At 40.9% G+C, this 274,836-nt stretch overlaps 9 protein-coding genes and 1 non-coding gene across 16 annotated transcripts; 5 read left to right on the plus strand and 5 right to left on the minus strand.

Annotated features, from left to right (window-relative positions):
• The first annotated feature begins 995 nt into the window (after positions 1–995).
• On the plus strand, positions 996–10,712 carry malt3 (MALT paracaspase 3). Its single transcript, XM_078168346.1, has 15 exons — positions 996–1,123; positions 1,385–1,448; positions 1,559–1,680; positions 2,038–2,176; positions 2,293–2,459; positions 2,691–2,793; positions 3,278–3,313; positions 3,449–3,652; positions 4,467–4,644; positions 5,686–5,760; positions 6,087–6,214; positions 7,642–7,791; positions 8,397–8,551; positions 9,759–9,875; positions 10,004–10,712. The coding sequence occupies exons 2-15, from the start codon at positions 1,406–1,408 to the stop codon at positions 10,340–10,342; spliced, it is 1,956 nt and encodes a 651-aa protein (XP_078024472.1). The 5' UTR covers positions 996–1,123; positions 1,385–1,405; the 3' UTR covers positions 10,343–10,712.
• Positions 10,713–11,484: 772 nt separating this feature from the next.
• On the plus strand, positions 11,485–11,556 carry trnah-gug (transfer RNA histidin (anticodon GUG)). Its single transcript has one exon. It is a non-coding gene; the product is annotated as a tRNA-His (tRNA).
• Positions 11,557–12,450: 894 nt separating this feature from the next.
• On the plus strand, positions 12,451–103,142 carry frmd5a (FERM domain containing 5a). 3 transcript variants are annotated; one of them, XM_033633948.2, is made up of 14 exons: positions 12,451–12,825; positions 75,277–75,381; positions 78,093–78,135; positions 79,850–79,928; positions 82,874–82,971; positions 83,731–83,854; positions 85,106–85,193; positions 85,349–85,437; positions 86,090–86,153; positions 86,254–86,345; positions 88,161–88,235; positions 89,279–89,347; positions 89,551–89,657; positions 94,891–103,142. In XM_033633948.2, the coding sequence occupies exons 1-14, from the start codon at positions 12,724–12,726 to the stop codon at positions 95,472–95,474; spliced, it is 1,719 nt and encodes a 572-aa protein (XP_033489839.2). In that variant the 5' UTR covers positions 12,451–12,723; the 3' UTR covers positions 95,475–103,142. The 3 variants fall into 3 exon arrangements, with proteins under 3 accessions (XP_033489839.2, XP_033489835.2, XP_078024473.1); XM_033633944.2 differs by having other exon boundaries at positions 86,263–86,345; XM_078168347.1 differs by lacking the exon at positions 89,279–89,347.
• Positions 102,549–114,381, minus strand: blm (BLM RecQ like helicase). Of its 3 annotated transcripts, XM_033633943.2 has the most exons (22): positions 113,997–114,380; positions 112,908–112,968; positions 112,157–112,817; positions 111,906–112,041; positions 110,817–110,923; positions 110,586–110,700; positions 109,837–110,492; positions 109,463–109,639; positions 108,135–108,253; positions 107,929–108,042; positions 107,722–107,820; positions 107,475–107,623; positions 107,267–107,373; positions 106,778–106,938; positions 105,660–105,855; positions 105,318–105,508; positions 105,073–105,217; positions 104,733–104,932; positions 104,351–104,546; positions 104,050–104,172; positions 103,743–103,944; positions 102,549–103,630 (listed from the first exon to the last, which is right to left on the minus strand). In XM_033633943.2, the coding sequence occupies exons 1-22, from the start codon at positions 114,089–114,091 to the stop codon at positions 103,441–103,443; spliced, it is 4,200 nt and encodes a 1,399-aa protein (XP_033489834.2). In that variant the 5' UTR covers positions 114,092–114,380; the 3' UTR covers positions 102,549–103,440. The 3 variants fall into 3 exon arrangements, with proteins under 3 accessions (XP_033489834.2, XP_033489833.2, XP_033489832.2); XM_033633942.2 differs by having other exon boundaries at positions 110,817–110,920; positions 112,157–112,968; positions 113,997–114,381; XM_033633941.2 differs by having other exon boundaries at positions 112,157–112,968.
• Positions 114,382–115,765: 1,384 nt separating this feature from the next.
• Positions 115,766–120,639, minus strand: ctsh (cathepsin H). Its single transcript, XM_033635558.2, has 12 exons — positions 120,480–120,639; positions 120,260–120,291; positions 119,957–120,062; positions 119,796–119,866; positions 119,596–119,700; positions 117,862–117,948; positions 117,694–117,749; positions 117,524–117,605; positions 117,350–117,418; positions 117,172–117,278; positions 116,137–116,262; positions 115,766–116,050 (listed from the first exon to the last, which is right to left on the minus strand). The coding sequence occupies exons 1-12, from the start codon at positions 120,544–120,546 to the stop codon at positions 115,981–115,983; spliced, it is 978 nt and encodes a 325-aa protein (XP_033491449.1). The 5' UTR covers positions 120,547–120,639; the 3' UTR covers positions 115,766–115,980.
• A 3,923-nt stretch (positions 120,640–124,562) lies between these two features.
• Positions 124,563–158,097, minus strand: rasgrf1 (Ras protein specific guanine nucleotide releasing factor 1). Its single transcript, XM_033636099.2, has 27 exons — positions 157,397–158,097; positions 152,674–152,780; positions 152,223–152,370; positions 149,343–149,435; positions 148,995–149,248; positions 145,033–145,112; positions 144,649–144,842; positions 142,448–142,557; positions 141,454–141,572; positions 140,749–140,909; positions 139,220–139,283; positions 138,800–138,942; positions 138,583–138,665; positions 138,238–138,486; positions 134,343–134,713; positions 132,976–133,095; positions 131,816–131,986; positions 131,265–131,371; positions 130,525–130,637; positions 130,384–130,444; positions 130,154–130,257; positions 129,976–130,060; positions 129,688–129,885; positions 129,516–129,595; positions 129,303–129,420; positions 129,140–129,208; positions 124,563–126,651 (listed from the first exon to the last, which is right to left on the minus strand). The coding sequence occupies exons 1-27, from the start codon at positions 157,670–157,672 to the stop codon at positions 126,559–126,561; spliced, it is 3,771 nt and encodes a 1,256-aa protein (XP_033491990.1). The 5' UTR covers positions 157,673–158,097; the 3' UTR covers positions 124,563–126,558.
• A 64,174-nt stretch (positions 158,098–222,271) lies between these two features.
• On the plus strand, positions 222,272–226,235 carry ankrd34c (ankyrin repeat domain 34C). The gene is made up of 2 exons (XM_033635802.2): positions 222,272–222,626; positions 223,573–226,235. The coding sequence occupies exon 2, from the start codon at positions 223,624–223,626 to the stop codon at positions 225,217–225,219; it is 1,596 nt and encodes a 531-aa protein (XP_033491693.2). The 5' UTR covers positions 222,272–222,626; positions 223,573–223,623; the 3' UTR covers positions 225,220–226,235.
• On the minus strand, positions 225,909–231,266 carry LOC117262711 (retinol dehydrogenase 13-like). 2 transcript variants are annotated; one of them, XM_033635805.2, is made up of 7 exons: positions 231,201–231,266; positions 229,270–229,410; positions 228,996–229,187; positions 228,748–228,909; positions 228,492–228,608; positions 228,182–228,386; positions 225,909–226,491 (listed from the first exon to the last, which is right to left on the minus strand). In XM_033635805.2, exons 2-7 carry the CDS (start codon positions 229,379–229,381, stop codon positions 226,395–226,397), a joined length of 885 nt encoding a protein of 294 aa, XP_033491696.1. In that variant the 5' UTR covers positions 229,382–229,410; positions 231,201–231,266; the 3' UTR covers positions 225,909–226,394. The 2 variants fall into 2 exon arrangements, with proteins under 2 accessions (XP_033491696.1, XP_033491695.1); XM_033635804.2 differs by having other exon boundaries at positions 230,962–231,242.
• Positions 231,267–236,473: 5,207 nt separating this feature from the next.
• idh2 (isocitrate dehydrogenase (NADP(+)) 2) lies at positions 236,474–254,139 on the plus strand. The gene is made up of 11 exons (XM_033635803.2): positions 236,474–236,755; positions 242,806–242,897; positions 243,444–243,609; positions 246,581–246,741; positions 246,850–246,993; positions 249,417–249,553; positions 249,767–249,918; positions 250,083–250,195; positions 250,471–250,568; positions 250,654–250,746; positions 253,728–254,139. Exons 1-11 carry the CDS (start codon positions 236,641–236,643, stop codon positions 253,810–253,812), a joined length of 1,356 nt encoding a protein of 451 aa, XP_033491694.1. The 5' UTR covers positions 236,474–236,640; the 3' UTR covers positions 253,813–254,139.
• Positions 254,140–254,189: 50 nt separating this feature from the next.
• On the minus strand, positions 254,190–261,262 carry znf710a (zinc finger protein 710a). 2 transcript variants are annotated; one of them, XM_033635800.2, is made up of 5 exons: positions 261,167–261,262; positions 257,599–259,080; positions 256,675–256,866; positions 256,417–256,591; positions 254,190–255,998 (listed from the first exon to the last, which is right to left on the minus strand). In XM_033635800.2, the coding sequence occupies exons 1-5, from the start codon at positions 261,209–261,211 to the stop codon at positions 255,829–255,831; spliced, it is 2,064 nt and encodes a 687-aa protein (XP_033491691.1). In that variant the 5' UTR covers positions 261,212–261,262; the 3' UTR covers positions 254,190–255,828. The 2 variants fall into 2 exon arrangements, with proteins under 2 accessions (XP_033491691.1, XP_033491690.1); XM_033635799.2 differs by having other exon boundaries at positions 257,569–259,080.
• Positions 261,263–274,836: the final 13,574 nt, after the last annotated feature.

Raw genomic sequence — 274,836 nt, forward strand, 5'->3', positions numbered from 1 at the left:
GATCTTTTATACACTTTTATTAGAAATTTCATAGTAGTCATTTTCTATGTGAAACTAATTTGCTTGCAACTCATTCTTTTATATTTGCAAAGACACTCTTGAAAATGAGATTCTAAGCTTTTCTGGTTAAACAGAGCTTGAACAAACAAACATAATCAAACAAAAAACACCTGCACATCAAGCTAATATCTTTATTTAAACCTTTAAACATAAACCTTTAAACACCCTTTTATAAAAATGCCAAATACATATATATCTGATATGTGAATGGGATGTTAAATATTATAAATGTTCATTTACATACTGAACTATATACAAAAAGTAAACAAATTAAACATAAATGAACATATTATTTGAATACATTTTATTCAAATACTTTAATATATGTTCTTTGAGGGATCTAGACATATGCTGCATTTAAATGTTGTTACCCTTCTACAGTAAGACACATTAAAAATGTGCTCCACATTTCATACACACATTATGCATGTGAATTTACAGTGGGAAGTTCATATACTGTAATGTGGGACACTTTATTGATGTCAAAGGCTGTTTATTGAGCACATAAGCCAATAGAAGAATTCATTTTCTGGTGCTGATATTTTTATTTCATCTGCTTGCAATCAATTTAACCCCAATCATGCCAAATCTAGAATATCATGTGGTTTCTCTATGTCAGTGAAAATACAGTGAGTTTGTCCTGTTTTAACCCCCGAAACTCAATTACCTCAGCCTGTGATTGTACAACACCTGAAAAGAGGCAAGATTGCTTGTTACCGTAATGTCTGAAAAAGTGGCTCACTTGCATCTCCCTTACACGATTCACACCGACTTTTACGGTGCAGTGTTCGTCTGTTTGGATGTTTTTGAATCAAATGCATATCATTATCTTAAAATCAAACTTGATATCTATATTTCCTCAGTGTTCCACAGGTGAAAGACACTGTATGGTTTATCGGATGCTTCCACATTAGACGCTTTACGGTAATGTGTGTGTACGCTGTATCGTTCCGGGAAGGGGAAGACTTTTCTCGACATAATTTAAGTTATGAAGATTGAGGAAAGGAAAACATATAGTGGCTGAGGTCCGACAGCTGCGCAACTCGTCGGAGGCTGACGGCAGGTATGCAGTAACACGTGTGTGTTTATGGGTTGTGAACACTTTGGATTTTAATGTGTGAATCAGAAACATTTCTAACTAAACCTACAGTATTGTTCACTGCGTGTTCAGTTCACCAGATATGAGAAGTTAATGGCTGAGGCTAGACATCACGCTGACATCATGTTTTTCATTTTGTGATCTTTATATTTCGGGTCGATTCAATTTATAGTTATGAAAAAGTACTAATTTTAAACTAGTTTAAAACTATTTAACTTCCTATAGGTATAAGAAGAAAATGCATTGATGACTGGATCCCGCAACAAACCCTGTCGAATAATGATCAGCGGTAGGTGTTTTCTATGTGTCTCCTCACCTCACCACATGCTGTGACTTTTCTGAAATAGATACCACACCTGTGATTTCAGATGCCTGAAATTCGCTCTTGATTTGTTTCAGAAATTGTCATAGTGCGCCATCCTGTTTCTGTGTGTGTACCTGTGAACCACAGGGTGACACTGAGCGTCCGGGCTGAGGGAACAGACACCCTTCACTACCAGTGGTTCACTGATGATGAGCAGGTATGTGGATTTGACTTGAGATCAGCCTATGTGTATGAGTTACCATAAAGAAACTTAAATATCTTAAATATTTTACTTCTTTTGAGGGTGTTAAAACAGCATTTTGAATGGCACGTTACTGTTTACTTTGATGTGGAAATAGTGTCTGCTATATGTAACAGTTGTCTGTGTTTGTACTGTACATGTCTATTCTGGTGCACAGCTGTCTCGATGTGAAACTACTGGTTTGAATAAAGCTATGTAAAATGATGACTGAAACAAGCTAAACGTCATATCGAGATGGTGTCTGACAGTCTTGCACTGTTCTAAATCTTTTCTACTGCCATGAAATTTAGTTTCTTTTGTTTTGTTTTCAAGGTGCCTGGAGGCACTGAAGCAGACTTGACCATCACAGCTATAAAAACCCAGCTCTACGTGTGCCGAGTGAATGACCACTTTTGTAACTGCGTCTTCAGTGACTGGGTGAAAGTGAAGGTGTTAGACATTGATAAATCAGGTATGCATTATGTCATCCTCCAGCCTCTGAGTGTCAGCTGGCAATGAATCAGTATTTGTGCATTGTTTGTTACTGTGGGTGTGAGTCTCTATCACTTTCTTTTCACACATCACCAGGTTTGCCAGTACACTGGCAGGGTGAGCCACACATCGCTGTTAACCCTAAACCCCAGACGGTACGACATGGTAGCAAGCTCACTCTCCGCTGCGTTGCCTTTGGCATGCCCACTCCACACTATCAGTGGTACAGAAATGGACAGCAGCTGCTGGAGACTAGTGGTACGCTGCAGGTAACGAAGGACAGAGTGTTTACTTATCTTAGTGCTGACACTGATTGTTTACACTGTGCTAAATTTACTGTCATCTAACTGGCTGTGAATCACGCATCCTTTACCAACCATTAAAACAGTTTGGTTAATATTTTACCAATGTTTTGATTTAGGGTTGATTAATCGTACATGTGAGGAGAAAGCCAGGAAGACAAACAATGGTAGGAATATAATCTATTGCTGTACCTGCAGATTGAGCGCGCAACAGCCGAGCACGCAGGATCATACCTGTGCTGCATATCTAACGTGCTTCAAGAGACATGGACTGAGCCAGTTGATGTTGACATTGGTAAGTCATAACTGAAACTACTTTTATCAGCTCAGTTAAAGTCTGTCTGTTCCCAGTTTTATCAAGATATTTCCCTCAGACTTTACTTCGGTCATTTCCAATGAAGTGGCTATTAAGAAAATATGTGTTTTTAAACACTCCCCTCATTCCACTGATTTAGCATTTAAAGACTAGACTTAAAGTTATTTCCATTATGCTGAAGGTACTTTCCCATTTCTACAAACTAAAAAGGAAGTTAGACTCCAAATAGTGCTTGATCCGAGCCTTAGACACACAACAGGAAAGTGATGTAAAGTGAAACTAGTTCTTGCAGTGTTTCTCCTGTTCTTAACTTATGTTGTGGCATGTACAGTGCGGATCCCAAAAAACAGTTGTCATGTTGTTAAATAGTACTGCCCTGTATGTGTCCTATGGACAGATTTATAGTACTTTAAATCAGATTTTTGTTTTTAAAAAATGACTTCTCTTCTTTTATATCTTCTAGTACAAACGGATCAGCTTCCTCCTGCTGTGCCCACAGGTACGTTTTTAATGGAAAGATACTTTAATGTCAACCCATGCTATTTTTAGTGTGCCGCCACAGAAACTACCAGGGTATATATGAGAATTTCCTGATGTTACTATAATTAGACTTTTTCTTTGATCTTTCTTTTAGCCACTGATAAAGTTGCCCTACTTATCGGCAACCTAAATTACACCCACCACCCTGACTTGATGGCCCCGATCATGGATGTACATGAGCTGGCCAACCTTCTGCAGCAGCTTGGCTTCAGGGTGGTTTCCCTGCTGGATCTCACCAGGGAGGAGATGCTGGCTGCTATCGACAAGTTCATTCAGCTCCTTGACAGAGGAGTTTATGGTGAGTACAGTTTTGTTTTTTTCCAGAATCGGCTACATCTGTCATTTGATTGATGATTTCAACTGTTGCTCTCAGAGAAGTGCTGACATAGTAATTACAACATATTTGTGGAATCTCGAATATGACATTGTAACTTCCTCTCTTGTGCTCTGCGGCTCTTATCTGTTGTCCACGTGTCATGGGTCACAAATCCCTGGGTGATTTGTAATAAAGTGTCTTGCTTTAAGTGTAATGCTTGGCTGTGTGGGCAGATAAGGAGTAAAAAAAAGCGGAGGTGTTTTTAACTTTGTATGCTATGTGTGACACTTCCTGTATGTCTGCAACACTTTGAGAGGGATTTATATAGTGTTTAAAGAGGGTCATTCACAGTCAGACATTCAACTGATGTACACAGTGTTAAAACAAAAAACAAAGATGGCGTTGTAGTGTATGACAACATTCAGCTATTAATAACTAGAGCATAGTTTCAACAACTAGTCATATTGCTCAAGGGAACTAGGCCACTATTGTTATATTAAATAGCAGACAGATACACAAGAGGACATTACTGATAGATTTGTAATGTAAAATGATGTTGATGATGAAATAAAAGCAGTGATAAAAGAACAGTCATGGTGTATCAGAATGATACAGCCTGTCACTATTCTCTACTCTCTCTTGCTAATAACAAATCAACGACAGAACATTGAGAAAGCATGCCTGAACATATTTTGAAACATAGCCCCAGTGTGACCTTTCTCTATGCAGCAACAAACATTGCAAAAAATGTGATGACTATAGTTCTTATGGTCTTGTATTTTATCACTCTTAACAGGCCTTTTCTACTATGCGGGTCATGGATATGAGCGTGCTGGGAGGAATTACTTGGTAGCTGTTGACGCTCCACAACCGTACCGAACTGAAAACTGTGTCTGTGTGCAGAGGGTCATGCTCAGCATGCAGCAAAGACGGACGGCACTGAGTGTGATCCTTCTGGATACCTGTAGAAAATGGTAGGTGCAATAATTAATTTCTGTTTTTACTAAGAGAAGACGGTATTGAATCGGATGGGATCGGCTTTACACATTTTTTTTGTGAACTGATGATTATACTGTGTTATAAATATTTAATAAATTGCGCCATTGTTACGTTACCAAACCAACTTTGCACCAGGCAATAAACATGTTTATATCTGCTGTTAAGTATGGCATTTTAACATGGGTGTCTATGAGGATTGACTCAGTCTTGGAGCCTGCCTCAGGTGGCCATTTGAGGAGCTGTCATATTTGGTACTTCTGCGTAGGTTCATTTTTCATCTGACAAATACAGCAGTGCCACTCAGTCATTGAATTTTGCACCTACTTTAAAGTTTTTAAAGCCTGTGTGACCAGGTTTTACCTACATTGATATTTGTGGTTCAAGCCTCAAAGTCAAGACCTTAGCCAAAGTCTTTACATTTACATTAGAGACTGATACAGGCCTGTAAGACACTGGTTCCTTTTTTCCTCAAAATCAAACAGATGTTGTCTAATGAAATTGTTTCTGGTAAATGGTGGGCAGTGTTCAAACTGTAATCATAGGCTTTAACCAGGTATGGAGTGAGCTTATTTTTAGTAGCCTTATACCAGTCCACCAGGAACCTATGTGGGCCCAGGGATTTTCCACCACGCTTTAGGGCTAATGCTTCTGATATTTTCTTTTCCTTGGTGGGTTTCCCCTAAGCTTTTTACTGTTCTGTTAAAATTGGTATTTTAATTATAGAAAAAAAAAACTTGTTGACTTCTTCTTTGGTTCTATTATTGTCAGATTTCTATAATTATAAGTGACAACTAAAACTTGTCAAAATGTTTTATCCTCCCAAATCTCTAATTCCATGTTAAGTATTATGACTTTGTTTCTGTTTAAGCAGGCTAGCCCAAGATTTATTTGGTCTGTTCACATATTCATACACTCATTGCCACTGATAGAATCATGACCCGGAAGCCTTCTCATTCAGAACTGTATGAGATAGTGACTCCTCTAATGTAAGCCTTTGTGTATGTTACTTTCTACAGGTACAACCAGGATAGCATACCTTCAGGCATCATGCCACTGGGACCCAGTGGGAACACTGTTTATGGTTATGCCACGTAAGTACATTTTATTAGTTTTATAAATATTATTATTATTTTTTTAAAGATATTTTTGGGGCTTTTTAGCCTTTAATGGATAGGACAGACAAGCGTCAAAGGGGGAGAGAGAGAGGGAGTGACATGCAGCAAAGGGCCACAGGCTGGAGTCGAGCCCGGGCCGCTGCGGCAACAGCCTTGTACATGGGGCGCCTGCTCTACCACTAAGCCACCGGTGCCCCAGTTTTATAAATATTTAATTACAAATGTAAAAGAATAAATATATGCATAAGTAAATCTTTTGCTGCTCTGTAATCCCTACCCTAACCCTTTATTAATCAATGCAGATGTGAAGATGCTGAGGCGTTTGAGGTCCAGGATGGGGGCAAAAGTACTGGAATCTTCACTAAGTACTTGAACGCTCACATCCTACAGACGGACAAAGTCACACACGTCTTAGAGCAGGTGTCTGAGGGTAAGTTTCATATAACATATATCATATTGTGACTATTTTGATATATATTGAGATTTTAGATGATGACAATGATGTGATTTTTGCTGGGGGTCTGTACCAAACAAGCATGTTCTTTTATTGTCTGGAATATGATTTGTAGGCTCAAGCATCTCTGTAGCATCAGGGCATGTTGTGACACATTTTAACTGTTTCCAAAAATTTGCAGCTCCTGCGATTTGGGTATTGAACTTGGCGATAATGCGATTGTGATGATGTTTGAATTCATTGCGCAACCCTACTTTATCCATTCAGGTTGACTGTTCTGGCAGATTTGAGGGTAAATAGATCTAAAGGGAACAGGTTGTCCTTGAGTGCGCTGGTTGGATGGACCACAGACAAGTTTTATACTCTTGGCAACTCATTTTAGTGTTGTTTACTCAGGACTTGAAAGTGTAGGTGTGACTGAGTGGGGGGTAGGGAAGTTAATCAAGTTGTCGCATCTTGATAGCGTGTTTGTCTGTCTGATGGGCCTCTGGTAGAGTAATTTTTCAAGGTAGCATTAGCATGTGACCTCATTCTCTGGAAATTCACACTGTTGGCATGAGAACAGCAAGAAACCTGAGAGCTGCAGAGTGCAAGACAGCTGCTCTGCCGTTTGGGCACCCCCCTGCCACTGCTCTGATGTCTGCACAGGACGCCCTGCTGACAGCACTCTGTTTGTGTGTGTGTATGTGTGTGTATCGACATATTTAGAAGAACAAATTAACCTTTTTTTACACTCGATTTTATCCTTTTTTACTTTTCCCTCTTTGTACTTTCCATTTGAAATTGAGAGCCACAATATGGACATTAACCTAGAAGTTCTCAAGCCTCTGTTTTTGATATCTGCTCATCTTGTCTGGGACTTATTTAGAGATGGAAAAAGAGCTGTCGATGATGAGCTGCTCGTAGTGAAGACAGCTCGCCCCAAATATTCCTGATGCCAAATCTTCTCGAAAGACAAGCATAAATCTATATTGAATCATTTGAACATGCTGGTCAGCCTTTTCACCCTGTTAACCTTTTACCTGATGCTTATGTATGGGTGTAGTGAATCTTGTGACAAGGTTTTCCAAAACTCATTTAGTCAGGTCAATTACTGTGAATATTAACTTTCATATTATCTAAGTTTTTAAAATTTCCCTAAGTTCCTCAAAGCCAGCCATGTGGATCTGATTAATATTTCTCCCTGCTATTGCAAAACTCAGGCATGGCCCCAAGAGCCAAAGAGTATGAGTACACTGGCTTGTGTAGTTGGAAAATATTTTATAAAGGTTTTAGTGTGTAATGAAGAGGTGATTTTCTTAGTAATGGCCAAAGTGAAATGAGTAAAATATGCTAAAAACACCCTGGAAATTTTGGTGCTGGTATCATATTCACCTGTTCTTTTCTCCGTCACTTTACACCAGATCTAGGCAAAGACCCTCTCATCACAGGCAAGCAGCAGGTGGAGATCAAACACACCCTGAAGGAACCACGATCCCTCGCTGATCCGGTTCGGACCACTGGCCACACAAGGGAGCTACACCTGCGTGATGCCTGCTGGAGACAAGCAAATGGTGAGTCTCCAGAAACCTACATGTTTACTGAATTCTAGGTCAAATCTAATGAAACCATATTTCCATTTCTTGATCTGTTATCACCTTGAGCGTGAGAGAGAGAGAGAGAGAGAGAGAGAGAGAGAGAGAGAGAGAAATTGTTTACCCTTGCCCACACCTCCTACACTACAGTGTGTGACAAACCAAGTGCAGAAGGTGTGGATAATGTGATAGTTTCAGCACCATTCAAGAACGCTACTCATTTTCTTTTTGTGATAAATCAAAACAGAGAACTGGTTCACGTTACAAAGACTTATTTTCCTATTTGATGGAAGGAAGTTGGCTTTTGACACCTTGACTTCCTCAAATTTACCTCACCACTTTGAAAATGGAACCATTGAACTAATCTGAAAATCTCCTCCGTCTCCATCAGACAAGATCAAAGATAGAAAGTCTGCGGCTTAAATTATTAGTGAGGCTGAAAGTCCCCTAATGTGGTTAATTAAAGGTTTGGTCAAATCAGTAATTTAATTCTATAATAATACAAAAAAGTACAGTCAATGTGAAACAGTTTCAGAGCATGTTAGTCATCATTTTTCTTGAACCTTTTTCATATCTCTTTTCAGAGTTACCACGGAGGAAGCGGCTGCTATTTGTTTGCGGAGTAGAAGTGGAAGTGAGCTTCTCAGCCCTGTTCTCTAACGTCTTGGTGGCTTTTGCCACCATAAAGACGACAGGCCCCAGAACCCAGGACTGCACTGTCACCCTGAGCAGCATACCTGTAAATATTTATCTTTACTTTAAGCAGTCCTGTCAATTTTTATTCCCATATCTATAGGACTATTGCAGTTTGGGTTTTAATACACACATCCACAGACAAAATACACTGTAGGTCAAAAGTTAATGTAGTGGTGGAATGTAACTGAGTACATTTACTCAAATACTGTACTTTAAGCAAGCACCTTAAAATATTTTTTATTTGAGTATTTCTATTGTGTGCTACTTTATACTTCTGTTTCTACTTTTGGAGGAAAATAATGTATTTTTTGTACTTCTCTAAATGTTTTTGATTACTTTAGTTACTTTGCAGATTCAGAATATTAATACAAAATAATATAATCTAGTAAATGGTGATGTATGAGTATAGATCAAACTACCTAGCAGTTTAAAAACTCATAAAATTAGTTCCACCTTTGTCAGCAGCGACATTAAAGTGTTTATCATATTAATGTATCACTAATTATAATTCAGTAATATAATATGAATCTGTAATGGGCCATTCTGCATAATGAGTACTTTATATTTTGGTACTTTAAGTATATTTTGATGCTAACACTTTTGTGCTTTTACTTGAGTAAGATGTTGAATGCAGCATTTACTTGTGACACAGTATTTTTTACAATGTAGTATCACAACTTTTATCGAAGTGAAAGATCTGGGCACGACTTCCACTGCTGAGTAAATGTACATAAAAAAGACATGTCAGCACAAATGCCTTGACTTCACTTAAGTCTTACTTTCTCATTTAAGAGGTACTAAATTCAATATTGGGTTTAAAAACTGCAAGTTGTACCTACATCATAAATTCCACATTGCTCACAGTAGAAGTCAGTCACTTTCCATGAGCCAGCAGGAACTTCTTAGTGATGACCATTCACCCCCACGTTTCACATGTCTGAGGAAGTTCTGCCCATATATAGACTTCCAGCCTGCTGCAGCCACAGGCAAAGACACAGCAGGAAGTAGATATTAATCTGCTGTACTTCTCCAAATGTAATACATGCATGCTTTTGAATGGCGAATTTTAGGCCATACTGACATCTAGTGGCTGATTGATGTATGCATCTAGTCCATTTCCAGCAGTGAGTTAGTGCTAGGCCAGTGTAAATGTAGGACATGTTTATGGGAGTGTACCTCTAAAAGATTTTGATAAAGTTGCTTTAAAGTGTGATGATGCTGACAGACTCTTTTATGCTTTGAATCCATAGCCAATGGAAGACATATTTTCCGGCCCTGGCAGGTCAGAGGATATGGACTCTCTACTATTTAGGAATTCTGAAAACCAAGACTCAACTCTGCGGCTTTGTGCTCTTCAAAAGCTCACGGTATGCAGTTAATTATGTCTCCTGATTATTTTCCTATTGAGTGTTATATTTTTAAAGCAAAAACAGAGCAAGTCTTTACAGTACTGTACAATAAATGTGAACTTTTGTCTCTCATTTGCCTCTGTTAGGAGTCACTGGTCATCAAGGTGGATCTACACTATACTCACACGGACAGTAAGCTGCGCCAGACAGAGAGCCAACAGGTGGACATAGGAAAGCCTCTGGTGGCATCCTGTAAATTGCACAGGAGGAATCATGCAACGACAGCCAAGAAACAAGAAGGTGCTTCTGCTCAAAGTATGGGCAACATACCACGCAGCAAACCATGGCTGCGTCAGACTCAGGCTGGTCCATGTGGCCCTTTCACCAGGAAGGCAGAGTGTGGCCCCAAAGTTGCGGTCACAAGGAGCAACGAACCTGAAGAGAATGATGAAAATGAACTGCAAGACTTCAGTCTTCGCCATTAGCCCTTTCTGGTCCTGTTGTAAATACTACTTTGATGCTTTTTAATGATGTGAGCGGGAATTACTCACTAGCTGATTATGCATCTTACTTGTCTGGTTGATTGGTGGTGATAGATAAATGAGTGAGTGACTGAATGAATGAATGACAGACAGAGGTTTGTGTTTGGGTGGTGTTTCCAGCCTTCAATTCTTAGCTCAACACTGAAGAGACATTAACACTCACTTTTGCCAACCACTGATGTAATCATAAATTGTATAATACTTAAAAATGTATCACTTTTTTCCTCAGTGGCAAGCTGGCTAGCCTAATTTATCACATTAAGACCTTTACTGTTTAGAATTTATCTAATAAAAACCACTACTTTCATCATTATTTTGCTTGTCAGTGTTTTGAAACGTGTCATTCTGTTATAATGTCGAATTACTCTGCTTCAATGCATTACAAAGTTTGTGCCTGAATAGACAGTATTGATGCTGCTGACTGAGAGTTGGTGAACAATTGCATTACTAAAGAGTGAAATTACTTCCTTCATTACAAGACAAAAATTAACAGAGACGATATGGCAAGATTAGTTATGGTAAGTAAGCAAAAAGAAATACGATAACGTTACTTAACATTTCCAGTGGATGTTTCAGTGTAGTCTTGTAGCTTGGATGAATGAACTTAAGTTACACACAGTGACGCTAACGTACGTTGGCTAACGTTTAAGATGCGGCAAGTTTTAGCAGTTAGCAAAGTAAGTTGCAAGTCAGCGTCTGCGTTACCGTTACGTCGAATAAAAACGACACGAAATACTAGAAGGTATTACTAACGACAATTTAGGAACAGTGTTGATATTTACATTTCGAAAATATCCAATTGGCGCAATACAAGTCGCAATTTCGATCCAGCAGTTAACCTAACGTTAGCTAATGTTGGCTAAGTTAGTAACGGTTGTTAGCTAAACTCTCGTAACAGTGACCGTTTACGTTGGAATTCTAAACGGTTCCTTTCTTGCTTTATTTGCTCACTTTAGTCTCTAATGTTACAGAATAATGTTGTGTTTATTCGGTAACACCGCTATATGAATAATATTACTACTCACGTGGCTGTTTATTTTCTTATAGAAAAAATATGGCAATGGTCTATCAGTCTCCGCTAGCTCGCCGTGATCGTATAGTGGTTAGTACTCTGCGTTGTGGCCGCAGCAACCCCGGTTCGAATCCGGGTCACGGCAGCACTCTACACCATGGGGACAGTTCTTTTGGCATTGTGAGTTATTTAGTTATTATGATATTCCCAACGTCGACACACAGTTATAACTATTTTATGTGAAATGTGGTTTACTGTTATGCAGACTGCCCTAAAATAACGGTTTCCTTTTGATAAAGATGTCGTCAACTCTGATGTGAGTCATAAGCGGAAGTTCAATAATAGTTCAATTACACCACTGTTGATTTTCTTAGAGGTCTCCCACCAACTCAGGACACCACAGAGGGTCCTCTTCATATTAATCATACAAGGTGGCCACTGATGGGCTTTGATGGCTGCTTAAAGCGCACTAACAATGCCTGGCCTACAGGTGGCAGTAGAATACATTCAATAGTCGCCAGATATGCCCTAAGTATGATATATAACGTCTTGTCCCCCTTTCAAGATGGCTTACTCAAGTTTGACAAAACTATATAGTACATTTAAACAACCCCCCTGGAGTGCTATGATACCCGAGGCCATAGATTTTAGCTCAATCTGCTATGGTATTGTCACAGAGTGTAAAGATGGTGTTCACTTAGGTGTTGCTTATGGAGCTCCTCACTGCATTTACTATTTTATAATCATCCACTTTGATGCATTTTATCATTACAGCTGTGGTTTAAGGCACTGCAGTCATCACCCACCAGTTTTGCAACATAAATAATATACGACACTACATTTAATTGTAAGTCTGTGGAGGATATTTCACACATAGGAGTCAAGGAGTCATTGGTTGCTGTGTCGGGGTAAATTGCGACATAAGACAAAACAATATTGGACATTAAAGCGCAGAGAAAACACCACACGCTCCCGTTGGTTCACTTTGACGTCAGTTTTCATTGGGACCCGCCCGCTTGCTCAAGTGGCAGCGGTGAATGGTGAGAGATAATCCTCGGCTCTACCACAGACACACAACAGGGCTGAGCTGCCTCTGGATCTGGATGCAGGCATCCTTGGATTCTGCCTTTTAGCATGGGCCCACTGCACGAGAACTTAACGGGACAACAATGGTGCAAGCTTCGGCGGCTGAATCTGTGGCTGCTGGTCGTTTAGGGGGCCGGGGATTGTGGTCAATGTGACATTCACTTGCACGCTTGGTGTTGAGTTTATTGTTCTGGTCCTAGACGCAGAGCAGCGATTCTCTGAGAAGATGTTGAGCCGATTCATGAGTGGCAGCATCAGGAATCTTGAGCGGGAATACAGCTGCACCGTCAGACTGCTGGATGATACGGAATATACGTGCACCATTCAGGTTAGTCACCTGTCGACCACAGTTTATCCACTCCGCAGGGCACTGAATAACGATGCAATTGTGTCTGACCTGGCAGACAGAAATAGCGAGTGTGTGAGCAGAGGGACAACAAGCAAGTGCCTGCATGTCCCACTGCTGGTGCCTACCAAGAGACAATATAGACCCTGAATAGAATCATGGCGAGTTATTGTTGTCATTTCATATATCATAAGGCTGATGTATTTCCCTCACGTAACCCATTATTGCCAGTGAGTGAATTTAGCTTTCAGAGAGCTTTGTATGACAGATATGGCAGCTCCCTCAAGCTCTGGTTGATGGAATGTCAAAAGCAAATTACTGAAATTCATGACAGAAAGGCAGGATTATTTTTCCAATGTGTCAGTTTGTGTCTTTGCTTGAGGCAGTGTTGCTTGTTGGTATTAATTATCATCAGTTAGTGTTGCTGCTCATGCAGTTTCCCTTGAACCTCTGACATCAATAATGCACACAGGGTATCCCTTTGCTGCTCTGGAGAACATGCCTACCAAGTTACACAGTGTGGCTCTTGCAGATTCGCACAACATATTTTTAATGTTATTGTTTAGTGACCACTGCGTTACTGTGTAAATGTAAGACATTTTCCTTTATAAAATCATCATTTACCACTGTGGAAAACAAACTATTGATATTGTCAGCGGAGACAGCTTGTAAAGATGAAAACAGAACAAGGCCCTGATATTAAAAACGTCTCTCTCTCTCTGCCTTTTGTCTCACCACTACAAGCATTGCTTTGATGATTTTGCAGTTTTCAATTCATGCTGATTTCATAAAAAGTAGGTGAGAGGGCCTGTCACATCAATTACAACACAAAATCGTTCCCTTTGTGGATGCTGTACAGTTGTAGGAAAAAGGTGTGAGGAAATCCTCAGAGAATTCTCCAACTAGTCAGCAACATGTGGACGCATTAAAACCGCTCCACAGCATACAGGGGCACATTCAACCTGCAATGGAACATTAAGAAGACATGCATGATTCTTGTCACTTGGATATCTGATATCAGAGGGAGGCTATAACACAGTCGCTCCTCTTTTCTCCCACAAGCAAGCGTGAAATAGATACTGCAATTACTGTAGGATCGTGACTGTGTGCCCAGGTTGTAAACAGACCTGCGTTTCTGCTTGGAGAGCTGGGCCAGAGATGGAGCTGGGCCAGATGGACTGTGAAGCCAGCAGGTGTGTTGTTTGCAGCAGAGTCGTGTGGTCTGGGTGGCTGACGTCAGCAGGCTGGAAGAAGGGGAGTGGAGTGAAAGAGGAGAGTGCTCCGGCTCTGCTGTGACTGTCTGGCATCCTGACTATCTTTCTGTCTAACCTGGCCGTGGGAGGCTGAGGGCTAATCCACCTGACTGGGCACACCGCTGAAGCGTATTCCTCTTTTAGTTCAAACTTTGCCCTATCTTCCCTGCAGGCTTCTGGCCTGCCAAAAAGCAAAATCACCCAGGATACCAGGGACACATAGACTAGGAAATGCAAAGTAAGAGGCATAACTAGGTCATATATTCTCAGTCTCACATGATCTCCCTCTTTCCCCCTTTCACTTTTTCACCTTCCTATCCTCTTTCCACTGAGCTGAGAATTTATTCCTCCTGTACCTTTTTCCGTTACACTCTGATCGTTTCCCTAAACTGTTTTAATGGCTCCAAATTCAGATTTGCCCCTGACTTTTGCTAGCCTCTTCCTTTCTCCGACATTGAACCAGGTATCAACTTCCTCAATGACAGGGTCATCCCCACGGTGTCTGCACTTATAAAACCACCTTCAGCAGAAACCAGAAATTAGAAACACAAAATATGCGTGCACCATAGCTGAGCATTGAGAGCTTTCAGAAGAAGGGCAGAAAATGTGTCCCATCTTTTTAGAGCAGCAGCAGCCATAATGCATGAACTTAAGTTTTGCTTTGATGAATTATGGATCTTTCCACTATGTTTGGAGGAGAAAAAAGTGAGCGCTCATCATTACGTAGCCCTGTAGATTTAGCTCTCATCTAGTCGCAGGTTGATGGAAGTGCCTGAAATCCTCTGTTGCCCTCAGGCCTCTTCTGCTCTGTGATTTTAATGCAGTGTTGCAGCAGAGAGTCAGACTTAAGCATTGCCTCACATTTGTGTCATGTCTGAATAAGAGATTAACAGATCAACCAAATTTAAAAGTAAATACCATCTAGTTAATCAGAGACAAAACCAAGTGGTTCACCAACTAAGAATAAAGCATACACCCTCAGTGTTTTTGGTTCTGCTGCTGACGCAACTCAAACACTATTCTAATTTAGCTCTGTCAGATGCAATATTGATGAGTCTAAGACATCTAAATGCAGGTTGTTTGTCCCCAGTTTGCCTTAAAAGTTTCATCTCTCAGCTTGTGTATATAAAGAAGCCCCAAATATGCCACTGTTACACATTCAGTTGCCGATATTTCTTCTGGATCTCCATTCTTAAAGTGTCTGTAGCCTGTTGTCACAGTGAAACTATTGAAAAGGTATTGTTAGTTTTGTGTTGGGGGAAGAGGCAGAAAGAGAGCGAGAAAGACAGTGTCTACAGATACAGGGAAACCATTGTTTATCTCTGAAAGGATTGTTCGACTTTTTGAGCAGCTATTTTTTAATAGAAAGAGTAGGGTGTGTTTAAGCTTGCTTCCACCCGAGTCCTGTTGTGTCTGACAGTTTGCATTTTGCCATGCTTTTGCTTATTATTTCTTTAGATACTTATAAAGATGATGCGGGATGTAGATTGCACTTATTTTCTCCTCCATTAAAATCTGATATGCATTTTGAAAACCCCCGGTGTTTTGTCGTTGTGCTTCTAATTAATTACGGATTTATTGAATGGCTGTCAGCACAGTGATCTGGCCCACTCCACATACAGAGTTAATTATAGCGTGCACCCTGTGAAACCTGTGATTTCCCTTGGTGTTCTAATAACTGTTTTGTTTGAGGGAACCACAACCACCAGCTTTCAGCTCACTTATCAACCCCAAAGTAAAAATATAAGAAAATGGGGTCTGTTCTAAGATAGCAAAAGAGTAAGTGCAGGACTGCTTACTCTTTCACCACTGCTGTGTCCAAAATCAGTGCTGGACAAGTTCTCCCGATGTGTGCTGAAATCTTGGTGAGGAGAGTGCCGGGGGATGGGAGTCTGTGTGTGAGGGGTGCTTTACTTTGAAGCACAGTGCCAGGGTCTCAGCTGTTGCTACGGTGACTCCACAGTTACCCTGACAAAATGTGAGATCACTCACTGGTCAGGATTCCCCCTTCCAAAGGCCCTGACAAAGACTCGGCCGTTAGCGCTCACAGGAAGGTAATTTATTTCCTGAATGCCATTGGAGGGAAGTGGTGGTGAGGTGACTAATGCCATGCCCACGCCAACCAAGACGATCTTCTCGGGACTGTCCTACTGTTCCCCTGACACACATTCAGCCTTGTACCTCCTGTGATGTCATTATCATCGTAGATTTTCTGTGCCTGCTGTTGAAACTCACATGTGTGTTGTGTTGGAAAATTGGCAAGTGCATATAGGGCAGGGTATCATTTCAGCATTTAGATACTAGTGCAGATACGATATCCAAGTTTTGTTACTAAAAGACCCTTTTTAAGAAGTCACAGTATGAAAAGCACAGGTGTAAATAGAATTAATGATGGCTGAATTCCATTTAGCTGCTTCAGTTTCAGGGTCCTGGTAATGTGCCTACAGGCTCATTGTCACACTGTCATGGTTTACTGGGACACTTAAGTAGAACAGAGTTAATGTTATTAGTAACACCTGCGCTTTTCCCAGTACGGTATGTTAAAATGTCTGCTGTGAAATAGGCCTGTACCAAAATGATACTTCTTTGATACCTTAGGGCCATCACACATGCTGCGTTTTCATCCGCCTGGAAGACACATGGTTGGGTGCTGGGTGCTACTCTCGTGCTTGCTCTGTGTCAACTTTCAAGGAATTAGAGGCAGGTTGTGTCTGAGGTTGCCAAGCGACCATAACTAACTCCATATTATAGCCTATTCACCAGAAATCCTGAGTGCAGAGCTGGGGTCTTATTTATAAAACAATGCGTAGGATCCATACTAAAAATTTACGTACAGACAAAAGCCATAAATGGTGTGCACCAAAAAAAATATTTGACAATTTCTACATTTGGGCTTCTACCTCACCATTTGCATCACCAATTTCCTGTCTCAGAAATGTTCATAAGCAAAGTTTCTCCCATCAAGTCTGTTTGTATAGATCACAACTTTAACGTGGGAAGTGGCATATGCCTCTTTCAGGCCTCGTTTTGTGCGTGTGCAGTGTTTATAAAGCTTGCTATATATATTTAAGTTTGTTTTAGGGCTAAAATGTTGTCTGTGTGACAGATGTAAAGCTCTGGGTCGCCCTGCACTAAAATAATCAACTTGTTCTCCATATTCATCATCGACTTGTGTTTACAGGAGAAAGGGAAGATTTTTAGCAGGTGTGATTGGTTGTTTGTTGTCATATGACATGCGGAGTGTGTTGTGTTACAGAATTTGAACTTTGTTTATATCAGGGTGAAACTGTCTCGTCCTTTATAAAAGGCGCATAGGAACGCGCAGCAGCGTTGCTCTTGCTATTAAGCGCACCTTCCAGCATCTGCGTTGAATACAATGGATTATAGGGCACAAAAAACGCGGCATGTGTACTCAGGGCTATGGCTACATCTCGCCGCTTTCAGTTGATACATAAAAAAAGAATAAAGTTTTGCTACCCAGCTCTAAGTGCAATTTATTTTAACTGTTTTTATTTTCGGAGGTTTGTTGTACTCAACATCTTCATCAGTGAATGCTCAGAGCAAAAGTGTTTTATTTATAGTTATTACAGTTTTAGCTCCAGTGTCCATGTGACACTAAAAACATCCCTTGTGACTGCAGGTCCTTGCTGACTTTACACTGTCAGGACCTTCAGTGGTGTCGTGCACCAGGTCTGCTAGACATGCAGTGTGCCAGGTTTGGAAGAATGCACACCTCTGTGTGTGTCTGCATGCAGGTGTGTGTGTGTTCAGCGCTCATGGCGGCAGACACACTGTTGCTATGCTTCATATGAATGATTAAAATGTGTGCTAGGCCTGAATGTTTCATGAGGAGTAACCTCAGGAGAACGTCACTTGTGTTTACCAGCATCACTGCGCACCAGCATCACGATTGGCTGAACCTGTGGCGCATGGCTGCTTGCGATTAAGGATTACATCACTGAAGCGTCTATCTAGACAGCAGGGCAGGGCAGCCCCGGCTTGCAGCCCTCTCCAATCTCTTGTGGGGATTTGACATGTGGGAGCAGCCACTTGCCAGCTATACTTCATCAGTCACGTCTTGATGATAATGAAAGAGCTGGTGCATCATGTCAAGGTTGCGAAGGGCTGCTGCTCTGTTGATGCCTTTGGATGTGGTCTTTAATCTTCACCCTTGTGTGTCATTTCTGTCTCACACACAGCTCTGATATACCAGCGGGGTATTACTGGGAAATTATGCTTTACATTAGCTTATTGGGATTCATGACAGAGCTTAGCTGAAGATGAGATGCAACATGACTCTTTGGCCATGCTCTCATTAAAACACAAGCTCATACACATAAACACGTTCTCAATTTGTTGCACTATCACATCAAGATGCCTGCAAAGGCCACTAAATGCGGTTGCAGAGCTTGTTTGGATTTGCCTCACCAAATGGCCCTCTCATATTCCCCAGTGTCTCTTTGTGTGTGTGTCTGTGTATGTGTGTGTGGGCTGGATGGAGAGCAGGCAAGCAGTCTGTCAGTGTGTCGGTAGCAGTCTGCTGAGCCCTCCATTGTGCTGTCTGGGATGTATTGTGTGACAAAGGGAAACAGAGAGGGGCCTGAGGTTATGCTCCACCTGGAAACATGAATATTAAACGTCCTGCTGGAGTGATATATTCCTGTGGTGACTGGTCTGCTAATAAGAGAAGTGGACAAGAGCAGAGCACTGTTGATGATCCTTCCTCCCCTATCAGGCCAAGGTTCACTTTAACAGGAAATAGCCTACAGCCATAGTAATGCAAACAGATTGCACAGCTTGTTGGTGATATTTATATACTTCAGTGGCCTCATAAATGAGTTAACACGGTGCAGTGCAACTCTTGGTGTGGATTGCGAAAGGGAAAGTCTCGGAGAGCTTGTTTAAACGGGGGGAAAAACTGAGTCGTGTTAAGCTTTGATCAATTACAGATAATAAAGGGTGTTTGTAACCTGCAGTTATGATGCACAGGAGTGATGCAACACCTCAAGCCAGAGAGTTAATCAGATAAGGGCTTCTTCAAACGCTGACCTCAAAAGTTTGGGAGCACAATTTGGTATCAAACAGAATTTTAATTGCTATGTTATATCAGGCTCAGCATTTACTGTAAGCAGGACAGCGTAACAGCCTTCGTTGATATTGGGTTATGTTTTTTAATGAGACACATTTTGTGCTGAGCAATTTCTGTTGTGTAACAGCCCTAATGTTTTTGTTTTGGGACCATAGCATGCTCAGTCGCAGCTTTGCAGACAGCTGCTAATGGAAGGCACAGAAATTTGATTTTGTGATATGACTGTAATGCATTTTCTGCCGTATTTACTCAATGGTATTCAAACATACACATTTAGAACAAGGAGGAGTTGCTTTTGCTGATGTCTTTGTAGCTTCATTTTAGTTTAGGGATTTTATGCAGCGAAAAATATGTTGTTTGGGAAGATTTTCCTCCAAAGGTTTACCAGCATTTAATCGGATTGAATGCTATTTACTCTATTTTTACTGCTGTGTCACTGAAAAGCTTTAATAGACAATTTTAGTGTGCTGTTATCCAGAGTCAGACTTTACTCTTTGTCCTCTCCTCTGTACTCCATCCTCATCGCTCTAGTCCTGTTTGTCTTTGGGCCACAGGGCTCTCCGCTGTATAAAAGAATCCAGCCTTTGTCTAGCTCTGTACTTCAAGGCCCTGTGCCTCTGCAGACTAATGAGGAAACACAGGCATATGCTCGTTCTGCCGCACTCACTGTGAAAAACAGCTCAACAGCACTTTTTGTTTGACAACAGCAGGCTGGAAATGCTGTTTTTTGTGCAGTTGGATTCTTATTCTATTCCACAGACCACAGAGCATGCGTGTGTTTTGTCTGTCAGCCCAACAATGTCGTTACTTGTGAATAATCCCTGGTCGCACTCACCAACACAAAAGTTGCTTTGTGATGGAAATTGGTAATAATGTGGGTGTCATCAGCTCTCAGGACAGGTGCCGAGCTGAAATCAGATGTGGTGTGACAGCCGTGACACTCCTCTGTCGGCCGATCAGCCAACAGAGCAAAGTCAGAGAAGTGCTGATAAAGACTGAGGTACGGAAGATTAATTTAATCTTCTACTCTCAGTTCAGTCTTCATTGCGTCACTTAAGTTTGATGTCCTACAAGGGAGTATTTTTTTTTTCTAGAGGAAAAGTGAGCCATTTTTATGTGACATATTTCTCTTTTCTCCCTTTTGTCCCCCCTGCTATTTCTCTCTTTCAACCCGCCCTCGTCTGCTCCATGGGTCACCTCTTTCTCTCCGTCTGTACCGTCGGGCTTGTGGTTCTGCGGCACACAGCCTCACTGCAGGGTTTTTTGAGCTAATGATTGCCGTCCCTCCCCTCCTTCTTCTGTCTCCCTTCTCCACCATCCATGCCTCAGTGTCTCGTGTCTTATTTGTCTCTTCACCAGATTTACCCACTCAGCGTGCTCTGTGGGATCTCGCCTCTGTAATGTTTTCAGTGTGGTCATTGCTGTTAAAGGAACAGATCATTTGCTATTGTTATCATTTGAATGTCAGGATACTTTGTCTTTAACCTGTCCGATTATACATGCCCATACCAGTCTTATTCCAAGAGTGACTGTGTTCATATAAACTGGATTTGTGGTTCAGTTTTAAAAAGGCAGCTCGATTCATGGATCCTCATAGATTTAGCTTCAGAAGATTGAGATATAAGGCAATATCTGAGTCAAGTTTTTTGCTCTCAGGTGACGCAGAGTAGTGTGGATATAGAAATCCAGCTTTTATATCTGGTCCTAAATCTGATACATATCCGATCACAGGCCATGCGAGCACTGTGAGAACAATCATAACGGAATTCAGGTGTGTTTTTTCCACACATTCATGTTTTATTCACGTCTTGTTTAACTGTGCAGGTGCAGGTCCCTCACCGTACAGTGTTGTAGCTTTCCATTGTAACCACAGACGGCTCCTGTAGCTGTGCTGCTGCTGCAGTAGGTACTTTCTGATGGGGACAACTTTTTTACATGCCATGACAGCATTGTTGTGAGGTGCCGACGGAGATATTGGAACGCAGCCCTGGACATCCTAAAGTTTTGGATAAACCCTGTCCATACTACTAACTCCTTACACACACACTCTCTCCACAGAACTACCAGCAATAGCTGCTGATGGAGCTATGGCCTCTGCGTTTATTCTCACGCTCATGTCATTGTTCCAATGGCTCGTAATCCCAAAGCCTAAATAGTCTGAAAAATTTCCCACCTCACCACAGCCTAGTATCCCAAAAACAAAGGTCCGATGATGTTATTCTGCATAATGATAAACCAGTCTTTCTGTTTGGGAGTGTTTGCGGAGAAACAGCGTCTCACAACAGCAGGCAGTCCCCTCCTCAGTGTATGAGTAATCATCATTTGACCTCCACAAATCATGTGGGAGATACAGCTTGCAGGACTAAGTCATTTTTTCCCCAATGCCTTTTTTGCAAATGTGACATTTTTAATTGTTGTGTTAAGTTTGGGATGTTATTGGTCACATGTGAAGTGTTTCAGGGCAGAGATCTGTTGACACTGATATCAGATGTAGGTCACTTTTAACATGAACTTGAACAGTTTAGACCAGGGATTTACACCGGAAATGTTTTGTATGTAAACCCCAAATGTCCTCACATCCTAGAAACGTCCCTGCCTACCCCTGACCTGTGAGGGCTGCTGTGACTGGCCCCTGGCCTCCTTTCATTTTGCGGAAGTAGCCCCCGGGCAAATCAAGTTGAGTGTCCCTGGTCAAGACAGACAGATCGGATAATTGTAATTGAGCATTAAGCCCAGCAATGTGAACATAGCCTCACTTATGGTGTATTAATTTGATTGGAATGATGATGACTTTGTGTTGGCTGTATAATATTAGACATAATGTATTCAGTAAGAGATAAAAAATCCTGTCAGGTCCTATGGGCTTTATGTGAAGCAGGTAGTTGCAATTATTGTTTGGAAACAGCCTATTTCCTCCTTATATAAGCACTGTATAAGTGCAGCCTCAGCTTCCACTTTAAACATTGTTGTGTTTAAAAAATACAGTTAACTTCACCAGACAGTGAGTCATGTATGAATAAAACATAAACATAAAACATGCAAAAAGGGTTGAGAAGTTCAGCAGCAGACTAAATGCTGCACATAAGATCCATGTTATGAGCAATATTTAATGCAATGTGATGTTTGCTACCACATGCAGCAGCTTCTCGCCTCTCAGAGATGACCGGGTTCCCGATATCTGACGCACAATATTCGTTTGCCAAGAGTTGGGCAATAAACAGAAAGCATAGTGTCAGCAAAATCCCTTCAGTGATCATGGGAGAGGTTATTTAAGTTACAGCTTGGTGCAGTGGTGATTTGCATGAAGGAGTCTCAGAATGCACAACCTGTCCACTGCAGCTGGAGGACAAAGGAAGTTTCCGCACCTGGACAAGAATATAAAACTACTGAGAGCATTTGATAGCAGAGCTTGGAAAACTGCAAGGGATTAACTGATCCAACTATTTCTCTGTCGATACTTGACTCTTTAAAATCTCCTCTCTGCTTGGATCTGAGTGTAAGATTATTTTTATTGCTGTGGCACCAAAAAACACCAGCTGTGACTGAATGAGTGTAACTGATAGTGGAAACTCTGAATTTTACAATGACATCGTTAAAGAAATTGTATATAATGTGGATCGGTCATGCCATGGCAGATCCTAATTATAGTGACAATTCGATATGGTGAATCAGATTGGTGCATCAGTGCCTAGTGTAAACAAGTATAAGTGGTCCAACAAACTCAGGCATCTGAACTGAAATGCTGGCGTTAACGACAGAATTAAATTTAAGCACTGAGAATTCTCGCTGGTATCTAATGTGAGCCTTGTTTTGCTGGCACACTTAGCAACTTAGTGCCAAATTAGGATTGCTTTAACACCAGTGCATGAGTAAAACAATAACAATCATAATAACCTTCACAATATTTTTTAGTTACAATGATATAAAGGAGGAATAACAGCAGTACTACTACTATATAAAGTCTTAAGGATGAAGTGAAAGTTCTCCGTGAAGCAACAGCAGCCGGCAGGTTGGTGCTGTTTGCCAGGAGGAAGATGGCTGATTCTGAGCATCATAGTAAAAGTGCTCACCAAGGAAAGCCATCTGCACTCTTACAAATGAGTGTCTAGCTCTAAGAGAAATACAAGATCCTGTCATCTTCATGCGGATGTGGCCAGGAGCTTATGAAGAGCACCACTTGAGCAGCACTGAGAGTGCACGACTGTTTTCTGCGGGTCTCACTCCTGCTCTCCTTGACTGTCTTTTAACTCTCTGTTCAAAGGAGTGACAATGCGCGCTGTCTCTTAGGTGTGCCTCGGCACAGTTGAACAAATCCGCTTATGAAAACGAGAAAGGCGGAGAGCGGAGGTAGCTTGAAGAGAGCCGTGTGTATTGGTACAACAAGACGTTGAGACCAGGGCAGGCTGGTTGTTTTTGGTATTTATAGTTGAAAAATCACCCTTTCAATGTTTAATTTATCAAAGTCTAATTTGCCACCCACTCTGGACAATTTTCCTCCAGAGAGGGAGTTATGTTTTCCGCTGGGTCGATAGATGACAGGCTGAGTTGCTTTATGAGAGTCATTATTTGTGTGTGTTAGCACTGTATGCTCGCACAGTGTGTGTCTGTATGCGTTTAGTATATTTGCATCATGCCATATCATCCATCAGTCAATGCGTTTTTCCATCTTAGAATCAAATAAAAAGACCTGGGTGGCTCCCGTTGTTCCACGTGTGTCTGGGCCTGCAGATTACACTAACAGCTATTCACGCACGCAATCAGTCTCCTTTTCCTTTGTGTGTGTGTCAGCGCAGCAGTCAGAAGAGATGAGTGTCTCTGGAGAGGAGATAGATGAACACACACAGGAGACAAAGAGGCTGGCCAGTGAAAATACACAACAAGCCGCAGACACAAAGCCAGCTGTCCACTGCAGGTTCTGGGTCAAATCAGCAAATGTGTTTTGTTTAGAAATAGCAACAGTAGTGTTTGCCAATGGATGATTATTCTGTCCAGTTTATAAAATATATTTTAATGTAATGCATGAGAATGAAGGTTGGCAGGCAGCTACGTGTGCTCCTGTCTTCAGGGATTGTAGATTTTCACTTGGTCCTTTCTGACATGTTCTTCATAGCTCAGCTGATTTACCATACATTTCTGCTTCAGCTGTATTTGTATCTATTTGATTTTTTTCTACATTCAACATATATGAAGATATGTTTTATTTGCAAACAGATCAGTAATTTTAAGACTTTTAGTTTTCTGAATATTTGATCTCAAATATGAGAATCTTATCCTTTTCTTTCTTTCTGTCTTGGATCCTAAGTTTTGCCCTGAGACTGTTGGTCAGACAAGGCAAGTAATTGCAAGATGTCACCGTGGGCTATTGGAAGTTGTAATGTCCAGAGGGTGGGTAATGAGAGATGAGACATAAGTCGGGCAGTTTTCAGCTGTTGCACCTATTATAGCATGACAGTTAGCCACTTTGTTAGCATGTGGGTTGCAGTAACATAGCCATAATGATGATTTATAAGGTCGTTATTGTGTGTTCTATATTTTATTCTGTACCGTGCAGTGTGTACTTACTTTTTTTTATTGTGTAAGACACCTGCACTGGTGCCCTGGTCACTTTACAAGGTAGCCACTGTGTTTTTTATATTGTATTTTGTACTATGCAGTGTGTACATACTGCTTCAATTATGTTAGGCACATGGATTTACTGTAGTCTGCATTGCACCTTGAACTTTATTTTTATTTATTGTGTCTACTTGTTATGTGTAGGACTACAGATGGAAATTTCATGTCATTGCACACTGTCCTCTTATAAATCAAACAAACTAAACTAAACTAAATCAAATAGCTAGAAAAAACAATACTTTGCGAGACAGATAAGCTGTTTTCAGGTGATTTGCCAAGTTCATTGTAGATTTGCATTAAGTTGAATATTAGAATACTGATTTAGATGTCGATTACCTTGCTAATGGGCCAAACTTAAAGATATACCGCACAGGATTGTCTGACAAAATAATGCTTAGACTCGTACATAAATAATCTCTCTCATTTATGGAGGTATGTGGCGGTGTATTCTTCTGCTCAAACTCAGTCCACTGCGTCTGTTCTCTTAATTTCATCTTATTTTCTGTGTTCAGGATGTTTATGGGCGTGTACCCCACAGTCCTCAGATGAGGTTGGGGCTTTATAAAAAAGGTAGCGACCAGGTGCCAGAGTGTAAGCAGCAGGCGACCAAGAGACACAGTGCTAAACAAACACAACTATAGCGAGACGAAATGCCAAACGAGAGTAAATCTGGATTTGGCTGGCTAGCATGTTCACAAACAGTAACCGACAATTCTGCATAGCATACATTTAAAATGTGTTAGTTAGTTGTAGCCCTAGCTCTCGATAAGAGATTGTCTAGCCGTCACATAACAGCATTACAAGGAAAAATCATAGATCATTCGTACCTTTATCACATTACTTCTCTGAGTTACTCATGTGGAACGTCTTTCTAATCTATTCAGTCTCTGATTGGCTGGCCAACCTGGAAACCAGCCAGGCCAGCCTCAATGACCAGGACACGCACTGCCTGTCACAAGATATTTCCCAGGTGTCTTCCTCCCTCAGCCACAACAGCTGCTAAAAATCAGTTAAGGAAAAACATTCTCATTATTCCTGGTTCATTAGGTTGTATGTCTGGATGTATTAGACAACAAGCCAAGATAGAGACTTGTTATCTGGGTATCTCATCGCCTCTCCTCAGTGCCCTCTGTCTCCATTTGCCTGCAAGCCTCACTGACTCCACTGGAGAGTGAGTACATAGCGGACTTAATCACACACACATCTTTTCATTTTGTTTAGAAAATTCCATTTTGTGCCCTATAATGTTTGTAATTGCAACAGGAGACTGTTCCCACATCTAGAGCGAGAAAATCACATTAGGAACGGCGTAAGTGCCGAACAACTGCATTGCTGTCTCGAGGAAAATGGGTTTTCAGGCCAAGTAGTGACATGGGTTTAGGATTTAACAGTTGTGCATATGATTGTCACAATGATTGTGTCTCTGGGGGTGTTCGTGTCATCATGACTGCCTGGATAGAGCATCTGATATCTTAAGAGCCATCAGATGCACTCCTCTGCTCTGTGTTGGAAGAGATGACTTGCTGCTTTAGTGTCCCGTCTTGTACTTTGTCCATTTCACAGGGAGCTTTCAGTAACTACAGTCTAATGCCAGTATTTTATGTAAGATTCATCTTTGGAATAAGTAGATATGAAAAGGCATAGGATTTACATGATGTGCATTAACTTTACTTTAACATCCCAAGAGGCTGTCCACTAGTGTGGAAAGTCAGTTTTGTGAAAGCTTATGAGAAGTGGAAGCCTTTGGCATTTACAACTCGACAGAATCCATAAAATCCTTTCAGAACTGTGGAAAAGTAGGTACAAAATCCTGTGCATGTAAGTCTCAGAGCCCACAGCCAGGCTAGTGTCTCTGTGAGCCCCCACTTAGTCACAGGAGTGCTGTCAGCTAATTGCTAATGCTAGCATAAAAAACACAATGATACTGCTAACGTGGAAGTTTTAGTAGGTATGATGCTTACCTTGTTCACCACCATAGCTTAGCATTTTATCATGCTAACATTTGCTGATTAAAACTAAACACAGAGTACAGCCAAGGTTCATGGATGCCTAGTCTGAGTGGGTGGAAGTTCGCTGCAAAGATCAGCCTCTCATTGGGTGGAACGAGCCACCCGCTGAAGTCCCGCCCTACCACCTCCGGTTGCAGTTTTCAACACGTCCTTTACTAACTTTTGCAGTGTTTGATCTTGCGGGGACGTAGCCATTTTTCTGCCATGGTTCGCGTCCTGTAGGCGATATTTTTGTGGGCATGTTACACCAAAACCTGTTTCCCCCCAGCAATATTTTTGCAAGCGCACCGTTGCTGTGGCACCACCAAGAACGATTGTGATTGGTTGAAAGAAATATAAGCAGCCGGGGCATTTTTTTCTCCAATCTTCAAGTGAGAGTCGTCCCAGCCAGTAGGGTTGGGTACCGAAACTCGGTACTTTTTGTACTTGGTACCGATTCACGCCGGTACTACAGAGTACCGATTCACTTAAAATGAAACGGTGCCAAATTTCGGTACCTGAGGTGGAGGCGGAGTGAGTGTGCATGACTCACTCATCAGACTCAGCAACAATGGCTACAAAACTTTGTGCAGACAAAAGTTAACGTGCAGCACTGTTCCTAAATGTTCTCAATAAAATGTTGAAACTGAGAAGTTTAGACTATGGGCCTGAACGACGCATAGTGCGTCCAAATTCACACCCGTTCTTCTCTGTGGATTTTCTCCGTGACCGTGCATCATAGCGAGATGCCACGCATATCAGTGGATACAGCAGAACTGTAGCTTTCCGACAAGGCTAAGCACTTGTCGGTAATCCAATGTTTTCACAGCGAAAAAAATTGATAAAATTACAATAAAATGATGTATAACAGAGCTTTCATACAGCTTTGCACACACATTACTGTTGAATGGATTACTCGCGAACGCAGGCTCATACAGAAATGCCACGCATATCACATGAAAGTGCAGGACCACACACATTGTGCTGTCATCCCATCACGCTATAAATCCAGATCAATTGTCTACAAAATAAAAACCTGATGAATTTCTTTACAATCCATTATGCAGGTCTTGTTATCTGTCACTTCATATAGTGAGGAATAACGTATCTTACCACGTCTTAGGCTTGCGTGTGTTTCTCCCTGTCTATCCACATTTGTAGTCCGGCTTTCAAGATGCAAATATCTCCATATTGTCCAGCTGACACTCCATCAAACTTTGTATGACAAGACAAGCGCACTTCACCTTTGCGCACCCAGACAACTGCAGCCTAATTATGCATGCTGACAGGGCCGTAGTCACCATATACATTGAGGGGGACACGTGGCCCCCCACCAATGCCCAAAATGTCTCCCCAATATATAACTGAAACTGAAAAACAAATATTATCTTGGAGGACATCATTGCACTTGGTTGACAATTTTTTTATGATCTTAGATGTAAATATTGCATGTTTCTTTCAGATAAAACACACTTTTGACTTGTGAATGAGTCAATGGAATTTCTTGCAATAATGAAAAAATACTGGCAATCATGTCCACCTGGCACAAACCACATGTTTTGGACAACTGTGAAGTGACAGAATGTCCCACCATCATAGTTCTTATATTGCCAGATTCCAGAGAGTCTCTCCTCTTCATATATGGCAGAATATGTCATTTTCCAACTTGCTGTGGTGAGATACATGTAAAAATGTAAGGATTTAGGCACACAGATTTGTTTTTTTCATTGATATAAAAATTAATATAAAATGCAGGCACATAGAAGGACATGAAATGATGGTTAGCCCAGATTGTCCTAAAAAAACAAGATATAGCATGTGTATGTAGCCTTTATAATGACTGTGATATGAGCTTAAAAGTAAAGGCAGTAAAAATACCCCAAAAAGGCCTAGGGCCCATAGGGTTAAAAAGTACCGAAATAAGGTACCGTTTGGAACCGGTACCGAATTCCAGATACCGGTACCGGTACCCTATCGGTTCAATTATGAACGGTACCCAACCCTACCAGCCAGACCTTTCTTTTCTTGAGAAAGGTCTGGTGAGCGAGACTAATGGATGCCCAATGCCTTTGTAGGATGGGAATTGGAAATTGATTGTAGCTATTTATGCTGTGATACATTATAATGGATAATTGGTGTGCAGTTTGTGGTCATAAACCAAAGGATTGGTCAAATTGAACGTAATGCTGCTTAGTCAGGGGATCCCTAAAGGTTCTCAAGTGCATCATGTGGGAACCATGAATGTTTGTTTTGCTTCTGTGCCAGTCCATCCTGTAGATGTTGAGATATTTCCCCAGGGTGTAATTGAAAACTTAGACCCACTGGTGGTGCCAGATGAGAAGTCGGGGAATCAAGAAGTCAATATGGTTCATCCTCTGGGGGCCATGAATGTCAGTACAGACTTTCATGGCAATCAATCTAAAAGTTGTTGTGCTATATTAGTCTGGACCAAAGTGGTGGAGAGATCAACTATCAGAGCGGCACTGCTGTCCCTAGAGCCGTGCTGCTATCATGGCCAAAAATAACAACAGCATCTTAAGAGTGTCCATTTTTGTGGCATGCACATACTCTGTATATTGCGCTCCCCAATGCCCGAACTTGTTATAAAAAAAAAAAATGAAGAGGACTTGGGCGCCACATGACAAAACATTGAGATGATGCTTTAAAAAATAACTTGGCTGCATTTGTGGCTTCAAAATTACCTCTCAAGCAGCAGCAATTGATGAAAAAAATGATAGAGAACTGTCTTATTTTTCTCATTGTGTGCTGTGTGCTTATGATATGAGCTGCGAAAGTCCTGAAAATCTGGAGAATTTGTACAAAGGAAAAACCCCAGGAAATAATTTCAGCCTTTGGTCGCAGCTCTGTGTCTTTGTTTTGGCTGAGTACACAGACAGAGGTGTGCCATATGGCAGCAGAATAGCAGTCCTGAGGGGTTTGTTTCAACAGTGGTGCTTCCCTCTCAATAAATGGTGTTCATGGAGCTCTCCACTGTCCCCAGGGTGGGAGACAGGTGCCGTTAAGGGGGAATAAAGGGCTGTTTGCACAGCTACCCAGCACGTCAGTCTCCCAACTCATTTGGAAGGGAAGAGTGATTGTTTGCCCCGGGCCTCTTTGGCTGCACATACAGAGCAAGAGGGGAGGAGCAGCTTCAATAGAGTATCATATCATATAAAGTGGTAAGAGGACAGTACAAAAACATTCACACATATTCTCAGTTGTTTCTGTTTGTATAATATTTTGTAAATATATTAGAGTAGATAAAATATTTAGCTTTTGTTCTCTTTTATTGGGAGTATTGTTTTATCATTTGCAGTGGTTTGCCTGAAGGTGGTATCCTCTTTATAAGGCAAAACTGCAAATCTAGACTGCAAACAGAGCTGGTTTTCCCAAAATCATAACTATCCATCTATCATTTGAGCTGTCCTAATTGGAATACATTGAAGTATGGAGCAGTCCAGTCAAATACAGAGATCAGTTAGGTGTCCTGTGGGATGTGCTCATGTTGATGATGCTGATCATGCTGTGGTCCAGTTTGTGGTGAGCTCAGCTATTTTTAGCTCAAGTCACTCCTCAGTGCAGGTACAGAGAATAAACTCTACAGAGGAGTTGGCCCAGCCACCTCCGCCCACATGCTGCCTCAAGCACAATGCAAAGCTAATGAATCATGAACACATTCTGTGACGATCATTATCTGATCTGTCGGTGCCCTGCGTACAAACGCTCTTGGAAGATTCACTGATGTATCTTGGATTGATTGTGTTGCTCATATTGTGCTACAGTTTTATCGCCTTTCAAGTCAAAGGAGTCTTATAAGTTTGCCACTGCATCATATGAAGCGTCATTCTTTGATGGAAGGCTCACAACAAGGCACAAAGCAGAGACAAACAATCCATAAACAAATTAAGAGACAAATTTGTCACTTTGACAGCACAAACACGACAAAGAAATGTGATGCAATTACAGATTTAACATTCTGATATTATTGGAGATAGATATTAGTGTGTTTACCAGTTTTATTGTCCCTTGGAAATGTCAAAATGACTGTTCGACTTGAAGCAATGTCAGTCGACTTAAGGTTCTCTGACTTGAGCAGGTAGTCCTAGTTGTTTGTTTGCAATCATGGCAGTTCATTTATTTGTAAATGTTTCTTTTTTTTGCTCATGTTTTTTTTTTGCATTTTTTTCTGAATACGACCTATGTGTTGTCAAAGTGGACTTTTTCTTCATTTGCCTATATTTTGTCCATTTTCTGATATTTTTTTGCAGAGCCCTGACAATAGTGAATAATGCTTTTTGTGTATTTATGTAACCGGTGGACTCTAGTGTTGTCTGCGTTGTGTTGATATGAAGAGGCCCAAACCGTGGATATCTTTGGAGGTGATCTCCGTTTATTCCTGACAGCAAGTGGCAAAGACAAAATCCTCCGTCAAACACAACCATACAAACTCGAACCCCTACACAAATTAAGTGACACAGGATTATGTTAGCATAAAATGAACTTATAAACATAGCTTAAAGGGAAATTTCGCTTTATTTCAACCCGTCTCCTATCGTCCTAAATTTGTTTCAAGTCACTAGTGACATAGAAATAATAGTTAGCATGTTAGCCGTTAGCCTAGATACAGCCGTAGTGTCAGACCTGTTAAAACTTAATTGAACGGGCATCCTTTCAAGTGCAAAGTTAGTCCACTAAACAAGCTTTTTCTCCACAAAGACCGCCTCATGTCGTTAGGATAAATGTCAGAGAACATATAGAAAACGACATGTAAACGTGTTGTCTTACCTTACCGGTGTGGTGCCATGTTTGTTGTTTACCATTTAGCTAAGGCTGCAACCGGTCCCATTCCTTGCAACAGAGGTATTACTCTTCTGTGGGTATTGGGGTACAGCATTCACAGGTAACGTTACACCACCAATCTCCAGAGCTACGCAGCCTTGCAGCAGCCATTCCTCCTCTGTCGTCCTCTAACGTTACCTGTTGTGCCTCTCTCTCTCTCTCCCTTTCTTTAACAGCGCTAAAACATGGAAATTACTATGAGAGCAATGTTGCTTACCTCTCCCACGGAGTACAACAGCAAAAGGGTAGACACTCAATGTATCAAATGTTCCGCATGTTGATTTTGGAGGCCTAAGCGTGTCAGGTAATAACAACCGAAACAAAATTTGTGTAATTTTAATTCTTAGTATTAGAATTGTACATTTGACTTTGTTACATATATTACTGCTGTATAATTGACCCTGTTCAATATACATATACCATAGAGGGCTGCTGAGAGCTGGGGTCAAATTTGTGTGTGTCTTAAGATATGATTTTTATCAGTCTATTTTATCTGATTTTATAAACATGGTAATTGCTTTCAGTATTGAGTGTTGTGCGATGCTGTAACATTGCTGTAAAGAAAACAGATACAAGTCCTTTGCAGTATGATCAATATGTGGTCTGGCTTGCAAAACAGCAATGTTGTTGCCCTTAGACATTACTGATAATAACAGGTTGATCTATTCTGTATTTTGGTTTATCTGTGTTGCTTGACTCAGTTTATTGCTTATACTTTCTCAGCGTGAGATTCATCAGATAGACCAAGTGAATGGCTGAGTTTTGCTGCAGTGTCTTCATTGACTACTGCTCCTACTCCCAGCTCCTGTGGGCTTTCCAGAAACGCCTCTTATACACTAGGCATTAACGTACCTCTATAATTAATGAGGGTGGCTAACTAAAGAGTGGCAGCAGAGCTTTATGGAAAGACCCCAGGAGTGCCCTTCAGGACATCCCATTACCCCTCTCCTCTGGGGGGAGCAGACTTTGACTGTTGCTGCTGGCTTGGTAATGATGTGTGGTGGCCGTCATGGCTGAGGAGTGCTGCGCTCTGTAGGGGGTGCAATCATGCTGAGGTTATTCTGCGTTTTACAGATCTACATGTAACTGCTGTCAGTACATTTATTTTTCCGTAGTCATGTACTTCTCATTCATCAATCACCAGTCTCTCTCCGCGTGATTGTTAGGCATACAATAGAAATGTCACGATCTGTAGACAGGGACATCATTAAAAAGAAACAACAGCAAAGCAGGTTTGACAGTCCCCATTTCAGCCAGCAGGGAAGTGATGAAATCGTACGATGATGTGGTACATTCTCTGTTATGTTGCATTAATTACATCATTGCCTCAACCAGACTGTCTCTTAAAGTTGCAAGCGGCTAAATAATAGATGAATGCATATATGAATTATGTATTTTTTTTACAGATTACTGGAGATGTATGATATTCAGATATTACTATGCCTTATAGGATATTGATAATGCACTCCCTCTTACATTAATGAAACCAAATGTAGGCCATCTCTCCTCGACCAAAGCCAAGGTAAGCTATTGCTAATTTGGCAGAAATCAGCATATTGCCTGTCTCTGCTATTTGATTTTTTTTTTTTTTTACTTTCATCTTTTGAACTGTAGTGTGAGCAAAAAGTGTTGGAGTCTTTGCCAAGGCTGTGCCCTTCTGCGAATGGTGGAGTAATTACCACCCAGCTGTCAGGCCCTGTTTGCTCTGTGACAGTTGGCCAGACTTTGCAGTCAATACCTCACTGCCCACTTCATTCACCGCAAACATCACCTTGATTTGATTTATCGCTAAGACTCTTGTCTCTGAACCAAAGCGCACAAGACGAGGACTGTGGAGGATCAGCACAATTTTCTTTAGTGATTTGTTTGGCCTCTTCAGCAGCAAACTTTATTATGGTGCACATTTTGACTCACCAGTCACGTACCATTAATTACTGCTGCATAGTATGCAAGGTGTGACAGTGCCACTGATCTGTAGCTGTGTGTGCTTGCTTATTGGAACAGAACAAAATTATGCTGGCTATTTTAAGTTCCACTTGTTCCGGAAGTAAAACTCCTATTCATTTTCACCATATGTCTCATGACTCACAGTTTTCCCAAACTCTCCTGGTTGAATCATCCATACACAAGATGAACAACTATGTAAGAAAATATCTTCTACTTTAATAAAAAGTCAAAGGCACAAGCCTGTGTGCATAAACACTTTGTGGTTGATGTTGACTACAATTCCCAAGGTGTATTTTGGCAAGAAACATCCAATCACAGAGCACAAAATTACATTACATGTGTTTCTAACAACTGGCGGAGGCAAAAAATACAGTCGAGGAAATGCAGCTTAATTAGTTCACTTTAAATTCTAGGTCACTTCTGGATGAATTTGATGACTATAGCACCATCTGTCGTCCCAAGTGCAACGCCAAATTGTTTTGAATCCTCTACCGCTCTGGTTCACACCTTTGAGTAGCCTCTTCTCCATGGCAACGGTGGTTGAGGCTCATGGGTTTTACAGTATTAAGAAAAGTCCAGCATGCCAACATGATGCACAAAATGCGATTCCTCAGAAACAAGGTTAAAATAATTACATCTGGTGGTCATGGCATAAACCTATAGGTTGATTATATTATCAAAGAGAGTCCCATGTGTCAGTGTTATAGTAATATTGAGGCCCAACAGTAGGATGGGTCCGTTCTGAATGGACCATAGGTGACTCGAAGATGTGTCAAGTTTGTAAAAAAACACACTGTATTTTTAAGTACAGTGTGTTTTTTCCAGCACGGAAATTTTATTTTAAAGTGCCATTTCCTGCTGTAGAGTGAGTGCGTAACAGACAGCTACTTGACAAAGACAGCAAACTAGCTCAACAACGTGGCCAAACATAAGTAGGCTGAATGTATAGGACTGTGTGGACCTTGATGTAATAACTAAGGAGAAATCTGAACCCTGTGGCTGTACCAGTTGGGAACCACTGGTTTAAAGAAACGTTTAAAATGGGAATTGGGGAATATCAGCTGTCCCTCTTCCCTCTGGTGATTCCCGCTTCTATTTTACTTTTATGTCAAGTCAAAACAGCTACTGTAATACAGGTTTGTTAGGATCTCTGTTCAGTTATTGCTAAACACCTTCCATTTCCATCTCTGTTAGGTGAGACTGATACATGTCTGTTAATTCCTCAGGCTTTCTGCTGTGGAAGGTCATAGCTGTGTGATGTACATTATGCTTACACCATGCATGTATTAAACATGAGCTGAAGCATCTTAACTGAGTAGTCCATCCATTCCAGTAAAAGCTGCTTAACTAGCAAATAGCCATTTCTGAAGAGGTATCTATCGCTCCTTACTTGCACGTCCATAATGCATGCATGTCTCTCTGTGGCTCGGCCTGGTTGACTGCTTGCCAGCATGACTCTTTGTGGCTTTTATATAAATATGATGCAATTGTTTATTTGTATGATTCATTTTTTAATGGATGTGATGTCTAGTTTTGTAACGGATGAGTAGGCCAAAGAGACTTTCTGGACGCAAGGCTGTCATGTGAACGGTAGCTGGCTGAGCACCATAGCTGTGTCCTTGGAGGCTTGGTTTACACCTGTGTTGCACAAGACAATTTGTTTTGGAGCAATCTGCTCCTTTTCTGTCATAACTGCACAGCTAGTTATCAATAATAAATAGTGATGCAATAATTGCTTTGCACACAGTTGCTGCTATTTGAGAGTAGAATGAAGACATATCCCTTCCTACAGTACTGGTTATTTTACACTCAAAGCAGCAGAGTGTCCTCAGAATACATGCATGCTCTTGAAACTACATGAAGTGTTCAACGCCGGCGTGTGTCTTTGGCCCAAATTAAACAGGCACAGGCACGTTTTTGGCGGTAATATCCATGCTGCACATTGCATTTGTCCCTCAGGACAGTGCTTGGCATATTGCACTGCTCCACTTTTCCCTCCTTGCGTACTCTACACCACAGATTATCTCGGATTTGTTTTTCCTCACGAGTGACAGTAACCCTTATTCATATGAAGAAACAAGATATTACAGCCCTCTGCTGTGTGAAACCCAAACACACAAGGTTGACAAGTTGCTTAATAAGACTGCACCAGCAAGCCAGGTAGGCTACAGCATGAAATTGCCTGTAATATTGTATTGAGTCAGGCAAGATTACGTCTCTGTAGTGCACCAGCCCACAGGTTTCATCAAATTCCCTGGTAGATTGTTCAGAAGGTGAATCATGAGTGTATAAATGTTTGGAGACCTGCATAATTGGGAAGATGACAGATGGAAGGAAACGAAGGCCACTTCTGAAGCGCTTTGTAAATCTTGTCAGAGTTACCATGCTGAGTGTGGGTGTTGAAGGTCATTTGTCAAGGTTATTGCCTGATGAGTCACTGCAGGGAGGCAATGAGAGAAAGGGAGAGGGGGCACAGCCGACTGCCAAACCAACAATATAATATTACTTAAGCTCGGTCACAAATCCTCCGGTGTGTCAACGCTGGAGAAAGACAGATGGATGCCTCGCTCCTTTCAGAGGATAAGGTCACAGAAAGGCAGCAGAAATTAAATTCACAGAAAATTAAATGCGAGTGATATTGAAAGCTTATGTTATACTGATATCTATCTTTTTTATATACTCTCCATGAAAGGTTTTGAATGCTCAAACCCCATCATCATCTCGCTCATATAAAGTAGATGTCTTTGCTTGAGCATGAGCAGCAGAGAGATCATTGCAGCTGTGCAGGTCTAATCCAGGTTTTCTCGTGGTTGAGAGTCTCCATCTGCACTTCCTTCTGCGCACAGACCTTTATATGTGGATCACAACCCACTCTGCTATTTTATGTCTCTGTGACCCTGTTCTGATATCCAGTAGTGGATTATTTCTCTCAATCAAGATGTTTTATGTAACCACTAGCCTGAGAGGATTATAGAAAAACATTCCGCTTTTAGAATTTAGTCCATTGAACCATGAAGATGCGGCCCTACTTTCCTTCGTATGTCGCATGTGAATAGAAATCCTCCTGGTGTGAAAACATGGCCGGTTTAATGTTTCTAAAGCATCATGTTAACATGTCGTCGCACAAACGGTTGACATTTTAATTGATGTGTAGCAGCTTAAACACGCACTTGTGTTCTCATTTATCTTTGGCGCTCATGAGTGGCAGCCAAGGAAAAAAAAAAAGACATTTTTTCCATGTCCTTGGAGTTCTGGGATGCTGTAGCACCTCATCACCATGGCAACGGCACATTTCGTCATTGCTCCCCAGGTGTGCTGTGTAATGTGTGCCCATCTCTCTCTGCTCCCAGCTATGTCTCACCTCATGTTGCACCTCCTCACTCACCTCACACAACACTGTACCTTTATCATGACAGAGCCAGATGTTATTACGTTCATGATTAATTCATGATTGTGCCTTGTTTACGCTAAGCTTTTCCTTTTGTTTTCTCGCCATATCACTCAATCTAAGAATCACCGTAGCTGACATGCAAGCTGGGTACCAGACCTGTTATATTTGAGATTTTCTGTTCGGCTTGCTTATCAAACTGCTGCCTTCCCTTCCTGTGTTTACAAATTCAGTGTGCCAGTAGAAGACTGGAAAACAACACCAAGTGGCGGCTCATCACAGTAAGCAAAACAGCCTGCAGATGAAAATCCACTTGTTCTGGTACCGTAATTAGTGCCTGAAGGGTGCAGCATTAGCACATTCAGCTAATCCAGTGCTGGTGCTCCAATGGGCTCAGGGCGAGGAGAGTAGGATAGAATCCCAGTGGAGCAGATACATGACGTGATCTGAGACGAGGCCTATCATTGAAAAGGTTGATTACATGGTGGTAATGAGATCGGCATTTTGGGTTCAAGGCTGGTGGTTTGCGGAGTTCTCTTCGGGCCTCAGCAGAGTTTAGAGGACTTTTGTCTTCAAGGGGTTTTTGTGGTGAATTCAACTCAAGGTCGTGGTTCTCTCCGGGGAATTTGTTATCCTCTGTACATTGTGTTATGACATTGCCTTCATTAACCAAGATCACAGGACGAAATCCCTGTCGTCATTAGATGTAAACCCGTCAGCTGTTTTGTTTTTGGCCAAAGCAAGTGACCTGTCTTCCCTATTAGTGTTGTCACAACACTGAAGTTTGTAATTTCTATACAATACCTTTGAAACAAAACATTGATGTTTGATACCATAAAACATAGTGAGCGAGAGTGAGGTTTTTGCGGGTCTGTGAATGCAGCGCCAGCAGAACTCTTTTTTTTATTCCTCAGCAGCAGTTTGTGGAGTTTGAGTCGGTGTGGGTAATTGATCAGGCGATCTGATCAGAGCTGATCAGATCAGATCAATGGATTAGAGGAGCAGCTGCTACAGAGGCGAGTGAAAGCAAACTTTTAAACCCAGCACAATGAATGTTTAGGTTTCACTTTCACTGCACCTTGTGTTTTGCTGCTCTGTTTGTGCCCAAAGTTCGCTCTGTGCTATGAGAGTGTGGCACAATGAATTACAAAACTGTATACTATATATTCTAACAGCGCTCCTAATGAATGGTCCAGCTCCACAAGGAAATCAAAATGTGGTGCCAAAGTTGATATCGTGGCAGGCCGTCACAAATGAATGTGTGGGAAACCCTGAGGTCATGCGATATAAAATTTTTGATAAAAGATTAATATAACAAGACTATAACATTACCATAACAGCAGAATGACTTGGGTTGGGAACTAAAACCAACTGACGTTCATATATGACTGGTACTTATCAGACCAAATCATAACTCAGATTTCAGTTCCTCGTTTCGGTGCCAGATTGTGTGTAGAGTTTGAGCAGCTGAGAGAGAGCGATAGAGAGCGTGTGTGTGACAGAGATGCGTGACAGTTAGGCTGCAGTGAGCGAAGCAGAGAGTATGAAGTTAAAGGAGCTATATGTAAGAAATCTAAAGCAAATAATCGTAAAATCCTCCTAATATGTCACAGAGACTAAGGAATAATGTTCATATAACATACTGATCTCACGGACAACAATAGTACAGCCAGAATATTCGCATTTCAAAAAACATTTTTACGGTCCGCAAATCATGTTTATGTTTTGAATTTGTGTTTTGGCCTGTTGCGCCACCCACTGCCGTCTACCAGTCACACAGTCAGTAGAGTCTCAGCATCAGTTACAGTTATGACTGAGCTACAGCAGCACGGCAAGCAGCATTAGCAGTGTCCCGGTACATAGCATTAGCAGCCGACTCGCGGCAGTATTTTGAATTTGAGTGCAGTAACCGTTTTGGCCACATTCTTACATACAGCACCTTTAAAGTGGCAGTGCAACATGTGAACAGTTTAGGCTATCAAGACCCAAGCTAAGCCCTGTCATGTTTACCACCTGCTGATTAAAGTGAAGGAGGTTAGTCCTGACGTTAGCGAGTGAAATGAGCCTCACACTGGAAACTTTCCAGTTATTCTCATTGAAGCGATAGTCTTAGCTGCTCCTAAACAAGTAATGGAGAAATGTCAAAATTTATCTAACTTTGTTTTGTTAGTACTGTAACTGTTATTGTTAAATTATCGTAGGTGGGCTAGGTTTTATTTATTATGTAAATGAGTTATGAGAATTTTTAGATAATATTTAAGTATATTTTAAACTGTTAAGAAGTAATATATTGTTCAATTTCAAGTTCAAATTTGCCTTTGCAATAAAAAAAACACTGTTCTTCCAAGTAATTGACCGTCACTTTGTGCTGTATTTTGAAAATAAGTATCGGTTCAGTCACAATTTAGGCACGGGTACTGTTTTAAAAGAATGGTTTTGGCACCGGAATTGGAAAAAACCCAAATGCCACCCATCCCCAAGAGTGACTGTAGTGAACATTCTCAATGAGAGAGAACGAGAGCGCAGGTGGTACTAGTGTATCAATAGTGTGGAAAATGAGTACTGAAGCCGCTGAGAACCAATATGTGTTGCTAAAATAATATACTCTTTTAACACTTTTCCCGATAAACCACATTGGGAACAACTCGGAGGCTCACTGTCTTGGTCAAGGACAGCAAGACATATGAACAAGTCACAGGATCAACCCACCATCAGGCCCTGTAATTAATTGCCAGCTTGTTATGAGAAATTTCTCTTTTAGTACTATAAAGGTCTCCATAAAGAACACAGTTGATGGTGATGATAATAATAATTCTTGATGATATAATGAGTGATTATTTGTGTATTATTACTTATCACAGAATCACATTAAGCGATGACAATTGGTATTCAAATATGTGATGCATCACCCGAAAAACCTCTTTAGCGTACCCTCATTCATAACAGTCACTGGACCAGACAGCCAGTTACACATGGCTGATATATGTGTGTGTGTGTGTGTGTGTGTGTGTGTGTGTGTGTGTGTTCCTTTGTTAGGCTCCTGTAGCACAGAGAAATTGTACATGTCCCTAATGACGTGCCAATAGATGAACATTGTCTCTCTCCGTCTTGTCACTGAATTCCAAAAATGAAAATGAATGGATGTCTGTATGCGCCCTCATTCATCCCAGGACAGGGATTACAATTTGATTACAAGTATTTATTAATTAGAGAAAGTCAAAAAGAAGCAAGAGCCTTGTTTGGCAGGATTAAAACAGATTTAGTAGCTGTGTTGTTTCTTTGGGATTGAAACAATTTGGCTCTGTTCAGTTTAGAAATTCAACCCCCCAAATGACTTCTTCCTGTTTGTGTCATGCTTCTTTCTAATTTTCTAAAAAAAAAACCAACCCTTCACTTTAAATTAAACTGTCACTCAACCATTCGTTTCACTTTCAGTGTGTGTTTTAGTTTCTTTACAGGTTGTATATTTCTCAAACGTCAATCAGACATGTCCCATATTAAGTGTTTCTGGGCTTCATGCACATATATTTTTCATTAATCAAAGTGAATCCATTTATTCTTGTCACCAGTCCTGTCATTTTGATGGTGTGCAATCCGAATCATATCAGAGCCATAAATTCAGGTATGCTGACAAACGTATCAGTTGCCTGTTACCTCCCAGTTGCAGTTTTCATTTGCTGACTAGGAAGGTTCTCATTTTGTGAGCTGTGAGATTTTCATTTTCCAACAGCTCATCCATCTCGAGCCGAACAGCAGCAGCACAGTGGGCGACGAAGGTGATGATAATGTTGAGACACACCTTCTGCTTCTGGGGCTGATGTGCTCTGTTCACTTTATTCTGAGCTGATGGATGTTCTCTACAAAACCCACCACCGTAAACATCATGTTCAGCTCAGTGCTCACTCCTGTCATGGTGTGTGGAGGGATACATCTTTATTTAGCTTTTAAAAAGACATGTAACCGACTCTCATACCAAGGCTGTCTCTTAGAAATTATGTTTGTATGTTACTAAATGGTTTTCATTATTACGTTGTGGTGACTACAGTAGTAATCGCTGCCTGGATTATGAGTCGGTAATAATTCAGTACCACATTTGTGTACGGTGCTGCATCTCCAGGGAGGTGGTTGTGGTCGATAAGACTGGCAAGACCATCCTGAGGATGTGATCTCAACATTCAGTTTTGCTCTCTGTATCAGTCTGGAATCAGTGCCTCCACAACATTTTCCAGAAAATCCAATTCGCACCGTATTTGACAATGTAAGCAGCCAATCAGGGACTGCGTTGTAGTTGTAAAATACAGGCCACAGCCTGCAGAACAGTAATGGCGGCATCCAGAGCAACAAGCGCTAACTCTAACGATTGTTCAATAAACACAGCAATAAATGAAGTTATTGCAGAAATAGGGCTCTACTTTCCCGGCACAGCGCAGGGTGGCGAACCCCGCGCAGAGCTAGTTTCAAGCAGCGCAACCCAAGGCGCGCTCAGTTTGGTAGTTTGGCAGACCAAGGTGCGCTGAGATGGGTGTGGCGGCGCAGCAGGGGGAGGTGTCGACAGATCCAGCTTGGCGCAGTGACAGTTTCGTGCCAAAAGGTGCGCTAAAAGCTCGCCAGCTGAAACCAGGTCTACTGTCAGCACAGGGGGAGCGCAGCCGGTGTAAGCCGAAGTTTGGCTGACCGGCGGACAGTGCGCACACGTCACCAAAACCTCACAGGCAGGTTTCCAGAATATCAGGCACATTAACAATGCAATAAATAACCAAAAAAAACACTATTCAGTGCAGCTATCTGCAATCAGCATATAAATGTATCTCTATATTGACTGTCCCGTCACATCTGATGTCAGATCAAAGGGGATTGGCACCGTTTGGCACGTTTGGCACACATAATGGAAACCCAACCTGATTTGATGAACATACTTGCAAAGTAATGAGTTCACATCCCTCTCAGCCAACCACAAACAGCCACAGCATCAGATAGGGAGTATATATTCAGCATCTGTCATCTTAGAAAAGTCAGAAGAAAAGAGACAGAGTGAAACTGCGAGAGAGAAAGAGAGCGCGCGCACACACGAGAGAAACGCAACATTGATTTACAATTGTGGTGACCTCCTCCCAGGCTACCTTTGCATCATCAGCCCGTGGTCTGCTCACAGTTCCGTATATTCGGACACTGCGAGCTTGGACCTCCCGGACCAAAACATCAGTTTCCTCCTGGGAGAAGTTTGGCTGTCTGACGCTGCTGCTCTCTTCTGCAATGGCGAATTGAGTAAACTCTCATTACGCATTCGCGCGGTGCATTTAAGGGCGAGGAGAGGGGCTCATTTGATTGGTGTGATCTGTGTAAAACCCACTCCACACCTTCTCTCCTCCCTCTTTCCAACTTGCGCAGGTAGGAGGGACGGAGGTGGGAAAGAGGAGTAGCTGCGCCAGGCGCACGGTGTGCCAAACTTGCAAAATCCGCCTGGCCACACCCAGTTGGCGAAGCGCAGGTGCGCTGCGCCCCCGCCTCGCCCAGTCTGCGAAACTAGAGCCCATTGAGTCAATAACAATAATTTAACAAGAGCAACAGTATGCACTCCTGGAATTTCTTGGAGGAAAAGACATTTTCATCGTGCTTCCAGCTTGATTTTAGCAAAAGCTTGATTTATCAACTGGTTCCGTTGTTGATGAAGAAGATGTTTGCCGGTGTTTTTGTTACGCTGATTTTCTAAAGGAGGTTGTCTGTCAAGACAAGTCTTCCTACCCACTGGAAGTGTTTGAGTCCAGACTGAGAGTGAAACATAATGTTGCGCTCGCGTCATCAGGATGCTCTTATCAGGCTAGTGGTTTGTTTTATCAGGCTAATGGTTTGTCTGTGATTTGGTTTAAGAAACAAAAGCACTTTAATTAAGGCTAGAGAAAGACTGCGATTTTGGTTGAACAAATTTAGAACTGCCTCAGAACATACATACAGTACGTACAAATGATGAAGGTCTGGCTGTCTTAGAAAATTTAAACACACACCTTTTAACTAAATGCATAGCTTATTAAAACTGCAATCTTTTAAAAAAAAGGCTTTAATAGATTAACAATATTTAAAACCGTCAGTTTACTTATGCATCAGCCAAACGTATTAAATAACTACAAAAACAACGCTCTTTCATCCTCATCAATTATTGTCATAATTAAATATCCAACTATAAAACTGGGTGTCCCAGTCCAAGCTTACAATGGAGAATGAAGAAGTGTCCATACTGAAATGTGACAGTTTTGGTTTTCATTGTTTTTATTGACTCTGCGTTTAATGATCGGTTTCTCCCACCAATTTCTAGTGTCATGATATTCTTTTTCTTCTTCTCCTTCTCCTTATTAGATTATATATTATTAGATGGCAAAAGATTAATGAACAGCTCATTGGCTGTTTCCGATTGCTTAGACATTTACGGACGCTTGCAGACGGCCTGACGCTGGTGTGTCAGGGCCCTAATATGTGCTTAGCCCCTCTATGTGCAGTGATTAGTTTTCTTAGCTCATGTTGCAATTTTATGTTGACGACACTTGTTAATTGGTTTCCTGACCATCTTCCTCTGGGATTTGAGGAGAATGTTTATGCATGTGAGCACACCACAGATACATCACAAATTGACACTAAGGATGACGAGGCAAATTGTTCTCATTTACCATGGGGTGGCAATTTGTTCCTAAGCATTTATAACAAGCATAGAAAACAGGGAAAAAACAAAGGAATATTTAAGCCTTTCTTTAAATCTCAGACTTTTAACTACATTTTTTAGTCAGTGTCACCGGGGTGGCTGCCCTCCGCCTGCAGAGCTTATGACATCATAGCACGCAGAGCTGCATGACTGAGTAGGGGTTGGAAAGACAGGGGGAAAGGGCCTGCAGTAAAAAAAAAGTGCAGCCTCCCACGCCACCCCGGTCCCAGTTACACCAGACCACATGCCACCCTGTGCAACCAAGCTATGCCATTCTTGCTTCCCCCTGGACAAACAAAGACCCCTTTCAGGCCAGTCCCTACTGTGATCATGCAGAGCAGAAGCAATCTGTTCCTCTTGGCTGCTCACTGTGAAGTGACCCAGCCTTTTCCTTGCTACAGCTTTGCTGGATTGTGCAGCGCTCAACCATCAAGGCTGCTTCTGCTTTATGAATTTTCTGCTTGGTCCTGTCCGTCTTGAAAAGGGCATGAGGGCTGAGATGAGCCGTCCCCTCAAGTGTTTGTGGAAATGCATCAGTGCTTTCAGTGTGGGTTTTGATTTGAGAGGCAGAGGCTCATGGTCTATGACCTCTAAAACAAACCACAAAGTAATGATTGTGACATCTACTGCACTTTATTAAGAATAAGTTTTTGTTGTAACTCTTGTCATCGGTAATGCTAGGTGAGCAGAAGCAATTGTGAAAGAGTGGTTTTGTTCAAAGTTTGGAAATGACAGCGCTTCATCCAGCTAAAGAAAGTCAGTCTGTTGTATTACTGCAGAACAGAGTGACATGGACTCTGTGAGTGTGAACTAGTTAACGGTGCCTATTTCCCTAACCTAGCTTAGACGAGAATGAAGCCTATTATCATGGTAACTGTACACAACAGAGATGGTGACAGCTGTAGCCTTAAAATGGTTAGAAAAAATAAATGTGTGACAAAATTGAGACTAAAATTACTAGAATTTGTGGTAGATATGTAAAAACTTGAAATCTCTATATAGTTGAACAGTGCTTGGGTTAATATGTGATTCTGTTTAGGCCAAAAAAAAACGTTGCAAAGGGTTTTGGCGTAAAATACCTGGTCTGTCTCTACAACCAACGCTGGAAATGCCTTGACGTGTCATAGAAAACCCCCTGTTTTTGGCACAAGTTACCGTTTCGAACAGTGGTCCCCAATGGGCTGCTGTGTGGCAGCTGTCTCGCCCCAGGTTTCACACCATCCACTATCACCTTCACTTCAGAGTCAGCTCACATACATGTAATCTGAACTACACTGGCTGAATGTTGACATGTTAAGTATGTCTGTGCTGTGCAATGATGCACAATGTCAATATATTCTTCTGGTGACAGGGCTGTATTTTCATCAAAAGACAATGATTAAAACTAAATTACAATCAGGCATCATAATTAACAGATTCTGTGAACAAAAAAAAAAAAGGAACATTTCTGGTTTAGTCACAGCTCTTTTACTTGGCAGAAGTTAAATGCAATAACTTGGAAGCGCGTCACAGACTTCTATTTAAAGTATGAGAACAATGAAATAAAAAGTGAAATTTACCAACCTCCACCATTGGATAAATGTCCTTTAGAAAACAGAAGTTGGATGCTTAGATCTATTTATAGCATTGTACATTGGCATTGCTCTATCCATGACATTTATCACACTTCACATATGTTGTTCGTGTCCTGCAGCCTGATGTGGATTTTGTTAGCGAGAAAGTGGAGCAGTAGCTGAAGGTATTTCTGTGATATTGAGTGAATTGTTCTGAAATCACCTTACTTTTGATGGGTTGGGATGCTCCAGGGTCAGAATGCTATTTGTTTGACTGACAAGGTCCGGACTGGGCAGTCTGGACCAGCATGCACCTGTACTCCCATCAGCCCTCTGGGGTGATGTCACATCTCCACTCCGTCAGTCAGCTGACTCCCATTTCTCTTTACCTGCAGCATCAATCCACTGGCCTCATTCAGTCACTCTCTGCAGAAGTCAAGGTGTTCAAGAAGCCTCGACCTACAAAATGAAAAAGCCTTTGAGCCCCCCAGACATTTTTAGGGTTATCAGTGAAGCGTTTGTCTGCAGTAGAGTGAAGGAAAGGAGTATCAGATTTTATTAGAAGGCAAAGGGGAAATAAAAGGAGGAAACATGGAATTACAATATTACACTTAATATTTAACTCTTCTCCAATGACAGGGTGTTGAACTATTGCACTCTCGCTTCATCACTTGCTAATTTGCTTCTCATCTATTGTGAAAAATAATCAATAGCTGAGTAAGATGTATTTGTTAGGGTATTGACTTGTTGGTTTTCCCTTCTCTCACCCTGTTTATTGGCAAAGAGTCATCGCTTTCAGACCAGAGAGCAAAAAAGCTGACTTATGTAACCCGGCGCTGATTTATTTTGCATCCTCCTGAGTACTGATACATCCATCACAGCATTGTAAAGGCTTGAAGAAAGACTTATCTAGCAATAAATTAATGATGCATTTTGCATGACAAGAGTTTTTCTGCTGACATTACACCGTCTCAACTCTTTGTCATCTTTTGTGGACGTAGGAAAGTTGTAGACTAAGGATAAGCATGAAAAAAAATCTTATTATGTTCATTCTATTAGTTTCCTGTGAGAGCTCTTTCTTAGCGCTGCCATCTTAGTTGGAGTTGGGTATTCAAAGGGGAATACAAGGAGCTCTGCATTTTCAATCACACTGACAGCATGCTCTTTCCACTGTGGTATTACACTACTGTGGGCAAGGATCTCATTTTACCCAGTGAAGTAGAAGGCTCTTGTTAAGACAGCTGTTTTCAATTTTAAAGATGCAGCTATCTTAATTAAAAGTTAAATATTTTCATGCTCACAGAAAAATGAGACTACTGTGAAGTGGCCTGTGCAAATGTTGCTGTTGTTTCAGTGTGTAACTTCCAAAAGCTGTGTTGTTTTTAACTGGATTGTTGCTGCATTACTGAGTGATTTCTGGTGTATAGGTCTTCAGGTGAAATGTATGACCCGACCAGTGGTTGTGGCGCACTAAGATCTCTGTTTTGGTGCGCATATATTTTTTTAGCATTCATTACAAATTTACAGAAGAATATTTTTGGTAAGAATCTTTATAGGAATATAAGAAAAACAAATAAAACTTTTTTTTTTTGCAGTTAAGAACATCAAAGTTAAAAATTAAACTATAAAATGAAGCTTGTTGTTTTGTGTTGAAACACAAGTTTTAGGTAGGCCTATAGCTTAAATTCCAGATGCTTACAATCTAAAGTTGCAGAAATACTAAATTTAAAGGGCACCCATGCTCATTTTCAGGTCCATGCTCATATTTGGGGTTTTTACAAGAAAATGTTTACATGCTTTAAGGTCAAAAAAAAAACACTTTATTTTCCTCTTACTGTCTGTGTTGGAACACCTGTAATCACCCTTCATCTAAAATGCTCTGTTTTAGCACCCGTATCTTTAAGCCCCCCCTCCAGACTTGGTCTTACTCGAGTTTCTTGAAGTGGCTAGTTGCCTATGATATAGCATTTATGATTACTATGACCTGGATAACTGAAAATCTCCACCGACATGTTTTCCAGGTCTTCCACATCTGTACTCTTGGTGTCTCTGTGCTGTCATTGCAGCCAAAAAAAGACTATAACAGAGTATAGAGGCACTTTTTACCATGAAAAATCACCATTAAAAGCATCTAAATCAGAATCTCCACAACTTGACATGTTCCAGCAGGAATATGATCTGAAACTGGGGAGAAATTAACAACATCAGCAACTAACATTACTAGTTTCCCTTACGTTAGTGTGTAGCTACATGTAGCAATATATCAGGGTTGCAGCAATATTCTGGTGTTAGGGTATTCCATGATATAAAAGTTTGAGGTTATTATACTGTGTAGATTTGCTTATTTACGATATTGCAAAAAATGCAACTGGATGTTGAATCTCCCCTTTATTTAGTATTTTACACATACCTCTAATAACAAAAGGGTTTCTAGTTTCAATTATAGTAATAAACGTTTGTTAAACCAACAATAAGCCCTCTGATTTCATTCCTTTAAGGGTCATTCTGACTGATAACAATAGAAATTCTGTAATACCGTGATACTGTGAAACCGCAATATTTTCTGAGACAGTTATCGTACCGTGAAAAACTCACACTGTTTCAACTCTACAATATATGTAATGTAAACAATTGCAGTAATGTGCCTGGAATAGATGACCACATTCAGAACAGTATTAGTCTGAGGCTTTTGCTAACAAGGATTACCTTTACATATGATTACCCTATTATTTGAAATTTTGGCCACATTGATACAGACATCTGACACATTGACATCACAATATATATGCTTATATGAGAGAAAATGGGTAAAACATAGGTCCCCTCTAAGGGTAAAAGCCCTAAAACTCCCTTTTGCTTAATGTCCCTGAACATTTTGTCCACAATCAGCTCTCTGTAGTAATTATGTGTCAAAGCTGTACAGAAGTCGTGTGCTGTTCCTCCCTGCCAAATCATTTCAAAAAGCATTCATACACTGCATTGCTGAAAGATGACTAGCATGACAGTTCTTGAAGTGTGACAGAAGCTGAACTGAGAGAATGTCTGCTGTCACTTCCAATATGATTGTTACAGAAATGCAACTTCAGTACTCCTCAGAGTGACGGTGTGCAAAATTCGTTTTTTTCCCATGGTAGACTAGTTGTTTCTGGTCTAAATAATCTTTCGACTTTTGCTGCAGCGAAATGAATGGCAGAAACTTGAGATGAAGACACATTTGAAGTAACGGCAACTTTAACAAGCACAGCTGCATTTTTTGTAATGACATAACTTGTGTTATTTTCTTTTTTTGGAACACATTGGTCTTTGCTTTCAGCTCTGTCTGCTGTGCAGTCTTGTTCCACTGTTCCAACTCTGTGTTATTAAGTGTCAGATAATAACATTGGGATATTTTAGGAGATTTTGTGTGTGTCCATTTTTTGCTTGTGTTGCAAAGAATCGTGGGTGTGTGTGTGTACTGTAACTGTTGAAGCGATGATACCACAGGCAGGTGAACGTGTTTCTGTCTTTTCCCATTCAGTATCTTCCACATTTGAGACGTTGCTCTCTTATCCAAGACATTTGCAATGTCTCAGTGTCACACTCATTCAACCATTATATTATTTAAGGCCAGATGATACCATACTCCTCAAACCACTATACATTAAATGCTTAAAGCTGATTATTAAGAAACACATTTGTAGGAATTCTGTTTCCTTCTTTCTCAATTCATTGCTTCAGGCAAATGATAGTTATGAAGCTCACGCTTCAAAGTTCTGTGGCGTCAGTTTGCTGTCATTTTACAGTGAGCTTGAAAGCAATAATTGTGACTCAAACAGATCTTCTTTGAAAAGATTTAAATATTTTATTTGCTAAGCTATTTAGAGTTGTGTCTTACTCACTTGTTTTTCCATTTGAAGTCTGGCACACTCAAATCAATACCTTATGTAAGCTGCGTGGGAGACAGCTGAAGAGGAATTTGAGACTCTGTTACTTAAGAAGACTGAGTGCTATCTTTACATTGTGTATGTTCTGCAAGAAGTCGCCTACCTTCATTCAAAGGGCATGCATTGAAGAGTAAGGCCCTGAGTAAGAGAGGCTTGTAAGGAGTGCTGCTCAGGGATACCGCTGTTGCTATGAGACTGTCGGAAAACGTGTTTGAAGCACAGCTCTGTTTTGAGAAAAGTTGAAATATTTTTTAACACCTAATACTCGGGCCAAGGTGCACAAAAATTATGCTAAGCCCTCTGCTGCGAACATGCAGTAGTGTGCCCATTGAAGACAGCGAGAATAAGAAGCCGGTGCTATAAAAGTTCACTGTATGTTGTAGGATTTATTCTCAGCTCTCCTCCTGTCTCTTTCTCTGTCGACTGCTGTCTGATCAGCTTATGAGGAACAATGTTTTCACACGGCATGAAGAGCAGGGAGAGAAAAGGCCATGTTTGTCCCTCTGGGTTTGTGTTAAGTGTTAAGAGGTTGAGGGAGGTGGTTATGGGAATACACTCAGATTAGGGCACAGTTCTAGGGTCACATGACAATATAGTGTGTCATTACGGTGTCTTCTAAAGGCGAAATGACACAGCTAATCACCTGTTCTTTAGTCTATCAGTATTGCTAACAAATCCTCCTCTTACCTGATCAGCAATTTGTCGTGTGCTACTGAAAAACTGCTTAAATGCTTGAAGAACGCTTTGTCTCACCACATGATGGTATTGGATCCCATATGATTGCATGTGAGGTTTTTAACCCCCAGTCCCTGTGGGGCTATAAGACAATTAGCACTATGTCTCCTCTGAGGAGAACAAGCTAAGCTGCATGGGACTGAAGCGAAAGGCGGCTGAAACAGTTCTCACAGCTGCTTTTGAAAGCTCTATTTTTTGCTCCACTTCTGGAGATACATCCTAAGAGGCTTAATTTATATTAGCTGTACAATCAGATTGCTCTCAAAATACCAGCTTTTAATTAAGCATGCAAACCAATTAAGTCATGCTCTTCCTCGTTTTCCCCATGGTTAACTTCAGACAAGGTTAACTGCAGAGGCATCCACCGTCACAGGGCTTGTGCTCAGATTCTTGAGCCTTTCTAGTTTAGAGTGAACAAGCAGAGGCCATGCAAGCTCATTAAGAACTCCTTCTGAGCACTCCATCCAGGTGACTTACGCACACATTAACAGTATTTATCACAGATGGCCATCTCTTGTGTCTCTCAAGGTGTGTTGCTAAAGCACTTACTTTTTTTTCAAATTTGTCTGAAGTCAACTTGCACTATAAACACATTGCGAAAGACTGCAATATTATATGAAAATAGCCAGAATGGATATTAAATATTCCAACAAGGCAATTCAATATTAGTACCTTAAATACAATATAGAAAACAAAAAATATGATAAAATTGAGTACAAAGAAAGCATCTTTGCCCAATATCAGCAAAACCATAAATCTAAAATCATATAATCATAAAATTATATAACCATAAATCATTAAATAAAGTAAGATACAACTTTTTAAAAGGATTGCGTTTTTAACTTTCCTTTAATAATATTCAGCGAATATTAAAAAAATAAAAAATCTTCAAAATAATTTGATTTAAAAAGAATGTTGGAAATCATTTCCTTTCATTTTTTTGAAAAAAATTCAACAAACAATCTGTTGTATTGTAGAAGTATACTGAAAGCATAAGAAAGGCAGAACTGAGTACAATGTCTGTGTATTTATCGCAAGTAATATCATAATCGCCTGTTGCATAGTTTCCTCATACCGTGCAGACCTAATAAAAGATGTACAGTGTGCTTGTGGGAGCATTTAGATGTTAAACAAAAGAGGCCCAAGAATGGAGCCTTGGGGAACTCCACATCATTTTTGTTTGCTCGTATATGTAATTACCAGTTGAAACAAAGTAGTCCCTTTCTGTCAAATAGGATTCAAACCAGTTCACAAGTGTGCCAGAAAGTCCAACCCAGTTTTCCAGTCTGTCTAGTAATACGTTGTGGTTGACTGTGTTGAATGTGGCACTGAGAGCTAGTAAAATCGAGACTGAAACTTTTTCTTTGTCTGTGTTTAAATGGATATCATTCAAGACCTTAACAAGAGCAGTCTCAGTGCTGTGGTGTGGATGAAATCCTGACTGGAAAACATCAAAACACTTGTGTAGGGCCAAGATGGTGTTGAGTGGTTGAAAAAACAGCATTTTTAATGATTTAACTTGAAAATGGGAGGTTTGATCCTTTTAGAGAGGAGATTGTGTGAACTGGGATTGATTTATTTCTCAAATTTTGTTCAATGGATGGCCACTTTGTTTACCTTTGTCCTCATTAAGACATTGATCAAAGAAAATATTTCCAGTAAATCCAATTTAGCTCTAACAGTGTCAAGGATTAGGCAGTCAGGAGACTCCTCCTTGAAGCCTCATAAGTGACACCACAGTAAATCTCTCAAATAAGCTGTCATTCTAAATCCCTAGCTGACAACTCAACAGCACTTTCTTGCTCGTCCTGCCTCGCTGTTTGGTTGCCAAGCACAGCACAGTGGGTCGCAGACAGCAGCCCTCGTCTTCATAGTTAGACTCTTCATGGCTGTCACACTAAATGATCAACGAAAATAACACAGACTCTAAGAAATGATTCTGCTCACTACTGTGTCTATAAGATGGTGAAAAGTATATAGAGAGCTGCTGTGCCCTCAGCCCAACTCAGCAACCTCCTCGAGACAGTTTGGAGTGTGTAGTCCTTTCGTGAAGTGCAGCCAGAGATTACATCACATCAGATTACATCAAACAAAACAGTGTCTACAGATTTTCACCATTATTCTGTTAAATCTCTTGATGTAATGACGTTAGAGCAATAATAAACGTGGCCTGTTCTGTAAACATGTGGTCTATTTTTATGTCTGCAGTCCTCAACGACTTGGATTGGATTTGGTTTAAAAGACAGTGCAGTGGGTTTGATGAGGCCAAATGGCTTTGTCGCCTACAGTACAAAGACTAGCTACAGTGTCCTCCAGGAGTTTTCAAAGGCAGCTCAGTTTTATAGGGCACTGGAGAGCTCAGCAGCATTGAAATGGCCCTTTGTTTCCCAGTAGGCGATCCGATTGTGTGTGACCAATAAGATCATTTCTTAATTTTCCCCATTACTGTGCAGTCCGGCATATTTTGGTTTTAATGAGAGCTGCTGACTTTTAAAGGTTATTTCACCTTAGTGCACCCCCTGGTAGTAATAGACTTAATGTTTTAGCCCATGTAGCCCAATCATGCATATTTATATGACTGGTGACCAATGTTTGAAGCAAGCTGCTGTGTTTTAAAGGTTTGAAATGTGTTTTTAAAATCATGCTTAAATTTTTGGATTTTTTTGCAGTGAATATAAAAGGTATATGATGCAGGATTTTCCTAAAAAATACAAGTAATCCCTCTCTATCATCACTTTTGACCCAGTAGAAGTCTGCGGCTGAGTCTTTGCCCTCTGCCTGTGTTTTCTTAATTTCTTCTTTTTTCGCTATGTTTGGGACATTTCTGCATGTGTAGCTGCCAGCCAATAACTGCACACCATCAGGTCCAAGAGGAAGTTACGCAATTGTAATCAATCGATTAATATTTGCAGCTTGCGGAAACACACTGGGTCTCATTCATGAAAAGTGAGTAAATCTGTGTGTAGATTTGCACATAAAAGCCTACTCTACTAAAAACCTACTCCGGATTCAGGAACGCCACGGGAAACTCAAATTTGATCATAAACACGTGTGTATGATCATGAATGCCAATCCATCGTAAAGTGACAGCGCGCTCCTGGTAATCAGCAATTAGCATAAATCCCCGCCCATGAATAGCCAATGACCACCATATAGGAGGTGTAGGTGCATCCAGTCGACCTGTCAGTCATGGCGCAAAGAAAGAAAGAGAGAAAGAAAAATGATTTTTCCGAAGCGGAGATCAAAATAATTTTGGGTGAAGTGGACTTAAGAAAAAACATTTTATTTTCTTCAGTTAGTAGTGGTGTGACAGGGACAGACAAAGTGAAGGCCTGGAGGGAGGTAACAGATGCTGTTAATGTTGTTTCCATGGTACAAAGAACCATGTCAGAGGTGAAGCGTAAATGGTTTGATATGAAACTGGAGGCAAAGAAACGCATAATAGGCCGTAAGGTGAATCAGAAAAAGTCTCACTGAAACTGATTTCCGCTCCGACATCTAAAAGTGGGCTACAATGAGTACCGGGCCATCAAATCACAGCATCCGCGGTGAGAGGACACGGAATTGTGTGCGCTTTTACGCACGCACCAGCAAATAACGCTCAGGCAGAACAGATCATTACGCTCAGACGGAACAAGTGCCGAATTACGACCCCAATCACAGGACTCTTGCGGGGTTATGAGCTACGAACTCCCGCTGATTAGCTGAACATGTATCGATCTTTTTTATGAAGTAAAGATCGTGTAGTCCCCAGATGTCGGAACAAGATGAAACGATAACTGCGTTCACCTTATGGCCTATAAGCACACACAAAAAATACAGCGGTCACCAAACAAACAGAAGATTCATTTGTGGGGTTTTGAATGAAGTGGGAACGGCCGAAGGCCGAAGAGGCTGTGATCCGGCTGTCCTTACGGATATTTTTATTATCATTATTCAACATGTAGAAAGAACGTGTAATCTATTGAGTCGATTTACATAGATAATTCACAATCACGAACCTAATCTGGATCTTAAACCTGCTAATTGCCAACTAATTTAACTAAATGTGTTATATTTTTAATATTTTGTCATGTTTAGATTACGTGTTTCAAAGGCATCTGTGTATTGTGCACATAACAGAGCGCAATACGAATTAAAATTGTAATTTCCAATAGTGACAAGCAATATTTATGTGCTTTACTACATTTACACAAGCACTACGAGTGGTCAGGAGCAGGAGTAGATTTTGTTAGTAGCTACGAAAAGATCGGAGCTACTAAAATATTGATGAATGCGGACACGCACGTAAATTTCCGTCTGCGAACAGTTTACACACAAATTCCTTCTGCTCACGTTTCATGAATGAGACCCAATGTCTGGTTTTATTGTTGTCACAGTAATGTTATGCCAACCTACTAGCCCCCAAAAACAATACTGGCATTGTACAGTTCTGCAAACCACAGATAGGTTACATTTGCAAGTTATTATGTGATAATTTTATGTTTCAATTCAATCAATCATTTTCAAATCTGTAATCTCTTTATGCTGAACAGTTTCTCCCAGCTGAATTGAGTCAATCTTCTCTCCAACCATTCAGTACATCATTTAGGGACAGGAGCAGGAAGTTTGATGACCCACTATTGACCAGATTTACCCTTGTCATAACTAGGTGGAACTGCATTCTACAAAACCTTATTTCTTTGAATCATTTATTGAGAAGATTGCATCTCCTTCAGGCCTCCATTAGAGCGTTGACACACAGGGGCAGTGGTGAGCCTTTCACGCCTGTGTGCACAGGCAGCTAGTCTCCGGGGCCAAACAGCTTTCTGCATTTTTATGGCTGGATTCACCACTAGAAAGTGATCTTTCCCGGGGCTCTGGAGACAATGGAGGGGGTGAAGTGGCACCACGGTGGGCCCCTCTGCTCAGCATGAGATGTTTAAAACAGCCACAGGGTGACAACTCTGCGAAATGGAGCTCAACATCTTTCCACCAGTCAATCAGCCAGCTTGCCTGCCAGTCACACAAGTACTGCTCTTACACCGTGTACAGTCCCAGATATTCAGATACGTACACATTAATCTGTCATGTAGACAACCAGCTGTGGTTGCTGTTGTTACATTTTGTTGCAGTAGTGGTTTACTTTAGAGGGCTAAACAGACAGCACACTGAGAGCCTCTGGCGTGCTGGAGTCAGACGCAGCTACAAATATGTGGGAGGTCATCATAAGTACTAAAGGCACACTGAGTGAAATTCAGGCATCACTACAGTGAGGGGGAAGCTGAATGCAGTTTACAAAGAAGCACTACTTCATAACTGTGTTATGTGATAGTGTAAAGAGCAATATCTTTGTCTTTATTAAGAAATCTAGATTTTTTTCCTCCAACTACAGCACAACATCTCGTGTAATGTTTTTGTCCTCTGTGCTATCCTTAATTGTGTCCAGCTATCAAAAAGACTTTGTCCAACCAGATAACTCTGATGAAACCATGCTATGGACAGTGCAAGGAGTAGGTGATATATATACTTAAACACAATAAAAATTGTCTGCTCTCTCTAGGTCTATTAGACTATGGTGGAAAAAGTTGCAAATCAATAAGCAGGACTGTTATAAGGCATATATGATGTTTTCATCAATGTGATGGTGTGATACTTTGATTAGTCACATAGTTACCAAAAGATAGACAACCTTGTCCATTCATTCATTCTCCGTAACAGCTTATCCTGTGAGGGGTCGCAGGTGTGCTGGAGCCTATCCCAGCTGACACTGGGCGAGAGGCGGGGTACACCCTGGACAGGTCACCAGACTATCACAGGGCTGACACATAGAGACAGACAACCATTCACACTTACATTCACACCTATGAACAATTTAGAGTCACCAGTTAACCTGCATGTCTTTGGACTGTGGGAGGAAGCCAGAGTACGGGGAAAACATGCACCGCGGGGTTCGAACCCTCCACCCTGGGCTTGAACCAGAAACCCTGTAGTGTGAGGCAACAATGCTAACCACCAACCGCTATCCAACTTTGTCCAGCTTATTAAAAAAAACGATAGAGGATTTAATCCACATCACCCATGCCTTTTATTTACTCTATTTGTGCTGTAAAGGTCTAGTTTGTAGGATTTACTGGCATCTAGCAGTTAAGTTGCAAAACTGAACTTCACCCTTGTGCCAAGTGTGGGAGAACTACACTGGCTGTGTGATGCAAATGCAAATGGCCCTACAGTATCTACATACAGTGTTTGATTTGTCCATTCTGGGCTACTATATAAACAACATTGCAGACTTCATGGAGGAGGACCTGCGCTGTATGTAGATATAAATGGCTCATTCAAAGGTAACAAAAACACAATGATTCTAGTTTCTGGTTATTATAAACTAATGGAAACATAGTAAAGAATATTATATACCATTTCTTCCAATAGTTGCCTCTAAATCCTACTGAATCAAACCATATGCATGTTTTATTTTCTCTGGCAGATGCATCTGGTTCCGTTTCCATTCCAACAGATTTTAATCCAACCTGGCCATGGTTGGGCCAATCACAAACATTTATCTAATATGGGGTAAGTTTGATATGATAACTGACAGCCTGCAGAGCCTTTGCGCACAATACGTGATAACATCATTTTTGGCTCACGTACCCTGGCGCTGGGGACACTACAGTGAGCATAAACCTTAGTAGCAAATCAAAACTTAAAGAAAGTAAAGAGGAGCGCTGTGAGGCATTTTCGAAAACAACTAAACTCTCTGTTAAAGTACTATTTTCAAAAGTCTGAGAGCAAAAACAGCAACACTTAACAGACGTATTGATGCTACATCATCACAGCTCATATCTGCACACTCAGCGCTGCCACGTTTCGACGCTCTCATTGGTTGTACGTCTATCCTATTGCATCCAGAGGCAATTCGATCATTGGGTGCTGATAAAGCCCCTTGGAAATTGAAAATGAACAGAGAGGTTTGAGATTAATTTGCATTTGCAAATTGGTCTGGTGATGCCAGGATAGGAAAGATGGAACCAGAATACAGAAAACATCGCAACAGTAAACATAACAACAATAAATTGACATTATTTGTTTTCTGATTTAAAAAAAAAGATACAAAAATTACTTAAAGATTAAAACAAAACAAACAAAAGGATTTTATGTTAAATCCCTGTCAAGCTATTTTTGGTGACTAACAATAATTTCCTCAGTGAGTGCAAGCTGCAAAGTCCCTCTGAAAAACAGGTGTGTCTGCCGAGCAAACATTATTCCATCTGGAAGTGACTTCATCAGCAGTGCCAGAAAAATCAAGCTTCCACCTACTCACAACAGAAAAGCTTGAATTCACTCAAAGGGATCCTGCTGCCTCTGCCTTTTCTTGCTCACTTTTATGTTGCCTTTGACTTTATAGCAGCAATCTTATCACTGTGTCCTGCTGGCAAATGTGCAGTTTACTTACATTGCCTTGTCAAATAATAAAGCCTATGTGTCCTTTGGGTTTCACATGTTTTTTTCATCTGTCAATATGCTGCACACTGTTATCATCCTGTTCATGTTTTTGCTGCATGGAAGGTAGGGAAGTTGGACAACCTGTCTGTAGAAGCTTTTGCATAAGAGGCATTTTCTGAGACATAAACCTATTTAAATTCCACCCTGCAACCTATGCATGGCCTTTACTGAGGTGATAAATTAGTCAGAGGTGTTCGAAATCTCTTAATTATGCAAAAGGGAAAGAGGCTCTCGGAACACAGAGACTGTTGTCATTGTATCCCTGATCTGCAGATAAACCAGAGACAAAGAGAACAACAAGAGCGGAGCCTATGTCTACTGGTGTCAGTCAAACCTTTTGACTGATTCAATTGGTTCCCTCTAGCGCAAACGATGCAAGATGATTCAGACAACAAAGGATCTCTTCTGGAATTTCTGCCTCATAGTTTCACCGTTATTTACATACCCATACCTGCAATGAAACAAGACACAGACAGGTCCCATCATGAGGGGATAATCTGCTGATTTTCAACCAGCATTGCATCATAACAGTGTGCATTTTATGTGTAAATGAACTGTGGTAAACTTACCCCCATATTACCAGTGCCCACATCTCCCTGCTCATCTCTTAGCTCAGTTTCGCTGGCTCTTGCGCTGTGTTTGAACTGCAGATTGTACTAATGCACTTTCTTACTAATGCCCGCCGCCACGGACACAAAGAGAATAGAAAGGGTCTCTCTTAATCTCTCTTTCTTGCACTGATCAAATATAAACCAAGATTCTGTTACTGCATTGCCTATTTCTTGCCTCATATTTTTTTTAGAAACATATTTTAGTGCTCTGTTTGGCTGTAAATTGAGAATCTGTGAGCAGGAAGTGGCTGCCATACTGTTCACTGTGTGTTGTAAAAGCGGATGCTGAAAATACTGAGACTAAATGGTAAAACTAAGCAGTGCTGATCAAATATGAAATAAGATTCTGTTACTGCATGATATATTTCCTGCTTAAAATGTTTTCACAAACATATTTTAGTGTACTATTTAGCTGCAGTGCAAGATCGTTTGTTACCAGCCAGCCACAATATTGCTTTCTGGGGAAAAATGGCCAAGCTTGTATTACAGTTACATTAGTTGTCGAAATCTGGCGCATGGGCAGTGACTTGTGGCATCAATCTCTGACGAAAAAAGCCGTCCTTTAACGTTGGCCGGTCACTGTTATATTTTAATGGCGCTCTGCAATGTCAGGGGGAAATGCTGTGGGACAAGAACGAAAGTTAAGGCAGCAAAACTCTGAGTAGGGCAGGTGGGAGGGCCAGTGGATAGGTCCAACAAACATTGACTTTCACCTGGGAGAGTGGCGTTAGCGTCCCATAAGATTATAAAGCCAAACCCTGTTCTTTTTTTGTTAAACCTAACCATGTGCATTAGTTGTTGGTGGGGAAAAAAAACAACAACAATTTGCGGTGCTGTACTGACATAGTGCATTTATTTTGAGATAGACAGTTTGAAAATGGTGAATTTCCTGTGAAAACGGAAGTGTATTTTGAAAGAAGACAATGCATGTAACAGGCAGAACTTGATACGGCGTCCCAGAACACACCCAGGGTACCTTGCACAATGTATCTGGACATGAAAAGTCCATGACCAAACGTCAATTTGTGACGAGGTCAGAGTGGGAATGTATTGACCAGAGGAAGCGCTTGTTGGTCCGGTGCAAGGCAGTGCATTCTGTTAATTGTAGTTTTTCTACCACTTGAGCAAAAACAATTGCCACAGCCCTTTTCCTCTGTTTTAAATTGTCATGTAGCTCTAATTTTAAGAGTATTTGTGTTTTTCTACTGCATAGACAGCCTAGTTTTATGAAAAGACCATCTTTCCAGCAGTGAAATACGTCTTTTACGCCACTTTGCTCTTGTGAAGCTATTTATTAAACACCCCAGACTAGGTGATGTGCCTGTCATCACCTCTCTGTTCAACACTGGTTCGAGGCTCTCAGACGAGTTGACCGTTTTGGACAAGGTAGCCTCACATTAGACTAACTTAATGTGACAGAGGAGGAAAACTCAGGAACAAAAAATACCACAGATGGAGCCCTGAGGCTTGTTCTTCACTGCAACCCAACTGATTCTGAAGGGGAAAACTATTCTTTAAAGGTATCCAAACAAAACTCAAAGCTATTGTTCTGTATTTTGGGAAAACTTCTGGACTAATATTCAAGATGCAGTATCTTTTAACATTTAGCTGTGATTCTATTGAAAAGATGGCAAAAGGGCCATTCCCAAAAGAGGTTTTCTCCTGTGACTTCACATTCAATCAGCCCATTTGACAAAAATAGGAGAGGCTGCGGCTGGGAAATATCCCTCTCTTCAATAATGATAGAAAAAGACCACGAATTCAGAAGGGAAATTACAGTGTGACAGTTAAAAGATAACTGTGTCTGAGTGAATTCTTGTCTTCCCAGAAAGCCTTTTTGTCTCTGCCCTCTATCCCGTGTAGTCTTGCTTTTCATTAAAGATGTGACGGCTGCAGTTTATTGAAGGAGACGCACAGTGCTTAAACCAGCTGTTTTGTTTGTGTCAACAGATTCTTTAAGTAGCGGCAAAAGGGCAGTTTTGTGAGCAAAGGAAAATTCAAAGTTCAGTCAGTAAATGTGCGGATGAAATGCTCCGGCACAGGAAGGCAATCAGAATTCATCAGTGTACAGTCAGGAGGGGATCGTGAGACGAAACCAGCAAGCGTGTGCCCTCACAGAGAGGGGTTTCACATTATCAACACAGTATCACTGATAATCGTGCCAAGCAGAAGGTGTCATGGTAGTGGAACAATTAGGCCCAATGGGTGTCTACGCATATTTTAGAGACGGCAGGTTGGAGAGAAAGAGCCAGTGGTGAAGACTGCAGGGTAAGCTCCAGCTGCCTCTCCCTGACAGGGGGTTAGCTTCGGATAAGAGGATGATGCTGGAAGTGGTTGCCTCATTGTTTAAAAAGAAGCCCAGGGCTGAGACACACTGGAGTTACAGCCTCAGACCAATTAGTGTTAGACCACGTAGTGCAGCTTTTAGAAGTAACAATGGGCCTCATCACCAACCAATCCTAAGAAGAAATTTCTTTTCACAAAGGTTCTGCCATTCATCAGTATTTTCTTATTTAGGATTTGATCCTAGATAAGAACTGAATCTATGCACACTCAAGAGCGTGGAGCCCCATGTACAAAGACTATGTCCTTGCCACAGTGGCCGCACTTTCAATTCCAACTCTGGCCCTTTGCTGCATGTCATCACCTCTCTCTCTCTCTCTCTCTCTCTCTCTCTCTCTCTCTCTCTCTCTCTCTCTCTCTCTCTCTCTCTCTCTCTGTCCCCATTTCACGCTAGACTTTCCTATCTAAAAAAGGCAAGAATGCCAAACAAACCAAAGTGCACACTTCCAACAGTTTGTGCTGACATGTTTGTGTCCAGTATTTACTTACTGCTTTCTCTTCAATTCTGTAGTTGTACGAGGGGTGACTGAAAAGTTATGAGCCTAACCCAGGAAATGGGTTACTATCTTTCTGTATTATCATTAACCATGGTCATGTTTCAAACTCTTGTTGTTTTATTTTTGCACATTCTCGAAGTGAATAGTGGTCAGTGATTTGTTGAAAATGGAGAAACTGGAGTATTGCTCTGTGATCAGATATCTTCATCTCAAAGGAATGTCGCCATCTGAAATCCACTAAGCTCAATACTTTACATGACAATGCCCCAAGAATTCAAGCATAGCAAGGAGAGTGGGTGTAGGGTCCCAGCCTGATGAGTTCTTTTCCACTGGGATAAAGGCGCTTCGGCACCACTGGAGCAAGTGTGTTGCCCTTGAGGGAGAAAAAAAAAGGAAAAAGCACTGAAAAATCTGTATCTTGTTTTGTTTCCTTGAGGATCAAAACCTTTCAGTCACCCCTCGTATAAAACTTTTGATAACTATTTTGATTATTTTACAATAAGCATTATGGTCTTTTAGAATACATACTATACTAGCACTTCAGTTTACATCAGTTATGTTAATGGGAACCATCTAATAATTAGTGATCAATCACGCTAGAATATATCACAGGCACACAGGTCAAAAAGTGACAAAGCAGCGTTCCGAATAAGTTGTTACAACTTACAGAAACATTGCATGAAATAGTTGATCTTCAACTTTCTCTTCCCCTTTCTCTGTCAAACATACATGTACACCTTGGAGAGCGCCGCTGCACTCATGTCTGTCCTCAGTCCTGACATTTTCACTGCTATAAGACACAAAGTTTGCAGTTTGCGAGTCAGGTGGTTGATAAATTCCTAATTTTAGCATCCCATGCACCTTTTGTGTTGTTTTCTATCCTCTACTGACCCTACTAAATATGACAGCTCATTTGATGTTCACTTCTTGCGGAAGTACCTCCACTTTAAAACTATTGAAGTTTTTTTTTTGTAAATGTTTGGAGTAGGGTGCTCTAACCTCTTTTGACTTTTGTTGGGGCATTCTGTAAACTTTTCTCCTCTTGTTCTTGTTCTTTTTGTTCTCCTTCTTGTTCTTGGTCTTTCACTTTTTGTTCTTCTTGTTCTTCCCTTTTTTCTTGTTCTTGCTCCTCTTGTTCTACTTCTTATTCTTGTTCTTCTTGTTCTTCCCTTTTTTTCTTGTTCTTGCTCCTCTTGTTCTACTTCTTGTTCTTGTTCTTCTTGTTCTTGTTCTACTTCTTTTTCTTCTACTTCCTGTTCCTGTTTTTATGCTTCTTGTTCTACATCTTGTTCTTGGGCTTTTACTTCTTGTTCTTGTTCTACTTCTTGTTGTTCTTCCCTTTTTTCTCGTTCTTGTTCTTCTTGTTCTTCTTCTTGTTCTTGTTCTACTTCTTGTTCTTGTTCTTCTACTCCCTGTTCTTCTTATTATTCTTGTTCTACGTCTTGTTCTTGTACTTTTTGTTCTTGTTCGTGTACTTCTTCTTGTTCTTGTTCTTCTCCTGTGTGTGCCCATGGCCCTGCAGTCCCATACCCTTTATGGGGATTGGGTGTTTACCTATGCAAATTAGGATCAACCGGCAAATGCTTTTAACTTACAAGGACAATAGGATTCATAATTACAAGAAAAGATGTGTGAACAATTCTGTGGTTTAAGAGCATGTCATGAAACTAATTCAGACCTTTCTTTGGATCTTTCTTAAGAACAAATTTAAGAAAACAGGAATATATTGGTGAATGAAGCCCCAGTGAACCTGCTTGGGAATAGTTTCTGTCAAGGTCTTATGTTCCTAAATGTCATTTATGAAATGGATGAAAAAACACTAAAGGCTCAGAGGCATTAACAGCTGCCCCTGCCAAGAAATCCAATAGTGAGTGTTTATGGCTATTACACTGATAAACAACAGAAATCAGTCAGTGTGTGAACGAGTCTTTGACGGCAACTCAAATGTGCACGTCTGGTACAACTCGTCATGTCTGTGGGCAAAGATGTAGTTATCATAATACTGCCTGCTGTAAGACTGCCCAGCTCTCGTTTCATGAACAGGTTAACAGTGCATGAGAATGAATGTCAGGTTTGAGGGGCTGATACAGTCTGAATTAGCAAGACTGAGTCATTGCCCGACAGCCTTTTCACTACAATGGGGGAGACTGAACTGCCGCATCACTACCAGAGCTGTGCAAATGCCAAAAAAATGAGGCATTGTTTATATGCTAATCCCAAGCATGACACCAATTGTGCTGCTTATTCTGTTTTGGGGGGTATTTGACACACTTTTTAGGAAGAAAACCGAACTGTTGTTCAGAGGGGGGAACAACTCCAAGCTCACTATAATAGATATGTTAGTAACCAGGGGTGTGGATGGTAGAAAGAAAACATTTCAGCAAACATTTAGCTGGCCAGTAAAAGACCAATCTAATGCCTGGGTGATTTCATGTTATTGCTGCTTTGATTATTTAAAATGTGGGTATACTGTGATATAGTTGTACCGACAATGCTCAGCTGTATGTGCAGCTGAGAGATGTGACAGAAAAGCTGTTAGAGCCTGGCTGGCAGTAAAATCCATCACTGGTGGGCTGAAGGACTAATGACTCAGAAATCCTCATTGAGAAATGTGTTTATTTCCTCGCTCCTGCAGGAAGGAGCATTATCATTTAGGCACACATCACAAACAACTCTCCATCAAAACCCACATTTTGAGCCAGTTTTCAGTGCGGAGGGTACATCCTGTTTGTATTTCAGTAGTCATGTACTGTATACAGAGCATTTTGCAGTGGCTATTTATGAATTAGAGGGAATGCTGTTATGAAAGCTTTTGACTTTAGACTCTCAACACTGACTACATTTACATGCACACTAATATTCCACTATTATTCTGAATTAAGCATTTTCAGATTGAGATATGTGGGAAAAGCTGATGTTATTCAGGTTTTAATAGCATTTTTTTTAGAAATATAGTAGATTTGGACTATGCATCTCAGCTGGGGTTTTTACCGCAGTTTGCGGCACATGGCCTCTTGCCTGTTTACAGTCAGCTGTGTGTGCTGTCATGGATATGTTGTACACAAACTGACTAGCCAACAGTTTGCAAGGCTGGGGTAAAGACGCATGCCCAAAAGAAAAACCCCCACTTCTGATCGGAAAGAGAAACACACCTAGTTTTAAACATTATTAAAGACTCAGTTATCAACGTTTTTTTAAATCTGTGTAAACGTCAAAACGCCGACCTTTTCAAGAAGGTGGTTAAAGGAATGAAATATGGAGGCTGTGTTCCCACGGTCGAACAAATGGGAGAACACTGAAAAAAGTAAGCAAACGGCAGAAGTTCTCTTTATGCCTTTTAAGTCTGTCCATTGATCCACCACTTTGGTCGAAAGAACAAAATACCTGCAAAGCTAATCACATTCCCACCAGACTGTACTTTGTGTTATTCACCAACTTTTACCTTGCCCACAAAAAAAAGGTGGTGAACATGGTAAAAATTCTACCTGTTTTCAAGTACCAGCATGTTAGCATTATCATTGTAATAATGTGCAAATGTGCATAGTGTGCAAAAAGTGGAAACGTTTCAGTTGATGTTGGACTTTCCTGTTCCTACACTGAGGAAACTCCAACTGTTTTACTGTCTGTGTAGCCCTGCAACATGTGAAATTGAGATTTTTGAAATCCAGACTTCAGTCTGAATCTTTTTTTGTTCTGTGTGCAAGTCTTCCTTTGCTGCATTGTGACATTCTTGTGACTTTTGCACCAGAAAAGAAGACTAACACAGGACTGTGCATTAAGGTGCAGCTCATCCCATGCCTAGCATTATCATTGTAAACATTTGTAACTGGTTAGCTTCAAAAAGCTTTGCATGATGCTTGTCTTAGAAAGATTATGCAATTCAAATGGAGAATGCATATTATCAGAAAGTGTGTTTCTTGAGTTGCAAACAGTTTTAAACCCCCAAAAATGTATTTAAATTTGCTAACGTAACACAAGTAATTACTTAAATCCTGTCATAATCACGATTTGTACCAGCAGACACAGAGCTGTCAGATGTGCTAGCCTCAACAATGGTTTTAAATGTGCGGTAAAGGCAGCTAAGGGACATAATGCTGCCTTGACTGATGTAACACATCCTGTAACAGCTTGTGTTTTGCACACAGTTAATTATCACCTTTAATTGGACTATTTTCTTTTTTCCTTCTATAATTATTTAACATCACTATATCCTGAAGCATTAGCAGACAAAGCAGCCAACCACCAAATCCGCATAAAATCATAGTTATTCCAGGTCTTTTTAACACATACGTAACAATCTAACTCTCAAAATGTTTCTGACTTCAAGTGCATGTAGAAGTTGAATGAAAGCTCACATCTGGCCTTGTTTTGCAGATCACTGAAATCGATTCTTCTCTGCCATTATCTGCATCAAAGTACAATGACAAGGGTCAAACTGCCATTGATTTATTGAAAGCCCTGTTAACAGTGTCAAGTGGGGTTACAGTTAAACATATCAATTATGAAAATTTTGGAGTGGTCATGGCATTTAGCTGAACGGAACATTCCTCCCTCATGAATTCCTCTTTTAATCATAAATGCCAACTCACATTTCACCCATTCAAACTATCTACCATTGAGAAGCTTTAAAAGCAATTATCCATATCGCTCTATCCACAGCTCTCTTTTGCTGCACTTATTCTCTTGATTCCTCACATTTCTGGGGCAAATCCTTGCACATTCCCATCTTGTTTTGATGGCCCACTTTTTGCCTGGCAAGACTGAGCTACAAACGGTTTCTGTGGTTCACAGCATCGTCTTGTACTAAGACTCATTACAACTGCATTACGTTATAGCTCTGTATGCCATTAAAACAGTCCCTTTCTTATTTAAATTAACTACTTCTATATATATCTATGTGTAGTCTGTGTATACTTGCTTATGACTTTTAGGGTTAGCAATCTTTAAAATTTTAAATGCTTGTCTTTGCACTTTGTCGCAGTCTGACTCTGTGTCCCGGTGCCCTCAGACTTTTTGTGATGACTTGACTGAGTTGTAAACTGATACTGGCCTTACACCAAATTACTTTACTGTCGCAGACAAATTTCAAATATTGGAGTAAAATCATGAGAGTTTGACCTCAGCTATTGAGTGCTCCTGTGAACTCAATCATTTGTAGTAAGGTGGTCATAAAAGTCCGAGTTATCTTAAGTCAGCCTTTTTCTCAACTTCATTTTTGGACGAAATCAAACATGTTTAATATTATCGTAAGTTTTTTTTTCAAGTCTCGACTCTCTTGGACTGTGGGAGCAAAGGAAAAAATGGTGGAACTGTAGAGTGAACAGGGGTCAGTGTTTAATTTGAAGTGTATCTGATCCAACCGGGTTTTTTTTTAGTGAGAAATCTTCAGTTTTGAAACATCTCGTCTCTCATTCCCACAGTCCCTTCCTTCTTAATACTATAAGTGCAGCTAACCAGTAGAGGCTGGTAGCAAGTGGATGCGACAAAATCCAAAATGTAAAGCTTGTAGTCAAACATAGTTTATCTTTATAGATTATATTGATGCCAAATTGATGAGAATACTGTTGACATATGACACTTTATTCCAGAGTTATGTGTTTTTGCAGGCACATATTATAATAGTCAATATGTAATACTTAAAGGACATTCGGTGTAATTTTTCCACCATTAGCAGGATGGGAAATAATCTCAGAAGGAATTTTATTGTAGTCTAGTAAATAGTGACCCTGCAAAATCTTATAGTCTGTGACTGAAAACTCTCATTGTCGTTACATGTAAGAGGATGTCAGACTTAACTTCTTTTTATTTTCAGCAAGTTTGACGCATTCTCACAGTGCAGTCATTATGTTCACAGACACAGCTCATGCACAGATGTTGTGCAAAAGAGTCTGTGGAGCTTAGTATCTTTTCAGTGTCTGTTTTTGATTCCCACCATCATCAGGTGTAAGAAAAATTCACAATGGGTAAAAAATAGCATACAGGAGGGAAAAAAAAGTCATAGCTGTGAACTAAAAGTGAGCTATAAATGAATATCAATAGTGTCTAAATGAGAGATCAGAGAGTCCAGTAGAGTAGTCCACATCATTTAAAAAGGTATGAAATAACAGGTTGCAGTTTAAAGTGTTGGGTACCTTAGTTTATATTCATGTATACTCTTAGACAGTTGTCAGTTTAATATAAGAGGCTTGTGTTTTCTAGTGTCCCTGTTTTTTCTCCTGTGTTCCTGTGCTGCCTTTCCCTCCATCACCCATCTACACACACCTGCTCTGAATCAGCCTCGTTAGTCCTCTCCTGCTCCCGGAGTTTTATTCCAGCCAATCAGCTCCCTGCCTGTTCTTCTGCCAAATCACCTCATCCCCCGCACCTGAGCTTCTCCTCCTTCTCTCCACCTGCATCTTCTCATTAGATTAGTTTATGTTTAAGTCCTGGAGTTCATTTCAGTCCTTTCAGGATCCTTGGTTTTGTTTCCGTGATGATCAGCTTTGCCTCGCCTGCACGAACCTTCACTAAAAAGTTATTTCTCTAAGTCCCTGTTGCCTGCAGTAGCCTGTGTTTGGGTCCACCTGCTCCACTCTTCATGACACATGACACTGTGTTGCTCCTCAAGGCATCACCCTGACAGCATGGTGTTTTTGTCAATGTCTTCCCTGTCCCCTTGGCATACCTATTCCATGATTGATGATTTAGAATAGTCTGAGTGAAGCATCTTAATCACTCTTGAGATATTCTGTCACTTTCTATTACATGTGCAGCATCCCCTTCAATTGCCTACGGTTACATATAAGTTAATAGCCCTGTTTAAAAGCTACCATTGAACTACTACAGTGACGCAGATGTCTGACCATATGCTGATCGATTGGTTCCACACCTAAGTAGATGAGCTATTTTGATTAACTGCATTTTATGAAGGATTCAGTTTCTTTTAGATATCTATCTGGGCGCAGTAAATTGTATTACATGATATCAGATAAAGCTTGTAATTTCTTGCACTCCTGCTGACCGGTGGGTTGCTTTGAGGCTGATGTTTATGAAGTTACTGCCTCTCAGAAATCATATATTGTCCTCCTCAGCTAATGAGTGTGATAATTGCTTGCTGAGTGTGACCTAATGGGAGACTTTTTGGAGTTTTAGATTAATGATACAGAACTTTAAAACAGGCTACACAGAAGTTTATTTCTTTTTTTCACCCCATTAGCCACTGGCATTATCTTATCTTAAGAAGTGTATTTGATAATTAACCGTGTAAATGCAGGTCGGTGCACTCTTCTTACAATTGTGTGATGTTACAGCTGTATTTTAAAACACAGATTTTTTGGCTCTGATTGTTAGATACACTGCTGGTGTGTGTTGAAACTATGGGATGTGCAATAACATTGAAAAATACTCAGATATTAGATATCAAAGTTTAGTCAGGTCTGCCTTGTAGCTTTCAGTATACTGCTAAAATATAAGTTGCTTGTTGAATTAAAAAAAATAAAGAAAAATATTTCCCACATTCAGTTTTGAAAATTGAATTGAACATAAAAGGCACCAATAAAAAAAAAGTTAGATTTTAAATTGCAGTTTTCTACTTGTACTTTAAACTCATTTAAAAAAAATCTGTGGGTGGGATGTCGCAGTCTTTGACGGTGTTCTGATTGCACAAGTTGACATTGCAGTGATGATAAAAATTATATATATTTTACAGCCCCTGTGTTGATATGTGCAGGTTGCTGCATTTATCATTTAGCCACTATTAATGGCTGTTGAATTATGGTGCTTTTACAAAGCTGTTTGCCTTGAATTTGTGCACTGGAAGCACCTGCTTTGTGTCATTACTGTCACATCCCAGTTGCACTTTCTCCATTGTTTTATTCAGAACTCAGCAGAATTTGTACAAAATGAATCTTCCCCGGTCCTCATCTGCTTCAAACTACTGCTATGAAGTGGCACCAATTATTTTCTTTCAAAGATTGGGTTTCTAAAAATCACTTTGAGGACATTTTTGCTCTAAAGTCATTTGCACAGCAAATTTGTACTTTTGGTCTGAAATTGTGGTGCGTTTAAAAGCAAATACGATCTCACGTTGTGTCAGTCATGTTCACACACCTGCTCTGAATCATTTGTCCATCATTAAAGTGTTCGGAACAGGTCCCATTTCAGCTGGATTGCAACAAATTGGTGGTCTTCTCTTTAATGTGTGACTCCAGTATTGCTCGTAGGGTATCAAACTAGACCACCGACATCCTGAAATAGTTGACTGGAAATGATAGGGATTATTTTGCAGCTCCATTATCAGCAGGTAAAACTTCTCGAGATTTGATGGACCCAATATTTCCTGACTTTTCTACTGTAAAGAAGTGAAAAGATCACAAAATCATCCTCACTGTGGACGACTGTATTTTTCTCGTACTGTGAATTTTGCAATGATTAAAACATCAAAATGAATCAAACACAGTGTGCAGGATTATTGTATTATAGTATGGACTTGACCAGCAACAACCTGCGTTAATCTGTTGGTTTAGAATGACATATTAATTAAACACTATCTACTGACGTAATAATGCACATGATTCACAACCAAAATAGATGTAAATGCATAAACTGATATGATGTCGGATTGTAACTGCTATCTGTTCGTGTGCTTTGGTTGGATAATAACACACGTTTCAGTTTATGACTTGATAGAAATGGACTTGATTTTAAAACAAAGAGAGCTTCTTATTAACTGTAAGTGGTTGTGGGTTGGCCTTTGTGTGCTCCCAGTCCCAGCTGAAGTGGCAGGGGTCATGACTTGAACTCCGCGCAGCTCGGTCAGGACAGTGAATCGACACATTAACCAGTGCAACCACTCTGACTCCTGGGACAAAGGAAAGTAATCTGCTTATGAAACCAAAGAAATCACCTCAGGGTTTTTGGTACTTTGAGCCTGCTCACACACAGACACACAGACGCACACCCACACACACATACACATACACACAGTCCCACGCTGTCTATGGCATTATGTTTCCACTCCTCTATAAAGTGATACAATCTTTTATTAATGGTCTGTGCTCCTGCGTTGACATGGAGACCATTTTAATGATTAATCTGAAAGGAAAGTGCCCATTGTACACTGGGGGCTCTTTAGGATGTTAGAGAACCACTGGGTTGTTTTCAGTTAGAGGCACATCACAAGATTTTTTAGATTATTTTGTTCCTTCCTGAGAGAGATGACCTTTTTGCTTTTGTTGCCTCAACGTCAGGCAACAACATCTCTTGAATGATTTTTCTTGAGAATCATGATGTTAAAGATTTATTATTTTAGTGTGTATAACGGGGACATTTGGAGGTGATTTACTGGTCAACAAATGTATCCCCACAATTTATCCTTTTCATTTCTCACAGTTTATTTTTGCACCAATACTGTTTTTTTCTTGTTATTTATTAGCCCTTCACCCAATACTCATTTTTACTGAATAGAGCTTGAACCCATCATAAAGTGACTCAGTGCAGCCTTCATAAGCAGTTAGTTCCAGCCACTGACTGCTAACGGCTAACGTGTAATAGCTCTCCTCCTGCCGATTTCAACACAAATTTATCAGGTAAAAAAAGGGTGCATTTACTGCCTTCATTTCGTCCCGAAGGGGTCTGTGTTTTCTGTTGTACCTGGGACGACAGGATGATGCTGGTCATTGAGCCCTGCTTTTTATCCTGCACAATGAAATATTGGGCCGTTTGCATCGGTGAATGTTATTTGTTGAGAGGCTGATGGAAGTCAGCAAGGTGGATATTGGCCAACACCTATGTATGGCAGATAAATGGCTGCATCCCTACTTTAATTATTATTTTTATTTTCATAGGGAGGTGACGGAATCATATTTATTGCAAAAATACAACACAGTAGGATTGAATGATGTTGACAGGGTCCCACCTGGTCACCTGGCTGTTTCAAAACTCTTCCCACCACAGGTCAAACCAATAAACCCTTACATAAATCTGCCGAGGCTCCTGTAGGGCTTTATTGAGATGCCAGTTGAGGTGAGGAAAAGGTCTATTAGTGTTAATTAGAAATTTCAGGACATCCTTTCTCTCCTACAATGACCTCAGTCTTGTAATTAGAGGGACCAGCGGGGGAATAATGCAGCTGTGGTCGGTGTGGGGCAGAGATGGATGTAGGGGGCACTGGGGAGCAAGAAAGGGGGGGGGAGCGGGAGGGTGCTGGTTGGAGTGCTGTTGAATACTAACAAACTTGCCCTCTCCTTGCAACAAAAGAGCAGATGTCTTTTCTGACTCAGTGTGTCCTCTCCATACAGAACCGTTTTTTAATTTGTGGTTGGCTTTGTTGCTCCCTCTAGCAGGATTCTCAGCCCAGTAATAAACCCAGAGGAGGAGGCATGCTTTACCCTGAATATTTTTAGCTTTAATTGTATCTTTTTTTTCTATTTTAAGTGCTTGCAACCAGAATTCAATTTGATTTAATTCAGTTTTATTTATTAAGCCCAATATTACAAATCACAGTTTGCCTCAGAGGGTTTTACAGCATACGACAGCCATCTGTCCTTGGACCCTCACAATGGATGAGGAAAAAACTCCCCCAAAAAAAGCCCTTCAACAGGGAAAAGAATATTTTTAGATTTAGATAATGCAGGACTGGCAGATATAAAGTGTATGCTTGAACAAGAAATGCTATTTCTCAAGGATAAATGTAGCTGGGAAATCATCTTTATCTAATCCCCTACCTTGACCATGGATGTTTTTTTTAAGTAACCAGCTCACTGTATCAAGCTTGTGAAAACCAACTTCCTAAAGAGCATTTAAACATACGGATTAATAGAGTCAAATGATAATAGTTTGCAAAATTCATCATGCGCATCTGTGTTTTTTCTGTTTTGTTTTTTTTAAATTTTATTTGTGTATACATTTGTCTGTGCTCGGTCAATGCATCTTTGTAAACGTGTCCGCGCCTGCTACGAGGATCCTTCTTTGTTTTATCAAGGCTTTATTGAAGTTAGCAGGCATGTCAGATTGGTTAGTAATGTTACAAAGAGGGAATAATCTCAAAGTGACAGTGGCGAGCACCCATGAAGCCCCTCTGTCTCGCTACAGAAAGGTCAGTTACCTCCAGTAGCGGAGCTCCTATCGGCATTTGGTCACAGAGAGTCATGGCGGTTAAGCGACAAGCTCAGCATCGACAGGCCTTTGTCCTAATGAAGTGCCTTTTATCTGCAGCCTGAGTAATGACACGGAGGAGAGTGCTGCCACTGACACTTCTAGTTGTCTTTACAAGGTAACGAGCAGAGAGAGAGAGAGAGGAAGGAGGAGTGAGACGGCCGACTGTAGTTATCCAACCTTGACCTCAGCTGACCTCCTCATGAGCCATTAGAAGAGCTGAGACTTAAGTGCCCATTAGACCTCAGCCAACATGGGAATTAATCATGGTTATGAATATTACTGGGTCTTGTTTGAAAGATTTATGTTTAAACAATATAAACGCTTTTTCTACAAAACCGTTTTCCATTTGTATGTAACTCAAACAGCTGATCAAGGGTTTGTTCTAGATACCTAGCTACCAAAAGCTTTTAAATGCTTGATACTACATAGACATATTTTGGTTGGTATTAAAGGAGAACTCCACCCATTTTCAAAATTCATACATTTAATTCCTATGGTCTAAGACAGTCCAAAGGTATTACTAAAAATTAACAAATCTCTCCCATATCCCAGAACTATAGTGCTGAAACTCAAATTTGTGATGTCATCGGGTATAAAGTCTGGAGATACTCCACGCACAATGAACTGGGAAGGATGTTCTGGATGACAATGAGAGCACCTGGGGAAATGTTATTGAGTATATGGGGACATTTTCTGTTTCAGGACTGAGGACACTACAATAGATAAAGCTCATTTGGGTATAAAAAAGAAAACAGACATTCTGTGAGTCCACAAAATTAGTCTCCCATTCATTGTCTGTGGAGCAGATCAAGACTTCAGACCCTAGGACATCACAAGTTTGGGACTTTTCTGGATTCAGGCTTTCAGAAATCATAAATATTGATTGAACTTTCCTATAGGCCATGGAAATAATTTATTGGAATTCATAATTTAGGTGGTGTTCCCCCTTAAGGAGGTATTGATCTCTGATACTCAGCTCTACGCATGATAATTCACATCTTAAACATGGATTCATTCAATTTTTTTTGGGCCATATTAGAGTGGGCTAACAAGCTATAAATGTAACAGTGATATATCACTTTCTTATGTTAAATCAGATATTAACCCTCTTTACACAGACAGAGTAACATTACCATTTGCATTCATGTTTCTGGCCCCCAGATGTCTATAAGTCTGTAAGCTTATAGTGGGGTCAGTTTTATTGTTGAAAACAGCTGTGCGGTGTGGTTGGTTGAGAGCAGTGTGAGTGAACCAATTACATCACCTGAGCTATGGGTCAGGGAAACACTGAAAACAATGACCTTAAAAATACTAAAATGCTTCAGAGAGTTGGGTGGGTTCGTAATTGTTAGTGACATTTCATATAAGCCCATTTGAAAGAGAAATACTGCCACAGCAAAGATTATGCTGGCTTTGCTTTTTTACACAACCAGTAAATGGCGGCATAAAATGCTGGCATCGCAGAAGCAAAAGAGGTGTGAGGGGCGTGACATGTAACACAACATCACTGGCTCATAGTGTGACATATAGCATGCATGTTGGGCTGCACTTTCTTAACAAATAACAATGGCACAACATGGCAATAACAATCATTACATCATTATATTATACTGTTACATGGCGGCGGATCTCATCCTCTGCTTGGAGGGAAAGGAGCTTCCCAGTCTGCAGACACTTTCGGTTGCTGTTCCTCTTATTTGAGTTAGCTGCTAACTGCTTCTAGCTGCTTTTTAAATCTTCTAGCAGTGGGTCGCTTACATAACACACTGACTAATACACCTGTACTGTCCATGGTCCCATCCTGCCGGCTGTCCCTTTTACACAGACGTTTATTTGGCTCTGTTGCTACCTCCGCTGCCAGCTGTCGACTTGTTCCTTGTTTGTTTTTTATTATACAGAATGGCAACTTGGAATAACGATGCAACAGTCCTGTCTTGAACATGCAATGTAAAAAGGGTTTTAGTCATGTAACCCCTTGTACAAATAAAAACATGGATTAGTGCAGCTTTAACAGATGCATGGACATACAGCCACGTCTTCACATTTTACTTATACAAGATGTAAGCATAATAAAAAAATTAAAAAATTTAAAAAAAAAACAGTTCCCATTAGATAAACAGTCGTTTTGACAGTTTCCTCCAAATGCACATAAACAGTGTGACTCCTCATGGCTGTTTGTGTTTGTGCTGACTGACCCATTAAAGCACTCCTCCAAAAAAAACTCCCCCATTGAGACAAGTCTGTGATGTGGCACGAGCGCATGACGCCTCCCTGGCATGAAGGGAGACAGTGAACAGTAACGGCACTGGAGTGGCTCCAGGTTAAATTTTTGCTGTCTTCCTGACACTGATTAATCACACCCACCTTCTGACCTCATCACATTTACCAGAAATGTGCTCAGATGTCAAGAGTCAAGATGCTGAAATGTCACAGACAGCAGGTTTACATATTTCATTAAAACTATTTTGAGGTCTGTGACCTCCTAGAAGATGTCAGTTTATGATCCTGTGAGATTTCAGGTTTGCATATTGATGTTTTAAATATAATGATACAGCTTGTGAGTTTTCACATTTGCTTGTCAGTCTTATTGATCATCAGATTTGATTCTAGCCCTTCAGAGTGATTGACACTGATTTGCACTGTGTGGCACCTCACTGTCACTCATTACTCTACCTGGCTCACCGCAGTGATGCACCCAGTTGTAATTATCTCTCATTACTGTACTTATGATGATTGTATCCCTCATATTCATCTAAGACTCTCCCAGATGCCATGGGACATTTCGAACAGTATTATGTGCTTCTGTTGGATCTCTGAAAGAAAATCTTCAGTCTGATCCAGATTTTCTGGTTTGAGCCAAGATGTTCTGCAGTGTTATGCAGATACATTGTTGTGAACAGGAAGAGGGGTATCAGATATATATTGTACACAGCACTGGACCAAGCCTTCTCTCTGTGCTGCAGTATACACAAGTGTTTCTCCAAGGGAAGCTTCCTCATGAGGTTCAGGATGCAGAGTATTAGCAAAACCCCAGTGAGATTTCAGCATATTTAATCCATCCTCTCTTTGAGCTCCTCTTTTAGCTGTGGACGGGGTTTATTCCAGACACTTCAGATGGCTCTGGCTGTGTATTAATATTGGATGAATCTGAGATCTCTCTGGCAGGGTTTTAAAAAAAGAAATCTGAAGCACATTCTGCTAGCAGGAATTATTTCTCATGTTTGAACTCAGGACAGTACCTTTTCTTTGTTGAATCTTTTCTTGGACACATGTTCAAATATGTTTGTGATTTGTTGTTGTTGGCATGCTTGCTGAAGTTTTTGTTTTTTTTCTGTTCTGTTACAGCGGGATGCAAAGGGACAGTATCTGTTTGACCTCATCTGCCACCACCTCAACTTGCTGGAGAAAGACTATTTTGGCATCAGATATGTGGATCCAGACAAGCAGCGGGTAAGTGTGTGTATGTGTGAGCACGACAGAGACTCTTCTGTACATGCTTCTTTATCTTTGTTTTATGTTTCAATATTTTAATGAGGCATTTTTGATAAGAGTAAAATCTGCTTTTTAAGAGAGACCTAAGAATACCTTTTTACTAGTACACAATACCGTCCATGCCCCAAAATAAATCTAACTGAAGTGAAGTTTTAAAAACTTACCAGTCCTGTGATTTGGTGCCATTGTTGCTGGTTTAAAGTAATAGTTTGACATTTGGGGAAATAACCTTTTAAGCTTTCTTTGCAAGAGGTAGATAAAAGAATCGAGTCCACTGTCATGCCCATTTAATATGTGGCTTGAGTCCAATGATGGTTAGCCTAGCTTAGCATGAAGACTGGAATAAATAGAAAAAGAGACCCCTTTAAAACCATAAATAGTGGCTTTTACATTTCTGTATGTGTTTGCATTAAAGAAAGGAGATACTGCATGTTGATTAGTGGGATTTGGAGATGTGGGTAGGCGTGTTTTTGAATTTTCAACAGAGTCAGACTAGCCGTTTCTTCATGCTTTATGCTGAGCTAAGAGAGAAGCTTCCTGGCTCCAGCTTCTTATTTGACGCACAGACATGAGGGTGGCATTAATCTGCTCAACTAAGTATTTCCCAAGAAGTTGAGCTAGTCCTTTAAAAGTCTGCTATGAGCTTAAAAAATAGAACCTTATTTGTAATAAGAAATCGCATAGCTCCTGCTTCTGTTGTAAGACTAGGTATGCCAAACTCCAAGATGGAAATTTGTCTTTTTATATCCACTGTTTTCAATGTTTTAAAGGGGACCTATTGTGCTTTGCCTTATTTTCGGTCATATGCAGCATATAATATCACAATGCATGTTCATATTAAACGTGGCCTAAGTTTCAAATAATGTAAAGTAGTTTGTAAAGTAATCCCTGTGAGCAAAAACCTCAAGCTTCAGATGGTTCTAAAACTTTTTCCAACCTTTTTTTTTTTTTCTAATTTCGAGACAAGCTGATTTCTTTATGTGGTCGTCTGCACCAGGCAGGCTACTGCATGTGTTTATGTTATGTAGCCTACACTGCTACATGTAGCTACATGCTAACTTCAGGGAAACATGTAATCTTGGTTGCTGATGTTGTTTATTTCACCTTGATTTCTGATCATATTCCTGCCAGAATATTACAGATTGTGAAGATTTTGTCTTGGGAATAATTCACAGTAGAAAGTACTACTATCCAGTACGGTCATTCCCCTGGCTGCAGAGACGTCAAGTCGGTGGCTGAGAGCACCATGGATGTATAAAATAATTCCTATAAAATTTGCTCAGTGGCAAATGAAGCCAAAAAATTTAGACTTGTGTAAAATTACCTGCATCTTCCACTCTGCTCAACATCATTGAACCCATAGGGCAAGCATATTAGAGACTTCTGCTGGACCAGCGGCTAACTTAAGTCTAGTGCTCCACTAACTTGAATGGAGATAACATTATTTAAGTAGTAGTAGTAGTATTTAATAGTGCAGCTCTTCTAGTCTTTCAAAATGTCATCGGACCAAATGGATCAAACCCAGATAGCCAATCCGCCTGGGTTGTGATGCTAAAAAATATTATCCACAGATTTAAAGACGTCATTCTTATGATGTAAGCCTATGGAAGGAAAGTCTTTTTGGGCCGCATGGCATCACAAGACGGACCTGGAAATTGTAGTTCCACGGTTTTGCCAAAAAGTGTCTTCAGAGACTAGTGCTGTTCCTGGGGACTTGAAGAGCATGAATATGGAAGACCCAGAAACATCAACCAGTCAGGGTAGAGTGAGGTTCTCCAGGAGGGGGGCTTAAGGGAACAGGTGCTAAAACTGAGCGTTTGAACCTGAAAATGAGCTTCATAGGTCCCCTTTAAAAGTAGAAGTGGTTGAATTTGAACTCAGAATGACTCCAGGTGCAAATAACTGTGTTGCTTTCTGTCCGTTTTAAAAAATCACATGTGGCTGTATTTTTAAAAATGGATCTGGTTTGATTTAGCCAGAAGAATGAGACTGTGGACCTGAGTGAAAAGTTGTGTTCTTCAGCTTCTCTTATTCACGCCGCCTTTCAGATTGACGGTTGTTCCATCAGGCTCCTCTGCTGTGAGCCATGTAGTAGCACTGCTTGATTCATGAAGTATTCACATGTTCACAGATCATGTTGTAGTCCTGCAGACAAGAGCCAAGGCCTGCTGATGCTGCATTTCCTATGCTGTCACTCAGGACTATTTTGGTGGTTGTTGCTGTGGGTGGGTTGGGCTGGCGAGAAGGAAACCTGGAAGAAAGATGGAGGGAGAATGAAGAATCTAAATCTGGCCGTAGACACAAAGAGCCTGTGCTACTGTCACCACCAGCAGGAGCTCACCGTTATGTCAAAACCTGTTGTCTATTAAGCCGTTCTGCTCTTACAGCGTCTCAAGAGACCTCCGCCATCACATTTTCAAAAGAAAACCCTGAAAATTTATGATACTCGACACAGCTTTGGCATTTTACATAATGCTCAGACAGCGCTGTTGTAACACCGTGTGTGACACAAACAGGTTTCCCCAGAAAACTGTCAGTAGTAACAGCTGAACATCACGTCAACTGCTATTGAAAGTGTCATCTGAATGATTTGATGTGTTGATTAGTCAGAGATTTTTTTTTTGTGACATTTTGTGATTATTTGCATTCATTTTTTTTCTCTAATGCAGCATTGGCTGGAGTTCTCAAAATCAATTGCAAAGCAAATGAAATGTAAGTACTTTGAGTTTATGTTTATAATCTTGAACATTGGGCCATTAAATCCCTCAGTCTCAACATGAGGTCTGCACTGTTGAACGACTTAATGTACATTTGATCCATAGAATTGTCCTATGTGTGGCAAAAAAAAGCACTTAAAGTGGATGTATTCTGCGTTCAAATGGAACTTGCGAGCTTGTGTTTACGACATCGGCAAATCTTGAACACGAACTTGTGAAATCAAAGCTCTCAGAAAATTTCCACGTAATGAGGGCGTAATCACAACAGGGAGGTGTTCATATGGACTCTCCTCATGAACACAGTAAACACAACCCCATTTGAATGCATCAGTACATTGACAGTATGCTGTTGTCCCCAGTATTCACACTCGTACTTAATACTGGACCAGTTTTGAGATTTGTTGTTCCCATTAGTCACTTAGACACAAAGATGTGAAAATAGAGTCCAGGATGAAAAATAACGACATTTCCCTTTAAGATTAGCTCCATCTTGACCAACTAGAGCATTGAATGCTGCTTACAAATACTGTAACAGCTGCGATGAAAAGTGATATAATATACTGTCTATTAATAAAAGATTCACGGGGCTTTTTTGCATAAGTACATTTTATACCGTTACACTTCCAATTCCCTTGCTCTTCGCATCATTGTGAAGTAATTTTTTTATAGGTTTTTCCAACTGTTAATTAGGGGGAAAAAACTTCTGTACCTTGTGATGGGCAAATATTATCTGTTACATTTTACAGAGTAAACATTTTGATTAATCTATACTGAAAAATCAGTAGTTTAATTATTTTTAGGATGTATTTACGGCAGGGATATGTAACGATGTAGTGCAAACCTGGGACTCAGTTGCAGAGAAAAACACCAAACACCAAGAACAGTTATCAAATCCAAGTCTTTATTCAGGAGGTCAGGGGTCATACATGTGTAGGCAGAAAAATCTGTTCAGGAAAATCACACAAAAAACAAACATAAAGCCAAGCACAGTCTAAAAGCAGGGAATCAAACACAAGGAAAAGGCTGTAAAGCATGAACACTCTCAGGCGACAATGACAATCTGGCGACTGTGTGGGGAAAACACTAGGGCTGATTGCTAACTACACACAGGTGAGTGGAACAAGACACAGGTGAAACACATGAGGTAATCAACAAAGGTGAAAAAACTTAGTAAAAGTAAAAGAAGTAAAGTAGTCGTAAAAGAAACACTAAACACAATGAGAACACATTTTAAAATAAAACAGGATCCGGTCACAAATACATGACCATAAATGTCCTTGGCCCTAAAAATTGAATAACACAATTCTGCATAAAATCAATATACACAACATAATTAATATTGATAAGATAGTACAGTAAATATTCACAAATAAATAACAGTGCTGCACAAAGAAGATAAAGATTTGAATTATTTGTTGTTTTTTTTTTTAAGAAAAGATGGTGAAAAGAGCAGAAACAAGAGAACTATAATCATAACAAATGAATAAGTAAAGAACAAAAAGACACAAGGAAGGGATACAGTAGGGGACTGATCAAGACAAACAACTACTTGCTGCCCAAATATGCTTTTTGATACTGAAGTACTTTTTTAATCCTGCTCATGTCTGAGTCTCTAAACTGTTGACCTCGATCTCCTGTTGATTGTTTGATCTCTTACAATGAAAGCATTCCTGTCTGTTTCTTGAATGTTCTGTGTGTGTTTCCTCCAGCTCAGCCTCCATTCACCATGTGTCTGAGAGTCAAGTTCTACCCTCCTGAACCTGCTTCTCTAAAGGAGGAAATCACTCGGTACGACCTCCTGTTGTTGCTTTCACTTCAGACGAGTTGATAAGGGCTCTTGCGCGGCTACAGCTCACCTTTGTTTCATTTTCAAAGTATGGAAGAAAGACTGCCATCGTTTGACAAACCTGTGCAAAGCAGCTGTGCTTTTTTTTTCCAGATTTCCTTGTGGTACAGATTGTGCTATAAAGTTTTTAAACAGAGCAAACAAGTCTCTTTCTAAAACATTATTTAGGGGCTTTCATAATTAAATTGCCTGAGTACTTATGATAAATATTACACAGAACACAGAGTTGTGAAGCAGGGAGAAATGTAAAAGCCCTCACTCTAGTTTTTGTATATAAATGCACACACTTGATTTCATGGTAAATCTTCCTAAATGTGCTGCTGATTAATTTGCAGAAAGGTTAAAGTGACAAATTAAAAGTGTGAAGAGCGCTGCGTTTACACTCCCTCCAGATAATGCTGAGCGCAGCCAGCTGGTATACATGTGCATGTAGTTTACTGATACATTCATCACTGCCGAGAGTGAGAGGAGGCCACTCTCTCTCTCTGAGGTGTAATGAGATGAAATGTACACCACATGTAGAGGGTACATAATGAACAGGCGCACAGAGGAGATAGGGGGCAAAGGGTACTGATGGAAAGTGGAGAGGAAAAAGAAGGGCGAATGAAAGGCTGTGGAGTGGGGGGGGGGGGGGTGAGGAGAAGGGAGAGTGATACATGATGATAAGAGTGGAAAGGGCTGACCACAGAGGGAGGGAGAGGGTAAATAATCAATCACATACAAGGCTCATTCAGTGCGTGCTCCCGCTCGCCACACTGTGCAAGGATTTTCTTTTGGACAGCATGTTAATGCATTATGAAGAATTCTATAGACGCTGAAAAAAGTCTGCTTTTCAATTAAATATAGTGTTGCCTTTTGGTGTTAGCGGCCTTTTCACAGCAGACTTGTTATAGTAGGAAAAGCACAGATGTTACTAATAATATTAACAATGACTCCTTTCCATTGAAGCATCTCGTGACAGAACTGAAACCGAAGCAGCTACATGGAATTCAGCCTTTGATTAAATGCTGGAGTAGGCAGAAATATGAAAAAGAAGAAACCCCCCCCCACCCCCCGTCTCCAGAGCTGCTGCCTGCTCTCCTCTTGCTTAGGTGGTCTTAAGAGGTGGGGAGTGAGGCGGAGAATACAATGTGATGAGGGTCTAGCTAATGTTAGCTACACAGACATGAACCTGAAGCTGCAGCCGTGTCCCTTTATCTGGTTAGCAAGAGGCTAAACTGTTTGCTTTGCAGACAATGACACATATCACACGTCACACTCTCTTTTAGACTCTTTTTTGATAAGTCTGTCTTCCTTTTTGGGTTGCTTTACAGTGCCAATGCTGGAATAGCAACTTTCTCTCCAGGATTTTCCACCATTTAATCAAGCTTTCACTAAAGGGACGTGCATGCACACTGCATACTAATGCCTGAAAACAGCCAAGCGAAGGTGTAGAAGTTTAGTGTTCTTTCAGACCACTTAAATTACAGTATGCTTAAAGGTTATTATGGGATTTTAACCTAATGAAGCCAAAACTAAATTGCCTACCCCAGCTTTAATTGTATTATACACCTGTGCTTTGTCTACTGTCACATGTCAAAATGTCCTCAGTAAATAAGGCCTATTCAATATTTTTTAACATGCTTTTGTGTGTTTCCCCAAAACTAATTTGGGACAAATGTGCCACTACAGTTGTTAGAAAAAGCAAAATAATCTGTTAATTTATTTGTTTATTAATTCTTTCCAAAAAAAAATAAACCAACAAAACTGCCGACATGTTTTGCCTTTAAACCCTCATCAGAAGATGTGTGACAGCAGGTGTTCACCTGTGAAGAAGATCCACATGACAAAAAACCCCCAACAACAAACAAAAAAACATAAAACACATACAAAGAAAAGGGAAAAACTAAGAAGTACTAACTAATATGGACATTTTTCTTCATTTACTGGGTGACAATGCACATTAATCAACAATTTAAAAACATTAATGATAATGTACTGGGGTTAGCTCAACAACTAATATCCCCGTTTTAGTCGAAACAAATTAAAAAATATATTTTTTAAAATTCCAAATAAAGAGGGAAAAAAGAGAGAAACACAAATAAAAAAGGTGCACATAATTTGTCTCAAGTCTGTGAGTGCATGTTTGTATTGTACAGATGTTTTGTAATACAGTCAAAACATCAGCACTAAATGGCTGTTGAATATGTACCAATTAAATTACACTGGCACTCGTCACACCTTCAAAAGGCTCTGTTGAACCTGCTGCGGAGTAAATAACGTGGGAAATGTAAGCAGCTTTTAAATGCATGTCTCTACACAGAAAGCGTTATTAGCCTTTGTGGAAATGGCCTAGATAGAGAGAACAGGTCTGTTGGCTGATTGTAAGAAACAAAGAGACCAATGTCTTATTTCCTGTTCATGGCTTGGGGGTTTGTGAAGTAACAGTTATAATAAGCCCACCTCTAATAGTGCTAATAACAATAATGACAATAGTAATAGTCATCACCATCGTGATATTTACTTCAGATATTGTCTCAGAGTAAATTTCATGCTTCAGGGAGCTGACTGGTTGGGTGAGTCTGAAACTAGGCTGGAGGCTTTAAGAGAAGCACAGCATCAGTAGCAGCTTTTCCCTCTGGGCCTTCCTACCCTCCTTTCCCCAAAACAAAACCCTCATTTCAGCTAAATCAAAAAGAAATATTCAAACCACCCATAGGGAATGTGAACTCAACAGCCTTTGAGGTTTATCAGGTTTGTTGTTTTGCTGCTCCTCTTCTGTCTTTTCTTTTCTTTCCACCAAGAAACGTAACTGGATGAGTGGTTTGGGGGTATTTATGTATATCATCAGTATTCTCATAAGCAGGCCTGTCAGGCCGTCTGACGTGATTTGTCCTTTTCTTTGTAGGTATCTTGTCTTCCTGCAAATCAAGAGAGACCTCTACCACGGACGGCTCCTGTGCAAAACCTCGGACGCGGCCATGCTGGCTGCCCACATCCTACAAGGTAATGGAGGGTGACAGATGGAAATGACTTGCACCACTCTCTGCTTTGCATATGTTCACGACCTCTGTTTTAACATGCCCTGTAGTTCACTAGTCTGATAAATGCTGCCTGCTAGGCGTATAGATATTTATGTGTGGAAAGAAGCTGAATTAGGTGATAGAGTGTGCGGCGTAATGTTCCTCAAAGAATATGCCTGCAGTGTTTTCGTATGAATACATAAGATCTGTGCATTGGGTGTGATTTTCAATACTGATACTGACTCTAAAACGTGTACAAAATGAAAGGTTATCCTGTACTTTGTATGATAATTAGTTCAGTGACTTGCACACTCATTAATAAACAAGACGCCACACTCAGTTATAAAGTCTTTGAAGTGGTTATCTGGCATCTTATCGTCCTTTCACCACACACTCATACATACATAAACAAACACACATGAGGTATGGTGGCACAGCTAGCATCCCAGGAAGCTCAGTGTTTGAGGAGAGGCAGGTCCTCTGGAGGAGGGGCTGATGAATTAAAGATGGGCTGCCTGGTCAGCTCCTCCTCGCAGAGAGAAATCAACACAAGGGTCATCTAAGGGAGTGCAGCGTGGCATGAAGGAACACAAATCATCCTGGGCATGTTCACCCTGTCTCCACTGGCAAAAATAAAGCAGCACTGTGCTGAAAGCTGTAGACATCATTTTAACTTTTATTTGCCCTGAATGTTTGCGAATAGGTTTAACATTTTGCTTTTTCTGATCCCCCCACGCTCCAGCTGAGATCGGTAACTACGACCCCGGGAAGCATCCTGAAGGTTACAGCTCCAAGTTCCAGTTCTTCCCGAAACATTCGGAGAAGCTCGAGCGTCGGATTGCAGACATACACAAGACAGAGCTGATGTAAGAGCTAAAATATAAAGCTCCATTTTATCTCTTTTGTGTTCACATACCTACAGATCCTGCTTTTATACCTCCTGAAATAAACACCAGACTTCCTCTGACATTTATGTAATTAAGTGCAGTAATGAGGCCCCATTTTCCTGTATTGGCTCGGCCAGACAGATTATTGTCGCTTATTTGAGCAGATAGCAGAAAAAAACACTCTCTCATCTGCTATCCACTCAAATATCTCGGACAGATTGTCTTGAGCTCATAACCTGCCCTTTATTACAGCTATTAGTGATGGCTCTGAGCCCCCTCTTCACCTGGAGGAGCAGCTAAACACATTAATGAAAGCGATCAGATAGACAGGGTGTCTGCAGGTCCTTAGAAAGTCTTAAAATGTCTTAAATTCAATTTTAAAGATATTAGTCATTGAATTTGAATTTGTGAGGTCTTATTTCTCATATTTGATCTCATTTCATTTAGCCATCTTTAAATTTCTTTTTGTTAAAACGAGTCAAGCTCCCAAATCTTAAAACCTGTCACAGAACACTTTCTTGTTGGCAAAATGTAGATTAATCAAACTCAGTCTAATAACCATATTCCTACATAAAACCTACGTCTGCACAGGACTTACCTGTGGACACTCTGGGTAGAACAGGTCCCCGCGCGCGCGCACACACACACACACACACACACACACACACCCAGACAGAGACACAAACACAAGCTGCTCTCACACAAAGTGTTCCATTCACATCCGTTTAACTCTCCCAATTGATTCTTATTCGCACAAATATGGGTGTTTTATCATTTTAATATGAGTGAGTTGCTGTGTTAATGATATACACTGAGAAACAATAGAGAAAGACATCAACAAAGTCCAGTTTTTATGCTGTAGGAGCAGAATAACAAACAGCATGAGACTCTGCTGCCCACTGGTGGTTTCTTCTTTCTTCACCACCAAGTTACAGTACTTCACTATGAATACCTACATTTGATTAAAGCTGCTTTTTAAATCTCATCTTTTTAAATATCATCTAATATCATGACATTTTCTTTGCCTCAGCTGACAGTATATTGATGTTTGACCTCTGTAACCTCTGTCTGCCTCTTTCAGCCTCTCTAAATAAACATATCACATCATTGGATGTAAATAAGTTTGTGCCTCTCTCAGAAATGTTTTGGCCTTTCAAAACTTTTGCGTTGCATTTTTTATGTTGATGGTGGACTGACGCAGATGTTTGGTGTGTTGTTGCTCTCCCTCAGTGGACAGACACCTGAAACATCAGAGCGAAATTTCCTGCAGAAAGCCCAGCTGCTGGAGACATATGGTGTTGATCCGCATCCATGCAAGGTTTGACAAGCACTGCCGCACTATTTTTAGTTAGTAAACATTTTAGAAAACTGTTCTGTCTCATGGGACATACAGTACATGCTGAAACATGTCTGATTTATGTCTTATTTGTGTTTGAATGTGTGTGTTCATATTTTGAAATTGTTGTCTTTCAGGATGTGTCTGGGAACCCAGCTTTCCTTGCCTTCACGCCGTTTGGTTTCGTGGTGCTTCAGGGAAACAAGAGAGTTCATTTTCTCAAATGGTGAGCCAAATGTGCGACTCTTGTGCCAGCCAAAGACAGCACGGCCCTGAAGTGATTGCAGGATGTAAATAGACAAACACTGAGCTGCAGGGCCTTGATTTTACCTGATTTGACATACATGCTCTATGTGCAGGGCGCTCTACATGAAACAGCACGTGCAGTACAGCTGGTTTTACAGTCACACTCAACAAAGCTCATCCATCTGTCTCTACCTGTGACAAGAGCCGGCAGCTAGCATGTGCACAGATGGCTAATTACACCATCTTACGCCTACTGATTTGAATCTAGCAAGATGCTTTACTGATGAATTGAAAATGTATACAAGATGGTGCATCTCTATTTAACATTTGTTTTTCTGTATGTTCGCTTTCAACTGAAAAGGTTCCTGTTACAATAATGAAGACAGACTTATTGTGTTCGCAGTATTTATTCTGGCTTTGTTTGTTTGCCTTCAGCAGCGCTCAGGTTACCCTCATTCTCCATTCCCAGTCTGCAGGGAATATTATCGGTTATTTCTTTTGTCAGCCAAACACAGAGTTCCGTGGCTGTTTATGTGATCTCAAAGTGGTTGTCATGAATATTTAAAGGGGCTGTGGCTTTCTGTTTCCATGTGCTGTATGTGTGACTGTTGCTGCACTCCTCTCCCGGACAGGAACGAGGTGACCAAACTGAAGTTTGAAGGCAAGACGTTCCACGTATATGCAAATCAGAAGGAGGTGAGAGCATGAATTGTTGGATGTGGGAAGATACAACGTGTGGTTTTATGTGTCAGTTTGTTATATTTTCCTGCACGTTTTTTTCATTTTCAACGTGCAGGATGAAAAGATCATCTTGACGTACTTTGCACCCACACCGGAGGCATGCAAGCACCTTTGGAAGTGTGGAGTGGAGAACCAAGCGTTCTACAAGTGAGTCCATGACTTTCTTCTTTTATTTAAAGGGATAGTTCGGATCTTTTGAGGTGGGGTTGAATGCGGTACTTATCCATAGTCAAAGTATTACCTACAGTAGATGGTGGTCGGCACGCCCCCAGTTTGGAGAAGCAGGCTGGAGTCTGACACAGAAACTTGGACAGGTCAGCAACAAAATATTTTAGCCACCTAAAAAAATCATTATCATTTTAAGTGTACGCTGTAGTTAGAATATTTTCACTGCTTTCCCGTTACCATTAGACAATGATTTCCATCAGGGAAATAATGAAGCCCTTGTATGGCTTTCTTCAAGGCCAGACTCCATTGGGAATAACAGTGATTTAACATTGCTGAACTCAGGAGTTGCTTGTAGACTGTTGCCTTGACCAGTTTTTTTTTTGTGTGTTATTGTATGACTTTTGTGTTTAAAAGGGGTAGTGTAGATTCACCAAAGTCACACAGTAACACAAACTAGCTAAATGATCAGGGCATCGTCAGACTCGTAACGTCTGTTTTCAGCTAGCCAAAATTACTGTTTTTCTCAATGGAGTCTGGTGGCTTTGACAAGAGCATAGATGCTAAACTGAAGCCGTTGACGGCTTCCCCGTCAACACAAGCTGTCTGATGGAAAGCTTAAGTGATGAAAATACTCTCAGTGCAGTGTACACTTAAAGTTTTTGGGTGGGATTTTCTAGGTGTCTAAAAAAAATCTTGCTGCTGCTCCTGTCCAGCTTCCGTGGTACTATTCCTGCCTGCTTTTCCAAACTGAGGGGTATGCCAACACATACAGTGTTTGTTATAAACTAACTATTGATAAGTACCTCATACAACGCCACTTCAGAACATCTGAACAATCCCTTTAATTTCAGTGTTCTTCGTATTTCCCCACACTGTCGTGATTTGGTCACCTGCTCTCCATCCTAGAGTTGTCAGACGGGCTACCGTCATGGTACCTGGGTGTCCTTAAAAGCCCCTTCCCTACGGGTTGTTTGTCAGCAGGAAAATGAGGTGTGAGTTCCCTGTGACCTTTAGTAAATGAGTGCGTGCTGGCACGAGACGGCAAGCACTTCAGCACTCCCTCTGAGATATGGCTCCCCTGTTTCAGCCATGAATGATAGCGCGGGTCCCCTCTGCTCGCTCCAGCTCAGGAAAGGTGATTAAAAACAAACTGAAAAAAAAGGAGAAAAGCAGCCTGTGAGCTCAGAGGCTCAGGAGCGGCGGAGTAATGAGTCGGGGGCCGATGGCTCAGGCGTGTTGGGGTTACCAGATGGAAGGAGAGGGGGCATTGGAAGGGCAGAGCTTAGCACACGCTTTGGAGTTAATATGATGTGACCTTTTGATGACTCCCTGAAGTGGCAGGCTGATAATATTTTATCAGCCTTGCACTTATTAAAATCTTACCATAACAAGGAGTCTGGGGAGCTGAACGGCAAGAGGACTTGTGATAAAGATGTCTTTCGGAGAAATGCACATATGCCTTGAAAGCAAAATTAAACATTAATGTCTCACTTACTATGACAATATAAACATATTGAATACTGTATGGAGCCGTGCCAAGGATGCAGCGCCTATACTGCGAGGAGAAGCGTGCATAATTTATAGCAGGGTATTTGATCCTAGTTTCTGCTTTGTTCTGGGATTCAGAGAGCAAAGATTAAATATATTCACACTTATATAACAGCGTGATCATTTGCAGTGAGGAAATGTTTATATTTTCAAGGTCATTCCAGTAGCTTTCCTTCCTGTTTTCCTTATTTAGTTGCGATAAGCTTAATTTTTCTCTTTTTGTCTTTCCTCTTCTTCTTCCATCAGGCTTGAGAAGTCAAGTCAGGTTCGCACGGTGTCCAGCAGCAACCTGTTCTTCAAGGGCAGCCGTTTCCGTTACAGGTAAAGTACACATCAAGACAGTATGACTGATGACAGGGAGGGGAGGACACTGCAGAGAACCCCCAGCTGGAAGTGGAGAGAAGTGTTCCCATAAGACATGGCCTCTTGGCCTTCTGTGCTGTAACGTCAGCGTGTTTTTGCCCCGAGGATAGGACTGACACCTTATGAGAGGACAGAGAGGGACGAATGAAGGGGGTTGATCACATGAGGCATTATCACCTTGTATGAGCATAGAAACTGTATGTCCAAGATATTGTCCTTTATTAAAGGATCACTAGGTGGTTTCTATCTTTGTATGATAATCTTTTGTGTTATTTGCTTGGATTTGAGATATCCATCTCTGAGATTTTTGCCTCTGGCAGTGAATGAAATTCCCTTTGTTGTGTTTGGCATTTAAAAATTAAAATTGTTTTCTCTGGATAATCCACAACCTTGCTACAAAGAATTTCCATTGAAGCTACTTTATACTAAAGAAATTAGCGGGGTGATGACAGAATATGGATATCTCAAAACCTCAGCTGTACAAAACTACGACTATTTAAAGGTGAAGTTAATTTATTTATTTTTATTTTAAATATTTTTATTATAATTTTTTATAATAATTTTTATGATTTTTTTAATTTAATTATTTATTTTATAATTTTATTGTTTTTTTTTATTATAATTAATTTTGCATTCAAAATATCTGATAATGTTCATATATGGAGACTGTAAATGAACTGAAATCACAAGCCCAGTCACGTAAACGTTGAGTTTACCGTTAAAGGGCAAACCATGATCATTGTTTTGATATTTTTGCCTGCAACTCTGTGTGTGCATTTGTCTGACTGGTGGTAATTCAGTTACATAAAGCTGAATTCACCGGGTTAATTCAATCATGATGCCCATGCACTGTATTCATCCACTGCAGTGATGGCTTTCATGGCATTGGGTGACACTAGGGTGCCTGGTTATGTGTGTGTGTGTGTGTGTGTGTGTGTGTGTGTGTGCGCCTGTGTGTATGTGAAACTCATCTTGAGCATCGTCTCTGTGCTTTGTAACAGTGGACGAGTGGCAAAAGAGGTGATGGAGCAGAGTGCCAAAATCAAACGCGAACCTCCAGAAATTCACAGGTAGAGTTTTAAACTCAGGAAAGGTCAGAATGTCCTCAATCAGATTTTTTTGTTTCATTTTCCTCCATTTTCTTAGGCACCAAGCTACTGTAGATGTCTTTATATCAGCAGCACCTACTCGCTGCAGTACGAGTTACCTCTGCTCGTGGCTTTTTCTTTGTGCGGTGATGTTTGTGCATTTATGTGTGTGTTTGTCTCTGCAGGGCTGGCCTTGTGCCCAGCAGAAGTTGTCCATCCATCACCCATGGGCCTCGCCTCAGCAGTGTGCCGCGCACACGTCGGAGAGCTGTGCACATATCTATCATGGAGGGTAAGAACTGAGCTTCACCTCCATGCTTCACCAGGGCTAAGCAAGCAACAAATCCTCTACCTGCCATGGAAGTGCTGTGGGCGAATTTGTGTTATCACAAGACTTTATGTGTTCGGGTAGAGGCCTCACAGAGAGCATGGTATCATTACGCGTTGACATTTGTTGTTTCAGTACCATCCAGGAAGCAGTAATGATCTCACTCTTCAGATATAATCGTATATAATGTTTTATCATTGGCTTGTATAAGAGCCTTAATGGATCAGGGAGCCATTGGTACCATTTGTGGGAAGTCCTTCCCTTTTTGAGAATACACACTTATGTTACGAGCAGACTTGGGTCAGCCTTGTGACAAGCAACATATAGAGAGGACACCATACCTAAGTATCACTTTAAAAAAAAGATTTTATTTACAAATAATGACACTGATCAACCAAAAGTATAGAGCTATGACAGGGCCCAAAAAACCAGACCCAATCCTACATGAACCATATAATTTCTGACCAAGCATGACCCGAGCCTGAACCCTGGCAGCTGTTGGGCCCGATTAAAAAAGTTATCTCTGTATAAAACATTTATAACAAGCTAAGAGCCGACATGTTCTCCTGCACCACTTCTCCTTCTTGTCTTTCTTCTGTTAGTGTGCATCTGGCACATGACAAGTTCAGCAGAGTGGGCTGTGTCTCTCTCTTCAAGTGTACACGGCGATACAAGGCGATGTTGCGCACAGATAATGATCACCTCTCTCTCTTCGCTGTATGTTATGCACATCTCTCCTTCTGCCGGGGAAGCAGAGGGACACTGCCAACCAAGTCGCCTTGCAGCGCCTTTTTCTCTCTGTCTCTCGTTTTCGCTCCAGTCAAGTGCAACTCTTGTCATTTATGCACGAGAACTGCCAGTTTCATGCATCTCCTGTGTAGTGCAAGGGAGTCTGTGTGCAGTATGTGAGCCAATTACCCCCAAATCCTAACATTTTGTCCATTTAAATCTATTTTTAAATCTCATTTTCATTAGTTATAATGGGTTGATGGCAACATAGCTCATACCAGACTATAACCTCTGCATTAAAAAAAGAGAAGAAGAAAAACACCAACTTGCCGTGATCCAACCCGATTCAAGCTTGAGGGAATTTTAAAATATTACAGCCAGGCCTGACCTGAACCAAGTGGGTCAGGTTGGGCCCAAGTCGGTTTGGGCAGAGATTCAAGGCTCTAGTCTGGGGGCCGGGCCAGAAAGACGAAAAAGATGGAGGAAGTCTAGTCCAGCCACACAACGGGCCGTAGGACCCAGAGCCTCCAGCTCTTAATTAACAGAACAGTGTAGAAACTGAACAAACAAACAAAGCAACAAAAACTGGACTACCAGACCTCTATATTAAAAAGTAATAAATAAAACATAAGGAGCGAAAGAAAACAAACATCAAGTTGATCTGAGAGCTGCTTTGTCTGGAAGTGAGAGACGGCTGCTTCTCCAGCCTCTCCCAAATATGGGCAGGGCCACTCTGATTACTGATCAGGAGCACGTGAGAGAAAGAGGAACGGAAAGGGAGAAGAAAACAAGAAGAAAGGAGCTGTAACACTCTCACATACACACACAGGCAGTAACTCGAGCCATTTGGCCTAGTTCATGCTTACAGCGCTGGTGGGACATGCTGCAGGTGTGTGCGTCAGTCAGCCTGCTCCACTTCAATCAGAGTTTCAGAGCTCAGTGTGTGTGTGTTTGAGCTATTGTGTATTTGGTTTGCCAACAACGGGCAGCTAAAGTCATTTACTCAGCCGACCTGCAGGCTCTTGGCCCAGAACAGGTAGCCTCACTTCGTCTGTTACTGACATGGACGCAGCAGGCGTAATAACCCTGCGTGGCTCTGGGGTAAACCAGCAGTGAGACCCTTTGACCCTGCCTTTAACGTTTCAAGTACACACTATAACTCTTTGTACAGTGAGATAAATGGAGGTCAGGAGCAGGTGTACTGTGTATATTGAGGGTCTCTTGCCGTGGGTTCAGTTCACCCCCAGTGTGTGCTGACTGTGTGTCTTACAGTGGTATTAATACCCCAGCTGAAAATAGCCTGGGTCTTCTGCTCCATGTATGTCACTGGCCTGGGTGGGGCCAAACCTGGCCAGGCCAGTGCTGACGATTGTTGCACTGCTGCTGAAAGCCACCGATTTACCTCACACACTCCTCTACGCAAACCGCAACCAAGGCAGAACCCTTCGGCCTAACAGACACACACACACAGCGAGACTGTGGCCTGGACTCCGGGACTGGGACCATAAGGACGGGATTAATACGTGCATGCTGCAACCATGGTGAAGTGTTTGATCCGTATCACCACGAGGGTGAACGTCCACCTGCGTATGATCAATCACTGCTATCGGGATGTGAAGGTTCGCGTGCTGAGCCTGGGGCCTCGTATGCTGGGTAAGGCCCTGGGCGTCCTGCCTCTTTATCCTGCCCTGACGGGGCAGCAGGAGTCTGCCAGGGCCACCCCTCTACCTGGCACCCCACTGCCCTGCGTTCAACCCAGCAACCCTCCAGGTAAATTCAGCACAGACCCAGCCAGGGATGTGCTTTACATGGAAGTGTAAATGGCTTTCTCTATTTTAAATCAGTCGCTGCTTCAGCGATGTTGACGGGGAGGGAGGGACACCATTCCTGTGGTTGTCTGTGCCTCCTGAAGGTCTCAGTAGCGTTTTCTGTTAATTTCTTCGTGGTGCTGTTTTACTGATTTAAATTAGAGGACTCTTTATGTAGCAGCTATATTTGTTTCCAACCAGTTTACAATACTTAAAGAGATATGGTGTGCTAATTTGGTGCATGTGTTTCTTTTAAAACAAGTGTTTTGAATTAAAGCTCTTATCATGAGTACTCACATTAAAGCTATGCTCTTTCTGCTCGCTGCCTCACTGTTGTAGGCACAACTTAGGATATGCTAAGTCAGATCAACACTCAGTAAAGATGGCCGCTGATGGTCACCCAGCCTTTACGCCTCCTTCTCTTCACTTGACAGGAGTAAAATGTCAGCAGAAGCTTTGACACTGGACACAATCACTCCCACCTTTCCTGCAGTTCTTTTAAAAAATCACTTTCATGTTTTGCTTCCTCATCAAAAGCTGAATGTTAATCCAATCCCTTTATAGTGAGGGTGTAATGTTGCTGCTTTGACCCTCTAGAGAATGTGATATCGTCAGCAAAGGGTTTAACCGCAGCTCATCATTGCTGACATGTCCACTGTGATGAGACTCTCACATACTGTACTGCTACTTCTACTGCAGAGGGAACTGTAGAGTTGTACAGTAGCAGTAACATATATAATTGAGTAGTTTTAGGTAGGTTGCATTTGCTCAGGATTTGCCATACAAGCTTCATAAGACCATTGATGGCAGTGTTGCAAATCAAAGAGGATTACTGTTTTATGGCAATACTAAATTTTTGTATGGTTTGAGAATCAATCTCATGAAGCACCTTGTTTTCTTAGCTGTTTAATCTGATAAAATTTGTGAAAAACAGGTGTTCCTGTCTTGCTATTTATCCATAAACAGATTTTTCCTATTTCACAACATCAGATTACATGCCTTGTAATACAAGATTTTATGCTCACTCTTAGTTGTAGGTTAAGAATATTTTTGTGTGCCTTTTCATTTTGGTTTGATTTAATTAGGAAAGACTCTTTAACTCTTTGGTGCTGATGCACGCAGGTTGATTTTAAGCATTCTATAGGCCTTAAAGAGACAGTTCACACCCGAATCAAAACTACATTTTTTTCCTCTTATCAGTAGTGCTTCTTATCTGTCTAGATTGTTTCGCTGTGAGTTGCTGAGTGTTGGCAATATCAACCGTAGAGATGTCTTCCTTCTCTCCAATGTAATCAAAATACATGGCTTGTGGTGCTCAGAGTGCCCAAAAATATTTGAAAAGCTCAACAGCAATGTCTCTGTCCCGGTTACTCAAGGTAATCCACAGACCTTGTTGTGAACAGTTTCATGTAGGAAGCTCTTGACAGCACATCATGTAAACATTAATGGCGTCCTCCTCGGCTGAGCTGTAACGTTAGCTAGCTTGGTAGTGCTAGGTGAGCTATCAGTAGATGGATGCTTCCTTCTGTGAAATATATATAAATAAACATACAACTTGAGCTGAACTTTGCAGTACGTTTTTGCACTGAATAAGACTGGATTTTGTCCCTTGTCTCTTACATTGGACAGGGACGTTCTCTCAGCTAGTGCCGACAGTTTTATGACAGACTTGAAAAAAACGTAAACCTAAGGCAAAGACAATTGGTATTATACATATATATCACATTAGGACTGGTTTATACTTGTAAGTCACAGATAATTGGTAATTTATATTATAAACTAAGATTTTAAGGTTTTTGTAAGGTAGATATTTGGTAATTATTATTATATAGATATGCATGGGTTATTTTGTGTGACAAGGTTAAAATGTAATACCAATGGTATATTTAGAAAAGTCTTTGGTACAGGTTTATCTATATAAGGAAGCTGTCTCATTCATTCACTCAGTGACTGATGGAGAAGGGGTGGGATTTAATAAGTTTATACTTCCACTGCTTTTAGAATGTGTAAATCAAAGCAACTATACATTGATAGTTGCTTTTCATTATTGGTGAATACTACTTTCTGTTTGCTTGTCTGCTTGTTTGTACCTACATGTCTTTTTTTCTACATGTTCAAAATAAATATCACATATTAACACAGTCGCTATGTATAGACTGATGTGAGATCAGTGCTGTAACCTCTAGTATATGCTTGTTTAGAGATCAGGGCTCTGACAGTGCTGGTAGAGAAATTGAGAGAATGTCAGCTATGATATCAGGAAGCAGTATAGTACACTTCATCTTAATGGGCTTCCAGTGCCTGTGTAAAGTGATGATTTCTTCCATTAGAGGTGATGATGAGACATCACATCAACACGGGAGCATTATGTACAATGAAAATACTCCACCTGTCTGTTTGACCCTGGGGAAAGCATGATCAGATTTCTGCTCTTGAGTTGGACACTGTGTGTCTGTGCGCTGTAACAGACCTCTGCTGGACAAACAGCAGAATAGACCTCTAAGTATTTAGAAGCAGAACTACAGTAGCTATATTGTGTCAGTGAACGCCACACTAGATCATGAATGTTGTTCTTTTGTTCTGTTGCTGTAAAATGTGTGTAATACTCTTTTCTTCTGTCTGTTCCCCTCCCCCTCTTCCCCCCTGAACCACTCCACAAGGTCTGGAGTCGTTGCGTGACAGTGCCCACTCTACACCGGTGCGTTCAGTGTCCCACGGGGAATCCTTCATGCCACGCTCCCGGAGCCAGGCCACAGACACCAGTGAGGGGACTGCGGTGATCTCGGACGAGGCCTACAGCCCGTCCGACAGCGTCCTGCCCACCCCGGTGGCCGAGCACAGCATGGAGCTGGCTGTCTCACGCCAGATAAACGGAGCGCCCTGCAGCATCGAGGAGGAGAAGGAGTCGGAGGCGGGCACCCCCCGCGGGGAAGGGGGTGATTTTGGTGCAGACGGTAGATCTGCACAGGAGGGTGCTGGGGGGGACTCGGCCCTCAGCGAGGTGGAACAGGTGAATAAATTTGTCTTAAGTGTCCTCCGTTTGCTCCTTGTGACCATTGGACTCCTCTTTGTCTTGCTCCTCCTCCTCATCATCCTCACCGAGTCAGACCTTGACATTGCATTTTTACGTGATATCCGCCAGACCCCCGAATTTGAGCAGTTCCATTACGAATACTTTTGTCCCCTCAGGCGGTGGTTTGCCTGCAAGCTCCGCTGGGTGGGCGGGTTGCTCATTAACAAGTGAGAGTGAGGTCGTAGAGTTCGTAAGCCCGTTCGGGGGTCTGAGATGACGGTTAGGACTCCGGAGCGATGGAGGGCAGCCTCGTCCCAACCATGAACCCTGCTTCTCTCATCATCCTCCTGCAGACATACAGCTTGGACCACTCCTGGTAACACCGGGCCAGGATCTCTCCTCTCCTCCTCCACTTTGAGTTAACCCCCTACCCACCCACCCAACCACCTCCTCGTTTCGCTTGATTTCTTCTTCTAATTTTTCTTTTTCTACAAATCCAGAGGACTTTTTTTTTCTTTTTTTTGCATTTTTTTTAATTTCACCTCATTTCAGGTATTTTATTTTTTCAAATAACACAAAGGAAAAAAAATTAAAACTGAAATCAAAGGACTGAAGAAGTTTAAACCGTTCCTTTTAGAGAAACGGAGATTTTGTTGCAACAGATGAACGTTGCCTTCATTTATTATTTATTGCTTTTAAACATGTATTTGCATCAGAAAGGGAGACGGGATGAGCAGCAATCGAGGAAGTTGATTTGTCATGAAAATGAAGATGGAAGTGAGTTACGTTAGAGTCGATAGGCCTACTGCTGTGAAGTATACCTGAGGCATGGTAGTATCAAATGTTTTGATATTGGTTCATCCCATCAGACGTCAGCAGTTTGACCTCAGCAGGAAAAAACAGAACAATCTGAGGGGAGCAACAGTGAAGGTTCATGAAGCAGAGAGCAGACAGGGTGATTACCAAATGCCTTTTTGAGAAGATGTTAATTTAGAATTTTGTGAATTGTTTTAAGACACAATTACACTTTAGTATACGACGGTGTACAAAGTAACCTGACAGAAAACAAAGTTGTTTTTCTAACATTTTATAGGGATACAGTCAAATAAACCAATAGTGTTGTGTGACCTAGTGTCAGATGTGGTTAGAGAAATACTCTTGGAGAGCAAAGATCTGCTGGCACCAATAGATAATAGTCTAGATAGATGTGCAATGCTCATATGGTTTTAATAATTAAGTACTTTTGAATGTCCCCATCTGTTCAGTTGTTCTGTTATTTCTCCAATTAATTTGCATTTTTTTCATCAAGTTGAAATTCGATGAATTTCAATAATTTCTTTGTATGAAGAGTTTGATTTTTTTTCTTGGTTTCATATCGACCTTGCTCATAGGTTAATGTATCATATTATATTATTATTACTATTATTATTATTATTATTAGAATAAGAATAATGATGTACTTTTTGTACAAATTAGTTTGTTTCCTAATATATATTGACAGGTTTTCCATGTATATTTTAACAGAACTGAAATGTTATTTTGTTATTGAAGATTAAATTATACCTTTTTTAGCGCTGTGTTTCAAGTAAGGTCAGAAGCATTTATGGAAATGTGGAAGTGGGGACTTAAAAAAAAAAACAGTGTTTTTATCCAGATCCACTCGACACTGATCACACCTCTCATCACTCCACCAGCAGTCAGTCAGCCTTCAGTGTGTGCACAATTTTAATGGTAATTTAAAACATGCGTTTGTACAGAATGAAATCTGGAGATAATATCACACCACCGCAAATACCAAATAATCCAAAAAGCACATTTTCACCTTTCATAACTTTACCATATCTTCTTTTTTACTTGAAGAGTTTGGAGAGGTGACTTTGAGCCTGACCGATACTCGACCCCATGGCCTGTCCTCACAATGAAATTCATTTTTGACAAGGATGAAGGAAACAAGAGCTGAAACGATTAGTTAATTGATAGATAGAAAATTAATTGGCAGCTATTTTGATATTTCAAGCAAAAATATTTTCTGGTTTCAGCGTCGTCAATGTGAAAATTCTCTCTGTTTTGCATTACTGTAAATTGTAAATATATCCTTGGGTTTGGGATTCTTGTGTCACCTTTGCTTCTGAGAAATTACAATGGCATTTTTTTTTTACCATTTTCTGACACTGCATTGATCAAACAATGAATTTGTTAATTTGGAAAATAATCAACAATGAAAATAATTGTTAGATGCAGCCCCAAACAAAAGATTTTGTCACAAATACATTAATAATAGGACTGGAAACACGGCCTCTTTGGTGGAGGTAACAATGGTGTCTGCTTGACAAACTTAAGTATGTAATGATGACGTCTTCTGAGGCACCTCATGCACTTTTTCCCGAATTATGTACTTCAGTTATATCCCTCCCTTAATTTTCACATCAGCCAAAATGAAACCAGACACCAAGATATCAGCTGATATTGGTGAATATATCTGCCCCTAGATTTGTCGGTCAGGCTCTAGACTCTTCTGCCTCACAGCTCCAGGAAGCAATAACTGCCACGACTGCTGGATTCTGGGTAAAATCTGTTTTTTGTAATGCGTGTCTACCTCCTGCACCAAGTGCAGGTGTAAGTGTTACTGTGTCTGTATGTAGGAATTGAAACATGATTTGAGGTGGTGGTGGTGGAGGTTCAGACAGAGAGAAGTCAATTTTTCATCTTTTGCAAAAGGCGAGAAGAACTTAGAGGAAGGAAAAGAGAATGGAAAAAAGAGAGGAAGAGGTAGAGAAGACTGGGGGATATCAGAGGCCTTTGAGAGAGCTTCTTGGAAAGTGCGGTTTAAAGGAATACTTCACCCCCAAATGACCATCTGTGTGTCAGTTACTGACCCTGTGTTAAGTTGAATTTGCTGAACGAAGAATCCAAAAACTGGGAAAATTCTTGATGAATTAAAGAAAAAGGGGTCTGCGTTTAACAACAGCAACTCTATATCAAAACATCTGTTTTTACAAACTCTCGCACAACTCGTGCAGTATAATTCAAGTGTCATTTATCCAGTCAAATGCTCAGTACTTCCCAAACAGACAGGTCTTTATTCTTTTGACTTGAACTTCTATTGATTTTCTCAACAAACAGAAAAACAAGAGCGTACTTAACTCACATATCTGCAAAGGTACTTAAACCGGGTAAGAAAAGATGAAAAAACAAAAACAAAGGGGTGTTGATAATGGAGGGTTTATGTGTGCCTTAGTGAGTTGTGGATCTACAGGATAAACTAAAATACTGGACCATTAATGTTTCTTCTGGAGTCTGTCTCCAGACTCTTGGAAAAGTAGGTATTTCACAAATAGTATCCAGTCCAACCTTCCACAGTTGTTCCTCATTATAAACTTCAGAAAGGTTAGATACTGCTCCCTCCATGGAGATCATCTCCAGAAATGATGAGCTGCGTCCTTCCAATTTGTTGCTATCAGTCTTTTAGCTGTCATGTTACAATTTATATGTTGTGTTTCGACCAGTTTTCTTGAAGTGTCATTCAAAAGACAAAATGCTGGATTAAAGTGAACAGTGTAGCCAATATTTTACCAGGGATTGCGTAAACATTTTCCCAGAAGGTTTTAATCTTAGAACAAGTCCATACTGTATGATAAAAAGTACCTTTATCTTGTTTGCAGTGCCAACAAAGCCTTTTCTGTCAGGTAACTGAATTGATAGCAAAACTTATCTATGCTCTTCTCACAGCCAGACTCCATTGACAAAGAGAGTAATTTTACCTCACTGAACACAGGAGGTGCTGTTCTACTGCTGTTGATAGGTAGTTTTTTGTGTTATTGAATCACTCACACAAAAACAAACTAACTTGTAAAGGCAGCAATACACTAGCGGCTTCGTGTTCAGCAAAGTAAAATTCCTGTTTTTGTCAGTGGAGTCTGGCTTTGAAGAGAGCATAAACTGAGTTTAAGTTTCCTGTCAGTAAGGGCTGTCTGCTTGGAAAGTGCTGAGCACAACACAGGAAAAATGAGACTTCGATTATATTGGACACGTTTTGTAAGAGTTTGTAAATGGATGTTTTAATATTATTATTATTAATTTATTAAGAATTTTCTCCATTTTTGGATTCTTCGTTCACTGGAGGTGCAGTGACAAGCCCTATACTTCAGCCACTACTGGTTGCTAATTGGCTGAATTGTTTGGATGTGTTCTCAGAAAATTACTTGTTGGCATGAACTTAAACACCATGGCCTGTCTCAGCCAGTGACATAGGCCACCTTGTGGTGTGGCGGGATAATACATTTAACACAAATCAAACATGGCTCCAATTGGAGCCATGAGAGAAAAACAAAGTTTCCTTCACAACTTCATCTTTACACTGGGTGATAAATTGATAAACAGATGGTCATTTGTGGGGCTGAAGTATTCCTCACCACTTTAATTGCTGTACAGGGTTGCTAATTTTTGGCCTGTTATTTCAAACACCACACTCTCATACCTGCAGCTGCTCCCACTGAGGGCCTGATGGTGCTACCTTCTTTGTTTGCTCCTGTGTATTTCGAGCGCGTCACTCCCTGGCTAACTTGTAGTCCTGACCACAGAGTAGCATGCACTTTGGCGTTGTGGCTGGATCCACTCCTGTAGCTCATTATCCTTCGCTAGTTATCTGTGGTGGAAGGGGGCAGCGCTGACATTGCCTTGCGCCATGCTAGAGGGAATATCAAATCATTAGAGCTACGTTGGCGAGAAACCTGTCATACACACACACACACACACACACACACACACACACACACACAGTGTAGGAGCTTATTTATGTCAAGTTAATAATCTGTAACTCGGATACATCCAGTAAATAGTAATGCAAAGACGAAGCACATTTTTCCTAGCAGGGGGTGGAGCAGGGTGGGCGGGTTGAATTTTTTTGTGTACATTCATACTTCATATTTATTACTTCTTTACTGACATAAAGGTCGACATGACCGAGCAGCCCAGCCAGGCTGAGTTGTTAGCAGGACATCTTTTAAAGGTTGAAGGTGTTTCTCATACATGTATCAGCATTATGTAGCGTCAGTGGTCTCTCTGAACATGCAACAATTAAAACACAAAAATAAGGCAGCATTATTCAAGGAGCAATAATCAGCTGTAAGAGCAAAAAGATTAACAAACTTATGTATGAGAATCCAACGATGAGTAATGTCCTTTGTGTTTCTAAGAAAACCACTTACCAAATTGCTGTTGTGCTGATTCTAACGATGACCACTGAGACACCTAGTTACTGTCGCATTCATTGATAACATTTTATAAAAATCAATTTCTCCTTAGAGACCTCTTGTGTGGATGTTTGTTCTGCTGTTTCTTTGCTGTTTCATTGTTAAGTGACAGATTGTTCCCTGTGCCTGGATCTTAACTCTGCAGTTTACCAAAGTGACAAAGATGAAGGAATGGAGGGCGAAAAGACACAACATCCATAACAACTATACTACGGACAACTCCGTCCTTAAATCTCCCAGGCCGAGAGGGAATAACAGTGTTCATCTCTGTCTGAAACTGTTTGTAAAATGTACACCGAAGTCTCTGTCTTAATTTGTCTTGACAGGTTTCCTGTGACAAACCTTTTTATTTGACATTTCAGTTGCTGTGTCATGTTTACATAGTTTACACTTTCTTTTACTTCATGGGAGATGGCTGCAGTTTTGGCCAGACGTGTGAGTTTTCATGAACGAGTGTGTTTGTCATCCATGGTTTACAAATCAGAAACAGCTTGTCCGTCCCTGGAGAGCAGCACCGAAGGTACAGCCAATGTGCACTGGAAGATGAAGCATAATACTTGTGTTTGAATTTAATAATACGCAGGGGGTGGACTCAGTAACAGAAACACCCACATGGTAACAACCAAGCCACAAACCCTACATGTGTTAAAGTTATGATCCACTTTTATTAAGGTGGTTTCAAACAGATGTTCAGGGTCATTTTTGAGGTTGTACTTTGTGGTGTTTTTGTACTGAACTGAACTCAGGGTTCTCACGTGTTCTCAAACATCAAATTCAAGGACTTTCCAGACTCAATTCCCTCAAGTTCGAGGTCCCAGCACAGCATAATTTAGACATGGATCAAGACACAGTTAACAGTTAAAGGGTAACTTCTGTATTTTTCAACCGGGACCCTATTTTTACAGGATTTTGTGTCTAATGACCAATAGGAACAGCAATTTTTGATACTGGTCCAGTATTGAGAGAGAGCACTGCAGCCAGCAGCAGCGAAACAGGCTGCAGTGTAATCCCTGGGGGCAATTGAGCACTGACAATTTAACTCCACTGAAAGTGCTTGTTTTTGTCACTGACAGGCTCAGATTGTTACTCCAAGTGTTTGACAACATTATGGAAAGGACCCTACAGAGGTCCACCTCTTTGTTAAAGAGTAAGATCCTTTTTGTTTCCCCAGAAACAGCCCCAAAGTTGCTATCACAAAAGCCGCCAGACTCCATTTAAATAAACGGTAATTTTATCACTGTGAAACACACTTCATTAAAGGTCGAGAGGAGCAAAATAAAACTCACAAAAACTGTCTTGGATAATTTTTTCACTGTTCCAACAACCACCAACTCCGGTTTAGTTGAAGTAAACCCTAAATTCATTCAGTTGGATGTGAAATTATGCTGGCTCTATAGATGCTAAAATTACTGTTTTTTCAATAGTCTGGTAGGTTTGGAGATGATGTTTATGGTTAAATAAAAGGATCTTACTCTCTAATAAAGAGGTCTGTATCTGTGGGGATCCTCTCCACACTGCTGTCAGAAACTAAGAATAATAATCTGTGCCTGACAATGGCAAAAATGAACACTTTAATCAGATGTAAACTGTCGATGCTCAACCGACAACAGGGATTACATTGCAGCCTGTTTTCCTGCTTCTGGCTGCAGTGTTGTCTCTCAATGCTGGACCAGTTTCAAAAATTGTTGTTCCCACTTGTCAGTTAGACACAAAAACTTGGGAAAATAAGGTCCAGGTTGTAAAATACCTCAGTTAGAGAGAAGCTTAAATGTGCTAAATTGTGATGTTACAATTATGGCAGACAGTATTAAAATAACTTAAATTTCTGTTCTTCCACAAAATATATATATAAATTCAAGCACTTTTAATGACCTGTCTATTGTCAAAAAAGCTTTCAAGGCCTTGATTTTTTTCCCCCAAGGATTTCAAGGACCAGTGAGAACCCTGTGACCTTTACTGTGAGGTGTTTTTCTTATTTTGTCTACTCCCTGTGTTCTGTTACATATTTACAGCAATCACATCTTAATAAAAGTCTACAAACCAGTACATGACTGAAGTAATCAGGACTTAAGTTTCAAAGATTGTCATTGGCTGTCCCTTAAACATGGTTTTTGTTATTGATGTGACTAAAATATAACATATCCAGTTTAAATGTAAAAATCTACACAATTGGCGACCTAAATTTCATTCCTGGCTAAAGTCCCCGTCACATTAACGTGGATGATGCATGTGGAACTGAGGGTTTGACATATATAAAGAGTCTTAACTGAAGACATCTTGATCTGCTTGTTTGCCCCTCTGTCAGCTCCCAGTGGGCAGACCCTCACATGACCGCGCATACACGCCATATACGAGTGTATATGCATATCCATGTCTGGTGGTGTGTTATGTAGTCTGCATTGTTCTATCCTGGGATCGGAGATTGCTGTTTGATTACGTTATATATACGAGTATAAATATATATATAAATCCATGTGCCAAATCCAGTTCTTGTTCAGTCTGATCCATTCCGAACCCATGTTTGTACTGTAGGTAACCTTCTGTACAAGTCGGTATAAAATATTGTTTCTCTCCAATAGTCCCTTGTAACTGGTGCCATTAAATAAAAACTATTCAAACTTGAAATAAACATTGATTAAAAATGTGACATGGCTCCCTGTGGCTCTCTGGTGCAACACAAATTCTGTCGACCAGCTGAAGTTTATTATTACAAAATTTTAATTGGTCTTTATTATAACAAAAAAAAAAGATTTACATCAAAATGGTCAGTGAAAAGTGACAATTTACAATGAACAATACAAAATCTGGACAGATGTCATGTACAGAACATAAATATACAATTTTATCAGTTTACATTAACCCTTTGGATGTACCCAGTAACACCAGCTGGTTTGAAAATGTAGTGAAAAAGTAGCTTCCCTGAAAGTCAGATCCAGAAAACAGCCCTAGCCCAAGTATGAAAAGGTTGGCTTTAAGAAGGGTCGCTGGCTGGTTTGAGGGGTCGGGACACTCATGATGCCCGGTCTCCTGCCTGCTGATGTATCGCCCGCTGTGCTCCTGGACCCCCGACCTGCAGCTTTTGATCCACCTCTGTAGCTGTACGATGAAAACGATTTATTGCTGCTGTAGCCACGACTGAATCCACAACACCACAGCAGGAGAGAGGAGAGAAGAGGAAGTAAGGTTTAAGCTTAGTGTTAAATATGATGCCTGGTTATATGATAACATGTCAACAAACACGACATACCCTTTAGAGTTGCCACTTGAGTTGCCATATGCTTTTTTCTTCTTGGAGTATTTGAAGAATGGAGCTTTCTTTCTCTTCTGTCCCTGTGCAGGCTTATTATTGAAGTACGTGGAGGACTCTGCATCGTCTTCCGAGTCTCCGTATGCGCGACCTTGTGCCGTGTCTATCCACCCGTCTCCACCACTGACTGCCTGTTCCTCCTCTGCAGAGACGTAGGATTAATACCACAATGTGCCGAATTAAAAGAACAGTACACCAGTTAAAGATATAAGGAGAAACATGCTAGAAATGTAATTTGGTTTCTTACCTGGCAGCTGCCACGCAGAGTATTTCTCTAGGAGCTGTATGACTTCAGCTCCGTACTTCTCCAGTTTGTCTTCTGTCACACCGTCGATTTGTAAGAGGACCTCAGCGTCAGAAGAAAGCTTCTCTGTTCATATAAAAACAAGAATAACAAGTTGTAAAATGCTTTAAAATGGCACAGATGTATCTCCACAACTTTGTCTCATTTAGTATGTATGGATCTAGGAATATGAAAATTCTTCTGATACTCCTTGTTTTGCTGTGGCATAATGCTAATGATACAGAAGAACTGTTTCATAAATTACCTGATATCTTTTTCAAGGTGGCAGTGGAGAAGATGTTGTAATAGTGAATGCCAAAAGCTTTCCCCAGCTGCTTGCACAGATCCGTCAGCTCCTTCAGACACTCCTGAACCTTCTCCTCTCTCTGGGAGACATTCTTGGCCACAGCTGCTTTATGTTTCCTGATGCTAGACGCGCTCTCCGTCTCATAGAACTCCACCTGTGATAGGTCAAGGTTTAATGATTTGATATACATCTTTACTTCACACTTTAAAGTGGAAATAGGCTATTTTTTTGCTTCTGCTTATCATTGTGAAGTAAATGTTTAATGCACAATATAATAACTACAGAATAACAACACCATTGTCATTTAGGTGCTGTACAGTCAATACATGTGTCAGGTTACCTGCATGTGTCCAGACAGCACGTTCATGGCTTTGGGTCCAGCAGAGATATACGACACAGCTTGGCCGTTGTTGGTGATGTAAAGATCCTCCACCAGGACGTTGTCCAGCACCAGCTTTTTGAAGAGACGGTCAGCATTGTGTCTGGAGTAGGCTCCTCCCATCCCAAACATTCCTGTCTGTACTTTGGCAGATTTAGACCCTGGAAGAGAGACACATTCCCCCATCAGACCTTTATCAGTTCTTGCCACATGGAATATATAAACACATCAGTACAAGACATCATGCAGGTTTCACAGCTGCAAAGTGCCTTTTCATGTCAAGCACGTTCATGTCCTTTACCTATAAAGATGTCCACCAGCATGTTCAGTGTCAGTCGGTTCTGCTGAGAAGTCCTGCCAAACCTTGCTCCAACTTTTTCGCAGTTCTCCTGGGCAAACCTCACAATCTTCTTCACGTCTTCAGTGACATTTCTCATCTTGTATTGCTGCACACAAACAGGAACATTCAAACATTCTCACTCAATTAGAAAAGGGCTAGGTAGATTTCTGAATTTGTAATGAATAAAAGAAAGAGATTATTCCTACGTTTGGTTTGGCGCAGTTGTCGCAGCTCACGTCCGGGTGTTCCTTACAGAAGCTTTTGTTGAACTTCATCTCCCCGAAGTATGCAAGCAGCTGAATCCTTCGGCACTCCATCATGTTCTCACAGAAGTGCACCATGCTGTGGAGGTTGTTGAAATGAGTCGCCTTGGTGTGTCTGTCACCTTCTCTGTCCACTGTCATGATAAGAAAAGAGCCATCTCAGTCTACATGACTTATATATGCAGTTTGTCATTTGGAAAGTAAACGTGTCAAACAGTTTAACAGGCTGGAAAATACACATACATTTTGCAGACAATAAGAACAGTCTATATTTTAGTCACATACTGCTGATAATCCTCTTGATGCGGTGGACGTCGGTGTAGGAGTAGAAGAGAATACAGTGAGAGATCTCTCCGTCTCTGCCAGCTCTCCCGGACTCCTGGTAGTAACCCTCCACTGACTTCGGCAGACTGGCATGGATCACATAGCGCACATCAGGCTTGTCGATACCCATGCCAAAGGCTATGGTGGCACAGATGACCTGGCAGACAAAAGCAAACAGTGTGTAAGGGCAGTGTGCAAAATGTTACATTTATGTGTTAACTGCTTTGTATCTAGTAACATGTACAGAGTCCCTAAAAAAACTTTTCCAAAACTAAAATAGCTATTCTATCCTATTTCCATGACTTTATTAAAGTAGTGTAAAATGGATCAGCCCATATAAAGATACAGCCATACATTATTAAACATGCACATCCCAGGCATTTATGGACACACAGAACTGCTAGTGCTTGCTAACTTTACTCACTCTGTTAGACATTTCCACTGCCAACAAGCTGATTGTTTTGTAACCTTGTCTGAACGTGAGCATTAACATTAGCGATACCTTAATAAATTAAGCTTGATCGTTATGTTCCTTCAATCATCCCCATCACAGTGGCAGGTATTTCATGTATAGATGGTCACATAATGATAGCTGGTGATTTGACTGAATCACCAGGTAGCCTAAGGCTGTAAATAACCAACCTGTTAACGGCCAACAGTCTGACTATACTGTAGCAGCCTCCCACTCAAACTAACGTTAGCTATCCATCAGTAGTAACTGTCACAAGCATCATTTAGCGATTTACCAAACATACAGTAAACGTTAACTATCTTATGCCACTCAAATTCTACTGTGAAGCCCTTGGTCAACCCACTGTCTAAAAGCTTTTTGGCATTCTTCTGTTTCTCTTCTGATTTGAGAGTGCACTTTTTTCCTCAAGTAGGCCGTGCAGCATTGGTGATGACGCGATCAAAGTCTGGTCTACGTGTATCATGTGATACTAGTGATGTTTTTTTTTATTCAAACCTTTAAAAAACACTGATAAATGCAAACAATTTCACAGGGATTTTAATACTGTGGGAACCCTGCATTTATTATTCATCTTCATATCATATCAGTGAGTGAGCGGTGACCTCACCTGGCAGCCGTCCTGGTTGATCCACTTGTTCTGCACATACTCTCTGTCACTGTCACTCAGGCCTGCGTGATAGGACAGAGCTAATATCTGTGCTCTCTGCAGGCTCTCAGCCATGGCATCACAGTCGTTACGGGACAGGCAGTACACAATGCCAGAGTCGCCTGCAGCACGCAGAGATACAGGTTAATAAAACACGGAGGGGCTGTAATCACTGACAAAATATTCTCCACTATGATAATTCAATACACAGTCATTCCCTAATTTATATAATACTGCTTACTAAAGCAATTGAGCATTGTACAAAATATTGATTTTAAATTATTTCTGATACAAGCTCAAGAATTGTATGTGTTTTTAAAATCTGTCCCTTCGACATTATTCAGATATGGTCCCAGAATGTGGTCACACATAAATCTGTGTTGAATTTTCAACAAAACAGTTACAGCAGTGTTCTGAAAATAACCGAAAAAGCTCCTCTGAATTATTTACGTGGATAGTGCTTCTTGATCCAATTGATGCAGTCCTCATCGACCTTTTTGGGTTTCTTAGGCAGGACAGCATACTTCAGGTTCGTTCTGTTGAAGCTCATGGTGAACCTGAAAATATATTAGATGGTAAATATGAAGCTGTTGGCTGTGTGAATTCAAATATAGTTACATTTAAAAATCTGAGACGGAGCCTGAGATGGAGCACGTACACCTGTGGCCGAGTCATATTCAGCTGGTTGAGGATGTCTTTCTGAACACGCGGGGTAGCGGTGGCTGTCAGGGCCATCATCGGCACCTTGGGAAACTTCTGACGAAGTTCATGCAACTTCTTGTAGTCTGGGCGGAAATCGTGACCCCACTGAAAGATTAAAGGTCACAGGATGGTTAACAATGACTGCTGCAAAGACAAAAGCATACTGCAGATTGTGGAAGAAGCAGTGAAGCAGAGGAACACACCTGACTGACACAATGAGCCTCGTCTATGACAAAGCGGGCCAAAAGGCCTCGCTCGTACAGGTTGTGCAGGGCGGAGATCAGCTTGTTACTTGCACTCACCTTGAAGAGAAGAAAAGATGCATCAGTCTTCAGTAAAATAATTTCTACTAATTTTGTAGCTAACATTAAATCAGCTGTAACATTTAGCTGAAATCATTAATCTCTCACCTTCTCAGGGGTGACATAAAGAAGTTTAATGATGGGGTCTTTTCTAGAGAGCTGCATATAAATCCTCCCTGCTTCACTCTCACTTACATTACCAGACAGGCTTGTTGCTGGGATCTGGAATTAAAAAAATGAGTACAACACACATTACAACAATATCATCATACCTTATATTGACCCAAATGAGCAACGGGAGCAAACACACTTACATCCAGTGTTGTGAGTTTCTGGACCTGGTCTACAATGAGTGATTTGAGAGGAGAAATGACCACAGTGACCCCTGGTGACACGCAGGCAGGTAGCTGGTAGCACAGGCTTTTACCCCCACCTAAAAACATTTCAGTAACAGAGAAATGTGGACATTTTTACTGTAGTTGATATCCTAAATCTACTGCCACATGTAGAGTTGGGTACTGAACTCTGTACTTCTAGGGGTATTGACTGAATTACATTGGTACTATCAAGCATCAATTCATGTTAAATCACTTGGTGCCCAATTTCATTATCTAAAAGTGCACATGGGTGAGAATGCCATGGTCAGATAGGATGCAGAAACACCACAAATCATCCCAAAGCCAACTGCAAAGTCCATGGCCATCTTCGGGGCATTTTGTGGTGGAAATAATGGTGCTCTGCTGAGCCGCCGGGTTTAGAAAGGAGGAAGAAGCACCGTTAAGTTGATGAGTTGATGAGATGAGCAGAAACTAAGGATAGACCGATACATTGGCCGGCCTATATATCGGGCCGATATTTGAGTTTTTTACTTGTATCGGCATCGGCCGATACGCGCGTGGGTTCGCGGATTTATTTTTCCCTGGCATGATTTACAGACAGGCATCCACGGGCAGCTCTGTGTTGCCGGAAGACCCTGCAGCGCACATGCAGCCAATCCTACTGTGTACAGTAGTTGTTGTTTTATTTATGCTTCAGCTTAAATATTTGTTTATTTTATAAAGACATTACTGGAAGATTTAAGAGCACTGAACTCTTTTTTTTATTTGAATGTATAACAATAATAATAATAATATTCTACCTGTTCTACCTCAACTTTCCATCTTGTTTTAGTATTTTTTACTGTTCAATAAATGTTTCTTATTTTAAACTTGAGACCTGTAATATTTGTTATCATTGTGTCATTTTTTTGATGTAAATTGAGGGAGCAAAAGCAGTATCGGCCCCAAATATCGGCTCAAGAAAATCGGCAGTCCATAATCGGTCATCGGCTAAGGGTGATGGAAAAAAATCGGTATCGGCATCGGCCCTAAAAAATCCATATCAGTCTATCCCTAGCAGAAACACACATGTACACACACACACACAAAGACAGAAATGTAGCTCTATGTGTGATTAAAGAAATGGAGCAGAACTGCTTGTTGACCTTGTTCAAAAATTACATTTGTTATTACAGAGAGCGTTAAGTACTAAAAAAAATTATCTTTGAGTACTGGCGCCAGTTCAAATGTGAACAGTACCCAACCCTACTCACATGCATTGGCTAAGATAAGTTTTGTTTCTATAACTTTTGATCACTACTAACCAGTGGGCATCAAAATAAACGTGTCTTCTGTCTGGATTGTTGCATTGATTGCTTCAAGTTGATTGAATCTGAACTGATGGAGACCAAAACGCTTGTGAAAGATCTTCATCATCTCCTGTGAGTGGGGGAAGTTGTACCCTCTGAAGCGATCGTGGGCTGGGTTTCTGAAGGTGGGCTCTGCATCGGAAAACATTAAAGCTGAGTCAGTAAAATGCACCACAGGGCCGTCAGGCTACTCAACTGAAATATTCATTTTCATCAGCTGTGTCAACGGCACAAAAATTGCATATTTTGTGCATGTAAGTGTAGTCAATGACTGCTGCTGTAATTGTTGTGGACTTGAATGGGAATTTTTCCATGTCATGCCGACTTACCAGGAGAGCAGACCGTTGAAGGCTTGGGTGTAGGAGCAGGTGTTGTTGGTTTCTTATCCCATGAAGACTTGCTTGGTCCCCCCTCTTTCACTGTTGTAGTCACAGTGCTGGAGTTTGGGGGCTCGTCATAGTAATCAGGGATATCGGAGTCATTGAAGTCATCTATGTCAAAGTAGTCATCATAAAACTCATCTAACACCATCTCTTCTGCAGGTGTAATGGCTGCTGGGGTGTTAGATTTCTTCTGAACAACAGTTTCAACAGGCTTCTTGGGAGAGAAGAAGAGATCTGAATCATCCAGGTCTGTGCTTGTTTTCTTAGAGAAATCAAAAGATGGCTTTGTGAGGCTGAGGGCTGACGGAGAGTCGCAGGTACTCTGATTTTTCACTGACACTGTCCCGCTGTTCTTACTGTACAAAGGCTGTGTGTTAATAATACTGTCAGAGAGATCAGAGTCATAGTCCAGAGAGATGACTGAAGATCTCCTGATCTGAGGAGGCTTCTTGAAGTCAATGGGCACAGAGGTGCTGCATGACATAACACTAGACGTATCACAGCTAAGGGATTTTTCTGTAAAGCGGGGTTCAGAAATCACAGTGCTGTCTGGCTGCTGTATCTTCAATAAACCGCCACCACCTGTTGCAAGAATCCTCTTCCTGCAGAGGAAAGGCAGGTGATTGAAATCATATTGAGACATCATTAAATATCATGAATACTAACAAATCTGTTTTCCTCTCACATGTACACACCTTTGAGCCCTCTTCAGCAACAGCTCATCTCCACAAGACAAACCTATCAGTTCATGTTCAGGGATGGAATCAACCAGAGAACAAATGGACTCCATGATACTGAAGAGTTGCTCATCTGTGACGTGATCAGAAGAAAGAAACAACTACGTTAATGAAGAGGGTGAAAAAAACAAAGTGCTAAATAAAATGTGCAAAAGGTTCAAACAAATTGGGAAAAGACATTGCACCCACTTGTTTTATCTTTTGAGTGGTGATCAGAGGGTTCAGGTAGTGTTGTTGTAGGTCCCTTTGACTGCACAGGACTGTCTCTGCTTTCAGTACCAGCTGATTTAGACCTGCTGAAATATAAGAAATGTTATGTCCCGATAACTTTTTAAAATCCTCTATTAGGTGAAATCTGTGTAATATCGAGGTCAAAAACTCATATGAACTTATAATAACTATTCTGGGTTTCTACAAGATTTGGACACTTAAATTTAATTCTTTTAAGACCTTTTCAAGACAGTTTTTAGGGCAAATCATCTTTTTCTTATTCAAGAATTGCCAGTAAGAATAAAGGTTAAGTAGTATATATGTGGTGGTATGTGCAGAGGTAGGTTTTATTTAGGAAAAATGGTTATTAAAGTCAGTTAGATTAATCTACATTTTGCCAACTGGTAACTGCAAGTATAAAATAAAAGGACAGTATAAGGTTCAGTGGTAGGTTTAAAGATTTGTAACGTCAGAAATGTTGAGTTTCACACAGAAGAGCTTGACTCATTTCAACTCAAACATATCAAAAGCTATATGACTGAAAGTGGATAATGGTTGTGGGAATTAATGTCACAAATTCCCATCTAAGGCTATTTGATTACTTTTAAGGCCTAATATTAAGACAATTGAATTGAAGATGAGATTTTTAAGGACCTGCAGAAAACCTGAGTCATAGTAAAGTGTGAAAGCTTTGCAGCAAAATGCACCCACTATAACAACTGTACTATCAAAACTAATATGCTTGGTTTTGTTTTTACCCAAGATGTGTATCTCAACTGATACCCTTTCTTCAAATTAGTATTCATAACCCACAAAAACAGAACAGCGGAGAAGAATGGGTGGAATACAATCAAAGATATCTCTTTTTTTACTGTCCACTGAGAGTCCAACATTGTTACAGGAGTGCAATGCTAAATTGGTGGGTGACTCTTTCAACAGTACTATTTGTCACAGTGATTTGACTACAGAAGATACACACATTTTTTAGCATCATATAATTCACTACCATGTAGACACATGAGCATGTGTGAACAGCGGTAAAATGTATAATAAACTGAACAAACTGACCTGGTCTCCAGTGCAAAAGTGGTATAAGAGATCTGATCATGGATCGGAGAAGGGGGAATGTAATCAAGATCATCTTCAGGCTCTGAGTTGTCATTAAGCTGTATGACCTTTGGGTCAACCCATTTTTTCTTATCGTCTGAAAAACAAAGGATAAAATCTGCTTTATTTTGTATAATTCAATGCTTTCTAGACCCATTTCTGCCCCACAATGTATAAATGAAATACAAATGCTATAACAAATGGCTAGTTACCTGTCTTTTCTTTAAAAGTCTCCACCACATCATCCTTGTCCTCTTCACTATCACTCAGGACAGACGTCAGATGAACAGAGGGAAGTCGTCGTCTTCTGGGCTTTCTAACTGGAGAATCCTCAATTTCAAACTCTGCTGGGTCCTGATTCGAACTAGGTCCTGGTGAAACTGCAGATTTGTCGACACCATGCTCCAGTTCATCTGTGTCCATGCGAGACTGTTCACTTCTGGAGAGACCTGTCTTGTTTCCAAAACTGCTGCTTAACTCTGGTGTTCTGAGAGAGGCGTCATGGTTTAGTTTCTCTGTGTGCTGTGTTTTTTCTTCACTAAAAGACGACACTGGATTGGCGCTCTTCCCAGATTTTTCTGAACTGAATGAGTCATTTTTTGCTTTGGCGGGAGGAGTTTCAAAGTCATCAAAATCATCCCAGTCATCTATCGAGATTCCAAGAGATGCATCCAGACTTGTGGAGTTGCCTCCATTGCCACTAGTGAACTGGTTGTCAGATTTAGTCAGAGCTGTCGTCACCTTAGTAGCAGACACTGCTGAAGGAGTCTGACCTGCAGGAGCACGGTTACCTGCTGGGGTGCTTGAGTCCGACATGCCTTTTGAACTTACAGGGAAGAAGTTGTTGATTTTGGATTTTTGAGGTCTCTCAAGCTTGTTTGAAAATGTCAAAGGAGATTGAGTCACCACACTGTTCTTAGGGACATTGACATTCCTGTTTGCCAAAACATTAGAGCTGGTTACCTTGGTCAGGACTTCCACCTTGGTTGTACCCGATGAGGTCTTCTTTTTGAAAGAAAAGGCCCTGAAAAATAAACCAGTGTGAAATTATGAAAACATGATGTGATAGTTAGGAACAAGGGTGTTCATTAAACTTGAGATTTGATTGTTCAAGAGGGCAGTCAAATTTGATTTTTGTGTTATCATCACATGGTGATTTGTTATGAATGTCACATTTCAGAATCAGAAATCAGAATCTGAAATACTTTATTGATCCCGAGGGTAAATTATGATTCATTACCTTTGCTACGATGTAAAGAATAGAGAATTATAAGAAGTAAAAATAGTATATGAAAAAAAGTGTGCAAATATAGAGCATTAAATAAAGTAGAAATGAAATGTGCATCAAAATAAAAACAAAATGTGCATTATGCTACTGTGCTAAACACTATTACTGAAGATATACACTTAAAATATTAAATAAAATATATTTCATCACGGCTGAGGCTGTAAGTGTGAAAATTTAACTATAATATATTATATACATCAGGGAAATAAACAACAATAGAATTACAGTACGCATAAGAAATATGTACAAGTATGTGCATTGTATGTTGAATTTATATATGTATATATATATATTCAAGAGATGAAAAATATTGTACACTTCATTTTTATGTGAGCATCCAGGTGCCAGTTGGACAGCAGGGTGCTTAGTGTGTCTCCATTATGAGTTAGCACTTGCAGGAAACTCTGCAAACAGTAGTTTAATTAACACAGAAAGTTTTATCTATTGACACAAACATGTTACATTGACAAACAATAAACCAATAAAGTCTCTTGGACATCCACTAGTTAGAACAATAATGTTATTACTGTTTGACAAACTTGCTGTCCTTATGATGAACTGAAAGGAGAATTGCGAAGCTCTGAATGCACGCGGCTCCTCACACACTGCATATACTCCATTTGCACAGTACGTTATTTCTAATAAAGCTCACACAGCCCTGTTGTGTAAATAATTAGATAACGCTGAGGAGTGTCAGTTACCACAGCTGACAGCTCACTGATAGCTAGCGTTAGCACGTTAGCATGAGCTCTGCGTAGACTTACCCCGGTTTGGGTTTAGCCAGAGACAGTTTGCTCTGAGCAGCATTGCTGTGCCTCGCCAGCTGCTCCTTCAGGTTATTTTGTGGAAGAATAGACATTGTTGGTGCTACAGTCTGAGCTAGCGAGTGTTAGCTAGCTAACAGTCCGAGCTCAGTTCACAAAGTGGCGGCTGGTTTCTTCAACATTGCACGCGACACGGGATGAGACAAGTGACCGGATGCTCGCGCTGAGTTGGTCTCGCTGTGCACTCGTAACTCGTGAAAGTTCATTTAAGTTAACACAGTTCTATCCACTAAACTTCAGCGATTAAAGCAAACACTACGTCTACTCTCCCCAGTAATGTGAGGAAAACAGACAACATACTTTGCGCCCATTCAACAAACTGACTCCTTATTGGCCGATGTTGAGCACGGTTGAGAGTTCTGGGAAATGTAGTCTTACGTCATGGCTCTCACAGGAAACACAGGGAAACACCGTGAAGTATCCCAGGTTTCTTACAGGTAAAACCTCATATACAACTGATGTAGTGGGATGTAACACACAAGATTGGGTCTATGGGATGGAGGGGCCCGATTGCCACCTGGAAATATGCCCGTGTTTAAAGAAGAACTCATGTCAATTCAGAAATGGTGTGATTTTCTATATATGCCCTCAAAAAGGCAAATCCATCTCAATCATCATAGTTAAACTGATAGTTTCCCATTTTCTTTTGCAGTTTATGTCATATACAAATATGTAATGATGGTTGCTGGGTAACATGTATGTTGATGTTGTCCAATATAAAGTCATACAATTAACAGTAGCTAGTTTAGGCACAAAATCTCTTGGCACATCTGAAAGCAGATGTAACATAAAAGCGGCAGTAAGACACACTGTTGGTAAAGTATGTATAGGCCTAAAACTCTATGCATGTGTGTGTGCTTTATAATGCACTGGGGTGCACTAGGGCCTGTCATAATAGTGTGCACAGGGGCCCATGGTAACTACCTTACAGCACTGTATCATACCATTATTACAAAATAACTCTAAGCAGGTCTTGTCTGCTGCATTTACTCATACAGTATCGCCTATTCTTGGTGCACTGGTAGGCCTACAGTTTTACCCTTAATTAGAGGTTCAGTGAAAATGGAATTTAACATTCGCATGAAACTAAAAATGGTGGTACAGTGGCGCAGTGGCTAGCATTGTTGCCTCACAGCAAGAGGGTTCCTGGAACCCAGGGTGGGGGGTTCAAGGGAGGAGCCCTTCCGTGTGGAGTTTGCATGTTCTTTCTGTGTCAGTGTGGGTTTTCTCTGGGTGCTCCAGCTTCCTCCCACAGTCCAAAGACATGCAGGTTAATTGGTGACCCTAAATTGGCCATAGGTGTGAATGGGAGCGTGAATGGTTGTCTGCCTCTATGTGTCAGCCCTGTGATAGTCTGGTGACCTGTCCAGGGTGTACCCTGCCCCTCATTCAGTGTTACCTTGGATAGGCTCCAGCCCCTCTGTGACCCCTAATAGGATAAGCCGTTACGGAAAATGAATGAATGGAAATTATAAATTGAATTAAAATCTTACATGTCACAGAAAGACAAAACAATGTTGATGTTAATGTGTGCACCCTCTTTCTAAAGTTGTTTGGGTACGTATTCCTTCTTCAATCATTATTACTATATCCATCATATTGGAGCATTGCACACACAACTGTAATAAACTTAAATTAAAAAAACTCCATCAAACAAATTGTAATAGACTTTATATGTGAATGTCATGAAATGAATAGAATAACTGGTATTTAAATCATAACGTCAGATTTATTGATTAATCTGGATATGACTTGATCTGCCCCTTACATAGTGCTTCACCAGAGGCTGACTCTATTGTGCAAAAACATACTGTGCATAAACACACAGTAGGCTACTGATTATATAAAAATCACTGTATAATACCAAAAAAAGTCAGATATTGCTCCCTTTTCAGCCCCTCTGTAGTTTGCTGTCACGCAGGAATCACACCACGGGAAAAGATGAGCAAGCAGCGAGTCCACACATGTTCTTCCCACGCTCAATGAGGAAATATCTGTAAAAAGAACACAGTTATTAATTAACTCTAGTTGGTGTACATTTGGTTATATTTTCCGGTAAATGACTGAACAGAAAACTGACCCGCCAATCCCCCAGTAAGATCCCCATGAGTTCTTCACTATCCAGTAAGGGGTGCCGCTCTCCTGTCCATACCCGACTGCTAACACAGCGTGGTTCACCTTGTCTGTGGTCTGGTGGCATTCAGTGCTGAAAGGCAGAAGAGAAGGGAGTTAGAGCCAACTTGATATATGAGACTGTTTTGATCAAGAATGAGGAACTAAACCAGTTTCAAGTTTAGCAGCTTCACTGACAGATAGTCACAGTTAACTCACAGTGTAAAAACAAAATGTTTTTAAAAAATGCCCCCATTTTCCCAAGTATTGATTTGGCAGCAGTGTTAAACTTGGCTCGGCTACACCATTCCTGTTTGGTTTCCATTTTAACTCAAGTGCAGGATATTTAGTAAAACTTAGATCCTAAAACAACTCTACTTCTGTCGACAAGTGCACTTGTATGTGGTCACACACTTTGTGTTTGTGCATGTATCCACTAAATTGCATGCCTTAAAGAAAAGACAAAGTGTGTTTTACTTTTACAGTGGTATCACTTTCTTCGGGGTTATTCTGCACTGATAAATGAGGGAAATTGTAGCACAACAGGTAATATAATATATCAAGCTGTGAGTCAAAGTGTCATCATGTCCAACTCCCCAGGTTTAGTTGGAAAGAGTCGAATTTACTATTGCAAAATATTCCTAAATGTTCAAGTAAAAGTGAAAATTCTAGAGATGTTTAAGACATAAATTACTGTAACAAAGCTTTATATTCTGTCTTAGCAACATGTCTTATAGACACAGTCACCTGTGACTGTCACATGTGAGCTTCAGCTCAAAACCAGACAAAAACAGAACAGAAAAATACGAGGTTAAACATGATTTTCCCCCTGAGGAAGTAAATCTGTGCACTTTTTATTAACCAAGTGTAGTGTATATTGCCATGAAAAATGTACTGCAATCTAGTGGCCATGCCCTCCTCCTGCTAATGTGGGCTCAAACTGCAAGAAAACTGACAGTCAATTTCCAAGATCGTACATGACAATGTTCTGGCTTCTGCTCACCTAGTGTAGACGCCCTGAGAGTAGTGCATGAAGTCAGAGGTCACCTCAAAGGCAAGGCTGACAGGATTGCGTGTGGCAACCGCGTCCACCATCCCCATCTCATCGTACTGTAACAGAAAACCTTCATCACTCACAGACTGTTCAAACATCTCGAATAAAGACTCTGATGTTCACTCACCGCTGTGATGTTCACCACCTCCTTCACAAAGGCAGCTGCTCGTTCTGGGTTATACACACAAGTACCTTCCTGGTTTAACAGAAAAGCACAGAGTGATTAAATACGTGACTTCAAAGTCTGTGTTGCTTATATTTTAGTTATTTTATATGTTAGGAAGGCAAATGATTTCGTTACAATGGATGTGTAGGGGTAGTCGTCCTCTGTCATCAGCCCCTTGTTGTACAGGATGTATTCAAATGCTTGACTGGGAAGGCCCCTAGAAGACAAGTTATCTTGTTATAGAAATGTGCTGTAGTTACAGGGAGATTATCATAAGAGGAAGGAAACGTATTTTTGACTCCCACCCGTTACATCCATGGTTGTTGAAGGCCTGGGCGCAGTCTACCAGCTGTTGTTCTGACTATATGAATATTAGAGATTCCAGTTAATACTCTTGGCCCTTCTGTGACACGTTAATTTCTTTTTTTTAATACAAGAACAGCAGTTTTGATAGAGAAGTGAAAGACAGTCACCAGTGGTACGAGCTTCCCCTTGTTGATGGCGATAACCGACTCCAGACAGCCAGTGGTGGAGAAAGTCCAGCAGCTGCCACAACCTCCCTTTGGTGCAAAAACAAAAGGTACAACAGTAAGATGTTTGATTCAAGGACTGTAACAGATTCATAGACCTTTACAAAAACAGAACATATGTTGACATGTGACAACAGGAAAAGCACATGTGCAACTAATAACATTAACAATGACACATGTCCAGCAGTAGCTGCAAGGCAATGCGGTAATTGACATTATTAGTTAAACCTGCCAGGAGTTTCCATGATCATGAAGACCTGGAAAAGTCATGGACTTAGTCAAAATCATTTAAAGTTTAGGAAAAGTCAAGGAAATTTGTTGACTATATTGAAATTGTTACAATAATCTTTCATAGATAATCTTCAATGCAATGTAACATAACAGCAAATTAATTCTCTATATCTCTTTAGCTATCGAGGTAATGTATCTCTAATATGTGTCAATGTGTAACAACGTTTTGTTTATCACTGAGTACGTTTTGTCATTTTCTCTCTGGGTTTGTCCCTCCTTTCCTGTATACCAGCTAGCTTAACTTATGTCTGAATAGAGTTTGAAGCTAAGATGTTTATAAACTGCTGGCCAATTAGGGCCCGAAAAAAAAAATCTTTACTTTGATTCCATGAAAAGTCATGAAAAAGTTTGGAAATTTTAATCATGAAAATGTGCGGGGACCCTGACCAGTGTATGAAACATCATAAATTGGCCCACATGTGTACAGCAGTCTAACTGTATACAGTATGTACTATACTAATCTTAAAACAGGGTGTCTGCAGATATAACCAATTTAAGACATTTTTAATACCACCTAATATGAAATTTAAGACCAAACCTGCCATGGAGATACACATTATATATATATATATATATATATATATATATATATATATATATATATATGTATATATATTTGTGTGTGTGTGTGTGTGTGTGCATGAGATACACATGGGTAAACACACTGATGTCAGTTCAAAATGAACAGTAAGGACAAATGACTACAAATGGTTGAGTTAAAGTTTAATGTGCTTATTATTGCAATTCTTCAGTCTGTCTAATGATTGTAAACAGTCATTGGTCTGTCAGGTTGAAGAAATATTCTCAGTAAGGTGATGCAAATATACTTCTACAAATAAGTTGTATTTTTTTCTAGCTGTGAGAAGCTTCTCCATATAGTGGTGCAGGAATGAGTCCTTACACCAGGAAATGAGTTAACATTTTACCACTCCCAGTTCCCTCGTCTCCATGTCAGTGGTTTTTTTTTTTTTTTTGAGTGAGTATCAAAAGCTTTTGTTTGCAACAGAACTTATTTTTATTTTCCCACTGGCTGTTTGTTGAGAGAACCAGGGCGATGGAACTTCCGGGGTGGCCTGCAACAAAACTTCAACCCTGCAGCACTTTCTTTCCTTTGTGCATTGCATTGTACAAGAAGTATATTAGGATTTTAGTATGTACAATGACTGTTTTGAGTATTACTTTGCCACTTTTCCAGCATTAAAACACAATATGTCGTATGTATTTGACTATTTGACAACTGCAGATTGAGAAATCAGATATCATGAGAAACTATTTTAATCTGCTGTCACCCAGCAACGATGCACTGCGTGACCTTTGAGATCAATAACTGAAAATAAAATTTGTGACTGTGTGTGGGTGTGTGTTGGTGCAGCAGTTAAACATCACCTGATTCTTCACATCCGTCACATAGTTTCCTTTCTTCCTCCAGTCGATGGAGTCTGGATACGGTCCGTTGCTGCTGAAGTAGTTCCCCTTGGTAGCAGAGCAGTTCTGTAACAAACAATGTGCAAAATAAAGCCCCTCACTGCTTAAAAAACCCCATCTCAAACATGTAAACACTTACTTCCTTTATGGGATGGCATTACCTGTGGCTCAGACCAGAGGAAAGACTTTTTGAATTCTTTAAATGTCATGTCAGAAAACTGGTTCAGCCCCACTGCAGGAAGAGATTAAACAATGCTCAACATATTTTAAATGGAAAATGTAAAAACAAAAGAAAGTAAATGCAATAACAAGCTGTTCCTACTTGTAAATGAGTGATTCCCCTCATTGTGTTTGTCGATCCTCCTCTTGTTCTCAGTGAATATCTGGAGCCTCTCATAATACTCCTGCAGGCTGTATACTCTGTTGTACTGGACATAGGGGACATTAATGTTAACATATTTGGATTAATTATAGGTATAAATGAGCAGCGAGCTTACAGGGTTGTGATCATATCAAACTTGAACATTTCACTTAAGAGACGTTTTTGTTGCAGTGATTTTTTGCAGGTAATTTCCTCATTCACACAAGTGTTACACATGATCGATATAACTGATAGATAACTCACCTGCGCCATCCATGACTTGAAGTGAGCCTCGTCTGAAAACAATTCATAGTGTCAAAATGTATACAGAGAATAAGAATAAGAGCAAACAATGACAACAAAGGCATAAACGCCACGGTGGATTATGAAAGTGAAAGTTAAGGCTTACACAAATAATAAAACCTGAGTAAAAAGTAAGTAAAAAGAAAGTTATCTGTACCAAACGGACGATCGCAGCACTTACCTCGTTCAGACAGGTGAAAGGCTGAAGCAGCTGATAGCAAAGCAAATAAAAGCAGACAAGTGTTCATTATGATCACTTGTTACAGCTTCAGTCAGTGATGGCGGGTCAAAGTGAAATGAAGTAGACGAGAAGTCACGCGGTGAAGTGCTGCATATTCAAATTCCCCTTCCGACCAAAATATACAACAGTGAATGAACCAATCAGTGTCAGACATGACAGCTATAAATTAAAATATTTCTCCCTTCACTCTTCTTCTTCCTCTATTTAAGGTTGGCTTTTTTAATAGTATTTTGAGCGTTGCCCTGCTGTAGGCTATACCTCAAACCACTGACCTGCATGTACTTTAATCTAATGCCAGAGCCATTTAATTAGTTAGTAACCTCATACTTTATTATTCATTTTAATATATATTATTATTTATTTTTTATTTTGGGCCAAATGAAATGAAAAAATGTAGGAAGACAAGAATTTGCAATAACCTTAAAATCCCCTCTTTGTCAGTTTAAAGGTACAGTGAAGTAGCCTGGTGGGGCCATCCTGATGACATGAATTTTGCTCTCTTTATCAGTCTGGCCCTCACAGAAAATAATCTGGGTCAATCAGGGATCAGCACTGAAGTTGACAACATAAGCAGCCAATCAGGGACTATATTGTAGTACATGATGTAAAATGCAGGCCACAGCTTGCAGAACAGTAATGTTGCCATTGGCTACCTGGCAGAGTAAAAACAGCAATAACTGAAGTTATTGTAGAAATGGAGTCATTAACAAAAACGAAACAAGAACAAGAGTATGCACTTGTGGAGTTTCTTGGCAGAAAATGCATTTTATGCTGATCATCCAACTGGATTTGGCAAAAGCTTGATTTATCACCTGGCCCTTTTGGTGATGAAGATGTTGCAAGGTGTTTTGTTACGCTGATTGACTGAAGGAGTTTGTCTGTCAAGGTGAGTACTCCCCCACACTGAAAGTGTTTGGGGCGGCAGCGAGTCCAGACTGACACAGAGAGCGAAACAGAATGTTGAGCTCATGCCACCAGGATGGTTTTACCAGGCTAAAAGTTAATAATGTATATAAGTTAGGTCAGGGGTGATTTAATAATGGTTGGATACAATGATGCTTTTAAACCCAAACTAAGGAAACTGTGCACAAAAGGCATTGCTTAAAAATCTTTAACACCAACCCTTACTTTTTTAAGATTACGTGTATTTTAATATTTTAACCGAGCACAAAGCACACACGATATGTTGGGGTGGTGGCACAGTGGTGCAGTGGGTAGCATTGTCACCTCACAGCAAGCGGGTTCCTGGTTCAAACCCAGGGTGGGGGAACCCTTCCTTGTGGAGTTTGGATGTTCTCCCTGTGTCAGCCTGGGTTTTCTCCAGGTACTCCGGCTTCCTCCCACAGTCCAAAGACATGCAGGCTAATTGGTGACTCTAAATTGTCCGTAGGTGTGAATGTGAGTGTGAATGGTTGTCTGTCTCTATGTGTCAGTCTTGTGATAGTGTGGTGACCTGTCCAAGGTGTACCCTGCCTTTCGCTCAGTGTCAGCTGGGATAGGCTCCAGCTCCCCCGCGACCCTTAAGAGGATAAGTGGCTACGGAAAATGAATGACATGTAATGATTTTTTGGCCTTAAGAGGGGACAACGTGAAGCCCCGTTGTTCAGCAAGTTTCTCCTTCAAATGCTTGTAAATACAAGGCTGGATTACCAACTGGGTGGAGCAGGCAACAGATCCTAGGGGCCCAAAATGCCACCAGTTCACTGTTTGTTGTTTGGTAGGCTAGTATTCAAGGGGGGGTTATGTTTTTTCCGAAGCAACCCGATCACCATAAATGTTGGCATTATATAGTACTGCAAACCACGGATATGTTACATTTGTTTGTTAAATTTGTGCATTCTGAGCAAGCACGATGTCGACTGATAGACAATCTACAAAAACACTTGAGACAAACTGCCCCTGATATAAAATGGATTTATTAGCAAGAGGTAAACTGGGAAACATACTTTTGTTTATTTGTTGTTATCATCATCATCATCATCATATATTTTCTTTTGTTATCTTTTCATATTTTTTTCTTACAAAACTGGGAATATTTCTTAAGGTGTGGAAACATGAGGGTTGAAAGATAATTTTCATACCACTGGGTATTGCTAACAGCAAAATGTTTATTTGTTTATATACCTTATAAGAGTATGTGCATGTATAAGTGTATACAGTATAAGTATATAGTATTATTCTGCCTGTGAAGGTGTTGCATGCCTGCCACATGAGCTTCAAAAGTGTACTGTACATACATAGTAAAAATACATACAAATATTCACAGAATAAGCACTACGTTACTATATTCCTGCTAACAGAAATGGTTATAGACAGGATTACAGTATAAATGCAAAACACTTTGAAGTTTCTCCTACCTCTAAGTCATGGTTTCGGGACCACACTGTTGTAGCGTTTTGTGTTTAAGCTTGAGATACAACTTTTTTTTGTTGTTGTTGTTTTTTTTCCTCTTTTTTGAAAGGATTACACTGTTCCACATTGAGAAATATGCAGGGTTGCATGTACAAAATGTACAGCACATCTCAGTGAGGTGAGTTAACAACAAAGTACAAAATACTTTCCCATGTTCATATAAAGAGCAGGTCACTCTATCTTATACTACTACAAAAATAGTGTTTGAATGCTGCAGGCAGAGGTCATTCACATACGTTTTTATCATAGTTTTAAACAGCAATGCATATAACAGAGTGATATACAGTCACGTTCCACAATCACTGGAACAGCAAAAAGGACAGATTGTCTTTTAATTACAGAAGAGCAACAACCTTTAACTCTACACAAGTATCGCTGGACCTGAAGGTACAACACTTTCCACCGCATGGGAGCTTTTTGTCATGAGTCGAACTAAAAACTAAGAAACATGAAATTTGAACATAGGTAGAACTCACTGTACTGTATTGGTGTGTTTTAAGTGCAACAGTAAATTCAGATGACTAATCGTAAATTCTCAGTGGTCTAAAGAGATGTCGCTATTGCTGTGTGTCCTCACACAGCTTATAACTGATTAGATAAAATAAACTGAGGTAAGATTGGGCACCTTGCGTGACAAGAGGCTAAGTTAAGCTAAGAGACAAATAAAAAGACGATTAAAATGTTGTCAGTTTTAAGTTAATGAAGACATTAGAGCAGAGGTTCCCAACCCCTGTAGACCGTTACTGGCCCTCAGAAAATCTGCTATCAGGGAGCAAAGAAACTGCATCTGTCACATTCTCACCAACTAGGCATTAGTTTTAAGCTGTGCTAGCAGCATGACTCTAGACATGGCAGTGCTGGTCAGTCTGTCACCACCACTTTGATCCAGACTGTGTATAATGGGTATTTTCAAACTGAAATACCACAACTATGAGATGGATTGCGTTGAAATTTGGTACAAATATCTAACACACCCAGAGGATGAGGCTGACTGACTTTAGTGACCCCCTCTTTCCTCTAGCGTCACCATGAGGATCACACATTTCTGTTTTGTAGTGAAAAGTCTCAACAACTGTGAGATGGATTGTCATGAAATTTGGTACAAATATTCTTGTCACCCTCAGGATGAATTATAATAACTTTGGTGATCCCTGACTTCTAGTGCAGGTCTATTCATTGGTGGCCCGCGGGCCACATGCAGCCCAGAAGCAACCTCTGAGTGGGCCGGACAGGATGGGTACGGAGAGCTGGTAATAAATGGCCCGGAGCAAAATTAATCTGGACCGTAGTAATAATAAGCTCTGAAGTTACTGGCTCTTTTATCATTACCTTTTAAAGCTTTGTTCTCATGTATCATCATGCTGCAGCCTCTCTCCTGCTCTCTGCATGTCAGGGCTGACCTACTCTTCACAGCACACACACATGCAGAGACACTACACAGGCACGCACAAACGTGACAGAGTGAAGTCAGACAACAGCAGAGAGGCCACTGTGCAGATGAAGGGAATATAACTTCAAGATTACTCTAGTTGACAACAACTACACTTGTTACTGTGAGTAAGTGCAATAATATATGTATATACAGTGTGTGTATATGTGTGTGTGTATGTGTGTGTGTGTGAGAGAGAGAGAGCTAAAAAAGGTTTTCAGTAGGTTGCTGAAAAAGTCTGTCACAATTGAATTTGTAATTGAATAGCCCTGGTCCAGTAAGTAGGATTTAGTGGCATCTAGTGGTGAGGTTGCAGAGCTGAAAGTTCTCCTGTGTGCCAAGCATGTAGGACAGGGGTCGGCAGCCTTCACTATCAAAGGAGCCGTTCTAGATCAGGAATCATTTTTAAAGGTCTAAATGAGCATTCATTAACATGTTTTACCACCAGGTGGCACTGCAGTGGGCTATTTATGATTATTTGGAACTTTAACTTTGCAAAGTTGGTGGTAGAAGCAAACACATCTCTTCACACACTATTAAATTCTGTTGTCTTCCAAAACTTTTCCTTTTTCGATTTGAAAATCATAGCAAGCCAAACGAGGAAGACTTGAGACTACTGTAGCCACTGCTATTAAGATTTGGCAAAATGTAGTGGAAAGGCGCTGAGCTGAAGGTGACTGACCCATATTTCTGTTGTCTAAATGTTGTTGTTAAATAAAGTTATTTTTATTCAGTATATAGTCTACATGTTTTTACAGGTGAAGAGTGTCAGAATCACTTTAGGCATACAGCACTAATAAATGAATATTAAAATTAATTTCCATATGATTTTTTTTTGTTTTTGTCAAAGGGCATGAAGAGCCGAATGTGGCTCCAGAGCTGCAGGCTGCCTACTCCTGGGGTAGGAGAGCTATGGTGATGTAACTATAAGGTAATCAAACAAATTCTAAGGTAACAAAAGTACAGTTATAACTTTTCAGGTGATGATAAACTAATGAATGAGAATATAGTTATGAATATTATATACTATTTCTGCCGATAGATTCCGTAAATCTTGTGGACCTTTCAAATTTGTTAAATACTTTTGATCAAATACCTGCAAAACTAACAACATTCCCATCGGCCTTAGCTGTACTTTGTGTTAGTTTGTGTGTTTGCACTTTATTCTCATGTCGTTATCGTTATTAGTAGGCTACAGCTTATATTAGGTTTACGTGTTATAGGTAATGTGTACAGCTTTCCTTGCATTTGAAAGTATTTTTAAAATTTCCTATATAGTGTTACCTTTATTTATGTGCCGCCCCATATTGTCTAATAGAGTGTTTTGGACTGAATTGAATTGTTAGGGGTTATTAGCAAACGTCAGCATGCTAAGACACTAAACAAAGATGGCGCAAATGGTAAACATGAGCATGTTAGCATGCTGATGTTAGCATTTGGCTCCTGATGTCTCCATCAGCACACTGACCACTCATTCAGTGTTAGTAGCTCTGTTTTCCTTTTAATCGCCGGCCTAATCCATGGGGCTTGTCCGCAATGATATCGTCAATATAAAAACTGTCTGCAGTGCTAAACATGGTTGGGAACCTCTGACTTCAGAGAGCAAAAATGAAAAAACAAATCCCTCTTGTTTTGGCTCGGGAAGCACAGAGACAGTTATGCTTCGTGTACCTCTCTGTCGCCTCCACTGATCATTGTCCCCTATCTTTAAATACAGCTGTATTCTCTGTGCTCTTTTACCTGATTTGATGCAGTTACATTTTTACAATGCTACATTGGTTGCAGAGAAACTCAGTCATCGATAAAACTCAAGCAAAGAGAACAACGGCCGGCAGCACGAATGCTCAGAAAGTGCAAAGTCAACATAGTATGAGATGATGCAAAATAATGTCATTGGTCACTGAGAGGACACAGTCGTGTGCAACCAAAGAGACCTCTGTTATTATGCTTGAAATACCCCCCAAAAATAAAAAATAAATCCTTAAAGCAGGTGGCGTCATGGCAACGATAACAAACATAAAATATACACTGAAAGGTTTTGTGACGTCAACAACCTTAAACATCTACTGTACAGAAGAGCAAATATCTTAAACATGTACAACTATACAAAAGTTGATGTGTATGTTAACTGATGTGTAATATTAACAGAGGAGATAATGTGGACGACCAGCTTCCTCATCAGTTGGGCACTTTAGGCTCAATTCTGAGTGAGGCTTCGTACATGCTTTCTTCATCCAGAACAAAGCTATTATCCAGTAGATACTGGGCTACCTGGAACATAAAAACAGAAAGGCACATTTCAGGAATTTTCTCTCTTTTAAATTAATATTTACACTGTTCAGACAATACAAAACAGCTATAGCAGCCAATATCATTTCCAAAGCTAATTGTTTGTAACTCTTTTAACCCTTTGAAACCTGGAGCAACATCATGTTCTTGTGCTGCTTTCAGAGGCCTTTTATTAAGTACTTAAGTAAGTATTAAGTTTTAAGTATTTAATCCTTTGAACCTTGAGCAATTTGGTGCAGTTTCTTTCAAAAACATGGAGAAAAGAGAAAAATGTCCCACCAATTGAAAAAAAGAAAAGAAAAAAAAAAGCTAGGCAAAAAATTATATTTATAAATATTATCATTATTACATTTTAAAATTATGTTTCAGAATTATTAGAATTTTAAAGCACTCTTTGCATGTCATTTCCTTGTTTGTTTGTTTTTAACTTTCTTTCTGCCTTTCCTTCTTTTAATTAATTTTCTTGTTTTTAATTTTCTCCTTTTACTAATTTTGTGCTCATTTTTGGGGGGTCATTTGTTCTTTTGTTGCTCATTGCCTTTTTCTTTTGCTTGCTTTTAAAAGAAATCAAGTCAATTTGCTCAGGTTTCAAAAGGTTAAATAAAGCAATAAGTACTTGTGACCCATCATCTATCCTGCTGGACCCCAGCTTGTCTGGTATGCGTCTTCTCTTCTAGGTATTTGGGATTAGTAGGACCCGATAAGTTAAAAAAAAATAAATAAATAAAGGTCTTTGAACAGAAAACAGTTTGGGGAAAAACATGATGTCCTCATATGGGGATGATGGATTTATATTTATTGGTCACAAGCATGTAATAAAATATAAAACATATATTATTTCAATGCTTGAACATTGCTGTGCAAAAACAAAATTACAAACAACGCAACATTTGTTCAGTGTTCAATGTAACTGTGGGTTAGAAGTTACTGTTCAAGTCTAAAAATGTTCATTACTGTTTATTTCAATGCCTGAACATGGCTGTGCAAAAGCGAAATTGCAAATAATGCAACATATCCATACTGCAAGCTAGGAATGTCTTCTTTGTTCATAAGAACAGTCTATAACACCTTATTGGCCTTTGTGAAATGCTGTGGTAATAATAATGTCTCTATGTCCTTGAATGAAACAATAATAATGTCCCAGTGTCCTCAAACAAATATTTCCAAATGAACAGTTCCTTAGCCTGTTACTTTTGCTAAAACTGGTCAAAATTTGTATGCCATATTAAACTAAAAACATTATTAAGCATAAATAAACAAGATTAAACCATAAAATGTGATCAGGTTTTGTACCTTGTCCACTTTTGTTTCGGAATCTGCTGCAGACTGACTTGGCAGAGTTTGCTGCCATCTTGTGTTCACATGCAGTTGTGTATTGTGGTCTTACTACCACTAGATGGCACAAAAAGTGTCCATGAATAAAGACAACAGGTCTAAGTTAAGTAAAATGAAGTACAAGGTGCAGCAAACCCAAAATGTAATGTCCTCATGTGATGACGCAGGGTAGCAGGAGGCTATAGCTCATGACTAGGTCAACTAATAATTGACTATCCCTTTGTTTTATTCCAACAGTTTTTAGAGGCCTGAAGAATCCAACAACTCATGAATAAAAAATAAAAAATAGTGAAATGTAAAGACAAATAAATATGATTTTGTTTGGCATATTTCTTTTTATTTCCTATCCTGTTGATTGTCTCACAATCTGTCTAGTTTATGTTGATGTATTTTGGTCAGGAAGTCAGAATCGCCACTGTGCCGGCCCCTCTGCTTTGTTCCATTGCTGTGTCTGTGCTGTCTCATCCCAGGGCTGCAGTCCTTGATTAAGTGAAATCAGCGTCATAGGACACACCTGGGCTCAGTGTGTCTCATGCACATTTAAAACAGAGCAGCCAGCACATGTTGGCAGACCACCTCACCTCACCTCACCTCACCTCACCTCACCTCACCCCACCCCTTTGTTTCTTCAGCCCTTGTTTTTACAGCACAACACTCACACACTCATTTACTCCCTTCACCTCTGACTCTACAGATTTCTCACGTCAATTTTAGTAACTTGTTTTGATTACTTTTTAGTTAATAAATCGCTTTATTTATTAAATTGCCCGTGTGTGTCCTAGTTTTGTCCAGCCCAAGACCTGAGCTGTGACACCACACAAGATGGTTAACAGGATAGAAAGCAGAAAAGCAGATATTTTTGCTACTTGAAATCAGTTTTGTCTTTTTAGTTTTTTCCTATTGTTTGCATTTTTCTTGTGAATTAGTGGATAATTTGATTTCTCAGAAAAGTTTTAAAATAGAACATACTAATAGTTGAATTCTTTAGTTGAAGTGGCTACAGCAGGTTGACATACATGACCTGTGTCAAGGGTTCGTAGTAAATATAGCTTCTTTTTCATGTCTGTTGCAATTAAGTCCTTTAATCTAACTGTTCTCCTGACTCTACCTGTCTACAGTTGTGGTATTCAGTTACCTTTGGTTGCAGGTCAACTTTGTATGCTGTTTGCTGAAACTGCCTGATTTCTCTGATGATGTGAGAAATCTGAAAACACGAGAAACAGGAGGATGTTGAATTTTGACTGTAAAACATGTGTTTTTGTTAAGTCTCTCCCGTGATAAACCACCAAACATCTCACCATTCTCATCTTCGAGAAGTTGACCAGGTTGTCTTCGGTGTAGTTTGGCGTTCCCTCCTCGATGAAAGCCAGGTCAGTAAGGTACATCCCCAGATAGGGCACACAGGGAGGATCACAGCTGTGGAGAAAAACACACACACACACATCATGCACTTGTACTGCACTCTTGCTGTATTGATCCAGTACAAAACTATGTCCTTGAACTGAACTCACTTCTTCAAAGCCTCTCTCAGGTTTTTGAACCTCCCCTCTGATGAGACCAGCTTCTGCAGCTTGTCAATCAATGCTTTCGTCTGGAGGAAGAGGTTATCAAGAACACACTAATGAAAACATTTAACACATTAGAAAGAAAGAAACTATACAAACGACACAGGGAGATACACACCTGCTTGGAAACCTTGAGCCAGGTCTTCTTGAGGCGGAAGACAGAGCTGCGGTTAAGGGAGGAGGTGATCTCGAGCACGGCGTTGTAGTTGTGGAGACAGCGACAGATGTCGGCCACAGCCACCCATTTCTCTATGACCACCACTCGAGTGACCACGTCGTCACAGCGCAGGATCTCTGTGGCAATAAGGTTGCTTATCTTGCAGAGGAACGAGAGAAACAAATGGATTAGACCCAATATCATGTTTGACAGTCAATAAAGGTTAGAGGCTTGCTGAGCGGAACATACATCGTTGAAGTGCTTTGTTGTTCTCATGATGTACGGCGTCTTCTCATTTTTGTCATTCTTCATCCAGCCTTGTCCGAAGAATTCCCTGTTAACAGATTAACAAAGAGAAAAACACTGATTTGGTGTGTGCGTTCTTCTTGGCCGCAGACATGCACGGCTAAGATTTGATGGCACTCACTCGTATGGGATGACCTTAAACACCAGGTGGTCCAGCAGAGTGAGCTGTTCTGCGATCTCCAGCGCAGAGTGGTTCTCAAAGGGCTCGGCCTTCCCTTCTCCCACCTAGGAGACGCAAAACAGCCCGAAAATTATACAAAAATCCCTTTTTTTGTTGCCATCTTGCCTCCTGAAGCTTTAAAACTGCCCTGCACTAAACATTTGTTTTCAGCAGCTACTGACTTCACTCACCAGTTGTGTCACGTCTTCAAGGGTGATCTGATTGTCACCGTGATCTTCCTGAGTTAGAGTCCTGACAGACAGCAAAAGAAAAAGTCAAGCTTTCAGATATGTACAATGTAACTTTTCAAGAGTTGGGTTACACAAAGTCACCTGATGATGTTTGCTGCTGCTTTCCTCTCCTGGGTCAGCAGCTCAGGGTCGTGCATCACTTCCTCCAGGAAGGCAATAACTTTTGTCTTCAGCTCATTGTTACTCTCAAAGTCCTGCAGAGGGACGGACAGCACACATTGCTGAAAACTTCTGCACAATTATTTTCATCATAAATCACCAACTTGTCATATTGTTTGCTTTTACGTGTTATTTTAAAATGTTTTCAACTCTTTAGTGAACCAATTCTTGCTCTTTTTTTCTAGCCTACTTTTTCATCGGTTAATGACAAAAAATGACTTTCAACAGTCCTCAAAGAATAAGCTGTTTGTGCAGTGTATTAGGAGGTGGACTCAATGCATAATGATGATGTAATACTTAAGCAGCTGTCTTTGAGATTGGGCAAAGGCATCCTAGGACATTCGCAAAATCACTACACTTGCAAGACAGTAAACTTAATTTCACATTATAGTTTTTTAACTGATTGGATGATGGATATCAAGTTTATGGTTAGTTAGAATACATATGGGTTTATACATATAAAGAAATTTAAAAATTTGACAGAAATGTGTTTAAAACTCCTGTTTCACTGCTCCAAAAGCTAAATTACATGATCAATGTGAAAAAAAGGACATTAATCCTTATATGAAAACAAAACTGCTGTTAATATGTCAGTGTTTCAGCAGGTGCCTGTGGCCATCTGTGCCTGTAGATATGCGTTGAACTGTACTGTGATGTTTTACCGGAGAGTGTTTGGACACCCAGTGCCGCAGCACATTCAGGACTCTGTTGGTCGCTGCTCGTCTGATCACAAACTCCTTGTCTCCATTTCTCTGATCTGTTGGGAAACCTGCAAAAAAAAGAAATATATATATCAAGAGAGACTTTAGTTGAATTTCTCATCACAATGACACATACCACTTTGGCAACAAACAACGACAAAGTTTGGAGGAACCATAGGCGTAAATTTTAGGGGGAAATTCAATATTCATTTATTATAAGTAGTAGAGGACTTTATTTCAGCACAATAAAATGATGCATAATATACACAAATTGTTGCATAAAAAAATCACCAGAGAGCAGGAAATCAAGAAATCAAGAGAACTAACAAACCCCATTTCATATGTGTTCCCCCCACTGTAAAAATGAAACCTACACCCTTGTGAGAAACCCTAAATCTAATATCAGTTGACCTGACATGGTGCAGTTTTACAGTTCTAGGCACCCTGGTTATGTTAACCTGTCACTGTAACTGGACTTAAGTCCTGATGGATTAGTGAATAAGTGTGTGTACCAGTGCTGGCGAGGGACATCCGCCGATATTTTTCCTTGGTAGGTGTGCCCTCATTGGCTCCAGCTGTAGCAATAGCAAAGGCTGAGGCAGCAGACAGGGCACTGCGGTTGTTATCCAGCTCTCGACACGAGGACATCACCATGCCATTGTTGTAGGAAAACAGGGAGAACTCTACAGGGAAGCGCACATGAAGAAAGAATAACCCTCTGGAAACTGGCAAGAGGTTGATTTTGGTGGCATGTATATCAAATAGGTGGTCAATCACATTTTATTTATCTCAAAGTTTACAGTAAACTGACGCTAAAATATTATATTTATCAGTATATTATTTATAGTGTGACTGAATCTGCATAGACTGCAGAATGACCTGCTTCTTATTGCACAAGCCTCCATTAGGGGGCACTACAGGCCAACGCACCAGTTTCCCTCCAGACTTTCCTTTACAAGAGGCTTTGATATTCAAGATGGTTGCAGCTAAATATAGCCACCAAATATCAGCATAACAGAGGAATCAACAGATTCTCTGCAGTCTGCTATGTTTAAATCCTGGGAACATAGACAGATCATAAGCAGCTAAGAACCCCACACCGTGTGAGACACTCGCTGCTTCTCCATCTCAGTTCATTCTTTATTTCACACAGTAGATTATTTTAAAATCTATCGTGTGATTTTGTCATGAGATTTAGAAGGCACAGATAATCTTGGCTCCGGTGAAACAGCCTCATTAGTGGGGGCGGAAGGGAAAACACGCGCTTGATGTAGTTGCTATGACACAAGTTTCCCTAACACCTACTGAAGCCAGGCATTGGCTTTCCCCACATGATCATAACCATCGAAAGAAATGATATTTTATATGACTTATGCTTCACAGTGGAAGGTTGTTTTACTCCTTTTTGCACAAAATATATTAACAAATTGATCATTAAAACCTACTGCAAAGTGAGAGCTTTATTTTCCATATAAAACAGTTCATCCTCAACAGAGAGTAGATTGTGGCCTTTTTCCAAACCTTAGAATATTTTCAGCTACAAGCTGTGTTGTTATTATGTAGCAGACAGAGCTCTAATGAATGTGGAACTGGCTGCTGCTTTGGATTGGTGGCATGTTAGTGTAGAGAATTATGTAATTATGTCACTGCACATGTTGAGGACACAATGTACCTGAGGAGTTTTTGCATTTGATGTTTTTCGGGGTGGTTGGTGACTTGGTGGGAGAGGTCTCTGCGTCCCCGTCATCACTCTGGTTTTGATCATTGTCACTTTCTTCTCGTACAGAGAGATCTGTATCGGAACAAAATTACACAGATCAGTAAAAACAATTCCTGCAGATCAAAATTGTAGTGGTGTGCATAAAAGGAACAAACTAATCTTTTTGAACAACTCTTTTTAATGCTTAGTATGTATTCTGAGTGCTCATGAATCCCTAACGTGTTGTAACATAGTGTAGCAACCGCACTGAATGAACGAGCGAGGACCAAATAATTCAGACTTGAGACGAGACTTCTACCAGTGGTGTATTCATGTGCTTCTCGGATGGTCATTCTTCCGACTTTGGTGCGTTCATGAGTTGTAACGCAGAAACAACATGGACGCTACAAAAAAGATGTTCAAACAATACGTTGATAATGAGTCGCAAAGGAAACTGATCAGGTAAGCCATGAAATGCAGCACAAGGCTGCGGAAGTAACTGGGATGTCTGCTACTTGCCCCTCAAAGAGCGACAGATTGTTGTCAGTGACATTTCTGTAACATCGTATTGAGCTTCCATAGCCAACTACATCTAAGTGGGATGCTAATTCACTACATTTAAATGAGTATTTCATCTTTATTGATGTAAACTTAAGATTCAGACACACCACACCGACACTGAAGAACTAGTGGGGATGAAGGCCGACTGTTGTGTCCTCTCACATCGTCTGTGCCAAAAACATGCGGTTGAAGACACTGCAAAGACTACAGCCAGTCTGTGTGAGAGGACATAACTCTTCATACCAGCAGGTGGCGGTAGTCTGTACTCGTCATTTCAAAAAGGGAGACTGGAAGACCGACAGATTCAAGATGCTGTTTTTTTTTTTGCTTTCCTCACTTTCATTTCTCTTCTTGTGCAGTAGGCTTAACCACCAATCAGAGTGATTTCTCTCACCAATGGACTCTGCCGTCTTCAGTGCCAAATGGGACAAAAAAAAACGTGACAAGACTGGACTAGGGCCAATGTTGCAGGACACACCACAAAAACTAGGGTGACTGTGCTCACCAACGGCCAACTGTTGGCTTTGTGTGTCAGGCCCTTATACATGATGACTGGAAATGCATTGAAGCGAAGTTTTGTGGGTTAGGCAGTGCTAGCTGTTGAACGTGTATGTATTATAACAGAGTTTCACGAAGAAACTGACACCATATTTAGCAAAAAATATCCAAACTCAAGAGGCTTGATACATTTACATGTATCAAGCTGAAAGAACTCATACTGTGAAAGGAATCACTGCAAAATTGTAATAATTTACTGAGGATTGGCTCTTGGCGATTACCTTGTTTGCACACTGAAGCGTCCTCCACTTTGTCCTTCTTGTCCTCTCCCTCATCTGGGATTTTGCTGGAGATGGGGCTGGACACGTACAGTTTGTTGATGTCCAAGGTGGTCTTGCTGAATGGGGACATGGATGAGTACATGCTTGCATAGCCATTTGAGGAGCAGCTGAGGGCAGCCAGGTCAAGAGCTTTGCCCCCAGTGATGATGGGGATGTTGAGGGAGAGCTTGCGCCGGCGGTTTGGGGATGAATTCTTGGCGATAGCGAGAGGAGGTGGGGAGGAGAACTTTCTGCTGGCCCTGGGGGAGCTGGGAGGCTCTCCATACAGGAGTTTACTGTTCTGACTGCTGGCAAAGAATAACTCCAGGGACCTGCATCAAGGGAGGATATATGCATTTGAATTTAAGACACAGGAATATGTTTCTTTGATATTTGGTAACTATTCTCTGTGTTTTAAGAGCTTAGTTAAATACACAGCACCTCCTAAATAATTTATGCAAACCAAGTCATCCCAGCAACCAGAACTCTCTTTGTAGCCACGTCTCGTTGTTTTAGAGCAGGATACAAGCTGCAGTGTTGCAGAAAACCTCTCCCACTCCCTGCCACCCTCCTGGCGACCTCACGGGTTCCCATAAATAGCACAGCGAGTGATAGTGCGCATGGCCACTGCTGACACAAGCAGCCAAGTGTAGGTGTCACACAGTGACATGACAAGCGCCACGGGAGAGCATGCTGCAGGGCGTGGGCATGGAGAGCTCCCCGTGATCTGAACCCCACAGAGGGGCCCTCGCTCCAGGCCTGCGGAGCGGCGAGTGAGCCCCACTGCAACACTCCGTCAATATTTCACACTATGGATCTTTTGCAGACAAGGAGAGAGGGAGGGAGGGGAGGGTGGGGTCCTGCAGCACTGAGGTTGGTTGCCATAGAGCGACAGAGCCCAGTTGAGACACTCCCGGGCAGGCAGGCGAGACTGGACCCAATTACTGCCTTTGACCACTGAACACACACATAAATACACACACAAACACACATGCGGTGATACTGAAGCCTGTCATAGAGCCTGTTGTCAGCTACTGCTCCATCTGCTGTTTTCTGTGCTCACATTAACCAACAAAACATTAACCAAATGCACACACACAAAGCTTTGAAGATCATCGGACTTAGCTGTTCCAGTGTCACATGTAACACACAAAACAAGTATCATTTCACCCTCCTCATATCCATCCCAAATTTAAAGGAATACTTCACCCACAAAATGACCATTTGTGTATAAGTTATGGTGCAGGGGCGCAAGCATAGACAGTGTAGGCAGAGCAATTGCACTGGGGCTCACGGGGTGAGGGGGCCCTCCAACTATATGTTGGGCTGAAAACAGGCCCTATTGAGTAATCTAGATTGCTACCTTAGAAATATGCCTGTGTTCAAAGAAATACTCCATTTGCCATTTGCTATATGTGCCTTTGAAAAGGGAAACCCATCTCCATCATGTTTTTCTTGTTTTTTTTTTTTGTAAAATAGCCAGTAGCAATCTCTAACAAAATGTTATAAAACATATACCTGCTTTCTATAAACTATAAATAAACTATAACAAATGAAGTAATCCCTTCGTTCCATTGGTGTTTTTGTCATATGTACTGTATATGCAATGATGATTTTTGGGCAATATGTTTGTTGGTGTTATCCAATGTCATGTCTCTATTTGATCATGTGACGATAAGATTATACGTTAGCTAGTTTAGGTGCATAACTAGTAAGTAGCCTGGCTTAGGGCCCGTCATAATAGTGTGCACTGGAGCCCTTATGCCACTGTTACGGCGCCTTGAATTGCTAAAAATATCTTCACCAAATTTTCTTGCATGCCTCCACAGTGAACAAAAATGCCAAAAACTGAGAAAGTTCTTGATGAATTGCCGTAAAAGGGGGACTGTATTTAAAAGTGGCAAAACTATTTTAAAACATCCGTGTACAAACTCTCACACAACTCATGCAGTTTAATCCAAGTCTCGTGTATCCAGTTGTATGCTCAGTACTTAAAGAAACACATGTATTTTCACTAAAACCTTACAATTTAAAAATACTAACGCATGTGCTTTCTTCTTTATGTGTGTCTTATTATGTTTTGTTCTTTAATGCTGCCATTTTGGCCTGGCCTTGCTCGTAAAAGAGATCATTTGAACTCAAGCAAATCTGCCTGGTAAAATGAAGGTTAAATAAAAAACAAATGAATAAAATAAACAAAATAAACAATCTCATGCATAGACAAATAACGTGCCTAGGCAAGCCCATGCATTTGAACTCTTAGCAAAAATGCAATGTGTTTGTGAAGTGCTTAGCATACGACTGCATGAATGAGACTTTGATTATACTGTAAGAGTTGTGTGAGTTTGTAAACAGATATTTTGATACATTTTAAATGTGGCCCTCTACTCCAAATCATGAGAGGAATTATCCTTCTTCATGGAGGCATGTGAGAAAAACATTTCATCACTAAGGGTGTTTTCAGACCTAGAGTTCGCTTGCAGGAACTAATTTTGTTACAAAGTTGCATAATTCTCTAGAGTTGGTTCATGTTCTCACAGCAGCATTTACAAATTGACCAGATCAAATGCCTTGTGCTAGAAAGCTGCTGTTGGTTGGTCAGAATTTCTATGCGGGAAACATCCAGGAAGTAAACAAAGTGTTGAAGAAGAGTACACTTGCAGGATAAATGTGACACTTTCTAATGTCACAATGGAGGGACAACTACGCAGGTTGATTTTAGCGCTGCTCATCGTGGACTATATTGCTGTCATTGTTCATTTTAGTCAAACCATACAGTTTGAAAACGAGGCGTGGCTCCAACTAGAAAACAATGTTTTGATGCATTGGATGTGCTGAATGTGCATATTAAGGCAGTACAGGAGGAGGTGCACATTAATAATCCTCCAGGACTGTAACATGCTCATGTTTAACCCAAACAATGTGTCATGTGACTGCAGTTGGTTCAGATCCAGGTCGGAACACATTCTCACCACAAACGAACCGCACCAGAGTTCTGTTGTAACCGAACCGAGACCACCTCTTCAAGAAGGTCTTGGGCAGTTGTTTTGGCGCACACCCAAGTGTATTCACACCTGCCCAAACAAACCGCACTTAGGGGGCAAACAAACTTGAGTTCGATTGAACTGAACCAAACAGGGCAGGTGTGAAAGCACCCTAATTCACCATGACATGGGATGAGTAATTGTAATACGCAAATGTTCAGTTTGTGGGTGAAGTATTCCTTGGACATGCAGTAACAAATTAGAAAGGACATGGTCAGACTTGATGCAGCTCTGGATCTTACATTTCCCATAATGCAACTCACTAGCGTCTCTTCTCGAGGACAACCAATAATAACCCTTTCTATCTATGTCCTTCACACAACAATCACCACAAACATCTAACTTCACACATATTTGGTCATCAATCATGTGACCATTTCAAACTGTATTACTCATATGAATGTTGCTAGGGCTCCTCTCCTGATGTCACTGACTCATCGAACAGTAATAGCTCCAAGTTGTTGATTTGTAGCTGCTGTAAAACAAGTAGACTCCTCAGGTGAAACTAATCTTTTTATATGTAAAAACAGAAATGAATTAATAACTTCTGGCCTTTAAAAACAGAAGGAAACAAGATATATGGCTGCAGCTGAACCTATAAGTTCAACCTACAAGCTCCTTGGCTTCTGCACATGCTCTGCATAGACAAAAGGATGACAAAGCTTCACATCATCAAAGATCGATTTCATCTTTATACAGCAGAGTAAAGCCTGGGAGCATGCCAAACATCTCAAATTAGATTTGTTTGTCTATTGTTAATGCCGTCAACAACCTTGCAACATTCAAATCTGTCAACATGTCATGTGACTCACCGAGCAGGGATGGCACTGATGGGCTTCTTGTAGATGGTGATGAGCTTGTCTAGCACCACATCGGCGGTGGTAAACACGCGATAGGAGTGCAGGAAGGTGTTGAGGAAGTCGATGGAGAGGAAACGAAGGTCGGTCAGTCTCTCCAGCAGGCGCTCAACGCTGGCGTAGCGGATCTGCAGCACCTTGCAGGAGTTCATCATCTTACTGAAGCGGATGTCGACATCATCGCAATACAGACTTGAATCTGACCTACTCAGAAAATAGAAAAGAAGTAGAACAAAATTAGAAATAAATGCCAGGGAAAAGGAGAAACTGCAAAGAGCTGCATATAAAAAAATAACTTACTTGATCATCTGTGGCACTGTGACTTTGGAGTTGTCTTCGAAGGCATTCATCATCAGCCCATTGCAGCGGATGTTGTCTATGCACTGTGGAGCAGATGCAGCAGAAGTAAACAGAGAGGACAGAGGGAATGCTAGTGAGTTCTGTAACATGCAGGCGTTCTGCCGACATCCTCGGCTTCTCGTCTGACTGCTGGGGACTGTGATGCGTGTTGACTTGCCTGGCTGATGTCACTGGTCCATGCAGACTTTTCCTGCCTCGAGGAGGCGACCAGGATGACTGTGAATGACTGGCTGTCCTTTGGCTCCACGACAATCTTGAAGTCCAGGTGCTCCATGTCCTGGCCGCTCTTGTCTGATTTGGCTTTGAGGCGAACACAAAAACATAACTAGAAGTCATTTTCTCCATAAATTCATGCACATAAACAGTAAAGACATAAAAACGCATATTTTACAAGTGTTTATACTGTATAAACATTAACAAAAATCTAGGGGAAAATCACCATTTAGCTATATTTTCAATTGTTCCAAATATAAATGATAAAATATTGATACATTCTGGCATGCTGTAGTAATCATACATTATGTACATTAGCACACATGGTACATATGATGCATAGCTCTATGAATAAAACACTCACACTCATCGTCTGTCCCCTCCGGGTCCTCCATAAGAGTGCAGTCTATAAGCGAGACTACTCCATTCTGGGAACAACATACAATATATATTTAGTGTCTTCTCTACAGCCTCTTTTGACTCAATGCTCTGTAACATTACACCTATTATACATCTACACTACAAAGTTCAGGGGTCATTGACTTTGAGTTGACTGCTACTGTGAATTTTAGCAAAACACAAGTCCTCAAACAGACACATATAATTATCAATCACCCCACACATGTCCTTTATGGCTTTATTGTAAGCTAATGCTATTAGGCATGTGATGTAGTTTGACTGCATGTAAAACAAAACAAAGGGAAATTTGGTTATCTTCCTGAAGCCATTAGACTGATGAACAATTGTGGCACAAAGGATGGTCTGTTTACTTTCTGTATAAACTCCCAAATGTTCTTGGCATAATCTCCCTTCGTGGTGCAAGAACTTGTTAGTCATTTACAGATTGGCCATCACCATTCACCGTGTGTCTTTCAGCTTTCTCCTTTTTATAACACAGCTCTAATATGACCGTAGGATTAAACAGTGAGGCTGATTAAGTGAGATAAAAACAGTCATGCATGGATCTGGTGTGGAAGTGGCGGACCCTGCCACTAATAATTATAACAATCAACAAATAAAGGGAATACTGAATGTAAATATATGGTAAAATGGCAATAGCTGAAAAACTGCTGGCTATAAATAGTATTACAAACAGGGTGGGATTTTATTAAAATCTAAAAAAGACTTACTTTAAAGGTGATGTATCTCACTCTGGGGAATGGTAATTGATTGTTTAGTCCAGTTCTTTTACAGTTCTTATCTTTTGCTTTAGTTTGCTGTGGTGATATCATGTAATGACAGTGAGTAGTCGACTGACTGAATGTGGAAAAACTGAGAAATATTGTTGAAATTGCATTTATTCTTCTGGATACATCACAGGCACTTTGTCATCTGTTTTGTAAATGGATTAGCATTTTTAAAATGTACTGTTTTAAACAAAAAGGGAAACATTTGGTTTCTTATTTATCGGATATTATGCAATGGTTTTACTGGTCCGGCCCACCTACGATCTAATCAGACTGTATGTGGGTTTGGGCTTTGGGTTGATAGTCGGACTGAACTGCCAAGCCAATGTGTCTGTATCTCATGACCTGGTAATGCAACTCAACAATCAATTACCATTCTCCAGAGTTACATACAGCAGCTCTACAGTGGCTATGGTCGCTATTCAGAAGAAAAGAAAAAAACAATGTATAAGTGACAAAGAAGTCGCTTGTGGTGATTAACCTTCAGACAAGTAAAATGAGCCTGTGTGTGTATGAGCGTGTGCAGCTCCAGCGGTCATTGCCACTGATAAAAGCCATGACATCTCTAACCCCCTCTAACCCCTCCCGACAGTTAATCTGTTCAGTTCAGCTCACAGATTCAGGTTTTTTATTTTGGCGGTGTCGTAAGATTGTGATGTTTGAAATAAAGAGCAGCTCCACTGCTAGCTCAGCAGCGCAGGCCCACCTTGGTGAGATGAAGCTTTCCCCCAGAACCCCTGGTGCAGATGATTAAATGCTTGGAGAAGAGAAAGCACTGCCTCTCCCCCTCCTTCTTCAGAGACAGAGAGCCCAGTCGCCCACGGGTGATCTTGCCCTTCTCGCTCATCGGCACCTGGATGAGAGACCCTGTATGTTGTAATAAAAGAGTGTGTGCAAATAGAAGGAGAAAAAGAGAGAAGGATACATGTGTGAGTGGAAAATAGGCAATGACCGGGGGGGGGGGGGGGGGGGGTTTACAAAAGGAGCAAGAGGAGGTGGAGAAAATGAATAAAAGAAAGAATCAATATCAAAATGCTTGTCTGGCCTTCCTCTACATATAAATACAAGTAGAGTCACATGAGATACTAAGGATTAAATAATCTACCATTTCTGTTTTCCCTTTCCTCATCCATCAAGGCCTGTTGGGGACGTGTGACATTTACAGTCCCAGATTCATCATCAGTTTGCCTCTGAACAGTCTAATTACACTTGGAAATTAAAGATGTTGTTCCCCAGAGAGAGAGAGAGAGAGAGAAAAATGCGCTTTAAAAAAAAACAAAAAACTGAGTATTTCCCCATCAATACGAGGCAGAAGATGAGAACAGGCTGTCAGACTGGAAATCCCCCTCTCCTGCAGTTTTACTTTTCTGTAGAATCTGAGGTTTCTTCACCAGGATCTGAAGCACTTTACCTTGTCTCACGAATGTCTGGCTGGTGTCGAGGAGAATCTCGCAGCCCTCTACGATCATACGCTCTATCGCCAGGTTCTTCCTGATGTTTTCGGTCTCGCTCACTTCGTCGTGCATGATTCTAGGAAAAAGGGACATTTCATCATTTTCATTTAATCTATACAAGACTGTAAAGGATCTAGTATGGAATGAGCAGTGTTAGAAAGGTTGCTTTTTAAATGTAGTAGGTTACAAATTACCAGTTACCCCATTAAAACTGTAATAAAATAGCTATTTTAACTACTTAATCAAAGTAATGTAACTTATTACATTTGCTAACCCTTAATTACTTTTCTAACAAATGTTTTAAACTGGGCAAAATTGTTGCACTCAGATTTGTTCCAATGACTTTGCTGATCCACATTGTCCAAAAATATGCCAAAAGAAGGCCTTCCTGCAGAGTGAAAAGATGCGGAGCAACAGATTGAATATTATATTCTACATTAGCTTTTTACTAAAAAAAAAAAAAAAAAAAAGGATGTAACCCCTTTGTAATCACCATGGTCCTACTCTGGGATTCTCTTCCACTTGGACTACAAACTGCTACAACAGTGTCATATTTTAAAAGCAAACTAAAAATGCTTTTATGACACCGTCTCCTGGATGGAAGTCCAGTGCTTGTTTGACCCAAATGCCTTCCCTCTTTCCTACTTTAAGGAAACTTTCTCTCTCTTTGTACTACACCGCCTGACTTCCTCCTTTGCTCCTGTAATAATTCAGCTACTAAGACCACTTGAGGTTACTACCAAACAAAATGGAAATATTGGTCATAATATCTGCTTGTAACAACACCTTATGTGGTCATATTTTGGAGTGGGACCATCTTGTAAATATATAAAAACAGAAGATAACATCACTTGTTTGGGTGGAAGAGACCAAACCTATGCTCTTTATGTTGTGTAAAGTGGCATTGCTAAGTTGAGATACCCTGCAAATCTTGACTATGACTTAAAGTACCTGGAAAGCTCCTCCAGCTTAGATTTGGCGTAGTCCAGACTGTTTCTCTCTACATGTTCATGGGGTGTGTGGGCCAGAAGTTCGTGGAGCGTAAGAATGTAGCGGGGAATCTACAGAGACAGAACAGAAAGCAACAGAGGAGTCACATTCAAATTTAAGAGCTTACATGCCTGCATAAATGTAACAACAACAACACAAAGACTCACACACACGGGAATATACACGTGGCAACGTGCACCTACACTAATGAGAAGTAGATCAGTGGAGAGCACAATCTGCCTCATCAGCAAAATTTATTATCAACACAGCACAGGCTGCAGTAGGCCCCAGCAGAGTGGACTGTCGGGAAACTGCGTGCCTTGCCAGAAAAGGAGCCATTATTAAAGCCTGAGCTCAAAAAAACAACCGCTTTTTATAGACATGAAAAACACTACGGGGATATTCTGAGCAAAAGCAGACAAATGCCTGCTGTTTCTTTTCTTGATCAGTGCTACAATATGGGACAAAGAGCCAATGAGGGCGTTAAAAGGAGGCAGGCTTTTGAAGCCAAGTCCTGAGTGAGCCATGATGGCCAGAACACATGACTGAAAATACTGCTCGCTTAAAGTGGAAATTAGACGGTTAGTCGGTTACAATTATCATTTAATCCTATGCCGTATTGCCCACACTGTAGCTAACTGCACTCCCTGAAGAAATATTATCATATTTTTGGAAAAATGAAACAGTGAATCCAGAGAGAAGCAGACAGAGGGGTCTACAGTCTGTGTTTGAAGGATATATCCAGGATGTCAAACTGACTCAGCAGCAACAACATGTTAAAAAGACAAAGATAGTTAGAAGCTAAAGCCAAACTATAGGCTACAGATCACAGTGTAAAAGTGAACCACCACATCACTGCTGATCACCACATAAGACAAGGAATATAAAGGGAAACTTTGCTGATATTGAACCAGCTGTGTGTCATCGCAGTGTGTGCAGATGAACGGTGTTTGGAAGTCAAATAACGTTCATCGGTGCACAGTGCAATGACACACAGCTGGTTCAATATCAGCAAAGTTTCCCTGCTTCCCTTCACTGGTTCCTTTACAGCAGGGTTGGTCTTTTTTCACTGTTACAATCATTAAAAAGCAAAAGCAGCATGTGTATACATTCAGTAGGCTATATCTTCAGTAGCTAGCTAGCTAACCCTACACTTTTCAGGGTTTGATATTGGTTTTGGAACAGGGAAGAAACGTATATCTTTTTCCAACCTCTCCAGGTAACAAGTATCATTAATACACAACGTGCCCCAGGCACAACATTTGGCTCCACATCCACAAAACCTGCCTGAACATGAAGGAAATCCGAAACGACTGCATTCGAGTCAATGAAGCTAAGCTGTGTTGTTGTTGGATCCTAGTTTAAATTGGCTCCATGCTACGTTATGACTGGCCAGTCTTCATCTGGGGGCGGGACTTAGTGAAGGGTCAGATAGGGTAATAAGTCTGCGATATGCTTTGAAGGCGATAAATAAAAACTGAAAATTGCTATTAATGCACACTGCCTGTCGCTGTCTGAATTTTCTCGGTGACACGTTTACAGCAGATCATAACTTACTCTACGGTATGACTTTGCATTGACTTAGAATTGAAAAAGCGTGTGAGTGAGTTAAAAATGACTTTAGTATTTAGTATAGTCACAATTTTAAGATGAGAGAGCAGGATAAAATGGCTCTGGACTCTAAAATCAAAACCTTATAGTGACCCTATGAACTAAAGGTACACCATATAAACAATATTCAAATATATTCAAAGAGTTGATCTTGTAGCTGAAAAGGACCTGTCATTTATTTTGAGAATGATGGCAAATTCCAGTGAAAAGTTTTGCATTATGGTGACTAACCTTCCTCTTCGTTTACATTTGGATCAAAGACAGTGCCGTTAAAAGACATCCGGCTTTGAATATCCAGAAAACAAAGCGGGCCAACTGCTTTACAGACAGCTACAACTGGGTTTCATTGGCATAGCTATAGCCATGTAGTATTAAGTTGGTGAATTATACGGCCCAGGGGTAACATTTATATGTGGAGAGAAGAACTTGGCCCAGAATGGCTGCGAGAGCTCAGAATTAACGACAAAATCTGGCTCCAGGCTGCGGCTCTGCAGCAAACAAATGGGTCTGTTTTTATTTCTTGTGTATATCATCGAGACAAATGAGCTCACCTGGAACATGGGGTAGGTGAGGAAGGTCTCGAGAGTCCTCTCCTCGCAGTCGGGCTTGGCCTCGTACTGCTTCAGCAGCTTGTCAAAGTCACGGTTCTGCTTGCAGTGAGCCAGGATCTGCAGGCTGTACTGGTGGTTCCTCACAAACTCCTGGTAGATGTTCAGCATGGGCAGCAGGATGTCGAACAGGTCGGCTACAGAAAGATCAATACCAAGATATAATGACACACACGTTACACCTGTGAGTAATGTTCTGTGTGAGCTCTTTTCTGAGTAACTCATCTTCACATTTAATTGTATTTCACACTCTGAACGAGCTCCACAATGGTCGCTTTTTGAAAATAGTAATGAAAATAAAACAGAGAAAGTAGAGATGTTTCTTACCCAGCACTAATGTCGGCCAGCTTGCTATTCTGGCTTTTAGACCCTGGTAAAATATCTGATGTAGAAACATAATAGTTTCACTGAAAAAAAGAAAAGAAACATGATTATCTTCTGAAGCAAATACAGAATTTGTGTTCATAATTCTGCCAACATCCAATAAAGTTGTGGTAAAGGTGAAGCCCTGACACCAGACAGTGTGTATGAGAGCATGTGTGTGCAAGTTTTGAGCTTAAACATGCTCGGATGAGTGTGTGGGTGGATTCTGAATAGGCCAATGAGAGTGCATGCAGGTTACTGTCTTCACTGCACTAAATATTTATCGGAAGGGAAATAAAACTTGATCTGGAACCTTAACCTTAAAGGAATATTTCACCCTTCAAATGACCTTGTGTTTATCAATTACACACCCTGTGTTACATTAAACTTGTGAATAAAACTTTGTTTTTGTTGCATGCCTCCAGGGTGAACGAAGAATCCAAAAACGGAGAAAGTTCTTGTCGAGTTAAAGTCATACTGTAGGGGTCCACGTTTGACAACAACCAATCTACAGTACAGGCCAAAAGTTTGGACACACCTTCTCATTCAATGCGTTTTCTTTATTTTCATGACTATTTACATTGTAGATTCTCACTGAAGGCATCAAAACTATGAATGAACACATGTGGAGTTATGTACTTAACAAAAAAAAGTGAAATAACTGAAAACATGTTTTATATTCTAGTTTCTTCAAAATAGCTACCCTTTGCTCTGATTACTGCTTTGCACACTCTTGGCATTCTCTCCATGAGCTTCAAGAGGTAGTCACCTGAAATGGTTTTCCAACAGTCTTGAAGGAGTTCCCAGAGGTGTTTAGCACTTGTTGGCCCCTTTGCCTTCACTCTGCGGTCCAGCTCACCCCAAACCATCTGGATTGGGTTCAGGTCCGGTGACTGTGGAGGCCAGGTCATCTGTCGCAGCACTCCATCACTCTCCTTCTTGGTCAAATAGCCCTTACACAGCCTGGAGGTGTGTTTGGGGTCATTGTCCTGTTGAAAAATAAATGATCGTCCAACTAAACGCAAACCGGATGGGATGGCATGTCGCTGCAGGATGCTGTGGTAGCCATGCTGGTTCAGTGTGCCTTCAATTTTGAATAAATCCCCAACAGTGTCACCAGCAAAACACCCCCACACCATCACACCTCCTCCTCCATGCTTCACAGTGGGAACCAGGCATGTGGAATCCATCCGTTCACCTTTTCTGCGTCTCACAAAGACACGGCGGTTGGAACCAAAGATCTCAAATTTGGACTCATCAGACCAAAGCACAGATTTCCACTGGTCTAATGTCCATTCCTTGTGTTTCTTGGCCCAAACAAATCTCTTCTGCTTGTTGCCTCTCCTTAGCAGTGGTTTCCTAGCAGCTATTTGACCATGAAGGCCTGATTGGCGCAGTCTCCTCTTAACAGTTGTTCTAGAGATGGGTCTGCTGCTAGAACTCGGTGACTCGGATGAACTTATCCTCAGAAGCAGAGGTGACTCTTGGTCTTCCTTTCCTGGGTCGGTCCTCATGTGTGCCAGTTTCGTTGTAGCGCTTGATGGTTTTTGCGACTCCACTTGGGGACACATTTAAAGTTTTTGCAATTTTCCGGACTGACTGACCTTCATTTCTTAAAGTAATGATGGCCACTCGTTTTTCTTTAGTTAGCTGATTGGTTCTTGCCATAATATGAATTTTAACAGTTGTCCAATAGGGCTGTCGGCTGTGTATTAACCTGACTTCTGCACAACACAACTGATGGTCCCAACCCCATTGATAAAGCAAGAAATTCCACTAATTAACCCTGATAAGGCACACCTGTGAAGTGGAAACCATTTCAGGTGACTACCTCTTGAAGCTCATCGAGAGAATGCCAAGAGTGTGCAAAGCAGTAATCAGAGCAAAGGGTGGCTATTTTGAAGAAACTAGAATATAAAACATGTTTTCAGTTATTTCACCTTTTTTTGTTAAGTACATAACTCCACATGTGTTCATTCATAGTTTTGATGCCTTCAGTGAGAATCTACAATGTAAATAGTCATGAAAATAAAGAAAACGCATTGAATGAGAAGGTGTGTCCAAACTTTTGGCCTGTACTGTATATCAAAACATCCCTTTGCAAACTCTCACACAACTCATTCCGGGGTGGCTGTGGATCATCGATTGCTCAATCCCCGTCTCCTCCAGTCTGCATATCAAAGTATCCTTGGGCAAGACACCAAACCTCAAATTGTCCCTGGTGGCTGTGAGTGTGTGTGTGTAACTGACAAGCAGGTGCAGTTGTAACTGATGAGCAGGTGTCAGATGCTCCTCGCCTCAGCCAACAGTGTATAAATGTGCATGTGAATGGGTGATTGTGGCATGTAGTGTTAAAGCACTTTAAGTGGTCAGGAGAAAAGTAAGGCGCTTTACAAATCAGCTCCATTTACCAATCCCTAACACATGCATTTTTGCCAAAATCTTACTATTTAAAACTGAACTGAACGTAAAAATTTTCTATGCTCTCTTCAAAGCCAGACTCCATTGACAAAAACAGTAATTTTACCTCGCTAAAGACAGGAGCTGCTGGTCTACCACTGCCTCAATCTTTAGTTTACTCGTGTTGTTGTGTGACTTTGGTATTTTGGATTCACCACACAATAAGTCACACAATAACACAGACTAAGTGATAGAGGCAGCGGTAGACCAGCATGTGCTGTGCTCAGTGGGGTAAAAGTACTGTTTTTGTCAATCGAGTCTGGCTTTGAATATAACTGAATATAAACATTAAGGTTTTTGTCATAGTCTGAGCCTTTCCTTCATTCCTCATGTGTCAGCTGTTCTCCCCCCTCCCCGTTGTTTCTTGTCTTTCCTTGTTTGTCTCTCTGTGTGTCTGGGCGTGGCTCTCACCAGTCGTTTTGCCAACTCCTGCCGCCAGTCTGCCTGCTCACCTGAAAGCCATCCACTAATCAACCTCAGCAGGACAAATACCGTGCAGTTCAGTCTCCGCCAGATCATTCAGTCTACCTTGCCGTACTAACCACGGCTGATTTGTTGCTTATTGCTTTTTTTTTTCTTTTGCATTTTCTGCCTAAACCTTGTTTCTCTGTGCACACTCACTGGTCACCCGTTTGCCTGCCACTCCAGCCTGCATGCCCTGTTTCCCCCACAGTGCCCTGGATCAACCCAAGACACTCCTTCTTGCCTTATTGAAAATAAATCCACTTAAACTGAACAGCTGTCTGAGTTGCGCTTTCGAGTTTTGAAAGTACTGAGCATTTGACTAGATAAATGAGACTCGGATTATACTGCATAAATTTTGTTAAACTTGGTAAATGGATGTTTGGATATAGTTTTGCTGTTGTTAAGCATGGCCGTCTGTGACTTCAATTCATCAAAAACTTTCTCAATTTTTGATTTCTTCGTTCACTGCTGATATATTTGAGAAAAATAAAGTTTTCTTCACAAATTCAGTGGGGTGAATAATTGATATTTAAATGGTCATTTTGTGGGTGAAATATTCCTTCAATATTAAAGGATCCTACTTTGTCTAGATGACAGAATAGCCAGCATACAGCTTGCTAACATTTTATCGTAAAGGTAAACACATAAGAAATGCACAGCATGTATTCTTGTGGTCTTATTTATGGTAGCATTTTGTTCCCGTAAAACATTTGCAAAGCTGATATGTGATTTGTTTTTAAATCTGCATTATTTACATCCATTTTCTAGCTAGCAGTCGTCTTTTCTTGCCTCTTGTTGGCACATTGTCTTACGTTTCTTGGCCCATTTCAACACCAACTGGTGATCAGTGGAAGAGCATGTACATGAGATACAAACAAATCGAGTTTCTACTCATAATAACATTGCTTACCAGAACTATTAGTGTTAAAGAAACTCCACAGGGCACCTTTAAGATGTATGATTATATTTTGTGAGTGCTTTGTGGGACGAGAGGATCCAACCTGTTGAGGAAGATGCTGCTGACATCATCGTGAGTGATGGGCGGTTTCTTGGAGCTGGCCGCCATGCGCAGCGGCCTCAGGAAGTTGTTCACCAGGATGTGAAGCTGCTGGACGTACTCGGCCTCCGAGTCCAACATGCTGAACACCACCTGGTTCCTCTTCCTCATGCTCTCTGCATGTGGTGAGCGGATGTAATCCTGGATGATTGTCTTCCACTTCCTCCTGCAGATCCAGCCTCGCAGGAAGCTCTGGACCTGGAAACAGTCAGATTCTCAACATCTTACGACCACATAATCTAAAAATGATTCTCTTAAAAATGCAGCAACAGTTTTAAATCATGTGCTTTACTTTTTTGATTTTCTTGATTTCTGTGTCGTCATCGGTTGGGACGGCCGCTGGGCTGGAGCCAATCTTTTCGTTGTCTTTGAGCAGCCCGGCGATCTGCCGCGGAGGCAACCACAAGAAAGACCAATCATTCCCACTCACACACTTCTCCTCTTCTCACTTACTGTACCAGCATGAAAACAAAGTGACTGAGTCAACAGGACAGGACCTGTGAGCACTGTCAACACTGAGACATTAGCCTGACTAATCTGTGTTCATTTGGCTCGTACCTCTGCATAAATATTTATTTACATTGGTCATTTAAATGCAATATGTACCAAACTGTCCTGCATGTTGACGAGAGGTAAACAGGGTGTTAAAAAACAAAGACAGACTGGAGCTGCCTTGAACTGTTTGAAGCTAAGTGTCTCCATTTACTTTGTAGACGGCGAGAGTTAATTGTCATTGGGTTTCATAGAGGAGATGCAATATAAAACCGTGTTCATGCATATTCAGCACATAATTTGATTTCAAGCATCACATTTGCACATTAAAGTAAAATGACTATTTGATCTGAAGAACACAGCCGGGGGACGCTGCCCTATTGGAGGCATTGTTCCTGAGAGGAGGTGCAAAGTGGAGAGCGGTTGGCCCGAACACGTCTCTCTCTCTGTGACGGAGCAGGGCTTCCATTTCTGTCCTCAAACACGACTTTATACACATGAGACTAACGTAACAATAATCAGCATAGTCCAACATTTCTCCACTGGTTCAGCTGTTATTGGTTGTACTGGCAGGATGAGGAGGAGGAGGATGGGACGCAGACAATTTTTGGAAAGGAATGAGCGTGTGATGCAAGAAGAAGTGATATTGTAGTATTATTGCGCCAGTTCAGGACATCTATTTACAGCAGGTCTGACTGATATCGTATGTGGCTGCCACACATTTGTCTATAGATGGAAAATCCTGTAATCCTGGATATATTAACGTCCGCCATCAGAAGACCCAGTTCAGCCAAATCAGATACTCAGATAGCCCAGATAGATGCTCCTGAGTAGGGATGTAATTCAGGGCTACTATGTGTATCTGTTTAGATTACAGACATATGTGTATTTGGATCTACACCCCTGTGTTAACTTGTTTTTTGCTGCCATTTATACAGTATACATTTATACTGTATATGTACAAGTTACCATCCAACAAAATATACAGAATAACCCATAATAACCCAGAAATGACTTTGTAACAGTTCAAATCGTAAAATTAACTTTTACGACATAACTATGTTGCCTGATATGAGTTGGGCGGCGCCTGTTGCTGAGCTCCTGTTTCGTTTTGCCTCTCAGCTCAAGTGTGATAATGGGTTACATGTGGCATCTATTTAGTTCATGAATGATAAGGTAATAGCCATACAACCAGGGCTATGGGTGAGGTTAATGTGTATGTTATTAATAAACAACACGCACTGTGGAAATTCCAGAATGAGTGTGGCTGTGAGTTTTTGACTACTGTCTTCTTCCACCCTCTCAAAGCTACCTCAGCCATGAAATAAAAGCCTGCAACACATTCTCACTCCAACCTCGTCACATATCGATGTTTGGTCATGGACCTTCCACGTCCAGATGCAACATGAAAGGTACCCTGGATGTGTTGGTTGTTGAGGTTCTGGGACAAGTTCTGTCTGTTACATGCATTGTCGTCTTTCAAAATAAATGGACTACGTCAGTACAACAACGCAAATTGATGTTTGTTTTTTTCACTCCAACAACTAACGCACATGGCTAGGTTCAGGAATAAAAGAACAGGGTCTGGCTTTATAATCTTGCAGGATGCAAACACCGCTCTCCCGCGTGAATGTCAGTGTTTGAAAGTTGGGAGATGCGGATTCGCTCTCACGGGTGAAAACTGGTGTTTGTTGGACCCATCCACCACCCTTCCTGCCCACCTTACTCAGACATTCGCCATCTTTTGTTCTTGTCCTGCCATGCTTCCCATGACTATACTGACCATAACAGCGACTTCCAGCATATCATGCCGAAGTTAAAGGACAGCATTTTTCTTCAGTGTCTGATGCTGCAAGTCACTGCCCAAGTGCCGGATTTTGACGATTTAGGATTTTCTCCAATTGTGTCTGAATAAAAGCTGGGTAATGAATACGCCTCATGGAGATAGAACAGGAAGTATTAACAACGGGAAAATACAAGTCAGAGTTGCAGTGGACCATAATGCTTCTCTGTATGTCTGTTACATAACCGAAGAATTGACAATGAAGCCTCTTGAATCTTGAGTCTTGAATCTTGACCTTTTTTTTGCCCAATAGTATGAGATGGTTCCTAACTTCAGCTCAAGTTCCTTAAGGTGTCAGGCTTCAATATCTCATCATGAGGTTAAAAAAAACTGCGTAACAAATTTGGTGAGGACTGGTGGAAAGTTACTGAGGATGAATCTCAGCAATCTGTGTATTTATCTGTTTAGATTCTCACAAATCTTCATCAGGACAGTTGTGCGGATTTGTGTACTAGCAATTCCTGTTCATATTGCAGAGACAATAATCACCTGGGTTACTTTGATAAGGAAAAAAAAGATGATAATGATATAAGATCTTAATTTCTTTAAGGAGCGCCATTATTCTATTTTGAACATTTATTCTAAATGAACTTCAGAGATTCTGGCCCCGCTGTAAAGACGTGTGTTTAGATCTAACTGAGGTAGCAGTCTGAGAAGAAGAGGTGTGAAGTGTGTGGCAAATTGTGTCAATCGGCGAGGAACAGGGGGATCCAATATTCCTGCAAAATTCGGATGCTGTTCGTGTTCAGATCACATTATCTGTTGATATCCCAATAATGTATTTGCATTTGTTTACATCCCTACTCCTCAGCGTAAAGGCATCGCAGTGAATATTACCTCTGACTTAAGCCTCTCAATCTCTATTTCCCCATCTTCTATCTGTTGTCGAAGTTGCTTAGCAACTGTTTTCTCCGTCTCCACAATCTGAAGCAGATGAAGATACTTCTGCATGAGAGTCTCATGCTCGTTGGCCAAGTTTCTGTAACTGTAACACATGCAAACGCACACACATGCACGCACGCACGCACACACACACACACACACACACGCATAATTTTGTAGCCTGAGTAATGAATTCACATCAGTGTATGTAGTTTCATCTCTCATCAAAGCAATCAGGTTTTTCTTGTGAACAAAGCATTTTCTGTCATTCCTCATATTTTAACCCCACTTATGAAACCATGGCAACATCCCCTACAGACTGAGCAGTCAAAGATTACTTACCCTCCACTGACTAATTCAACTTCTAATTGCCGTGTCTGCACATTTCACTGATGTGTGCCTTTACCTGGCGTGTGATATTGCAGCCACCCATTCATCGCAGTCCTTTACATCTTCTGTGCGTAACTCGAGCGCCTTTTGGTTTTCATGGGTGAAGCTGACAGTGAAATAGTACTGAAACAAACGAGGAAGGGGGGGAAAGAAGGGTGAGGAGTTGTTGTTAGAAACAACAGGACTATCATTAACCTGACATGTTATATGTTCTACACAGAGAGGAACATTCATTATTGCATACCTCCTAGATAAATCTATTATATAGTGGCTTAACTGAAGCTTTGCCACTGCTTTTGTCTTTGTGTTTGTTCCACTGCCTCGTTGCCGCAGACATCAAGCGGGTGATTTAAAACCACACAGGGCCCGGGGAAGCCACATCTTCCTCGCCCACCAGTGCAATTGATGGAGCACACTGAGGGAAGCCTCCCCCAGCTCGGTTCCTGGGATGTCTCTGGTTCCCAGGAGGAAACGCCATAAGACATGGAGGCTGGAGCCACGGCCAATTACATAACTGAGCGATACCTGTTTCCTAGCAACAGAAGCTCAACTGAAAATTATTCATTATTATTTTTACTATTATTATTATTATTATTATTATTATTATCATGTCATTAATTAAGTCATTTCCTATGACTTCATGGATTACACATGGGGCACTGATAGGGACAAATTTTGGGTTTCCAAATTGTACAACGTATTTAGTTAGGATTTCCTCATTGGTAAGGAGCCATTCTGCATAATGAGTACTTTTGTTTGTGATACTAAATAACAGAGGTGGGACCAAGTCATTGTTTTGCAAGTCCCAAGTAAGTCTCAAGTCTTTGCACTCAGGTCCCATTTAAGTCCAAAGTCAAGCCAGGCAAGTGCAGAGTACTAAACTGAAACTTGATGACAGATAAATAATATGTTGAATTTATTATAATTTCTTTGCTCTTTAAAATTTGTATTTTTTTGTTAAAACAAGTGCCACTGATATTACTCATAAAAACTAGTGATGACTGTGCTTTCATAGCATATAGCATTATTAATCAGCACCACAATAACTTGGATTTTATGTCTCCATCTTGTCTTGTTGTATTTAATTCATTTTGTATCATTTTCTTCCCAAATTTGTAGGACATTTACTCTGAGACTATTATCCCTTTCAAGTGATATTGTGTGTTGTTGCATGATTTTTATGTCTTAAAATAAAAAGAAAAATGTCACAATTTTTTTGAACTGGTGCTAAGTCATGTAACATCAGTTCTTTATGGTTCTCTCCTGCAACTTGATTGGATGTCGTCAGATTGGTTCAAACAAAGTGGATCTGGGGAATTAAATGTCGACTTGCTGGGAATGAATAACGTTAATGGTAGTTGATTTAGGAATTAATTCATGGCACACTTTCTAAATAACATACTTCTTCATCTTTGAGCTTGGGGGAAGGTATCAAGTCATGTCAAAAGGCTCATGTCCAAGTGAAGTCAGGAGTCACTGGCGTATAAGTCCAAGTTGCAAGTCTGTTTTTATTTTGTCAAGTTGAGTCTGAAGTCATTAAATTTGTGACTCAAGTCTGACTTGAGTCCAAGTGATGTGACTCCAGTCCACCTCTGCTAAATAACATTTTGCTTTTAGTACTATTACTTAAACAAAATTTGAATCCGTCTGGTTAAATGACACAATCATTTAACTATTTGGATAAATAGAGCAAACATTGCCTTTACATCAAATATAGTAAAGTTTAATATTTGCGATGTGTTTTACCCTGCAGTAAAGTGTCTAAATAGTTGCTAAAAAATATCTGAAACACTGATAATAATTATCTCATATCAAAACGTAAAATATTTGCCCTCTTGGGTTTATATAAGGTTTATGAAAGCCTTTTTGATGAGACTACATATTGCTTATTTCAACTTTAAGAAGCAGTTATCCACGATGAAACCATATCACAACTCCCATAAGTGAAATGTCATCTTTCCTGTGGACTGTTCCAGCCGTGTTGAGGGAGACCAGACTCTAATCTTTGGCCTGCAGATGTTCAACAGGCACCTATCAACCTGCAGCTGATCATTATTCATGGCTGACTGCTCTTCCATCTTCACATTCATTAGGTATTCATCCTACCGTCAAAGAAAATCTATTTCTGGCAGAGAGGCATGCATGTTGTTGTAGTTTTCCCTCATGATCTCTCTGAGAGTGCGGTGAGTGTCTGGTGTGAAGCAGTGTTAAGCACACTGTCTGCTTCCTGCTTTGTGTTTAAGGCTGAGTCATGCACCTTTTAAAAATCATTACTGATCTTAACGAAGATATATGAGACTGATACGACATTTATAAAACGTATCATATGGATACATGTGTATTATTTGCTCATGAATTTATGATCTTGTATCATGGGGGCAACACTCACTTCTTGTCATTCTTGCTGTGCTGTGGATTTTTTTCCCCTCAATATTAAAACATTTGCTTATTTCTCCCCCAATAAAAACATGAAAATAACAACAGACTTTTATTTTGGCAAATTTAAAGATATTTACAACATATATTAGTGCATAAAATTCACAGTAATGCAGACAATGTAGTGTTTATGCCCACATTTTCTAGCAGAGGACCCCAAAACTCCCAATTTTACATATGTCCACCCCCCAATATTGAAATGAAACCTATGCCCTTGGTCTTGTATAATTGTTCCAGACAGATAAAGAGCACAGTTTTATTGCATCAATACTGTAGAAGGACTCTCTGAATCATATAATGAGATCTATACAGTAGTATATTCCCTGGAGGACTAAGTGTTGGTAATCACTTAGTTGCATCTGCTTTCATTTTAATGAGAATCTTTAGCCTTCTTCACTGGTACACATTAGTCAGACCTTTTGACTTACACAAAATCAACCATCTCCTGCTCCTGTAGCGTCTTGTGTTATTGGTTGAAGTGCTGCTGTTTCCCAGTGTGAGCGAGCTGTGTTTTCTATAAATGGACACTGACCCCTCCAAGGTACTGCAAGGAACAAATTTAGCCCAGATAGCGCTCGCCTTAATAGGAGAAGATGCGACACACTACTTCTCTCCTCGCCGTTACCCCGCCTCTTCCAACTGCATCATTCTTTAGGATGCAAATAAGGGTTGCCATAGAAACCTTGGGCTCAAACGCATTATCATTTTCACACTAACTGCATTTGAGGATAAATATAATGTGGGGATTATGGTGGATTGGTAAAACCACAAAACCCACAAATCCAGGTGGGGAGAGGAGATAGAGGCAATGTTGTCTTGCTCTTATTTGTCCCTGTTAAGGATGTTTGTTTGTTTGTTTGTTTGTTTGTTTGTTTACAATGAGAGGTAACTCTCGAGCAGCCTGTCATATCAGTCACATTAGTCATTCATTATTTGTGCACCTCTTGGAGCTTTTACTCTCTGCACGCAGGATTCGCAGAACAAAAGCATCTTCTCTCAAGTTCATCGTGAATTCAGCTCCATCCATGGATCAGCCTTTTTTTTCCTCAGCGTGTTCAAATTTTAAACAGCTAAATGCAGAGGAAACAACACTGCTGACAGAAATAAAAAATAATCCAAATTCTTTCAGGGGGGAGGGTTTTTAAAGCAAGCGAGGGAGCACAACATTAGCCTGTGTGTTGCATTCTGCTTCGTCAGCACAAAGGCAGCTGTTCACAGGAAGAGCCTGGACTCACTTTGGATTGCAGCTCTACCTACAGAGTCAGGCACAGAGCCTGGAGAGAGGAGAGGAGAGGAGAGCAGAGCCAGTGGCACTGAGGCATTATGTTCCTCCACTGTTTATTCACAATAACAATGTTAGCGGACCTGTTAACCTTTCTGCTCCTCGCTTTCATGTTTAGTTAAGAAGCAGCCACAGGAGATCTTTAAACTGAGCTGCTCCTTAATTTGCAGATATGTTTAAATGCACCCTGTTACATGTACGCTTTAAAACAATGTGAGATATCAATTAAAGATACCACTAATAAGAGGTGATAAAACAATTACAATCTATAATGCAAATCAAAACTCCAATTATTAGACTGAGCCATTTCATTCAGGTCATCTAGATCAGAGCTGACTGATCACTGGCACCCTGCTGTTTCAGCTTCAGCTGTAATTTCACGACTCCACCACAAGATGGAAACCATGAGGCAACAACTTTTTTTTTGCATGTTTTATTGGAAGGAGCATTAGGTATATCACTCTCCGCCCTAAAACGTCAAAAAGATGATGACTGAAAGTCAAAAGCAAAATATGTGGCCGACCAGGATGCATCACCCTGATAGGGACAGAATCCATTTGCATCACATGCACCACTAAAAACTGCCCCAGTAATATCAATAATAACAACAATAACACAGGATGGAGCTCGGCTTTGCTGCAACCTAAAGCAAAAACACTGCATAGCCCAGTGCCAGGGCTGCTGTAATATCATTAGGTGTTAATATTGTTACCTCATCATTAATGCCATGCATGGATTACATAACGTGCAATACAGCAATCTGGAACCTCGTGCTATTCTGCTGCGCTGGATTTGAGGTCATCATGCGATTGGATATAAGGAGAATATACGCATAAGAGGAGAAAAGCGCTTTGTGCCAGACTGAAATAGTTCAAAGGCGTTTGAGGCGCAGGAGCAAATTTTACACTCAGTGTTGCACCTTGTTCATATTTTAACATGAAGCCTGAAAAAAAAAACAATAAAGCAGTGAGAACCTGTGCGTGTGTGTGTGTGTGTATGCGCGCACGCACGCTCTCCATACCTGCTTTTCCAAACACTCCTTGGCTGACTGTGAAGGTTTGGGTGAAGGCGCCCTGTCGCATATGCATCCCTCCAACAGGTATAATCCCGAGGGTCGAGAGCTGGACTCGTTCTCAAAATAAAAGAGCACATTTTGTAACAAAGCAAACCACTTTGTGTGCCATTTCGTGTTGTCTGAGCTCTTTTTGCTCAAGCACCCTCGCCTCGTACCATCCTTTTTCGCCAAAAGCCCCAGGTAGGTGACATGACCATCATTAAGTCGTATTCCCTTCTGCATTTTGATGAGGAGACTTCGGCTGCGCAAAGGTGGATCGGTCGTTACATCCTTCTGAAGTCGCTCCAGAGGAAAATAAAATCAAGAAAGACAAGATGCTGACTTTCTGAATGCGGACAACTGGCAGCAGGCTGGTCCACTCTGTCCGACGCATTCACCGTGTTGGCATTTAAGTAAAAAGAGAGGAACAAAAAGAGCAGCACAAGTCCAGCATCCTAAAATCTTTTGTCATACTCCGTGCGCTTTGAAGGTCCACATTATCCGATACAGGAAAAAAAAGACGGAGAGGTGGGGGAGGGCGAGGAAAAAGAAAGAGTCTAAACAACGCAAGATGAGAGGAAAAGGGGTTCGGGGTTCGTCCTTTTCTCACATGAAATCTCCAGAAACCAGTAGGCTTGGTGCTGAGCTAGGCAGTGCTGGGTGAAGTCACATGACGCATGCTTGGGAAAGCAGATTTCAGGACCTTGGACAGGGACGTTTCAACAAGATGCCGCATAAGTTGACTTTCCTCTGAAGCCTACAGTAGCAAGTATTAAGGGTGCAAGAGAAAAACATGGAGGATGACAGAGAGAAATACACACTTTCATTGAAATCAGCAATGTAACAGGCTGCTAAATGAATCTGATTATCATTTTTATTCAGCATATGGCAAGGCAAGAATTTGAGGTGGTTACATAAAACACTAAAACTTGCTCTATGACCTGGAGGAGTCATTTTTTGGTGCAGTTTACCCTCTATTTTTAGTCCACAACTTGAAGTCTGAGCAAAGATCTTTAATGAATTTCAGTTTAAAGGCTATGGTGTGTATCCTGGCTCTTGGCTTACTGACTCTTTAAGAGCTTTCAACTGCATGTCACAGTCTTCATCAACAGAGTGCAGGTGAATGACCCTTGAGATGAAATTATTTTGTCACACATCTCAAGGTCAAGAGTCAGCTTCAATGATGAAGCAACACAAAGGACCAAACCGGTGTTTTGAATGTTTCCCCATTTACAACAAACCCAACTACAGTAAATTAAAAGCCTGGTCCCAGTTAAACGCTCAGTCCTTTTTACTTGCCCAGTGTTACATCACATTTAAACTGTACTTAATTACATGCTCTGTGATTAATTAATCTAAATTAATCACATAAATCAATTTTTGCTGTGAAAGTATTTCATAAATTTCAGTTCAAATGAATTTTGGCAGATGTGTCGTAGTTGAGCTGCTGGACACAATTGTCTCCCTGTTCTCTATCACCCAAACTGGTCTGCAGTCCATTTTGTAAGACAGTTAGTTGGTCACAGGTAGACTTATGCAGGATTTATACTTCTTTGTCGAATCGACGGCGTACCTACGATGTAGACTCTGTGTCGACATAGAGCTTACGCTGTACCATATGCCGTAGCCTGACGTGCACCTCCCCAGAAATGTAACTACACGTCCTGGTGACGCAGACCTCCTGTCTTTTTTTGTAAGCTGAAACTATTTCACTCAGTGGAAACAAAGCTTTTATTTCCTTTTATTTCACAGATAAGAAACAATAAATTGTGAAGACAATAAAGCCTCCACAAAAATAGCATTTTAAGTCTTGTGTGTAATTTATACTTCAGGGATTTATACTTACGGATATGTCCTGGCTTCGTATGAGCAGAGGAAATCTCCGCTCCTCACTAGGCTAATCAATACAATGTAAAATGCCACTGACTTGTGCTAAAAACATTAGCATGTTATATTTGTGGTGAAAATGTGTCCAGTAAGACAGGTGCTTTGTCTGTGAATGCTGCGAGTTATAGTGAAGCTGATTTGTGTACTTGTGTTCGAAATTGTCTCTATTAAGCCATGTTTAATGTGTGTTTTGAATCAACTCAACTTGACAGTATTTCACAGAAACCCCGCCGCTGACTAGTGTTTTGGAGGTGTAACTGCAGAGTGACACAGACACACCACCTCACAAGTATAAATGCTCACAAAGGTGTAAGTGACGTGTGTAGGCTACGACGTAAGGTCCGCCTCACGAGTATAAATCCCCCTTTAGGTTTGCGTCTGAACGCCTGGTAGAGTGTGGCTGCTAGTGTTAGCATCAGAGCCTGTGCTAGCTAAGACCTTCAGGTTCGCTGCTAAATGCTTTTCGTTGAGGGGATATTTCAGGCTTGCAGTACCCTGATGGTATGAAAAATCCTTACCACAGAAACTGCAGAGAACGGTGCTCCCATCAAAAGCTCCATCTGGGTGTTTTTTTAAATGTAAAATGTTCCATTCACAGGGACAAGCAGCGTTGTCTCATCTGCCTCCATCATGTGACAAAGACTGTAATTCATTCAGATTTACTGGCATGGCAAACAAGAGAGCCAAAAAAAGAGGTGATTCCCTATCTCTAAAGCTGTCATAAAATCAGAATATGTGTCCATTCCTTGATTAACCGGTAAGTCATTTATATTCCTTCAGTCCGTAAGGGTCCTCAGATTAAAAGAATCAAAAGTGTTCTTCATAAAATTGAATCCAAATGAGTTTTGTCTTAACAGAATAAAGTGGTGTTGTGTCAGTGTGCCGGGTGCCATAACCCTCAGGTGCTGTAAAATGATTGTCTCTTTCTGATGTCCTGTCTCTCAGAGCTAGATCAAATGAATGATTTGATAATTGATAATGATCATATGATGGTAATGAAGCCTATTTTGATACAAATAATATTCATACTGGTTTACTGGTATAAACAATTTGGTTGTATGTCCCATCTTTGCTGAGCAACAGTTTTGTGTGAAAGAAATTAAAAGCCTGTCCCAAGTATAGGCCTGTTGAGTTCAGTGATTTAAGCAGCCAAGATTTGATGTTTCTCTGACATTAGCATGTAGCCATATGTAGCGGTGTACTTGTAGCCAGTGAATGAAGAAATGAAGAAATGAACAACATCGACAACCAAGATAACATCTTTCCCAGCCATTAGCATGTAGCTACTTGTAGCAGTGTAGGCTATGTAATGTAAACACTTGCAGTAAGGTGGCTGGAGCAGATGACCAAAAGCAAATCCCCTGTTGTGGCCTACCTTGGAAATTTTTTTCATTTAAAAGTTGCAAATAAACAATTATATATATTTTCTGAGAGGTTTTTTTAGATTTATTTTTAGCTGTTGTGTCATCTGGTTTTATTTCAAGATTAATAAGAAACACATTTTCAGATTACGGAAACTCAATAGATCTCATTCCGTTAATATACTGTTAACCTTGGCTCTCAACACTGTATCCAGCTTTTGCAGTACAGGGTGAGGCAGCAGTTGATAGGTCAATTACTTAAAAAGGGTAATTGCAAAAAAAAAAAAGAGAGAGAATTTGCATGGTGAGCATGTTTGAACTGACACAGACTTGTGTGTCTCAGTGGTTACAGAGCTGCACCATAAAACATGCTCCAGCACACAGCCAATATGCCTCTTTGAGCACCCAATTTGTTTAAAAGGCACAGGCTCTAATCTGCTGCTGTCAGTCCTCCGGCTACTTCTCAAAGGGGAGATTTATTTATTACTCCATCTCCATTGTTATCTGTGCTCCCTCTGATCTATTCTGCCATACACCCCTGCAGGCGCTGCAGCGTTCTTCCTTTAACAAGACCTTTTTTTTCTTCAATTAGTCACTCACTAGTTAGATATTAACTAAATATTAAAATAAATAAATAAATAATACAGGTGGTCAGTGAAACTACAGTGTTAGCTACATGTGATACAGCTGAGCAATTAATGCTGCCAAGTTTTGAATAGATTTGTATAGACACACGTGTGAGAGGCTGATAACACTGTGGGTATTTTGGGTCTGTACTGTGTGAGCCAAAGTGCAACACAACAGAGCTGTTGTGCTTAATGTGGGGAAATTCAGTCCATCCTGCTCTGTGGATCATTGAATGTTAAGAGGGCAGCGAGTGTAAAATGAAAGTAAATGTGGACATGCCATACTGACATGGTGGGGGCATCTGTTTGTACATTGTGGGGACTCACCTGCCTTCTGGGGACAAACAAGTCCCTATAATGTAGATCATTACAATTTTGGGTTGAAGACTTGGAATAAGGTTAGGCTAATGTAAGTGTCATGGAAAAACTGATTTAATATAAATGTATTTGAAAGCCATCATGTATAATAATAGTAATTGTACAAATGTGTGATTCATCCAGAGTCATGGTTTAGGAACTCTCAGCCTCAGATAACCTCTCTGTCTGCATGCAGGAGTGTCCGAAGGTTACGATACTACAAGACGAAGACCTTGTAGATGTTTAGACTCCAATGTTAGACACATCTGTGAGACGTGTGAAATACACTATACAAAGCTGAATCATTGCTCTGTTACTTTAGGTTTTTGGTACTGCTGTGTCCATGCATACATGTTCGACCATGACCTCCTCTGATGTCAGATTTGTATTGTATTAAACATACATTCAAATAAGATCAACTGTGGCTCATTGAGTTTATTTTATTATTCATCACAATGATGACTGGCCAAGAGTACAAGTTTTACCACATCAGCAAGGGTCAGGGCAGGGTTACGCAATCTGTGGCTCCAGAGCCGTGTACTGCTCTTCAACCCATTCTCCAGTGACTTCCTGTGTCTTTGGCTAGAAATGATATGGAAATTAATACCACTTATTTTCTGATATGTCAGTCTTCAGTTGTAATTGTTGTAAGCCTAAACTGATTCTTATATTCTCCATCTGTAAAAAGTTATACATGAAATAAAAAAATTATTAAACATTTCATTCACTAAAATGTGAATCATAGGACTATGGCCTGGTGCCTTTGCCTCTAAATTTTGATGGACCTCAATAGCAGTGGCAAGTTTTGAGTCTCCCTAGTTAGACTACCTCAGGACTTTGAATCCCCAAAAAGTCTCGCAGGAAAATAGAGAATATAAGGACAGATTTGCGTGCTATCATAACAAACGCTTCAAAATTAAAGTAACAAAAATCATAAATAGTGCACTGCAGAATAGTCATGTTATGGTAAAACATATTTATGAATGCTAGTTTAGACCTATTAGTAATGCTGATAGGATAATTTAGACTCAATAGGCTGTGTTGCCTTCATTATACAGCTTAAATATGTTTTGCACCTCCAGAAACACTTTTTTTCTGGCCAAAAATAGCTCTTTGATAGTAAAGGTGGCCAACCCCTGGGTTAGGGTATGGGTCAGACAACTAGTGGATATGGTTAGGGTTAAGTCTCCAGGAAATTAATGTAAGTCAAAGTAATGTCCTCTTTAGTGATGGAAATATGACTGTGTGTGTGTGTGTGTGTGTGTGTGTGTGTGTGTAGTTAAAGTGATCTAAAGTGATCAGCGGCCCCTCAGTAGCTTCTGTCAAACTTAGACTCAGCGTCTCTGCTGGGGGAAACATTTCACTGTGTGTTTATGTGTGTCAATAACAACTGATACAGGCGTATTTCTATTCATATGAGAGGAACTGACATCTGTACTGTTCACTTTTTCAGCATGGAGAATTTTTCTCCCATAAATAACTGTTCATTGCATTGAAGATGGTGTATTAATATAAAGAATTTAGTGAAAACATGTTTATTGTATTTTTTCATCACTGATTCCTCTTGTTTTTTCAATTCAGTGACTAATCAATTGCTCAAAAAATGCAAGACAATTGTGAAAAATGCTAAGCTGTTGTCCAACCAGTATACTCAATGTATAATGATATTTATAGGTGCAGATTTCAGGGGGGTGCAGGGGACAGGTCCCCTTAAATGATTAAAACATGTGCATTTATCATCACCAATAAAAACATAAGAGTAGCAGAGGACTTTTATTTCAACAAATTAAAGACACTTACATCATAAATGATGCGCAAAAGGCACAATTTGGTGAAAAAAAATTCACCAGAATGAAGCAAATTCAATTTCTGATCCTAAAGATATTCTGACAGAGGACCCCCAAACCCTCCGTTTCATATGTGTACCCCTCAGCATTAAAATGATACTTACACCCTTGATGATATAAATCAGACAAAAGCACTAAATTCTCACATTAGAGAAGCAGAAACCATCAAATATTTGCCATATATTGCTTGATAAACAATAACTCAAGTAGGATCAAGTCCCAAAATTAAGGCACATTTAATTGAATTGAAAGCAGAAACCTAATGGTTTTTATTCATGAAAATGGGAAATGTATTTAATGTCCAGGTCATTAGTATGTATGAATTGTATTTGGTTACAAGAGAAAACATGAAAAATGTAAAAACTATGTAAAAAGTGCACTTACAAACAGAAATGAAATATTAAAATATTCAATTTGATTTACATTAATTTAAAATAGGGAAACCCAAATATTCCCTAAAAGCTCAAACTATATGTGATGTGTCCACATGTTGTTTTTTCACATGCTACACTTGTGACATCTCGTCAGATATGTGAAACAAGAGGGGAGAAAAACTACAAGAGTCATGCATCACTGTCAGCCTTGGTTGACATTGTGATCTGTGTCCGTGTGTGTGTGTCCGTGTGTGTGTGTGTGTGTGTGTGTGTCAAATGGTGTTTTCTGTAACAGCTCGTAGTGCTGTCAGTGCTCAGCAGAGGATGCTGCCGTGGTGTCCTCGTCCTTCCCTGAGCCGCCTATGAAAAGGCTCCAGTCCTAATTACATGATCCACCAGGCTTCTAATTCGCCATACTCCTCTCAAATGACATTTACTAATTACTCCTTCCTTTTTTAGAAACAGCTCTCTGGATTTTATCCAGGCTCCCTCATGCTCATTGTCATGTAGGAACAAACAAGTTGGCTGTTGTGGCAGTCACAGTCTATTTGATTGAAAGTGAGTAAGCAAACATACAAACAGACATCTGAAATCCCTTTAAAGCATGATGTTGTGTTAAACAGTCTGGATTATCTGTACAGAGGAATTAAATAAAACCAGAGAGATGTTGGGGGGAAATCTGCAATGCAGTAATGCTGGGACAAAAGCGGAGTAGTGGGAGCCCACACAACTTCTTCAAAGAGGGCAACCAGTGATGCTTGAGTCTTAACTGCACAATGTCATCGGTTGTAGTGATATTATGGAGCCATGTTCACGCTGTATGCAAATGACCGCCATGTGTGCTATTGTTGGACAGAAAATTAATAGATCCATGTGAATGATAGTGCATGGGAAAAGAGATTTTTTTTCTTTTGAATATAATTCCCAGACTCTTTGATAGATATGAGACCTGTGGATAGCCTGAGTGTCAGACTGAAGTGCCCAGAACCTTCAGTCTGACATTGCCTCCATTGAAGGCGATTTACAAAGGGGAGGGACTTTGATTTTTCCCTAACCAATCAGTAGAGATCAATGACTCATCCAGAATCTGACATCATTAGTATCCATGCCTTGGGGGTGCCGAAAACAAGTGAGCATTGCCCGTTTAAAATGTCTCCGTCGTTGTGCACGCCCAGCTGCATCGCCGTTAAGTCCAGTTTAGCAGCTTCCTTAATTTGGTCCTCCATTAACACGAGTAGTGGCGAAATACCTCGATAGGATCGTTAATGTGGTCTGTAGGATCTGTAGCGGTCGCCATTGTTGCTATCCTCACCAGTTACCCACCAGCGCACAGCTTGACATCAGCGTGGCGCTGATTGGCTAATTGCTAGAACCGCCCCCACCCCCGGCGTTCATTGGTCCGTCCATCGTTTGAACGAGATAAATCGCAAATTCATTGCAGTATGCCAGACCAGAGATGCAAGCCTACTCAGTTGAGTGGGCGGGGTCTATGGTCTGGAACCAGGCTAACCTGTGGATGCTTCAATACTTCCTGCCCAATGCATGCTGGGAAACCCCCTGGCCAGTGGCATGCACAGGCTCTGCAGCTGAGGTGAGGGCTATTCTAAAAAGTTTACTAGTGGTTAATAAATCAATCACTGTTTGATAGATTGTTATGCACCATTAATAAGAAAATCTTTAGTGTAGAAAAATTACTTTTGCTGTTGTTTCTCCTCCTCTTTAACCTGTTTGAAACCTGAGCATATTGGCTTGAACTGGCCAAGATGGTGCCCATTGTGGCTGACATATTTGCTTTGCTCTCCTGTCACCATTACTTGAATTGATTTCTTTCAAAAACATGGGAAAAAAGCAATGAGCAACTCAAAAAGAAATTATCCCAAAATTAACAAGATATTAGTAAAGTACAAAAGTGAAAGGACAAGGAAATTACCTAAAAAAAAGGGGGGAAAGAACTTAAAAAGAATTATAATAATTCTCTACTATAAACATGTAATTAGGATAAATATGAATATAATTTTCTGGACATTTTTCCTGGCTTATTTTAAATAATTTTCTAAATCTACTAATTTCTTGGAATTTGCAGGACATTTCTTGCCAAGTTGCTCATTGTCTTTTTCCCATGTTTTCAAAATAAAACCAAATTGCTCTACATTCAATAGTTTAAATAGACTTGTGAAAGGCATCTGAATGCAGCACAAGAAAGCTGATGTAAATCCAGGTTTTAAAGGGTTAATCGTGACATGATTAAAGCTTTTAAACATTTCCTCATCCGTGAACGTGATTTCCGCCTGCGTGACATCACATAGATTTTCATCAGCACTGGTGTTAACAATGAAGACAACAATTCCTGTGATCCCAACTTCCTTCATGAAATCAGTGAAGTTTGTCTTTTGATATTATTTGATTAAGACACCCTTAGCAGCAGAAATTACATATTCTGTGTTTAAAGAGCTACAAAGATAATTCATGTGTCATGACCCCTTTTTACACAGAGATCACAAATGGGCTGCATTGAAGACCCTTTATTATGCTGGCTTTGCTTTTTTAACACAGAACCAAAAAAACGCAAGCGTCATGCTGATGGGTGCAATGTGTAACACAACAGTTTCAGCCACTAGTGTGACATATAACATATGTATTGGGTAGTGCTTCTTAAATAATAACAATGGCAAGAACAACCATTTACCGTTCCTGTTATATGGTGGCTGATCTTGTCCTTTGCTCGGAGGATAGGCAGCTCCCTGACCTTATTGTCTCCCCAGTCTGTGGACATTTTCAATGCCTTTTCCTCTTTCTTGAGTTAGCTGCTAACTGCTTTTTAAATCTCCTGGCGGTGTCGCACACATGACACATCACTGAAATGTCACACCTGTCTGGTCCTGCTGGCCGTCCCTTTTACAGAGACATCGATTTGGTGCTTTTACTACCTTGACCGTAAGCTTAAAGGTGACAAAAAAAAAAAAGGCAGTGTAAAAGGGGCTACTGTGTAAGAGGAAAAGCATCAGCCCAAACATTGATCTTATTAATGATCTTTAAAGCATTAATCAGTATGAATAAAGCCATTAGCTATAACATGAAGGGCTTGTTTAAAAGTAGTAGGGTTAATTTTTACCCTCAGGTTGCATCAAAGTGGGACTTGAACTAACAACCTGGGCACTTTAGGGAGCCCTTGGGCAGCTCAAACACCCCTGAAGTTGCCCACTGAATGGTTTAATGCATAATTGTTAAGTATGATTAAGGACAGCAATCTTGGAAGAGAACACTTGTGGTTGAATTAGAGGCTGTGCAAACATCCTGTTTTTTTTTTTTTTTGCCATCAAATTAACATACTGCTGAAATGTTTCATTTTCTGTTTGTCTCTATTTTTACAGGCCGTGCTGAGTTGCAATACAGTACAACACGGTTTGGGGACTTTAACTGGAATGGAGGCTGACATGTCTCGCTGACGGTCTCCAATGTGGCAGGCAGGCATTGCTCCCACGGCTGCTCCCTCTCAACTCAGGCTGATTCTCCTGTGTCAAGACCGGTTAGCTGGCCTGCCACTCACAGCTCATGAGTGGGGGAGTGGGAGAAACTGGACCCACCAGACACTGGCTGCATTATATTCAGGCAGTGCAGTGATACTACTGGCCATGGCACACAATATCTAACCTTCAAATCACATGTGTTTCGCAAGTTACATTTTCAGGACAAATACTTTGCTTGTCGTCTTGTTATCAGAGCTGGCTGTGGCCATGTGTTTGTTCACTGACACTCCCATCGCTTACAACTGTTGTGTAACAGCGCAGAGATGTTCCAGCATCCCCCAGGGGCCTCTGAGTCTTGGTCACATGTGGGCTTGCGCACATGCAGATTTCATGTCTGCCTGGGTGAGCCTTCACCACCCGGAAAGATTTCGCTTTTATTTACAGTTTACCCTCACATCAGCCACTTTGATTTGCTGTCTGGTGTTGTGTACTGAGATGACCACACAGAGCCACCAGGCTGTTAAGTAAAGCCACATGGTGACACTGAAGCACATGTATATACATCATATCCTAAAGCACAGTCAACTCTAATATGTGAATAAAGTGTATTCCCCTTTTATCTGAAAACACGCACCTTTTTACTCCACGTGCATGATTCTATTTTTTGCAGCCACCGATGAAACAGCGCGTACTGTTTGAGTACTCTATTTTAGGAGCTGGACATGAATTATAGAGCGAAGTGGCCAACAATGTGTATTGCATTCCCTTTTTACTGACCTGAGTGCACCGAGAGAGAGACGCGTGGAGAGTGTCTGTGATGAGTGACCATGAGCTGCTCTTGGAGTGTTGGTGGGCTGTGTGATGGCAGAATCCCAGCTCTTGGCAGCGGCCCAGGCCATTGTGATTTGTGCTCGCTGCTGCCTACAGGGTCGCCACCTGGCTGCCGCTTTCTCCAATCTCCCTGGGTTACACAGAGTGCATCCACAGCAGGTCTGTAATTGAATTTCACACATGTCACAGTCAGCTTAACTGTGTTTTCTGCAAGGTGCGTGCACCTTGGAAAATGTAATCTTGATATGCTTGAGAATGATCGTGATGAGGGAAAATGTACTTCAGCTCCACTGCACACTTTGAACTACTGTTGCTACAGTAAATGTATTAAGAACAGTAAAAATCTGTTGCGTAAACACTCGAAGGGTTGACCTTGACCTGCCAGAGGTACGCCATTATCAGGATGTAATATTAATCTTCCATAGCTTCTCCTGTAGAGCCACAGGCTTTCTTCTTTGTTGCCTTTTCATAGTTTCTGAAGCCCTGAAGGGACAGTTCTCCTCAAAATCTCAAACACGTATTTTTCCTCTTACCTGTAGTGCTATTAATCAATCTAAAGCCCAGTCGCCAGAGGAAAATGTTGGCAGTATACTTTTGACTTGCACGGTTCATACGTATCGCATCAGTGTTTCTAAAATGATATACGTAAATTGAATTTGGCATATGGCAGTGAATGGGAAAGTGGATGACATGTCACCTAAGATGGCTGCCAAGCTGTGGACTACTGTTTGACACCAGAAAACAACAAATCTGGTTGTGTTTTAGCGATTCGTTTGTAGCGACCTGTCTTTGGGGATAGTGCTTCAAAAAGCTGTTGTTTTTTACAGACACGTTTCATATGTTTACCACAGTGTTGTTGAAAAGTTAAGTTTTAAGATATCAGCTACATTTTTATCCAAGGTTTGAAGAAAAGTTCAATGCCAACATTTTTACTGGTACAATCTAGACTGTTTTGGTGTAAGTTGCCGTGTGTTGGAGTTGTCTGCCTTCTCTTGAATGTAATGGAACTAGAAAAAAAAAACACATTTGAAAAACTCAACAACAATGTCTCTTTACAGAAATCATGACCCTGTTATTCAAGATAATCCACAGACCTTACTGTGAGCAGTTTCATATAGGAACTACATTCTTTCTACCGAACTACAATCACCAGCTGAGCTGTAATGTTAGCTAGCTCAGTGGTACTAGGTGAGCTAGCAGTAAACACACACTTCCTTCTGCAAGGTGATATGGTTAGTGGGCGTAGTTTGGTAGAAAGAAAACAGTTCCTACATGAAACTGCTCACAATAAGATCTGTGGATTATCTGGAGAAACCAGGTCTTTATATCTGGAAAGAGACATTGCTGTTGAGTTTTTTGAGTTTTGGCGCTTTGAGCACCACACACCGAGTGCCATTTAGTTTTATCGTATTCAAGAGAAAGCTGACATCTCTACGGCCAATATCTCCAACACTCGGCAACTCACACCAAAACAAGATTCATATATAGCACTACAGGTAACAGGAAAACAATGTAGTTTTGAATTTGTGGTGAAAATGTCCCTTTCACAAACGTGATGAATCCCCTTTTGTCCCACTCTGCAAGAGACTTTTTTTTTTACCTTCCTTGCAGACGGTGCCTCCTCTCAGGTTGTGTTGTATGCCATATACATGATCAATACAGTGGATATAAGGTAGCCTATACAGTAAAGTAGATAGGTGAGGTGAGGTGTTTTGGGTTTGTGTCGGCCAATTCAGGTGAAGGAGGCAGGATGTGAACACAGCCTGAGAGGAAGGTCTGTCTGAGAGGTGAAATATCCCCTGTGTGTTGAACATTACAAGCTGTCCTTTCAAGGTATCACAAGATCTCTCTCAACTTCTGAGCTCCTTAAAAACATTTAAATAGTGACCTTATTGGTTGAGAGTCTTTATAACCTTAATAACCTTTATACAAGACACTAACTTTGACGTCATCATACAGTTAGAAGTGATTTTTCTTTTCTTTTTTCTTCTGAATAATCATCACAAAATGATTGAACAGAAACACTGAAACAAACAAAAAAATGTGCAAATATAATCGTAAGCAACTGTACTGTAAAAGCTGAGAATGATGCATTTCTGAGGATATTCGAGCAACATGTAATTGTTTTTTTTTTAGCCTGTGTAGCTGTATTCAAAGACATTGTTCAAATTTTCTACTTTACAGTTGGTGGCGACTGAAAACAAAAGAAAACACATTCATAAACAGTGACACAATTTTGTGAAAATGAAGAATTTACAGAGACAAAAAAATGATTGGTAACTTTACTGTTGCAATTGAAAAGTCTCTTGTCGCTGCAGTATGAACTGCAGCAGCTGTGGTTCTCCACAGGTTCAGAACTTGTTTTGCTCTCATAGTCCTCATTCCTATTTTTGTGTTTGCACTTCCACTTAACTGGAATCTTCAGACAGCGGTTTCCATCCCTTCTCCTCACTGTACAATTCTACATAAGACACAAATGCTCGCCTCAAAGTAGGCCAATTACCAGTCACTATGAATAAAGACACTAATGCAATGTGGCAGAGCCCGAGAAGAGCCGCAAAGGCAGGGTGTCTTCCTTCAGCTAACATGAACTCAGAGGGGACATGTAAACAAGTCCCTCCATTACATAATCAGTCCTTTTCTCCTTGAAGCATCTTCTCTTATTTTACACACCCATTCCCCGTCATGTCTACTCTCTGCTCGCTGGCTGAAGCAGAGACTTAATATAGACTCAATATTTAGTCTGTGCGTATGTCCATCCCCCCCAATAAAACATGAACATAGCAGAGGACAATTAATTTAAAGTTAAAGACATTTACTCCATAAATTTCACAAATCGGTGAAAAAAAAATTCAGCAGATTGCAGGGAATTTTTATATAGTATTTGGCGTTTTTAAAAAAATTCTGGCAAAGAACCCCCAAACCTACGTTCTTGCACCACTGGATGGATCGGCACAAAATTTTGAGTAGACGTTTATGGATCCCAGACATATCCTAATGACGTTGATGATCCTCTGACTTCTGAACTATCAAAATTTTAATTGTCAAGTCAATTTTTTGAGGATGTAAAGCCCACAAATCACACATTTCTGTAAAGCATACAAGACCCTTTATCTTTAGACCGTTGATTGAGATTAAGAAAAAACTCCCCTGTGTGTGGAAAAGACCAACCCAGCAAAATTACATTCTGAACAATTACTCGTCACAGCCCACATTTCCCACATTTTCCCCAGGCTCCTTCATTATTGCCATTTTCCACCCATCAACCAGATGCCCTCTGACTTTAACTTTCCATCTGCCTCACCCATCTACTCACCTGTTCCCACTTCCCTCTTCTGCTCTGCCTCCGCCCACCTCCTCACCTGCATCTCATTCCCTCATCAGCCACTCTCCACATATACTGTCTCAGATCCTTTGTTCTTGTTGCCACCACACAGATGGCATGCAACCGTCACTCCACCATGAAGACCTGGAACTCTTTGGCTTATGATGAAATACCTGAAAAACTTATGACACTCCCATCTGTCTCAGCAGTACGTTGGGTTTGCTGCTAATGAGCAAATGTTAGCGTGTTAACACACTAAAGATGGTGAACAGGCAAAGCATTAAACATCAGCATGCTGTTGTTGTCATTGACGACGTTTACATGCACAATATATTCTGGTCTGAGCCCTTTGTCCTACTAAGCTTTTTACATGACTAATGAAAATAAATTTTCCACAAATATTTCTGTTTACATGCAGCCATGCATACTCCAATTAATGTAAAACACCCCCAGGATATATGTCCTTATAAATACTTAAAATCTGTGCATATACAAAAAAATTTTTTTTTTAGTTTTTCACAATGTGTAAAAGCAGGTGTGTTTCTCCTTCCAAGCAGAAATGTGGCCTTTTCTTTTGGGTGTGCAACTCTACTCCACATCCTTGCAAACTGTTGGCTTGTGTACAACGTAAACGACACACAGAGCTGACTGTAAACGGGCAAGAGACTAGCGTCGCAAACAGTGGTTAAAATCCCAAGTGAGGCGCATATTTCGAATCTGCTGTGTACATGTCCAAAGAATAGTCCTGAAACCAGAATAATGCCAGCATATCCCACGTCAGAAAAAGGCCTAATTCCAATTATAGGCCTACAAATGGAAAATGCTGTTGACATGACTCCTGTCAGTTTCATAATACTGTCATATTTGGAATAATTGTTGAATTTTAGTGTGAATGTAAACACGGTATACACATAAACATTTTTTTTTTTTAAAACAGACATTCTCCGCCTTTGCTTAAAAAAAAATTCTGTCCATGCGACCTTCGTTTTACAAAACTAAAACACAATGACTCCACACGGTGCTCTGGAAATACAAAAGTTTCACGTCCACTCCTTATTGACAACAATCATGGTGGTTTGACCGGGCCTGACCCAAAAGTGTCATTTCTGGTGGACCAAATAACATTGGGTGCAGATGGCAGACGGCTCTGTTCATCCATGAAGTGGTGCAGTAGAGCTAAGTTTGAGTGTAAAGTAGTCATTAGGAAATGCACAAAATGAGGTGATGATGTCATAATTTCCCAAACACTCCATTTTACGTGTCCACACAAATACACAATAACTTCAGTTTTGAAAAATATGCACTTTAGAAGGCCTGTGTGTGGATGAGAGGTCAAAACATGGAGGAAAAAATATGTTTTCAGAAATATCCGTATGTATGTAGACAGGGCCTTAGACACTGTGTTACCATGCTAACGTTAGCATTTAGCTAAAAGCACTCCTGTGGCTTAGTATGGCCTCAAAGAGCCGTTAATATGGCTGTAGACTGTTAAGTCTAAGTCAGTTGAAAAGGAGGAAATGGCTTATGTGGTTAGAACTGCATCCACATACAACAGCAGGAATTACACTAACCTCTTTCTCTAAAACTACACTTGAGACTTAGATTATACAGCACAATGCATTATGGAAAGATTGTCTGAATCTCTGCTATATTATTTGGTTTGGGTGTTTAAATGACTAATATGAGAAACAAACAAATTGCCACTGCAGCAGGTACATGGCCCCCGTGATAGTCCGACTGTATCCACTGTCTAAATGAAATGAGCACAGGAGACAGTTGTGCCATAACGGGTGGCAGGCACAGATTTCATCTGGAGGAACAGGGGCGATGAGACGGCCCGTAGCAGGGGTTATTGCCAATACGGTCTCCGCAGCACTCAATCACTGTTAAATTAAATCTAAGGATGACAGATGCTGCCAATCAGCGATGGGTTAGTGAGGTCAAATTAAGATCCATATGCTGACCTTTTCCTTGGCTGGCTCCTTTCAGAGTGCCTATCATCAGGGCTATCAATAGGGACTAATGAGCCCTAATGGTCAGATCCTGGCAGAGTACCATCGCTAACACTACAGCCCAGTGCTCACCAGGCCCAGGCAAGGTTATACCACTGTTGACGAGTGCTCTCAATAAAAATGCTATTATCTCAGCTCTTGCAGTGCATCAACAGCTCCTTCAACACCATCACTCCAACCAGCATAAACCCATCTTCAGGCTTCTTCAGTGTATTGGTCTTTTTCTTCTTCTCCGGGTGATGGCACAGATTCAAAGGACAGGGCTGGAGGTATTCTATTTTTTGTTGTTGTTGTCAACAAGTCTTGTAAAATGACCAAAACCAGTATCGTCTGTGTTGCCAGAGCCTGATACATCTTATTCCTTTGTGTCAAGGACATTTAATGTTGTCCAAATACATGCTTCAAATGTCATCTCCCAATTTAGTAGCTGTTTTCAGTTGCCATCTGTAGCATAGATTTGAGGTAGTATGGCTGTACTAAGTACATGTAGGAGTAAAGGAGGAAGGCAGGTGACATACAAAGAGCAACAAAGTCATTGTACGGAGGAGGTGAGGGTGGGTGGATGGGTCAAAGAAACCCGTAACGACAAGTGTGTTTGTGTCTTGTAAGAAACCAAAAGTCAACTTTGACATATTTAAGACCTCTGGAACACCGCTCAGTCATGCTTCCAATTTTTCCCAGTGGCCACTCGTGGTATTGCAGTGAAAAAATCACCTGTGGTCCAAAAGGCATTTTCTTCATAGACCACCATTGTAAAAGAGATGTCTGTAAAACTGCTGACAGGACACCTTGAACTGCAAGTTCAATTATGACTCTTTCTGTTATGAATTTTTTTAACTGGCTAATCAGTGTCTAGAATCCATCTTGTTGGTCGTCATGTTTCCCTTTTCAAATGAAGAATACAGACTACCGCCACCTGCTGGTAGGAATGGCTATTTCCTCTCATGGACGTGCAGAACCTATGTGCTTGTTGGCCACTGGCTGTAGTCTTTGTGATGTGTTCAGATGCAACTTTTTGGCTGAGACTCATGCAAAATGAGGCAACGCAACAGCTGACCTTTATCGCCACTAGTTCTTTGATGTCGGTTTGGTGCGTCTGGATCTTTTGGACGTATGTAAATCCATTTTGCTAGACGTTCCTCTTGTGGTGTTTGTCGGTTACAGACGATTGTGATTGGTCTTGGTGATTTCACACGCCAACCAGCACAACTGTGCTGACCTTCCCACACCAGAATTAAAATTGTACCTGCCACAATCATCGGCTTGCCACCCTTGATTTATATTTGTTTATCAAACTGCTGCCCTTTCCAGTCTGCTGCTAATGAGATACAGATCATTAGGTGTTCAATTTGTCATTCATTTGTCAGGCTTTTTTTGTGGGACATGTTCAAGAAACAGTGTGAGAAAACATTTTATCATGATAATGACGATGAAATACAGTAAATTAATCATCCTTTTGCTCCTTCCTCTTTTTCGTTACCATCATGTTGTGTTTGGTTTTGGCAGCAGCAGTCGTGGAAGTAGAAACATCTTCGTGCTCTCTCACCGCAGACGGTTATCTTTAGCTTTTATCTGTACTTCAAAATGCAGTTATGAACAAATTTGGACACTTGGGTGAGCTTTTATGCATCGTAATACAAATGTGCAGGCTCACTAAGGCTTGCACAGAGTGACTGAGCCGTGAACTGTGAAAATGTCAGTCCCTATTAATAACAATGCTGGATCAAGTATGCTGGATCTTAATGTCTGCACTTCATCCTGTATATTTAGATGATCAACATTAGAAATCTATTTATGTCACACAGTGAGTGATTTTTTTTTTCCTGATTGTGGCCTTCAGAGTGAAGCTGCAGCCCTGGGATTAATAAGCCTCTCTCAGTCTGCCTCGGTTAGACTCAAAGCCACAAAGCCACAAGAAAGCCGAGCAGCAGCCTCCTGCAGTGCATAACAACAGCTCCAAATCTGATACAATTGGACAACTCAATGTGAGGGTGTAATTCTTGGGAAAAAAAATATGTATACCATTTCCATTCAAATTGACATTTTTTGTCCATTGTAGCTGTAAAATTACTTAAATGACATCACTAATAACTTGTTTTAAGGTCGCAACTGATGATAACTTTCATTATTTTTATTATTGTTTTTGATCAATTAATTAATAATAATGTTAAAAAATGCCCATCACAATTTCCCAGAGCTGATGTCTTCAAATGTGGTGTCTTTAAATGTTCGACCGACAGTCAAACACCCAAATATTTTCAGTTTATTAGACACAGTAAAGCTGCAGAGGAGGAGCAGAGGGGTGGCCTCTGGGGCTCCGGCCCCAAATGTTTTTTGGTTTTTAAAATACCTTCAACCTTGTGTCATTTTATAATGCATGCCCATGTTGTTTATCCTACTATGCTATTTTTAAAGAAATCTAAATCCCCATTCCCACAAGACGAAACCACACTTACATCCACTGACATCTGGCTTTTGTATTTAATGGAAAAGATTAATTAGCGCAATTTATTTTTTGGGTGTTTGTCAGCTCCAGCTCCCATAGTCTCCAATTGGCAGTAGTGGAAACATGACACTGGTTGGATGCGCAAACTTTAGCCCATTTTCCAGTGTGATACAATGACGCACCGCCACAAAATACTATCCATCTCCCTCCAAGCAGTGCTCTGTGATCATTCAAAATGTAATCAACCCTCAACAGGATAAGCGGTTACAGAAAATGATTAAATGAATGTATGAATGAATGAATGCTGGTAAGGGTTGAAGCTGAAATTGTCAGACAAATTTAAGGAACAGCAAGCGACACTGTTGTTTGACCAAATTACGAACCGACTACCTGACCACTGTTTAATCCATGTCAAGTCCTGTGTCCTCCACCCAGGTGCCATCCTTTGCCTAAACCAACCAGAGTATCTCCAGTAGGTGAGAATGCGTCTGACACAGACAATCTCCTGTTGTGTGCTACAGTACATATGTGAAAGTGAAACTCTGGACAATGTCCGTGCATATAGCTGCAGTTAATGGGGAAAAAAAATCATTCCGGGGAAATACGTCTCTGAAACCCTCTCAACCCCGTCTCACTCCAAAGTTGTCCAAATCCAGTGCTTGGGCAGTGACTTGCAACATTAGACACTGACGAAAAAGATGTCCTTTAATGTCGGCATGATACGCGGATGGCCGCCATTATAGTTAAATGATGCTCAGCAGCGTCGGGAGAAACTTGGCAGGACAAGAACGAAAGTTAAGTTGGTGAAAGTCCAAGAAGGGCATGTGGGACAAATGGTAGATGGGTCCAACGAACACCGTCTTTCACCCAGGAGAGCTGTGTTTGCGTCCCATAAGATTCTAAAGCCGAACCCTGTTCCTTTTTTCCTAAACCTAACCATGCGTTAGTTGTTGGAGGAAAAAAAAGTCAATTTGCGGTGTTGTACCGATGTAGTGTTTTGAAAGAGACTGTATGTAAATGGCAAATTTCCTGTGAAAATGGAAATGTATTTTGAAAGAAGACAATGCATGTAACAGGCAGAACTTGACACTGTGTTCCAGAACGTCAACAACCAACACACCCAGGGTACCTTGCACGTCGTATCTGGACGTGGAAAATCCATGATCAAACATGAATATGTGATAAGGCTGGAGTGAGAATGTGTTGGCCATGTTATCAGAATAGATGCTGATTAATTTTCTCTTGATTGACAAAGTATTTAATTGACATATCCAACTTTTTGAGGGGAGGTTGGGAGTAGGGCTTTGGCATTGATGACTTGCAGGAGAGGAAAGACTGTCACTGTACTGATCAGTGTAAACACAGAAAGAAACAGTCAAATATTCAGTGATTTTTAAATGTTTCTTTGTTAGACAGACATCCTAAAAACAAACGCCACACCATCTTATGAAAACAAGAGACAGTTTGAGAAAGAGATATCACATCTTGCCAGGTCAGATCATTTTTGGCTTTTCAGACTGGATCTCTTCCAACAGCGTTGATGCAATGCAATGCCATCTCGGTTCACTGGAGATCTCCCTCGCAGTATTTGGACGCATGCATCTATTTATTCCAGCCTACACTGTGCACACCCTGCCTGAGGGCTAATTACATTTGCACAGTTCAGAGGTCCTCCATTGTCGCCTTTGGAGAGACCTTCCCCGACACAATGGCAGAGAAGAAAACATGTCGAGGTTTGAGGACAATGGAGCCTTTAGTTGTGATCTACTGGTGTCTGTAATGAACACAGAGATCATAGAAAGTTTAAAAAGTGCACAACGCCTGTGCACGTTTACACGTAGCTCAAGGTTAATCTTCAAGGCTGTTTATTAGCATGTCTGAGGCGAAAACACACACTCACATGCGCTCACACATGCAGCGAGGACCATGTAAGATACAGAGGAGCAGAAAGAGACACAGAGAGGGAAGCACAGTTGACTTCCTCTGTCGTTACTCACACCTGCAGTAGGATGCAATCTCCATAGCAACAAGACTTGGCAACACTGTGCAGAGTTGATATTTGAGGTTGTGATCTTTAATACCCCCTTTTCTCTCCCTTTTTTACTGCAGTATTTTGTGGGAATGCATTTCTCCGTGTTTTTTTCCTCCCACTTTCACTCTTAATGTGTTTGTGTCACAACTACAGAGAAATTAACCCTCTGCTGTCGTCATTCTGTCATCTGGACATGATCATTAAAGTGAAACAATCATCCAAAATCAAGCTCATACACGAAACAAACTGTTACTTGTTTGCCCGCATTTCTCATTTCCTGCACTGTTTAATGTACATGGCATGTCGCTCAAATTTGCATATGGTGCTGGCTATATGATGCCATTATTTGCTTAAAGGTCGTCGTACTTTGACAGTCAAAGGCATGTGTGCAATATAATGTACAATCATTTACTCAGCAAAGTCAGTTAGGCAACCTTGTTTATCTGAAGTCGGTAGAGAAAGCTTAATTATTCACTCAGCACAAATTAATTTGGTTTTATTAGAGTTAAAAGAGTTCAACACGTCAATTCTGCTCTACTGTTACAGAACATTTCATTGCATAAGCGTTGGTGTGTCAGGTGCTCTTAATATGTGGCCTCCATTATTATCATTTGTATTGAGACAGTCATTTTAAAAACTCCCAGCAGGTTATTGATAAGTTGGTCAAATCATTCCTCTTCATGATGATTTTAAAACATATGTGCGTTATGTATCATTACGTGCTCTGCACACTACTTACAGTGTGTTTCTTACGCCCTCTGATGTAAACATGTCCGAAACCTTCAAGTATAATCAGCTGAAAAAGCCTTGGAGATAATTGAGACGCCATGAAGGAGGTCACAACAAACTGGCAGTGACATTTCCTTTGAAGATGTGATGTTGTTATAATGAAGCACATTCATAACACACCTTAAAACCATCTATAATTGAATCCATGATGAATATAAAAGCTGCTGCTGAGCCGAGAGCCTCGGGGGTGGTTTTCTTATTTCACAATGACCTTGGATGTCCACTTGTGTTGAATTTGTTGCTGCTCAGTTTGTTTCCTTTATCCCTCTTAAATATTCATCCAGTAGCCTGCATTTGCTTCTCTCAAGAAGTGCAGCCTCATCATGTGCTAATAATGAGCCTGGTGGCCACACAGCACCAAACAGGCTGATGGTTGACTTGACGCTGCCATCTAGTGGTCATGCAGAAGGATCAGGTCCTTGTTGGCATCAGGCAATGGACATAAACTAAAGTTAATACTTTAGTTTAAACGAAAGCATCTACCACAGGTGAATGAACAGTAACAGAGTGCTTGATAACAAATTTGAATTTATTCATTTCATATGGACGATGCAATTCATCATAATTCCAGTACAGACCATGAAGCTGATGTGCTACAGAGCTTATAGCTATTGCTCATTTTTAGCTTTTGTGCCTGTGAGCGGTTAAATATCTCTTGATGGTTGAACATAGTTACACACATTTTAATCAACTGCTCCTGTAAATCATTTGTATATGTTCATACACAGATAAAAAATGCTCAACAATCGTTGACAAATGCATTATGTGTCAAACTATTTATCAAGTATTTTTAAAGGAAAAAAAAAATCCAAAAGTCTTAGTGCAGACAACTATCAAAAACAAACAAACAAAAAAACAGGGCACTTCAATCTCATATGACATGGGTTGAAATATAATATGAGATTATTTTCACCTTTTCCAATTAATATGTTTGTCAGCAATTCTAACTTCTCTTATAATACATATTAATTTACGCTGTCCTTACATTTCTGTACATCAGTGTTTATATATTACTTATAAATGGTAAATTAGGGGATTAAAATAAAGTTTTTGTTAACAATTTTACTCCTCCTTACAGTTACATTATAACTTGTTTTATTAAGTTTGAACACACCGCTTATAAATGCTAATAGGGGGATCAAAATAAAGTCTTATCAGTGTTTGTGCCTTTTATCAGCACAGAGGCTGTTAAACGCTCTTCTACTACAGTCCCTCGTCCTGTAATGATCTGCAGGCCAAGCTCAGACTTATGACCTTTGTCTCTTTAAATGATTTTAAACTTGAATTTTAAGAAGTGGTCACAGCTAGCTGCAGCTGCTTTAAATAACTAACAAGCTCTAGATTAACTATTGCTGCCTTGTTAATGCACTGTATTATGTAATGTATTGTGACATACCTGTTGTTGCTGTTGTGGTTTGATGCTGCCATCTGACTCTGTCTTGGCCTGGTCTAATTTGCAAAAGAGGTTTTAATCTCAGTGTGACCTCCTAGGTAATAAACTATAATAATTGTAAGTGATGTAGTTGATACAGCTGCATTTGACAGTTGAACATTCTTATTTTCTACAAAGCTGGTGACCAATTAGGATACTTTTTTTTGGATGAATAATTTCATCTTTTCATCTTCACTGGTGACTCTTTACAAACAAACAAACAAACAGAAGAGAAAATAGCAATAGACCGTCATCAGGGATATCCCACCATCCCCCCTCCCACCTCTTTCCGCCTTCATCCTGCCTTTAGGCTTCAGTTGAGATCCACTCACTGTGTGACGAGTCAGTGCACATATATGTATGTTTCTGATTCGACCGTCATCTGTCTGCCTGATCGGTGTAAAATGCTTGTAAAATGGCAAAAATAAACAGTGCAGTTAACAAAGGATGGTGTTAGATTTTTATATGAATTACAACACACATAACGGTCACATATGTGTGGGAGAAAATAACAAACAACAGTATGATTATCAACATGTATTCCTCACCTACGTTAACTTGTCATAACTAATGAAGACATTACCCCCTCACTCTCTCTCTTTCTGGCGTCTTAAAATGCATACCATTTCCTGTAACAGCCATTTTGTTGTCATGGACACAGATATAAAAAAAAAGGTAGAAAAAAAGAAAACATCATCTGTGTCCATAGCAACTGAGTCAAGTTTAGTGTTGCCAAAAATGGTTTAGGCAAAAGTCTTTTCAGAGATGTGAGATATGTGTACGAGATGCCAGCGCCTTGCATGGCACATTCAGCCACCAGTAAACAAATATTACACGTTCATCGCTACAGTGTTATCACAAGCAAATGCATTCAACTGCATCACACCTGACAGCCAATAACACAAGATCAAATCAAAGTGCTGCTGCTGTAATGTTAAATAATATGACACAAAAGGCATGCAATCCATCCAGTAATAGAAACAAAGCCAATTATCACTGTTGCTTAATACAGAGGAGTTTATAGGTGGCTGCTGCACGTTCTCCTGTTCGAGCTCAGTCAGAGAAAATAGGCATTTTTTCCCTAAAAACAGAGCAAGGCATCCTCGGGAAGCCTCTAATCCCCTTCAGAAATCTTAGTCAACTACTATAAATAGAAAGCATCCATGGTGCCCTCTGCTGGAGATTAATTTGAGACACTGACGTGCACTGTACTGTATTTTGGAGCACCAAGCGATGCTGCAGGACTGCTCACAGACTGCTGATATCTTCATGCACACCAGAGCTGTGCTGCTTGTTGCTGTTTTGCAACATTAATCATTAGGCTGGCACTTTAAATTTCACCGCTGCATTGATCAGCTGGTGTCTGTGTGAACGTCGAAAGCAAGCTTTTTTCCACCGTGAAGTTATTTTCCCACATGCATGCATGCCTGCATCATCCTGCAGTCAGCCAATCCCCAAGCTCCCCCTGCTCTCTCTCAGGGCGTCAATAGTGGGAATTACCTGGTCTCTCCAGAAAAAAGCCTAATCAAGCCTCCAATAAACTGAGGGCCTCTTTTGTTTGCAGACAAAATAGCGCGGTGGAAATCCCCCTCTGTCTCTGGCTAATCATCTATCGTTATTTAACAAGTGGCAATTATGACCCAGGAGGACGCAGCAGGGGGGCAAAGGTCAATCAAGGCGCCCTCCATTGGGATGCGACCTCTTTAGACCGGCTGAGGAGGAGACAGAGGAGATCAATAGTAATAGGTGGTAGTAGTTGGATGTGGAGGTAATTTATTTCACCAAATGTGGTGGGAATCGGGAAGCTCCTGGCCTTCACGTTCGACAAATGTCATGGTCAGATTAGGACTAAAAATGTTCCTGTTTCTGCGGAGATTAATGACATTTTTTGCAGCTTGTTCTCTTATTTCAAAATATGTGATCATAGTTTTAAATTTAGTAGTGGTTGTGTGTAGCTTGGCTCCAGAGATTGAAGATTTTGCTTTGCCTCACAATGCCGCAGCCTTCCAGCGATATGTGATGATGTGTGCGCTGACCTCTTGTTCATACAATGTGATCCATTGTCCCCAGGGCGGGCGAGAGGAGGGAAGAGGCTCTCTGTCCTGTCAGTGTGGGGAGGACGCAGCAAAACCACAACCTTTAAAAACTTTTGTCAACCTACAGCATCACTCTGTCTCTAAGAGGAAGTGCAGTACTCATTCAGCACTGTGTGTGTGTGTGTGTGTGTGTGTGTGTGTGCGTGTGTGTGTGTGTCAGTAAGTGAGGCACAGAAAAGGTGAAACCAGACTGGTGTGAGTCTGTGGGAGACAGAAAGACAGAAAAGAGACAGAAAAGGAATTCATGTGTGTGTGTGTCTGTTTGTATAGATGACCCCACCCCTGCCTGTGCTGAATTGTGTGTGTGTGTGTGTGTGTGTGTGTACACGATGGCCCCGGTGCTGCTGATGGTGGGAATGCAGTGCAGCTAATCCCAGAGGAGAGCAGAGCACTGCAGAGGAGATGCTTGGCAGATCTCCCCTCATCCGTGTGACTGCTGTTGGCGGCTGGTGTGGAGAAGAAATCCGGAACTGGATCAGAAAGCGAGCCAGCCGTGTTTAATTTGCACGGGACTTTTCACACTGAGGGGAGGAACTAGGCAGAGATAACTAACACCAAAGCATACAGAGACGTCTGCTGTCCTTCCTCTGCCAACTGCATGCCCAGGAGTGGCTACAGATAACAGGCAGAGGGGTCAGAGGGTGTCAGTGCTCTGGATGTGAAGCCATCCTGTTTGATTCTCATTTAAAAGACCATGTTGCAATGAAAGGTGATCAGAAAACTTTTTTTACAGCGACTTTGATTTAAACTTGTTTGACTGAAGCTCCTTTACATATTGCCTGTGTAGTTTCACCTAATTGATAAAATTATTTGTACAAATTTTTGAACAATTATGACATCAGGACACTAACACATCAGGATTAATTGTAAAACTGTATTTTAAAATAAAGTGAATACAAGAAAATGTAATGTAGACATAAATGTAAATGCAAATGTTTAGGAGTCAAGAAAAAGCGTCTTAAAGCAACAGTTTGAAGATTTGGGGGGATTTAGTGGCATCTAGTGGTGAGGACTGCATACTGCAACCAGCTGAAACACCTCCCGGTTAGGATTCCTTCTGTGTTCATTGTTCAGCAGGTTTTTATTGGGAGCAAAATTATCTGCAAAGGTCTCTTCCTGTCTAAAACAAATTCTACAGGTGATTAAAACCGGTAAAAATACTGAATAAAGTAGTTCCACGTTAAAATCAGTGTTTCTCCGATGCTGTTTGGTTTGTCACAGAACTCGCCCAGGACCTGCTGCTGTGTGCAATAACTTCAAATCTAGACGTTAAGGAGGTTTTTCTGGAAACCAAATTATGCGCAGAAGTCTCTACCTCTTCAAAACAAATGGAACAAGTGATTAAAACCAGTAAGAAAACTGAATAAAGCAATTTCACATTACAAATCAGTGTTTTTCTGATGCTCTGATTGCGGAGGGGCTGCCACTACTTCCCCCTACTGAAACATGAATGGCCCTAACTAGAGCCAGTGTTTGGTTGTCCGTTCTGGGCACTTGTAGAAATATGGTGGTGCAACATGGCGATCTCTGTAGATGAGGACCCTCTCCCTGTGTAGATATAAACAGCTCATTCCAAAGCCCCTTCGCCACTGTACAAAAAAACCTGCTAATATGTGGCGTTTTTATGTAATGGTTAAAGTTACAAACTGCATTTATACCTGGGTCAAATGACTCTGCAGTAGTCATGGGTATTTATCGGTTCTGGTTTTAATCAGCATTGATGGAAATACAACACGCTGATTTTCACTCCCTTACCAGTGAGATGCAACGACGTGCCACCACAAAATACTGCCTGCTTCAGCTCAAGCAGCACTAAAATATCGATCCAAATTAGTTTGCATCAGGTTTGACACAGAGACTGAATAAGTAAGACATACATAAAAAGATGTAACCAACATGAAGTTTTCACAGCGCTCCATGCTCCTCTCTACTGTTTACTGACCTGTTTTCAGGCCTGTTTGTGATTTTGAACGTGACACGCCAATAAGAACAAAAAAACAAAACAAAAAAACACACACACACGGAAAAGCATACTTGTCTGCTGCAGAACCATGTACACAGCTTTGGTCTACTGGCAATGGAAAAGGAGTCTAAAAAACCACCTACATATGCTAATTTTGATGGAAAAGGGGTATAAGGTAACAAAAAATGCAACAATTCTTATTTTCAGGTGATTACACACACTAGAAAACATACTTATTGTAACATATTCAATTTCTGCCAATATATCTCCCCTAAATCCTACACACTGTACCTTCAACCTGAAAAAAAACACCCAAAACATTATTTTAAAAATATTTTTCAATGGTTCTCTCTTAACAGATTGTAATTTGACATGAACATTGCAATTATCTGATTTTATCTTTTACTATTTGTATTTTATTTCATTTTCATCAGTCTTAATAATTTGTTACTTTTACTGCTTTAATTTATAAATTGTATATATTTAGCTTTATTCTTTTTCCCCTGCGAAGCACATTGTAACACTGTTATTTAAGTGTAATGAAGTTATTACTATCATCATCCCTTCTTTACACAGAGTCAGTCCACTTGCACCCAATGACTTGACAAAGCACAGACCAGCGAGTGAAAAGATAATCTCAGTATTCATTTTCAACCAGTAAGAGTCAGGACAGCAGCCGGGATGAGGTGGGGCCAGAGTGACATAAAACTGCTCATGGGACGTGTCCTCAAAGTTGTTCGGCCTGTTGGATGCAGATGAATGCTAAATGGACACTGAGCTGAGCTAACACGAGTGGACGGAGACTGCAGCTGGTAGATGATGAAGTGATGCAGCGACCTGCCTCATCTGAGGACATTTGTGTTCATCAACTTTAATTATGGACCACAATAATAACTCGCATAAACATTCTGGACGACCATTTTGTGGTGATAAAATGAAGACTGAGTGAGACTTCTGTTTTAATTTTTCTCTGACCTTTGCTAAGGTCAGTTGCTGTCTTGTTTTTTCATGTTCACATGAATAACTGCTATATTGCAAAATACTGTTCAGGTTATAATGTTGTCGAGCACATCTCCTTATCACTTTTCCAGCCCAGCTATCTATCAAATGTTTGTTGGACGGAGAACTGATAAGGGTATGTGTCTGACACTTTCCATCACTGATAACTGGACACAATATGCTGGGGAAAAAAAAGTTAATTATATGAACCAGTGACTGGGCCACTGGGTCAACCAGGTCTTAACCTTCTCAAAGTTTCACTTTTAAATATTGCATCAATGATCAACTTCATTTGGCCACCTTTGTCTGGCTCTCTTATCTGCATATCTATGAACCATATTGGCTGATGAAATTCTTGTTTTTCATTTTTATTTAAACCATTCACAACCTTCTCTGTCTATATTAATGTATATAAGATCATTTTTAAAACTAGTTTTAGAGTCCAATTACTGAAAACAAGACTGTTTTTGTTGAATTTTGCATTTTAAGGACACACAGGTTCACCTGACAGACGCTATTTGCCATTGCATGTTTGTTTGATTTTATACAGTATCAATATGTATGAAGCAGACCCTCACTTTGTTGTAATAATAAGTCAATTTTTTTGTGTTTTTGATTTAATTTGTAACCTTTTTATTCGAGAGAAAACTTGCCAGTATGCACAATAAAGAATGTCAGTTAATTAATATTTAAATCCTAGCAGAGTGGTCACTACAGTTTTCATTTTGGCAGAAAGGTTTAATTCCATCAGGTCTCATGTAAGTACATGTGTTGTGGCATATTATTGTCAAACCTCCGAGTTTATTAGACTAGCAGGTGTATGACTGTTTGCAGATTTAACATGCAGATATGTATAATTAGAAACACACAAAAAAAAACAACTATCTAGCGTACTGTCACACAACAATGTTGTAGGTACAGCCATGATTAAAAGAGTAATCAACCGATTATGTCTTTAGCTAAACATTAAATTGTGACTGCTGAGCTGTCTATACGGTTCCTCTTGCTTGTCACCTAATGTGTGTGTAATATGACCCCTGGAAGAAATATAAAAAGGGTCGATATATTTTATAGTTATGAAATGCACATCCTGTTTTCAGTTCCTTGTTTGGAAAAATGCTTCAAAATATTGATTTGCAAATGCTGTGATGTCACTGCACTGCACATTTATTCCAAAAGATGAGACTACATTCCCCCAATCTAAATCCTAATTTAGTTCCATATTCACCAGTTCACACAGCTCCAAAACACTTCTCTGAGGCGTGAAGCAAAAAGTTTCACCAACTTTTTTTTCCAGACTTCATGAAGCCAAACTGTGGCTGCAACATTTTTGTATTTTATACTTTTGCAACAGACCGCAGCATTAAATGCTCTCGCTTCTCTCGAAACATGATATTTGTGATTCAGTATGCTGTGCAATAAAATCAAAATGCTGCTGACCACATGCTAATTCTGTTTTGATTTATTCTAACATCAACGTCAAGTCTACATGAGGTCAAAGACTGAACCGATTCCTCGTTCTGCACACTTTTTCTACATGTTTGCTGAAGAAAAAACTCAGTCCTAACTCCTTTTATCACTGCTGATGATTATCTGATTTATCCAAATCTCACAACAAAGCCAGAATATTAATTTGACATCAATTCACAGGTCAAAAGAAAAGAATTACATCATTTAAATAAATTAGAAAACAGTGAGAATGTCATTTGCAGTCAAGACAAAAATGGCTGTAACATTGTGTCTAAAATATGCTTGAATAAATGCATCACTACAAACATTATTGGCATTATATGAGTAAAACTATGCAGAAAAAACTCCTGTGCTGAGATCTGGATTAAAGAGCCTGCAGCTGCGTCAGTCGACACAAGAGGGTATTGTTCCACTACTTTTGCAGACACAGGTGGAGTGGATGTTGAACATGCAGGAAACAACAATGATACACTCCAGAGCTCCTATAATGCCATCCCTGAGAGGAGCCAATGCAATCAACTTAGATTATAAAAAATCTAATACAATGACCATTAATCATGTCAAATATGCAAGGTCAGCCAATGTCACCTGAAGCTGATCTGTGGAACACGGCGGACTTTAGGCTCAAGGATTATTATCCTGTGCTTTAAGCATCCTCACCTGCCAAGTTAAGGACCCTCCTGCCTGATTCGTTTGCAAAGTCTTTGAAGGAACATGCTGTTACACGTTGATGGAGGAGTCATAGCTTCTGGATATTCTAAGAATAGCTCTTATTATTATATTTACAATAAGGCCAGCGGGATATTTTGTGCAGCTTTTGGGGAGAAAAACAACTTCTGGGAGTTTATTTTTAAGATTAAGTGCAGAACTGTTTGTATGTGTGACGCAGAGATTAACTAAACAGAATAAAAGATTACAGTGTAATACACCTTCTAATAGGACAAACAAAGATGTCTCACTTAAAGATAACACAGTGACACACAAAACAATGATGCTGCTTTGAAGTCTTCTTTTTGGCTCCGCTGCCATCATGCAGCCATTATTTACTGTTATTTAGAGGCAATTATGACTGCTTTTATAACTGTGTTTGTATTTGCATAACAATAACTGGTGTGTTCCTCTCATCTCTGACCACCTTATGACACCTTGGACTGTTCAGCTACCCCAAATTATTCCCAAAGATCTCAGCAAACGGATACTCTGAAGTATGAAAAGCAAAAATTCAGCTCAACTTTCTAAAGATGATGCCATACCTATAAGTGTCACCGCCGTGATTATCATGTTGCATAATGTTCCCTCTGATAGGAACTGTGGAAAACATGACGTGAAAAGCCATGTTGAGGCTGGAAAGCTTTGGCTCATCCTTTTTCCTATTCTCCTGGTAACTATGGAAACTATGTGTTTTAATTAAGAACTTGATTTTTGATTGCTGACACGCTCTGGGATAAATTTGTGATTTTTTTTCCGTACTTGCATAGATGTATATTTCTAAAAACAAACTTGTTTACTGACACCGGTGTCTGTCAGCAAAGGTCACACAGAGTTTATTTGCGAACATCACAGAAGGAAGGATCTTCTCTCAAAGCGTGAGTAAATACACAATAATAACAGTTTCACCAAAGAACAGAGCAACAGCCGTCTCTGTGTCTGATAGTACTGCTCTGTGTCCACGTGTGCTCTGCATGTTCTGTGCGGCTGCTGCGTGTGCGTGTTTCTAATTAAAGACTGGCTGTTTGATGACGACACGAGCAAAAGTATTGGGAGAGAGGTGTTCTGTGATCTGAGATAGTCAATACATCTAAAGCTCTCTCTTTAATTAGACACAAAGACGAAAACCCATCACCATGACGACACAATAAAAAGACAGAGGCGAAGGAAGACGGGTTGGTGTGTATCTCTGGGAAGCAGAAAGGGCACTGCATATCACCATACATTTGGCTATAATTTCATGATATGATCACCGTGTCCTATTAATATCTGCCGCTAATTTATTTCAACGCGGTCTTCAAATCAGCCGCATGACACATGATGTTCTCCAGAATGGATGGCAGCTCCACAGGGGTCAAAATATAGAACAGTTAATGAGATATGATTATGTCCAGGATATTGAAGAGATGAAAAATGGCCCGGCTCTTAATTTTTTTTTTAAGGACGAAAAGAGGAGGAAAGATGAAGCACACCTTAAATTGAGTGGGTAACACATCCCCATCATCTCCAGCTTTAACACCAGACCTCCCACTGATGCTTGGAGCTCCCCACCACCATCTGCTGCCCATGTGCTAAGTGTTTACCCAGGCATCCGCTGCCTCAGATGCCACAGTACCACAAAACCAGCCTTCTCAGACCTGCATCATCCAAACACCAGGGGACAGGCTGAATGACAGATCCCATTGAAGCAATCCCGGGGTGGGTTCAGGACACCCGGAGAAGGCGGCCAGCAATTAATTTTTGGAGAGCAGCACTGTGCCTGTTGGTACTGGTTTGTATCCATCTGCTTGGTATGGAGCTCAGCGGTTACTATGGCTTGACACGCGGCAGAGCGACTGCTGGCACTAATTGCTGCGAGCTCTTACGTCAGAGTCTTACTCACAGGAGGGATCTATGACACCGAAGATAAGGCTGCAGGGCTGGGACTCTACGACAGCAATTTAGGGTCGATCCAGATGCCTCTCCTTCGTGTACATCTCTGTAAATAATGAACAGGAGATGCACAAAACCAGGAATCAACCCCTTATTAATTCAGTTGAATCATAACTGGAAACCAGTGTAACTCCATATTAAATTCTGTACCTTGTTAAAGTGATTTCCCCTCTAATAAATTGAGTTTTGGAGGTCCCAAGTGTTCCCCAGCTGCTCTGTGACACTGGATTTGCATTTTTTCCTCCTTCATATGCCAAAGGATGCTGAAAAGACCTGTGAAGGTGGCTCGTGAGCAGCCTGCCAGTGACATCTTCATGCCTGTACGCGTCAGCTTTGACAGGAAGTCTGGCAAAGTGCTAATAAAAGATGTGCTGCCATACATGAACATATTTTGCCAAATGTTCTATACGCCACCAACCAGTAAACTATAACAAGGCAAGGAGGGCAAATTCACACCCAAAGATGAGGAAACTATTTCAGCTTTTCCTCCCAACAGATATCTGGATTGTATTTAAACCCTACTCTCCATTGTGTTTTATTGGCCAGTCAAAGTGAGGCACCAAAGAGCCTCCCCTCCAGGATGCATGGCCATTGCCATTCACCTTACTGACCTTCCACAAACCAAAAGCAGGAATCTATTGACCTTTTAAATTGCTTAAGACGTGCACAGGACATGTGAACAAATCGGATAAGCCTATCAAAACATAGACAGAGAGAGAGTGCATTAGCTTAAAAGCCTTCTCAGGCTGTGTTTCATCCCAGATACATGTGACAAAAGTGTCACAAATGTCACTTATTTCAAAGGTAGCTAGGAGCAACCTTTGTTACAAAGGTAGCTAGGAGCAACGTAAGGAGTAGGAGTCCTCGCTGAACAGTTGCCACCGTGGCAACAAGCGGCAATTATGGCATAATGCTAAAAGAAAAAACGTAATGTTACAGTGGCATAAAGGAAGAAGAGCAGGGAACTCAGTGATCAGACCAAGTAATGTCTGTTCAACACAACACACTTGTTACCGAGCGCTGCGTATATTGGCTAAAATAAGCTGCCACCTTAAAGGGATAGTTCAGATTTTATGAAGTTGCATGAGGGTGTATGAGGTGTATTACCTTCAGCACATGGTGGTTGGCGGGTCCCCACTTTGGAGAAGCAGGCAGGAGTGGCGACACAGGAGCTCAGCAATGCACTGCTGTGGGCGGAGACAGCAGCAAAACATTTTAGCCATCTTAAAAAAAGGCCCACATAAAAAATGTATCATCAGTTTAACTGTAATTTATATTAAGAATATTTTCACCGCTTAACCTTGCTGTCAGACAGGCCTATCCTTTGGCAGGGCATTTTTTCAACCATAGGACTTGTGGTGGTATTCCTGCCTGCTTTTCCAAACTGGGAGCATATCTACTGACATCTACTGTAGGTAATAAACTGACTATGGAAAAGTTTCTTACACAACCCAACTTCAAAAAATCTATCCCCTCAAGCTTCTGGTAAAACCAGACCAAGTGGGACTGGAACTGCAAAACCCAGAGTGTACTGAATGGAGAAATGGTATATTTTACAAGTACACACATTCTGAGGGTATTAAGCCCACCATCACTGATGGGAAAAAATAATAGAAACACCTTTCTGTATAATACAATAGCCTACAACTCAACAGCACCACAGACTACAGTTGCATCAACATCTATTTTAAATGCTTTCAACAAAAACTGAACAATACAACCTTACAGAAGGAAGGATTTATGTTGGACTGCATTAGTTTTAGAAAGATGTACCTAATAAACTGACAACAGAATGCACAGTCCATACCACAGACTATATAGATTAATGGATGTAGCATCCATGATGTCTGTCATCAAATCTAATTGTCATTATCAAAAAAACAAGCTTTTACTCACCGGCAAAACTGAACATCTGAATCCTCAGAAGCTCTTTTAGTACAATCCTGAAAAAGACTTTTTTAGGTGATCATGAACTAAAGACAAACTGAAATGGCAACAGCTACAGCAGTACCCATACTCTGTGAGTCTTGGGTTACGCCTTGGTTACGTTACCTCTCCGTGGTGGTGATCTGTTAGCGGACGGCACCCACCAGTCACTGTAAGCAACCACGCCCTTAATTATGCATACCTTAACCAGGTGAGTTGTATAAAAATTCAGCTTTTACACATCTTAAAAAAGACGGCTGCTTACAAGTCACTAAATGAGACTACAGAAGGTCATCCTGCCGAACACGGCTTTATTGCCACATTGTGGTGGCGACGCTGAAGTTATGTGACTGTAGTGTTCTGTAGTTCATTTGTAACCTAACATTGGTGTTCTCCTTACAGTGATTGCATTTCGGCTTCATCCCTTCACCACTCTGTGGATTGACTTGCTTTTGGAGCCAGCCTAGAGTGGCCATTGGAGTAACTGCAGTTTTTAGCACTTCCGCATTCATTTTTCAGTTCTGGAGGTTTCCGCTTGGTAAATGCCAATAGGCTTACGGGCCCTACAATGACAGGTGTGGTCAACCATTCAGCGGCAGGGTTATGAACACCTCAAAATATTATTTAACAAAAGCAAAAGGATATCAAAAACATCCAAATTATATAAAATAGTCGCAAAGGAAAACACACGTGATTCAAGCAGATCTGCTATTTTTCCATCTGGAACAAGCTAATCAGAATGATGCCGGCTGTACCTGCAACAGCAAGAGTCTCATCATTTGATGTCATATTTGGGTGTGAAGAAGCTCTGTGGGAGGAGTGCTGGCACAGGACTGGATCACCTCCTCCCTCCCTTTAAAACATTAACCAGCCTATAAATAAAAACAGTGCAAACTCCAGCATCTTCAGACATGTCTAAAACACGTCAGCTCATCAAGAATGCGACATGTTCAGTTTTTACTTCTAACCTAACACTTTTATTCCAGCTTGACCCCACCTCATCATCCCTCTACATCTATTCATTGTCACATTCAAGGACAGCTCAGCAGTCTGGATCTGCACGTCCTCGATACTCCTGTTTCTTCTTTGTACCTAATATCTGCAGTAGCACGCAGTTTTTCTGATTCTCATCAGCTCTGAAAAAATGTATCAGCACTTGAAGACTGCTGGAAAAAACGCCTGGTATTTGGAAGAAACTGCAGCCTTACACAGCAAACCAGTGAGCATATGCAGGCTTGTCAGTGTGAATAGAGCCATGCTCATAGTCTGTGTCTATGTGTGGGAGAAATTTTACCATCATTAAAGCCTTGCAGTTTGTTAAGAAATGTTGAGGAAACAGTTCAACATTTTGAAAAAAAATGCTTGATCATTTTCTTGTGAGGATTTAAATGAGCTGATTAATGCACTAAACATGAAGCAAGAACAGGCGAGAGGTTAGCATAGCTTAGCATAAAGACAGGAAGCAAGGGGAAACAGCTAGCCTGAGCTTTCAAGGTGCTGGTGGGTGGACTTTTATTCTTACCTACCTGGACAGAGCCAGGCTATCTGTTTCCCCCTGTTTCCAGTCTTTATGCTAAGCTAAGCTAACTGCTAGCTCGAGCTTTACAGTATGTTTCCCTTAGAAACATAACAGTGGAATCAATAATCAACCCAGTCTCACTCCTAAGTCGGCTAACAGCTAATGGCTAACGGCTTCACATTAAAGTCATTGTTTCTCTGACACTGTTTGGCGCATCGTAGATAGGTTGCTAGCCCAGGACCTGCTGAGGTGTGCTCACCTTTTTCTCTGTTAACTTAAAATTTAGACATTCAGGAGGTTTCTACTGGGAGGCAAATTATCCACAGAGGTCTCTTGCTCTCCAAAACAAAAGGACCAGGTGATTAAATCAGGTAAAAACACTGAATAGAGCAGTTTCATGTTACAAATCAGTGTTTTTCCGATGCTGCTCGTTGCAGAGGGGCTGCTAATTATGGTGGCCCACGCAAAAATGCAAATGGCCCTATCTAGAGCCAGTGTTTGGTTTGTCCATTCTGGACTACTGTAGAAACAAGGTGGTGCAACACGGCAGACTCTGTAGGCCTGCTCCCTATGTAGATAAACAGCTCATTCTAAAATAATGAAAACACAACAATTCTTACTTCCTTCATTTTTTTATCTGGTGATGATACACTGAAGAAAACATATTTATTATAATATACTACATTTCTACCAATACATTACCCCAAATCCAACACACTGGACCTTTAAGAAAAACACTGTCAAGCACAAATGTTGAGTTCTCAATGATTAAAGGCAGACTATGCAGGAATTGTCCACGACTGTCTGTTAACAGTATCGCCAGCGAAAGTTAAAGCGAAAGCCAAGGCCAAGCTTGGTGTTTCACCTCGCTATTTGCGCTTCACTCACATTTTTCGTAGCTTCCTCTTGGATACATGTTGCACATGGTCCTGCACATGGTTGCTACCTTTTTTTTTTATAAATCCCTGAGCTCATCTGACACTGCAAGAGCATCCTAAACACAGCAAAATGAGAAGAAAATGGGAAAATACAAGCAGAGGGCAGAGTCTCTGCAGATAAATACACAGCAACACACATTTAGTGCGTCATAAGATAATTGAGGGGGATTACTTTTGTATGAGTCTATACATTGTTTTTTTTGGGGAAATCCTGCATAGTATACTATAAAAAAACGTAACTTCTAAAACACTATTTCCTTTAATCCAGTTTGTACATTGTTGCCAACAAGAACAAAGAACCTGGAATTCACGTGATTGCATATGGAAGCATGGACGGACTGGATCAATGATGGTTAATGATATGTTGTATTTTCTATTCCATGAAACTGTTGGGATGTTGACACGCAGCACTCCTCTGGTTATTTGCCAACTGTCACATTTGAAAAGTTGAAGAATATCCTCGTGTAAAAGGTCTTTAGACGGCTGTTTGTGTGAGAGAGGTGTAATGACAGCTTTGACAAGCTAACACATCATTATCCAACAAAAGATGCTTGATAAGATGAATGATTTTTTTTTTCTATTTGGAGATTATCACCATGACAGTTGACTGTAACAGTGTTTTTCTATTTTGGAAGCCTGCATGTGCTGCAGAGCTGCTGTTTGCAGGAGCAGATTGTATTGTGAGCCTGCTCGCTCTGCGTGTTTCTTGGTGGTCTCGGCTGGATGTGTGGTGCAGCGTGGTGGTCATCTCCCCTCAGAGACATGATCAGAGCGCTGCTTCTCTCTAATGATGCTATTCTGGGCTGACTCACCTCCCAGCTGACAGACAGTGCTTTATTAGTTTCTTCAGGATAAACGTCTGCCTTTCCACCCCTTCCAAAGCCACATCTCAGGGGTCACTGACGGCACCGTCCTTTATTTGGTTTATTTATAAACCCTGTCCCTATGCTTGGCTGAGCTTCTCCACACACCTGGCTGTGCATGGCTGATCACATTGATCGAGCCAAACCTCTACTAACAATGTGTGCTCAACAACAACAGCAGCAGTGTGCCTTGAACACCTCAAATCCAATGTCTTATCTTTGCTTTTAAATGTCTGGGGCATTGGTGGCTTAGTGGTAGAGCAGGCGCCCCATGTACAAGGCTTGATTACCTTTTTGTAACATACAAGGACACCAAATTTACGGTATTGGTTGGGACTGTTTGGAAATATGCAGTATGTGTTAATTGTTTAGGAGAGCAGGAGAGGGCCTTTAAATATTTTCTGGTCACAGATTTTTGTTTTTACCTTGTGAGATTTAATTTAGGATATAACAATTCAAACAGGTACATCATAAAGGTTGCTCATGTTTACGCCCTGGGTCATAAATGTGTTTGCAGTGAGTCATATCCGCAGAGGACAACAATCCTGTCCATCTGACAGGGTTTATTTTTCTCATCAAACTCAACTCGTAGTTTGTGGGACAAATATGTCAGTTTTGAAACTGAGAGACAGAACAGACGTGGATCTTTATAGCTGGCTGTGATTAAACGCTCTCTCTCCAGAGAGTCCAGTTTCTATAGAGAAAGGAAGTGGCTGCATTCTCACCATTTGTTCTATATAAAGTCAAGGAAAGGGTCCAAAGAAAATATTAATAACACTGGGGAGGGTCCTGCTTTTTTGAGACACACTCTCATGTGACAGCATCAGTGGTTTCCACAAGTGCCCAAAAACAACACATTTATGTTCAACCAAATTGAAATCATCACTAGAAAGCGTCAGATAGTCTCAGTATTTGAGCTGCTTTGGGAATAACTGGATAAGAGGTCGCCTGCAGTGATGAACAGAGAATTATCAGCTGAATCTGTGGCTCCCCTCGGCTTTGCAGAGCTTTTTAGTGAGTTTCAGCTCATTGTTTAGCTGATCAGAAGCAGCTTTTCTGTTTTGGTTCACTCTCTCTACTCTTACAGTGTCGTTTTCTGTCAGTCAATCAATTTGCCACATGCAATGACATTCCAGTAAAATGTGATTCTGTCACTTCCTTAAATTTGTGCATTAAAAATTCTGTTATAATGATTATATGATTGGGTTGTCTTAGGCAGTGTCTTCAGTTAGGATCCTTGTAGCCTGAGGGTAGAAGCTCTTCCTGGCCTTCTCAGTGCTGGCCTGGCATATCTGGTACCTTCTTCCTTACCTCAGCAAAGTGAAAAGGCCGTTATCCGGGTGTTTCGGATCTTTAATAGGCCCGTTTCCACTGAAGAAGTTCCTGGTACTATTTGGGGAGCAGGAACGTCCTCTTGCTCGGCCCTCTCAACCACTGTGTCTCCACTGAGAGAGCGGAGTACGAGGAAGGTTCCTGTAAAGTTACGGGCTCTGGATGTGACGTAATCGTTGCGTGACCATTTTGACCGGGGTGACGTAAGGACGCCGTTAGCCGATAGTGGTGTCTGTAATAACTCACTAAATGGCCAGTGAAAAATATATTTTTTCCAGTGGATGTCTTAGTTACAACATGATTGAGCTAACTGGAGTAGTTTCATGTCGTATCCGACAATGGGAGGCTTTTAACAGATGACGTCCTGATGTTAGCTTTGCTGCTGCTGTTAGCTGTCCCTGTCAGCTAATGTTTTCTAGACATCGTGATTTCCCAAAACTGAATACATACCACACATATCAACACAAAACTGCTTTGCTAGCTCAATCATGTTGTAACTAAGATATCCGCTGGAACAAATATTTTTTTCACGGGCCATTTAGTGAGCTTTTTTACATGTTGGCGGAAGCTATATGAACGAGCTAACCCTCGTCTGCTGAGTTTTAACAATGCCGGCTATTTTGTTGCTTTCTATTGACGTCACATCCCTCCTTGAGTATTATCCAGTCAGCACCAAGTAATCCCCAAGCCCCAGCCAGGAGTCTTTTGGGGCCGTTCTGAGTACCTACCCCGAGGCAGGGACTTGTTTAGCCCCTGTAAAAGTTCCATAACTCTGTCCTTCGGGGGTGGTTCCTGCGGTGGAGACACGCACCAACGGCCCCGGCCCTGGCCCCATAAAATTACCCTGAAGTTCCTGCGGTGGAAACGGGCCTATAGATTCTCCTGGAACTTTTTCTTGCAGTTCCTGGTGTAAACATCCTTTACGCCAAGTGGAGTCGTGCCTAATGTATGAAAAAGCTCTAAAAACCCACTGTACAGCACCAAATAGCTGACAGACACAGTTCTGGTGAATGTGGTGGAGAATGTAGTGAGTCTGATATCCGTCAGAAGCTGGTGGCGACCAAAAACAGAGCAAATAAAGAGTAGGGGTGGGGGGGGGGGTGGGGGGGGGGGGGGAGTCGATACAGCATAGTATTTCGATATTTTGCGTGGCACTATTGTAAAATACACGGACGCCATCGATTAGTAATTTTTGCAAATGCATACTTCAGTACAACTTTAGTTACTAGAATCATAAAATCAATGACTTTTTTGGTCCACTGGATGGTGCTGATGTTTTTTTCCCTAGGGAGGTCAGTAAACATCTCAGTCAGCAGCATTTAGCAGGAAGTTCATCAAAACAAAGATGGAGGCACCGAAAAAAGAAATCAGAAATGAGCCGTCTGCATTTAAATCAAACGTCTGGACTTATTTGGGATTTTTTAACACAGGAGCAAAGGCGGACTTGGATGTGACGTGCGATTTGCAAGCAGTGTCATATTAGAATAAAATACTCTGGGAATACTACAAACATTAGGGCTCACCTCACACTCCAACATCCAGAGATAGCGTTAGCCGCTAACGCTAAACTTGCCTCGCCAAAAAAATCAAGCCACACTGGACACACTTACCTTGACAAAACTACCATCCAACTCTGAGAGAGCTAAGAAAACAACACAGTCCATCACCTACTTCATGTGCAAAGGTCTGCGTCCATACAGCATTGTTGAAAATGAAGGTTTTTCTTAGATGCTAAAAGCACTGTAACTCAGGTATGTGACTCCATCCTGACATTTTTTCACCAAGACAGCTGTACCCAAGCTCGACAGGGAAGTGAAACATGAAGCAGAGGAATCTGAATCTAATACTGAATCATGAGCTAAGTATCATGATGATATTATATCGTGGGTCCTCCTGAATTCTATCCCCTATCCACCTTATTTTCAAACAAGGAAGTAAACAGTGATCAACTTCCGTTTTTTTGTGCGTGACTTCCGGTCAGCCGCTTTCCCTCATGCTTTCCCTTACCGGAGCTAACGGTGCAAGCTATTTTTTTTCAGTTTTCAGTTGTTTATGTTAGTCAATCAGTTAGTTAGTTAGTTAGTTAGTCTGTGTATTTTGTATAGATAACTGTGCCCACATTTCCGTTATAACGGAAATATATTCCCCCCCGCATTCCATGGTGGCAGCACGTAATGGGTTGAAATTACCTGCTGCCACCACGAAAACAATGCCAATGTAAAGTCAATTAGGGTCCTCTCGTGGTGGACACACGGATTCCCTGATTCAATCACGTCACGTCACGTCAACCTCGTTTTCCTCAATGATATCTTTAACATTCCTGTATACACACAAAAACGCGGAAGTGTTCTTGATATTAAAACGGCAAATACATTCCCCTGTTATAATTTCCCACCAATAATAATAATAATGATAATAACGTGATAGTTTGGCTGTTCTAGATATTTGTTATAGCCTATTCAAATATTCAATCACAAAAACGCCATTTCTAGAGAACTTGCTAAAATATCTGAAATGAACCATCATGCCTACTTTTTCTTAACATATTTCATCTAGGTGCAGTGTCATTACTAGTTCAGCTTTACTAGACATTTGATATATTCAGTAGATGTATCTTTTTACGACCCTGTTTTACAACAAGCCGCAAAAAACCTACCGTCCCAAAAACGCCGTTTTTAGAGTACTATCTAAAATAACTACGATTAGCCAATATCCTTGCTTTTTTTCTTAACATAGTCCATCTAGGTGCAGTGTAATAACTACTTCGGCTTTACTAGATATTAGATTTATTCAGTAGATCTAGCTTTTTACAACCCTATTTTACATGCCGCAAACGAACCTACTGTCCCAAGAACGCCGTTTCTAGTGTATTAGCTAAAATATCGAAAATTAGCCGACATCCTTACTTTTTCTTACCATAGTTTTACTTTACTTGATATTAGATATATTAAGTAGATATATCTTTTTACAACCCTATTTAGAGCCCTACTTTGCAAATCAGAAGAACTACAGCTATGTTGCTGATATGTATCAAACTGCATGGCATGGTCCCAGGGAATTGTAGTTTTTTAAAAATCTAAGCGTTTTTCCCAGATTTGGAAGTTGTAAATATTGAATTGAGAGTACACTGTGGACTTTAAGGGGATGGTAAACACATTTGTGAAATCAGATTTTAAATATCTAATTTCTAAATGGGTGAAAATTAATTTTATCCATATTTTACCCATATCTGACAGCACCCACAGTTGTTGACTACACTCACATGATAGCTGAGGTCAAGAGCTCTCTATAACAGTTGGTCCCATGTCTGTACCCCCTTTCATTGCTGAGTTATAAGCCCTCAAACATGCACTGAGGTCAAGGTTCAAAGGTCAATGGCTGAAAGCAGGAGCCATGTAGAATCTTCATACTGACATATGTTACTCTCCAGGTTGAGCCTTTCCAATGATGTATTTGGTTTAGCTCTACGACAGAGTTTAGATTTTTTCATTTTTTGGATACAAGCCATGCCAGGTGTAGTTTCAGAGAGCACTTTGAAGGCCCCGTGTATAAAATGAGTTTTGTTTGTTTCTTTGCTTGTTTTTTTCTTTTTTACTGTAGATAGTTAGTAGAGTCATCCTCAGACAATACAATACTACTAAAAAGTAAAACCAATAATAACAATAATGAAATAAGCAAAAATAATATTAAAATCATATTGAAATGTTAAAATCTATTTACAGAGTGGAATGGTAGCCTAATAGATAACTTAGATAATATTTATTATTGTTTAGACACTTTATTATTGCTTAGATACTATTTAGCCTATTATTGTATTTACTTTTAGCATGTTCTACTTTTGAGTAATTTCCGAGAAGTTATGATAAAAAAAATAAAAAATTACAGACTATAGGAGACAACCTCTTCAATGTCTCACGTCAATTAATTAACACGACTTGTCGGCTTTTTATAATGCCTTTTTTTTTTTTTTTGCTGCTGTCTCCAGTTGAGAGTGGTGATTTGCTAAATACATTCTACAATAATAATTAGATTAACATTTGGTCTATAATATTGTTGGCTATATTACGCATTTTAATTAAAAAAACGGAAGAATAAAAGAAATAAACACCGAAATAATTACTTTTTTTTATTGATACTCCTCTCTGACACACACACACACACACACACACACATTGAACACGCGATTGAATGAATGAATGAATGAATGAATGAATGAATGAATGAATGAACATTGGAAGTGGTTCAGCCACAGTCCCGCCGGCTGGCTCACATTGAGATTACATTTGTTTTTTATTACTAACAAAATGTTTTATATTGACCGTATGAATGGTTTCATTTTCAAATAAATATTTGGAAACGAAAATATGCTTTGGTGTACTTTTACAGAGTTTTGCAATATGTATATAGCCTACCTGTATCAAAATGTATAATTTTCAGCAGCGGTTTGTGTGACAGCTGCCACGGTCAGACGTATAACCAGCGGGGCAGCTGTTCTGTGGTGCTGGCTTGGGGTCCACTCTCCCCTGGTGGAGTGGAGGGTGGCCGGGTTGCCAGGGGCAGACGGCTCCATGTGATGGTGTTTCCTCTCTGGTTCTTCCGTGCTCAGCCTTATTTTTATCTTCTTATTTATTTATTTATTACTGGCGTTTGGATTCAGTTACGGCAGACGGATGGCAATCTGAAATGGAATGAAGCCCACAGACGGTGGACAGCAGCTACAAAACAGTAGTGGAACGCGCCCCATCCGCCCACAGCACAATGCTCTTAAAGCCCTACGCTATCAAAAGCTGGCAAAATACATTTATTTTATTTTATGGCCTTGACATTAACCTGTCATATTGTTGAGTTATCAAGGACACTTCCACGTTTTTGTGTGTATACAGGAATGTTAAAGATATCATTGAGGAAAACGAGGTTGACGTGATGTGATTGAATCAGGGAATCCATGTGTCCACCACGGGAGAAGATCCTAATTGACTTTACATTGGCATTGTTTTCGTGGTGGCAGCACGTAATTTCAACCCATTACGTGCTGCCACCACGGAATGCGGTGTTAAGAGGTCGTGGTCATTTCACGTATTTCTGTGAGATCAGGTTGCAGCTAACGGTTAGCCCAGCTAATCTACGATAACCATGTTATTAATTACACACAGAGAAAATACTAATGTTTGTTCAGTCATTGTGTTTATAGACTTTACAAACATCAGATTAGTCTAAATGGTGATATAGTGACGTGAAAAATGTGATATATACATATATATAGCTAAACTCAGCAAGGTAAACAACAAGGCGATTCCCATTTACACAGTGGTAAGAGTGCTGGACCGGAAGTGTCGCAAAAAAAAACGGAAGCTGGCTGCGTTCTGTTTTGCCTCCGTGTTTCCGTGAAAAATAAGGTGGATAGAGAGCGACTATTGGACTTACATTCACCAGGTGGACAGAAACACAACTCCAACTGAATGTTATCACATGTTTAAGCAAAATTATAGATGACATTACGCAGCATTAATTACACAAATTTAACCCTCAAATTTAAATAATATGAACAGAAAAAAACTGTTAAAGTACAACAAAAAATGTACCTCCAATGCTATTGAAAACAAAGTACAAGAAGCGTAGAAAAGTGCTCAACTGTATATCTGCATATTCACTGTTTTTTTATGTTGTTTTTTTTTCTCTTCTCTCCGATGACCCCATTCAGTTCCATCCACAGTCCCTCATGGATTGTACTCTCCAGTCGGCTGTCCTGGATTGGGAATCACATAAATCATCCCTAAAAATACACAAAGACATTACTCTTGTTGGTGTTAAAAGTTCATTATGTGCTCTTCTGTGTTCAGTCGCTGTTCCCGGGAATCTGATTGCCTACTTTTAAGGTGCACCAGCATCTCAGGGGTCAGAGGGGAAAGGCATCAACCCTGTATTGTAACTCTTGAATATTTACAGGACAAACAAGTTTGATGTGGAGTGTTTAACAGCGGAACAAGATTTATATAATGGACGTGGCATTATAAATACACCCATGAAATTATTAATACATTGCAAGATGGATAAATCAGGTAATATATTTGTTTCTGGACTTGCCTCTCTTACCTTTTCATCCTATTGTCTTCTTTGCCAGTCATGTATAATCACATGCAAATTCTTTTACCTTGCATAAAAACATACTGTGTGATAACATATACTCGTGACATTGACGTCAGAGTGCCTGGCAACGGTGTTGCTGCTGAAATCTACAGCTTCATAATGGCATGAAAATGAGATTACCATCATCATCACTTGCTGAGAGAGTGGTTGTCAAGAAAGTCTTGTGTGCAGGAGAGAAGAGTTGAGAATACGGATGTGATGATCACAGACGGAGCAGCTCACAATCGAGAATCCTTAAGTTCCTTTTTGCTGACTAGTTTACACCGGGAACATTTCAACAGAGGCATTTGGGCTTTAAAAGAGCAATTAGATCAATAGCATCAGTGGGAGCAGCGGGAGGACCAGGAACTCAGCATGGCTACTTACATATTTATTTAGGGCACATCCCTTCCATCTGTGCCTGTATCAGCAGTGACACTGTAAAACAGTCACATCTTCTCATGACTGTGGAGGTGCAGCACTAGTGATACAACAGATTTTTTAGCTGGCACACAATAAGGCTCACAACCTGTAAAACTTGAGCTAACATTTGACATTTTTTTTTCTAAACTGTGTAATGATCACATGATCACAGCAGCTGAAAATAGATACAAGTTCTACAGCAGCTCAGATGTAGAGCAAGTAGCATTTGATAAATCACAGGTTTGGAGCTGTGTTGTCGCAGTGCAACCGCAGAGCGTGTAATTGATTTCACAGTGATGACCCAAAATCTTCCTCCCTGATATCTACTTACCAATTTGTGTGCAAAGACAACCACAGCTGGCTGTGAGCACAAGATGAGTGAATATTTCTAAGTCCAGAGAGCTTCACCCTGATCAGTCATAGCCGTGCAAAGACAAGGTTGTCATGAAGCTCAACGACGCCTTAACTGCTGCATCATTTCCTAGGAAACACAACTTACTGTCCTTTTCTGTGATTCACATTTGTTGCATCACCAAAGCAGATTATGCTTTGTGGCCAGTTTGTCAAGGCACACTCGGACAATGAAATGCACGGTGCACCCTTTGATCAGTGCTAATGAAACCAGGTTAATAATCCATTCAGCATTCAGTGTCTCCTGCTGAATAGAGAGCAGCATTACAGGTTGAGTCTGAGGGCAACACAAAGCTAATGTGTTTCCAGAGGAGACAAATCATATAACATTCAATACACAGATCACTTTTCTTTAACTATGTATGTCTACCGTGCAAAGTATGTGCAATGTACTCATAAAAGATAAGGATTTTCAGCCTGTTCTCACAGCATATCTCCATTTCATAGGGCTCATATGATATCCTACAAAGTAGCGCTCTACAAATGACGTTACGCCCTTGTCCTTACGTAAACAATAGGAAGTTAAGGTAGGTTTAGGCAAGTTAAATTACTGTGGTTAGGAGTAGGAAAAGAAACATGGCAAGGATATACATTACAATGACTCTAAGTTTTCAAGCCTCCAAACGATGGCCTTCTGGGGGAAAGTCCTGTGTTTTGTGACCCATCCACTACCTCAACCTGCCTCACTCCAAGTGGGCCGCTCAGGATCGCTTCCTTCTTTACTCCCAGCAGTGCATTGGTCACATGATTGCAGCCTTCCAAAATATGTGGGTTATGCACAAAATATTGGCTCATCATTACGTGGAATATGTACTAATTTTGGTGCATTACTTTTCATAGGAAAGCATGAGAACAGCCTGGCTCTCATCACCAGGTTGTCAAATACCAATGCTCTGTCACACTCCTCAGCATGTGATATCAATGGCAAAGGCAGCCTTCAGTGTCTTTATGGAACGCATCGTGCTTTCAGCTAACTCCAATGTAAACCCATCCCCGACAAACTTGACGCTGAGAGCAGGTGACGCAGTATAAAGAGCAAAACAATTTGCGTAGGGTGGGAGGGAGGGTAGGTGGATGGGTCAGGCAAAACCAGATTTCCGTCCAGGAGATCACAGATTGTGTCCTGCATGAAACCAGAAGTCATTGTTTTAACCTAGTGTTATGCAATTTACACACAGTCATCACACACGGACCTCACTCAAATGATGTATTTATGTCATGTAACAAAACAAACTTACTTACTTTAAGCCAAAACCTGATCTATTTTTCTAAACCTAAACAAGTCATGTTGTCGCTTGAACCTAACTGCGACCGATAAGATTACGGATTATTCAGCTGTGTGTCCCTTTGTACACACATATTGCAGGATAGGGCCGGTACAAAGTCTTTTCACTACGCTGCCTTTGCTTTTTTATACATAACCAAACAATAGCCCATGGGTGCAGATCTGATGACAAGTTTGGGGGGGACACAATCAGTTGTGATTTTTTTTAATTGCACACGTGCAAATCATGCCCACAGAGCGCTTGAGATTGCCAGCATATTTCACGATTTCATAGAGGCTCATCACCATCACCAAGTCATTCAAAAAGCACTACAAAGAGAATCATATGCTTACCTTTACTGTTTATTTCTCTTGAACAGCCAGTAGTACATGGAACCAGCCATCACCCTCCTTTTCACTGTTTCACTGTTAGTTAATGCTACTTCTAGTTTCAGGGTCTCAGGCATGTTATGTCCACTCATGTTCTCATCTCTCGCCTCTCACGGATTCCCATTTCTCCTCATCATCTTCCCTTTCTCCCAGTATATAGGACTACTGTATACATTTGTTCAATTTCAATCATTTAAGCTATTTAGAATTGGGGGGACAATTTGTGTTTTTCAGAATTTGGGGGGGACATGTCCCCCCCGTCCCCCCCGGGATCTGCACCCATGCAATAGCCACACAGTGCCGACCCAGGGTGGGGTTTCAGACAGGCTGCCGCTGTTCAGAAAGCAAAAGACGTGTGACGGGTGTGACATGTAACACAACAGCTTTGGCCTCTAGAGTGACATAAAAGATACAAATCTGTAGCGCTTTCTGACCAATTACAATTGTCTAACATGGCAACAACAATCATTTACCATCTCTATTACATGGCGGCTGATCTCATCCTCTGCTCAGATTGTAAGAAGCTACTGGACCTCGTTGTTTTCCCAATTTGCAGACATTTTCAGCTGCTCTTCTTCTTCTTTTATGTTAGCCACTAACTGTTACTAGCTGCTTTTTAAATCTGTTGGCGGATTGTTGCACACATAACACATTGTCAAAATTTCACACCTGTTCCATCCGTGATCCTGTGCTGCCAGCTGACTCTTTTACACAGATGTTGATTCAGTGTTTTTACTACTCTGCTGCCAGCTTTAAGGCGAGACAACTCTCTCCTCCAATTTCACAATCATACCTTTATTAAGAATGTAAAAGCGGAAAAATGGTACAAAATTCCTGACTTGCATGGGCAGTGCAATAGTATATCCATCGAAAATAAAAGTAAACCCCCAAGCTGACTCTCATTTTGGAACAAGCTTTGTTTGTTTAGTGCCCGCAACTTTCGTAGCTCCCTCTTGGATGCATGCTGCTTAAGGTGTGGTACCTAATCTTTACCTTTTGATGAAGTCCTAACCTCATCTGCGCGCTGTTGCCAGGAGTGTCCTTAACACAGCAAAATAAGAAGAAAACAAGAAAATGCAGACAGAGGACAGAGTCTTTGCAGATAAATACACTGCCACTCACTTATAATGGGTCATAAGTGATGACAATGATGAGTCTATAAATTGTTTTTTGGGAAAATCCTCCACAGTGCACCTTTAACATGAACACAGACACTAATATAGATGTTGACACACAATTTCTGCCACATTCGTCAAACCTCATATTAGGAGGAGGCACAACAGGAGAGAAGATGATAAACATGAGTCACCACATTTTGATACTGACACAATCGTGCCATGGAAAACATCCCAGCAGCACTCTGGGTGTCTCCGACTCCATGGGATGTGTGCCATCAGAAATATGGCTTAAAAGGGAAAAAGGATCTGAAACCCTCAATAATAAGACCCTGACAATGTTTATAAACTTTAAAATTAGAACTCAATGAATCATCAGGACTGTAATGGTAAAATAAATAACACAGGAATATAAATAATATCCATCAGCCCAGAAGAGGAAGGTAATTTAAAGAAAAATGTCTCCTAACAGGAGTTTTCTATTTCCCCTTGAAGCCAGTTTTCAGGTCAAAGCAAAGATGAGGTTGATCCAACGCTTTTCTCGTGTGACCCTGCAGAATGAGGTAGTGCCCTGGTTAAGCTCTATACTGAGCAGATAGAAAGTCTTAATCTGGACGGAGTCGTCTACTTTTGAAAACCTTTCAAAGTAAGACACAATGCAGTCATCCAACCACACAAGATATTGCTCTCAAAATGTGCCAACTGGAGCTCTGTCACTCTGAGCTTAGAGCCAAACTAAACTGACTCCTCTTCACACAAATGCTGGGAGAGCCCAGAGTAATGAAAAAGGGCCTACACCAGTTCATCCTCCGTCTGCTCAAAGACTGAGTCATTAAAAAAAACTTCAAGCTGCACAAATCAATATTGTTTTATCAACAAGACCTCTGACCTATACGACCACATAGGTTGTATGTTCCTACCCTCAAATGCAACCCACAGGAGCATTTCCTAAATTAGCACCCCTACTAGGGAATGACAGAATATCTTGTATATAGTCACAGTTTTAAACATGTGGATAATGTGTTAAACAATTGCACCAGAACTACATGGTTAGGTTTAGGCAATAAAACAGCTTTGTTTGGTTTAGATAAAGGATCATATTTTGGCTTAAAACAATAAGTTTGTTACTAATGTACCATAATGTGACATATCTCCCGTACGCGTCTACACATACGACGTTATGATGTTAAAATAACTCAATCATGATTTAGGTTTCACATGGGACACAAACCCCAGTGTCCTGGATGAAAGTCCTGTTTTTGTTTGTTTAATTTGTTAAGCCATGGACAACTGGAAACAGTGACGGGTCTTGTTCATACCTATGAAAGTTGCTTAGTCATGCATCAAGCCAAAAAAGCTTGATTTCGGCAGTATGAAATGAATTCTTCTTCTCAAGTGCACTAGAGAGCTGAGCAGTTAACTTACAATTTAGTGCTCTTCTATCTTGAAGTGGGATTGAAAGGCTGCTCTTCTAGACTTTAAGAAATATTATCGGACTGAATAGCTCAAATTCAGAAAGTGAAACAAGTCATTTCACTGTGGTTGTGTTGCTCAAAAAAATGTAGCCACTGATTTACAGCTGTCTCTTTCACAATGTCTTTTTGGGCCACATGGCATCATGTTACAAACCTTGAAGTTGTAATTCCACATTTAACCACCATGTAAATTTGGTTTCAAAGCCTGGCACATTTCCTAGGGGCTTGCCCTAAGCGGACTTTGTCTCTATTTATGTCAGCTGACTTCCTCCTCTGCTCCTGTCATGATTACTATGGCAACTATTGGTCATCCCTAACAATAAAAGTAAATATGGATTGGAATCACTGTTCATACAAATGTCCTATGTGGTCACATTTTTTAAGCAGGACAGTCTCCTGAGGCATACTGCGGCTATGGTGGCTTGTGGCTGTGGCTCAGGATGTAGAGTAGGTCGTCCACCAATTGGAAGATTGACGGTTTGATCTCCAGCTCCTTCACTCCACATGTCAAAGCATCCTAGGGCAAGATACTGAACCCCAAATTGCTCCTGATGGCTGTTCCATCGATGTGTGAGTGTGTTAAAAACTGAGTAGCAGTTGGCACCTTGTACGGTAGCCTTGGCCATGTGTGTGTGAATAGGTGAATGTGACATGTAGTCTAAAACATGCTTTGAGTGGTCAGAAGACTAGACAGGCACTATACAAGTGCGGTCCATGTATATATTTATATGTGTGTATATATATATATATATAAATATATATATATATATATACAGTACAGGCCAAAAGTTTGGACACACCTTCTCATTCAATGCGTTTTCTTTATTTTCATGACTATTTACATTGTAGATTCTCAAATTGCAAAAAATGTAAATGTGTCCCCAAGTGGAGTCGCAAAAACCATCAAGCGCTACAACGAAACTGGCACACATGAGGACCGACCCAGGAAAGGAAGACCAAGAGTCACCTCTGCTTCTGAGGATAAGTTCATCCGAGTCACCAGCCTCAGAAATCGCAAGTTAACAGCAGCTCAGATCAGAGACCAGATGAATGCCACACAGAGTTCTAGCAGCAGACCCATCTCTAGAACAACTGTTAAGAGGAGACTGCGCGAATCAGGCCTTCATGGTCAAATAGCTGCTAGGAAACCACTGCTAAGGAGAGGCAACAAGCAGAAGAGATTTGTTTGGGCCAAGAAACACAAGGAATGGACATTAGACCAGTGGAAATCTGTGCTTTGGTCTGATGAGTCCAAATTTGAGATCTTTGGTTCCAACCGCCGTGTCTTTGTGAGACGCAGAAAAGGTGAACGGATGGATTCCACATGCCTGGTTCCCACTGTGAAGCATGGAGGAGGAGGTGTGATGGTGTGGGGGTGTTTTGCTGGTGACACTGTTGGGGATTTATTCAAAATTGAAGGCACACTGAACCAGCATGGCTACCACAGCATCCTGCAGCGACATGCCATCCCATCCGGTTTGCGTTTAGTTGGACGATCATTTATTTTTCAACAGGACAATGACCCCAAACACACCTCCAGGCTGTGTAAGGGCTATTTGACCAAGAAGGAGAGTGATGGAGTGCTGCGGCAGATGACCTGGCCTCCACAGTCACCGGACCTGAACCCAATCGAGATGGTTTGGGGTGAGCTGGACCGCAGAGTGAAGGCAAAGGGGCCAACAAGTGCTAAACACCTCTGGGAACTCCTTCAAGACTGTTGGAAAACCATTTCAGGTGACTACCTCTTGAAGCTCATGGAGAGAATGCCAAGAGTGTGCAAAGCAGTAATCAGAGCAAAGGGTGGCTATTTTGAAGAAACTAGAATATAAAACATGTTTTCAGTTATTTCACCTTTTTTTGTTAAGTACATAACTCCACATGTGTTCATTCATAGTTTTGATGCCTTCAGTGAGAATCTACAATGTAAATAGTCATGAAAATAAAGAAAACGCATTGAATGAGAAGGTGTGTCCAAACTTTTGGCCTGTACTGTATATATATATATATATATATATAAACATATACATATACATATATAAAACAATGGCTCATATGACTATGCACAATGTAAAATTAATACCAGTCTGTAGTTCCTTTTAGCTCAAAGAAGTCCTTTCCCCTGTTCTGGATGTTTTGTTTGGAGTAAGTTGTTTTCTCAGGAGTTGGTTGAGACCAAAAACTGCTAAAAGAGACTTAATATTGGACTTACATTCATCAGGTGCAGAAACATGACTTCAAATGAATGTAAATGTGGCTCTGTGTTTGCTGGATGTGTAAATAAGCAAGCCTTTTGCTAACACTTCGATCAACAACCTTATAACATGGAGATATGTTAATGTTTTCATTCCCCAGGTGACCAAAGAAATCAATGAACATAGCTTTAATGGTAAACGGGGCTTAAGGTTTGGGTTACAGCTAAAGCAGTGATAATGGATTCAGAGATTTAAGTGTAGTACTTCACATGTGATTAGTTTGGCGTCAGTCGCTCGTGTCCATCTCTGTCTGCATGAAGGTTGTAGTTTCTAAATGATTAAAGGTTGAAATGTCAAGAATCATCAGTACCAAGCATATGAATAAATAAATATAAATATTTTTTTTTTTACGTTTAGAGAATGAAGTCAACTCATCTGGTCCATCAAATTGTGTCTTATGATACAACACGTCCTCTCTGTTTTGCATGCTATTTCATCCGAAGACTGTCACCTCCTCCAAGTTTGAGTGGTATTGCTTTCTGAACAGACACAATTTTCGATACAATCTCTTCAAAGTCCTAATACATATTATCACACTGTGTTAAAACACTAAACACTAAACCAACTCTGAAGTACCTGTCACAAATTCATCTACACAAGACATTTTGTAGACATTTGTGCTAACGCCAGTAGTTTGATTTATAGTCCTCCTGTCATTTTTTCCCTTACCTGTGGTCTTAAGTTCTATATGTACAAAAAATCAGCTGGAGATTGAACAGTTTTGATTATTTTACATGGAACATTATATATTTTGTGCTTTGTCTTTGATTTTTTTCAGTGATGTTTAGATGGGCGTGGCTACAAAAGTGATGTCACAGACTTTAGTGAATCAAGGTTGTTTGCTTGTGTTTCCAGCACTGTTGACCAACTGTGATCAAATAATACTCACACAGCCCTGATGAGGCAGATGAGTTGAGGTTTTATGTCTTCAAGTCTTAAAAAATATCATCTTTAAATGTTGCTTCTTTAGTCATGAATTTTAACAATTCACCAACAGGAGTTTGATGTATTAAAGTGTGAGCAGCTCAGTATGTGTTGTTGCAGATGACACCAATCACGCTCTGGTGTAATTGAGTACAAGGGACTTCAGTGTGTTTTCTTTACATCAAGTCTACCTGCTGCCACAGCTCTCCTGCTGCACACTTCACTGCTTCATGATTACAGTGCACCTTCTGACCTACTGAATAATGGCTCAATAATAACAGCAAGCTGCATCGATTTTAATACTCCACATCTTACCTATAGGTCATTTGGGCAGAAGTAAGATTCAAGCTCTCAAAGCAGGTGCTCTTATTCAAAAAATCTTCTGTGGCTACTAACAATTAATGACATTTCAGTGCCTTTAAGGTGACTGTAGATGGAAGTTAGAGAGACACAGAGTAAATGGTACTATTCTGGTTTGATTGAATCCCAGGCTGCCGTGTCTACTTAGAGAGGTGATCTCCCTCTGGGATGTGGAGTGCTGTGAGGCAAAGATAACTGGTTCTTATCTTGATCTGCTCAGTCAGGTATGAGAACTCCGGGCCCAGGGGAACACAAGCAGGGATCTCGGTGCTACGGGCCTCACAAGCACACTGGGAACCAGGATGGAGATGAATTTTCCTTCTCTTTAACTCAGTGCTGTGTATTTTAATTATGTCTATTATCTTCCTCGCACCAAGTATTTTTGCCAACAGGCTAGCAGCCAGATCGCCGTGGTGGTGTATTATTGTCATGCCTGTTTGGAATTGAAATCAGACAGGAAGGGGGATTAAAAACCAGGAGAGTTGTGATTCAAGCAGAGAGAGCCCTCGCTCGCTCTACCTCCTGTTGGAAACTCTGATACCAGTCCTGTCTGGCCTGTGTGCGCAAACAGCAGGATACAAACACAGGCAGCTCAGCCAATTGTGTCAGCAGAACCGCTCAGATTTAGAGAGTAAGCAAGTACGTGAGAGAGACGTAGTTGATACTATGCTTTCAACACCGGGGTGGTGATTTATTGCTTTTTAGGAATTCTTGTTTACCTGTACATGCAGTCATTTGCCATTAAAAACACCTTAGAGTTGAGGTAACCTTCCTTTAGGTCAGTGGAGATCAATACCTGCTTATTGACATGACTATGATTGACTGAACGAGGGTGTCATGCCATCAATTTGGACATTCTACCTAAGCGGCAACCTCCAGGGCTGAAAGTGCTACAAACTGCAGTATCTTGAATGGCCGCTGGAGGCTGGCTCTGGAAGCAACTCTATCCTCATAGACCCCTATGTTAAAATGCCCAACCTTACAGCAGAAATGAATGTGTTTACAGCCTGGAACAAACAAATAAATAAATAAACATTTTTGATAGGTAATTTCAACAACACTGTACATGGGAAAATGGATTTTGATATAATTTGTACACTTAAATTTGTCCAAATATGGTCACCTTTGGTCACTTTTGGCTCCAAAAATCCATGATAGCAACAGCCAAAATATCAAACTCGAGGCTCCAAAACAACAGTCCAAAAACCAATGGATGACATCATTGTTGCTATGTCCTTTTTTTCTGTCTTTATACTTTAATTCTGGTGCTTTTCCAATACAGAAACATCACATACATACATGAGTAAAAATCATGAAAAGATCTGGATCGCCCTGTCTCACAAAGCTCATTAATTCCTGTGACTTAATAAGTTTTTCTTATTTTGTCATTGGTGTAAACATCGTCCATTTCTCCCATTTCTCCCAACATCATTCCTCTTGAACTCTTATCCTATAAGTTAACTGTTCTATATCATATCATATCCCTGATGTTTGCTCTAGCACCACCACGACATTGAATGAGATGTCTCAACACCTATTGGTTGAAATTCTGTACAGGCATTCATGTCAATAAATGGGTATGGGTACATTATCCCTGGAAAATGAAAGCTGGATTTATGACACCAAGGAAGTGCGTCAACCATTGCACAAAACAGGAAGAGAAAAGCGCTTTTGTTCTCCTTGTTAGCTTTTGGTAGCTATCCTCACTTACCAAAGAGTATCACTGGAAGTTCTTTTCAGGTAATATCTCCAGTAGAGGAAATAGCGGACAGTGAAACAACTCAAGTAACTGTGGAAAACAAAATGCAGTGTCCTCTGTTGTTGGTAGTTGCTCGGCTCTGAGGAAAATGGAAAGCTATCTGGTTGTCTTTGCGACAGCAGCGCTAACAATAACTTGGAAACACTAAGTAAAGCTGAATAGTCGCCTGTTTCCACTTTAAAGGTCCAGTGTATAATATCTAGGGGGATTTAGTGGCATCTACTGGTGAGAATTGCAGATTGCAACACGCTAATAACTTCTCCTGGTTAGAGTTACATCAGTGTTCTTTGTTCAGGAGGTTTTTACTAGTACCTGAATTGTCTGCAAAGGCCTCCTCCTCTCCAGCATTAATGAACTTAATGATAAACACAGCTGAAACACTGAAAACAGCAGTTTCACATTACAAACCAGTGTTTCTCATAAACTGTTAGGCTTATCAGAGACAGACTGCTGGTCCAGCACCTTCTAACGTAGGTCTGCTAACCACGATAGCCAATGTGAAAATGCAAATGCCCCTTTCTAGAGCCACTCTTTGGTTTGTCTGTTCTGGACTACTGTAAAAACATGCGATGTAACATGGCGATCTCTGTAAACAACGATCTGCTTTCTATGTAGAAATAAACAGTTCATTTTAAGGTAACAAAAACAGAACAATTATTATTTTCAGGTAATTATACAGTAAAGCAAAAATACCTATTGAATTATATTCCATTTCTGCCAATATAGCCCCCTAAATCCTACACAATGGACCTTTTACATGCTAACATGTTACACTAAGATGGTGAACATGACAAACATCATATATGTTAACACTTCAGCCCATGACTCAGCACTTCACTCAAAGCACGGCTGTGTCTAAGTACAGCCTGTAACAACATATAGCAGTTCAAACTGGTTCCAAGAGCAAACCAGAAATCTCTAAGGAGTTGGAATGCAGTCAGTGTGACAGCTTTCATTGTCTCACAGCTCCTTTCTTTTAGCACCCAGCAATAATTACTGACTTGTGTTTGTCTTGTGGTACCTGCAGCTTTTCCCACCTCCAAACACAGCTCATCAGACCCAGCTGCAGCATGCTTGTCCCATCTTGATTTATTTATTTGAACATGTACAAAACCAAACAGGAATAACGCATAAAATGAACAGTTAACAATATATAGCAAACAAATGATCATAAACAGCATAAATGAACAATATTAAATGTAGGGCTGTCCTGAATACCAGTTTCTGTGCGTCTAAGCTACAGTAAGAAATATCCACCATTAATCGACAGGATGGGCGACAAGAGAGATGAGGACATGAGTTGGATTTTTTGGAAGCATCGGTTCAGTCGATGGACCTAAAATAACGTGACAATTAGCCACTTTGTTAACATGCAGGTTGCAGTAACATCAGCCATAATAGCCAGGAAAAAAACACTTTGCAGGACGGCTAAGCTGTTACAGTCTTCGGATGATTTGCCAAACCGGTTGTAGATTTGTGATTTATGCCAGTTTCTTCTGGCGCATCTGGCACTTGACTTTTTGAAGGTCTTCTTCACAAATCTTGGAACTACTCGAGACACTTGACTTTTTCGTCATCTTGCAAGTCTGTCACGTGCGGTCAAACTGTCCTAGATTCAGTAGTGCTGGACTGTTGGTGATGTTAGATGAGAGTGAGTCTGAGTCACACAACTATCACGAAGTGTGTCACTAAGTGTAAATGTCCTTGTCTGAGAAAAACTAGTAATAATTTATGTTGATACACAATGAATAATGTTGGATTACTATCTCTGAATGTATGGATTTTTGGTGATTTGCATTTGAGTACTGATTTGGCCGCCAAATTCCACGACAACAATCGAAGCTTTGAAGCATCCTGGTCAGCCCTAACTAAACATTACATGTCTGAGAAGGTGTTTGAAGAAATATGCACTTGTATGTTCCTACTCCTTCTCTATAACTGAAACAATTCAGTCAATCTTTAATATGCACTCAGTGGCCACTTTATTAGGTACAACTTGTTGTACCGGGTTGGACCCCCTTTTGCCTTCAGAGCTGCCTTAATTCTTGGTGGCATAGATTCAACAAGGTGCTGGAAACATTCCTCAGAGATTTTGGTCCATATTGACATGATAGCATCACACAGTTGCTGCACATCCATGATGTGAATCTCCGGTTCCACCACATCCCAAAGGTGCTCTATTTGACTGAGATCTGGTGACTGTGGAGGCCACTGGAGTACAGAGAACTCATTGTCATGTTCAAGAAACCAGTTTGAGATGATTTGAGCTTTGTGACATGGTGCGTTATCCTGCTGGAAGTAGCCATCAGAAGATGGGTACACTGTGGTCATAAAGGGTTGGACACGGTCAGCAACAATACTCAGGTAGGCTGTGGTGTTTAAACCATGCTCAGTTGGTACTAAGGGCCCAAGGTGTGCCAAGAAAATATCCCCCACACCATTACACCACCACCAGCAGCCTGAACTGTTGATACAAGGCAGGATGGATCCATGCTTTCATGACCCTACCATCTGAATGTGGCAGCAGAAATCAAGACTCATCAGACCAGGCAACGTTTTTCCAATCTTCTATTGTCCAGTTTTGGTGAGCCTGTGTGAATTGTAGCCTCAGTTTCCTGTCCTTAGCTGACAGGAGTGGCAAAACATCTTCACCACTTGTTAAAACCGAAGTATCTTCATACTTTGGTTGTAATGAGTGGTTTCTTGAGTTACTGTTGCCTTTCTATCATCTTGAACCAGTCTGGCCATTCTCCTCTGACCTCTGGCATCAACAAGGCATTTTCACCCAGAGAACTGCTGCTCACTGGATATTTTATCCTTTGCAGACCAACCTCTGTAAACCCTAGAGATGACTGTCCCCAAATCCCAGTGTATTGAGTGTATAAAGACAACATCAGACCATAACAAACATCTTGCCACCTGAAGAAAAATCCGCTCTCTGAACAAAAGCTCCACTCACCTGCCTTCTCTTACCGGAGCATTTGATTGTGGCTGATTAAATGTCTTAGAGAAGCTATATGAAGAGATGTGAAGTGCAGCCTCCTATAGGTTAATGCGGTTCATTCAGTTGCTCAATGACTTATACGTATGTACCAAGTGGTGCATGACTCAGTCTTAAATTAATGGGTGGCAGGTATCCTTACAGCCATGTTTATGAAGCTTCAGATCTATTGTTAGTTCTGTCACCTAGAGAGTCTCATTTTGCAGAGGCCTGGCTGATCCTGCTCGGTCCTGTCATGTCTGATTCTGCAGATGAGCCCTGACATCCTCGAGGACGGACAGGAATGATTTGACGTCACCAACAACAACAGACACAGAAAAAGCTCTTTCCCCACCTTGTGCTGCAGAGGAGGTGTATTTTGGTCAGAGTGCCTCATGGTGTCAAAGACGTCACAGTCTCAGGGGTGTGAACCGCAGAGCAGAGTGAAGTTCTTCTAACTCACTGTCAGAACATCCACTCATCCACACTGATGTACCCACATACTCTGACAGACCCAAACTTCTGACAGATACAGCTCTGATGAATTCACAGCGCAAAGCAGTGTTCGCACTGAAATTTATTTAAAGCCACATCAACATTTTCTGCTTTATTTTATCTGTAACTAATACAGCTTTAAAACACTATACATACAATTACTAAAAGGTTTAGAGACAAAATCCTCAGCGTATAGATGAGTAACCCTGGATGTTAATTGATGGCTGTCTGTTTTCCCTGTCGTGTTTCATTAGATTACTTATTTGATAGCAGGGAGAGTTTGTGCCGTCCGCTCGATGGGGGGGCAGACACATTGGTACGCTTTTGATTTGGTGGTGTGAACAGAGGTGTGACAGATCCTACCAAAACATCAATTTTGCCACTAATTACTTCTGCAGTTAGCGAGGTGGCTGTACAGGAGCCCGAAACTACACAAGACGAATTGTACGAAGAAACATCATGAAACATGAAGAAGGAAAATGGGAGCGTATGAGTGTTCGGTTCGGATGCTGGTGTTAAAATTCTTAATGATGTTAACATTACTGTCATCTGTGGATATATCTTGACCACTTGATTACTGACAGACCATTAAGGCGCCTCCTATTCCAATATCCAATTAAAGGCTCCACAACAACTCCTAATAAGTGGGGTGCAGAGTTGATAAGCAACCAATTCTGAAGCTTCAGGCCCTCTGCTTCATTAGGAGGATGTTGAGCTAAAACAGAAAATTCAACACAGAGGACATCAAAGTGCCCACTCTGCAAAATGAGTAACAAACTCCTTATTAGATATGCACCAATCTCCTAGGATACAGCCGACATACACAATGATCACCCAGCAAAATTGTTGCCTGTATAATGCTCTTGAATAATGCTTTTGAATAATGCTCTACTCAATTACTTCTCGCCAGAAGGGCAGGTGTTGGTTTGCACGGCGAGATGTGAAAGAACAGAAGGAGTGATGAAGGAGAAGGAGGCAGAGGAGGAGTGGAACCATTTCAAGATTTCAAGTATGAGAAAGTAGCACTTCTCAATATGAAAAGATCAAAGTGTCTGAAAATGTGTTATACTTCACGGGACATAATCGTGAGTGGATGAGTAAAAAAAAAAAAAAAAACTCGCAGCATATGTGAGGGGTGGCAGGTTTTTAAGCTGCACTGGAGGCATTTTTCCTAAATCTGCCGAGGTAGGAGGGAGGCATGGAGCAGTCCGGTGCAAAGCTGCAGCAGGGTTCGTGCCAGTTCATTGCTGTCGCAGCCCACACATTTGCTTGATACAATCGCAGAGACACCAAATGCCATGAGAATGTCAAATTCAGTCTTTAAAGAGACAACCGGCACAGAGGAAGAAACACAAACAGCAACACAACAACAGAGCGTGTATACGCTCAGGGAAATTCTGTGTCGAAATGCAAATGGCGTTGTCAAGACAGAAAAGACTGAGTAAAAAAGATCTCCCTCATGAGTTAATTGTATGAAAAAAAAACTTGGATTTTTCTGAATACACAACATCAAACAGCCTTCTGTATGACAGCAGCAGATTTCTTATGACAGAGGAATCAGATCAGCTCTGCAGGACAGTAGAGACGTGTCTGCACTCAATTTAAATTCTAATACACACAGTTTCCCAGTCTTAAAGACATACTCCATCCCCCAGATTACCATATATCAGTACTCACTCTGTGTTACACTGAATTCTTGATGAGTTTGTTTTTCTCACATGCTTCTGGTGACCAAAGAATGCAAAAATGGAGTCACAGTCTCTGTCTAACAACAACAAAACTATATCAAAACATCCACTCACAACTTGTGCAGTGTAATCAAAGTCGCATTTATCCAGTCACATGCTTAGTAAACACATACACTTTTGCTAAATCCTTCCTATTTAAAACTGATGTTAACGTGAAACTTATCCATACTTTCTTCAAAGCAAGACTCCATTGACAAAAACAGTAATTTCTCCTCACTGAGCACGTGAGCTGCTGGTGTGCCACTTCCTCAATCACTTCGTTAGTTTGTGTTATTGTGTGACTTTGGTGAATCTGAACTAACCTCAAAAATGCCAAAGTCACACAATAACACAAAGAAAATAACTAATCCAGGCAGCAGCAGACCAGCAGCTCCCATGTTCAGTGAGGTAAAATTATTGCTTTTGTCACTGGAGTCTGGCTCTGAAGAGAGCATCGAGTTTTACTTTAACCTCAGTTTTAAATACGAAGGTTTTAGCAAAGTACGAAGCATACAACTGGATGAATGAGACTTGAATTGTACTGCATGAGTTGTGTTGACTTTTTAAATGGATTTTTTGTTTTGCTAAAAGCAAACCCTCACTTAAATTTTCTCAGTTTTTGGATTCTTCGTTCACTATAGAGGTCAACTAAGTGACTTGGACAATGACTTCCAGCATCAGACACCAACAAAAAAATGTTGGCATGATACACGGTCGCTGTTATAGTTTAATGGCAGCCGGCAGTGTCAGGGGGAAACGCAGTGGGACATGAACAAAAGTGGCAAAAGTAGGGTGGGTGGGTCCAAAAAACACGGACTTTGATCCAGGAGAGAGTGTTTGTGTCCTGTATGATTATAGAGCCAAGCGTTGTTCTTTTTTCCTAAACCTTTTTTCCTAAATTCATGTGTGTTAGTTGTTGAAGGAAAAAAGAGTAAATTTGTATTGTTGTACCAACATAGTGCTTTTATTTTGAAAGAGGCTGCATGTAAACAGTAAATTTCCTGTGAAAACGGAAGTGTATTTTGAAAGAAGACAATGCATGTAACAGGCAGAACTTGACATGGCGTCCCAGAACGTCAACAACCAACACACCCAGGGTACCTTGCACGTTGTCTCTGGACATGGAAGGTCCATGACCAAATGTCGATACGTGACGAGGTCAGAGAGAGAATGTGTTGTAGAGGCACGCAAGGGAAAATAATTTTTATCACAAATTCAACTTTACACAGGGTGAGTAAATGATATACAAATGGTCATTGGTATTCCTTTAAACAGTACACATCACAGAACGTTTTCTGCTGGTCATTAATTAATCCTTTAAAGGAAAACTTTGCATTTTGGGAAATCTACTTGTTTGCTTTCTTGCCAAGAGTTATAAGAAGATGGATACCATGTCTGTAAGCTTAATACAGTATAAAGCCACCAGCCACAGCCAGCTAACTTAGCTTAGCACAAAAAAACCTGTGTTACCTTTGGACAGAGATGAATGAATAATGACAGAGACATTTTCATTTTCATTTTTCATTGTCATAGGCCTAGTGAATCTTACATTCTCCACAATAAAAATGCGTAGCCGGTACAAAGAATTAAAAAAAGTTTTTACATTTTATCAATAAATGTGTATCATACAGCCCATCACCTTTTCCTTTAAATTTAATAAATAAATAATGACAAACTTCAATAGCTATGGCTTGTCTTGGATCTCTGTAGCTAAGCTAGCTATGGATTCCAGCTCAAAAAAAAAGTCTCAGAAGACAGTTGAGAATTTAACAGTGCATGGACTCATTTGCTTTTACCACCAGCCCTGCAAAGTTAAAGTACCAAACAATCATAAATAGCCCACTGCAGAGTAGCCACCTTGTGTTAAAACATATCAGTGAATGCTTGTTTAGACCTATGAGTAATGTTGATGGGCAAATTTAGACTTACTGTTACCTTCATTATAAGGACTGAATATGTTTTGCAGTGCAAGGCAGATTATTTGAGAGCTTTTTGGCCAAAAATGGCTCTTTTGATAGCAAAGGTTGCTGTGCTAAACTAAGTTAGCCAGCTGTTATGGCAGTCCAAGCAATGTGTGCTCATCAAAGCCTGGTTGCGTCCCATTCTTCAAACAGCCTGTGTTCATTTTTCTTCTAAGATGCTTTTGGAACATATTCACATTCAAGGTTTTGACCCTTGACCCCTTTGATGTCAGACAGGTTTGTGTCACTGTTTGAGTCAAATGCAATGTGAGAAACAATTACTGATTGTCACCTGATTTATATTTTGACCATGAGGCTGTTGTGAGCTCATTTCTCACATCTGACACCTTCAGAAATCAATTAAATGCATTGTGTGACAGGAGTTTTAAGGCAGACCAAAATTCTGACAAAGAAAATCTGCAATGAATCCATACCTAAAGCTAATATGAGACCTGGAGACTCATACAAACACGGCCCGGAAATGTAACGGTTAAAGTCTAAAAATACGAAGTGTGTGACCTATCAGTGCACAATGTTTCAGATTTAGTGACATCACTGGAGCCATGACATTTAATCAACATGAGATTTTAAAAATAGAAACTGTGGCCCATTCAGTGTCTGGTACAATGCCAGATAATCAATTCCAGGTTTCATATATTCACTTTGAGCCTATTTCCATTTTCCATTTACCCTTCTTTTTTCTAGATGTTGGTTTGGGATTAAATCCAGACATCACGCTTTCTGTTGCTAACTCCTTCAGTAGACACTGTGATCAGACTTTAAATTTAATAACTGCTGATAACTTTTACTTTTACAGGATCTATAAATAGCCTCTGAGGTACTGTAGTCTGTTGAGTAAAAATCTCACAATGCAGACTGAAGGAAAAGGTTATATTTAGCAAGGAGGGGAGGAAGAGAGCAGCAGCTGCGATGTAAGATATCTGAAAATGGAAACTGCTCCCAGGGGTGACAGCGCTTATTCTCTCCACTTTAATTATTTATTTTCCCTTTAATAGACCGCAGACAACAGCATTGTTGGGGCAAAGATCACGCTGCATGAGGACTGCTTACTTTCCTGTGGCTCCCAGTGCTAATGAATATATCTAAACCAGTGGTGAGCTTTGGCCTCGGACTGGTCCCTGGTCCATCACGTCCCTGTGGACAGTGTGTCTGTCCATGACACAGGTCATTTCCAATCAAGTTCACTAAAATACTACATTATTAATAGTTGCGCTTTAGGTTTTGTGTGCCAAAAAGCATTGAAACAACCTGTTCATAGGATAAAAACTATTGATTTAAGGGTGTTTGCTGCCGGTTCCTTTGGGTTGCTTGGTGCTTACAACTAAGATCTGCACTCTTCAAGATAGAAAAACAATATTTCATACAAGCCTTTTATAGAAATAAAGACATCTGGCCAAGTCAAGACCACATTTTTGCACAGACATTTCTATCACAGTGCCTCTTGAATGGGAGGAACACATTCTTTTGACTTGGATGACAACTGTAAGTGCTGTTTTATAAATCCACCTTCTCCATGTGCCTCGTAAACAACATGTCCCCGGGGGCCGAGAAGGCAATCACAGGTGAGAAATCACTGCCAGCATTGACGACTGGAGTCCTGAGACGTCAAGTGTTTGGATGGGTCATAAAGTGATTAGTCCAGGTCTCAGAGGAAAAGAGCAGGGGTCAGAGGACTAATGATTGAACGTGCTGGTGGTGCTGGAGGTGGTGGTGGCTGCCTTATTTGTACAAGTGAAAAAATAAAATAAAATACAATCCCACCACCATCAAAAAAAGTATTTGAATAAATGCCACAAAAGCCTTGCAGCCCTTGGTGGAATGTTATGTGTCTGATTTACCTGTTCCTTGCAGGGCTGAGAACATCACTGTTCTCATTAGAAACTGCTTCTGTGCTGTCTCATAGCAACCTAAAAATAGAAATGTCCCTATTAGGCTGTATAGCTGTGATGGCTGCTACAAGTTTTGGCCTCTTTAATTGTGCTGTAAATATATATATTTATGTATAGGCGTGAAATATTTTTGCTCTATCTCTTCATTTATTGAGCTCTGAAACAAGCCAATCAGAGACACAGTTGGATGGAGGTTTGCATAAATGAGCTCAAATTATTAATTGCTGTTGTGTTAGGGAAATAATCACAGCTTATAAAATGCTATCTCTGATTTGAGTGCATGAGGAGGGCCATGAATGTACAATATTTGCATTTCCTGCAAGAGGCAATGTGATGGTGATCCAGAACAGATTCCTTTGTCACATTTCACAGCTGAATTGTCTTGGCTGTGCCCTTTATTACATGGCAGATAGGAAGATTGTCTATATTCTAACAACTGGCTCTGATGTTCCACAATGCAGACAGATTAAATCTTATTTATAGCACAAGCTTACTATCTAAGGCATGGATTCACACATTTAATAATAAAAAGAATAACAAGCAAAATTGTTATTCCAGCATTTCCATCTGACAGTGTTTCCCTGCTTTCATCAACAAATTCAAATAAAAAACACACACACGCAGGACATTTACATGTGTTTGGGAGGTGGTTTTGTTTGTGCGCCGCAGATATGAAGATCAGGACAGAGGTTTTTCATCAGACGCGATTTATTTTGGTCGACTCTGACGTCAAGAGAATACACGTTTCATTCAACAAGCAAGAAAGTAAGTTATTTATAACCCGCAGCATCTCCAGGTTGTGATCCTTGAGTGCGCAGTGAAAGGAATACTCCCCATTGGACTGATGTAGTGCGCCTCCATAACAAAAGCCACACAGCTCATGTGCTATGGTGCCAGAGAGGTACGGCGCCCTGTCACCTAAACTAGGACGCGTCGATGGGAACAGTCGCGGCTGAAGAAATAGGGATATTGTGAAGAACTGCAAAAAAAACTTTCTCTTTTGAATCATTCTTTTTTTCCCCCAGCGATTTCTTGCGTCTTACATGACAAAGCAGTGGGCACTTTGAGCATGGAAAACCTCTCCTCTGACCAGGTAAGAGAATAAGCACACAGGAAGTTGCTATGTGAAATTATTAAACTAGAAAATCATTATAAAGGAAGGTTAATAAATTCAACTTTATGTCGTTATCTTGCGTCGCTGCTTTCTCATCTTAGAGGAGGCTGGTTAAAAGAAACACCAGATGAACCTATTACACCGAACATGAGATGCATGTATGATGTATGATGTTTCATGTAATATAAATTAATATTTACACATCAAACACATTTTCAAAGCAGAATTTAACAAAGAATTAGACGACCAACCCTATAATTTCTAACGGAGCGCGTTTCTGTTGCCAAGTTATCCAAAATGAGAACCATGGACAGCGACACTTAACGCCTCACAGTGCGCCGATATTTAATGTCGCCTGTCTAAACACATGTTTGTATCATCACTAATTTGATTTAAGATAAGGAAAATCACGTTGAGGTGCAGTCTCTTTGGCACATTTGTGTTCCAGTTGAGAAAAGGATGAATAAGGCTGGTGTTTTTGCACACTTCACGGGTGATGGATGCTTTTGTTCTTCGTCGCTTCTATAAATATGATGTAAAAAGACACAAGCTGCTGTGTTGACAGAGAAAACCAGATAAACTTGTATTTCTTCTTAACATCGCCGCCTGATCATCCATCAGTATTTGTTTGTGAATCTTGTGCTGTCACCATGCTGTCTCCTGCATGGACATGATTTTTTGAGCATGATCAGATTCCTTTTTGGAAAATTGCACTTTTACGCATTACCTTCATCTTAATTATTTTACAAAGAATACATTTCCTGTATCAGAAGCTTAAGTTATATGTGTAACTTTTAAGTTGTGACAGACTGCCACCTGCTGGTGGTGGTGATTTAGCAAAACATTAGAGGAACAAACAGTATGAGTCTGACATTATAAAGGTTTTTGCAGTGTAAGCTGAACTACTTCACTGGTTTCTTCAAAGGGGCTGTGAGCTGTAAGTTCAACACTGAGAAGATCTGTGATTGGCCGGGAGATGGCAGACATACTGGAGCTGCGGACAGATGGAAACTCCCTCCTGAAGGCTGTATGGCTCAAACGCTTGAGACTCACCAGACTCCTGTTGGAAGGAGGTGCATATATCAACGAGAGCAATGAACGTGGGGAGACGCCTCTCATGGTGGCCTGCATGTCCACACACACCGACCAGCAGAGTGTGAGCAAGTCGAAGCTGGTGAAATATCTGCTGGACAACCAGGCGGACCCCAACATACAGGACAAAGCTGGCAGGACAGCTCTGATGCTCGCCTGCATCCACAAGGCCGGGCACGAGGTGGTGGATCACCTGCTGAGCAATGGAGCTGATCCCAGTCTGGAGGACAGGAGCGGGGCCTCGGCCCTGGTCTACGCCATCAATGCAGATGATAAGGAGACATTAAAGCTGCTCTTGGATGCTTGCAAAGCTAAAGGCAAGGAGGTCATCATAATCACCACAGACAAGTCACCGTCTGGCACTAAAACCACCAAACAGTACCTGAATGTCCCCCCATCGCCAGAGCTGGACGAGAGGTCCTCCCCAGCATACTGCACCTCTCCGTCTGATATTAATGTCACTGCATGTCCCACACCTGAGCAAGAGCAACAAAACACAGTCTTCAGTTTCCAGACCAAGCTGAAAACCTCTAGTTCGGCTGCAAAGCTCGCCAACGGGCCCACGTCCCCAACACGGCGGCCTGTTAACCCCAAACGTGCACGTTTGCCTCAGCTGAAGAGGCTGCAGTCAGAACCTTGGGGGCTGATTGCTCCCTCAGTCCTGGCTGCAGCCGCCGCCGCCCATGAAGAGAGTAAGAAAGCCAGCTCTGATGAGGACGTTGTCGCAGGGGTAAACGGACTCTCTTTGAGTAAGAGGTCGGCTTTATCTCGACAAAGCAGTGTGGATGGGAAAGACAGCTTTTTCCCACTCGTGGGCGAGCAGCCCTGCAAAATGACAACCTCCATATTAGTCCCTCCGACGTCCAAAGCGTCATATGAGAGAACTCTAGGCCAGCACCAGCCTCTGGCACGGCGCAGCACTGTGCCCACAGAGCAGGAGAGCAGCAGCTGCAGCAGCAGTGGACTCGTCAGTCTGAGAGACACAATGCATAGGAGACGTCTGGGGAACGATCACTATGACTCAGACTCACAGCTCTACTCAGACTCTGCCATGTTAGACTCTCCTAAGATCCCAGTGGAGCGGAGGAAACTAAACACCTCTCCACTAGCGATGCTGACCAGCTCCAGAGAGTCTCTAGACAGCAACGCCAGCCCGTCCTCTCCCAGCGCAGCACGCAGGCGTGCACCTGGCCTCCTGGAGAGGAGAGGCTCGGGCACACTGCTGCTGGACCACATCTCCCACACCAGGCCCGGCCACCTGCCCCCTCTCAACGTCAACCCTAACCCTCCCATCCCTGACATCGGGGCTAGTAGCAAGCCCTCCTCACCTCTGGCCACAGGTATTCGATCTATAGCTCCGGTAGCACCAAACACACCAAAGAGAGGCGGCCTCAAGTCCAAGAAGAAACTTGTGAGAAGACACTCTATGCAAGTGGAGCAGATGAAGCAGCTCTCTGATTTTGAAGAGCTGGCTCATTAGTTAGTGGTGGCGTTTATGCAGCACATATTGTGGGAGTTGAAATGTTAACACCATAAATTGTCAGGAAGTACATCCATAGGTTCAGCTGTGTAGACTCACAGCCATCTAGATGTTGAATAATGTATAATTTATAAATATATATTGAAACTGAGCAATATAGATAGACTTCCTCCCTGTGTTACACCCAACCTTAAGGATTATTATCTTTTGACTTCACAACATCTGCTGTATATGTATTACAGTTTTGAATGTAAATGCCAAGACACGGTACAACTCCTCTGAACTAGCTCTCTTACATAATGTAACGCATAGGGAACATACAGGGTCCATTTGTAGCCAGCAGGCCACTTGGTTGCACTTAGTGCATATGTAATTAGCACCATTAATGGATTTTCTTTTGAAAAGAAAAAAATGTGATGCACTTGTCTGAGATGTAGCTTTGAGTAAGATGAAATTTGACTGTTTGTAGCAAATTTGTACAAAGTGCCTTCCAGATAAAGAAACCTACAAAAAAAGAGTGGACAGATACATTTAATGTATTAGGAGCATTTTTAATTCATGATGATGTAACCAAAATGTGTTTTCTTTCAATATCGTTTGTCTCACATGGAACAAAATGAAATCTCAGAGTAGGACGTGATGTGAATGAGTGAAAAATATGCCTTAAGAAAACAGGTAAAACGATGGGCTATGTATAACAGCACTTTATTGCCCAGAAGAAAAAAATGTTGCTTAACAGTGTTACAAAAAAAAAACCCTCAAAGCACATGTAATTCTTACAGGATGAAGTAACATCGAGTGGCGTTCGGGCCCTTAGTCAACACAGACATTGGTGAAACTGGTCAATTAAAGTGTCATTTCACGCTAATGGCAATCAAGACTAAAGATCACACAGCTTCCATGTAACTTACCTGTGAAGCATTGCTTCTGTTTAAGAAAAAAGAACATAACGAAATCCATAGTATTTTTGCAAGTAGTTTGTTGTATATTCTGAATAAATGTCTATCACTTGTGAATTCCTGTCTGTTTACTCATTTGTCACATGAAGCGGGAGCTCAGCTGATAGTAGCCACACAGATGCTCATTAGAAACAGCACCAGTCCTTCCTCGGGCCACTTGGCAGTCCTTTGGTACTACGATGATGGTGATGATGATCGTCATCAATGTCACTGTGATTATGTCAGACCGACCATAGAGGCACTTAAACCCCACAGCTTCCTGGCAGCTTCATCATCCAGACCCTGAGGGGCTGCTGTTTTAGGGGCGCAGTCGCTGCAATCAGAGCAGGATTTAGTGTTAAACATGTGACTCGATCCGTTACTACAGCACTGATTCAGTCACAAGAATGAGTTCTCATTCAGGATACAGTGATGGATGAAGATGGCAATCACAGTTTAACTTACATTACAGTGATACTGCAATATTTTGTCCAAGATACTTAAGGTAATTCAGATCTGTCATACACAACATATTGACATATTTTCCTGTGTATTAGGAGGAAAATACACCACTGCCAGCAAAATCAAATCCCCACAAAACAGGGTTCAATCAATACTTTGAAATACACTGTGTGACACATTGGTTTGCAGTAGAGCTAAAACAATATGAAAATTTCACATCACAATTATAGTGACCAAAACGATCACAGTTACTGGTGTTATCGCAGTATTAAAAATGTTCAAAAAGTAGTGATCCACACACTGAAATCATTTCATCAAGTTTTATTTTATATCAGTGGATAAGCAGCCTGTCTTTGAAACACTTACTAGACTGTCTGTGTTGCTGCAGATGAGGACAAGGGACCCGTAAAAGACTGAAACATGTTTTCATTGATGCTATGCGCCTGCGTCTGGGAGACTGTTGCTAACTTTGGTTGATGCTGGGCAGTATTTACTGTGAGTTCTTCAAACCACAGTAATCAAACACTGTTGTAGTGATAATTCGAATTTGAAACGGTAATACTAACCATCCTCCGTTGTTTGTGGTAATGTGATTAACAGTTATTTTGTTTGGGAATGTGGGAACATGCACTACTACAGCACAATATCCATTGAGTAATGATGGCTTTAGTTGAGTCCTGTTTAATTGCCAGACTTGAAAAGGATCCCTGTGCTAAAATCTAGTTTTAAATTTGTAATGATCAGTATTTTTTTTTATTGAACATTATAATTATTGATGTGTGTATAATCTGTAATAAGTCAAACGTAGGTGCAAACCTGGAAGTTGTAACCATCGACTGTATAAAATAATGGACTCAACCACAGTAATGTCACCTATTGGTTTGTGGACTGCTGTTTTGAAGCCGCGAGTTTGGCATTTTGGTTGCCGCCATCTTGGTTTTCTGGAGCCCGATGTGACCATATTTGGACGAGATGGTGGAGCTGTGATGCCACACCTCGCAGACCGCCTGCCAATCAAGCAGCCCTGCCCTTAAATATGAGTAACTTTAAGCCTTAATAAAATATAAATAGGTAAGTTATATTAAAATTTGCTGCTCCACAGTTGTCAGGAATGTTGAAATTAGCTACTGAGACCAAAACCAGGCTGTAAACATGTTAATTTCTGCTGTAAAGTTGGGCATTTTAACATCGTTGTTAATAGGGATTGACTCGCTTTTGGAGCCAGCCTCAAGTGGCCATTACAGGAAGTGCAGTTTCTGCAGATATTTCCCTCAGGAGTCAGTGGAGAGCAAAACAGAGTGAATGAACATTCATCAGGTGGCCAGGAATGTGAAAACAAAATTAATACTAATGTTACTCTGGGTCTGCTGGATGAACAGACAATTGTTTGGTAACAGAAGCACAGCACCTATTTTTGCTCTGGGGTTCCCAGATGATTGTAAGAGAACAAAAAGCAATATTGGTGGCAGAGTATCAACACAGATCTCAATTTATTGATATATTTTGTATGTATAATGGCTGTCTAACCTCTAAAAATGAAGCTACTGTCATCTGATTCTGACCTGTAGTAGAGTCCACTTTCATTCTGCAGGGTCTCCTCCACAGCGCAGTAGATGGTGGTCTGAGCCCCTTCTGTGGGAGTCTTGATGAAGAACATGAGTGGTGTGTACACAACTCTCTTCCACACGGGCATCGTGGGCCAGAAGTGTCGGCCGAGCTCCGTCCGGATTACCCCAGGGTGGAGGCTGTATGTGGTTACTCCTGTACCTGCACAATGAGCCACAATGTACCCACTGTATTCACACATTTAAGAGTTGACTGTTCATTAAATACCGCACAATGTCAAGTGGAAGATTTAAAAGCTTTCAATACCTTGCAGCCTGTTAGCCAGCTCCCTTGTAAAGAGGACATTAGCTAATTTACTTTGTGCATAGCTTTTCCAGGGGCGGTATTCTTTCTCCTGATGTATGTCATCAAAATAGATCTGACCTGTTGAGTGAAAGCAGCATTCACAGTCATGGTATTTAATATTAAATGACACTGAAAGGATGACATTCCTGAGAGGGAATAAAAATCTACAGCTTATTTCATTTCACAGAAGTGAAATAGAGAAAGAGAAAAACTGCACCTCTTTCATGAGCTAAACTGGAGACGTTGACGATGCGGCTCGGGGCCGACTTCTTCAGGAGATCCAACAGGCAGTTTGTTAAAAGGAAGTGGCCCAGGTGGTTCACGCCAAACTGCATTTCAAAGCCGTCTTCAGTCTGCCATTTTGGACAGCTCATAACACCTAAAAGGAATAAATTAAAGGAAATAAAGCTGCTGGAATGTGATACATCGCAGCATCAGGGGGTCGGATGTGGTTCATACACCTACCTGCATTATTGATGAGAACATCCAGTCTCTCTTCACTGGCTAGGACGTCTTTGGCGAGTTGGCGCACCGACTGTAGAGACGCCAAGTCCAACTTTTTGACAACAACATTCTCATTTCCGCTCCTCTTCCTCACCTCCTCTGCAGCTTTATTTGCTCTGTCCATGTCTCTACAGGCTAGAATGACCCTCGCGCCTAAAACACAGCAAAACATGTACTTTTCAATTAAAATTAGATATTTGACAGCTGAAATATAAAACTAGAACAAGTCACTGACCCCTTCTAGCCAAGTCAACAGCCGTTTCTTTCCCAATCCCAGTGTTGGCTCCGGTGATCAAGACTGTCTTTCCATCCAATGAGGCTTTGCTGCGACACACTCCACCTGCCATCCATTTCTTCACTCCAAAAAGTCCCACTCCTGTAAGAAAGACACTCCTCCTACTGTATCATTACGGCAATAAAAGCTATTACTAATGTCATGGAAAGGATCATCAGTTCAACCTACAATATGTGGCTACGTGACCTAACCAGCACATGACACTAAAAGGGCAGACTCCCACAATATATATCAATCTCATATGATACCTCACACAAAGTATAGTTCCTGAGTTGTAACCCACTCCTCTACAATTTATATAATAATATAAAAGGGAACAGAAGGGGTTAAAGAAGCCCTGTATCGAGTTATCTTATTTTTTTAAATTCTTAATTTCCCCTTTATATACTTTACGCCCATTTAATGCACTTATGTTTTGTCCTGTTTACATGTTTTTGTTCATGTTCTCCTACATCTGTGAGCTTATAACTTCAAAACTGTTTTCTGTAAAATGAAATGAGCGCTGAGACTACAACATGATTTGTGTAATTACATCTTTGGCTCAATAAAAACACTCCACACACGGTTAAAACACCTCTCCACCTTTCATAGATAAGTGAGAAATCTGTTACTTTATGCCAAAAATTCTCAAATGTGAAACGTTTTAAATTCAAACTACGGAAAACTAGTACCTCAACTGATTAATTGTTTTAATCGTTTTTGAAAATGCCAAATATTTGCTTGAAAAAACAAAATAATGCACTGTTTTTCTATTTTAATTGCACTGAATAGGCTTCGTAAAAAAAAAAACAGCTGTTCAGAACATCATTATAGTCTCTAGAAAATTTTGATGGACATTTTTTCAATATTTTTTGACATTTCATAAGTGATTAATCCATCCATCCCCTGATTTCATAATAGCAACATGTCTTTGTACACTCCTTCCAAAAAAACCCACAGTATAAGGTCTGCTTTATGTGCTCTCATAAGCTTGTTTCTATCATTTCTATAATTTAGTCTTGTCTGTTTGCTTGCTTGTTTGTTTGTTTGTTTGTTTGTTTGTTTGTTTGTTTGTTTACTTGTGTTTTAAGCTGTCTTACAGATCCATTTCTCAAGAGGACCACAATGGAAATTTTAGCTTTATTGTGTCTTTATCCTTGACAGTTTAATTAGATGTCAGGACTGAGTGACTGTGGTGCTGTGTTTAGCTTTACTGTTGTTAAATAAATCTTTCTATCCATCGCTATATTGATAACATACTTTACAGCAAGTGATCATATAGACAACAATCAAGGTAACAATTAAATCAAGTTAATTGTATAAAAATAATGACAGCTCACTAACATTGTTTATCTTAACTATAGGCTAGTAAATAATGGTGCAGAAAACAAAGCAAAGGGAAAGCATGTCAAATAATTTCCAAAAACACTTGAATTTTAAATGAAGAAACTTTTGACAACATGAACTTGTTGAAAACTAAATGGAAGCTTATTATTTCTAAGCATGCAGTCCCACTCACTCTAATAGCAACACTCTCAGTACAGTGTATTATCATCATTAGCGTACAGGTAGGTCAGTGAGCTCACAGATTAGACTATAAAAGCTGTTTGTTGTTTCTGCCTAAATAATAAACTGAGTCAGTACATAATTTACCTGTAACTGTGACCACAGCAATAGTTTTAGGATACTGAAAAACAAATGATCTTATCGCTGTGAAGGTCTGCATCGTCCTGCCAGTCTGTTTGTAATCGCTACTGAAATAAACCTCTTTCTGTTAAAGTCTGACACAGCGTATCCGATACTGTATGTCTGTTTAAACACGGTCCCTCTGGCCGGAGAAAGAAAACTACAGCAAAATAACAAGAAGGCGAAATGCCCTCAAAACAACTCACACTCTGGTGCAGCTACGTAACATACAGCCTTTCTCCCGGAAGTCCCGCCCACCGTCCTCCGGTACATGAATCCTATTGGTTCCTCTTATTAATGAGCTTCTTAATTATATTTTCAAGAAAGTTTTAAAACCTGTGATGTTATATTGGACAGTCTGCTTGTTTTATACCTCCAGCAGCTAACAAACAAAAAAATAAAATAAATGCATAGACTAATAATAATAATAATAATAATAATAATAATAGTAATAATAATAATAAAATGCATTTAGAAAGGGTAGTAAAATGATAAACAGTTTAAAAAAAATCACAGGTACAGTTACAAATTATATACTAACTGTGAAATAGCTACAATTGATACTTGCAATAATGTAAATTCTGCCACTCAGGGTGTCTATGAATAAATAAATAGATAAATAATAATAATAATAATAATAATAATAACAACAATAATAATAATAATAATAATGAGGGAATATCAAAAATAAAAATATAAAATATGTTAAAAATGCATTTAGAAAGTGAAGTAAAATAATAAATGGTTACAAAATCGCAGCTATAGTTACAAATTATATACTAGCCGTGAAAAATCTACACTTACGTGCAAAAATGTAAATTCTGCAACTCAGCCTGTCTATAAATAAATCAATAATACTAATAATACTACTAATAATAATATAAGGGAATATCAATATTTTATTTTATTTTATTTTATTTTTATTCTTATTTCCATACTGTTTACAATTAATCACTCAGATGCAATATTGTTAAACTGTGCAATATTTACACTTCCATTAGTCAATAATGTAAAATCAGACATTCAGTCTGTCTCTTTATTATGTTATGTTTCTTACTGATGCTCCCTTATTATATTGCTCTTTGTTTTAGTACAGTTTAATTACTTTATGTAGGGTATTTATATATTGCTTTATATTTATTTATTTTTTCTACTGATGCTTCCTGTTTGCAATGTCCCTCTGCTGCTGTAACTTTGCAGATTTCCCCACTCTGGGATGAATAAAGAAGAATCTTATCCTATCTTGAAATAAATAATTATAATTTTCTTTTTTTTTAATGGAAGTTCTAGGTATAAGCAAGGCTTAACAAGTGAGTTTTAACATCTTAAAAGTATAAAATGATGTTGCTTTCTTCAGTATTCCACATTTTTTGGATCCAGAACTATAGAAAGCAGCCTGGCTGTTTATCTTGTTTTTGATAAACAGCTTGTTTTGGGGACTTTGGTGCCAGGGACATATCTTTGTATCATACCCACAAAGTAGTCAGGGACAATATAATCATAGACAAGTACAAGGATCCTAATTGTTTTCCCCTGAAACTTACTGTAAACCAGTGATGGTGATGGTGTTTTATAAGTATTGATGACAGGGTTGCAAGATGATGAGTGACCTGCATGTTTTATGTTACTGTAACACAATACACACATTTATTCTACATTATCAACTTGTGTTTGGGTTCAAGCATCTGTCTGACATATTTATATATTTTATGTATTCAATTACGCTTTGAGTAAATTATGCTCCAGTCTGTGTTTGTTCTGCTCCCCTTGCATCTAGCTAAATTTCCCTCTGGGACCTAAAAAGTTCAAATTGAGGCTGCACTTCATATCCTTTTTATAACATTGCTATAAAATGTTTCTGGCAGATGAACAAATCCATCATCTGAACTTCTTACAAACCCTCCAGCAGAGGTCGCTGTAGGCTCACAACACAATCTCTGTGTCTTCTCAGTGAGTCCAGCAGATGGAGCACATACATCATATTGGCTTGTTTTATTTTTGATAGTCAAAGTCACCAATCAAGTCAGAGAACACTGGAAAAGTACTTTATATAGCAGCAAATTATATCTTAAACTCCTACAAGCAAATTAAGATGTGTCTCTGCTGCTGTACAGGCAGACAAAAGAAGAAGAAGCATCAGCATGACAGTAATAACAGCATTACAGCCTCGGATCTGAATTAAAGGATAATCAGAGCTGCAGCTGAGCAACTGACTCTTGAAATTAAACATTTAGTTCTTTGCTTATTGATGAGGGTAAAGTTTTAATGTGTCAGATCAATAACTTCCACAGCACAGTAGTCTACAGTTATGAGTCAGGAGGACTAGTTAAAGAGCTTTGACCTTGGGGTTTACAGGGTGACATATGAGTGACTGTAGAGAGCTGAGTGTCTGTGAAGGTGGGACACATGTGTCAGTGTTTACACACAAAAGTCACAGGTCGCTATAGAAAGTGAGAAGATTATGTAATTGCTACTGTCTAACCACAAAAACTTGTTTCACAGTCTCTCATTACACATGCAGCACAAAACCACACAGTTCAAGGACAAAACCTGCCAACTTTCTCTTTAATGTCACACACAAACTGAGGAATGTTGTATTTTTCATACAGCTCAAGATATTATATGTTTGAAGACATTTTTATTCAGACTTTGCACATCTGACCTTAGTCAGTGCAGGCCCCTATTCTCAAATAAAAGACTCCTTTAGAGGTGACCTGGCTGTCTTTTTCACTCCAGCAGGCTCATCATGTGACTGCCCTGCACACTTCCCCATCTCGCTCCCAGTATGGTAACCTTCCTCTGCTAAAATTAGAGAGCCCTCTGTTGAGACTTTTTGGTATGTAACTATCCTGTGCCCGTCCTGCAGATGATAGGGGACCTCAGTAAATTTCAGTTTTAATGTGTACTTGAGTAAACTGTTGCCCATCCATATGGTCTTTTCTTACTATTAAAACAAACAATGTAAGGTCATGCTTGCTAGTAGAAAAATAAAGCATTGCTCTGTGCAAACCTCTTTATCAGCTCACAGGTTTATCACTGAATGCACCAACTCCTCTGCTGCATAGTTGCACACATACACTAGTCTCTTTGCAACATCTATAAACATTTTCTTAAAAGTGCAATAAACAATACAAAGGTAGGTCTATCACTTTATACTGTTGCACATTGCCCATCTGTCTGAACTGCTCTCTGGATTTTTACAAGGCAAACAGCTGCACATATCTGGGTCTGCAAGTGTTCTGTATTTGTTATCCACAGTTCCACTTGTAGCCTAATACTCATCAGTCTAGTGGTGAGTAATTTTTAACATGTTTTTACAGCCTAATAAAGTGACTGTAGGCCTGCAGTATATCAATTCTGTAAACCTGCTGTGTTCAGGTTGTGCACATTTTACGTCATGTTTCCTGAGTTGTTTCCTGACATTTAACTGTCTAATTTTAATCACTGTTATCCTTTATATTAGAGTGCTTTTATTATATTTACTTATCCTGTCTTTCTTTGCTGTATCATAGTAACAAGTGTGTGCATTTCCATGGTTCTCATCAACGAGTTCTCATAATGGCTTTCTGATGAGTATGATGCATAGTTGTCTTAAGACAGATAATCAAACAATGGGAAGAATTATTGCGCTTTTGTCCGTTAAGGATCATTTCCTCTAGGCTACTGACTCATATCCTTGGGTCAGCTTTCCACTGGTTACTATTAGTTTGCAGTTACAATATATGTCTTCATTATATTAGGCCCTGTTAACCCTCAGTATCTATGGAGGAGGCACTGACAGTCAAGCACACCATTTATACATATTGTGGGAATTCTAAATTGATTCAAAATTCTAATAGTGTTGCAAACACACACCTCATTGCAACGGACTTTTAACAAGTTACCGTGAAATGTGTTGGCGAGTTTTACAAGGGACTTTCTAGGGACTCCCTTTAATGGGTCAGCAGTTTTACACACCACCTTCATAGAGTCAGCTACCGCTCAGCCTGTTATCACAGTTAAATGGCTCCAAAGTGCTGAGATAAATGACCCTGATGATGTCATCACAGTTATCTGTGGAGACTGGAGACTATATGTCAGGATATCTCGGCTTCCTCTGCTTCAATCTTTACTTTCTTTTTTTAAAATCAGTCTCTTGTGCAACTTTATGGTAGTGTAATAGCCAATAAAATCAGTGGAGTGCCAGTTTAAAGGTCTACTGTGCAGGATTTAGTGCCATCTAGTGGTGAAGTTGCAGAATTGAAACTCCTCCCGTGTACCAAGCGTAGAGGAGAGCTACAGTGGCTGACACAAAAAATGCAAATGGCCATATCAAGAGCCAGTGTTATATTTGTTGGCCCTGGGCTATGGTAGAGGACCGGTTCGTTTTGTAGATATAAACAGCTCATAATAAAATAAACATGCCGATTCTTATTTAAGGTGATAATTATATTCCATTTCTGCCAATAGATGCCCCTAAATCCTACACTTTTAAAAGAATATTATGCACAGTAATAGCAAGAGGTTTCTGAGTAGAGCTGAAGCAGGCAACTAGTTCATCCATCCATCCATTTTCATAACCACTTATCCTTTTGAGGGTCTTCGGGGGGGGCTGGAGCCTATCCCAGCTGACAGTGGGCAAGAGGCAGGGTACACCCTGGACAGGTCGCCAGACTATCTGACACATAGAGACAGACAATCATTCGCACCTATGGACAATTTAGAGTCACCAATTAACCTGCATGTCTTTGGACTGAGGGAGGAAGCCGGAGTGCCCACACTGACAAGGGGAGAACATGCAAACACAGAAGGGTTCCCTCCTGGGATTGATCCAGGAACTCTCTTGCTGTGAGGCGACAATGCTAACTACTATACCACCGTGCCACCTGCAACTATTTCAATAAATTCAGTCATTTTTTAAAGCAAAATAAAATATGAAGATTTGCTGCTTTTATTTCATGTAAGAAGTACACTTGATATCAAGTTTTTGGGGCAGTTTGAAGACCCTCAACTTGGTGAGTGGCCGAAAATGTGAATGGCCCTGTCTAGTGCAATTGTTTGGTTTGTCTATTCTGGGCTTCTGTAGAACAAAATGGCAGACTATGTGGCAAAGAGCCCGCTCTGTATGTAGCACACATAATAAATGGCACATTTAAATGTAAGAAAAACACAATTGTTTTTATTTTCAGGTGACTACAAACGAATGTACGCATAGTTATAAATGTTACACCATCTTTAATGTGTCTAATATCAATTGTTGACCTTCTGTTTTTGTAGGTGTGGAATCGATATGACTCATTTCCACATCTATTTCTACAGTGTGTGGTGAAGGCATAAAACAGGAACCACCGTTTTAATGAATAAGCAGCAGTGACGGCAGAAGGTGACCTTTGCTTTAGGTCATGCAGCCACAAGAAGCTGAGAGTGTACCCTGCATCTAGACTGAGGGAGACGCTGCAGAGTCAAACCGCTATTTAGTCTCAGTCCCTCCTCTGAGTCTGTGTGACTCTGACGTAGCAACCAGCGTGTCCCGCCGGTGAGGCGAAGAAGGGCGGTGCTGCTCCGCCGCTCACTATATTGCAGAGAGCCTCAGAGCGCTTGCCCCCTCTGTGCTCTGACTTTCGTCGAGTGTCAACCACTTCCCAAGTTGAACCGGGCCAAGGAGACATGGCTGGATATTTGAAAGTCCTCAGCTCTCTTTCGAGATCCGCCGCTGCGTTTTCCAGAAACCCGGCGGTGCTTGCGCCGGCTGCAAATTGCCAGACTTTGCAACAAAGAAACTGTGAGTGCACAGAGAGATATAACCGGTATCACCCACAGCATCACTGTGTTAACGGTTTAGCTTTGTGTGTCAGGATGGTGCGTTTAAATACAGCTTAGATGTGCCGGTGTGAAGTCAAAAATCAGCTAGCCGTTGGAAGCCGGTGCGGGCGAAGCTAACGCGGCTAACTGTATATTAGCCAACTTGCGTTAGCTTGGGATACTGTTAATGGTGTTAATGGTTTCCTAAGCTTAGGGGCAATGATGCTCTAAAGGCTTCCCAGTGTTTTAATGGTTGATTTATGCCGGGTTGAGTACAGGCTGTTCTTATAATCCGGGGGCTTTAAACGTCGACATATTTGACGGCCAAGAAGGCGAAGCGAGCGCTGTCTTTGTCTTCCCCATCCAAACTTTGAGGATGACCGTTTAACGATATGTTGCCTCATAAATGAATGGGACGTTAACGGTCAGTTTGACTGCCACAAGCAAAACAAACGTGACAAGGCAAGTTTACACCCTGCTTCATTTTGTAAGGAGACTAAATGAATAGCGGAGCAGAAGCTGGCAGCTGATGAATAAAAGGAATCTTCCGTTTTTAGCTGAGTGTGCGGACATTTTATTGCTCGTCGCCGGGGGCTGAAATACAGCCTTAACCACTAATTTATCAAATTAACTCGGTTGTGTCAATGTTGTCTGATGAGTTCCTCCTCAGTCATCATGTCATTAGTGTGACACCGTCTTGGAAAACTTTTGCCAAGGTCAGCCACCGCATACGAGCCTCCGCTATACAGAGCAATGGCTGCCGGTGCCCCGTCTGTCCTACATAATGTTTTCCATCTGGGTTTCATTCACAGTGAAGCTACTAGCTGCACATTTCACCACATCTGACCCCTGTTTTCTGCCTGTAAATCTCCCTGCGGTTTGTTATTCTTACATTAGGCGCTCACAAATTAGACTTATTCACACCAGCGCCAGGAGAGCAATCAAAATGTTGCTTTTTTTAGGTGTTGAGATTTGGAGCAGGGATCCAGATTCATCACGTGGGCTCTGCAGACATCCCAAATTTCATACAGCAAGGAATTTGTGACTGTGTAAGCCCCTTGTGTTGTGGCTTGCATGTCTCCATGCAACTGAAAGTAGCACCACTGGTTAGTGTTTACAAAGGAGTGGGTCAAATGAAGGGCATTTTGACTCTGGTGTGATTTAATCAAGATGTCATTTGAGCTTTGTAGTGTACCGAGCGGTCAGTGAATGATAGTAGCCTGGTTTGTGCCAGCAGGAATGTCTCAGGTAGATAAAACAAACTGTGCTGCCGCTACTCTCAAACTCTTAGGTGTAACATCTGTTAGGATACGCCTATGGGAGCAGTGCCACTGCATTTTTTTTGGTGTTTAATTCAAAAAACCACCAGGGATAGCAGTCAGTGTGCTTTGAGAGTGCCTTTATCTTTCTTTATTGCGGTCACAAGTTGTATTGTCGTTTCTAACAGCAGCTGTTTGCTGCAATTGCATGCCCTTTACATTTACAGTGCCCATAAAATTGGCCAACATGCTGTTTCTTCTTGGTGCTGAGTTTTAAAACCAGCAGGTGTAATGCACCCTTTAGCCTCCAACTCTAGTTTGTAAACTCTGCAACCTTGCATTTGCAGTAGCTTCCTCTTTTTTGTTAGCAGAGTTTACCAGCTCATTAACCTATGTCCTCAGAGATGTCTCGTCTGCAGCTTAGTTTTAGTCATTTTGTTTACCTGGTGAATGATTGGATTAAAACTGAAGGGGTTTAAGTCTCGTCTCCCGTCTGTTGAAAGTTAACCAACGAGTCTACCTAGACAGAGGTTGTTCAGGTCATGTTGACCTTAAGGTGCACATAGTTTTAGTCTGAGTGCTTGAGCTTAATGTGTGTGTCACAAGTTATGTTAGACACACAAAGATCTCACCTCACAGTTCACCTCTGATATTAGTTGTAAATAGGTGTGCTCACAGGGGATTTAAAACTGCTAAACACTGAAAGTTGGCACTGAACGCTAGGTCAGATTATTAGCCCTGTTATTTATTCTATCATCAGATATTTCCCGGTTTGAAATTAATTTTCACACTGCATTTAGGCCAATTCTGTTACAGCTGTTTGAGCCAAAACTATATTCCTCCTCAAAGTTATATCTAGACTGTAAGCAGCTGTTGACTTGTTTTGAAATTGCTCCTGTATTTCATATGTTGACATCAACATGCTAACCTATGAATCATAGTGTCATTTTCTGTGCAACTCTACAGTATATACTCTGCTGTATATTTCTGCTACTGACCGGCTTCATCTAAAGCTACTGGTGGAAAGGAAAAATCTTGCAGTACATGAGCGAATGATGTGGCAGTCAGACCCACATGACTTTGTTTCAGCTCGCCCTTCACCATCCAGTTTGTGATGCATTCACAAGTTACATAATCTACTCAGCTCCCTCTTGCACTCCCCTCCCCCTCATGTGCTGTGATAGTAGAGCCCTGTTTTTGCAGATTTAGGTTAGACGAGTCAGAAATTATGCCAGCGACGGTGGTCGTTAATGACTCACCCATGATGCACTGCGGCAGAGACTATAATGTTTCAGTAGCAGGTGCAGAATGACAAAGTCTGCTATTAGATTACCAAAATCCAGTTTATTTTCCCTGCTCATGAGGTGTTGAATGTTTCTTAACAACACATAACTTTTGATATTGCTAATGCTAACCTGTAGCATATACAGTATGAGTGATGGTGGTCTGGTAAAGCTTATTTCCCAATGCAGCTAGATTCATTATTGATTAATCTGCCAATCAATGTCTTGATTAACCATTTGTTCAATAAATTGGTGAGAAAACAAAAAACAAAACATTTCAGCTCTCATGACAGAATCTCTATACACAGAAGTTGTTGTCACCATGTAACTAGGGACGCAAAGGCTCACCAGAACCAGTGACACTGGGCAAATACTTTTGCTCATGCTATTGAGTAATATGATTGTAACATAAAGGTCAGAACTGTCTTTGCCACAAGGTTATTTTGAGTGCTTGGTGGACACTGCGTGTCTGTGGTTGGCCGGGCTCATGTATCATGTTTGGAGCATGGGAACAGGGCAGAGGCTGTTTTGACAGGTGTTACCGGCTTTATAATCCCAACTAGGTCAAATGTCTTCACATAACCCACATGGATTTTTTTAATATTTTATTGAATTCATTTAATATAAGGAAATGTTGGTTGCGTAACGGTTCCACCATGTTCCTTATGTTTACTTGCATTATTTTAGGAAGGCTTTGGGTAGCAGTGGGGGAGCATTAACTTGGCTGGGAACTCTGAGAGTCACTTGATCCTCGGCACCTCCCCCTGTACTTTTCTATTCACTCAGATGGTCCTACTGGCGGTACTCTCACACACCGAGCAGATATGATTAGAGATACTAATCCACGTTGATCCAATGGGAAAGCAAAGAGGTTAACAGACCTTTCTCTCATAAGTGATTGTTTGTCTGAAAGTAAAACCACACGTGTTTACAAACAAAAGTTTGTAAAGTTTTAATGTTTTTAAACATGAAATGATGCTCAAGATTTAAGGATATTACATTCAGGATCCCAAATGTTTTCTCCCATAACTAATATCATGGTTTGTAGAGTAAAGCTGTGGGCAGTATATTAAGAGTTAAATCTTTTTAGCGATGATGTAACTGTAGATCTTGAATTGGTATTTCTGGAAGGGTTGTAACGACAGATTAGAAGTACCCTGTGGAGTTTTTGGTGACTAGTAACACTACTGTGAAGCAGTGTTTTAGTGAGTGGGTCCTGATTTGTTTGTCTGACATGCACGAGGACTCGCTGAAGTAATGCCAACAGGTTCAGGCTATTCCACTGACTGACTGTCCGATGCAGTATTGGGCCAAGAATCGTAGCCAACATAATGCAGGGATGAAGATTGCTAGCTAGAAAACGTGAATGTAAACATGCAAGTTTAGAAATATTTATTTTGCTCCAATTAAAATTAACTGTGTAGATGTTTTATGTTGAAAGAAGTTCTGAGATAAATGATTTGGTCTTAAAAAGGACAAATACCCATGATATGTTACCTTTTAGCAAAGTGATGTTCTCGATTTTTTTTTTCTTTTTTTTTCTTGGGAGACTGTTGGTGTCCATTATTAAATTGTCATTAGTCTATCAGGCCTTTGTTGTCCTGTTATCACCAAGTAATGTAGTTGAAGGTCCAGTGTTTAGGGTTTAGTGCCATCTACCGGTGAGGTTGCAGACCTGAAAATACTCCCATGTGCCAAGCGTGTAGGAGAACTACAATGGCTGACACAAAAACGCGAATGGCCATATCTAGAGCCAGTATTTTGTCTGTCCGTTCTGGGCTACTATAGAACAACATGGTGGACTACATTGTAGAGGACCTGTTTCTTATGTAGCTATTAACAGCTCATTCTAAGGTAACAAAACAAGGTATGCACGCAATAAGCTGTCTAAACGATGAAACATCCACCCCCTCGCCAGTCAGCACCAGAAATATTAGTCGGTTAAACCAACTACTGTACAATTCATGTACAAGGCCACTTAACTGTCATGCAGCCACCTGCCACTAGTGGGTGCTACAGAGCTGTCAGACAGCAGTCCCCCTCCCCGCGGTAATGCTTAAGTAGACTGTTTTAAAATGGTTTTAAAACAGCATGGCGGGAAATTGGAGAGATGTCCTTTTGCAAAACCAGCACGGTTTGGCAGTACTTTGATCTAGACAATGAATTCAGCAGCAGTTTATCTTTTTTGAGATGTTATCATTTGTTAACTTTAAGTGAGTTGTTGTCAGATAATGTGTCGGTTAAACCAACTACTGTACAATTCATGTACAAGGCCACTTAACTGTCATGCAGCCACCTGCCACTAGTGGGTGCTACAGAGCTGTCAGACAGCAGTCCCCCTCCCCGCGGTAATGCTTAAGTAGACTGTTTTAAAATGGTTTTAAAACAGCATGGCGGGAAATTGGAGAGATGTCCTTTTGCAAAACCAGCACGGTTTGGCAGTACTTTGATCTAGACAATGAATTCAGCAGCAGTTTATCTTTTTTGAGATGTTATCATTTGTTAACTTTAAGTGAGTTGTTGTCAGATAATGTGCAGGGTTTACATTCATACTGCACGGCGCAAAATGCCTCTCATTTCAGCTGAAATTTAATTATATTTTAGATGTTGTTTTATTAACTTTAAAGTGAATAATATTTAATTCGGAGGCAATTTATTTAGATGATTAGATTTAGATTTAGATGTTATTTTAGTGGCTAACTTCTGAGTTGTTTTGAGTCATGTTCATTCATACCACACAATGCAAAATGTCTCATACTTCAGCAGTATTTAAATCTGACATGGCTGTTGAAGATTGTGATGATGTTGTGATGTGATTCAAATACTTAACAATAAATTGTGCTAAATGTTTTTGTTTGTTTACTGAGTGTTTTCCATTTTTAGACTAGTGGACTAGTCTTAATTGAAATTTTCATTTAGTCGACAGGGAAATTAGTCGCCAGGAACATCCCTAAATGAAACATGCTGATTCTTATTTTCAGGTGATTATAAACTAATAGAAACATGGTCATGAATATTATATTTCCATTTCTGCCAATAGGTGCCGCTAAATCCTACACTGGGGACCTTTAAAAGAATATTATGCACAGTAATGGTAGTCTCTAAAATGTGCTGCTTTGCTGCTTTATTTCATATGAGAATTTTTTTGAAGATGTCACCTTGGACTGTGATAAGCATTTTTTCACTATATAGACCAAATGATAAATCAGTTTATAGACAATTGGCAGATTAATTGAGAATGAAACTGATAGTTAGTTGCAGCATTATTTCTGAGGCACAGATATTATCTGGCAAAAGCAAAGGAAACAGGAAACCAAATGCACAAGTGCCTGACATCTGCAGACAGCCTGAAAACAGGATCTCTTTCTTTTTTTTCCAGTCGGTTTAGTTTCCTGTTGCTCAGCCATCTTTGACCCCTAAATAAATTACCATTTTTGTTGTGAATGAAAAGCTGGATTTACATGAACCGTTCTGTGTGTGATTGACAGATGCCGACAAACGCATCAAAGTGTCGCAGCCGGTGGTGGAGATGGACGGAGATGAGATGACCAGGATCATCTGGGAGTTCATCAAAGAGAAGGTGATAAAGGGGCATCCAGGGGTGCGCACACACCACCACTGGTGTGAGTCTCAGAGGACAACGTGCCCACGCTGTCTGACTCTCCTATTTTTATACTGCAGCCTGACACGTGGATATGAGGGGAGGCTTTTCTATGGGAGATTATGTGTGTATGATGTAGGGGGGAGGTGCTTGGGTGATGTTTCATTCAGTCACTGGCTGATTGCCCCCGCAGAGAGCAGATGGCTCAGGAAGAAAACGTGGAGAAGCATGAGATAAAATCCTTGAATGTTTTCTGAGTTGTGTTGTTCAGTCAATGTGTGATTTATAAAAAGATTTGTCATGCAGATACTTTAATTCACACTTTTCACACTGCATTATGCTGACATCATAAAGTAGATCTGTTGAGCAAATTTGGTGGGTTTTTGAACATTTAGCCACAGTTTGATGTTATTTGATTTAATCTCTCAGAAAACGGAACAGAATAAATTTTCCTAGACAGCAAAACAGTGTAGCAACTGTGGTCAATTGTGGATGCTAATTTGTGGTGGTTGTTGTGTCTTTTAGCTGATCCTGAGCAACGTCGATGTTGAGCTGAAGTATTATGACCTGGGTCTGCCGTACCGTGACCAGACTGATGACCAGGTCACCATCGACTCTGCCCTGGCCACTAAGAAGTACAGTGTGGCTGTTAAGTGTGCCACCATCACACCCGACGAAGCCAGAGTGGAAGGTGTGTATGAAAAAGTGTCGTCACAATACTGGAATTTCTAACTTTGATACAATACCTTGAAAAATATTGATATTCAATACCTTTTTCGGCACCAGATAGAAAAGTTGACATTGATGGTATACATTTTATTTACTTCTTATTTAAACATAAATATAATAAGGCTAGAACATGACGGCAATTAATTTTCTTTTCTTGGTTAGTACCAGAACACGGCAGAATGACTAGTAAATATTAACAATAGGAGAGAGTGAGAAAGCACAGCTGGTACTGGTGTTATCAATACTGCTGAAAATGAGTATCAAAACCATTTCAAATGTCCAGAATCTATGTATCGATTAAATTTAGAGTAGACTTGCACCTGTTGCTTCACACCTAGAATGCCTCACACCTAGAAAGCAGCACTGTCAGCGATCACTGCGGACTAAAATAAACTTTGCACAAGTTAAAATCCTGCTAAAATCATGTGTTTAGTGTTGTAAACGATCCCTCCATTTGTTAGAAGCTCTGGATTGGAGCCCTGAAACAATGAAGTGATTCTACTGACCTACAATATACGGTATAGGCTCCTCTTTTTACCTGAGACTCTGGACTTCTGTCCATGGATACTTTTTCCTCAGTGATATGATTGGTCAGAGGTTGGGGTGTTGACAGGCTGTGATCCGTTACCCTGAAGTTAATCTGCTCCGGAGCCGGTTAGCTGTTCAGCATAAGTTACCACTGTGATTTATCCTGGTAAAAAGAGAACCACCTTCGTAGTACTGAAAACCTGAGTTAAGTTACATCACTAACTTCAAATCCTGCTTGGTAGCACAGGCCTCTGCTCTTTGTAAAGCACTTTGTAATCACTGATTTATATAACGGCTGTATCAGTAAACATTATAATTATATATCATAATATTTACTCAAAGTCAAAAGATTTTGAGTACAGTGTAGGAGACAATGCAGAGTGTATTTGTCTTTATAGTAGGTGGTAGCATTGTGTACATACTCATTAAACTGGTTGAACTTCACTCAAGCTCGTGTTTAGACTCTCATTAGGATTTCAGAGTTTTTCATTTTAAGCCCTTTAAATCCAGAGATTGAGGTGGAGCAGTTTCATGCGGCTGTTATCATGGGGGAGAATTTTCACAGCACAGGAAATTCAGTGTATTTACAATATAAACAATTGAAAAGGTCTCCAGAAAGCGACTGGAAAAAGGCTTAGCAAACTTAGACTGCGGTATGTCCACTCAGAGGAGTCTGTTGGTTGCTACAAAGGGCCGACTGCAGCACACATCAGAGCTCCAGGATGCAAGGCTGCAGCTTTTAAAAGATTTATCAAGGCATGACTAGCTGTGTTAAAGGTATACTACGCAGGATTGTGGGTTACTGTTTATAAACACGCTCACCGGTGAAAGTGAAAGTAAAAACCAACCCCAGTTTCACTTCTGTTTCGGCGTCTTACCTCACTATGTGTTTTTTTGGCATTGCGTTTCTCGGAAGCCTGCTGCTTACATCTGGCACCTCGCTGCTGCCTTTTTATAAAGCCCCGACCTCATCTGAGCACTGGGGGTGCACGCCCATAAACATGCCCAACACATATAAAATAAGAAGAAAATAAGAAAATACAGGCAGAGAGCAGAGTCTCTGCAGATGAATACACCGCCACACACAGAGTGGGCTGTGAGTGATGACTGAGAGGGATTACTTCTGTAGGAGTCTACACATTGTATAGACTGTGCATTGTCTCCTGCATAGTATACCTTTAACTGGTTGAACTTTATTTATTTATATATTTTTAACTTATTATTTATTCAACATATAACAAAGACTATACACAAAACACAGAACATGGTATACAATATGGAGATGTTTACATTAAAATTCAAGGATGAAGAGAGGTAGCTATAGTTCTGACATTGCCCATATTAACAAGAACCATTGTCTATTAAACTTATAAATTTTAAACTGTAATCTTGCTCGTGGTCTTTTCCATAAGAAAGACATTTTTTACTGCATCTCTCCATTGAGCTGGAAGGTTGCGGCTTTAGCAACAAGGCCGTTGTAGTTTCTTTTGCTGTCAAGGGCAGTGTCCTCAGTACTTTCATTCTTTCCCTGTTTGTCATATTCTCTGGAGTGATACCCAGTATAACTGGTTGAACTTTAGTGAAGCTGCAGTTGAGAGTCCCATTAGGATTTCAGAACATTTTAAGCCATTTAAATCCAAAGGTTGGGGGGAGTAGTTTCAGCCGTTGTTGACAGCATAGAAAAGACGATGTATTTACATTATAAACAATTGAAAAGGTCTTTGGAAAGTGAGAAGAACTCTGACTGATTTGGACAGGAATTAGCAAACCTGTATTGAAAACAGTATCAACTGTCCAGTCAGAATGGCCTGTTGGTTGCTACAAAGGGCTGACCGCAGCAGATATCTAAACTTTGGGATGCAAAGCACAGCTTTTAAAAGATTTATTAAGACATGACCAGCTTGGTTGAGATACAAAATGCTTGAGGAACATGAACTCTCACAAAATGTAAAACTCAAATCTCCCAATTCTTTCTGTATACCTGTTTACATTTTAATTTTACAGCACTTTAAATTCAAAAACAATCCAGAGGAACGAAGTCCAATTCAGTGATTTGTTAATGCACAGATATTTAGGCACATGCCTGTCCTGTGTTCAAACCGACAACAGCTATATTAACAATGAGCATGCTGAATTTGTAAAATGTAAGATTATCAACAGTGTTTACAGGCTAATAGAACCAAACCAAGCCGTGTATGTCAACTGATAAACGACAGGAAATTGAAGTACAGAAATGCCATAGTTTGTCAACCACAGAGAGAAGTTTGTTTGTTGTCATTTGTTGCTTTAAATTGTTAGAAAAACAAATTTAAGGGAATTTTAACTTTCAAATGTTAGTGTCGGTATCAGCTTCAAAAATGCTGCACATCCTGTTGTAACAGTAGTTTCTGTGTGTCTATATTTAGAGTTCGGCCTGAAGAAGATGTGGAAGAGCCCCAACGGCACCATCAGGAACATTCTGGGCGGCACTGTCTTCCGCGAACCAATCATCTGCAAGAACATTCCCAGGCTTGTTCCAGGCTGGACGCAGCCCATCACCATTGGCAGACACGCCTTCGGTGATCAGGTGAGTGAACTCTAAACACTGAGGAGCATGTAGCGGTTCAGTTTACAGGAATATTTCCCAGGCGATCCAAGGATTGCTATAAAAGTTAATGAAGTGTTTCTTCTACAGTACAGAGCAACAGACTTTGTTGTGGATCAGCCCGGCAAGTTCAAGATTATCTTCTCACCTGCTGATGGTAGCGCCGGTAAGGAGTGGGAGGTCTATGACTTCCCTGCCGGTGGCTGTGGAATGGGCATGTACAACACAGATGAGGTGAGTGTGTGTGTGTGTGTGTGTGTGTGTGTGTGTGTGTGTGTGTGTGTGTGTGTGTGTGTGTGTGTGCGCTTCTGTTTTAAAGGATAAGGCAGCCTTATTGTCAAGAAATCCCATTAAAACAAAACAAGCAGCAACAGTGTGTTAGTGCCTCTCTCACTACTTTTTCTATTCCGCACTGCGTCTGTAACACTCGGCCTCAAGCCAATTTGTTCCTGCTGTGGACGTAAATCTTGGAATAAATACTGATTTCACCATTTTTGGCAATGTGTTAGTGGTGTATTTTCCACTGCAGATTTAGGGTGCTAGTGAATATTTATGGCAGCAGGACAGTCGAGGCTCAAGGATATCTTTATTGTCCCAGAGGAACAGTTTGTTGTAGGACCAGCAGTAACCACACGACTATCAGACACACAGTAAATACATACAAACAACATGTGCGATCATCTCAAAATAAACTACAGTTTCCATGTTCACCATAATAAATAACACGGTCACACGGTGTAGTGATGCTGCTCACTGTTGTGCTTGTAATAGTTTTTGGATAACTAATGGAGCATCTATTCCACAGAGGATTAGATGTATCAGGCTTTGGCTGCACAGACTGTACTTATTAGTGGCATCAATTAGGGCTGCAGCTAACTATTATTTTTAATATTGATTATTCTGTCCATTATTTTGTTGATTTTAGTTGCTTTGTCAATTAAATGTCAGAAATATAGATATAGAGAAATATGCCCTGTGTAATTTCACAGAGCCAAGGTGGTTATCTTCAAATTGTAGCCATGTTTCATTTGATCAACAGTGCAGAAATCCAAAGTTAGTCATTTTTTTTTAATCATATTTGCAGAAGAAAAGCATCAAATTCTCACACTGAGGAAGCCTGAAACCAGCAAAAACTGCTTTCATTTGGCTTGAAAATAATCCTAAAACTATTATCAAAATAGTTGCCATTAACTTTCTGTCAGTTGGTTAAAATAATCTTTGTTTTTGCTCTGCTAATGGGATTTGTTGACAGTAAGAAATGTTTTAGTTTAACACTTTTCTCACTTTAAAGCTGAAGTTGGTAACTTTTATAAAAAATGAAATATGAATAAACTTTTTTTACACTTGCTGAAACTGTCACTTTATTCACACAGCACTAAATGAGACAGATAATCTGTGTACAAAATCATTTTCCTCTGCCTACTCTATTGCCGTGTAGTGCTTCTGATAGCCTCACTGAATGTGAACAAAAGCAGCCAATCAGAGCAGAGGAGTCTCTAACGCAGCTGTCAGTTACTTCATGAACTGCGGTCAAAGTGTCAAACTAGGCGGCACTGACCAAATATGAATCAAGATTCTGTTACTGCATCGCCTACTTCTAGTCTCAGATGTTTTAGGAAAGAAATTTAGTGTACTGTTTAGCTGTAAAATGAGAAAGTTGCTCCAGCTGGTGGACCGTGCTTAGCACTGTGGTCGACTGTTTGCAACATGGCAGCCAGGTCACCAGCTTTCTCATTTTACAGCTAAACAGTCCACTAAAATATGTCTCCTAAAACATTTGAGACAGGAAGTAGGCAATGCAGTAACAGAATCTTGATTCATATTTGATCAGCGCTCCCTAGTTTGACACTTTGACCGCAGTTCACAAGCAGTGACTGACGTGCTTGACGGCTGCTTCAGAGGCTCAGAGTGGCTATTTTTGGTGCATCGTGGTCGATTCTGGCAAATGCTGTTAGACGCAGTAGGAAGAGGAGGCGGGGCATGATTTTTTTTACAGACTATCTGTCTCATGTCCTTCTTTCAGACGGTTTTAGCAAATAATTAAAGTTACCAACTGCATGTTTAATACACAGGATTTCCTTCTGTGCTCTACAAATATCTTGGGCTGATTGTGTCATAGAAGATACTCTTGGGGTAAAAGATAATAAAAGGTTGTGCTTATCTGAGTGAGATGCTTGTCAGATTGAAATGTCTGTTTGTGTCAGCCTAGATTGTGTCGGACCTTTTCTTTGTACTTGCTAAATTAAAGATATTATTTTTTTCCACTTGGAGAAAACAAGATAACATCAAATTGCGTAATTCTTGTTATTGGTTCCAGTTTCTACCGCAGTCTCTAACCATGTAGGCATAGAAACTGTTGGCACTCATGCCTATACCTACCTGTGAATTCTACTCATGCTTAAAGAAAACTGCAGTCACACTCTGCCCGAGGCTTTTTGTAGAATTGACACAGCAGTCGTTCCAGTGAGCAGACCAGCGTCTTTTCAACCTGCTCTGTTACTGTTTTGTTTGCCTTCATCAGCACGGCTCTGTTTGATTAAACAACATCAGAGGTCATAGCAGATGACTTTCAGCTTGTCAAGGGGGAAGGTTGTTCACCCCTGTACTACTGATAAAATGCTACAGCAGTCGTGTGTGTATTTTTCCCCCTCCAACAGTCTATCACAGGCTTTGCCCACAGCTGCTTCCAGTATGCTATTGGCAAGAAGTGGCCCCTGTACATGAGCACAAAGAACACCATTCTTAAAGCATATGATGGCAGATTTAAAGACATCTTCCAGGATATCTTTGAAAAGTAAGTGCCTTCTGTCGTCTGTGTTTCCAAGTTCTTTTGGAAAACTACTGCTCTGTGTCATCGCTAAATAGAACATAGTATTTCATTTATTCTTGTACACAAAGTGATCACAGTGATTAGAATATGGTCCAATTGAAACCAAATTCAATTTAAAAGTTGTGTATAGGAAGGTAAACCGCAGCATTGATTGAATGTTGCTTGTGCTTCCTACAGGCATTACAAGCCCGAGTTTGACAAGCTGAAGATCTGGTATGAGCACAGACTTATTGACGACATGGTCGCCCAAGTGCTGAAGTCCTCGGGAGCCTTTGTGTGGGCTTGCAAGAACTATGACGGAGATGTGCAGTCCGATATCCTCGCACAGGGTGAGATATTTGGAAAGCAACACCACCTCTGCTTCTTGGGAAAATTTTAGTTGTTATGAAATACTGCAACCTATAAGCATTCGAGATGCCTGCCAGTTTTTTGGGAGCAGATGTGGGTTGCATTAAAAGAAGGATTTTGTGTGTTCTGTGTTCCCCGTTTTTAGGTTTTGGCTCCTTGGGATTGATGACATCAGTTCTGGTGTGTCCTGACGGCAAGACCATCGAGGCCGAGGCTGCCCACGGCACTGTGACCAGGCACTATCGCGAGCACCAGAAGGTTACTTACCATCTTTATCAATCTTATGGCTCTGTATTGGAAAACATTTCAGCTGGGCAATGAAACAGAAAATGTGTGAAGCCAAATTATGGCCTTGCAAACAGGCTGTGTAATCTGTGGGGTTATACTGCCACCATGTGGAGGAAACTGAGAATGAGAAATATGCTTCAATGCTTAGACCAAGTAAACAAATGATGCTTTACATTCATGATAATTAAAAACAAAGTTCCTGTTTGTGTAGCACTTAAAAACATTATCCTCACCTCTCCTTCCAGGGAAGGCCGACCAGCACCAACCCCATCGCTAGTATATTTGCCTGGACCAGGGGCCTGGAGCATCGTGGCAAACTTGATGGCAACCCTGACCTCATCAAGTAAGAGATGCTGCCAATTTTGTAGTCTGACACTGAGGTGAAAGTTGTCGTTTTTCTTCATCTAAATGTCTTTGTTAATCTGCAGGTTCTCCCAGACTCTGGAGAGGGTGTGTGTTGAGACTGTCGAGAGCGGTACAATGACCAAGGACCTTGCAGGCTGCATCCACGGCCTGTCCAAGTAAGTTTGTGTGTTAATAATATCTAAGTTACAGATGGCGGTCAAAGCCACATCAAAAAAGACATCGTAAAACTTGTTACTTATGAAGGTAATAATGATGCATGATGTAGATATACCTAGTTTTTGCTGCTAGTAGTGGGTTTTGTCATCAGATCAAATCAAAGTTCGTCTTTGATTCAGTGAAGTCCTGGAAATATCCAACAGGGATCTTTGTCCACACTGAGTGTCATGCAGCACACTTGCCAACCTTAAGTCCTCAAAAAATAGATAGGATTTTTAAAACCTAAGCAGAGGGTCTGGAGGTCCTCCCCCAGAAAATTTTGAGTTTCAAAGACTTTGGTTCATGACCCTGGTACTCCACAAGAGTACCAGGAGGAGTGAGGGAAGCCAGGCTGCAGGCTTGGCCCACACCAGGGACCCACAGCTAGCTTTCCTCCCTGACCCACACACCACTGGGTCCTGGATGTTTAAGCGAGGCCCTCCGTCTCCAGAAGGTCAGAGATGGAGTGAGACTGGGAAGTGGGGAGCAAATAGTACATCTTTAGGGTCACAGGGTTTATAAGCACTGCACAGAGCCAGAAACAGGTTGTGTTTAGGAACAAGAAAAAAACGGGGTGAAATTGGTCATAAATTGTGAGAAATACACGAGAATTGCAACCCCGGGGGAAACATGAGTTTCTCAGGAAAACAGGACTTGGCAAGTATGTGTCCATGACAGCACAGCCTTTAACATGTTCAGTTTAAATGGCATCATCAGTGATTTGAATATTTGTCTGCACACTGCACTAAAACAAATCTAAATGTTTTGGAGGTGTTACATAAACATGTTTTACCTGCGGGGCTTCTGAAGGTGCGAGGAACAGTTCGGCCCCAGAGATCACTAAAAATAAGGAAAGGAAAGTTCTTGGTATCACTGGGACTTCACACCTAAAATATGTAGAATAAAAAGCATGAGTGCAGCTATTATTATTCCTGATAGCTAAGGACATTCATGTAAGTTAACATATTGAAATAAATAAAATAAAACAAAAGATGAAGTCGTTAGAAACATGGTAGGTCTACTGGTTTATGTAATCCATGAAAGGGGAACAAGTTTAAAGTAGAGCTGAGAATCAATTAGTTGATCCAACAGAAAAAAATATCTGCAGTTATGTTGATTATCAATCTGTCATTTAGTAATGTTTTTTGACATAACATACAATAGTTCCAGCATCTTAATTTGGAGGATTTGCAGCCTTTCTCTGTACTTTATCATTTTAATTTATATACTTTTTTTTTTTTTTTTTGGTAAGGAGGGATGGGTATAGTTTTTTATTTCGTTTCATTTTATGTTATTTTAATTTATTTTGTTTTATTTTATTTCATTTTGTTTTATTTTATTTTAATTTATTTTATATCATTTCATTTCATTTTATTTTATTTTATAGATACTGATATTGGTATCGCTACTTTTACTGACATTACTCTCCATAATCTTGTGCAGAACAGCAACTTAAAATATTTCCCTAGTTTTCTGAAAAATTGCTGCAGATGTCAAAGGTCTGGTGATGCTTCTTGGTGCTTAATTTAAACAGTATTACAAATATTCAAAATAAGATGTAAAAGAAAATACAGATAGGACTTTGGAAATGTCAGCTATGTTAGAATGAATTAATGTCACATGAATACCAGCAGCAGTGTGTCCAGGAACTTATCAACATTTCTGTACTGACCAGTCAGGAACTGGTACCAGTTCAGTACAGGTTCTCGATACCCACCCATCACTTTAAGTCAGACAGAACAAGCTGTCTAAAAATTTTAACATGAGCTGTGAAAAACTAAAGTGCCCATTTGTCACAATTTTCTGATATTTTATCCACCAAACAATTTGAGAAAATGATCTGCAGATGAATCAATCACACAGAAACTCATTAGTCGCAGCTTTAATCTGAAGCATGTATCCATTTAGTTCGTGGAGCATCTTTGTGTTTTGGGACATTAAGCTTATGATGGCATCAAAAAATGAATGTTTGGTGCTTTCGCTGGCAGATTTCCTTCTTTTAACGTGAAATACAAATATTTTATTTTGATCAAACCACCACCAACAGTCTCAGCATTGACTTAAGCTAGGGTGTTATTTACCCTGATTATGACATGCCTGCATGTGATACAGGACGGGAACTACGGGAACTTGAAACCTCGTCCCAAATATGCCCTCATCTTGTTTTTAGCTGATAGGAGGTAAAGTCAGTGTGGTTTTCTGTCGACAACAGGGTCTGAAGATTTCTTTTTACCACTCTAAGTTGTGTTTATGTTTCTCTTTGTTTGCTTGTTTGTTGGCAGGATATCTTAAAAACTTTTGGTGGAGATTTAGGCATTCTTCTAAGAAAAATAATTGTCTCACTTCAGATAAAAATCTAGATCTAAGACATTTAAAGCAGTGTTAACATTGTAAAATATAAGAAGAAGTTGTATTTTTGCTCATTTCTCATGAACAAGTGAATGATGAAGAACAAACAACACGTGTTGCACAGTTCATCTAGATCCAGGTACAAATGAACGATTTTCTTAGCATTTTATTAAATCCTGGTGGAGGTATGTGTCATCTTGTTCACCGACTTGTTTCTCCACACGATTGGTCAGTGTATCTGTTAGCATCGGCTCACCCGCTAGCTTGTATGCATTCTGTCTTTTAAGTCACACATCTGCCAGTGAGTGCTTGTTATTTTTGTCATTAAGGCAGCAAACTAGAGACGTGCATACAAACAGGACAGCCTTTTTTTAATACAGCTGTAATGTAGTACCAAGTCCTACTGTGTTTAATGTTTCTATCATACATCTTTAAAATGTTTAATGATGATACTGATAATGATGATGCTGTTCTTATTACCATAGCCTTAATAATAATAAAATGAGAGCGGTTACTGGTTGTTCTGCTGCAAAATTGTCGTCTTTTCTTCATGTTACTGAATTTCCTGCTCTGTCCTGTCTTGCCTCCTCAGCGTCAAGCTGAACGAGCACTACGTCAATACCACAGACTTTCTCGACGCCATCAAGACAAATCTGGATAAAGCCCTCGGCAAATAAAGGACTTGAAAGAATATAGTTAGCCTGGAGATGGCAACGTCACTCATTGTTTTGTACCTCATTTTTAACTTAAAAAGGTCAATAAATCCACTTGCATTTTGTCTGAAGGAAAAAAAAGTACTGTCTATAGGATTATGTAGTATACTATAAGGGTTATTAAATTTCTGTAGTCGAGAGCTGTGCTTCCACCTGATGCCTCCCTAACTATCTGTCCCACTATTTGCAAGGTTTTATTTTTGTAATGTGAAGTACTGTATTCAATACTGTGTAATGCCTTGGGCAAGCCTGAAGCCTGTCAAACGTACGAATAAATCCTGTTTGACCCACTGTCGGTGTTTGTTGCTGTTGTTTTCTTTACAGAAATCAAAGGTCAGGCATTTTAAAGGTAAATAAATTTATTATTTTACAGTATTGTCTGGTACACAACATTTTACATACATTTCTATCCACATTATCTCCACACTAATGTCTAATACAGAAAGCCATTTAAGCTGAACATCGTCCCCTTTTTGTAATCATCACTCAAACGGTGATGGAACGAACACACAAGCCGGAAAAACTCACAAAATTGAGCATTTATATTTTAAATGTGCTATATCAACATCGCAAATGGATACCTTTTTGTTTTCGCAGGTTACAAGTTTGAAAAGCTAAGCACTGGGAAACTGAATATATTGAGCATTTCCCAAATCATTTTCCACAAGGTCCGTGGCCCTGTCACATGTTGGGAGGTTGTCGTTCATCACTTGAGACCAGTGTACAGCATGATGGATGGCATGCTCTCGCAGACACACTGGGGCACTTAATATTTGTGTCTTGAGTTTTTTTGGGACACTTCTTGTTGAGATTCATCCATAAAAAAAATAAAATAAAAAAAACAGAACTGCAATATGAATGCAGGGGTTTGCATTGCTTTTGAAAAATGCTGCAGTCTTGTCTGGCGAAGGCCCTGGACGAGGGGGGAAAATGGCGAGGTTTGTTGAAAGAGAAGCTGTACCACAGTCTGTTCTCTGTGGTAATCTTTTGAGGAGATCTACAGATGGGTGGGAGGGGAACCTGAATGTAATTTCATGAGGTCTGCGATTGGACCCCTAGAAATCCAATGTCCCAGCTCAACACAACAGCAAGGGGGGAAAAAAGCCTTACAGTCCCTGTAGCTGCAAGATTTGATCAAATTCTTTGGTAAAGGGGTCCTACCATTAGAAAAAAGGGTGTTTTTGATTTTCTTTTCATTAGCGTCTTTAAAACATTCCACAGAAACAATTACATTCATAAACTAGAGATCAATACAGGGTGATGCTTGTTAATGCAGAAACCTAAAAAGTAGACACAGTGGCCCTCAGTGCGACGCACCGATCACAGTACCAGCCAACATACAGGAGGGCTGATACATTCTGTACAGTAATATACAATAAAACACGGATTACAGATCCAGTGGAACTCGTTTCGCAGACCTCCAGATTTAATTTATCACAGTTATAATCAAAGTGAATCATTAACCTCTGCAACTTGATAAGCTTTGGCAAGTGAAATGAGCTGTTCCCTTCTTTAACCCTTCACATTAGTTTACTACCCCAGCAGACTGGGAGCGACCGGGATTGTCTGGATGAGTAAGTGCAGTGTAACACCACCAGATGCTTTTAAGCTTGAAGCTAAAAATGTGCTTTTTAAGTTTGGCTCAGATGATGATGATCCTGTCTTTAAGCAAATAACATCTATATATTTGTATAGATTTTTTTTAACCTAAATGCTCCTGTTTTAGACAGTCCACTTATCTCAAATATAATATATCTATCAGTAGATTCGCTGTGTTTTTAGAGATGAAAAATATGTAATAAGGTCAAAAGTATACATTTCCAAATTCTTGTAGCATTACGGGTGATTCCAGTGCATATGAATGTGCAGTTTGCTTGAAGAACAACCCAAGCACTGTGCCTTTAAAGGCAAAAACAAAACAAAAAAAATCCCGTTTTCATTAGTTCACACTTATATTCAATTTGGGGTCATTTCAATAATTCATGCAGTGCTGAAGCGCCCTGCGCCCTTCCCATAGGTGCTGTAATACTCCATTTGAGATAGTTTAGCAACGTCTGGTGTGTTGTTGTTGTTAGCTCGGTTTTCTCGCTCGCTGAACTCGAAGCTCTCCTCCTCGTAGTCCTCCTGGCCCTCTGGATCTTGGGGGGGTTCTGATGAAAGAAGCAAAGACACGAATGTGATCCCCGCTCTGTCCTCAGTAACATGCACACACAGAGCGCTTCCTAAAGACACATGGCCTCATTGAGGACAGCCAGCTGATCGCCCCTCCTCCTCCCCTGCCTCAGTGTCAGTCTCTACTGATAGAGACAGGCATGTCTAATCCAGGCACTGCTATATTTACTAAACACACAGGGAGGGAGTGACAGAGAAACATCAAAACACTTGGCCATTCGATTACAGTACATGCTAAGTCAAAGTGCATTAGGGGCAGACTGAGTGACAATAATGCGACATGAAGTGCAGAAATTTGCCACACATAACCCATCAACAAATTCAAAATGTCATCGAGGAGTGTCGTCTGTTTCAAAGCAGAGGGTGCAGTTAAGGATGATCAGCTGCGATATTCACCTTGCCCGTCTATCGAGGTGTCCATGATGCCGTGTTTGACCTTCATGTGTCGGCTGAGGTTGCCCTTCAGGTTGAACTTGCTGGTGCAGTAAGGGCACTTGAAGGGCTTGCTGCCGGCGTGGAGGTGCATGTGGCCGAGGAGGTTGTACATTCTGTTGAAAGACTTTCCGCACACCTGAGAGACAAGAGAGCAATAGTCAGTGCCATCACAGTGGGCATTTTTTTCCCTTGAAATTAGACTCCACTCGCTTCACTCACCTTGCATTTGAAAGGCTTGACCGGCAGGTGGACAATCATGTGCGTTTTAAGGGTCTGCTTCTGGACAAAGGTCTTGAAGCAGACGTGGCACTGGAAGGGCCGCACGCTGGCGTGGATCAACATGTGTCTCTTCAGGTTGGCAGACAGGGTGAACTCTCTGGCGCAGACGTCGCACTTGAATTCTTTCATGCCCTGTGGAAACAAAAAGTGTTTGGGCCCTTTAATTAATTTGGCTAAATATGTGGTTTAGAGGAAAATAAATAGTGAGTCACAGGGAGAAAACACACAAGGCGCCTTTGCGTTCTGGCTTCTGATCCAACACATGTAGATTACATTAGCCCCCCCATGTGTTGAAAGACGGAGCGGAAGAAGTCTTACAATGAAAAGAATGAACTTCTTTTTGGTTTCAACATTTATTTAACTTTAATTTTAATATTTAACAAAAGCAAATGCAATGAAAAGAAATGTTTTTCCCTATAGAATAAAACAGACTATGTAATGCAATGGAGAGAAAGACCAGGGTGATTCATCAGACACAAAGGGAAGTAGCTCTGAACGACACACAACACAAAACACATGCAAGTGGGGGGTTGAGCCACACAAAAAAAAAACCTCAAGGCCTTTGAAGGCTGTGTTTACAAAGCAACTGGTTTTGGAGGAAAGGCTGTGGTGCAAGCGTGCAACATAACCTCCATCTTTCTCTCAGGACTCATTCAGAGGACTCTGATCATGTGAAGCTAAATATTCCCTTTCGTCCCTTTTATGTTTGTGTCTTAATAATGACAGTTTCCTATTTTAGTAAAGGTTTGATATGTGCATGAGTTGAGCCTGTTCTCGGTTTTGTTTTGAGCATATAAACTGGTAGACAAAGGCACGTCATTTGAGTTTCAGTACCTTAAGTGCAAGGGTGTGCGCTGCCAGTACCTTGTGAGTGAGCGCGTGTTGTCGAAGGTGGTGGATCTGGACAAACTCCATGCCGCACTCGGGGCAGACGTAGGGCCGCACGTTCTGGTGCTTCATCAAGTGGTTCTGCAGCTGGCTGCGGTAGGCGAAGGACTTGTGGCACTCCGTGCACTGGTACGTGGTCGGGCCCTGGTGGCTGGCAAGGTGGCGCTTCAGGTGCGCGTAGGTTGGGAACTCGAGGCCGCACTGGGTGCAGACATGGCACTGGCCGTTCTCGTGTTTGTTCTCGTGGGTCCTCAGTTCGCTGGGGTAGGCGAAGCCGCGGCCGCAGAAGCGGCAGCTGTATGGTTTGACGTCTGAGTGCTGCAGCATGTGCCTCTTCAAGTGGCTGGTCTGCGTGAAGGCCTTCTCACAAACAGTGCACTTGTGAGGTCTGGTGCCCTGGTGGGTGAGCAGGTGAGTCTGGAGGTGGCTCGGCTGCTTGAAGAGCTTCCCACAGTGTAGACATTCATGGGGCTTTATTCCATTATGGCCCAGGATATGAGTGACGAGGTTGTATTTGGATGTATATGACTTCTCGCACATGCGACACTTCCAGCGTTTCAGACCCTCGCCCACATCTACGCAGTACGACTCATCGATCTGTACGTTGATGTCCAACCGGTCAATCTGCATTCGTCTGGCGAGGCCCTCTGGATCTGACCACAGCATGGCCTGGCCGTTCTCCTCATATTCTCCTGGCAGAGCCATGTCAGCGGACTCGTAGGCCACCTCATTGGACTCGTAATAGCGGTTCTCCAGAGGACTGCCAGTGTCGCCACTGGTCTTGAGGTTTAGCGCCTCCTCCTCCTCTTCTTCCTCTACCACCAACTCTTCTTCCTTCCTCTCTCTTTCTCTACCAGTGTTTTCTTCTTCCTGTTCTGGCTGTCCGTCTGTTTGTGGCCTGGGTGTGTCTCTCACACATGAGGGACAGTTTCCGCAGGCCTGCTCCTCTTTCAGAGGACCTTGTTGAGTGACTGGATCCTCTGACTTGCCGGGACTTTGCCTGCTGTTCATGTGAATGCAGGATGGAGGGCTATCAGAGTCAAGCTGTTCACCTTTAACCTGAGCCTGTGGACTTGCTACTTTGTGTGGGTGACCCTCCTCACTCCTGGGCCTCTTGGTTCTCCCACGGGGCCCCGGCCGCCTTCTCTCACTGCAGTGGGGCTGAGGCTCCGGCTCCCCAGAAGGCTCAGCCAGGTAGTCCCCGTTGGCCCCTATTAGCTGATCAGCGTACTCATACTCCATTGCCTCAGGTGGAGGATGAGGGCACTCTCTGGGCTCCCCTGTGTAAAAGCCATTTGGAGCTATGGTGGCCCCAAAGATTTCATTCTGGGAGATGAGGCCGAGAACAGCAGCCTGAGCCAGAGATAGCACCACCACGGGCTCCGTCTGCGTGCCCACATCCACGTGGCCTTCAGTCATCTTGGGGTAGGTCCGCACCAAGCGGCTACTCTCCTCCTCCTGGAACAAAATGCATAGCACATGCAAGTTTTTAAAAATGAACTTAAAGAAATAACGTGTGTGTGTGTGTGTGTGTGTTTTATAACCGCAATGTTACAAAACCTGCCTTACACAATGTTTCCTCATATAACCTCATTTCCCCATTGTAGCCTCATGATATTGGTAACCGTCCTATTAATACAAACAAAACGTTTTGCGTTGCCAGATTATTGACGTTATCATATGATTTAGTTTTTAAGAAACCAGGCAGGCACCAGCAGCTATACAATTTTCCTCTCCCGGGACTCCAGAAGAGTATTAGGACTGTGTTTTTCAGGGGTTACTCTGTGAGAGCGGCATTCGTACTATGTCTTGTTTCTCTGCTTTGAATCCACAGAACATTTGATGGAGGAGATAAGGCAGATCTGTGTTAGCACCCCGCTTCCTTCCTTGACAGGCTTTAGAATAATAAAGAACACAACAAGGGATGCAGGTCCAGCCAGGAAGTTGACTTCCGTGGACTGTCCTCAGCACTTCCTGTGGGGTCCCGGGGCAGCCTGGCTGACCAAAGTCAGCTCATCGCTGGTGCTATCTGTCCCATTCATAGGGAGCAAAGCGTCTCGACTCTACGCTCGCCGTAGCCGACTTCATAATGCCTGCCACACTGGGCTTCCTTAACAAGATGATATATGCCGGCAGGCAGTCTCATATCCATAACAGACATTCGATTGAGCTTCGAGCTCATTCTGTATTCCAGACCGATGCATGAGACTCGCTAACATAATTGTATGGTTCGGAAGTGTTTCAGACCCACATGCACATGTTTACCCTGCCGCCTGTAAAAGCGGAACAGTGAAACTATGAGGAAGAAATTGTGGTGCGACCAAACTGGCTGTCTGTGGTGAAGGAGAAGCAAGTATTGTAGGCCACTGGTTTCAGGTTATTTCTCAGCATGGCTCTGAGTGGTAGGAAAATGTATAGAGAGAAGCTCTCTGACCCCTACTTTCTTTTCAGACTGCACACACTCTGTGCCATACGCACCAGCAAGAGCTGCTTCCTTTCCTGACACAATGCTGAGAGAAAGAAAAGAGTGGATGTAGAAAAGGGAAAAAAGGAAGAGGAGATAGAGCAGGAATAAAGGTGTGTGTGTGTGTGTGCATGTGTGTATGTGTGTGTGTGTGTGTGTGTGTGTATTGGGAGAGGGGAGTAGACCTGGATGCCCTGATAACCACGTCATTTATAATTACTGCTTTTAAAGTAGTCAGACAGAGACAGACTGTGTGTTTGTGAGAAAGAAAAGGAAAGAGACTGGGTGTGTATTTGAAAGCGTGTGTGTGTGTGTGAGAGAAAAGAGAGGGAGGGAGGTATGGAGAGAAGGAGAAAGAGCTGTGGGCGGGGGAGGAGTGGAGGGAGGGAGGGAGGGAAGGAGACAGAGAGAGAAATGAGATGGAGGGGCTGAAAGATAAAGAAAGAGGGGAGGAGAGGGAGGGGAGGGAAGGGGAAGGAGAGATTGAGTGAGCATGTGAGAGGAGGGAAGAGAGAAAGGAAAAGGAGAGGGTGGGGGTGTGCGGGGGGGTGGTGGTGGTGGTGGTGGTAAGGGGGGGCGGAGAGAGACAGAAAGACAGAGTGAGTGAGTGAGTGAGTGAGAGAGAGAGAAAGAGGGGAAGGAGGGGGAGCCGGAGAGAGAAGAAAAAGCACAGCAAAATGAAAGGCTGACAAAATGAAAGAGAAAAAGACAAATGACAAGGAGACAGAGGAGGTAGGGTAGTAATTGCAAAGAGTCCGTACTTTCACATTTAAAGTTGCATCTGAGAGATACCTAAGGACAAACAATTACAGCAGCGGCAGAAAAACGTGCGGCAGGGATAGAAACACAACTCTTATCTGTTTTTTTTTTTTTAAATAATAAAAAAAAGAAGATGTTCCCACTGCAGTACTCTTGTGAATGTGAAAAAGTAATCTCGCTTCCCCCTCACACTCTCACACAGACCAGAGTGTAAATACCTCACTAACAAACTGCCAAACAAGTAACCAGCAGCCCCCCATGCCCCCCCCCTTTACCCTCAGCAGCAACACATCTTTCTCCATCTTTAGGTTACAAACTCACCACATTGTTCCTGGAGTGATGTTTGAGGTGTTTCAGGGATCTCATCCTTCAGGAGAAATGAGTGGAGTAAAAAAATCCACCTCCTATTTATATCTGTGGGAGAGTGGGGCGGTCCCACGGCTCATCCTCCTCCTACTGTTGCTGTTATCAGAACTGACTGTGCCTGCCCCCCCTCCACCAGCCCTCCACCCCACCACACACACACACACACACACACACACTCAGACACACACAGCATCACCCCATTTCTTTCTCTTCCTCCCACCCTCTCCTTCCCATCTCACTTCTCTTTCTCTCCTCTTTTCTCTTACAAACACACACACACACACACACACACACACACACACATCTTATCTCCCTTTCTCACTACATACAATTCAGCATGACCCTTCAACACACATTTCTCTTGAAGGCACACAGAGACACAAGCTCTATCTTCTCTTGATCACACTTTATACTTTGCATTTCCTTTTTTTTTTTTATGAGCGCACTCTCAAACGCACAGACAGTTATAAAATCTAATCAGTAGTTCCTCTCAGATACATGTGAATTTTACGCACGCGCAAAACATGTTTATATATATGTATGTATGCAGGCACACACACAGAGGCACGTACACACTTTTCACAACACGCTCAAACACTCAGAGAGACTATGGGTGGAGGTGCGTCTGTCAGCAGCAAAACAGTCAGACAGATAATGTCTGAGAAATGCTAAAATTTTTAACTTTCCACAGACCGTGTAGTTTGCTGCCATTATTTCTAGATTCAAACTAATTAACTATTGAGACAGCCTGAAGTATACTGTCTGAGAAATTCAGAAAGAAGGAGAGGAAGAAAAAAAAATTGAGTGACAAAAGAAAAGAGAAGGAGAAAGAAAGGAGAGAAAAGCAGTTAGGAGAGAGGGAGGGAGGGAGACAGACGTGGGGGAGAAAGAATAAGGAAGAAAGAAGCAGAGGGAGGGGGAGTGAATCTGAGTGGAGGAAGAGGAGGAGGTGGGGGGTAGGGGTGGTGGTGGTGTGTGTGTGTGGGGGGGGGGGTGAGAGAGACAGAAAGAAAAAGGGAGAGAGGAAAGAGAGCTGGGGTGGGGGAGGGAAGAAGAGAATGCAGCAAAAAGGAGGAAGAAGGGAAAGGAGAGACGGGGAGGGGGGGTGGTGGTGGTGGTGGAGTGAGGGGGGGGGGTTGAGGCATAAGAAAGGATGTGGCAAAAGAAAGAAAGAAAGAATAAAAGAGAGAGAAAAGAAAGAGGGGAGGGGGAGTGGTGGTGGTGGTGGTGGTGGAGGAGGAGGAGGGGGGGTGGGGATGGGAAGAGAGATAGAGGGAGGGTTGAAAGAAAATGCAGTGAAAGGAAAGAAGGAGAGAGAAAAAGGGAGAAGAAAAAAAGGGGGGATGGTGGAGTGTGAAAATAAAAAAGAAGAGTCCATCAGCAAGAGAAAGGAGGGGGGGGGGGGGGTGCAGAATGAAGAAGAGGAGGAGGTGGAGGAGGAGGAGGAGGAGGAGGGAGGGAGGGGGGGAAGGGGGGGTGAGAGCAAAGGGAATGGAGAGAGGAAAGGAGATAGAGAGACGGAGAGAGTGAGGAAAAGGAAAAACAGCAAGGGAAGACATTAACTATTGAACTTCCAGATTTCTTTCAGGCTGTGTTGAGAAACAGTGCGGCAGAGTACCTGCGGGCTAAGTACAGGTTGTGTGCTTAAGTAGTCGGCACTGAAGATGATCCTGATAATTAGACAGGTATTCTCTTATACCACAGCTTACCTTACCCCCTTTTTAACTAGTAAACACAGGGGGGAAATGTGTGTGGGGGTTTGGGCATAAAAAAAAGAAATTCAAGAAATGCATGTATAGGTGCAGGCGAGCGCGACAAACACTGTGTGGACACATGCCAATTGTGACTGTAAGGCTGAGGACTGTGCATAAACATTTCCTACTAAATAACAGGAAAGGGCAAACCTTGAAAACCTTGATCAATCATCAGCGGCTGGGAGTGCTGCGAGAATGAGAAAGATAGAGAGAAAGGGGAGCGGAGGGGTGGTGGGGGGGACAGGGAGGAGGAGGAGGAGGAGGAGGAGGAGGGAGAGATAGGGAATGAGAGTGAGCGTGAGGGAGGCAGGGGAGGGAGGGGAGGGAGAAGGAAAGAGAAAGAGATTGAGTGAGGGTGTGAGTGAGGGGGAGAGATAGCAGGAAGTCGAGGGAGAGAATGGGAGAGAAAATAGAAGGAGAGCAAGGGAAGAAACAAAGAGATAAGAGGCTGAAAGACAAAGAAACCACATGGAAGAAACAACAAGGGACACGTACATAAAACAACACAGAACTAGCCTATGGGGAAAATGAAAAAGACACAGACAACAAAAGTTTGGGGAAGAAATACACTGGCTCCTTTCCAGGGCCTGAATCTTCATAACAGCAAAAACCTGCTCGCTTGTCCATTTACTTTGGGTACATTTGCGTGTGTGTGTGTGTGTAGGGGGGCTACGGAAAACTAATAGTGGGAAAGGCTACGGTGGATAATAAGCGTTAAATTCTCAGTTCTTAGATTATACAGGTTCCTATGAGCATATGAGAGAGACGGAGGGAGAGAAAGGGAAGTAAGCCTTTGCCCTGCTCTCAAGTGTACTAACCCTCAACTGGGATTTCAAATGTGTGTTTGTGCGTGATTGCGTGTGCGCATTTGTCTGATGTCTGAGATCAGGGACGAGCACACACACACGCACCACTGACACCAACACGCTTTCAGTTCCCCACAGCCCTGAAACAACACACTTCTGACACGGGTGTCCGTATGACTTACTGCGTCTTCTACCAGCGACTTCTTGTCCGTTTTCTAAAACCCCGGTCTGGTTCTGAGCATTGTTTATCTATAGGAGGACAACCATGCAGTGCGGTGTCACATCCTCTCTGTGATATAGGTCAAAGTTATAACTTTTTTCTTCCAGCAAGAGGAAGAGAGAGACGAGGGAGGGAGAAAGAGATAGAGAGAGGGGGGACAGATTCAGCTATCAGCTGTCTGTTTTACCCCTGAGAAAAGCTCAATGAATCATGAAACTGCAGAGGACTCATTGATGACAACTCCCTGTTTTCTTTCTTTCTTTTTTTTTGGTTACAGGCTAAAACAAATGTGAGTACACACTCCGAGAAATGCAAATGACAATATACTGGAGGAACTGGGTTGTGTATCATCCGTAGGTTAGTCCTCTCTCTATATATACACACCCCACTCCTCTTGCTTAGTGAGCTCACATTGTCAGTGTTGTTTCTTCATCCAGCCCAGTGACAGGCTGCATACAGCCTGAGTTTGCCCTGACTGTGTGTGAGACGCTGTGCTAGGTGATGGCTATAATTCAACATCCTTTCACTGTCAGGCAAACTGGAAGCGTTGCAGGTCTGTGTATAGGGTTGTTATAGCTACGGCGTTCAGGTGAGGATTTTCTTCTGATCAGAAAACGGCGAAAAAGAAAAGAGAGGAATCAGTTTTGCTCTGCGTTTTGAACTTTGAGTCATTGGACCGATGTTGATGTTTTAGCTGGCCATTCCTCTCAGACCCGTGTCTGAGGCTGCAAGCCCACACACACACACACACACACACACCCCTTCTGTTATTTCCAGTGCTGGATCAGTCTCACCTCTGCACGGCATGCTGATATAATAGTAAGTCTCAAGCATGATTAGCTGCTGTAATTAAGCTTTCACAAAAAAAAAAAAAAAGCACAGCAGGCTTTTTCATAAGCACAGAACAGACAATCACACAGCTTGAATCTAAGCAATGCAGATGGAATATAGCAAAACTGTATAAAAGCAGCCACACCCTAGTCGCACGCCTCCAGCTTCTTCCATTAAGGTCAGTAGGAACAGACTGGACACACAGACAGGAGAACACAAACTGGGAAAAAAAATAAAAGTCTTTATCAGTATCGCCTCACTCGCTGCTGCGAACTTTAAATGTGAGGCATACGTGATTAGACAAGGTAGACTATAGGTGAATCACTTGCAACTTCAAGCAAATAAACAAACAGGAACCTGCAGCATATTCTGCATTTCTCTTTCAATATTGATGCTTTCCATGTTTGCTTGTCACCCCCCCTCCTCCTTACACCTCCTTCTCTGTATATTTAAACAAATCAAGTCTTAAATTCACTCAACAAATCATTCTCACGCAAACGGCAAGACAGGATGCAGAGATGGCCAGAGCAAAAAGCAAAAAAAAACCTAAATAAAAGATTACTCTCCCCATTTTGTAGTGGGGTACTAAATGGAAAGACAGAATATTAGCAATGAAATAGCTCTGCTTGGAGACAACATTGGAGAAAGGAGTGTGGGGAGAGCTTGAAAAAAAAGACTGAATATAAAGGAGAAAAGACAGAGTTGAGGGAGGAGAGGAGAAGAGCATTCAGCAAGGAGGATATAAAAGGAACAGAGAGGGGGGCGAGGGAGTGAGACAGAGAGCTATGGAAGGAAAAAGAGAAAGAGAAGGGAGAGAGAGAGCACGAGAGAGAGAGAGAGAGAGCGAGAAAAAGAGGGGGGCATGGGAGAGCAAGAGAGAGAGGAGGAGAGAGAGATCAAGAGAAAGAGGGAGGGGGAGCGAGTGAGAGAAACAGAGACAGAGGACGAAAGAGAAAGACAGAGAGGAGAGAAAAACAGAGAGGGGGAAGGGAGAAAGAGGGATAGCCACAAGAGACTCAAAAACCACAGAATAAAAACCCTCTGTCTGTCTGTAACTCTATATAGATATACAAATATGAATCCTAATATATGGGCACGTTGCATTTATTCAACGGGAAAGGATAGTCAACAGTACAGAATTCAACATGCACCTCAAGTTCATTCAATAAGTCAGCAAACACAATGTAGGACCACGGAGAACTCATATCTTCTTATCAGGAATGCAGTTTTTCATTGCAGTAAGGTGGGAGAGGAATTTTACCAAGGTACTTTATCCTATTTTAGTCGCTCTGAAGTCTCTTCCTGCTATGTGATTCATGGAAAAGTATGCTTATAAAATATACTGTACAGCATCGCCATATCCTCTCCCTCTGTCGGTGCTGAAATCTTTGTGCGACAGATGCACATAAAAAGGGGAAATGCGCGCAATTTGGACGACATGCAAGTGTCCTACATAGTGAAATGGCCCCAGATTTACTCAAGGTGAGGCCCACAATGAACCTCAGAAGCCTATTAACACTAGAGGTCTCTGGAGTGCCTTATGTGCTGGTTAGAGGCGACCACATTCAAACTGGCTACAACAGACAGTGGGGACACAGCCACTGTCCCTCTATGGCCGTCACTCCTTTGTATTATTCCTCCACCTCCCGGTAACAAATTTCAGTCGGAATTACTTTTCTTTCGTCCAAGTTTCATTCTTTTAAATCAAACCCTTTGTCTATCTCTTCTTTTGTACCTTCCTCCTGTTTCCATGGTTACCTCTCTCTCTGCTCTGTACACTATCTATCTCTTCCTCCGTTTCCCTCTCTGTCTCTCTCACTCTGTTCTTATCTTTCTCATTTTGCTTTCATCTCTGCCTCCCTTCCTCCTGCTTTATCCCACACCCTCCTCACTCCGGCTTTTATCTCTCTTCACTTTCATCTGTCTTTCACCTTTCTCTCCCCTTCAAGCCTGCCATTCCATCATGCTGGTTTTTGGTTCTTACTTATAGAGAGAAAGTTTTATCGGTTTCCCTGTCAGTTCTGCATTTTTAATCATTTCCAATTTATCCAACCCACTTTCAATGCCATTGAGTCATGCATTAAATTGTCTTGGGCAGAATGTGTGAGTGTGTGTGACTGCGAGATGGAAAGCATAGGTGCAGGAGGCTGTAGTCTTTTTACTATCATAAAGAAGGAGGAATGATTTCTGTCATGATATCTGGAGATTAACTGGCTGCTGTGGTTTTGTCTTTCAGGAGTGCAGTAATGGATTTTTTTTCCCCCCCACATGTTATTTTGCCATTTCCATATCAACAGCCACAGTGCGTCAACAAATTTACAAACTGGCGCTTATGATTTTATTATTTTTGATGTACTGGTGGACCGCGCTCATGCTTATCTGAGTGGAGTCCCACTGAGACTGAAGCCGCCGAGGAGGTAGTGCTCCTCGACATGGGGCTGCCTCCTGTAAGGTAGCCTGTCATTTCTCCGCAGTGATGAAGATGTTCTTGTGAAGCACAAATGCCTCCCTCTACGCACCTCAGTTGGGAGATAATCGTATTCACACACAGCTGTGGTTGGTTTAACGCACCACCACATCATGTGTCACCATGTGATACTGCACACTGAACTAACACCGCTTAACCACAAACAGAGACTGGGACACAGAGGCTCCTCACAACATGCCCCATTGATATTTAAGAGGACAATCATTGCTATAGAACATGTGTGTGTGTATGTGTGTGTGTCTGTTGGCCTAATACCAATTCACTGTAGGGTTGTCATCCATGGCGGTATACATAGGAGGGGGAGTGTGTCTTCAAGTCAGTGACAAACTCATTCCAAGAGACACTGCATGTGGTGTGGGAGGAAGTTTTGTTCTGCAGCTTTGACTGAAACTAACCTCCCTCCCCTCTCCCTCGCCTTCCCCTTCCCCTTAAAGTACCACAACTATTCAGAAAAGAGAATAAAGAAAACCTGAATAGAGGAAGAGAAAAAAAATGGGGTCCCTAGGCGAGAAAGAAAAGAAAAACAATGAAAGAAAACAGAATGAAAAGCAGCCAAAGAAAAAAGGAAGGAGAGAAAGAAGGACAGAGAGAGGGAGGGAGGGGAGACAGAAAAAGATACAGAGCAAGAGGAGCATAAAGCAGGGAGAGAGAAAAGCATAGCAAAAAAAAAAAACACTGAAAGCTCTGAAAGACAGGAACATTTCAGTGGAAATAAAGTCTAAGAAGAAAATGAGGGGAGCAATATATTGGAAAGGAAAAAGGTTTATGTGGAATTGCTCAAAATGGGTTTGAAAAATCACTAATTACAAACGAGATTTTGCAAGTACTAGACTAAGCCATTTTGATTTGTGTTAAATGGACATTCACACGAAATTAGAGCGGCTGAATCCCTTGTTTTCAATCATAATAAGGAAAGACAAAGAGAATCCAAAGCGTATGTACACATGCTTTGACTATTAGAGACTGTTCATATTATGTCAAACAGAGAATCAAACAGATTTGACCTTTTAAATTTACTACATAATTTGACCTCCCTGCGTTTTACTTCACATTACTTATCATCAGTGTGTCTGCCAGAGCTCTGTTATTATCTGTCATTATTGATGCAAGACACCAGAAAGAAGAAGTACATATGGTTTGTACTGTAAGTTTCAGACATGAAATGAAATAATGTTTAAATGTGATGTGACATTTTACTAGTTATTCACTGATTATTGTCACATAACATTTATTAATTTCCATGATGTTGGTATCCGTGCAGTTTAGACCAGTGGTTCCCAACTGGTCCAGCCACAGGGTCCAGATGTCTCTTTTGTCATTAGTTCAAGGTCCACACATTTTGATTTATTCCAGTGTTATCCTTCCGTTTGGCCATGCCGTAGAGCTAGTTTGCTGTCTCTTTCAAGTAGCTGCACTATACAGCAGGAAACGGTGCTTCAAAATCCAAACTCTGAGCCAGAAATTCACTGTACCTCAAAATAAAGGGTGGTTTTTACAAACCTGACACATTCGCGAGTCACTTGTGGTCCATTCAGAATGGACCAGCAACCCACTTTTGGACCGGGAACCACTGGTTTGGACCACAGTTTGTAGTTTATACTGCATAATTACATGTTATATAGATATCACATTATATCCTCCAGAGACCCGAACTTTTGTTTGGTGTGCATTTTTAATATCTCCTAGCTATTTGGGATCAGTAGGACCCAACAAGTGTAAAAAATGAAACATTGTCAGCGATAATTAAGTCCCAATGTCCTCAAATGAGATGACAATTAACGTCCAAATATCTTCAAACGTGTACTTTCTAATTAACAGTGTCTAAGCTTGTTACTGTTGATAAAATTTTTCAAATTTGTGTTCAATATCAAACAATAAACATTATCATTAAGTATAAGTAAACAAGTATCAGCCATAAAATGTGATCGATTTTTGGACCTTGTCCACTTTTGTGTCAGGATCAGTTGCAGACTGCCTTAAGCCCCTTTTACACTGCCAGATTTTCCGTGAATGTTGCGCCATTTTGCCGGCAAGCTGCGAGCGTTTAGACACACAGAGCTGGATTGGCGAGTTGATCCGAGGTGCCCAATTTTCCGCCTCATATGGTAGTCATATTGGGGGAACCCTTTTAGTTTAGGGGCTGTTGATGACTTGTGGGAGGAGCTGTTGATGATGCCGCATGTGCGACCCACTGGCGGTGGATAAACAGGAAACAGCTGATAGCAGGAATTAGCGAGCAGCTAGTAGCAAGAGGAAAACGCAAACCTGACAGACACTGTAAAGATGAGCAACTGGGGAGACAAGGAATTGTGCACCCTCCCTGCCCTCGCTAACGAAGAGGCCATTAACCGTCAGATGATGGGAACGGTGAAGAATGGGCCAATTTACAAGAGAATTTGCGCCTGACTAATGCCACCTGACTAGCCGCGGCTTCCCTCTCATGTCACTGTTTACGTCACACGCTGAGCTACATATTTTGTTACTTGCTCACGCCCCCCATTGCCCCGAAAAAGGCGCATTCTGTATAAACAAAAGAAGGTAGGCAGCATTTTGCCGCACTCCCTGATTTTGGTTTTATACTGCCAATGCTGAAAAAAGACTGATTGGGCTTTCCTGCAAATTTGTACAATTCCTATTTAAAAAGGGCTTTAGTAGAGATGGCTGCCATCTTGTTTTTACATGGAGTAATGTATTGAGCTTTTACTACTACTAGATGGCACAAAAAAGAGTCAATGAATGAGGACAACAGGTCTGAGTTAAGTAGAATGAAGTGTAAGGTCAAGTAAATCCAAAATGTGATGTCCTTACATGAGGACACAGGGTCTCAGGAGGATATACTTTGCACAAATATCCTTGGATCTTTGTTACATCACAGTTTTTACAGTGACAACTATCACGCTGTTCAGCAACATCTTGAAGTTTCAACCCAATTGCCAGAATGAATGTTGGCATTGTACATTTCTGCAGACCACAGTGCATTTATGTCATGATGTAGCGGATATGTTGAAGCCTAAGATTTCGACATTGCTGTGGTTAATGTGTGGTTATGTTTAGTCACACAAAACACTTGGTGACGGTTTGGAAAAGATCATGTTTTGGCTTAAAATACCAAGTTTTGATGGTTAAATAGCCGGAGCAAACACAGTAGGCTATTAACTTGCTAAAAACAGGCAGTTTTGTTCTTTGTTGGTTTCGGACAGTGGTCTGCAGCTTGGAAGACATCTCGCTTTCATGTCCATTAAAAAAATAAATTTGTACATTTTTTAAATTAAAAACTTAAAGGTTTACTATGCAGAAACTGCCAGTTAGTATTTATAAGAAATATCACCGGCAAAAGTGAAAGTGAAAGCTAACCCTAACCCTAACCCAGATTCACTTTCATTTCCTGTACAGTGTTTTTTCAGTGCTGTGAAAATATGAACAGAGGGTCGGTGCAGATAATTAAACTGTCACACACTTCTAGTGGGTCATAAGTGATGATTTAGAGGGATTACTTTTGTTACTTTTTTTTTTTTTATAAAAATCCTGCCTAGTATACCTTTAACTCCAAAAATATTCTTGAGTTATTCTGTAAATTTTTAACACCAGGAACAAAGAATCATCTCTGAGCTGAAAGAACAGGATGTATATTATTGTCCTTTATTCTCTCACAGCAAGTAATTTGGCTATTTCAGAAGCATTCAGCCTACAGAGAAGAAAATAGCGGAACTGACTTGAGAAATTGTCATACATCTCACTTCTTCCCTAATTGACATTACTTATGTGATTGCAGCCCCTCCAGCTGACTGAGGTAATAACAGTGCTTAGTTCTCAGCTTATGTGGCCTGCAGGAGGTTAACTCTGTCCACTGGCACCAGTGATGTCATGATCAAGAATCTGATACTAGGTATCAGCAATACAATCTGTAATTGAAAACACTGACCTTCCAGCTCTACTCCTGCAAAGATGCACGTGACAAACAATAATAATCGTGTTGGCCAAAATGAAAGATCATGTAATGAGAGCCTACAGAGCACATGCACCTTCTACGCACTGCAGGTATAATCTGCATTTTAGTTCAACAGTATACTAAATGCATGGTATAAGGAGTGGTATAAGTGCTTTTATTAATTTGTAACTTGACTGAATTGCCATGCATTCTTTGAATTAAAAATTAACTATTTTGGGGGCTTTTGCAAGATATTAAGTCATTACAAACCCACCACACAAGAGTAACAGGCCCACATTATTACTGCATTGCATCAGGGTACCCTGGGTATAACATGGCACACTGAGCACCATTACTTAAATTTAAGTGATGCAAGGTGCCAGTTTGTTACAGACAATCATTACTGGACCTTCTTAAAGGTTTTGTATGTGACATTCTGAGCATTAACATAGCAGCAAAACGCTCTTAGCTTCGTTAAGACATAGTAAAGTAATGGCACACAGGGTAGAGAATTAAGTCATGCTACCTTTGTATTAGTCTGAGGGTGCTTTCAGACCTAGAGTTGTCTTGCTTTTGTCTGAATTTCCATGCGGGAAAAGGAAGGAAAGGAAGTAAACAAAACCTTGAAGAAGAGTACACTTGCAAGTTAAATGCAACAATTTCTAATGTCACAATGGAGGGACAATTATGCAGGTTGATTGAAAACGAGGCGCAGCTCCAACTAGAAAACAATGTTTTGATGCGCTGGATGTGCCGAATATGCATATTAATCCTCCAGGACTGTAACATGCTCATGTTTAATCTAAAGAATGTATAATGCGACAGCAGTTGGTTCAGATCAAGGTCGAAACATGTTCTTAACACAAATGAATCGCACCAAAGTTTGTTTGTAAGTGGACCAAGACCACCTCTTCAAGAAGGACTCAGTCCGGTTGTTTTGGTGCGCACCCCAGTGTAATTGTTGTGTTCACACCTGCCCAAACGAACCCCACCTAGGGGACAAATGAACTTGAGTTCAATTGAACTGGACCAAACAGGGCAGGTGTGAAAGCACCCCGACTCACCAAATGAAGACTGTAGCTATAAGCCTGCCATATGCAGACTATTTTGGCTGGCGTTCTCCTCTTCGGCTGAGCTGCGCATTATTATTTTCAAAATCAAAAATTTCAACGTCTGAACTAACAGCTTACACACTGAAACTGTGAAGTTTTGACAAACACTGGGATCATGCAATAAGGCGTGCCTGCTTTGTTCTTTCAATGAATTGTTGTAAAGATCTACAACGAATAAAACAACTTATGAATGCACCTTAAAGACGCTCAAACTTTAGCCCTTTTTAGATAGGAATTGTGCATATTTGCAGGAAAGCCCAATCAGTCTTTTTTCAGCATTGGCAGTTTAAAAGCAAAAAGCAAATGCCGCCTACCTACTTTTGTTTATACAGAATGCGCCTTTTTCGGGGCAATGGGGGACGTGAGCAAGTAACAAAACGTGTAGCTCAGCGTGTGACGTAAACAGTGACGTGGGAGGGAAGCCGCGGCTGGTCAGTCCTTCGGCGATTCTCTCGTAAGTCAGCCTGTTCTTCACCGTCCCCGTCATCTGACGGTTAATGGCCTCCTCATTTGTGAGGGCAAGGAGGGCACTCAATTCCTTGTCTCCCCAGTTGCTCATCTTTACAGTGTCTGTCAGGTTTGCATTTCTCTCTTGCTGCTAGCTGCTCGCTAATTCCTGCTATCAGCTGTTTATGGTTTATCCACTGCCAATGGGTCGCACGTTCGGTGTCATCAACAGCTCCTCCTACAAGTCATCAACAGCTCCTCCTACAAGTCATCAACAGCCCCTCCCGTTGCGGAAGGCCACCTCAGTCTTTTTAAACTAAAAGGGTTCCGCCAATATGACTACCCTATGAGGCAGAAAATTGGGCACCTCAGATCAACTCGCCAATCCAGTTGTGTGTGTCTAAATGCTCGCAGCCTACCGGCAAAACGGCCCAACATTGGCGGAAAATCTGGCAGTGTAAAAGGGGCTTTTGTCTTACAGGACTCTTTTGCCTAATGTTGATCTGCTTTCTAGTATGGAGCTGATTTGCCTCATTTTTCAAAATATAATATAAATATAAATATGTGAGGCTACCTCTGTGTGTCAGCGGAGACTTTTCGCACATGGGCATTACGCTTTCAGTCACTAGGCACTAGAAAGTCAACCATCACAACAACAATGGCGGACTCCCGAGCTCTGCTTGTGCTGCTCACCCTGTTGAATTTATCAACGCTTCCCCATCATAGTGTAGATTTACTGTAGCAACTCCACCTCGTTGTCTGTCCAGACAAACGTTTGTGCGGTTGCCATTTTGTTTGTTTATACATCACCGCTCTGTAGAAGGAAGCATAAGCGTCACACCGCCAACTACTGGCCTGGCATGTATACTGCAGCGTTTTTGGTCATTTTTGTGGATCTGTGTACATGACGATTGTTATCAAAATGTTGTTGTCTAAACGTGGAATTGTTTTCAAAACGAAAATGAGAACGATTCTGTTTTCAGTGTATCGTTTCATGTAAACATGGCCTCAGTGCATGTGAGTTCCTCCCTTCATGGCCAATGGCTAGCTAATTGCCACCCCTCTGCACTGCACTGCACTCACACGGCAGTTTATGCCACTGTGGTTCAGGACGGTGTTATTGAAGAAATGTAGCGTCCACACTCCAATCCCACCTGGTTAACACCGTTAGCTCTGTCAGGACCGTTGCTGTTGTTTAGCACTGTTTATGGAGTTAGCTCAGATAGCTGGAAGCCGATGGCTCAGCCACCTCCATGTTGAAAACAGTGTTCAGACAACTCATATGCTCTAGATTTTGCATAGATCCCCTTTAAATTAAATTTAAACTCCAGACTTGATTTTGGAGACATTAATGCTCCATTTGAAAGGCATTTTTATCTAGCAAATATTACCTCATCCTTAATGGTTTGAGGAACTACAAAGGATGCTGTGTTGAACTCAGTGATTGTCATGCTCTTAGAAATATTTTGAGATATCTGCTCTTTAGATATTATTCTAGCAGAAAAATCTAATTGAAAAAGGGTTAACTGTGACATTAAGAGTTAAACCTGGGAAACAACAGACAATGACATGCAGACATAGAAGATAGTAGTTTGATTGAGGTGTTTTGGTTTATAGAAAGATGACTTCCTCAGTAACCAGAGTGGTAGGATGAGTGTTAGCCTAGAGCCTAATAGGAAATATGAATGGTAAAATACAAGCACTTGACAATTGCTGTTTTTGTTACGCATTTGTTTATTTTAATTTCTACTGACTGATTTGCAGGATACCCTGATACGTGTGTAATTAAGGTGTTTGTTGTAACACTAATGTTGTTTCACTGCTGCCCACTAAAAGCTCATTGTTTCCCCACCAGTGTGAGCTACGCTGCTTTTGTTTCAAATACACATCCTGTTACCTTTGAGTCAAAACACACAAAGAAACCAGACAAACGAGTAAACATGCCAGGAATAATCTGAAAGATTGACAAGTAGGCTCTGTTTCTTGACCTTAAATCAAACATCCTAGTTAAGGTTGTTGCATCTTATTTGCAATCGACA

The sequence above is a fragment of the Epinephelus lanceolatus genome, chromosome 5, assembly GCF_041903045.1.
Source record: "Epinephelus lanceolatus isolate andai-2023 chromosome 5, ASM4190304v1, whole genome shotgun sequence".
In the NCBI taxonomy this organism is placed as follows: domain Eukaryota; kingdom Metazoa; phylum Chordata; class Actinopteri; order Perciformes; family Serranidae; genus Epinephelus; species Epinephelus lanceolatus.

Excerpts from the sequence above, each read along its gene's own strand:
- malt3 (XM_078168346.1), top strand. The coding sequence starts at position 1,406 with ATGACTGGATCCCGCAACAAACCCTGTCGAATAATGATCAGCG. Across the intron at positions 3,314-3,448 it reads TCCTCCTGCTGTGCCCACAG|CCACTGATAAAGTTGCCCTA; the intron begins GTACGTTTTTAA and ends TCTTTCTTTTAG. Across the intron at positions 6,215-7,641 it reads CTTAGAGCAGGTGTCTGAGG|ATCTAGGCAAAGACCCTCTC; the intron begins GTAAGTTTCATA and ends ACTTTACACCAG.
- frmd5a (XM_033633948.2), top strand. The coding sequence starts at position 12,724 with ATGTTGAGCCGATTCATGAGTGGCAGCATCAGGAATCTTGAGCGGGAA. Across the intron at positions 79,929-82,873 it reads CTAAAGGAGGAAATCACTCG|GTATCTTGTCTTCCTGCAAA; the intron begins GTACGACCTCCT and ends TTTTCTTTGTAG. Across the intron at positions 85,438-86,089 it reads AGAGTTCATTTTCTCAAATG|GAACGAGGTGACCAAACTGA; the intron begins GTGAGCCAAATG and ends TCTCCCGGACAG.
- blm (XM_033633941.2), bottom strand. The coding sequence starts at position 114,091 with ATGTCTATTCTTCCACAAAATAACCTGAAGGAGCAGCTGGCGAGGCAC. Across the intron at positions 108,254-109,462 it reads GTTTATTTTGATGCCCACTG|GTGGGGGTAAAAGCCTGTGC; the intron begins GTTAGTAGTGAT and ends AAATGTTTTTAG. Across the intron at positions 106,939-107,266 it reads GATCAAGAAGCACTATCCAC|GCGACTCTGGCATTGTGTAC; the intron begins GTAAATAATTCA and ends TGCGTGCTGCAG.
- ctsh (XM_033635558.2), bottom strand. The coding sequence starts at position 120,546 with ATGAACACTTGTCTGCTTTTATTTGCTTTGCTATCAGCTGCTTCAGCC. Across the intron at positions 120,292-120,479 it reads CTTTCACCTGTCTGAACGAG|ACGAGGCTCACTTCAAGTCA; the intron begins GTAAGTGCTGCG and ends AATTGTTTTCAG. Across the intron at positions 117,750-117,861 it reads AGGGGAAGCTCGTACCACTG|TCAGAACAACAGCTGGTAGA; the intron begins GTGACTGTCTTT and ends ATATTCATATAG.
- rasgrf1 (XM_033636099.2), bottom strand. The coding sequence starts at position 157,672 with ATGCAGAAGGGAATACGACTTAATGATGGTCATGTCACCTACCTGGGG. Across the intron at positions 139,284-140,748 it reads GAAAGCTTCATCTCACCAAG|AATGGAGTAGTCTCGCTTAT; the intron begins GTGGGCCTGCGC and ends TGTTGTTCCCAG. Across the intron at positions 130,445-130,524 it reads GCAGCAGCAAACATCATCAG|GACTCTAACTCAGGAAGATC; the intron begins GTGACTTTGTGT and ends GCTGTCTGTCAG.
- ankrd34c (XM_033635802.2), top strand. The coding sequence starts at position 223,624 with ATGGCAGACATACTGGAGCTGCGGACAGATGGAAACTCCCTCCTGAAG.
- LOC117262711 (XM_033635804.2), bottom strand. The coding sequence starts at position 231,034 with ATGCAGACCTTCACAGCGATAAGATCATTTGTTTTTCAGTATCCTAAA. Across the intron at positions 229,411-230,961 it reads TGCTGTGGTCACAGTTACAG|GAGTGGGACTTTTTGGAGTG; the intron begins GTAAATTATGTA and ends TCTTTCTTACAG. Across the intron at positions 228,387-228,491 it reads GCTGGCTAACAGGCTGCAAG|GTACAGGAGTAACCACATAC; the intron begins GTATTGAAAGCT and ends CTCATTGTGCAG.
- idh2 (XM_033635803.2), top strand. The coding sequence starts at position 236,641 with ATGGCTGGATATTTGAAAGTCCTCAGCTCTCTTTCGAGATCCGCCGCT. Across the intron at positions 249,919-250,082 it reads GTCCGATATCCTCGCACAGG|GTTTTGGCTCCTTGGGATTG; the intron begins GTGAGATATTTG and ends CCCCGTTTTTAG. Across the intron at positions 250,569-250,653 it reads GGCAACCCTGACCTCATCAA|GTTCTCCCAGACTCTGGAGA; the intron begins GTAAGAGATGCT and ends GTTAATCTGCAG.
- znf710a (XM_033635799.2), bottom strand. The coding sequence starts at position 261,211 with ATGAGATCCCTGAAACACCTCAAACATCACTCCAGGAACAATGTG. Across the intron at positions 256,592-256,674 it reads TCAAGCCTTTCAAATGCAAG|GTGTGCGGAAAGTCTTTCAA; the intron begins GTGAGTGAAGCG and ends CTTGTCTCTCAG. Across the intron at positions 255,999-256,416 it reads CACCTCGATAGACGGGCAAG|AACCCCCCCAAGATCCAGAG; the intron begins GTGAATATCGCA and ends TTCTTTCATCAG.